The sequence below is a fragment of the Bufo gargarizans genome, chromosome 2 (genome assembly GCF_014858855.1).
Source record: "Bufo gargarizans isolate SCDJY-AF-19 chromosome 2, ASM1485885v1, whole genome shotgun sequence".
NCBI classification, from domain to species: Eukaryota; Metazoa; Chordata; class Amphibia; order Anura; family Bufonidae; genus Bufo; species Bufo gargarizans.
In genome coordinates this window covers 667,438,584-667,726,941 of record NC_058081.1, presented here as the reverse complement: position 1 = coordinate 667,726,941, position 288,358 = coordinate 667,438,584, and the positions used below count along the sequence as shown (strand labels likewise).

The window sequence follows — 288,358 nt, the reverse complement described above, 5'->3', positions numbered from 1 at the left end:
ACTTATCTGCCTAAGCCTCCAATCTATCCAGATCGCTCTGTAGTAGTATACTGTCCTCATCAGTGTTACTTACTTTACACAGTTTAGTGTCATCTGCGAAAATTTATATTTTACTATGCAAGCCTTCTACAAGATCATTAATAAATATATTGAAGAGAATAGGGCCCAATACTGACCCCTGAGGTACCCCACTAGTGACAGCGACCCAATCTGAGTGTGTACCGTTAATAACCACCCTCTGTTTTCTATCCCTCAGCCAGTTACTTACCCACATACAGACGTTTTCTCCCAGTCTAAGCATTCTCATTTTATATACTAACCTTTTATGTGGTACAGTGTCAAATGCTTTAGAGAAGTCCAGATATACGACATCCATTGATTCGCCGCTGTCAAGTCTAGAACTTACCTCCTCATAGAAACTGATTAAATTAGTTTGGCATGACCGATGCCTCATGAAGCCATGCTGATATGGCGTTATTTGCTTATTTTCGTTGAGACGCTATAACATAGCATCTCTCAGAAAACCTTCAAACAGTTTACCCACAACAGATGTTAAACTTACCGGCCTATAGTTTCCAGGCTCTGTTTTTGGACCCTTTTTGAATATTGGCACCACATTTGCTATGCACCAATCCTGTGGGATATTCCCTGTCAGTATAGAGTCTGCAAACATCAGAAATAAGGGTCTGGCTATGACATAACTTTATTCCCTTAGGATACGGGGGTGTATGCCATCCGGTCCTGGTGATTTGTCTATTTTAAACTTTTTAAGTCACTGTTGTACAGTCGTGGCCAAAAGTTTTGAGAATAACACAAATATTCGTTTTCACAAAGTTTGCTGCAGTTTTGCTGCTAAACTGCTTTTAGCTCTTTGTTTCAGTTGTTTCTGTGATGTATTGAAATATAATTACACGCACTTCATACCCTTCAAAGGCTTTTATCGACAATTACATGACATTTATGCAAAGAGTCAGTATCTGCAGTGTTGGCCCTTCTTATTCAGGACCTCTGCAAATAGACTGGGCATGCTCTAAATCTACTTCTGGGACAATTCCTGACTGATAGCAACCCATTCTTTCATAATCACTTCTTGGAGTTTGTCAGAATTAGTGAGTTTTTGTTTGTCCATCCGCCTCTTGAGGATTGACCACAAGTTCTCAATGGGATTAAGATCTGGGGAGTTTCCAGGCCATGGACCCAAAATGTCAACGTTTTGGTCCCCGAGCCACTTAGTTATCACTTTTGCCTTATGGCACGGTGCTCCATCGTGCTGGAAAATGCATTGTTCTTCACCAAACTGTTGTTGGATTGTTGGAAGAAGTTGCTGTTGGAGGGTGTTTTGGTACCATTCTTTATTCATGGCTGTGTTTTTGGGCAAAATTGTGAGTTAGCCCACTCCCTTGGATGAGAAGCAACCCCACACATGAATGGTCTCAGGATGCTTTACTGTTGGCATGACACAGGACTGATGGTAGCGCTCATCTTTTCTTCTCCGGACAAGCCTTTTTCCTGATGCCCCAAACAATGGGAAAGAGGCTTTATCGGAGAATATGACTTTGCCCCAGTCCTCAGCAGTCCATTCACCATATTTTCTGCAGAAGATCAATCTGTCCCTGATGTTTTTTTTGGAGAGAAGTGCCTTCTTTGCTGCCCTTCTTGACACCAGGCCATCTGCCAAAAGTCTTCGCCTCACTGTGCGTGCTGATGCGCTCACACCTGCCTGCTGCCATTCCTGAGCAAGCTCTGCACTGGTGGCACTCCCATCCCGCAGCTGAATCCTCTTTAGGAGACGATCCTGGCGCTTGCTGGACTTTCTTGGATGCCCTGAACCTTTCTTAACAAGAATTGAACCTCTTTCCTTGAATTTCCTGATGATCTTATAAATTGTTGATTGAGGTGCAATCTTAGTAGCCACAATATCCTTGCCCGTGAAGCCATTTTTATGCAACGCAATGATGGCTGCACGCGTTTCTTTGCAGGTCACCATGGTTAACAATGGAAGAACAATGATTTCAAGCATCACCCTCCTTTTAACAGTCAAGTCTGCCATTTTAACCCAATCAGCCTGACATAATGATCTCCAGCCTTGTGCTCGTCAACATTCTCACCTGAGTTAACAAGACGATTACTGAAATGATCTCAGCAGGTCCTTTAATGACAGTAATGAAATGCAATGGAAAGGTTTTTTTTGGGGGATTAAGTTAATTTTCATGGCAAAGAAGGACTATGAACTTCATCTGATCACTCTTCATAACATTCTGGAGTATATGCAAATTGCTATTATAAAAACTCTATCCTCATTTCTCTTTAAAGGACCGACACCTTCAGATTTATACTTTTTAACATTTATATAATTGAAGAACATTTTAGGGTTAGTTTTACTCTCTTTGGCAATTAATCTCTCTGTCTCTAGTTTGGCCGCTTTTATTAGTTTTTTACATGTTCTATTTTTTTCCTTATAGTTTTTTCAGTGCTTCCGTGCTACCCTCTTGTTTTATTGTTTTACGGTATATGCTTTCTTTTTGTCATTTATTGCTTTCTTTACAGTTCTGTTTATCCACATTGGTTTCTTTTTGTTCCTTAACCTTTTATTCCCCTACGGTATGTACCTCTCACAATGAGATTTTAGGATGCTTTTAAAGCTATCCCATTTTGTGCCTGTATTTTTATTTTTGAGGACTTTGTCCCAGTTAGTTTGGCCTATGGCCTCCCTTAGTTGGCTAAATTTAGCTTTTTTGAAGTTTGATATTTTTGTTCCTCCCTGTAGAAACGCTCTTTTGAATGATAATTGGAAGGTTATTACTTTGTGGTCACTATTTCCCAGGTGTCCCCCAACCTGCATGTCCGTTGTTCTGTCAGGCCTATTGGTTAATATTAAGTCCAGTATGGCCGTCCCTCTAGTTGAGTCCTGAACCAGTTAGGAGAGGTAATTGTCTTTGGTTATTGCCAAGAACCTGTTTCGTTTATGAGATATACAAGTTTCAGTTTCCCAGTCTATATCTGGGTAGTTGAAGTCCCCCATAATAACCACCTCATTATGATTTGCCGCCTTGTCAATCTCATTTAGTAGTAGATTTTCTGTGAACTCTGGTATATTAGGTGGTTTATAGTAAACTCCTATAAGTAATTTATTATTGTTTTTAGATCAATGTATCTCTACCCACAGTGACTCCACATGTTCATGTCCCTCACTTATATATTCCCAGAGTGTGGGCTTTAGACAAGACTTTACATAAAGGAAAACCTCTCTCCGGTTTTGGCAATCCTTTCTAAACAGTGCAACGAATTTCCCAAAGGGTAACTGTAGCCAGGTCAGAGAGTGTGGCTAGATCCTGAACAACTTCCCAGTTTTCAATCGGCAGCTGAGATATATTGAGGTGGTCATTAAAATTTGCAAAATTTTGCTTCGATCCGAATAGATTTACGATGAATCGCGATAAAAAACTGCTATTTCTGGGCTGAATAGAGCCTTTATATGGGTGTAGAAAACTATGCCTTGCAGTAACATGCATAGGGAGTGTGCTGGGATAGTGAAATAATACTGTCAGTCAGTATGACATTCAGATGCCAGGCGTCGCTCTTAGAATCACTGCACACTTCACTTATTTGGGCAGTCACGGGGCCAAAACTGACCAAATAACTAAAGTATTAACTCAGCCTTACAGGTCCATGTTAGCGTCAAGAAGAAGTGTACTCCCTTTGCACCCTCATCAGCTGATTCCACATAGATGACTACAGAACCTGTTCTATTAAACGCTTATACAAGTACAGCCACCCAGCAGAGTGGAGAGGGTGTCAGCTGTAAGTTTGTGTTGACGTCACTGATTATTTTGCCCTTCCTCTGATCCGTCAGAATAATAACCCCAAAAAAACGGATCCTGTCTGTGGAGCATCCGCCTTCACTCGGTCAACATTTGCTCAGTAATCCATAAGTATTGGTAATGCCAAAAACAACAGGAGTGGATCTAAAATAGAGCTGAAATGTGAAGGTAATATTTGCATGTCTTCTGTGTTTTTTAACCACTCCTGCTTTTGGCTACCAAATCATAAGCCAATACTGATTTGACCATACAGGCCTTACAGCTGCTAGACAGACAGGAACTGTTGTGCATCTCATTTTTCCTTGCTCCTGACCGATCAGAAGAAAGGTAAAATAAATGGTGATTTCAAGAAGGCCAAACAAGAACAATAGCGACCCCGTCATAGAGTGAGAAGGGTGGTAACAGCATGAGAATTCCACAGAGTGTCCCTATGACATATGGGTGAGTTGGAAGCAGCATGAGGAGACCACCAAGTGGCACAATGACAGGGTCTGGAGGTCGCAGCAGCATCAGGAGGCCACATAGTGGCACAATGACAAAGTGTGGAGGTGACAGCAGCAGTATGATTAGGCCACAGAGTGGCACGGTGACATAGTGTGGAGATGGCAGCATCAGAAGACCACAGAGTGGCAAGGTGACATAGTGTGGAGATGGCAGCAACAGCAGCAGCATGATACCACAAAGTGGCAAGGTGACATAGTGTGGACATAACAGCATCAGGAGGCCACAAAGTGGCAAGCTAACATAGTGTGGAGATGGCAGCATCAGGAGGCCACAGAGTGGCATGGTGACATAGTGTGGACACGGCAGCAACAGCAGCAGCATGATAGCTGTCACGGAATGTGTACAGGTAACAAGGCAAAGCAACATGTATAAACGACTCGCTGGATCCAAAAACTAAGGAACCAAGGGAGACCCCTGCAGAAGACCTGGCACTTTCCCTGGCTGCTCAGCCTATGCAAAGATCCTAATGGTGGAGGTTTGCATATCCACGAACCTTGACTATAAAGCCCTGAGCACCCTACTATAGTGAGGGGACACGACCACCGGCTCCCTACACAAGACACGGAGGGAGTCAGGGTCATCTGGGATCCAGCAAACAGATATAAACATATAAAAGTACACTTAGCTTTGAAGCAAACAGGAGGACAGATCAGCGTGCACACACACTCCAGGAGGAAATATAAGCCGCCCAGAAAAGCATTCTGAGGAGGCATTTAAAGGGAAGCAATTAAGACATGACAGCTGAGAGAGGCTGACGAGAGGAGGAGCTGAATACCACAACACAGAAATTCAAGGAGGAGGTTCTGAAAGGCCTCTGTCAGAGCTTCTCAGCTGTCTGGTTGTGACAGTACCCCTCCCTCTACGAGTGGACTCCGGACACTCAGAGCCCACCTTCTCAGGATGGGACCTATGGAATGCCCTGATGAGACGAGAGGCCTTAATGTCCGTCACTGGGACCCACATCCTCTCCTCAGGACCATACCCCTCCCACTGAACAAGGTACTGAAGAGAACCGCGGACAAGACGAGAATCCACAATCCTAGAGACCTGGAATTCAAGATTCCCATCAACCATAATCGGAGGAGGAGGCAAAGGCGAGGGTACAATGGGTTGAACATAAGGTTTCAATAAGGACTTATGAAAAACATTATGGATCTTCCAAGTCTGAGGAAGATCAAGACGGTATGCAACAGGATTGATGACAGACAGGATTTTGTAAGGCCCAATAAACCTAGGACCCAACTTCCAGGAGGGAACCTTCAATTTGATATTCTTGGTAGACAACCACACCAGATCACCAACATTCAGGTCCGGACCAAGCACACGTCTCTTATCAGCCACACGCTTATATCTCTCACTCATGCTCTTTAGATTATCTTGAATCTTTTGCCAAATAGATGACAAAGACGAGGAGAATCTGTCCTCATCAGGTAAACCAGAAGACCCCTCTCCCGAGAAAGTCCCAAACTGTGGATGAAACCCATATGCACCAAAAAATGGTGACTTATCAGAGGACTCCTGACGACGGTTATTTAAAGCAAACTCAGCAAGGGACAAAAAAGAACACCAATCCTCTTGATTCTCCGCCACAAAACAACGCAGATATGTCTCCAGATTCTGATTGACGCGCTCTGTCTGGCCATTCGACTGCGGGTGGAAAGCAGAAGAGAATGACAACCGAACCCCCAAGCGAGAACAGAAAGCCTTCCAGAATCTGGAAACAAACTGCGTGCCCCTATCAGAGACTATGTCTGAAGGAATACCGTGCAACTTGACAATGTGATCAACAAATGCCTGCGCCAGCGTCTTAGCATTGGGCAAACCAGGAAAAGGGATGAAATGCACCATTTTGCTAAAACGGTCCACCACCACCAGAATCACAGTCTTCCCCGAGGAACGAGGCAGGTCCGTGATAAAGTCCATGGACAGATGTGTCCAAGGACGGGAAGGAATGGGTAAGGGAAGGAGAGGACCTGATGGCCGTGAATGAGGGACCTTGGCACGAGCGCAAGTCTCGCAGGCTGCCACAAAACCCTCAACCGACTTACGAAGCGCAGGCCACCAGAATCTCCGAGCGATGAGATCCAGTGTGGCTCTTACCCCCGGGTGCCCAGCAAGGACCGTATCGTGGTGTTCTTTAAAAATCTTGTGTCTTAAAGCGAGAGGCACAAACAACCTCCCAGGAGGACAAAGATCAGGAGCCTCTGACTGGGCTGCCTGCACCTCTGCCTCCAATTCAGGAAAAAGAGCAGAGACCACCACACCTTCAGCCAAAATGGGACCCGGGTCTTCAAAATTCCCGCCTCCCGGAAAACAACGTGACAGGGCATCTGCCTTCACATTCTTAACTCCAGGGCGGAACGTGACAACAAAATTAAACCTAGAAAAGAACAACGACCATCTGGCCTGTCTCGGGTTCAGACGCTTGGCTGACTCCAAGTAGGCCAGATTTTTATGGTCAGTAAATACGGTAATAGGGTGTCTGGCCCCCTCTAGCCAATGGCGCCATTCCTCAAAAGCCAACTTGATGGCCAACAATTCCCTATCTCCCACATCGTAATTTCTCTCTGCGGAGGAGAGTTTTCTTGAGAAAAAGGCACACGGTCGCCAATTGGCAGGAGAGGAACCCTGAGACAAGACCGCCCCCACACCCACCTCAGAAGCATCAACCTCAACTATGAAGGGTAATGAAACATCAGGTTGCACCAAGATGGGAGCGGAAGCAAAACTCTCCTTGATATCAGAAAAGGCCTTACGCGCCTCTACTGACCAAGAAGAAAAATCTACCCCCTTTCTGGTCATATCAGTGAGTGGTTTAACAATAGAAGAATAATTCAAAATGAACTTCCTGTAATAATTGGCAAAGCCCAAAAAACGCATCAGCGCCTTTTGATTCTCAGGAAGCTCCCACTCAAGCACAGCGCGGACCTTCTCGGGGTCCATGCGAAAACCAGAAGCGGAGAGAAGAAACCCCAGAAATTGAATTTCTGGAACCGCAAACACACATTTTTCCAGTTTCGCATATAGTTTATTCTCCCGCAGGATGAGCAAGACCTGACGTAAATGTTCCTTATGAGTTTTGAAATCGGGAGAAAAAATCAAAATGTCATCCAAATACACCAATACAAATTTTCCCATCAAATGATAAAAAATGCTGTTCACGAAATGCTGAAAAACGGCTGGGGCATTCATCAACCCAAAAGGCATAACCAAATTCTCAAAATGGCCCTCAGGGGTATTGAAGGCCGTCTTCCATTCGTCCCCTTCTCTGACCCTGACCAGGTTGTATGCCCCTCTTAAATCTAATTTGGAAAAGACTTTAGCCCCAACAACCTGGTTAAACAGGTCCGGGATCAGAGGAAGCGGATAAGGGTCACGAATTGTGATATTGTTCAGCTCCCTGAAATCCAGACAAGGTCTTAAAGAACCATCTTTTTTCTTAACAAAGAAAAAACCAGCGGCAACAGGTGACTTTGAGGGTCGTATGTGTCCCTTTCTCAGACTCTCAGAGATATAAGTACGCATAGCGATCCTCTCAGGTTGGGAAAGATTGTATAAACGAGATTTAGGCAGCTTGGCGTCTGGGATGAGATTAATAGGGCAATCGTACTCCCTGTGCGGGGGCAAATCCTGAACTCCACTCTCAGAGAAGACATCCGAAAATTCAGAGAGAAAAGATGGTACAGTCTTAGTAGCAACCTCAGAAACAGATGTCGTGAGGCAATTCTCTCTGCAAAAGTCACTCCAACCATTTATTTGCCTTGCTTGCCAATCAATGGTGGGGTTATGTTTAGTGAGCCAGGGTAGCCCCAACACTAGAGGAGTCGGCAAACCGCTAAGGACGAAACATGACACATCCTCAACATGAGCATCACTCACAATTAAACGGATATTGTGAACTATGCCCTTTAATGACTTCTGAGAAAGTGGAGCGGAATCGATAGAAAACACAGGAATATCCTTTCTCAAAGCGCACACCTGGAAACCATGAGTTATCGCAAAGTGATTATCAATGAGATTAACCGCTGCTCCACTATCCACAAAAATCTCACAAAAAATGTTCTTGCTCTCTAGCGCCACCCTAGCCGGCAGGACAAAACGGGAACTACAAGCAAACGGAAAATCTTCAATTTCCGCCTCAATCCTGCCAATAGTAACAGACGGAACATTTTTCAAAGATTTTTTCCTCTTTGTTTCTTTATTATACCCAGAGAACTGCCTGAATCTCCTAGAGGGACAAATATTTGCCAAATGATTAATACCTCCACAACAAAAACAAACCCTCTCATGCGGGCTGAATCTTCTATTGTCAGAAGCAATCAACCCCAGCTGCATGGGCTCCTGCTCAGAAGGGGCTGACAGCGACTGAGACCCCTGCGCAGAGAATGGGACCGCTGCACAGTCCTGGGACCGAGTATGACAGGAAAGAGAGATCTCTCCTCTCTCTCTAAGACGCCTGTCAATACGAACGGCCTGAGACATAGCAGAGTCCAAAGAAATAGGCCTTTCATGAAAGGCAAATGCATCTTTCAATCCCTCTGAAAGACCATGGCAAAATTGACTTCGGAGTGCAGCATCATTCCAACCAGTATCAGCTGCCCAACTCCGAAATTCTGAGCAGTATATTTCTGCGGATTGTTTACCCTGGCATAGGAGACGTAGTCTAGACTCCGCCAGAGCAATACGATCCGGATCATCATATATCTGACCCAGGGCTAAAAAGAATTCATCCACTGAACGGAGGGGCCGTGCCCCCTCCGGCAGCGAAAAGGCCCAGGACTGAGCGTTACCCCTGAGCAGCGATATAATGATCCCCACCCTCCGTTCCTCATCACCAGAAGAATGGGGAAGAAGGCGAAAATGGAGTTTGCAAGCCTCTCTAAAACGCACAAAATTCTCACTACCCCCGGAGAACGTATCCGGGAGCGAGATCTTAGGCTCAGAACAAGCTCCATGAACGCAAGCTGAACCGGTCACTTGAAGCTGAGACAAAGTCTTACGGAGGTCAGCTACCTCCAATGAAAGACCCTGGAAGCGTTCAGCCAAAAGTGAAACCGGATCCATGCTTAAGACGGTTTTGGCGGCTTATAATGTCACGGAATGTGTACAGGTAACAAGGCAAAGCAACATGTATAAACGACTCGCTGGATCCAAAAACTAAGGAACCAAGGGAGACCCCTGCAGAAGACCTGGCACTTTCCCTGGCTGCTCAGCCTATGCAAAGATCCTAATGGTGGAGGTTTGCATATCCACGAACCTTGACTATAAAGCCCTGAGCACCCTACTATAGTGAGGGGACACGACCACCGGCTCCCTACACAAGACACGGAGGGAGTCAGGGTCATCTGGGATCCAGCAAACAGATATAAACATATAAAAGTACACTTAGCTTTGAAGCAAACAGGAGGACAGATCAGCGTGCACACACACTCCAGGAGGAAATATAAGCCGCCCAGAAAAGCATTCTGAGGAGGCATTTAAAGGGAAGCAATTAAGACATGACAGCTGAGAGAGGCTGACGAGAGGAGGAGCTGAATACCACAACACAGAAATTCAAGGAGGAGGTTCTGAAAGGCCTCTGTCAGAGCTTCTCAGCTGTCTGGTTGTGACAATAGCACAGAGTGTCACGGTGACATAGTGTGGAGATGGATGATCTAATCTGATGCATCAGGTATTGGTGGGTGGAAATCCTGGCTGATCCACACCTGATTCATCTTGACAAAAGTAAATCTCTACATATTTTGGTGAGTTCTGCTTGGGATAACTATGGCCTCCGCCGCACTAAACACCTGCTCTGATGCCACAGTACTGGCTGGGCAGGACAGCTTTTCCAGGGCATACTCAGCCAGTTGAGGCCACAAATCTAGTTTGGCTGCCCAGTAGTCCAGCGGATCTTCTATGGCAGCTGGCAGAGTTCTGTCAAAGTATGCCACCACCTGCTGCTGGTGAGTAGTTTCTTCACTATGCGGGTGAAGAAAGCTGCTCATCAGCAACACTAGACCCAGGCTGCTGGTGCTGCTGTCACTTGCGACGAAGTCGACGATCCAGTCAACCAATCAATAACCGCTGGGTTGCCGGTCAAGATACGACCGATAGCTGACATGTGGATCTGAGGCCTCGGGAAGAAACCCCTGCTGCCACGCCCCCTTACTCTGCTGTGACCTGTGCCTGCACCAGAATCATTTATGCCTCTGAAACTCTCCTGCGCAGGGCCTGGCACTTCTCTGTCTGACATACTTTTAGTTGAACTAAATAAATTAAAAGCAAATTAAAAGTGCCAAATATATATATATATTTTTACTTAGATAGGCAACTAAAGGATTTGAAATTGGCAATGAAACTATTTCAGTGTAAATAACAGCAAATGTGAACTGTGTGTATATTTATCATATTGGACTAAAATAGGCTACTAAACAATTTCCAAGTAAATAACAGAAAAAGTGATTTCTAAGTAAATAACAGAATAAGTGAACTGCGAATATTTTTCTCTTTTTCTCTAGAAATATGTCAATAAACGCTTTTAGCGCAAATAATGCCAAATGTGAACTGCGTCTATTTTTCTCATATTGTAGTGAAATATGACAAGAAACTCTTTCAGTGCAAATAACACCAAATGTGAATTGCGTCTATTTTTGTCGTATTGTAGTGAAATATGACAAGAAGCGCTTTTAGCGCAAATAACACCAAATATGAACTAAGTCTATTTTTCTCTTTTTCTCTAGAAATATGGCAATAAACGCCTTTAGCACAAATAACACCAAATGTGAACTGCGTCTATTTTTCTCATATTGTAGTGAAATATTGCAAGAAACGCTTTTAGCGCAAATAACACCAAATATGAACTAAGTCTATTTTTCTCTTTTTCTCTAGAAATATGGCAATAAACGCTTTTAGCACAAATAACACCAAGTATGAACTAAGTCTATTTTTCTCATATTGTAGTGAAGTATAGCAAGAAACGCTTTTAGCGCAAATAACACCAAATATGAACTAAGTCTATTTTTCTCTTTTTTTCTAGAAATATGGCAATAAACGCTTTTAGCGCAAATAACACCAAATGTGAACTGAATCTATTTTTCTCGTATTGTAGTAAAATATGACAATAAACGCTTTTATCGCAAATAACACTAAATGTTAACTGCGTCTATTTTTTTGTATTGTAGTGAAATATGACAATAAACGCTTTTAGGGCAAATAACAGCAAATATGAACTTAGTCTATTTTTTTCTTTTTCTCTAGAAATATGGCAATAAACGCTTTTAGCGCAAATAATGCCAAATGTGAACTGCGTCTATTTTTCTCATATTGTAGTGAAATATGACAAGAAATTCTTTTAGCGCAAATAACACCAAATATGAACTAAGTCTATGTTTCTCTTTTTCTCTAGAAAAATGGCAATAAACGCTTTTAGCGCAAATAACACCAAATGTGAACTGCATAAATTTTTCTCATATTGTAGTAAAATATGACAAGAGATGCTTTTAGCACAAATAACAGCAAATATGAACTTAGTCTATTTTTCTCTTTTTCTCTAGAAATATGGCAATAAACGTTTTTAGCGCAAATAACAACAAAAGTGACCTGCGTAAATATTTCTCATATTGTATTGAAATAGGCCACTAAATGATATCAGCGCAGTTAACAGCAAAAGTGACCTGTGTATATATTTATCTTTTTCCAGAGATAAAAGCCACTAAAGGCTTTTCAACATAGCACTTACACCCCAATAACTAATTCCTGGAATGACAGAGCTGTATTATGAGACCATCTGGATCACCAAGTAATGTTTCCCTGCACTTGTAAATCACTTTTTTTCACAATGATGATTTACCTATGACTCTCCCTAGCATCTGCACGTCTCTCCCTGTCTGTGAAATGATTTCTCTCACTATCCTTTTCCATCACTAGTAAATCGCTTCTTTCCTTTTTTTTTCACTCTCCCTAGCGCCTGCATACACGTCTGTCCATGAACAAAGTACGATAGTGAATGGCAGACTCTAAGATGGTCGCCGTATTTATAGGGCTGTAACATCACCGGGCTGGCTGGCTGCTGGTTGGTTGCATGCATGGCATTATGGGCCATCCCGCCTTCCCAGAGTTCCTTGGCCCATGTCCTCACACGTGTAGCCGCCATTTTAGCCGCAATTGTAGCCAGCTAGCCGCCTTGTTAGGAGAAATTGTGATTAGTTACCATGAAGCGCGAGGAAATTCGCATTAGTTCAGAATCACATTTTTCCTGAAATTTCTAACGCTTTGCTCATCTCTAGTGGCCAGTGTACACATTATCCAGGTCATTGTAGGATGAGATAGGTATGCGGCGTCCATCATGGAGGAAGGCTAATAAAAAGGGAGAGGTCCATCTATATAAAATCTCGCTGGAACTAAGCCAGTCACTGAACGGTTTCAATGCTCTTCGTTTTTTCAAAGTGGAATGGGCTAAGTCCTAAGTCTTCCCACATCAAAGATGGAGTGTTCCTGGCACAGGTATGGATTGCCTCTTTAACAGGAAAGTGCAAGAACTTGCAAATTACATCTCGGGGGGAGGGGGGCTCAGCAGGCTGAGGTTTCGGATGAAGTGCTCTGTGTGCCTTTTCTATTATGACCTCATGTGCAGAGTCTGGCCCCAGTAAGGTTAAGCAAATCTGAACCACCATTTCAGGTATGTAGCTAGGGGCAACAGACTCTGATAGGCCTGGAAGTGCAGATTATTGTGCCTACCCCAATTTTCTTGATCTTCCAGTGCTGTATACAGAGGTCACAACCCTCCTTCCAATGTGGCGAACATCCTCTTTAATAGACGTGAGGTCCGAACTGAGAGGCCCCAGTGCATCTGCTAAAGCCTTCCTCAGGAAAGTCCGCGAGATAGGGAGACTATTGGGCCCCGGAGATTCCTCCCTACATCGTTCCACGCTATCAGCAGATTGTGGTTTATAACCCAAGGCTCACGGTGTTCCAGGCACCATCTTGGTTTCCCGGGTTGTGTATGCTGAGGCCACTTTTTTAATAAACTTATCCATCTCCCCGGTCTAGATGGGAGCTCTAGTGGGACAAGTAGGGTCAGCGGTCTTGGGGCCACCAATCTTGACTACAGTGAGTCCAAAAGGCTAAATAAATGAGGATGTGAGAGTATAGCTAACAGCAGGGCAGAGCTTCACACAGCCATCTTCCTACAGCACAGGCTCCGCTCGCCTTTGGTGAAAGCTTTTCACAGGTCTTACCAGGATAAGGTCGGTCCTGGGTCACTGGAGGTCACCCGTAAAGGGGGGAGGTTACTGTCACAGAGGTACCAAGACATACTGACGTCCCTGCAACAGTGGGTAACAGAAGATCTGTGAGACTGGATACACATGCTTTGATCTGACAGGTTTCCTTGTGGCTCAATAGGCATCTGTGTTGTTTCTAATACTGGCCACACCTCTAGCTTCCAGGTGTTGCTATTGTGGTCATTTAACTTTCTTCTCCCACAATGCTGTGCAGTTTATAGCTTTTAGTGGTATCTGTGGTTTGCTGGTGTTTGGTTCTCGGCTGAGTTCCTGTTGCTGCCGTAGCTACTAGAAAGTTAAGTGTTTCCTTTCCCTTTTGCATTTTGTTTTGGTTTATTTGTGTGTTGTTTTTCCCCTGCTCTTTGTTGTAGGCCTGAGGGAAACTCCTGTTCGTTCTTCCTTTCTGGAGGAACAGGTAGTCTCAGTCCTGTCACTATCGCCAGGGTCTTATAGGGTGAGTTAGGACTCTAGGTACTCCTGAGTATGAGCTTCCTACCTTTGGGGTTTGTTCATACTGATAGCCAGTCAGGACTGTGACTAGGTATTTGACTAGGAGGTGTCTTTCTTTCTTTACCTAGCTTTCAGGTCTTGTTCCTTGTTCCCTCTCCTTCTTCATACGGTGTGTGGTGTGTCCCTCCCACACACGGGTGTGACAGGCTGCTTCCCCCCATTTTTACTAAAAAAATTGCTTTGTGACCAATTAATTTGTCACAAAGTGCATTTCTTTGTAAGTAGTGGGTGCAATGACAGGGAGTGTCATTGCACTGCTCCCCATCGTTGTACCCCTCAGATGCAGAGTTCATACATGATCGCGGCATCTGATATAAATAACACAGAGCCAAATTTAAAACAAAAATCCATTTTCTTGTGTTGGGCAGGCCGCTGCCATGTTACTTGAAGATCTGACGTGAAATCTCACTGACTGGCGTGAGGACGTCATATCTCATAGTGCACAGTATTTCAGGCGAGATCTTCAAGCAAGATGTCATCAGGCTTGACCGTCCCGAGCAGATAATTCAGGTAAGTATGATATTTTTTTTTTACACTATTTTAGATTAAATCGATTCAATACCATGAAGCATGAGGAAATTCCGCTTTGCGGCGAATTAAATTTATCCTGAAATTCGGATCGAACTCCACTTCTTAGACTCCAATTCGCTCAACATTAATTTACATAAATTAAATTCAATGGGCAATAACACCATTTGTCTTTGTTACATTTAATCAGACAGAATTAATATTATCCTTATGAATCAGAAATATAGGTGACACAGTGGACACAGACAGCATAGGACCCCTGTGCAAGAATAGTATATGGATCCTGTGCTCTCCAATAGCTCATCAGAGATTGTGTTGGACGAGCATGCTCGGCTGAACATAAATTTTACTCAAGCATCGCGATGCTCGGCACATCATTTTAATTATTAGCAGGATGAGTCCATGACTAAGTTTAATGAGACGCTCCGAGCGTTTAGCCAAGAGATGCTCATTAGTGTTGACCGAGCATGCTGGCCGAACACCAGTTCGGCTCAAGCATCTCGATGCTTGGCACATGGCGGTACTCGGACAAGTAGCGCATGTGCTTGAGCGCGATGCTCGAGTTTCCTCCCTGCACGTTTGTTGGCTGCTATGCAGCCAATAAACCTGCAGGTAAGTAATGCACTAATTCACTAATTACAGTGATTGGCTGGCCAAAACGCGTCATCGGGTGCTATATAGCACCCAATGACACGTGTTCAGCTCAGTCTTAGTCAGGGAGAGCTGGAAAGAAGAAAGGAGAGATAGTGTAGGGAGTGAAATAGGAATATTTTAGCTTTTATACTTGTTATAGACCCAAAAGTCCTTTTAAGGACTATTGTTGTGTGTGGCAGCAATATATATTTTAATGCAACCTGCACAAAATTGCTAAAACTTGTTAGAGACCCAAAAGTTCTTTTAAGGACTATAGCTGTATCTGGCAGCAATATATATTTTTAGCACAACCTGCGCTAAATACTGTAGCTTGCAATTGTTTGGCCGCTGCAGACAGAGACATTATCTGCGCTACATCTCCTGTATAACGTTTGTGCATCCTAAATATCAGTGACATTCATTCAGTGTAATTTTTTATTAACCGGTGGTGACAGTGACATTACTTGCGCTATACCTCCTGTATAATGTTTGTGCATCCTAAATATAAATGACATTTAGTCAGTGTAATTTTTTTATTAGGCGGTGGTGACAGCAACATTATTGCGCTACATTCCTGTATAACGTTTGTGCATCCTAAATATCAGTGACATTCATTCAGTGTAATTTTTTATTAACCGGTGGTGACAGTGACATTACTTGCGCTATACCTCCTGTATAATGTTTGTGCATTCTAAATATAAATGACATTTAGTCAGTGTAATTTTTTATTAGGCGGTGGTGACAGCGACATTATTGCGCTACATTCCTGTATAATGTTTGTGCATCCTAAATATCAGTGACATTCATTCAGTGTAATTTTTTATTAACCGGTGGTGACAGTGACATTACTTGCGCTATACCTCCTGTATAATGTTTGTGCATCCTAAATATAAATGACATTTAGTCAGTGTAATTTTTTATTAGGCGGTGGTGACAGCGACATTACTTGTGCTATACCTCCTGTATAACATTTGTGCATCCTAAATATCAGTGACATTCATTCAGTGTAATATTTAATTAGGCGGTGGTGACAGCGACATTACTTGCTCTATATCTCCTGTGTAACGTTTGTGCATCCTAAAACAGATGAGCTGCCACTGCCTGACCTTTAAACAACTGAGATGCATTGCTGAGATGGTCTGGTGCTCGTACAAATGCTCAAGCATGTGCAATGTTGAATTCCAACATGTTAGAATGTTTCTAGCCACATAAGAAAGGCAGAAATGCACCGACAGTCTCCTGGACAGTGCCAGCAGCTTGTGCAACTTAGCGTATTTATTTCAAAATCATTGCACAACTAGGTTAATGACATACAAGGAGCATGTGTTATTTTCCCCAGGTTTAGGGTGACTAGGATGTTGCCCATTGTCGCTGACCACCTTGTCCAGTTGGAGCTAGTGGAGTGACAGCTATCGGGATGTTTGCTGCTTGATAAACTTTAGCAAATGCTTACAGGTGTGGCTATTCTTGCCCAGCCTGATCGGCTCCAATACTGCATGGCCACACTTAAATTGACACATGTGATAAAATGGAGGGGGAAAAAGAAGCTTCACTAGGAGGAGGCGCATGAGGAATTCTGTTACCCCTGGCTCAAAGGCATGGTGTCAAACTCAGAATTCACCTCCACGTCATTCTGCTGTAACTGAGAGGAGGACTGGGCCATCCTGTTCGCAATCTCATCCTCTTTTTCCGCAATGATAATGTTGCACCTTTCCAAAGCAAAAGAGAACTATGTCCTAATACTACCAGGTGCTGCTACTAACTACATTCTGGCTCTGAGAGGACAAGGCCTGGCCCTGTGTCTTTTGTTTGTAGCCCTTTCCATATTTCAGACATTTGGCCTAATGTACAGAGTCACATAATGTTTTCTGGAAGACATAGATATCCTTCCCTTTTTACAAGCACACTGAAAACACTGCTATTGACAATTTACTTTGGGAATAATACAGTATCGGTACCGCTAACAGATTTGAGACCAGTGTATAAGGCTACATTCACATGAATGTGAAAAACGGATGTGTGACTTATGTCCATTTTAAAAACAATGGTAGTCTATGGGGTTATTCACATGGCAGGTTTGATGGCCAGTGAAACACACACATAAAACAATTTTCTCTGACCAAAAGTGAATGGGACCATTTTAAGGCCCATTTCTCAGAATGCCATCAGCGAAATAAATGTCCGTTAACGTCACGTGAATGTAGCCTTTAGTGTAAAGCACAAGTTGTCAACCTACCATGAGATTATTCCCCTCATACCAACACTTGGACTGTCTGGAGATGCTCTATTAAAGAGTTGGGCTTACTCTTTTATGTGTATTTACCAAGAGATTTAAAACAATAGTCTCTGGATTGTAAAACATGTGTTGCACCCTTGTATTGTGATTCCCCCACAAACACACACAGACACACACACCAACACTTGAACTGTCTGGGGGTGCCCTGTCACAGATTATTTCAGGTGTTTTTATACAGAGATTTAAAATAGTACTCTCGGGATTGTAAAACATGCGTTGCATACTTGTATTGCAGTTAACCCCCCCACACACACACACATAAGCACACAGACCAACACTTGAACTGTGCAAGGAAGGCAGATTCATTTCTGTGTACAGTGTAATTGACATTTATTTTCGCTGGTAAAAAAAATGCCATTATTGCTTTTACTACAATACAACACATTTAAAAACAAAACAGATAGGGTGCATTGGGAAAAAAAAATTCTCAGGCCCTGTGCAATGTTTTACTGGATTGGGCCGACGCGTACCTCAAAAGGTTCAGGTTAATCTTGCAGATCAATTTTTAGGGAGTTTGTAATAAACCCGGCTCCCTACAAACTGTTTCGCTCATCCACTACTTATGGTGGTAATAATCATTCACCACGTGGTGGTAATTTGTCCTCATAGTCTGGTGGTGTTATTTGGCCTGTACCTGGTGTTATTATGGTCATAGATTGAAAGCTCTTGCAAGCAGGCCCCTCACTCCTCTGGGTTTTTTGTTGGCTTGCTTGCTGCTATGTAATTCACAACTCTGTTTATAAATGAACCCTCTGACTGTAAAGCGCTGTGAAATATGTAGGCACTATGTAAATAAAAATTATCATTATTATTATCATTTGTAATGTTTCCCTTAGTATACTTTGACTTTCGTAACAGTATGATTGTCAATGCTGGAGTAAACTTGTTGGATGCCCTTGGACAAAAGATCTGATGGGAGCTGCTGCTGCCCCACTAAGGAATAGCATAAATGCCACCAACAGTCAGTCCACAGTTATTCGTACAAATGCTGGTCAGTCAGTCCACAGTCTACTCTACCTGTATGCAGTACTTTTGTTTCCTTTCAAAAAGACGGATCTCAGACCAGAATTGGCTCAAACGGATGACAACTAATGCAACAGGATCCTTTTTTTTTCTAGGATTTTTCCAGGAGTTCCACAGGCTACACCTGGGAAAGAATCCATAGCACAGCAAGTTGTCTGCGTCTGATTCTTAGGCCGGACAACATCCCATCCCTTGGCACAGGGGAAGACCGTTAACCAATTTGAGTCCCAGAGAGAAGACAGATGTAGTTCCCGAGTTTGGGACTTGTCCTAAATTGCAGCAAAAAATGTAACTTCCTTCCGCACTGTTTAGAGCGAAATATACAATGGCTAACTATTTCTAGGAATTTATGCATAGGAATGAATGATTTAAAGGTGTCTAGACTGCTTCACTGTGAGATCACTACATCAACATTGAGAGGAAGATCATGTCTGCCTCACCACTGAATGCAGCCACAGGTGAAACGGTTGTAGCAGAGAGGAAAAATGTGCATGAAAAATGAACAATATTTTCATTCCATGTTTATTGCAGTAACATTTTTCATTTGAAATTGCCTTATTCCCTGCACATTGATACTTTTACTGAGATAACCCCTCAAGTATTGACAGATATAGTAGTAAGAGTGAAATATTATCTAGAGAAGCCCATTCAGTACAAAGTTCAAACAAACTCACTGAAGCATGGGTTGTCCAGAAAGCAAAGCTATATTGAAGATAAACTGGGCAATCTCTCTGAGAAGTGAAGCATATATTTAGTGGTTTTCCCCTTTAATAAATTCTATTCCATCCATATACCAAATAATGAATAGTTGCAGTCATATGTTTCTCAAGGGTAATAAATATGGTTGAGCATATTGAGTCAGGATTTAACATCAGTACGCATTAAAAGTGATAGACGTTTCAAAATCCCCTGAACAGGGAATAGCTCAGCAGGTAGGAGAGAAATGAATCATTAAATTGTTTATATCTTGAATCCATACCCTTGCTTGTTTCGTGCTTAAGATTTGACAGCGTCTAAGCAAGATTGGCTTCTTTATTGTGATGAGCGGTCTTGCACTAAATCTTGGAGGCCACAAGCTGTACCCTTTAAAGCCATACGAAAAACTCAGGCGCAAAGAAGAAATGATGTTGGGTGGCAAAAAATGATTCCATTTCTTTTAATTATTTTCTCTCTAAAGCATTAAAAATGTTCTAAAGAAAACACATCAGATTTTCACATAAGAACAGTAAGCTAAAATGATAGCTGCAGGTTCTGCTGTCACAATGCATCCTCAAATGCAATAAAAAAAAGAATCCAAATTCTCTGTTGGCTTCAAAGTAAACAGCTTTCCTTCTGCTGGAATTTATCCACTGTTCATGAAATTTGAGATTTAATACATAATGCATAAAATATAGAATAGTATATTTATGTGTCTGTGTATATACGTTATTAGAGAATTCTGAGTTAATAAAAGCGAATCCCTTGTACAGAGATGTTTTCTCTATTAGTCAGTACATAGACAGTCTACACAGAGTGGTTTTCTCTCTGGAGGATCCAACACGTCCAGTACTTCAGTGAGACAAACTGAACACTTTGTCAAAAATTACAGCTGGTCACTGGAGGTTGGAGCAGTTGAATACTCTGTGATCCTCTTATAGTCTGGAACCCTTCTGATAAAATGGAGGAAACTAGCCCATGACAGCCTAAATAAAAGGTCTTACAAAGTGCACAGATAGATTATTTGTTGATATAACTACCAGGAAAAAAAAACCTTCTCATATGAAAAATAAATTATTTACATTCCTTTATTCCCTCCAGATCATAGGCCTAACAATTGGAGAGTTCTTGATGGAGGGGGCCTCATTTCAAGTTTTCATATGGGTAAAACACATGGTATATCAGCAATCTACCTATGAGTATTAATATGAAATTGAGCATCAGGCCTCAATCGTCCATTTCAGGGAATTCCATTTCCACATGGTTGTAATTAATTTAATAATTTTTGGGATTGTTTAATTTAACCAGCAGATAAACATGATTACTGCACCAATATACATGGTATAGCAGCAATCTACCTGTGACTGTTAATGGGAAATTGAGTGCCAGGCCTCAATTGTCCATTATTGTTTATTTCATTTCCCCACATATTTAATTTTTTGGGATATGATCAAATTAATTAAACCAGTATATAGATGATCAGTACACCAGTACACAGGCTACGTAGCAATTAAGTGTAAAACACATGCAATGCAACAGCTCTCTGCAAACCAAATAAAGTACAAAAATGCATAATAATAATTGCTAATGCTATACTTATAAATTAGAGATGCTTTGCAAATCATTTTGTACAAAATTATTTGAGCCCGTCTGCCGCACGTCAAGACGATCTCTGTAAGACAGGTTCCTAACACTAAATTCTGCCTGTTATGTGCCATGACGGCTACCATACAATTCAGGGAGTGTAGGCTCCACATGCATGCTGGGCCTGCTTTAATTTCGGTCATCTTTGGTGCCAAAATGGCCTCCATTATATCCACTCCACACCACTCCTGGTGCTAAATGGCCACCAAAGAATGCAATGAGAGTTCACACTATACATCTCCTGGTGCCATATGGCTTCCAGTGAATGAGGGAGAGCAGGCTAAGCTATATACTCAAAATCACAGAAATATAGTGGCCAATATGGGGGAATTGCTCAGACCCCAAACACTGTAGCGTGTTTCTCATTGGGGGAGCAGTCCCACCGCATGTAGACCGCAGCAAACGACCATCCCCAGCAAAAAATGCGTACGATGGAGGATGCCGGCGCGGTCCACATGCACCACAAAGGCATCCTGCACAAAACGGAGCATTGTGCGGATGAAAATATATAAATATATAAATCACAGAAAAAAATGCACCAAATGGATATGTCACTAACTATACTAGCTAGTCATACAAGCAGATATTAAAAGCTGAGACTTTTGCCAATATATTCCTGTCAGGAACACATCGGAGCCCCTCATGCACCACGTCACGGTCTCTCAGCATGGCATGGGGTCCTACCACTTTGCTAACTATGGTGTGAACACAGTCTGAAGGTGATGAAATCCAGCTCACAGCCAAGCTTCCACACAACCGCATAACAGGACAACTGCGTGGTACATGAGGGGCTCTGATGTGTTCCTGCCAGGAATATATTGGCAAAAGTCTCTGTTTTTAATATCTGCCTGTATGACTATGTAGAAAAAGAGTCCAAGGAAGCACACAAATATCCGTAAAAAGCAAAAGGGTATTTTATTCACCCATGTGTGAACAGCAACGTTTCAGCTCTCTCTATGGAGCCTTTGTCACGACATACTGCTTAGTGCAAAATCAGGTGCTTATAAAGCGTACAAAATTACTACAATGTGATTACATAATTACATTCCAATTAATATATAACCAATAAACATAGATGAATCTCACTTGTATATAATCATAAAATACAGAGTGTAGCCAGACACTACAATGTGTCAAATATAGTGAATAAAATCAGCGATACATATAGTTATAGTGCATAAACATGATCAATTAATCATCGCTTACAGGTGCCCATGATTGTGTGATTAAAAAAAATTCATTCATTTACTTGTGGATATCTCATGTACTTTTGAAGATCGCAGGACTCACTCGGTGTCCGGAACTCGGCACTGCGTATGCCGCAGGAAACATTTCGTCCCGCGAGATTATCTGTATTAGGCAGAAACCACAAACAAGATGGCCGCGCGGCAACACATGCGGACTGAGCATGCTCACCTCCTCAAACTGGGCGGGCATGGACCAGCAGGCACAGCAGTCATGTGCACAATCAACTGACACTCACACTTAGCAACAGACCTGTCATAATATTGATTGCTAAGTTACATGGCCGTAACATAGGGGGTCCAGCGGTGTATACCAAATCAGTGGCAAACGCCACTCCCGCACTCTACCACCTCATCCCCATATTTATATACTTAGGATTATTACCTTACAGGTCCGTGCATCATATCCAATCACACCTGTACTCCCTGTGTATGTGACCTCCGTTCGGTAAACCAATCAGAAGCAACAGACTATAGAGGGTCCAGTGAACATAGATGTCACCGTGAAGTGACTTCATGTCCCAGTTGCCTCATTGGGAGAACCAAGCACTTGTGATCACTCTACACATGTGTGACGCCAAACACCACCCATAATACCGGGCCCCAGGTATCTGCCTATAAAAAACACATAATTCAAACAATTATATTGATAATATAAATTATTAAATGCCGATCAGGTCCTGCTGTCTTCCAGTATTCAAAGAGATAATCCATTACAAGATATGACTTCACGTTCATCTACAAAAATATAGAAACAATATTAGTTAATAGCTTATAGTATATCAATTGCACTTATAGGCAATCTTACACGGAGGACAGGCTGAATTTCCCAGAACCCCACAGAAACCGTCACAACATAGGAAAGACCTCACATCGCTAAAACAACCCACATTAATAGACAAACATATAAGGAAGGGGAACAGACAAACAAATACTAGAGACTTCAAACCACTCTGAAATCAGCATTGAGCCCACTTGGTTTAAGAGTCTTAAGCTCGAAAATCCAGTAGAGCTCCCTTCTTTTGAGACGTATTGTCCTGTCCCCACCCCGTCTGGGTAAGGGCACTTGTTCAAGTATCCTAAACGTTAAATCCCATTCTTGGTGACCTGCTTCTGTAAAGTGCTTAGGCACAGGTAAATCCAGCCTCTTTTTCTTTATATTCTTTATAGTATATCTGTGCTGATTTAGCCTTGTTTTGACATCCCAAGTTGTTTCCCCAACATACCATAGTCCACAAGGACAAGATAACATTGTTTGAATTATGTGTTTTTTATAGGCAGATACCTGGGGCCCGGTATTATGGGTGGAGTTTGGCGTCACATGCAGTCTGTGACAGCGAGTTTCCCTAAAACTTATGAGGCTGGACGGTGACTGCAGGCATGACACATGTGTAGAGTGATCACAAGTGCTTGGTTCTCCCAATGAGGCAACTGGGACATGAAGTCACTTCACGGTGACGTCCATGTTCACTGGACCCTCTATAGTCTGTTGCCTCTGATTGGTTTTCCGAACAGAGGTCACATACACAGGGAGTACAGGTGTGATTGTATATGATGCACGGACCTGTAAGGTAATAATCCTAAGTATATAAATATGGGGATGAGGTCGTAGAGTGCGGGAGTGGCGTTTGCCACTGATTTGGTATACACCGCTGGACCCCCTATGTTACGGTCATGTAACTTAGTAATCAATATTATGTTAGGTCTGTTGCTAAGTGTGAGTGTCTGGTGATTGTGCACATGACTGCTGTGCCTGCTGGTCCATGCCCGCCCAGTTTGGGGAGGTGAGCATGCTCAGTCCGCTTGTGCTGCCGCGCGGCCATCTTAGTTGTGGGCCACTGGTTTCTGCCTAATACAGATAATCTTGCGGGACGAAATGTTTCCCGCGCATATGCAGTGCCGAGTTCCGGACGCCGAGTGAGTCCTGCGACCTTCAAAAGTACATGAGATATCTACAAGTAAATGAATGATTTTTTTTTTTTTATCACATAATCATGGGCACCTGTAAGCAATGATTAATTGATCATGTTTATGCACTATAACTATATGTATAGCTGATTTTATTCACTATATTTGACACATTGTAGTGTCTTTCTACACTCTGTATTTTATGATTATATACAAGTGAGATTCATCTATGTTTATTGGTTATATATTAATTGTAATGTAATTATGTAATCACATTGTAGTAATTTTGTATGCTTTATAAGCACCTGATTTTGCACTAAGCAGTATGGCTTGACAAAGGCTCCATAGAGAGAGCTGAGATGTTTCTGTTCACACATGGGTGAATAAAATTCCCTTTTGCTTTTTACGGATATTTGTGTGCTGCCTTGGAATCTTTTTCTACATATATATATTTAGGATCAAGTCCGCAATCCTTTTCAAGGAATTGCACCTACTGAAATTGTGTGCTGCTTATCTATTTTTTATTTAATATTGCCTGTATGACTAGCTAGTGTAGTCAGTGGCATATCCATTTGGTGCATTTTTTTTCTGTGATTTATATATTTATATATTTTCATCCGCACAATACTTTGTTTTGTGTAGGATGCCTTTGTGGTGCATGTGGACCGCGTCAGCATCCTTCATTGTAACCATTTTTTGCTGGAGATGGTGGTTTGCTGCGGTCCACATGCGGTGGGACTGCTCCCCCAATGAGAAACATGCTACAGTGTTTGGGGTCTGAGCAGTTCCCCCATATTAGCCACTATTTTTCTGTGATTTTGTTCCATATGTATTGAATGTGCCTTCACCTTGCATATAACATTCTTTTTCACCTGGTAGCCTCCATCACACGGTCTGATAAGGGTGTGGCTTACAGTCTTGCTTTATTCACATTGCATTAGATGTCCTGCTATGCGGTTGTGTGGAAGCTTGGCTGTGAGCTGGATTTTATCACCTTCAGACCATGTTCACACCATAGTTAGCAAAGTGGTTGTCATTTGACAGAGATATTTCTCTCACCCAGCATGGGTATATGTAAAAATACACCCCAAAACACATTTCCCTACTTCTCCTGAGTACGCCAATACCACATGTGTGACACTTTTTTGCAGCCTAGGTGCACAAAGGGGCCCAAATTCCAATGAGTATCGTGAGGATTTCACAGGGCATTTTTTACGCATTTGGATTCCAAACTACTGCTCACGCTTAAGGGCCCCTAAAATGCCAGTGTAGTATAAATACGCCACAAGTGACCTCATTTTGAAAGATGTCACCCCAAGGTATTCTGTGAGGGGCATGGAGAGTTCCTAGAATATTTTTTTTTGCCACAAGTTAGTGAAAAATGCATTTTTTTTTCTTACAAAGTCTCATATTCCACTAACTTGTGACAAAAAATAAATTTTACATGAACTCACCATACCCCTTACAGAACACCTTGGAGTGTCTTCTTTCCAAAATGGTGTCACATGTGTGGTATTTATACTGCCCTTGCATTTTAGGGGCCCTAAAGCGTGAGAAGTAGTTTGGAATTCAAATGCGTAAAAATGCCCTATGAAATCCTGAAAGTACTAATTGGAATTTGGGCCCCTTTGTGCATCTTGGCTGCAAAAAAGTGTCACACATGTAGTATTTCCGTACACAGGAGAAGTAGGGCAATGTGTTTTGGGGTGTCTTTTTACATATACCCATGATGGGTGAGAGAAATATCTCTCTAAAAGACACTTTTCCCATTTTTCTTTTTTCCAAAGTTGTCAATTTCCCATTTTTTTTATACAAAGTTGTCATTTGACAGAGATAGTTCTCTCACCCAGCATGGGGTCACTTGTGGGGTATTTATACTGTGGGGTATTTATACTGAAATGGAGAGACGTCACGCTTGTCTTTCCATTTCACCGCGAGCAGTTCTTCGTTACAGAAGGCAGCCCTCTCCCCCCCTGGCATTTTAGGGGCCCTTAAGCATGAGAAGTAGTTTGGAATCCAAATGCGTAAAAAATGCCCAGTGAAATCCTCAAGATACTCATTGGAATTTGGGCCTCTTTGTGCACCTAGGCTGCAAAAAAGTGTCACACATGTTGTATCGCCGTACTCAGGAGAAGTAGAGCAATGTGTTTTGGGGTGTATTTTTACATATACCCATGCTGGGTGAGAGAAATATCTCTGTCAAATGACAACTTTGTATAAAAAAATAGGAAAAGTTGTCTTTTAGAGAGATATTTCTCTCACCCAGCATGGGTATATGTAAAAAATAAAAAACAGGCCGCAATGCAATACATTTATTAACATTAACTTTATAAAACATTTGAAACAGAACATTAACTTTTATAAACTTTTTTTTTACCTTTATGTGACAAACCTCTCCTTCCCCATGGGACAATGTGCAAATTGCAAATCGCCCAGAGATGTGGCGAAGTACATTATGCACTTTGTCCCAGGTGAAAGGAGAGGTTTGCAACAGCTCTGAGTAAAAGGGCCCTAAGAGCCCTGTGTGCCTGTCCTGTGTCACGCAATGCCTATACTAAGTGTACCTGTGTGTGGTACTTCCAGAAACACTCCCCTAAGCATAGGGCAGGGTGGTCAGGGCAGTCAGGACAGAACTAGCCCTAGTGTCAAGCCTTATTCCATTCCTGCTACAGACACAACATCTTTTTCGGGGTGACGCTTGGGTTGAGGTACCAACAACGACATTGGGGAAGTGTCGCTCGTGTAGACGGCTCACTAGATTGGTGGTTGGGGCCACGGAACCTCCTGGATACAGGAGGTTCTCGATGATCTGTTCCTGAAATTTTAGGAAGGATCCTGTACTCCCAGCCTTACTGTAGAGAACAAAACAATTGTACATCACCAATTGAATTAGGTATACAGACACCTTCTTATACCAGCGTCTGGTCCTGAGGGAGAGTAAATAAGGAGCCAACATCTGGTCATTGAAGTCCACCCCTCCCATGAGCAAATTATAGTTGTGGACACAGAGGGGCTTTTCAATGACACTGGTTGCTCGTTCAATTTGGATTGTCGTGTCTGCGTGAATGGAGGAGAGCATGTAAACGTCACGCTTGTCTCTCCATTTCACCGCGAGCAGTTCTTCGTTACACAAGGCAGCCCTCTCCCCCCTTGCAAGACGGGTGGTAACGAGCCGTTGGGGGAAGCCCCAGCGACTAGGTCGCGCGGTACCACAGTAGCTAATCTGTTCTAGAAACAAATGCCTGAAGAGGGGCACACTTGTGTAAAAATTTTCCGCATAAAGATGGTACCCCTTGCCAAATAAGGGTGACACCAAGTCCCAGACTGTCTTCCCACTGCTCCCCAGGTAGTCAGGGCAACCGACCAGCTCCAGGGTCTGATCTTTGCCCTCATAGACACGACATTTGTGGGTATAGCCTGTGGCCCTTTCACAGAGCTTATACAATTTGACCCCATACCAGGCGCACTTGCTTGGGATGTATTGTTTGAAGCCAAGGTGCCCGGTAAAATGTATCAGGGACTCGTCTATGCAGATGTTTTGCTCAGGGATATACAAATCTGCAAATTTGGTGTTAAAGTGGTCTATGAGGGGCCGAATTTTGTGGAGCCGGTCAAAAGCTGGGTGGCCTCTGGGACGAGAGGTGCTGTTGTCACTAAAGTGCAGGAAACGCAGGATGGTCTTAATTCATGCTTTTTTGTCAGGCCCATGTTGAGGAGAAGGCCCAGAAAAGTTTTACATTCGGAAACTTGGACAGGTTTCCACCGGAAATACTGGGCATAAAAGCTTCCCGGGTTGGCAGCTATAAATTGAGTGGCATAACGGTTTGTTTCTGCCACAACTAATTCAAAGAGCTCCGCAGTAAAGAACAGCTAAAAAAAAAACTGTGTCGATGAAAGTGAAAGGGGGAACTACTGGTGCGGCTGAAGATGGGGGCTGCCAATCAGGGTTTGCCAGCACCTCAGGGACTCTAGGGGCCCTACTGGCCTGTCTGTGCGGTGGCTGCGACGGGGGAACTACTGCACGTGCCACCGTACTAGCTTCAACTGCCCTTCTGGTGCTCGCCACTTCACCATGTTCTACGGCAGTGCTGGTCCAGGATGGGCTGCGCTGCTGGTGTATGCCTCACCACGTAATCCGACAGGGCCAGCCCCACTCTGCTGCCCTTGAAGCGGATCCTGTGCAACCTGTGGTTTAGCTACACGGGGCCGGGTATGCCTGGTGGTATCAGGGACCTCAACCTCATCGTCCGAACTTTGGGTCAGACTGCCACTTTCCCTTTCACTTGTGATTGACAGGAGTGCTCAAGGGGTTAATTGGGGTGAAGGGGGTGATCTGGGGCTAAATGTGTAGTGTTTTGTGCACTTACAGTGATCTGTGCTCTCTGCTGGAACCAACCAACGAAAAGGAACCAGCAGAGAGCACAAAAGCCATTTAACATATTATTTTTATAAATATAATGTGTTGTATGGATTTTGATCACCAGCCTGCCAGCGATGATCATTGGCTGGCAGGCTGGTGACGAACTTCTGCTGCGACGATTCCCGGCCCACACTGCACATGTGCGGGCCGGCTTGGTGCGTCATCTCGCGTCTCGCGAGATGACGAGCCGATGCGTCGAAGAGGAATAACCCGACCATCCGCAGGACGCATCCCTGCATTAGGCGGTCAGGTAGCGGTTAATAAAGCCCCATAGTGGGCGGAGGATCCACTGAAGTTATTAAGATGCGCAGGTCTCTCCATAACTTTGGTGCATCCAGCGCCAGTTCTAAATGTAAGACATCTTCCTTGCTGTCTTACATTTAGACCATTTTCTATGCCTAAACCAGGCATATAAAATGGTAAATGAGATGGGCCTCCTGAGGATAGGTCATCAATATTCAAAGCCTGGAGAACTCCTTTAATTAAAATAGCATATAGGTGACCAACACCAATACACAGGCTAGCACACAAAAGTGTCTGGTAGAAATAACCAATATAGGCCTAAATCCGTTTCCCTTTATTTCCAATCTTTTTTTTTTTTGTGGGGGGTCATTAATTAAATTCAAATTAGCAGCATATATATGTGATCACTACAACAAGACTGGGCAGTGCATAACATTATCTGAGAGGCCCAAAAGTGTCCAGGCTACGGACGAGTTCCAAACGAAATACCCAAAGCCAGAATATGGGTAGTAGCAGCACCGACTATCTGGCCAGAAGTAGTAGTAGTAGTAGTAGGCTGCAGCTGTCACTGCTGGCTCCGGAAAATTCGGATTGAAGCGTCTAAAACGCTGGTCTTAATAAATGTGTCCTTATGTTCTCATCACGGGCATCTCTTGCCCCTTTTGATGCAACCATAGACTTTTTAAATTAATTCTCTCCCTAATGCATGCACAGATTACGTGAATATCAGGAGTTTGCTCATGCTCTAGGGAAATTAATAGTTCTGGTCATGTCCACAGAGGAGCCGATGTCCCTTCCTTAGGCCAGGCCGGAAACCCGATAAGGAATACAATGTCTGCAGAAGCTGGATTTTCATAACTGGAGAGTCATGTGAGACCAGATTTTCAGTAGGCAAATACACACAACTTTGGAATTGGTAGGTAAATACCAAACATTATGGTACAGGAGCGTTCTGTGTACTTAATGTGGCTTTGCGGGAGCATGTAGGGTCTTGGAAAACCTCATTAATAACTAGTTAGATTTATTTATGTAAAATGTGTAAATGCATTAATATATTAATCAATGAAATCTCATTAAATTGATTACATTAGTTCTTAGTGATAATTTAACTTTAACCCATAATCTGCAAAAAATACTGCTGTAGAATATTTATTACTCTTCCCAATGACTATAAACCATTATCCCATCTGATGCGACATATAGTCAATTAGATTCTAATTTAACAAGATTAATATACGTGTGCGTGTCTATAAAACATAGGCCTCCCAATTCTAATTAGACCTTTAGTCTGCATCTTACATTAGAGTCATATCCTATGACAGCAAAGCAGCATTATGGTGACAACACGTAAAGCCACCATTTCAGCCAATGTAGGCCACAATGATTTATGAGAAGTGACAGGATAGCTAAATATTACAGTGCATGGAAACTGTAGTGTCTAAAATATGACTGGCCTTCTCCCCTTTGGAGACAGTATCTCTGGATTGGACATGTCACTTTGATCAAACTGTTACTTCAGCTAATAGTCCTTTGCTAATTAGATTGATTGCTTGATCTGTCAATCACCATCAAGAATCTTTTTACAACTAAGGGAAATGTACAGTATATGAATTTATAAGTAAAGAATTCCTATTGTTGCAGATTACAGATCAGCGCATCGATTCTGAGCAAACCAGGTTTGTTACAAATTTCGAAAAAAATTATGTTGCCAAATGAATCTGAAGTAAAGCAATTTGCTGTGAGCATGTGTGTTAGCTGTGTCTGACAAAAATAAATAAAATTACAGACAGAAATACCCTCCTTCTCTACACTTGGCTGCGGTATTGCAGCAGTACCGCACAAACTACTACACACTGTAAGTAAAACTGAATAAATAGGAAAGATAACGCGCACTCCTTTCCCTAAACCAAGAAAATGTCCCTGCTTAAATAGATTGCCGACACTTATAACCAACTGTAACATAAGTTACCTTACTAGTGGTTCTCGTTCCGCGGTGTCTACCTTCCTCTCTATGCAGTATGGGGATCAAGCTCGGTATGGGTCTGGTTTCTAACATGTGGATCGCGCCCCGGCTGGTGGCGCGATTCAGTGCATATAAGGCTACTTTCACACTAGCGTTCGAGTGGATCCATTCTGAACGGATCCGCTCATATTAATGCAGACGGTGGCTCCGTTCAGAACGGATCCGTCTGCATTATAACTTAGAAAAACTTTCTAAGTGTGAAAGTAGCCTGAGCGGATCCGTTCAGACTTTTCATTGAAAGTCAATGGGGGACGGATCCGCTTGAAGATTGAGCCATATGGTGTCATCTTCAAGCGGATCCGTCCCCATTGACTTCCATTATAAGAGGGAACGGATCCGCTCGCCTCCGCACGGCCAGGCGGACACCTGAACGCTGCTTGCAGCGTTCAGGTGTCCGCTCACTGAGCGGAGCGGAGGCTGAGCGCTGGCAGGCGGATGCATTTTCAGTGGATCCGCCTCCACTGAGAATGCATTAGGGCCAGACGGCTGCGTTCAGGGCCGCTTGTGAGCCCCTTCAAACGGAGCTCACGAGCGGACACCTGAACGCAGGTGTGAAAGTAGCCTTAGTTGTACCTTGAGCTCTCAAACAGCGAATAGTGACGTCACTATACAAACTATGGATACTTGCAAGTACCAAGCTTCCTACAAACGCGTTTCAGACAGTATGCTGTCCTTCGTCAGGGTAATAGAATATGAGAGTGCTGCTGGATTCCTTGTATATATGCAGGGCTCCTGGGGGACCCAAGGCAGCTGCCTCTTGAGCCCCGCTGGCCACTGCCCGCAAATTCATTTGGTTATGTGTCTGCGATCTATTTTCAACAGGGGCATCATATTTATTACATTGCAGACAGAAGCCAATAATCTAGATGTGGTAGGGAGACTATAGAGACGTTATAGAGACATAATTAGGTAGATTTAGGGTTTTATAGGGGAAAGCAATGAAGGAGTTACTGGTCTTCATAGTTGTGTGTTTTACAGCTGCTAGTGAAAAGTTCACTGGGAAAGCACTGGGAAACCTGCAATCAAATCAACAAAATCTAGCTATAACAGCAGCAACATTTTCTTGTATATGGACAGCCAGCCAGCCTTAAAAAAAAACTTAAGATTATACAGTTCAAAAGTGTTTTATAGGCTTATCGCCAGCACATCCAGCATCAATAACAATACATTCTGCTGCAAATACTGAGCAATAGACTGTTTTTCTAAAAATCATTCCATACATTATTAGTGAGAGGGTTGTGTTGCAATAACATCATTTATACATCAGTGAACGGCTAGTGCATTATACAGCACCACAATACCATGCATTATTGGTCGAAATTATTAAAATTTTGATTCTGCTGCCGAATTTCACAAATAAATTTGATTTGTGACAAATCACGAAGCACATTCCTTTGTATGTAGTAAATGCAATGACGGGGATCGGCGATCGCACCATCCTCTGTCATTGAAACCCTCACAGCCCATGTTCATCGCTGATTACAGTATCTGAGGCTACAATTTAGGTCATTCAGGGGTTAATCAGGGTAAAAATAAATACTGTATCCATTTGCTCGGGTAGAGGCCGTCATGGCCATCTTGATTGAAGACACCGTCCAAAATCTCGCTTGCTGATGACGTCACCGCACCCGACCTGAGACGTCAGTCACCCTGCGTGAGATTTTACGTGGTTTTTGCAATCAAAATGGCCACAACAGCCTCTTCACATGCAACTGGATGAGGTATGTATTTTTTTTTCTTTTTACCGCCATTTCAGGAAAAATAGATTAGTTACCACGAAGTGCAAGGAAATTCAGCTTTACGGCAAATCAAATTTTTCCTGATTCGAATTGAATTTCAATTAGTTTGGCTTCGATCCACTCAAGACTAATTATTATTGAACACATTGTACTGCAATAACAAACATTAACAGATTGTATTGCATCACGATACCATGCATTATTAGTGAATGTGTTGTGCTGCAATAACATCATTTATATACATGATGACTGATAATTGCATGAAGATGAAGTGCATTATTAGTCAATGCATTGTGCTGCAATAGCAGCATTTATTCCACACATTGTATTACTATTGTAAATTTTCAATACCAGTGTGCAGTGTGGTTGCAGAAGGTAAGGAACATTTAATTGTGCCTTTGTTAATTCCAGAAAAAACACTTGCAATTTTGCTAGTACCGATGAATAATCTGTTTACCAAACTTGTGAGTTTTTATTTAGAGGCCTCAGATTCCTCTTGCTACTCTTCCTTGTGGCCCCAGAAAAGCGTGTTACTTGCATAATCTTTGTCTTCAGTGTCGCCTTCTTTTTTTTTTCTAAGAAGACAAAATACCACTCAGTATGGAATATACTCTAGAATCTCCCGCTTAGGCCTCTTTCACACGACCGTGTGTCCCCTCGCATAAGGCCGGCCCGCAATACATGGGGCACCAGCTGTGTGCATTCTGCTTCATGGATGCGGACCCATTCACGTGAATGGGTCCGCAAATCCAGAGATGCGGTGCGGAATGGAACCATGGAACAGAAATTCAGCCAAATGCTTCAGAACTCATTGGATGGTGCTTCATAGTGAAGATGGACACTGACCCAAAATACTGCAAAAGCAACCAAAGAGTTTTTTAAGGGAAAGAAGTGGAATGTTATGCAATGGCCAAGTCAATCACCTGACCTGAATCCGATTGAGCATGCATTTCACTTGCTGAACACAAAACTGAAGAGAAAATGCCCCAAGAACAAGCAGGAACTAAAGATAGTTGCAGTAGAGGTCTGGCAGAGCATCACCAGGGATGAAACCCAGCGTCTGGTGATGTTTATGCGTTCCAGACTTTAGGCTGTAATTGACTGCAAAGGATTTGCAACCAAGTATTAAATGATGAAAGTTTGATTTATGATTATTCTGTCCCATTACTTTTGGTTCCTTAACAAGTGGGAGGCACATATGCAAACTGTTGTAATTCCTACACCGTTCACCTGATTTGGATGTAAATACCCTCAAATTAAAGCTGACAGTCTGCAGTTAAAGCACATCTTGTTTGTTTAATTTCAAATTCATTGTGGTGGTGTATAGAGCCAAAAATGTTAGAATTGTGTTGCTGTCCCAATATTTATGGCTTTACCTCCCCTTTGTTGAACCCTAATTTTGGGCAAAATATACAAGCGTTATATACTGCTGTCATATTCTGTTAGTAAAAAAACATCCTTTTTGGGCAAAATACTTAATATTGCAGCCTTTGCTGCATCTGTGATTATTAAAAACAAGAAAGAAATAGTATGAGACTGGCACTCAATTATGTGGATCATCTGCGATCATATATATTATATTATTTTATTTTTATTTTTACTGGATTTTATTGGATGTTAATAAATGTGATTTTATATTATTGTATTGCTGTAATAAATTGCCACGTTCTATGCGATCCAAATAATTGAGTGCCAGTCTCATACTATTTCTTTCTAATTTTCCTCATACTGATTGGGTGATCAGTTTTTGACTAGAGCACCAGTTCCATGCCGTAAAGAAGGTGAGCTATCCACTTTAGTGTTACCATTATTAAAAACAAGCTTGAAATACTTTAATAATTTTCTGGCTTTAAAAAAACACCCATTTTTGGCAATAACCTTCATAATGGGTCTCTGCCACATTAGTCAGTGGGCAATTTAAGCTAGAAATACACCTATAATTTTCTGGGTTTTAGAAAACACCCTTTTTGGGCAAAATATACAATTTTACAGCCCTTGCTGCATCTGGACGTGTGAAATTCAAGCGTTATATACTGTTGTCATATTCTGTTAGTAAAAAACACCCTTTTTGGGCAAAATACTTAATATTGCAGCCTTTGCTGCATCTGTCATTGTGAGATACACCATTTAGATACTGTTGTTCTATTCTGCAATAAAAAAACACACATTTTTGGCAAAAATCTTAAATTGCGGCCTAGTCTACATCTGTACGTGTGGGATACACCATTTAGGTACTGTTGTTCTATTCTGCTATTAAAAAAACACCCATTTAGTGGGAGTGGGAGAAATATAAGGAGAGCGTCAAATAAGGGACGTGGCCCCGGTCGTGGTGCTGCTGGTGGAGCTCCTGTTGCAAGGAGAGGAGTGGTCGATCTGTGCCAGCTACACACACAAGTGAAACACCTTCCTAAGGTGCGAGTAGGCAACAGAACCTGCAGCGGTATTTGGTCGGCCTAATGCGGCTCTATGAATGGTGAGGCCAGAAGAAGTACAGGCGATAGTAGATTATGTTGCTGACAGTGCCTCCAGTTCCTTCACATTGTCTCCCACCCAGTCTCCTGATGAAAGATCAGAGTTGGCACCTGCAGCTGATGTCCATCAGTCTTTCACCTCACCCCCTTGCAAATCAGCCAAGCAGTCTGAGCCCCAAGTCATGCAGCAGTCTCTTCTGCTTTTGATGACTCTGTTAGCAGGGTTTCCCAGGGTCATCCACCTAGCCCTGCCCAAGAAGTGGAAGAGAGTGAGTGCACCGATGCCCAACCACTTATGTTTCAAGATGAGTACATGGGAGGACCATCGCAGCACGTCTCAGATGATGACGAAACACAGGTGCCAACTGATGGGGCTTTCGAAAGTGTGCTGACCAACAAAGAGTGCAGGGGTGAAGACTAGGTGGAAGATGATGTGGAGAATGATGAGGTCCTTGACCCCAAATGGAATCAAGGTCATGCGAGTGAACTGTGTAGTTCGAAGGAAGAGGCGGTGGTCGCAAAGAGCCACCATTACAGCAAAAGAGGGAGCAGGGTGCAAAAGCGGAGCGGCCGTCCCCTAGACAGTACGCCTGCTACTGCCAATCGCAGCAAGGGACCGAGCACACCAAAGTCAGCTCCAAGTTGTTTCCTGGCATGGCAGATCTCTAGACATTGTGCTGATGGTAAAACACGAGTGGTTTGCACGCTGTGCATTCAGAGCCTGAAGTGAGGCATAAACGTTCTCAACCTGAGCACAACCTGCATGACCAGGCATCTAAGTGCAAAGCATGAGCTGCAGTGGATTAGACAACTCAAAAACAAAGAAATGTCTCTGGCTCCTCTTGCTTCCTCTTCTGCTGCAGTCTTGGCCTCTTCATCCACCTCTGGAATGACAGTGGCACCTACCAACCCGCACACAGAAGATCTGCCAGCAACACCACCACCTGGGTCACCATATATCCCCACAATGTCCCACGGAAGCATTCAGCTCTCCATCTCCCAAACACTGGAGCGGAAGTACCCCCCTACCCACCCATGATCACTAGCCCTGAATGCCAGCATTTCAAGATTACTGGCCTTTGAAATGCTGTCATTTTGTCTGGTGGAGACGTAGAGCTTTAAAAGCCTTATGGCAGTGGCTGCCCCACAGCGTGCCATCCCTTCCCTGCACAACCAAGTGGGGGACAAAATTAGTTGGGCACTGCGCAACGGCATCTGTGGCAAGGTGCACCTCACTAAGTTGACCAGTAAGCGAGGTCAGGGACGTTATATCTTCCTAATATCACATTGGGTAAATGCAGTGGCGGCTGGGCCTGAGGCGGATAGCAGTTTGGCTCATGTACTTCCACCACCGAGGATTGCAGGGCGCTTCAGTTTGCCTCCTGTTGCTTCCTCCTCCTACTCTGCTTCCTCATCCTCTACCGGCTCCTCATCCAGTCAGCGTAACACCTTCACCACCAACTTCAGCACAGCTAGGGGTAATCGACAGCAGGCAGTTTAAAACGTATCTGTTTGGGGGACAAACCCCACACCTGCGCAGGAGCTGTGGACGGTCCTTGAACAACAGACCAATTAGTGATTGGTGCCAGTGAGCTTCAAGCCAGGCCTGGTGGTGTGCGATAATGGGCGAAATCTCGTAGCAGCTCTGGGACTAGCCGGTTTGACGCACATCCCTTGCCTGGCGCATGTGCTGAATTTGGTGGTGCAGAGATTCCTTAAAAATTACCCCGAAATGTCAGAGCTGCTGCATAAAGTGCGTGCCGTCTGTGCGCGCTTTCGGCGTTCTCACCCTGCGGCTGCTTGCCTTTCAGCGCTGCAGCGTAACTTCGGCCTTCCCGCTCACCGCCTCATATGTGACATGCCCACAAGGTGGAACTCCACCTTGCACATGCTGGCCAGACTGTACCCGCAGCAGCAGGCGATAGTGGAGTTTCAGCTGCAGCACGCACGGTTGAGTTGCTCTGTGGAACAGCACCACTTCACCACCAATGACTGGGCCTCCATGCGAGACCTGTGTTCCTTGTTGCACTGTTTTGAGTTCTCCACCAATATGGACAGTACCGATAATGCTGTTCTCAGCGTTACTATTCCACTTCTATGCCTCCTTGAAAAAACGCTGCTGGCTGATGGAAGAGGATGTGGCACAGAAGGAGAAGGAGGAAGAGCGATTTCATAGGGTTTTCGACCAGTCATTCACAAGTGGCTCTGAGGGTAGGTTCCTGCACCCACAAACGCCAGGTACACAAATGCAGAGCTAGGGCACAGTTCTGGAGGATAACGAGGTGGAGGATGAGGTGGAGGATGAGGAGGAGGAGGGGAAACCATGTTGACAGCAGGGTGGCACCCACACCAGCTCATGGCCATTACTGGTGCGTGGCTGGGGGATATAGAGGACATAGACGATACACTTCCCACAGTGGACAGCCTTTCATTGCCTCTGGGCAGCCTGGTACACATGAGCTATTACATGCTGCAGTGTCTCCGCAACGACCGCCGAGTTGCCCACATTCTAACTTGTGCTGATTACTGGGTGGCCACGCTGCTGGATCCCCATTTACAAAGACAACGTACCGTCCTTAATTTCCTCACTGGAGCGTGATCGTAAGATGCGCAAGTACAAGCGCACGCTGGTAGACGCGCTGCTGGTGGCATTCCCACCTGACAGCAGGGGCACAGCGGAAGCACAAGACGAAGGCAGAGCAGGAGGAAGAGGTCGCCAATGCAGCTGGGCCACCGCCAGCACCTCAGAAGGCAGGGTTAACATGGCCAAAATGTGGAAAAGCCTTGTCAGCACACCACAACAACCAGCACCAACAGCTGATTCGGAACGTATTAGCAGGAGGCGGCATTTCACCAACATGGTGGAGCAGTATGTGTGCACACGCCTACATGTACTGAATGACGGGTCTGCCCCCTTCAACTTCTGGGTCTCCAAATTGGGCACATAGCCTGAGCTTGCCCTTTACGCCTTGGAGGTGCTGGCCTGCCCCGCAGCCAGTGTATTATATGAACGTGTGTTTAGCACGGCAGGGGGCGTTATCACAGACAAGTGCAGCCGCCTGTCCACAGCCAATGTGGAGAAGCTCACGTTCATTAAAATGAACCGGGCATGGAGCCCACAGGACTTGTTCGTACCTTGTGCAGAATAGACATGTATACCGGCCTTAACCAGCCATTGTTATACTACAGCTTAATCGCTCATTCTTGTATTTTGGATATTTCACACTCTTTTTGAGTGTACCCTAATAAAAATAAAAATAAAACCACTGCGTCCACCGCCTCCTCAAACTCCTACTCCATATAGACCTCCAACTCATAAATCAAGTTTTTTATTTTTTTTATTTTATGTCATTTCACAAATTTGTCTGTTAAATTCTCGGATGAAATTCACCGATTTTTGGGTGTGATATACCACTGCTATACCTAGTAGACAGGTTAAACAAATTCACTAATTTGTCTATTACATTTTTGGGTGAAATTCACCAATTTTTGGGTGTGATATACCACTGCTCTACCTAGTAGACAGGTTAAATAAATTCACCAATTTGTCTGTTGCATTTTCGGGTGAAATTCACCAATTTTTGGGTGTGATATACCACTGCTCTACCTAGTAGACAGGTTAATAAATTTCACTAATTTTTCTGTTACATTCTTGGGTTGACATTATACAATTTTTGCCTTGAATAAACCCCTGCTCTGCATAGGTGAAAGGGACCGAATTTTTTAAAAATAATCTGTTTCATTGGTGGGTGACATTAACCCATTTCTGGCGATAAAAAAACCCTGCTCTGCATAGGTGACAGGGACTTAAATTTCTAAAATTTGTCTTTAATTGGCCCTTTCATTCGATCCTTCTGCTTTAATAACTCTTCCCACATTTCAGTTTCATCCCATTGCAGCCATTGGATGAGGTCTCCAGTTCTCACGCCCCCTCTCCGGCATGGTACCCTGATTCGCCGATAATTTTGATCAACATGGTAGGCTCAGAAAAGAACATCGAAAGTTGATAGAAAAGATATACAAATAGATGGTGTGCGTCATAGGGACGTGCGATCCCTGTGGACGTGCGATCAGGCAGAAGTTATCTAGAGTCAATAAAGCGGCAGCAGGGCTAACATTTCCAAATCCAGTGACATTCCCTATAATTTTTTATTACTCATTCTAATAACAGGGCATCTTAAGAGTCCAGTATATTTATTTATTGTTACTATCTCCCCGAGTTGGGAGTGGGTAATTGCCACGCCCCCTCCTTAACTTGGAAGCTTATGCTTCAATACTTTGTCCCACATTTCCGCTCGATTACATTTAATTTCATCCATTAACCTCCCTTGGATGTGGTATCCCTTTCTCAGGCTCCCTCTCCAGCCTGGAACCCTGATTCCCCACCACCCGTGATCACCATGGTAGGCGCATAAAAGAACATCGAAAGTTGATAGAGAAGATATCCAATTGGATCGTGGACATCACGGGGACGTGCGACATAGTGGTGCAGTATGTGTGCACACGCCTACACGTACTGAATGATGGGTCTGCCCCCTTCAACTTCTGGGTCTCCAAATTGGGCACATGGCCTGAGCTTGCCCTTTACGCCTTGGAAGTGCTGGCCTGCCCTACAGATAGTGTATTGTCTGAATGTGTGTTTAGCACGACTGGTTATCACAAGTTATATTTTCCAATGTTTTGGGGTGTATCCTAATTTAAAAAAATATAAATAAATTTAAAACCAAAAAACAGTGTAGGCTACCTCCTCCTTTTCCACCACCGCTTCCACCTCCACCGCCACATGCACCGCCTTCTCAACCTCCTACTCCATATGGACCTGGTCCTCCTAGATCAACATTATTATTTTTTATTTTTACCTATTTTATGTTATTTAAAGTCATTTCCCTATTGAGATAGTGCGCCTGCGCTGATGATGTCTTTTCTTTCGGTGACGTCATCGGCGCAGGCGCACTGAGGGAGTGCTGAGGAGGCGAGCCTCCTTCTCTCAGAGCGCCTGCGCCAAATCAAGACAGGCGCGCGATTTCGAAATGCAGATAGGGCCAGCCGGAGGAGGAGATCGCTGCTGGTCCTGTCAATCAACAGGAGGAGGGGGTGGTTTTTTTGCGGCTGCTACCAGCAAGTAGCTGCCCTACTTGCTGGTAGACAGGTAATTTGCTATTATAAAAGTATGTTTTTTGCATTATTTACTGAACGAAAATGATTAATCGTCCGTAGGTCATTGCCCATGTAAACATTCACTGATCAAACGAGCATTGATCACATTTTTTTATGTGGACATAAAAATAATTTTTTGTTAGCCGTACGTGTAAACATGGAAGATAATGCAGGCTTAATGGGGATGAACCATCTTACAAGTGATCATTCATCTGAACATACTGACAATGATTTCGTCATGTAAATAGAACTAAACAAGTGCTCATCAACATGCTATATTTTATCTTGGTGCTACGATGGCCATCAAAACTCATTAGTTGTGTCTTCCCACACCCCATACACAGTCATGTTTGGATCGGCAGAGCATGTTTGTGTTGTCAATGAGGACAGAGGAGAAGCATGCTCAGATACCTCTAGTGGGACCTTATCTTCTAGAAGAAAAAAATTACTGGGTGAAAAATTCTGTTCACATGATCCTTCTGTCCCCTGACATCATCTGTCAGGATCTACCCATACATCCTGAGAGATGATGGAACCCACCATTTTCTGTGGTTTAGGCCAACAATACACAGATGTGTGTTGCAGCTTATGTTGTGTGATTTCTGCTCATTACATTTTATTGCCTCCATGGTTGCCATAAAGTTGTTACATTATTGATACTGATAATCTTTCTAGAGGATAGGTCATTGAAGGGGTTATCCTGGAAAAGATAACGAGAGCTTATCCTTGAGGGTAGTTCATCATTAACACATCAGCAGGGGTCCAAGTTCCGGCATCCTAGCCAATCAGTTGTTTCAGGGAGCCCCTACTCTCACCGAAGCTAAGATGAGCGATACAGGCTCTGGGCAGCATTCCAAGGACAGCGGCATATACCGTATAGTGGCAGCGCCTAGTATTGCATCTCAGCCCCATTGACTTGAATGGGGCTGAGCTGCAACTAGACCATGTGACTGATGTACAGGCCACTGGCCTAGGAAGAGACTGCAGTGCTCAAGGCCTTTTCTAACAGCTGATCGACGGGGGTCCCAGGTGTTGCACCCCCATAGATCTGATATCGATGACCTATCCTGAGAATAAGTCATAAATGTCTTTTACTGGATAACGCCTTTAATATCTAGAACATGCCTTTAAAGCAAGGTCCACATTTTACACCTGCCAGTCGCTGATGCATATAGAAGGCAACAGCATGAGGCAGAGCTACTGTAAAACTTCTCAGCATGCCAATTTTGCCATGTAATTTGATTTACAATAGAAGCACCCGGGAGTGTTTATATTAATGAAAGTTTGCTTAAAGTCGGGGCACAGAGTGTGATGAATCTCAAGGATAGCTATGCTGACAAGCTGGAAAAACAACACAGGCTTATTCTCATTCATTGATTCTGCAGAAAATGGCGATGACACCAGTCACTTTACAGTCATTTTGTGAAACAAAAGCATCTTAGTAATTGCTTAAAATAATGGGGTTTTTTACCACAGAACCATCAGAATTTTCACTTAGAGGATTGAAAGTAGAGATCTGTCATCACAATATATTGATTTCTTGATGATTACTCTAAGCTGTAAAAATGCCTGGTGACATTTATCCTGAGATTTGTATTCGTTTTTTCTCTCTAGACACAACATTAGAAATGTAATATGCGGCAGAGTACCACAGGAAATGTACGACCTAAGAAGTAAGTAAATTGTCATTGTAAACATTACTTTGGAAATTATTTGCTTTTCTAAAGTATAAAATACTTTGACTCTAACTAACAATTTCTTTTATTCTGGCCATTTCTTCAGTATCCACCAAGCCTCCTTTCCTCCACCACCCTGTAGATATGCATCTTAGCTGCCAATGCCAGGTCCTAAATGACATAGTGCTGTGCCATTCAAGTCAGGGGGCGGACACAGTGTCAGTCTAAGTCTCCTGAGGTGACCCTGAGCTGACAAAACAGCTCTTGGCCACAAAAAAATGAAACATAGCACTCAAAGTCAGGATTCAAGCCTCAGGCATAGAAAATGTTGACATCTAGATGACATCACAAGGTCCATCTCTGGCATGGTAGAGAAGAACAAATTGGCATGGCACAATCTGTTTTCTGCCTGTATAAAAATCACTGTTAATAGTGATTTAAACAGGTTTTCGGTTAATTTGATATTGATGGCCTATCCTCAAGCTAGATCATCAATATCGGTTCCCCACATCCCCTCTAATCAGCTGTTTCAGGGAGCCACCAGCTTAGAAGTGAATGGGAGTGCGTGAAAAACGCATTGCATCCGCAAACAAGTGTGGGTGCGATGCGTTTTTCACTGATGGCTGCTAAGAGATGTTGTTTGTAAACCTTCCGTTTTTTATCGCAACGCGTGAAAAACGCATCAAAACGCATTGCACTCGAGTGGAAAAAATGAACAACTGAATGCAATCGCAGACAAAACTGACTGAAATTGCTTGCAAAATGGTGCGAGTTTCAATGAACGCACCCTGAACGCATCGAAGCAAATCCGTCACACTCGTGTGAAAGAGGCCTAAGACCTTTACCTAAGACTTTATATAAGACTTAATACCCCCTTTACACTGCTCAACTGAGCAGAGAATTGTCGGGAAGGGAGCATTACTTCCTAACAATCGCCTTCTCATCAGTGAAGGAGACCGCTGCATTTACATGCAGCAACCTCCTCCACAGTATGGGGAGGAGAGATCGCTAATGCCCTCATCTTCAGTATTGCCACACCCAAAAATGCCCGAACCATTGAAATATAAAAGTATTATCCGGTACAGTGAAAGACGTGTTGGAAAAAAGGTGAAAATGTAAGATTCATATTTTTTGGTCATTTTACCGGAAAAAATAATAATGAAAAAACAGGCATAAATACCCCAAATGATATCAAAATTATGTATTGCTTTATGAAAAATGAGCTCACACAGCTCTGTAGATATAAATATGAAAAGTAATGCGTGTTAGAATATGGCCATGCAACGAGAAAAAATATGCTTTTTTTTTTAAGTATTAAGAAAATAAGAAAAACTATAAAAAGGGGTATTATTGTGATCATATTGACCCACACAATAGCGTCATTTTTATTTTATTTTTTAAAATATTTTATTTTCGTATTTGAAAAAATACAATGTAAACATAAACACCACCAAAGGTGTAAAGAGGTACCAGAAACATAAAGAGGCAAATGCATTTAGTACATGAAGGATAAGGGACAGCAGTCACTAGAGCTATACAAGCCGCAGGATGAAAATCACAGTGTGAATAGCAAGACATGTTAAAACTGGTGAGCCACAATTAAGTTACTACCTAACAAGACATTAATACCCCATTTATAAGAGCAAACTAAGTAAAGTCAGTGGATTTATGGACTCATACATTGACTGTAGTCTGCAAAAAGTGTACATGTAAGCATAAAACAGTTTAATTCTCCCGTCCGACCCAGGTTGAGGGGGCAGAGGGAGGGGGATAGATATACTACCAAATAAGCCATGCTCTGTCCTACTATGAGACTTAACAACAAACCTTACAGAACTAAGGAGATGGGGCTGGAAAAATCAGTTCTGAAGAAATCTATATTTAGTCCAGGGGGTCCATCTTTTTAAGAACGTCGAGTGTGTTCGTGTTTCCCAGGAAGCTAGTTCCTCGAAGCGATAAATTTGGTCAACCTTAAGTCTCCAATGCTCTATCGAGGGTATACTAGATTCATTTTACTGCATAGGGAACACAGTAAATTTGAAACCCATAAACCTGTGGCAGAACTAGTGCTATTAGAAAGTACAACTTGTCCCACAATATACAAGCACTTATACTGCAGAATAAAAATTAAAAAAGTTATGGCTCTGGGAAGGCATAAAAAAAAATGGAAAATCACTGATTCAGTAAATGGCTAATGAAACTGTGGTCTTAGGAACTATTATCCAGTCACAGTATTGTTATTTTCTTCAGAACAATTTTATCCAAAGCTAGATTTGTTCATAACTAATTAACTAATTTGTCGGTTAACTGATGGCCTATAGTATCAGTTGCCAGTTGCAGCTGGCATTTACCTCTGGTTAGTCAGTGTGAAGCTAGAGTGTGGAAGAGAAGGAATCAGACAGGATAGCAGGAGCAGCCAACAAAATGGACAAGAGGAGAACAGAACCAGATTGCCACCCTCTGAGGAAAGAGAACTGCATGTATTCTGATGGTACAGATGTCATCTGGAGGGACTGTGCTGATAAAGTATACTAAGATGATCCATGTATTCATACTTTTTGGCCTCATTCATCTGGACTAGAAGCTTCCGCCCCTCAGGAGTACCCACGAGACAGACGGCTGGTTTGTTAAAGGACTACACCCCCCAGACGGGTATTTTAGTTAGTGCTGAGCAAAGTTATCAAAAATTCAATTTGGCTGCTTCGCTAAATTTCACAAAGAAAATAGATTTGTTACAAATTATTTTGTCACAAATTGCATTTCATTGTATGTAGCTGACACAATGACGGGAAACGGTGATCACGCCGCCCCAGTCATTAAACCCCTCAGATGCCACATTCATTGTTGACCGCGTTATCTGACATTAAAATTGAGCCCTTTCAGGAGTAATCAAGGTAAAATGAAAAAAATAAAAATACATATTCACCTTATCCATTTACTCACAGAGAGGTCGCGGCCATCTTGATTGAGAAAATGTAATGACCTCACTGCGCCCGGAACACCAAAGTTAGGACCATTGCTCAATTAAAACATAACTTTTACTAAGTTGCGCTTAAAATTATGGGGAAACTCAATTAAGTACTCAAAAAATAACAGTGATAACATAAATGTGTATCTCAGTGAATACCTGTAACTGGACAGTCCCTATAATGATATGGAATGGTCTTACCAGATACAGAAGTATCAGTCTGTCCGTGTTACAACCGCCTGTATGAGTGCAAACGGATTAATGGTGTGCAGTTAAGCTCGTATTGCTGTATGGATTCTTCCATGGGACAGGGTACTACCTAGCCCTAGATATAATCCCTAAACCATGTATTGGGATGGGGGCTATTATATCCTGCCTATCAGCAATGCAGAGCACCCGCCTGATAGGGGCGACCCCATCAGGAACCTGTCCCTGTAAGGGGCCTAAGTCCTTAAAGGTATCCGTCTCTAATTTCCCAACATGTTTCGTCCCACTATACAGGGACTCATCAGCGGAGATGTATAATCTTAGACAGTCAAAGCTATAGTATGTGGTTCAGTTGAATGCTGGAGATGTCAGATGGGTAGACAGATCCATTTATGCCAGGGACAGTTTCAGACAGTGGTCCGTGTCCTGGTGTGGTGCGGGGAAGTGTCACCCAGCATCCATGTCTCACCGTCTGTATATTTTCTCAGGAAGGTGGCGCCCGGCCAGCGCAGTGACATGGTGACATCACACATCACTACGCGTGAGATTTCACGTGAGTTCTTCGAACAAGATGGCTGCGACGGCCTCTCCACGAGCAAATGGATGAGGTGAGAACGTTTTTATTTTCTTTTTTTTACTACCATTTCAGGAAAAATTGATTTGTCACCTTGAAGCGAGAGAAAATTCGGCTTTGTGGCAACTGGAAAATAAAATTTTTGATAAAAGTCAATTTGTTTGACTTCAATTCGCTCATCTCTAAGGCCCCTTTCACGAGGGGGTGCAATGCGGGAGTTGAACGCATTGCACCCGCACTGAATCCGGATCCTTTAATTTCAATGGGGATGTGCACATGAGCTGTGATTTTCACGCATCACTTGTGCGTTGAGTGAAAATCGCAGCAAGCTCTATATTCAGCGTTTTTCACGTCAACGCAGGCCCCATAGAAGTGAATGGGGCCGCGTGAAAATCGCAAGTGCCGATGCGGTGCGATTTTCACGCATGGTTGCTAGGTGACGATCAGGCTGGGGACCTGATCTGTATTATTTTCCCTTATAACGTGGTTATAAGGGAAAATAATAACATTCTGAATACAGAATGCTAAGTAAAATAGTAATGGAGGGGTTAAATTTTTAAAAAAAAATTAACTCACCGAGTCCACTTGATCGCATAGTTGCGGATCTGTCTTCTTCTGTAATGTTGAGCTGCCGGCTAAGGACCTGTGGTGACGTCACATCACATGATCCAATCACATGGTCCCTCACCATGGTGATGAACCATGTGATTGGATCATGTGATGAGCACAGTGACGCCATCAAAGGTCCTATTCCTGTGCACAGCAAAGAAGAAGACAGAAGAGATGCCAGCTGCGCGATCAAGTGGATTAAGGTGAGTTAAATATTTTTTTTATTTTTTTTAACCCCTCCAGCCCTATTTTACTAAGCATTCTGTATTAAAAATTGTATTATTTTCCCTTATAACCATGTTATAAGGGAAAATAATACAATCTACAGAACACCTAACCCAAACCCGAACTTCTGTGAAGACGTTCGGGTTTGGGTACCAAACATGACGATTTTTCTCACGCGCGTGCAAAATGTATTACAATGTTTTTCACTCGCATGGAAAAATTGCGCATTTTTCCGCAACGCACCCGCATCTTATCCGGGCAAAAAAATGACGCCCATGTGAAAGAGGCTTAATTGTAGCAACACACTTGAAGAAATAAAATTGCACCCCTCTGCTAAAATAGAAAGAAAGTCTTGGCTCCTTGAAAGTGACCATTTGGACTGTGGACCCCCATAAAGTACTGTGTATGCAGACTCAGGAACTGTACGGTTAAGCAAAGTGTAACCCTTTGCCTCTGCAGACAGTTTTGACCTTAATGGACAAGCTATATTTTTCAAATCTAACTTCACTTTATATGGTAATGACTCTGGAATGTATTTAATTTATCTAAGCCATTCTGAAACAGTTTTCTCGTGACACATTATAATTAATGTGGTAAATGTGGGTTGATATGTTTTACCTATATTCATAAAAAAAACGAAAATTTTAAGAAAATTTTATAAAAATTAGCTATTTTCTAAAAAAAAAAATTCTCTGCTTTTACGACGGAGAGGGATACCTCATAAAATAGTTATTACTTTACATTTGCTTTATGTCTACTTTATGTTGACATTATTTTATAAATGGCATTTTATTTTTTTAGGATGTTAGAAAGCTCACAATTTTAGAAACAATTTAGATTTTGAAGAACAGTTACAAAATGACTTTTTTAAGGACCAATTCAGAAACTATACCCCTCAAATTCCACAGGAATTTTTTTGTGCAGATTTTCCATGATATTCAATTTTTTGCTGTAGCACAGCCAGGTGTTAACAGCAAAACAAAACTCAATATTAATTACCCTGATTCTGCAGTTTATAGAAACACCCCTTATGTGGTTATAAACTGCTGTATGGGCAATCAGCAGGGAGCAGAAGGGAAGGCGCACAATATTGTTTTTGGAAGGCAGGTTTTCCTGGAATGGTTTTGAGGCACCATGTTGCATTTGAAGTGACCCTGAGATACCCCAACAGTGCAAACTCCCCCCCAAAATTCCAAATTTATTGAGGGGTGCAATAAGCAATATCTTTACAAACACGGCTATGAAAATGAAAAATAAATGTTTTACAATAAAATGTTGCTTTAGCACCAAGTGTTTCATTTTTACAAGGGGTAACAGGAGAAAATGCACCCCACAATTTGGTATACATAGGGGTCATAGGCTGCTGTTTAGGGACATGACAGCATTTAGAAGGGAAAGAGCCATAGCTGGTTTTCTAACATGAAATTTGCTGTAATCTTTTTAAGGGCCATTACATTTAAAAAAAAATTGTTACTGAGCTATATGAGGGCTTTTTTTGTCGGTCGATGTGGGCATGGCTATACCGAATTTATATAGTTTTTTATGTTTTACTGCTGGTCCTGATGCTCCTGCTCCTTGCCCTCCTACTCCTCATCAGTATTTCTCTCAGCAATCGATCATTGAAGCGATTGCCAAGAGACAATAGTATGCGTGCACTCATCCAACAGCGCAGAAGCTCAATATGCTCCTGTCCAAGTTGCTGCAGTCCTTCCATTTCCAAGTGGTGTACTCTGCACCTTTCAGAGAACTGATGGCTTGCGCCGAGCTGAGGTGGAGAGTCCCAAGACATCATTTCTTGGCCAAAAAGACAGTACCAGCCCTGCACACACATGTAGAACAGAAGGTGGGCCAGTCCTTGAGCCTGTCATTGTCTGCCAAAGTGCATGGCAGCACTGTCGTGTGGAGCTTTAACTGCGGTCAGGGACAATACATATCCTTTACGGCCCACTGGGTGAATGTGGTTCCTGCACAGCCACAACAGCAAACTGTCCAGGTGACGCCGCTTCCGCCTCCACATTGCCATGCCGTTGGTCCAGCGTCAATGTCTGCCTCTGCCTTCTCATCCTCCAACCTGTCCTCTGCTTCCACTGCAGGGACAATGCACAGTTCCCCTCCAGCATACCACATGGGCAGGGCACGGCGGTGTCATGCGGTTCTGCACCTCGTTTGCCTGGGCAAACTGAGTCACACAGGGGAGGAACTGCTCCATGTCCTTCAGCAAGAAATCAAATCCTGGCTTTCTCCGTGACAACGGAAAATCGGAACCATGGTGACCGAGAATGGGAAGAACATTGTGTCTGTGCTGCATCAAGGAGCCCTGCATGGCACACGTGTTCAATCTGGTTGTTAAGCGGTTCCTGAAGTCTTCCACCCATCTGCAAGACATCCTGAAAATGGCAAGGAAACTTTGCATGCACTCCACCAACTCCTATTCTGTAAAGCTTTAAGCTGCAGCGGCAGTACGGCATCCCCCAACATAGGCTGATATGCGACGTTTCCACCCATTGGATTTCCACCCTCCATATGTTGGACTGACTTTATGAACAGAGAAAGGCCAAAAATGATTTATTTATGATCCAAGTGGCAACTCATGCATGACACCTGCCGTTTGCTCAGACCCTTTGAGGAGGCCATGTTATTTGTCAGTCACCAGGACTATGGGATGAACAATGTAATTCCACTGCTTCATGTCCTGGAACAGATGCTGGTAAATCTGGCTGCGCAGGGGACTGGAGAAGTGGCGCCTACTTCTCACGGCCACGTGAGCCCTCTAAGGGCTGAGCTGGAAGAGGAGGAGAACATTGGAGCACAAGCAATGTGTAGCGAAATGGGTGGTTTTTCTACACAGGTGACAGGAGAAGAAGAGCAGGAGCAGCCAGAGGAGCTACAGGGCAATGAGAAATATGAGGCAGAGGACCCAAACACACCATGGCAGCATGCAGTGAAGATGGAGACAGGGAGTCCCTCCGAGTCACTTGCACAAATGGCCCGATGCATGCTCACTTGCTTGCGTAGTGACAGCCGAATTGTCACCATTCGATAGAGTGATGACTTCTGGCTCTCCACCTTGTTGGACCTTTGCTACCGGTCCAAAATGGGGGCCTTTTTTACTTCCACTTAGAGGGCGGACAAACTGAACTACTATAGAGACATCTTATGTAGTCAATTGGCCACTGCCTATCTGCGCCATCGTCCATCCTCTTGAATGTCTGACCGGGCAGGCCCCTCTGCGCTCCTTCCACTGCCATGGCTGCTGGGGAGGGGCGGGGTGACAGGACCAGTACCAGTTGCATCAGCAGCAGCCTGAGTCTAGAGTCCCTGATGAGCAGCTTTCTTCATCCAAATATTGAAGAAACTACTCACCAGCAGCAGCAGCTAGACCTATAGCAGGACCTAAACCAGCAGGTGGTGGCATACTTGGACAGCACCCTGCCACCCCACATTGAAGATTTGCTGGACTACAAGGCAGCCAAACTGGATTTGTGGCTGCAACTGGCCGAGTTTGCCTTGGAAAAGCTGTCCATGCCGGCCAGTAGTATAGCATCAGACTGGGTGTTTAGTGCAGCGGGGACCATAGGTACCCCAAGGAGAACTCTTCTGTCCAAAATGTGGAGAGATTGACTTTTGTTAAGATGAATCAGGCGTGGATCAGCCAGGATTTCCACCCACCAATAACTGATGCATCAGACAAGATCATCCATGGTGCCACACCAACACTTTGACAAAAGAGACTGGTCTCTTCTGCCTACCTGCCTCAGCTACTATTCTGATGCTGCCACCCACCTGATGCCACACATCTGATGCCTAGTTCTTCTTCTTTCACCCCCAATCTTCATCTAGTACTGGTATTGCTGCCACCTCCACACTATGTCACCTTGCCACTCTGTGGTTTCCTGATGCTGCTGCCACCTCTACATTGTCACCTTGCCACTCTGTGGCCTCCTAATGCTGCCGCCACCTCCACACTGTCATTGCCACCCTGTGGCCTCCTCCTGATGCTGCTGCTGCCACCACCTCCACACTCTGTCATTGTGCCACACTGTAGTCTCTTTATCCTGCTGTTGCCACCTCCACACTGTCATTATGCCACCCTGTGGTCTCCTCCTGATGCTGCTTCTGCCACCTCCACACTGTCATTGTGCCACCCTGTGGCCTCCTCCTGAGGCTGCTGTCGCCACCTCCACACTCTGTCATTGTGCTATCTGTGGCCTCCTGATGTTTCTGCCACCTCCACAATGTCATTTCGCCACTCTGTGGCCTCCTCCTGATGCTGTTGCTGCCGCCACCTCCACACTCTGTCATTGTGCTACTCTGTGGCCTCCTGATGCTGCTGCCACCTCTAAACTGTCATTGTGCTACTCTGTGGCCTCCTTCTGATTCTGTTGCCACCTCCAGACTGTCATTGGGCCACTCTATGGTCTCCCCATGCTGCTTCCATCTCACCACTATGTCATAGGGCCACTCTGTGGACTTCTCATGTTGTTCCCACCCTCCCCACTTCATGAATAGGCCACTATTTTGCCTTTTCGGCCTGGCTGGCATCATCATTTATTTGACCCTTCTTCTGATTTGACAGATGGAAGGAAAAATGAGACGCACAACGGATCCTGTCTATATAACAGCTGTAAGGCCTGCATGACATGGTCCCTATGCAACAGAATTGGCTTATGATTTTGTAGCTAAAAGCAGGAGTGGGTTCAAAACACAGAAGACATGCAAATATTCAGTTCACATGTCATCTCTGTTTTGGATCCACTCCTGGTTTTTTTTTGGCTTTAGCAATACTGATTACTGACCAAATACTGACCGAGTGAAGGCAGATGCTCCACAGACAGGATCCATTTTTTTTGGGTTATTGTCCTGACGGCTCAGAGGATGGGCAAAATAATCAGTGATGTCAACACAAACTTACTGCTGAAAACCTCTCCACTCTATCAGGGGGCTCTACTTGTATAAGCGTTTAATAGAACAGGTTCTGTAGACATCTATTTGGAATCAGCTGACAACAGTGGACTCTTTCCCGCTACTGTAGGATTTTGGGCATCTGCACGGTTCTTTATACCTGACACTAACATCGAACTGTAAGTCTGAGTTCACACTTGAGTTATTTGGTCAGTTCTGGCCCTATCACTGCCCAAATAAGTGAAGTATGCAGTGATTCTAAGAGCGATGCCTGTCATCTGCGTGTCATACTGACTCACAGTATTGTTTCACTACCAGAGCAGACTCACTATGCGTGTTACTGCAAGGCACAGTGTTCTACACTATACAGGCTCTATGCAGCCAGGAAATAGCTGTTTAACGCGATTCGACACAAAATAATTTGCATTGAATCGAATATTTTAAGACAATTTGGCAAACCGACCAAATCTAATTTTTTTGATAACTAAATTCATCTTTAAAAAAGTGGGTTTAGGAACATTTTCTTAAAAATTTTAAAAAATGGATTCAATAATTCTAAGCTTTCTAACATCCTTAAACATAAAATGCCTTTTACAAAATGATGCTAACAAAAATTAGACATATATGAGGTTAGTTCCTATAGCAACCAATCAGATTCTACTTTTCATTCTTGACTGCTCCTTTTTAAAATTAAATGTGGAATGTGATTTGTTGCTAAGGGCAATTAAGGCAGTCCTAATTTATACCAGTTTGTTAAATGATCCCAATAGTGAATGTAAAGTAATTACTATTTTATGAGGTGTCACGCTGTCTTGAAAGCAGAGACATTACAATTACAAAAAGTTTCTGTTCATTTTGGATGTTACCGGAATGCCGGATGCGTCCTACCACAGACCGGTAAAAATGTGGAAAAAAAAATTTGAAACGGGTCCGTTTGTCCGTATGACAAACGGAGAGACGGATCCGGTCTTGCAATGCATTTGTGAGATGGATCCGGATCCGTCTACAAATTCTGTCCGGCGACGGAACTGCTTGCCAGATCCCTCTGCTGCAAGTGTGAGGCTGGGTTCACACCTGAGCGTTCTGAAAGGAGCGCTCTGTATGCGCAATTGTACCGGCGTTTGCAATCGCGCATACAGAGACAAGCGAACGCCCATTGTCGCGCGTTCCCGAAAGTCTATGTACGGGAACGCGCGACAAAACGCCCCAACGAAGTTCAAGAACTTTTTTGAGCGTCGGGCGTTTTACAGCACGATTGTACGCGCTGTAAAACGCCCAGGTGAGAACCATTCCCATAGGGAAGCATTGGTTTCTCCTTGTTGAGCGTTTTACAGCGCGTAGGAACGCGCTGTAAAACGCTCAGGTGTGAACCCAGGGTGAAAGTAGCCTAAGGCCAGAACTGTCTGCTGAGGCAAAGGATTAAAATCAATTGTAACAATTTTGAATATTTTGTCAGAGCCTTTATAGCAGATCTAAATTAAATTTAAATCCAGAGTGCCCCCCCCCCCCCCCCCACACACACACAAAAAGCATTTTATTTCCTGAAAAATACCAAGGGGGTGAATACTTTTGCCAGGCATTGTAAATCATGTTTTATTTGTTGACATTAAATTACCATCTAACGGTGTAATTCTTGTATTAATGGGTCTTAGGCCTCTTTCACACGAACAATACGGATTAGGTCCGGATGCGTTCAGGGTGCGTTCAGTGAAACTCGCACCACTTTACAAGCAACTTCAGTCAGTTTTGCCTGCGATTGCATTCAGTTGTTAGTTTTTTTTTGCGCGGGTGCAATGCGTTTTGATGCGTTTTTCACGGCCGTGATAAAAAACAGAAGGTTTACAAACAACATCTCCTAGCAACCATCAGTGATAAACGCATTACATCCGCACTTGCTTGCGGATGCAATGCGTTTTTCACTGAAGCCCCATTCACTTCTATGGGGTCAGTACTGCGTGAAAAACGCAGAATATAGAACATGCTGCGTTTTTCACGCAACGCAGAACTGATTTGTGAAAAATAAATGCTCATGTACACAGACCCATTGAAATAAATGGGTCAGGATTCAGTGCGGGTGCTGTGCGTTCATGTCACGCATTGTACCCACGCAGAAAACTTGCTCGTGTGAAAGAGGACCTTATGCAGCACATGAATATACAGGGAGTGCCGAATTATTAGGCAAGTTGTATTTTTGAGGATTCATTTTATTATTGAACAACAACCATGTTCTCAATAAACCCAAAAAACTCATTAATATCAAAGCTGAATATTTTTGGAAGTAGTTTTTAGTTTGTTTTTAGTTTTAGCTATTTTAGAGGGATATCTGTGTGTGCAGGTGACTATTACTGTGCATAATTATTAGGCAACTTAACAAAAAACAAATATATACCCATTTCAATTATTTATTTTTACCAGTGAAACCAATATAACATCTCAACATTCACAAATATACATTTCTGACATTCAAAACAAACAAAACAAATCAGTGACCAATATAGCCACCTTTCTTTGCAAGGACACTCAAAAGCCTGCCATCCATGGATTCTGTCAGTGTTTTGATCTGTTCACCATCAACATTGCGTGCAGCAGCAACCACAGCCTCCCAGACACTGTTCATAGAGGTGTACTGTTTTCCCTCCTTGTAAATCTCACATTTGATGATGGACCACAGGTTCTCAATGGGGTTCAGATCAGGTGAACAAGGAGGCCATGTCATTAGATTTTCTTCTTTTATACCCTTTCTTGCCAGCCACGTTGTGGAGTACTTGGACACGTGTGATGGAGCATTGTCCTGCATGAAAATCATGTTTTTCTTGAAGGATGCAGACTTCTTCCTGTACCACTGCTTGAAGAAGGTGTCTTCCAGAAACTGGCAGTAGGACTGGGAGTTGAGCTTGACTCCATCCTCAACCCGAAAAGGCCCCACAAGCTCATCTTTGATGATACCAGCCCAAACCAGTACTCCACCTCCACCTTGCTGGCGTCTGAGTCGGACTGGAGCTCTCTGCCCTTTACCAATCCAGCCACGGGCCCATCCATCTGGCCCATCAAGACTCACTCTCATTTCATCAGTCCATAAAACCTTAGAAAAATCAGTCTTGAGATATTTCTTGGCCCAGTCTTGACGTTTCAGCTTGTGTGTCTTGTTCAGTGGTGGTCGTCTTTCAGCCTTTCTTACCTTGGCCATGTCTCTGAGTATTGCACACCTTGTGCTTTTGGGCACTCCAGTGATGTTGCAGCTCTGAAATATGGCCAAACTGGTGGCAAGTGGCAATTTGGCAGCTGCACGCTTGACTTTTCTCAGTTCATGGGCAGTTATTTTGCGCCTTGGTTTTTCCACAAGCTTCTTGCGACCCTGTTGACTATTTTGAATGAAACGCTTGATTGTTCGATGATCACGCTTCAGAAGCTTTGCAATTTTAAGAGTGCTGCATCCCTCTGCAAGATATCTCACTATTTTTCACTTTTCTGAGCCTGTCAAGTCCTTCTTTTGACCCATTTTGCCAAAGGAAAGGAAGTTGCCTAATAATTATGCACACCTGATATAGGGTGTTGATGTCATTAGACCACACCCCTTCTCATTACAGAGATGCACATCACCTAATATGCTTAATTGGTAGTAGGCTTTCGAGCCTATACAGCTTGGAGTAAGACAACATGCATAAAGAGGATGATGTGGTCAAAATACTCATTTGCCTAATAATTCTGCACTCCCTGTAATCTATGATTATGGCTGACTTCTAATATAAGAATAATTAATCTGCAAATACTTGAGACCCCAGGGATGATAAAGTCCCATATTAAGCCACAAAGGATAATATAGGGAGTGATGGTGAACCTTTTAGGCCTCTTTCACACGGGTGTCTTATTTTTGGCCCGGATAAGAGGTGGGTGCGTTGCGGGAACACTCGCGATTTTTCCGCGCGAGTGCAAAACATTGTAATGCGTTTTACACTCGCGTGAGAAAAATCGCACATGTTTGGTACCCAAACCCGAACTTCTTCACAGAAGTTCGGGCTTGGGATTGATGTTCTGAAGATTGTATTATTTTCCCTTATAACATGGTTATAAGGGAAAATAATAGCATTCTGAATAAAGAATGCACAGTAAAATAGTGCTGGAGGGGTTAAAAAAAATAAAAAAGTTAACTCACCTTCTCCTCTTGATCGCGTAGTTCTCGGTCTCTTTACTTCTTTAATGATGAGCTGTGGGCTAAATGACCTGTGGTGACGTCAGATCACATGCTCCATCACCGTGGGAACTACGCGATCAAGAGGAGAAGGTGAGTTAACTTTTTTTTTTTTAACCCCTCCAGCACTATTATACTATGCATTCTGTATTCAGAATGCTATTATTTTCCCTTATAACCATGTTATAAGGGAAAATAATACAGTGAATAGACTGTCATCTAGAACCCATGTGTGAAAATCGCACCGCATCCGCACTTGCTTGCGGATGCTTGCGATTTTCACGCAACCCCATTCATTTCAACGGGGCCTGTGTTACGTGAAAAACGCATATAGAACATGCTGCGATTTTCATGCAACGCATAAGTGATGCGTGAAAATCACCGCTCATGTGAACAGCCCCATAGAAATGAATGGGTCCGGATTCAGTGCGGGTGCAATGCGTTCAACTCACGCATCGCACCCGCGCGGAATACTCGCCCGTGTGAGTGCCCAAACTTCAACCCAAAGCCCACTTATTTATCGCAAAGTGCCAACGGTAATTTAACCAGAATTCTACAGTCAAACATAGTATATCTTCCATGTACTCTATAATTTAGCTATAATTTAGCTATAATAGCCTGCTACACTCAGTGCACTGCCTGTGCTGTTAATAGCGAGCCCTGCGCTGATGAAGGGCAGGAAAAATCTAAGTCATATTAGTGTGCCATAGACTTTTTCCAGGGTGCGGGTGCCCACAGAGAGGGCTCCGAGTGCCGCCTCTGGCACCCGTGCCATAGGTTTGCCAACACTGATATAGGGTGATCTCATGGGCGTAGGGATCACCATAGCAGCCATAGCAATGGCTATGGGGCCCAACGCCACTGGGGGCCCGGGCCGCCGGCTTAGGATTATTATTTTTTTAAAATTCTTGTGGCGTAGCTACAGGGGTAGCAGGCCCCTCTGGGACGGACAGAGAAAGCGCTATCTGCAGGGCCTGCAGGCTGTGGGCGGTGCGATAGGGCGCAGCCGGAGGCAGAGAGGCATACCTGCAATGAGGAGATGGAGTGGTCCCGCTCCCAGTCTGGGCGGCAGTCCAACTGGCCGGAAGTGGAGGAGGCGGAGCGTACAGCGAAGCTGCGTGCTGCTGGGCCTGGCAGCGCTGCTGGAGTGTGGGCGCGCAGACGTTCAAGTGGCTGTGAGGTGAGGGCTGGCTGACTCTGGGACTGGTAAAACTTACTGTGGAGTCCTGGACCATTATATCTGGGGAGGAGGGGGAAGCAGCACCCTGGAGGTCTGGACCAGTACATTTACGGAGAAGGGGGGGAGCAGGACCCTGGAGGTCTGGACCAGTACATTTAAGGAGAAGGGGGGAGCAGGACCCTGGAGGTCTGGTCTGGAACATTATATAGGGGGGAAAAGGACACTGGAGGTCTGGACCATTATATCTGGGGAGGAGTGGGATCCCCGAGGTCTGGACCATTATATCTGGGTAGGAGGGGGGAGCAGGACCCTGGAGGTCTGGACCATTATATCTGGGTAGGAGGGGGGAACAGGACCCTGGAGGTCTGGACCATTATATTTAAGGAGAAGGGGGGGATCAGGACCATTATATTTAAGAAGGGGGGAGCAGGACCCTGGAGAGCTGGACCATTATATTTAAGGCGAAGGGGGAGCAGGATCCTGGAGGTCTAGACCATTATATAGGGGGGAACAGGACACTGGAGGTCTGGACCATTCTATTTAGGGAGAGCAGGACCCTGGAGGTCTGGACCATTATATTTAGGGAGGAGGGGGAAGCAGGACACTGGAGGTATGGACCATTCTATTTAGGGGGAGCAGGACCCTGGAGGTCTGGACCATTATATTTAAGGAGAAGGGGGGCATTAGGACCCTGGAGGTCTGGACCATTATATTTAAGAAAGGGGGAGCAGGACCCTAGAGGTCTGGACCATTATATTTAAGGAGAAGGGGGAGCAGGATCCTGGAGGTCTGGACCATTATATAGGGGGGAACAGGACACTGGAGGTCTGGACCATTCTATTTAGGAGGGAGCAGGACCCTAGAGGTCTGGACCATTATATTTAGGGAGGAGGGGGAAGCAGGACCCTGGAGGTCTGGACCATTATATAGGGAGGAGCCGGACCCTGGAGGTCTGGACCATTATATATTTGGAAAAGGGGGAAGCAGGATCCTGGAGGTCTAGACCATTATATATGGGGAGTATGGGGAAGCAGGATCCTGTAGGTCTGGACCATTTTATATGGGGAGTAGGGGGAAGCATGAACCTGGAGGTCTGGACCATTATATAGGCAGGAGGGGGGAGCAGGACACTTGATGTCTGGACCATTATATCTGGGGACTGGCAGTGGAAGATTTAGGGTGGAAGGTCTAGGAGGGGTGTGGGGATGTTGGGGTGGGAGGTCCTGGAAGGGTGTTTGGGTGGGAGCTCTGGAAGAGGTGGGGGTCTGAGAGGTATGTGGGGGTGGGAGACCCGGGAGAGGGGGGCCCATAAAAAAATGTTGCTATGGGGCCCAGTCATTTCTAGCTACGTCCCTGATCTTACTGTATACAGGCTCAGGGCAAACCAATTTTTAAAGGGTTTCCTTTGAGAAGATATCAGTACTACATCTAAGGCCTCATGCACACGGCCGTTGTTTTGGTCCTCATCCGAGCCGCCGGATGCGGACCAATTCACTTCAATGGGGCCGCAAAAGATGCAGACAGCACTCCATGTGCTGTCCGCATCCGTTTCTCCGTTCCGTGGCACTTTGCGGACAAGAAGAGGCATTCATGTTGAAGGCTATCCATGCCGTTCTGCAAATTGCGGAACACGCTCGGACGCAATCTGTGTTTTGCGGAACTGCGATTTGCTGGCAGCAAAACACACCACGGTCGTGTGCATGCGGCCTAAAATAAAGGACCTTGTAGTGTATTAATACCAACAATAGGCAATAAAATGCTCCTCCTTCCTTCTCCACCCCAAATTATACGTACTTTCTACATGTACTGCATCACACATTTTTACATGGTTTAGGAGCTCGTAGTTTTATAATATCTCTCTAAGCATTTAGATTTTTTTAAAGGAAATTATTTTATACTGTTATATACTGTACCTCTAGAAGGCTTTTAGTGGAGTTATGAGGTCCAAAATTTAGCAAGCAATTTGGACAGCAAATTATTTAGCGTCCTGTTGTGCACACAAAAGCCTAGTTTACCTATACTTCATGTCAAACCATGAGATGAAATAATGCATCTACAAGATACGATTGCAAGGTATGAATCCAGCCTCAAGAAATCCTCATTCTAGACGCATAGGCTGGCCTTCAGTATGAAAAATCAATTCATACTGGCATGGAAGGTAATCTTCAGACCTGTGCTCTTATCCAGCCAGACATAAGAGGCATTTTGAAGCAGACATGTCAATGTCCATGTCTAATGAAAAGAGTTGAGTGTATTCAGCTGCACAATGAATTCTCACAGCTGAAGAATCTCCTCTATGACAGAGAAAATGTAATTTTTTTTCTGTAGACCTGATTATTCCTAACTGGTCATTTTCATGGTATTAACTGTTTATGAAATGTACGAGCTGAAAACCTGTACAGAGCTAATAGTTTCCTCGATTGAAGGTTTGCTGCTCTTGTATCCAGTGTAAGCATTTGAATCCATTCTAGACAGTCTAAGGCCAGACACAGAGGAACGAGTTTAATGCAAGAAACTCACTGTGTGTGACAGTGTGAAGTCCCATTCTGAACTCTGCTCCTCTGAGAGGATCGCACACCATTAGGCCTCATGTTGGCTGGTGCTCATATTATGGTTCCGCAACCAGTGGGTGCGCAATATATGGGCACGGGCAATTCGTGCACTGCATCACGGTTGCGGACCCATTCACTTGATTGACAATTGGGAGGTAGTGTCAATTGGAATGACAATTGAAAGGTAAGGGTTTCTCCATATTTCTCCGATGGCTATCCTTGCAATATGTGGCTGCTCTGGATGTAACTGGTAGGTGCAGTGAACAGTGACATCTCCAGTACTAGGATGAGTCACTCCCTACAGACCTGTGAAGGGAATGGTTGTATCAGCAGGTATGGGAAAAGGAAGTATGAAGATCAAAAACTATCTAAACCTGATGAATATTTGCTGCAGGTGAGCACTTCTTCTCGTGTGTGTACCAGAAGTCAAGAACTCCAATAGCACCTGAGCTCGTGGCCCTCAGACATTCTCCAAGGAGCAATAACCATCCCCAGGCGCTAAACAGCACATGTCTCAGAAGTGCCCTGTGTGCTGCCCTCTGTTCCTGAGCCTAGGATGAAGAAAGCAGACACATTTCTGGCAGTGTCCAGCTCTCAGGTAAGGCTCTTTTCATATCTACATAATGAATTATGTTATTCTGTTTCATCATAGAAGTAGAGATTTGACCGGTTCGCTGAATTATCTGAAAAAAAATTTGATTTGAATTTATTTGTGGCGAATCTCGTTAAAAAACTGCTATTTCTTGGCTGTAGAGAGCCTTTATAGTGGTGTAGAACACTGTGCCTTGCAATGACACTCATAGGGAGTCTGCTGTGGTATTGAAATAATACTGTGAGTCCATATGACATGCAGATGACAGACGTCGCTCTTAGAATCACTGCACACTTCACTTATTTGGGCAGTCATGGGGCCAAAACCGGCCAAATAACTCAAGTATGAACTCAGCCTTAGGCCGAATGCACACGGCCATGTTCGGCAGCCGAGAGCGGTCCGTGGTATGCCGGGCTGGATTCCTGTTCAGAGCAGGAGGGCACGGCGTAATTGGTTGCTATGACGCCGTGCGCTTCATGCCGCCGCTGCACTACAGTGATACACTGGTATGATCTATACGAGTGTATTACTGTACAGCAGCAGCGGCATGAAGTGCACGGCCTCATAGCAACCAATGACGCCGCGCGCTCCTGCTCTGAACAGGAATCCAGCCCGGCATACCACGGACCGCTCTCGGCTGCCGAACACGGCCGTGTACATTCGGCCTTACAGGTTGATGTTAGCGTCAAGAAGAAGCGCACTCCTTTTACATCGTCGTCAGCTGATTCCATATAGATGTCTACAGAACCTGTTCTATTAAAAGCTTAAACAAGTAGAGCCCCCCGACAGAGTGGAGAGGGTGTCAGCAGTAAGTTTGTGTTGACGACTTTAGAACATATAACTGCATAGTTGAACGGCAAATATATTTTTATTTTTCCATTTATACACGCCACAAAAGGCTTTAGAACATATACAGTTGTGTTCAAAATAATAGCAGTGTGTTTAAAAAAGTTAATAACGCTCAAAATCCTTCTAATAGCTTATATTTTGATACACACAAATGAATTCCACAGTTCTTCTCTATTTATTAGTTTTGCCTCAGAAACTGCATTTTTGATGTCACCCCCCAAGTTTTCTATTGGACTAAGATCCGAGGATTGGGCTGGCCGCTCCATAACATCAATCTTGTTGGTCTGGAACCAAGATGTTGCACATTTACTGGTGTGTTTGGGGTCGTTGTCTTGTTGGAACAGCCATTTCAAGGGCATTTCCTGCTCAGCATAAGGCAGCATGAACAATCTTAGTTTCATCAGTCCACAAAATCTTGCGCCATTTCTTTTTAGGCCAGTCAATGTGCTCTTTGGCAAATTGTAACCTCTTCAGCACATGTGTTTTTTTTTAACAATGGGACTTTGCGGGGGCTTCTTGCAGATAGCTTGGCTTCACATAGGCGTCTTCTAATTGTAACAGTACTCACAGGTGACTTTAGACCTTCTTTGATCTTCCTGGAGCTGATCGATGGCTGAGTCCTTGCCATTTTGTCTATCCTTCTATCCAGTCGAATGGTAGTTTTTCGCTTTCTTCAACGTCTTTTAGGTTTTAGTTGCCATTTTAAACCATTTGCGATAATTTTAGCTGGGCAGCCTATCATTTTCTGCACTTCTTTATATGTTTTCCCCTCTCCAATCAACTTTTTAATCAAGGTACGCTGTTCTTCTGAACAATGTCTGGAACGACCCATTTTCTTTAGAATTTCAGAGAGAAATGCACTGTAACCTGCATGTTCAACATTTGCTGCCTTCCTTCCTTAAATAAGGGCAACAATTGCCAAGTGTTTTTCAAAGAATGAATGACCTCACTAATTGAACTCCACACTGCTATTATTTTGAACATGCCCCTTTTAATAAGTGATTGAATTACAGAGAATCAGCAGCATGCATGGCATGACTGTTGGGTCTGTTGGGTTTCTATTACTCTATTACACCTGCTAGTAAATCATTTGCCATGTAGAAATATCATTTCTACCAAAAACAGTGATTGATCATGTTAGTGATGTCTGACTGCTATGATTTTGAACACAACTGTAGCTGCAGCGTCAAATTGCCACTAATACACACCACAAAAGGCTTTAGAACATATAACTAGTGATGATCGAGCATGCTCAGCCGAGTACCGCATGTGCTTGAGTGCAATGCTCGAGTCTCCTCCCTGCACGTTTCTTGGCTGCTAGGCAGCCAATAAACTTGAAGGGGGGAACTGGCATGCACTGTAATGCCGTAGCCATGTTGGCTACTGGCATTACAGTGATTGGCTGGCCGAAACGCGTCATTGGGTGCTATAAAGCACCCGATGACACGTGTTCGGCTCAGTCTAAATTAGGGAGAGCTGAGCATAAGAAATAAAGACAGTGTAGGGAGTGTTATTGGAAGATTTGAATTGCAAAAACTTTTCAGAGACCCAAAAGTCCTTTTAAGGACTATTGTGTTTGACGACAGTAATATATGTTTGTAGCGCAACCTAAATGGCTCAGTCTTAGGGAGAGCTGTGCATAGGAAGGGAAAGACAGTGTAGGGAGTGTTATTGGAAGATTTTTATTAGAAAACTTTTTGCTGCGCTAAATAGCGTCTAACAGACTGCTGTGGATAGTTAAATTATCCACGCCACATCTCTATAAAGTGTGCGCATCCCAAAAATATCTGTGACATCCAGTGTACTTTTTCAATACACGGTGTCTGCTGCGTACAGCGAGATTATCCACGCCACATCTCCAGTGTAAAGTGTGCACATCCCAAAAATATCTGTGACATCCAGTGTACTTTTTCAATAGACATGTCTGATGCAAATAGTGACATTACCAGTCCCACATCTCCAGTGTAAAGTGTGCGCCTAAAATTTATATTTGTGACATACAGTGTACTTTTTACGTACATTTCAAATGTTTTTTTTTCATGCTGATCACTAGCGGTGCTTTTGTGAGTATAATAAAGCCTTTATTCTTTAACAATATCACGGGTACTGCACTATGTTGCTGATCTTTTGAAAGGTTACCTTGCCCTGTGAAGTTTCGCTCGGCAGTGTGGCGTGTTCTTGTGGGGAAGTTTCAGCGTGGGATATGAACTGACTGCGCTTTCCTTCTACAAGGCTTTTCCAACTCTATCTCCTTAGAAGCGAGTTGCTAATAAAATCTGGTCCTACCTCATCCAGGGTGTTGCTGGTGTCAGCGTGATGTCCACTGGATCCAGAACAAGGTCCCTGTGGTGATAGAGAGTTTGTGGTTCCTTCAAAATAGTTATAACCTCCTTGTGGCCCCTCACAGAAGTTATGCTCACCTTTATTCCTGTCACAGTAGTTATGCCTACTTTTGTGCCCCCTTTCTGTAGTTATGCCCAGATATGTGCCCCCTCGCTGTAGTTATGCCCAGATATGTGCCCCTCACAGAGTTATGCCAGATTATGTGCCCCTCACAGTAGTTATACCAGATATGTGCCCCTCACAGGATCTGAGAACCTGCTGCTGGAAATTTCTGAAGTCAATATCTTCCAAGAGCAGGCCTCCAAGGCTGAAGTGAGCTGAGCAAGCTCTATTATGGCATAACAGACATTTAATAAACTGGAAGATGGTAACAAACTTACTAGGTGGAGGATAGAAAGAACTTTCAGTATAATGATACCAGGAACATCCATCTTGTGCCATTCTTCAGATGCTAATCACCGAGTTCGGGGCCAGGATGTACTGGACATGGTGTCATAAACTCCATTACTCCAATTCACTCAATCTTATTTAAAATAAATTCCAACGCTCAATAATTATCAATTTAACTTTATTGTATGGATAAAGTTGGCCACGGTGTTAAATATGTTACCTGAATATTTAATAATATTTAAATAACCATCAATTAAACATCCTCAATGTAAAAATTAATCAACTAGTCCACTCAGAGAGTGACTATTACCCCATACTAAACACCGTGACATTCCGTTTTTAAAGGGGAGGAGGTGGTTTCTTCCCTGCCGCTCACCAACTTATTGTAAACGTTTCAAATTAGATTTTTATATAATAACAAGTTATTTAACTGAATTATTGGGTAATTAATCTTCTGGAATTTTGAATTCCATGTTTTCAGAATCAATAAAGATTCCTAGGAATTTTAAACATTTCGTTGGGTACACTGTCTTTTCTTCGGCTAAAGCAATATTAAAATATTCTGACATGTTTTTGAAAGTATTCAATAGATTTATACAATCGTTAGATTCCTTCCTTGCCTATAAATAAAAAGTCGTCAAGGTAATGAATTATGTAGCCAGAGTTATAATGACTTTCTACTACCCAATGTAAGAAGGTAGAAAAGGCCTCAAAGTAATAGCAAGAAAGAGAAAATCCCATCGGAAGGGCCTTATCGTGATAAAATTTTCCTTCAAATTTGAAACCTAAGGAATTATATCCATCCCGAATAATTGGTAACAACCTAAAGGCAGACTTAATATCTGTCTTAGCCATATTTTTATATTTTATATTTTTGCTAAAGTGTAGGGCAAGTGATAGGTAACAATTTTGCAATAGACTTTATTTACCCAAAACTTTTATTTTTGGTAGAAAACTGGGGCTGAAATGTCCCTAAACAGCACTCTTCAAATGTGTGTTACTAAGGGCCATCCGTCTCCTATCAGCAAAGGGGAGACGGGCTGTGCAGACGCTGTGCTTCAACCTCCCATGCTTCCCTGGGAGACAGAAGGCTGGGCACAGGAGTCTTAGGAGTTAAATTTACATTTATATTCCCCCTTTCTATGCAATCTAATGCTCCGTTACATTCACTGACCTGCGATCGCTGTGATAAAAATTCATGAAGCAGCCGCCGGAAGTAGAAGCACTGTGCGCAGTGAGCCGGCTGCTGCTTCATGAATTATTATCACAGGGATTGCAGGTCAGTGAATGTAACGGAGCATTAGATTGCATAGAAAGGGGAAATATAAATGTAATTTTAACTCCTAAGACTCCGGTGCCCAGCCTTCTGTCTCCCAGGGAAGCACGGGAGGCAGAAGCACAGAGTCTGCACAGCCCTTCTCCCTTTTGCTAATAGGAGACGCACATTTGAAGAGTGCTGCTATGGGCCATTTCAGCCCCAGTTTTCTACCAAAAATAAAAGTTTTGGCTAAATAAAGTCTATTGCAAAATTGTTACCTATCACTTACCCTACTACTTTAGCAAAAAAAAATAAAAATATGACTGTTATCCTTTAATGGACGATCTCAGTCATCCGGATTGGATGGGCAATCTGATAATACGGTCTGCGCTGCCTTTTCTCATATGAGCGCAGAGCCGTCGACCAGGCATGACATCATTCCACAGCGACATCAGGAAGGTGATGCTTCGCCCACGCCAATCTCGACCAAAAGAGCTAGGAAGAAGAAAATAAATTACTCTCCTCCCCAACCAACATCAAAATGCAGGAATATAAATGTTGCTGTGCCACACAGCTGGAGAGGCCATGACAAGGAGCTTAGAAAACACCAACGGTCTCTACAAGCAACTGTCAAGATATCAGCGAGGACATCAACGGACAAGCATGCCAGCGCTCCAGAGGATACAAGAGATGGTGAGAATTGTCATTCACAAATCCCAATTAGTGACTGCATCAAGCAGGGCACTATTATGAAAAGATTCACAATTATTTTAATACTGTTACTCTTGATATGGAAAAAGTTCACTTATTTAAATAATTTATTTCTTTCATGTCAAAAAATGATAACCATCACAAAGCGAATTCTGTCTGGTCTAGCTATACCTGACAGTGAGTCGGATGTATTAGTATCTAATGATACATCAAAAAGATATGATGATTTGATTACAGACGATAGGACAGGGATACAAAGTGATAAATGTGTGATCCCTGCATTTGAAAATGGCACAGGTATAAAAGAAATCTCTTTGAAAGAATCCATGCCGTGCCAAATCTCGCCCTTGGGATTTCATTTATCACTATAAGTGAAAGAAAAATGATGGAAAAGAGAATATTTAGACTTATTCTCTTTACTTCCTTCTATAAAAGACACGATAAAAACTGACAAGAATGATGATGAGGAAAGGAAACGTACACAACAGAAGACATTCTTAAACTGGATACATGCTTTCTGTATCTATGCGGCCGTATTAGGAGAAAAACATCCAATACACTGCAGTTGCTTGTTTTACTACTTAGATAGTGTGTTACAGGTGTATAAAAATGTTGGGGGTACGGCATGGATTGACTATGACGAGTCTTACAGACAAAATTTAGCTGTTTACTCAAATTTAAAATAGGGAGCGAAAGACGTTGGTCTATGGCTATATCTAATGTTGTCGCAAAGAAATAATCTTTTTCGTCAACAACCTATTAAAAGAGGAATATGTTTCGCATTCAATTAATCGGTCTGTCGGTGGCAAACAAATTGTAGATATAAGCACGAATGTAGTTTCTGTACCGTTAACCATTCAGCAACAAAATGTTTCAAGAAACATGGTTACCCCAATAATAAAGAAACAAATAGAACAAGTGACACCAATGATACTGCCAAAACTCATACATTATTTAAAGGGCTTCTGTCACCCCACTAAAGTCATAATTTTTTTTGGGCTAGTTACATTCCTTATAGCGTGATATATGAGAATATAATGTTGTCACTTACTTTCATTCGGCCGTTTCTTAAGAAAACGGTGGCTACTTGCTGGTAGCCACCACAAAAAACCGCCCCCTCGTCGTGTTGATTGACAGGGCCAGCCGCGATCTCCTCCTCCGGCTGGCCCTGTCAGTATTTCAAAAATCGCGCGCCTCTGTTCATTCGGCGCAGGCGCTCTGAGATGAAGAGGCTCGTCTCCTCAGAACTCCCTCAGTGGGCCTGCGCCGATGACGTCTTCTCTTTAGGTGATGTCATCAGCGCAGGCGCACTGAGGGAGTTCTGAGGAGACGAGCCTCCTCATCTCAGAGCGCCTGCGCTGAATGAACAGAGGCGCGCGATTTTTGAAATACTGACAGGGCCGGCCGGAGGAGGAGATCGCGGCTGGCCCTGTCAATCAACACGACGAGGGGGCGTTTTTTTGCTAATGACTTTAGTGACAGAAGCCCTTTAAGTCTGTACCCAGACAGACCGATGGCTCAGCTTCTAACTGAAGGCTTTAGGCCCCTTTCACACGGGCGAGTATTCCGCGCGGGTGCGATGCGTGAGTTGAACGCATTGCACCCGCACTCCTGAATCCTGACCCATTCATTTCTATGGGGCTGTTTACATGAGCGGTGATTTTCACGCATCACTTATGCGTTGCGTGAAAATCGCAGCATGCTCCTCTTTGTGCGTTGCGGTGCGATAATCCATGCAATGCAGGCCCCATAGAAGTGAATGTGGTTGCGTGAAAATCGCAAGCATCCGCAAGCAAGTGCGGATGCGGTGCCATTTTCACGCATGGTTTCTAGATGACAGTCTATTCACTGTATTATTTTCTCTTATAACATGGTTATAAGGGAAAATAATAGCATTCTGACTACAGAATGCATAGTATAATAGTGCTGGAAGGGTTAAAAAAATAAAAAAGTTAACTCACCTTATCCTCTTGATCGCGTAGTTCCCGGTCTGTTCTTTACTAGCTGTGGGCTAAATGACCTGTGGTGATGTCAGATCACATGCTCCAATCACATGGTCCATCACCATGGTGATGGAGCATGTGATCTGACATCACCACAGGTCCTTTAGCCCACAGCTAGTAAAGAACAGACCGGGAACTATGCGATCAAGATGGATAAGGTGAGTTAACTTTTTTACTTTTTTAAAAATAAAAAAGCTAACTTACCTTATCCTCTTGATCGCGTAGTTCCCGGTCTGTTCTTTACTAGCTGTGGGCTAAAGGACCTGTGGTGATGTCAGATCACATGCTCCATCACCATGGTGATGGACCATGTGATTGGAGCATGTGATCTGACATCACCACAGGTCATTTAGCCCACAGCTAGTAAAGAAGAGACCGGGAACTACGCGATCAAGAGGATAAGGTGAGTTAACTTTTTTATTTTTTTAACCCTTTCAGCACTATTATACTATGCATTCTGTAGTCAGAATGCTATTATTTTCCCTTATAACCATGTTATAAGGGAAAATAATACAATCTTCAGAACATCAATCCCAAGCCCAAACTTCTGTGAAGAAGTTCGGGTTTGGGTACCAAACATGCGCGATTTTTCTCACGCGAGTGCAAAACGCATTACAATGTTTTGCACTCGCGTGGAAAAATCGCGCATTTTCCCACAACGCACCCGCATCTTATCCGGGCAAAAAACATGACGCCTGAGTGAAAGAGGCCTTACTGTTGGATTCTTTGTTCCCACATTTGAAGGTTCAGGTTGTTTTTTTGTTGAAAATGCAAAATCCGTAAACATTAATGAAAAAGTTGTCAAAGATAAAATCAATAAAGAAATCGCAGAGAATAGAATAGCGGGTCCTTTTTTATTTCCTCCTTTTCCTAATTTTAGAATTTATCCTCTAGGTCTGGTGCCTAAAAAATTAAATAATAGCTATCGTTTAATTTACAATCTGTCTTTTCCTAAAGACGGATCGTTGAATGACATAATAGACAAAAATACCACCACAGTACATTATGCCTCGTTCGATTTAGCATTATCTTTATTACAGAAAGCAGGAAAAAAATGCTTTAACCACCTCAGCTCCCCTAGCTTAAACCCCCTTTAAGGGAGTCTGTCACCAGATTGTGACCTTATAGACTGCTTACATAGCGCTCTAGCATAGCAATGATTCTAATGGTACCTTTGATGTTTGCTTGTGAAGTTCCCCCAAGGCAAAAACAGACTTTTATTCAAGGGATCGCAAGTGCCCAGGGAGGGGTTCACCTCGTTGGAGCCCAGGCTGTTCTGCCTCTTTTCGTCATATCCCCGCACCCAGCCTCTTCCTCTGCCCGCCCCGCTCTTCCTTTGCGTCCTCCTTCTCTGCAGCGAGATCCCGCGCCTGCGCTATCCATTGCTTGGCCGGGGCATGCGCACTGCGATGCCCATTGTGGGTGTCTCTGGTCCGCCTCCCCGCCGCTGTTTCTCACCGTTGGCCGGCGCATGCGTAGTAGCTACTGCCATGCCGTGCCCACAATGGGCATCGCAGTGCGCATGCCCCGGCCAAGCAATAGATAGTGCAGGCGCGGGATCTTGCTGCAGAGAAGAAGGACGCAAAGGAAGAGCGGGGCGGGCAGAGGAAGAGGCTTGGGCAGGGATATGGCAAAAAGAGCAAGAACAGCCTGGGCTCCAACGAGGTGAACCCCTCCCTGGGCACTTGCGATCCCTTGAATAAAAGTCTGTTTTTGCCTTGGGGGAACTTCACAAGCAAACATCAAAGGTACCATTAGAATCATAGACTGCTATGCTAGAGTGCTATGTAAGCGATCTATAAGGTCACAATCTGGTGACAGACTCCCTTTAATGACCAGACCACTTTTTACAATTCTGCACTACACTAATTTCACGGTTTATTGCTCGGTCATACAACTTACCACCCAAATGAATTTTACCTCCTTTTCTTCTCACTAATAGAGCTTTAATTTAGTGGTATTTCATTGCTGCTGATATTTTTACTTTTTTTTGTTATTAATCGAAATTTACAGATTTTTTTGCAAAAAAATTACATTTTTCACTTTCAGTTGTAAAATTTTTCAAATAAAACTACATTTCTATATAAATTTTTCTCTAAATTTATTGTTTTACATGTCTTTGATAAAAAAAATGCAATAAGTGTATATTTATTGGCTTGCGCAAAAGTTATAGTGTTTACAAACTATGGTACAAAAATGTGAATTTCCACATTTTGAAGCAGCTCTGACTTTCTGAGCACCTGTCATGTTTCCTGAGGTTCTACAATGCCCAGACAGTAGAAACAACCCACAAATGACCCCATTTCGGAAAGTAGACACCCTAAGGTATTCGCTGATGGGCATAGTGAGTTCATAGAAGTTTTTACTTTTTTGTCACAAGTTAGTGGAAAATTATGATTTTTTTCTTTTTTTTTTTTTTCTTACAAAGTCTCATATTCCACTAACTTGTGACAAAAAATAAAAACTTCCATGAACTCACTATGCCCATTACGAAATACCTTGGGGTGTCTTCTTTCCAAAATGGGGTCACTTGTGGGGTATTTATACTGCCCTGGCATTTTAGGGGCCCTAATGAGTGAGAAGTAGTTTCAAATCCAAATGTGTAAAAAATTCCCTGTGAAATTCTAAAAGTGCTCTTTAGAATTTGGGCCCCTTTGCCCACCTAGGCTGCAAAAAAGTGTCACACATGTGATATCGCCGTACTCAGAGGAAGTAGGGCAATGTTTGTTGGGGTGTATTTTTACATATACCCATGCTGGGTGAGAGAAATATCTCTCTAAAAGTCAACTTTTCCCATTTTTTTATACAAAGTTGTCATTTTAGAGAGATATTTCTCTCCCCCAGCATGGGTATATGTAAAAAGACACCCCAAAACACATTGCCCAACTTCTCCTGAGTACGGCGATACCACATGTGTGACACTTTTTTCAGCCTAGGTGGGCAAAGGGGCCCAAATTTTAAAGAGCACCTTTAGGATTTCGCTGAGCATTTTTTACACATTTGGATTTCAAACTACTTCTCACGCTTTAGGGCCCCTAAAATGCCAGGGCAGTATAAATACCCCAAAAGTGACCCCATTTTGGAAAGAAGACACTCTAAGGTATTCGCTGATGGGTATAGTGAGTTCATAAAAGTTTATATTTTTTGTCACAAGTTAGTGGAATATGAGACTTTTTTATACAAAGTTGTCATTTTAGAGAGATATTTCTCTCACCCAGCATAGATATATGTAAAAATACACCCCAAAACACATTGCTCAACTTATCATGAGTACGGCGATACCACATGTGTGACACTTAATTGCAGCCTAGGTGCACAAAGGGGCCCAAATTCCTTTTAGAAGGGCATTTTCAGACATTTGGATTCCAGACTTCTTCTCACGCATTAGGGCCCCTAAAATTCCAGGGCAGTATAAATACCCCACTAGGACCAAATTTTGGAAAGAAGACACCCCAAGGTATTCCATGAGGGGCATGGCGAGTTCATAGAAGATTTTTTTTTTGGCACAAGTTAGTGGAATATGAGACTTTGTTTTTTTCACAAAGTCACCCTTTCCGCTAACTTGGGACAAAAAGTTCAATCTTTCATGGACTCAATATGCCCCTCAACGAATACCTTGGGGTGTCTTCTTTCCAAAATGGGCTCATTTGTGGGGTGTTTTTACTGCCCTGGCATTTGAGGGCCTCCCCAATATTTACATGTATGGCCAGCATTAGGAGTTTCTGCAATTCTCCTTATATTGAGCATATGGGTAATTGATTTTTTTTTCCCGTTCAGCCTCTGGGCACAGATTTCTTCATTCGCATCGATCAATGTGGATGAAAAAATCTCTGCCCAAAAAAGAAAGGAGGGGAAAGGCGTCTGCAAGGACATACCACCCAACATCCAAACCCACTCAGCTTGTATGCCCTGGCAAATCCGATTTCTCCTTTCACATCAATCGATGTGGATGAATAAATCATTGCCGGGATTATTATTTTTTTTTTTTATATACAAAGTGTTTGCCAAAGCATATAAACAGCGCCCCTCAGCTCATAAGCCTCGGGAAACGTATCTTTTTTACTGCAGAGGAGAAATCTCGTCTTGCAGCGCCGCATACACCAACTTTTGTGTAATTTCACAGCAGCCCAATGCTTCTGTCAGAATGCACATCAGTGCTGCAGCTGGTTCATCAGTTGGTCCACCTAGAAGGTAAAATAAAAAAAATAAAAAAAACAGTCCGCAACACAATACATTTATTAACATTAACTTTATAATAACATTTGAACAGAACATTAACTTTTATAAACTTTTTTGAACTTTTGGAACAGAACATTAAATTGATTTTCTTTTTTGTTTCGCTTTTTTTACCTTTATAGGACAAACCTCTCCTTCCCCATGGGACAATGTGCAAAGTGCAAATCGCCCAGAGATGTGGCAAAGTACATTATGCACTTTGTCCCAGGTGAAAGGAGAGGTTTGCAGCAGCTCTGTGTGAAAGGACCCTAAGAGCCCTGTGTGCCTGTCCTGTGTGACGCAATCCCTATGCTAATAGTGTACCTGTGTGTGGTACTTCCGGAAACACTCCCCTAAGCATAGGGCAGGGTGGTCAGGGCAGTCAGGACAGAAATAGCGGGTGTCAAGCCTTATTCCACTCCTGCTACAGACACAACATATTTTTCGGGGTGGCGCTTAGGTTGAGGTACCAGCAACGACATTGGGGAAATATCGCTCGTGTAGACAGCTCACTACACTGGTGGTTGGGGCCACGGAACCTCCTGGATACAGGAGATTCTCGATTATCTCTTCCTGAAATTTGAGGAAGGATCCTGTTCTCCCAGCCTTACTGTAGAGAACAAAACTATTGTACATAGCCAATTGAATTAAATATACAGACACCTTCTTATACCAGCGTCTGGTGCGGCGAGACACTAAATAAGGAGCCAACATCTGGTCATTGAAGTCCACCCCTCCCATGAGCAAATTATAGTCGTGGACCGAGAGGGGCTTTTCAATGACACTGGTTGCTCGTTCAATTTGTATTGTCGTGTCTGCGTGAATGGAGGAGAGCATGTAAACGTCACGCTTGTTTCTCCATTTCACCGCGAGCAGTTCTTCGTTGCACAAGGCAGCCCTCTCCCCCCTTGCAAGACGGGTGGTAACGAACCGTTGGGGGAAGCCCCGGCGACTAGGTCGCGCAGTGCCACAGCAGCCAATCTGTTCTAAAAACAAATGCCTGAAGAGGGGCACACTTGTGTAAAAATTGTCCACATAAAGTTGGTACCCCTTGCCAAATAAGGTTGACACCAAGTCCCAGACTGTCTTCCCACTGCTCCCCAGGTAGTCAGGGCAACCGACCGGCTCCAGGGTCTGATATTTACCCTCATAGACACGAAATTTGTGCGTATAGACTGTGGCCCTTTCATAGAGCTTATACAATTTGACCCCATACCGGGCGCGCTTACTTGGGATGTATTGTTTGAAGCCAAGGTGCCCGGTAAAATGTATAAGGGACTCGTCTATGCAGATGTTTTGCTCAGGGGTATACAAATCTGCAAATTTGGTGTTAAGGTGGTCTATGAGGGGCCGAATTTTGTGGAGCCGATCAAAAGCTGGGTGGCCTCTGGGACGAGAGGTGCTGTTGTCACTAAAGTGCAGGAAACGCAGGATGGTCTCAAATCGTGTCCTGGACATGGCAGCAGAGAACATGGGCATGTGATGAATTGGGTTTGTGGACCAATATGACCGCAATTCATGCTTTTTTGTCAGGCCCATGTTGAGGAGAAGGCCCAGAAAAGTTTTAAATTCGGAAATTTACGGGTTTCCACCGGAAAGACTGGGCATAAAAGCTTCCCGGGTTGGCGGCTATAAATTGAGTGGCATACCGATTTGTTTCTGCCACGACTAAGTCCAAGAGCTCCGCAGTCAAGAACAGCTCAAAAACCCCCAGTGCCAATCCTATCTGAGCTGTCTCAACCCAAACTCCAGACTGGGCGGTGAAAGGGGAAACTACTGGTGCGGCTGAAGTTGGGGGCTGCCAATGAGGGTTTGCCAGCACCTCAGGGACTCTAGGTGCTCTATTGGCCTCTCTGTCCGGTGGCTGCGACGGGTGAACTACTGCACGTGCCACCGTACCAGCTTCAACTGCCCTTCTGGTGCTCGCCACTTCACCATGTTGTACGGCAGTGCTGGTACTAGGTCCAGGATGGGCTGCGCTGCTGGTGTATGCCTCACCGCGTAATCCGACAGCGCCAGCCACACTCTGCTGCCCTCGAAGCGGATCCTGCGCAACCTGTGGTCTAGCAACACGGGGCCGAGTACGCCTGGTGGTATTAGGGACCTCAACCTCATCGTCCGAACTTTGGGTCAGACTGCCACTGCTTTCTACAGGTTCATATTCTGACCCGCTGGATTCGTCAGATGAGGGTTCCGATTCCTCATCCGACTGGGTCAGAAGCCTGTAGGCCTCTTCAGAAGAATGTCCCTTACTGCCATTTGGTCAACTAAATTTAGGGGGTATTCCCTGAGACTACCCAAGAAAAAAAGCAAGCCTGTCTTACAAATGGGAGGCTAGTGAAGTACCGGAAGCCGCTGCGATTGATAAAAAATATCAAAACTGATTTTTTTATCGCCGCAGCGCTTGTAAAGTGATTGTGCAGTGATAAAAAAAAAAAAAAATTTTGTTACTGTGGCGGGGCGGGAGTGGATGAACGCACGTGTGGGCGACCGATCAGGCCTGATCGGGCAAACACTGAGTTTTGGGTGGAGGGCGAGCTAAGGTGACACTAATACTATTATAGATCTGACTGTGATCAGTTCTGATCACTTACAGATACTATAAAAGTACCAATACTGATTAGCGATACGCTAATCAGTGAATCAGTGACTGCGGTGCGGTGGGCTGGGCACTAACCGACGCTAACTACCTAACAAAGGGGCATAAACTATCCTAAAACCTTACCGTCAATACTAGTGTTAAAAAAAGTGACAGTTTACACTGATCACTTTTTTCCCTTTCACTAGTGATTGACAGGTGTGATCAAGGGGTTAATTGGGGTGATGGGGGGGGTGATCTGGGGCTAAGTGTGTGATGTTTGTGCACTTACAGTGATCTGTGCTCCTCTGCTGGGACCAACCGACGAAAAGGACCAGCAGAGGAGCACAGAAGCCATTTAACACATTATATTTATAAATATGAGTTATATGGCTTGTGATTAGTTTTTTTGAAATTCACCTTCACTTTTTATCGTCACCTGATATCCCCCTGCGACTTTTGCCGGCCCGCAATGCGCATGCGCGGGCCGGCTATGCGCGTCATCTCGTGTCTCGCAAGATGATGCACGGAAGCGTCCAGGAGGAATGTAACGACCGCCTTCGGACCGCGATCCTGCGTTAGGCGAAATATGGCCATGTCCTTAAGGTTTTTTTTTTTTGGGGAAAATTGATGAGTGATTGTACACCTCCTTTTGCTGTATGGACTGAATTACGTAGTGTTGAATTTTTTTATTTTAAACATGATTTTTTAGGAAAAATTGATGGGTGATTGTACACCTTTTGTTGTATAGGCCGAATTACGCAGTAGTGAAATTTTTAATTTTAAAGCAAACTCTGCTGCTCTGTATCTCATGTGAAGTCAATGTCTCCAACTATACCCCTCTAGTGATTTACAGCAAATACATTATTTTGATGTAGAGATCCAAGAATTATGTTGGAGGCATGTAAAGTATGCAAGCCATGTGCGACCCCTCTCATCACTCTCACTCTATTTTGCACCTAGCTTGCCTGGGCAAACAGAGTCACACAGGGGAGGAACTGCTCCATGTCCAGGAACTGCTCCATGTCCTTCATTAAGAAATTGAATCCTGGTTCTGTGGCAACTGAAAATCAGAACCATGGTGTTGACGCTGTATCAAGGATGGCTGAGCCATGCGTCTTCATGGCACACGTGTTCAATCTGGTTGTCAAGCGGTTCCTGAAGTCTTCCACCCATCTGCTAGACATCCAAAAAATGGCCAGGAATCTTTGCATGCATTTCAGGTGCACGTACACCATAAAGCACACCCTCCTTGAGCTGCAGCAGCAGAACAGCATCCCCCAACATAGGCTGATATGTGACGTTTCCACCCGTTGGAATTCCACCTTCCATATGTTGGACCGACTATTCAAACAGAGAAAGGCCATCAACGATTTCTTGATGATCCAAGCAGACAGGCGTAGTCCCCTGTGTAACTTCGATGTCAGCCAGTGGCAGCTCATGCGTGACACCTGCCGTTTGCTCAGGCCATTTGAGGAGGCCACATTATTTGTCAGTCACCAGGACTACGGGATGAACGATGTCATTCCACTGGCTGGTCAGGGGGACTGGAGACGTGTCGACTACATCTCGCCACCACATAAGCCCTGTGGAGGCTGAACTGGAGGAGGAAGACATTGGAGCACAAGCAATGTGTATCGAAATGGGTGGTTTTTCTACACAGGTGACAGGGGAGGAGGAGCAGGAGGAGCCGGAGGAGCTACAGGGCCATGAGGAAGACTAGGCAGAGGACCCAGACACACCGTGGCAGTATGCAGTGGAGATGAAGGCAGGGAGGCCCTCCGATTCACTTGCACAAATGGCCCGCTGCATGCTCACTTGCTTGCGTAGTGACAGCCGAATTGTCAGCATTCGGCAGAGAAATTACTTTTGGCTCTCCACCTTGTTGGACACTCGCTACCGGTCTAAATTGGGGGCCTTTTTTACACTCGCTGAGAGGGAGGACAAACTGAACTACTATTGAGACATCCTATGTAGTCAGTTGAACGCTGCCTATCTGCGCCATCGTCCATCCTCTTGCAAGTCTGACCGGTGGGGCCCTACTGCCATGTCTGCTGGTGAGGGGTGGGGTGGCAGGAGCAGTACCAGCTCCATCAGAATCAGCCTGAGTGTATAGTCGCTGATAAGCAGCTTTCTTCACCCGGCTAGAGCAGTACCTGAACCAGCGGGTAGTGGCATACTTGGAGTGCACCCTGCCAGCCATCATTGAAGATCCGCTGGACTATTCAACAGCCAAACTGGATTTGTGGCCGCAACTGGCCGAGTTTGCCCTGGAAAGGCTGTCCTGCCCAGCCAGTAATGTGGCATCAGAGCAGGTTTTTAGTGTTGCGGGGGCCATAGTTACCTCAAGGAGAACTCGCCGGTCCACCCTAAATGTGGAGAGACCTTTGTCAAGATCAAGATGAATCAGGCATGGATCAGCCAGGATTTCCCCCCACCAATGCCTGATGCATCAGACTAGATCATCCATGGTGCCACACCAACACTTTGACAAAAGAGACCGGATTCTTCTGGCTACCTGCCTCAGCTACTATTCCGATGCTGCCACCTGCCTGATGCCACACATCTGATGCCAAGTGCTCCTTCTTTTACCCACCATCTTCAGCTGGTACTGGTATTGCCACCCACTTCCACACTATGTCACCTTGCCACTCTGTGGCCTCCTGATGCTGCTGCTACCTCCACAATATGTTACCTTGCCACTATGTGGCCTCCTGATGCTGCCGCCACCTCCACCCTATCTCACCTTGCAACCGTGTGGTCTCCTCATGCTGCCGCCACCTCACCTCTATGTCATAGGGCCACTCCATGGACTTCTCATGCTGTTCCCACCCTCCCCACTTCATGACTGGGCCACTATTTAGCCTTTGGACTTGACTTACATTATCATTTATTTGACCCTTCTACTGATCTATCAGAAGGAAGATAAAATGAGACGCACAATAGATCCTCTCTGTGTAGCAGCTGTAAAGCCTGTATGGTCCCATCAGAATTGGCTTATGATTTGGTAGCCAAAAGCAGGAGTGGGTACAAAACACAGAAAGGGGGGAACTAACTCTCCTTAGCGAAGAGAGCACCTTAATCAGTGTGAGGAGACTTATAGGCCATACATACTCCTCCAGAATTCTGGGAGGGGAAAAATGCAAATGAGCTCTTAACAAGCTTTGCCTTTAATGCCACCAGATGTAAGGCAGCCATCCTATAAGTCAATATTTAGCTCTTAAAATAAGCCTTGAGACATGACTTGGATATTAAATAAGCCAGTACCTCATCTGCAGGCAGATGTTTCAGGGTGATTGCCCCTCATCAGTGCAGAGCAGCGTTTACTGGATTAACTGCGTAGGAGGCCTGTGTCCGAGCAAGGGGGGAACTAACTCTCCTTAGGGAGAGAGCACCTTAATCAGTGTGAGGAGACTTATAGGCCATACATGCTCCTCTGGAATTCTGGGAGGGAAGAAATGAAAATGAGCTCTTAACAAGCTCTGCCTCTAATGCCTGTCAAAGATTGTAAGGCAGCTATCCTATAAGTCCATATTCAGCTCTTAAAATAAGCCTTGAGACATGACTTGGGCAATCACCCCGAAACAGCTGTCTGCAGATGAGGTGCTGGCTTATTTAATATCCCAGTAATGTCTCAAGGATTATTTTAAGAGCTGAATATTGACTTATAGGATAGCTGCCTTACATCTGGTGGCATTAGAGGCAAAGCTTGTTAAGAGCTCATTTGCATTTCTTCCCTCCCAAAACACAGAAGACATGCAAATATTCCATTCACGTGTCATCTCTGTTTTGGATCCACTTCTGTTTTTTGTTTTTTTTGGGCATTAGCAATACTGATGGATTAGTGACCAAATGCTGACCGAGTGAAGAAGGATGCTCAACAGACAGGATCCGTTTTTTGGAGGTTATGGCTCTGATGGATGAGAGGAAGGGCAAAATAATCAGTGACGTCAACACAAACTTACTGCTGACACCCTCTCCACTCTGTCAGGGGGACTCCACTTGTATAAGTGTTTAATAGAACAGGTTCTGTAGACATCTATGTGGAATCTGCTGACGACGGTGTAAAAGAATGCGCTTCTTCTTGGCGCTAACATCGTCCTGTAAGGCCTCATGCACACGACAGTATTTTTTCACGGTCCGCAAAAACGGGGTCCGTAGGTCCGTGATCCGTGACCGTTTTTTCGTCCGTGGGTCTTCCTTGATTTTTGGAGGATCCACGGACATGAAAAAAAAGTCGTTTTGGTGTCTGCCTGGCCGTGCGGAGCCAAGCGGATCCGTCCTGAATTACAATGCAAGTCAATGGGGACGGATCCGTTTGACGTTGACACAATATGGTGCCATTTCAAACGGATCCGTCCCCATTGACTTTCAATGTAAAGTCTGGAGTTCTTTTATACCATCGGATTGGAGTTTTCTCCAATCCGATGGTATATTTTAACTTGAAGCGTCCCCATCACCATGGGAACGCCTCTATGTTAGAATATACTGTCGGATATGAGCTACATCGTGAAACTCAGATCCCACAGTATATTCTAACACAGAGGCGTTCCCATGGTGATGGGGACGGTTCAGGTTAGAATATACAAAAAAACTGTGTACATGACTGCCCCCTGCTGCCTTGCAGGTGCTGCCAGGCAGCAGGGGGCAGACCCCCCCCCCCTGTTTTTAACTCATTGGTGGCCAGTGGGCCCCCCCCCTCCCTCCCCTGTAGTTAACTCGTTGGTGGCCAGTGTGCGCCCCCCCGCCCCCCCCCTTCCTCCCTCTATTGTAATAATAGCATTGGTGGCAGTGTACGCCCCCCCCCTCCCTCCCTCTATTGTAATAATAGCATTGGTGGCAGTGTGCGCCCCCCCCCCCCCGATCATTGGTGGCAGCGGAGTAGAAGCATCATACTTACCTGGCTGCTGGCTGCTGGCTGCTGCGATCTCTGTGTCCGGCCGGGAGCTCCTCCTACTGGTAAGTGACAGGTCTGTGCGGCGCATTGCTGTCACTTACCAGTAGGAGGAGCTCCCGGCCGGACGCAGACATCGCAGCAGCCAGCAGGTAAGTATGAATCTTCTACTATTGCTAAGGCTAAGTAACCATGGCAACGAGGACGCTACTGCGATTAAACTGGGACTCCGATCGGAACTCCGCTGCCACCAATGATCGGGGTGGGGGGGGGGTGGGAGGGGAGAGGGGAGGCCGCACACTGCCACCAATGTATTCAAAACAATAGAGGGAAGAAGGGGGGAGGCGCACACTGCCACCAATGTATTAAAACAATAGAGGGATGAGGGGGGCGCACACTGCTACCAATGTTAATGCAATAGAGGGAGGGGGGGGGCCGCACACTGTGCCACCAATGCTATTATTACAATAGAGGGAGGGAGGGGGGGCCGGGGTGGGGGAGGCGCACACTGTGCCACCAATGTTATCATTACAATAGAGGGAGGGAGGGGGTGCGCACTGGCCACCAATGAAATTTAAACTGGGGAGGGGGGGTCTGCCCCCTGCTGCCTGGCAGCCCGGATCTCTTACAGGGGGCTATGATAGCACAATTAACCCCTTCAGGTGCAGCACCTAAGGGGTTAATTGTACGGATCACGCCCCCTGTAATGAGATCGGGTGCTGCCAGGCAGCAGGGGGCAGTCTTGTACACAGTTCGTTGTATATTCTAACTAGAAGCGTCCCCATCACCATGGGAACGCCTCTGTGTTAGAATATACTGTCGGATCTGAGTTTTCACGAAGTGAAAACTCAGCTATGAAAAAGCTTTTATGCAGACGGATCTTCGGATCCGTCTGTATGAAAGTAACCTACGGCCACGGATCACGGACACGGAGGCCAATCTTGTGTGCATCCGTGTTCTTTCACGGACCCATTGACTTGAATGGGTCCGTGAACCGTTGTCCATCAAAAAAATAGGACAGGTCTTATTTTTTTGACGGACAGGATACACGCATCACGGTCTCGGCTGCAAAACGGTGCATTTTACGATTTTTCCATGGACCCATTGAAAGTCAATGGGTCCGCGAAAAAAAACGGAAAACGGCACAACGGCCACGGATGCACACAACGGTCGTGTGCATGAGGCCTAAGGCTGAGTTTATACTTGAGTTATTTGGTGAGGTTTGGCCCTGTGACTGCCCATATAAGTGAAGTGTGCAGTGATTCTAAGAGCCTGTCATCTGCATGTCATACTGACTCACAGTATTATTTCACCACCAAAGCAGACTCTCTATGCGTGTTACTGCAAGGAACAGTGTTCTACACCACTATAAAGGCTCTCTGCAGCCAGGAAATAGCTGTTTTTTAACGAAATTTGCTACAAATATATTCGGATCGAACCAAAATAAATTCCAAAATTCCAAATAAATTTGGCAAACTGGCAAATTGAATTTTTGAAAAATTTGCTCATCTCTAATCTCCAGGATTGATTGCAGATGCTCGAGTGGTCCCTGCTAGTCTTTGGAGTTATTTAGCGGCTTCAGTGATCATATGCTATGCTGGTAGGTTGTAAACAAAGACAGATGGAGACCACTGGAGCACCTGAGCTGGATCAGCAGAGGATTATAGTGGTAAATGCAGTTTTTTAGCTATTTCACAGTATTTTGCTACAACCTTTTTGTAAAGGAAAATCCTTTATTGTAATCACCTTTCCTTGGCTGTATAATGTAGACATTCAGATAGTGTGCTCTTGATGATTGGGCATGTATTGTGGGAATGGTATTTTGTGTGTGATTAATGTTATATTTTTTTATATTTTAACATTGCATTGATATTTAAGAGGCCCTTTCAAGTTTTTTTTATTCATGATAAACACCTTTACCTGCGGGGTACCTCCCGCTGATGCTGCCATCCTGCCTGTTTTTTTTTTTATATCGCTCCTGAGTAGAGTTGAGCGAACACTTGGATGTTCGGGTTCGAGAAGTTCGGCCGAACTTCCCGGAAATGTTCGGGTTCGGGATCCGAACCCGATCCGAACTTCGTCCCGAACCCGAACCCCATTGAAGTCAATGGGGACCCGAACTTTTCGGTACTAAAAAGGCTGTAAAACAGCCCAGGAAAGGGCTAGAGGGCTGCAAAAGGCAGCAACATGTAGGTAAATCCCCTGCAAACAAATGTGGATAGGGAAATGAATTAAAATAAAAATTAAATAAATAAAAATTAACCAAAATCAATTGGAGAGAGGTCCCATAGCAGAGAATCTGGCTTCACGTCACCCACCACTGGAACAGTCTATTCTCAGATATTTAGGCCCCGGCACCCAGGCAGAGGAGAGAGGTCCCGTAACAGAGAATCTGGCTTCATGTCAGCAGAGAATCAGTCTGCATGTCATAGCAGAGAATCAGGCTTCACGTCAGCCACCACTGCAACAGTCCATTGTCATAAATTTAGGCCCAGCACCCAGGCAGAGGAGAGAGGTCCCGTAACAGAGAATCTGTCTTCATGTCAGCAGAGAATTAGTCTGCATGTCATAGCAGAGAATCAGGCTTCACGTCACCCACCACTGTAACAGTCCATTTTCATAAATTTAGGCCCAGCACCCAGGCAGAGGAGAGAGGTCCCGTAACAGAGATCTGGCTTCATGTCAGCAGAGAATCAGTCTGCATGTCATAGCAGAGAACCAGGCTTCACGTCAGCCACCACTGCAACAGTCCATTTTCATAAATTTAGGCCAAGCACCCAGGCAGAGGAGAGAGGTCCCGTAACAGACAATCTAGCTTCATGTCAGCAGAGAATCAGTCCTCATATCATAGCAGAGAATCAGGCTTCACGTCAGCCACCAATGCAACAGTCCATTGTCAGATATTTAGGCCCAGCACCCAGGCAGAGGAGAGAGGTCCCGTAACAGACAATCAGGCTTCACGTCAGCCACCAGTGCAACAGTCCATTGGCATATATTTAGGCCCAGCACCCAGGCAGAGGAGAGAGGTCCCTTAACAGAGAATCTGGCTTCATGTCAGCAGAGAATCAGTCAGCATGTCATAGCAGAGAATCAGGCTTCACGTCAGCCACCACTGCAACAGTCCATTTTCATAAATTTAGGCCCAGCACCCAGGCAGAGGAGAGAGGTCCCGTAACAGAGAATCTGGCTTTATGTCAGCAGAGAATCAGTCTTCATATCATAGCAGAGAATCAGGCTTCACGTCAGCCACCACTGCAACAGTCCATTGTCAGATATTTAGGCCCAGCACCCAGGCAGAGGAGAGAGGTCCCGTAACAGAGAATCTGTCTTCATGTCAGCAGAGAATTAGTCTGCATGTCATAGCAGAGAATCAGGCTTCACGTCAGCCACCACTGCAACAGTCCATTGGCATATATTTAGGCCCAGCACACAGGCAGAGGAGAGAGGTCCCGTAACAGAGAATCTGTCTTCATGTCAGCAGAGAATTAGTCTGCATGTCATAGCAGAGAATCAGGCTTCACGTCAGCCACCAGTGCAACAGTCCATTGGCATATATTTAGGCCCAGCACACAGGCAGAGGAGAGAGGTCCCGTAACAGAGGATCTGGCTTCATGTCAGCAGAGAATCAGTCTGCCTGTAATAGCAGAAAATCAGGCTTCACGTCAGCCACCACTGCAACAGTCCATTGTCAGATATTTAGCCCCAGCACCCAGGCAGAGGAGAGAGGTCCCATAACAGAGGATCTGGCTTCATGTCAGCAGAGAATCAGTCTGCATGTCATAGCAGAAAATCAGGCTTCACGTCAGCCACCACTGCAACAGTCCATTGTCAGATATTTAGGCCTAGCACCCAGGCAGAGGAGAGAGGTCCCGTAACAGACAATCTGGCTTCATGTCAGCAGAGAATCAGTCTTCATGTCATAGCAGAGAATCAGTCTTCATGTCATAGCAGAGAATCAGGCTTCACGTCACCCACCACTGTAAGAGTCCATTGGCATATATTTAGGCCCAGCACCCAGGCAGAGGAGAGAGGTCCCATAACAGACAATCTGGCTTCATGTCAGCAGAGAATCAGTCTTCATATCATAGCAGAGAATCAGGCTTCACGTCAGCCACCAATGCAACAGTCCATTGTCAGATATTTAGGCCCAGCACTCAGGCAGAAGAGAGAGGTCCCGTAACAGATAATCTGTCTTCATGTCAGCAGAGAATTAGTCTGCATGTCATAACAGAGAATCAGGCTTCACATCAGCCACCACTGCAACAGTCCATTGGCATATATTTAGGCCCAGCACACAGGCAGAGGAGTGAGGTCCCGGAACAGAGAATCTGTCTTCATGTCAGCAGAGAATTAGTCTGCATGTCATAGCAGAGAATCAGGCTTCACGTCAGCCACCAGTGCAACAGTCCATTGGCATATATTTAGGCCCAGCACACAGGCAGAGGAGAGAGGTCCCGTAACAGAGGATCTGGCTTCATGTCAGCAGAGAATTAGTCTGCATGTCATAGCAGAGAATCAGGCTTCACGTCACCCAACATTGGAACAGTCCATTGGCATATATTTAGGCCCCGGCACCCAGACAGAGGAGAGGTTCATTCAACTTTGGGTAGCCTCGCAATATAATGGTAAAATGAAAATAAAAATAGGATTGAATGAGGAAGTGCCCTGGAGTACAATAATATATGGTTAAGGGGAGGTAGTTAATGTCTAATCTGGACAAGGGACGGACAGGTCCTGTGGGATCAATGCCTGGTTCATTTTTATGAACGTCAGCTTGTCCACATTGGCTGTAGACAGGCGGCTGCGTTTGTCTGTAATGACGCCCCCTGCCGCGCTGAATACACGTTCAGACAAAACGCTGGCCGCCGGGCAGGCCAGCACCTCCAAGGCATAAAAGGCTAGCTCTGGCCACGCGGACAATTTAGAGACCCAGAAGTTGAATGGGGCCGAACCATCAGTCAGTACGTGGAGGGGTGTGCACAAGTACTGTTTCACCATGTTAGTGAAATGTTGCCTCCTGCTAACACGTTGCGTATCAGGTGGTGGTGCAGTTAGCTGTGGCGTGTTGACAAAACTTTTCCACATCTCTGCCATGCTAACCCTGCCCTCAGAGGAGCTGGCCGTGACACAGCTGCCTTGGCGACCTCTTGCTCCTCCTCTGCCTTGGCCTTGGGCTTCCACTTGTTCCCCTGTGACATTTGAGAATGCTCTCAGTAGCGCGTCTACCAACGTGCGCTTGTACTTGCGCATCTTCCTATCACGCTCCAGTGCAGGAAGTAAGGTGGGCACATTGTCTTTGTAGCGTGGATCCAGCAGGGTGGCAACCCAGTAGTCCGCACACGTTAAAATGTGGGCAACTCTGCTGTCGTTGCGCAGGCACTGCAGCATGTAGTCGCTCTTGTGTGCCAGGCTGCCCAGGGGTAAGGACAAGCTGTCCTCTGTGGGAGGCGTATCGTCATCGTCCTGCCTTTCCCCCCAGCCACGCACCAGTGATGGGCCCGAGCTGCGTTGGGTGCCACCCCGCTGTGACCATGCTTCATCCTCATCCTCCTCCACCTCCTCCTCATCCTCGTCCTCCTCGTCCTCCAGTAGTGGGCCCTGGCTGGCCACATTTGTACCTGGCCTCTGCTGTTGCAAAAAACCTCCCTCTGAGTCACTTCGAAGAGACTGGCCTGAAAGTGCTAAAAATGACCCTCTTCCTCCTCCTCCTCCTCCTCCTCCTCCTCCTCCTGGGCCACCTCCTCTTCCATAGTCGCCCTAAGTGTTTTCTCAAGGAGACATAGAAGTGGTATTGTAACGCTGATAACGGCGTCATCGCCACTGGCCATGTTGGTGGAGTACTCGAAACAGCGCAACAGGGCACACAGGTCTCGCATGGAGGCCCAGTCATTGGTGGTGAATTGGTGCTGTTCCGCAGTGCGACTGACCCGTGCGTGCTGCAGCTGAAACTCCACTATGGCCTGCTGCTGCTCGCACAGTCTGTCCAGCATGTGCAAGGTGGAGTTCCACCTGGTGGGCACGTCGCATATGAGGCGGTGAGCGGGAAGGCCGAAGTTACGCTGTAGCGCAGACAGGCGAGCAGCGGCAGGATGTGAACGCCGGAAGCGCGAACAGACGGCCCGCACTTTATGCAGCAGCTCTGACATGTCGGGGTAGTTGTGAAAGGACTTCTGCACCACCAAATTCAGCACATGCGCCAGGCAAGGGATGTGCGTCAAACCGGCTAGTCCCAGAGCTGCAACGAGATTTTGCCCATTATCGCACACCACCAGGCCGGGCTTGAGGCTCACCGGCAGCAACCACTCGTCGGTCTGTTGTTCTATTGCTGGTTAAATGCACTTGGTGTGACAGCTTCACCCTGATGTAGGCTTTAGCCAAAAAACAACCACACCATTGAGGGTTAAATGCACTTGGTGACAGGCGCAGCTTGCCCCTGATGTAGTATATGGCCAAAAAATAAACAGACTATTGCTGGTTAAATGCACTCGGTGTGACAGCTTCACCCTGATGTAGGCTTTAGCCAAAAAACAACCACACCATTGAGAGTTAAATGCACTTGGTCGCAGCTTGTGCTGGCGCACCACAAGACACAAAATGGCCGCCGATCACCTCAGAAAAAAGTGACTGAGAAACGGTCTGGGCAGCCTAAAAACAGTGAGCAATTGAATTTCAGCAGCTCAATGATGCACAGCTGCAGATCGATTAATCAAGTCCTTTGGAGGAGTTAATCTGCCTAATCTCGCCCTACTGTCGCAGCCGCAACCTCTCCCTACGCTAATCAGAGCAGAGTGACGGGCGGCGCTATGTGACTCCAGCTTAAATAGAGGCTGGGTCACATGGTGCTCTGGCCAATCACAGCCATGCCAATAGTAGGCATGGCTGTGACAGGCCTCTTGGGGCAAGTAGTATGACGCTTGTTGATTGGCTGCTTTGCAGCCTTTCAAAAAGCGCCAAGAAAGCGTCACAAAAGCGCCAAGAAAGCAACGAACACCGAACCTGAACCCGGACTTTTACGAAAATGTCCGGGTTCGGGTCCTGTGTCACGGACACCCCAAAATTCGGTACGAACCCGAACTATACAGTTCGAGTTCGCTCATCCCTACTCCTGAGCCCCCCTGTATTTTTCCTGCTCAGTATGTTAATAATTGCCACAAAATACCATTCGGGGCGCAGGAGTGATAAAAAAAAAAAAAAAAACAGTCAGGGTGGCAGCATCAGTGGAGTACCCCGCAGGCAAAGGTATTTATCTTAAATTTAAAAAAAAATTGAAAGGTCCTCTTTGGCCTCATGCACACAACCGTTCCGTTTTTTGCGGTTCACAAACCGCGGATCCGCAAAAAACGGAAGCTGCTCGTGTGCCTTCCACAATTTGCGGTACAGAATGGGCAGCCCATTGTAGAAATGCCTATTCTTGTCTGCACAATGGACAAGAATAGTACATTCTATATTTTTGCGGGTCGACGGAACGGAGCAACGGATGTGAACAGCACATGGAGTGCTGTCCGCATCTTTTGCGGCCCTATTGAAGTGAATGTGTCCGCGTCCGAGCCACAAAAACTGCGGCTCGGATGCGGAACAAAACAATGTGCATGAGGCCTTAAATGGGTATAATGAAAAGATCCGCAGCTTTCATGTTTGCCTTGTGTTACAATTCCCTACCAATATTTTTGGTTGCTGTCAGTGAATGAGAATATTCTTGTCTTGTTGTCTTAAATCCTGTACATACACTGGGGATTTAAAGTTTGTGAACCCTTCATAATTTTCTCCATTTCTGCAGATATTTGACCTAAAATCTCATCAGACTTTCACACAAGTCCTTAAAGTAGATAAAGGTAACCAAATCATACAGATGGGAGCAACATTAGACTTTCTCGAGTAATTTCTCGAGTTTCCTCGAGGAAATTATTGTAGGGGGCCTAACCTCAATTGAGGATGTCAATGAATGAGAATAGTCTTGATTATATTCTGAGGCTTAAAGTGGTTTTGCCACTTTAGCAAATAGCATTTATTATGCAGAGAAAGTTTCCATGGTTATGACCACCCTGCAGTCCAGCAGCATGGCCGTGCTTGTACTTTATAGAAAAAAGCCACCAGCCTATGTGAACTCCCACGATCCCGGTCACCAGAGAGACTGGCATTTTTTCTCATAGTGTGCAGGCATGCTTATAGTGTTGCATAACTTTTCATTATCCAGAAATTATGGTAAAACCAGATATGATTTTTTAATGTTATAATTTTAATTACAAACGAAACTCGTGTTAAGTTCCTAGAATGAATCTACTGTAGAGATAATAAAATATATATATATTTTTTTTTTAATATAACATTTTATGTACAGTTTGAGCCTTATGCTAAAATACAGTGATCTTATTGACAGCTACCACATGTTCATGCAGTATCATCGCAGTTTGTATCATCTTCTCACACGAGACATTACACAAAGTGTGACATGGATTATGTCTTCACAAGTTGTACAGCTACATCAGATGGCACCAAATGATTTCATAAGCAGGCATGCAGAGGGTTTTTCTCCTCTGGAATCGGCTACAAAAATGAAATATCATGTTGTATGTGATGCCTTATTACAGGTGGAAATTTCCCCTGGAAACATTGGAGGGAATTTACCATTGTCCCCACACTGATTTTCTGGTGGTAAAAGGTTGAAAAATCTGCTTCAAGTGGCATTTTTACACTGCCCTAGCTAGGTTTCTGAAAGGGGATATGACAAGGGCAGAGCCACCGGCCTTGGCACATTTATGATTATTTATGCCAGAAACCGATGTAAAGACTGAAATCTATGGCAGCTCTGAGCATGGACCACCAGAGAAGGTATTTCATTTATGATGAGGCCTGCATCTTGTAAAAAATTTAATGCCTGCTCCAATGATGCAGGCCCTAGCAAGACCGGCATGGCACATGCTAATCTTGATAAATCAGGGCAATTGTCTCTATGGAGAGCAACTCTTTAATATAGTCGCATATATAGACATCAAATTGCAGAACCCTGAGCAGTTGGGACATGTGGGCCTGAATCTTCTGTATTTATGCTTAGACATTAAAGGGGTTCTCCGGGAAATATAAAAATACTGAAAAAACATCTTATAAATAAACTATTGAATGCCTTTAATTATTTTTAATGGCTCATTTTGTCTAGGGGACAATCACTGAAGGAGTCAAAAGTGCCACTGTCAGATTCCTGGACATGGAATCCGTCCTCCTAATGACACTGCAGGATGGCCTGTGTAAGACTGTACAGCACAGAACAGGAGCCCTATGTAAACTCCAGTCTCTGCCTGTGTGTGCACTGTGAAGCACAATATTATGTGCAGATGCCAGCCGAGATAAGTGTCCATGTGCTATGTAACAGAGTCCTCCTCACCTCATACTCACAAGCTGAAGCGTAGGAATAAGGACCAGGTGCACACTGCTGTGGGGGAAACACTTCAGCTTGTGTGATCGGGGTGAGATGGCTTCAGATCTTTTTTGAGGCAGACAGACAGATTATTGCTTATCTAAGCTGTGATCTGCACATAATATAGAGCTTCATGTTGCTGATGCTCCTGCTCTGTGCTCTGCATTCTCACACAGTACATCCTGCAGTGTCATTGGGAGGATGGATTCCATGTCCAGGAATCGGACAGCGGCCATTTTAACTCCTCCACTGATTATCACCTAGACAAAATGAGACACTATAAATAACGAAAAAGATTTTTTATAGTTTATTTATAACAACACGTTTTTCTGTATTTTTTTTTTCCGGCGAATCCATTTAAGTAATTGTAGGAAATATCTTAATGCGTACCTATGGATGTGTAGACCCTATACAGATCCAGAATATCTTGCATCTGCTTAAAAGCCAACCAGTTGAAGCCCAACTACCCTTTTAAAGAGGACCTGTCACCTCTCTTGACATGTCTGTTTAAGAAATGCTTGTGTTCCTCATGTTACAAAAATTCTATTCAATTCTAAATCTATTCTTATAGCTCTAAATTATACTATTTCTCTGTTATCCCTTTAAAAAACGTATCAGTAAATTGCCAACCATGTGTTACTATGGTTGTCCCTACATAATTTGCCATTGTCCAATCAGTGCTGTCAGTGTCAGTGTCATTTGACAAGAGGAATGGTAACATCCACCATGCTTTTCTAGAAGAGATAAGCACAAAACTGAGTTATAAGATTATATGCTCCAGAATAGTTATTTCATGGAGCGTACAAGTATTTAATAATATAGACATGTCAGAAGAGCAAAAAGGTCCTCTTTATTTTTCTGGGGGGGGGGTCTTTCAAAAAAGTACTGTAGGGGCCTTCATATGCAACCGTATCATCGATATAGTCTCCCAGAGACAAATCCTCATGGTAGAACACATCTGTAGTCCACCACCAGATGGAGCAGGCCACAGAATGTAACCTCAGAAATATCCTCTATGTGTGGTAGAAAGCTGTAGGTGCTATGATAAACTGTGGTGAAAGACCTCTTGGGCCAAATTTATCATTAGCTCAGGTCAGAATAATGGAGTGAAAAAGTCCCCAAAAATGCTAAAACTGCGCACAAATTTGCGACTTTTTTCTGCTCTGCACTATCCTCGCCATTTTTTTTTAAAGTGGGCGTGTTTTCTTATGTAAATGAATCTCTAGACAGATTTACTATTAGGACTATTTTAAAAGTCGCAAAAAAGTCGCAATTTCACTCCAGTGAGGACCATGCTTATCTTATGAGACTTTTTAATAGAACATGCGACTTTCTCATAAAAACGTGCGACTTTTTCGTAAGGATGTGCGACTTTTGTAAAGCTGCTTACTGACGGATAAACTGCTACCATCAAACCACATTTATTACAGTCTTAAAGGGCCGATCATAAATCTGACTTGGCTAACACCACTGTCCATCTGGCCTTGCGGTGGGCTCTGGTGAAGAAACTAGGTGTACTTTTAGAAGACTGGTTGCAGTTTGGGGTTCAGAGGCCACACTCCAGATGGTGAACTTAGCACGTCCTAACAGCAAGATCAGCATGCAACTCCTTTCTAATTGCCATGCTGCACCCGTACTTCCTGGGCCGCGCTTGTACATTCTATTTGAAACAAATAGCATATACAGGTGCTGGACGGCAATTAGCAGTAAGCCTTATGCCGACCCCACTGCCAGGGACACATTGTGTACAGGTAGTCTTAGTAATCAATTTAAATGTTTATTGATATACAGCATAACATCATTTAGCTGAGTATATTACAAATAAAGCTTATATATCATGTACAATATGGTTCATTTGACTCCTCTTTACTTTTTACCTTCATATTCTTTGTGGTTCATAGTTTTCTTTGCTTATTTATTAGAATTACTTTCATAGAATAGTTTGATTTAATACTTTATTAGGCTCACATTTGCATTGTGGCTTCAGTTTAAAATTGAATAATCACACAATGGACCCCAGGAGCACCAGATTAACCCTTTATTATAAACTGAGCCCTTTGAGTTCAACTGAAGTATTTCTGACTGAAATATGTTTTGACAGTTTCTGACACAGATATGAACACAGACTTGGTTATTGATTTGTATCTGTCTCTGGCTCATTGCATTACTTTTAGAGATTAAATTGCATGACTATATTTTATAGCTGCCTGAAAACTGCCTTCTTGGTAACGTAAGCCTAAGGGTACTTTCACACTAGTGTTTTAGTTTTCCGTTATTGAGTTCCATCATAGGGGCTCAATACCGGAAAAAAAAAAACGCTTCAGTTTTGTCCCAATGCATTCTGAATGGAAAGCAATCCGTTCAGTATGCATCAGGAGAATGTCTTCAGTTCAGTCCCTTTTACGGTATTTGGCCAGAGAAAAAACAGCAGCATGCCGGAACACCTGCCGGATTTCCGGATCTGGCATTAATTCCCATTAAAATGTATGCCGGATCTTTAAATCTGTTAAAAAGATAAATACCGGATCGTTTTTCCGAATGACACCGGGAGAAACGGATATGGTATTGCAATGCATTTGTCAGACGGATCGGTATCCAGATCCGGAAACAAATTATATCCGTTTGCATACGGATTTCCGGATCCGGCTGGCAGTTCCGGCAACTTCTAACGCTAGTGTGAAAGTAGCCTAAGAAGTACAGTTCACATTGCCAACTTGCTATGGCATCTTAATATTTAGAATGGTTTCCATTGCTGTACCAATTCAAGCATATAAAGAAGGCATAATGGTCATCTTGATGGGCATACTGTGGGGGAAGGAAGTGAGAGAATGGTTAAATCTGCCTTTATGCCTCTAGATTGGGAGATATCTCTCCATAGCTTCCAAATTTGTCAGCAAAGTATGCTTTCTGCTTTACATAGAGAAGGAAAAGCAGCTCTGCAGCACAAACTTCTGCACTCATATGTGATGAGCAGTTTGAAAGATCAAGAAAAATTATGGGCAGATTTAGGTTTTCTTTAATTGGGTGACTTATTATGTATGTTGACTGTTTTATGTACTGTAAGGTATTTTGCTACTTAAGTAGGTACAGGATGATAACACCTATATGGACTAGTTTGATAAATACTGTATGATTAGATTAATACATGCTTACAAGGTGAGATGAAGTAAGGCTACTTTCCCACTAGCGTTGATATTTTCCGGTATTGAAATCCAATATAGGGTCTCAATACCGGAAAAAAAAGCTTCCGTTTTGTCTCCATTCACTGTTAATGCTCCAAAATGCATTCCGTTCCATTCTCATACCGGAGAGCAAACCACAGCATGCTGGAGTTTGCTTTCTGTCCTGTTATGCAGAGCAAGACGGATCAGTCATGTCAATGGGGACGGATCCGTTTTCTCTGACACAACAGAAAACCGATCCATTCCTATTGACTTTCAATGGAGTTCATGACGGATCTGTCTTGGCAATGTTAAAGATAATACAACTGGATCTATTCATAACGGATGCAGATGGTTGTATTATCAGTAACAGAAGCGTTTTTGCTGAACCCTGCTGGATCCAGTAAAAAAGCTAGTGTGAAAGTAGCCCAAGATTTAAAAAATATCTCACACCACACATCTCGGGATATGTTGAGCCAAGCGGAGTGTAAGAAAGGACACATCTGTTACTTTTTTCACTATCAGTAGTAATGTTATCTTAATAGGAAGTGCCATCATTACCCCTTCGGTGGGGCCTGTACTTCCAACAAACCTCAGAATGAAGGGACTAATTTACCCTGCATGTTTCACACACCGTACAGGGAATTACAATATGGCCCTATTCACGTGAAAGGATTAGTAAAGGTCCCAAAGGTTAGATGCATACATGTTAGAATATTGTAACATATCCTACAGATAAGCCACAACATGCTAAAATGGGAATACCTCTTTACGACCAGTAAGGTATAAAATGCAGAAAGCTTTGAAATTCATTAGAACTTGCAGAACATCCTTCACCCCATACTTAGTTTGTCCCATACCAATGTAATCTTTTCTTTATGCATTAGCCATAAATTGGCTATACTAAATGATATTGTCCACTTTTACGTCTCTTTTATTCATGGCAATAGGTGTATTTGACAGTCTGTATTTTCTAAAAATAAGATTATGAATAAATAAGAATATGGTGGAAATTTTCCAGGTTACATTCTATTCCTGGAAATTGAGGAAAGGACCTAAATCATCTTCGGCTGAGCTGTTGGAAGAAGTGTCTGGCCCTCCTTCTAGGAGAGCAATAATGTGGTCTTTTTCATTTCTAATTGCTAATTGTAATGGGGTACAACCACTGCTGTCCTCTATATTTTGTTTGGCATTGGCCCGGAGTAATGTCTTTACAATTGCTGCATTGGCATTTAGTACGGCTACATGTAATGGTGTCCAGCCAAACATGTTTTGAGCATCAACATCAACTTTGCTTTCAATTAGCTTAATAACACTGCAAAAGGACCCCCTTTGAACAGCAAAATGAAGTGGTGTCCAGCCAGACATTTCAGCTACATTTGGGTCAGCTCCCATGTCTAGTAGAAGAGAAATGATGGAGTCTTCACTATAACGAACAGCCAGATGGAGTGGAGTCCATTTCATATCTCCAACAGCATCTACTTTGGCATCATTGTCCTTAAGTAAATGTATTATATCCGTGTGTCCTTTAAATATTGCAAGGTGTAAAGGTGTCCAGCCTTGGTTGGTTTTCAGGTTAACTTGAGCACCATGCTTTATGAGGTGTTTGCAGATCAAACTCTTTCCTTTTATAACTGCCATATGCAAAGGGGTATAGTAGTTGTGGTCAACAGAGTTTGGTTGGGCTCCTTTCTGTATCAAGTGTTGTACCACTCGAAAGTAACCTCTATCAGATGCAATGTGGAGAGGAGTCCTATGATCTTTTTGTTTGCCATCTGGGTCAGCTCCCTGGCTGATTAGTAGCTTGACAATATTATAGTGACCATAACAGGAAGCTACATGCAAAGGTGTTCTTCCATCTATTTCTTGACTATTTGGGTTGGATTGACGTGTAAAAAGAACACGGGCAACATTCTCAAATCCATTTTGGGAGGCCAAATGCAGTGGTGTCCAGTCATCCTGTTCCAAAGCATTAACGTCTGCTCCATGGTCTAAAAGTAACCGAACTATGCGATCATCTCCTCCTTGGGCTGCAAAGTGCAGTGGTGACCACTTGTCTTTGTCCGTTATGTTGACATCAGCTCCATTCTTTATTAAGCAAGCACATATGTCTAGTAACTTTCTCTGCACTGCCAAGATGAGAGGTGTGAAGCCACTCACTGTTTGGCTATTTACATTAGCATTCAAGGTGAGAAAATGGTTTACCCTCTCAAAGTTTCCTTCAGAAACCGCAAAGTGGAGCAGAGTGAAATTATTTTCATCCACCCAGGATATATCGCTGGTTTGTAAGAGGTTGTTAAGCAAGCTATCTGTTCCTAAAATAAAAATAAATGGTTAATTCTTTCATATACTTAGATACAAATGTGAAAAATGACATATTTGTCTCATGGTACACATTTGGGGGTTGTATTAAGACTGCCCTGTCTTAGACTGGTATTAGACCAACAGATGCAAATGACGATTATCAGATAGGAAGCGTTCCTTCCGAGAAATTGCCTACTAGTCAGCAGAGGAGACCACTGCTACTATATGCAGTAATCTCCTCGACAGTGTGGGGAGGAGCAATTTCTAATGACAGTCCTTGTCCCCATACTGAATCATAATTTGTCGGCAACAGGCCGTGATTAAACAGTATGATCTGCCACCGGCAAATTCATTTTTTTAACCTAATTAAAAATTGTGATTGCCCGATGGACGAGTGTTTGCTCATTCATTGGGTAATCTACGGCATTATTAGGCCACACGGAGCAGCCGTGAAATGAAGCGGCAGGCTAATTGGCTGCACAGTTAATGACCGCAGCACGACCGCAACTGACAGGATCATGGCTGCTCTGTGTGGCCATACCCATAGACAGGCAGATCATCACTAACAATTATTTCTATGAATGTTTATTAGCAATGATCTGTCCCAACTATCGCTAGGTGTAATACAGCCCATATGTCAGACAAATCCCGTTGGCATACGCCACACCAGAATTATTAATTAGGGATAATTCTGCAACATCTGTAGGAGTTATAGGTATCAGAAAAAGAAATCTAGCATAGATTTCAGATGTAATGTGTGCCACTGAGGCCCACTTCCTCCCACTCATGCTCCGCCTTTTTGCAAAAACACTGCGGGTGGAAGAGAAAACCAGAAAGTTAAAAATGTTGGCACAAAATGGGACTTATGTACTTTCGTTCACTAGCTTTCTAGCATACAAGCTTAATACATTCCTCCCATTATTTTTAGGTAAACAACTTTGTGAAGATCTGATTTGCCTTCAGTTCATACTGAAAGGTCGCTACATTTTTTGAAGTATGGAAACTCAACTATTTGGCCTAGAGAATGTCTAGGTTTGAAAATGTCAGTGTAAGTACAGAAAATGATTGGTGAAAAAGAAAAAAGACCAAATATTAGTTAACTATCTTAACCACCTAACATTCACACTAACACTAGAAAACCCTTCCTGCAAGTTTCACTAGCATAAGTCTCAGAAAATCTCTTTAATATTATCACATCAGATACCAAATTTGTATAATTTTTGTTACATTTTACCACTTTTGCATAGTAAAGACACTTTTTGACAAAATTATTAGTTTTTATTTTGCTAGATTTCAAGATCCATAATAACTATTTTTTTACCTGTCAATACATGTGTATACAGCCTTGTTTTATGTCTAATGACTGGTAGCTTTCATTGGTACCATTTTGGGGTACCACATAGGATAAATAACGTATGTATTTTCTAGTAGGTATTGTTAAGGATACAGCAAGACTAATTATGCAAAGGTTTTTTAATTTGATCATTTTTGTATCAGTAATAAAACAAATAAGGTTCTTCTTTCTTCTGTAAACCCACTCAATAGTGTCACCTGAGGGATTAAACAGCAGCTCTGGGAAAAAGACTGCTCTCTGATTAATAAGGTTGGGGGTGATATCATGAGCTAAAGTTCAGCAAAGTTCCTGTTACCCCTCCTTTAGGGTTATGTAAAGTCATAAAGGAGCAGCAGAAGGACCATGAATGGTACCTGGCACCTGCTCACCCCCGATGGGTCCCACTTTGCTCTCCATGCAGGCATATAAAGTATAATATATGCCGCTCCTTCTCCAAACTTTAACATCATGTGTCACTAGCCACATTCTAGTCAGAGTTACAATCTTTAGAGTAGCAGTTTCTTCTGCTCGGAGCTGTGCAGAGGATAAGTAGAATTGTTCTTTTCATGGTGCCCAAGATCTGCTAAATAGTGAGTTTAAGGAATAAGGTTGGTTTAAGGCATCTGTAAGATGACCACACATTATAATCCAGAAACATCAATTCTACTGAAATGAACTTCAGATAATTCATAAAACTGTTCAATAATTGAAACCCATAGCCTCTTATATATATAAAAATGAGTTTATGTCTGTCTGTCTGGACGTCTGTCTGTTCTTTATGCGCGACCAAACAACTGGACCAATATTCATCATATTTGGCACACAGATACATCAGGTGTCCGGGAAGGTTTTAGACTGGGTCTCAGCTCTCTAGGACATACAGTTACCCAAAAAATGACCTGCATTAGCCAATATTAGCCTGCAAGTCTTTCTCTTCAAATCCCAACTGCCATACACAGTTTTACTTCAGGTTTCCATAACAACCCAGCCATTTTTCTTTCACTGCTGTAGGTCAGCTTTAAGCTAGGGCTATAGGATGACAATAGGTCGCATGACACATAGGGCACAACTACACTGCTATATTCAGCCATCTTGGATGGATATTTTTTGACTGTTGTGTCGCAGTTGCAGCATGTCACATGTGACAGTGCCACACCATAGCCTATCATTATAAAAATAGTTGAGACAAAATGTTGCACGACACATATCGTCATGTAGCCCTAGCATTAAAGAGGCAGGGCACTGTGGAGGTCACTGATAAAGAGTGGGCACTGTGGAGGTCACGGTTAAAGAGGTGGGCACTGTGGAGGTCACTGTTAAAGGGGTGGGCGCTGTAGAGGTCACTGTTAAAGGGGCGGACACTGTGGAGGTCACTGTTAAAGGGGCGGACACTGTGGAGGTCACTGTTAAAGGGGCGGACACTGTGGAGGTCACGGTTAAAGGAACGGACACTGTGGAGGTCACGGTTAAAGGAACGGACACTGTGGAGGTCACTGTAAAAGGGGTGGAAACTGTGGAGGTCACTGTAAAAGGGGTGGACACTGTGGAGGTCACTGTTAACCACCTCCGGACCGCCTAACGCACATGTGCGTTCCGGAGGTGGCAGGGCTGCGCACAGTCACGCATATACGCGTCATCTCGCGATACGCGAGATTTCCTGTGAACGCGCGCACACAGGCGCGCGCGCTCACAGGAACTGAAGGTAAGCGAGTGGATCTCCAGCCTGCCAGCGGCGATCGCTCGCTGGCAGGCTGGAGATCCGAATTTTTTAACCCCTAACAGGTATATTAGACGCTGTTTTCATAACAGCGTCTAATATACCTCCTACCTGGTCCTCTGGTGGTCCCTTTTGTTTGGATCGACCACCAGAGGACTCAGGTAGGTCAGTACAGTCGCACCAAACACCACACTACACTACACCCCACCCCCCCCGTCACTTATTAACCCCTTATAAACCCCTGATCACCCATGATCACCCCATATAAACTCCCTGATCACCCCCCTGTCATTGATCACCGCCCTGTCATTGATCACCCCCCTGTCAGGCTCCGTTCAGACGTCCGCATGATTTTTACGGATCCGATCCATGTATCCATGGATCCGTAAAAATCATGCGGACGTCTGAATGGAGCCTTACAGGGGGGTGATCAATGACAGGCGGGTGATCACCCATATACACTCCCTGATCACCCCCTGTCATTGATCACCCCCCTGTCACTGATCACCCCCCCTGTAAGGCTCCATTCAGACGTCCGCATGATTTTTACGGATCCGATCCATGTATCCATGGATCCGTAAAAATCATGCGGACGTCTGAATGGAGCCTTACAGGGGGGGTGATCAGTGACAGGGGGGTGATCACCCTGATTACCCTGATCACCCCCTGTCATTGATAACCCCCCTGTCAGGCTCCATTCAGACGTCCGCATGATTTTTACGGATCCGATCCATGTATCCATGGATCCGTAAAAATCATGCGGACGTCTGAATGGAGCCTTACAGGGGGGGGTGATCAGTGACAGGGGGGTGATCACCCTGATTACCCCCTGTCATTGATAACCCCCCTGTAAGGCTCCATTCAGACGTCCGCATGCGTTCTGTGGATCCGATCCATGTATCCATGGATCCGTAAAAAATCATGCGGATGTCTGAATGGAGCCTTACAGGGGGGGGTGATCAGTGACAGGGGGGTGATCACCCTGATTACCCCCTGTCATTGATAACCCCCCTGTAAGGCTCCATTCAGACGTCCGCATGCGTTCTGTGGATCCGATCCATGTATCCATGGATCCGTAAAAAATCATGCGGATGTCTGAATGGAGCCTTACAGGGGGGGTGATCAGTGACAGGGGGGTGATCACCCTGATTACCCTGATCACCCCCTGTCATTGATAACCCCCCTGTAAGGCTCCATTCAGACGTCCGCATGCGTTCTGTGGATCTGATCCATGTATCCATGGATCCGTAAAAAATCATGCGGATGTCTGAATGGAGCCTTACAGGGGGGGTGATCAGTGACAGGGGGGTGATCACCCTGATTACCCTGATCACCCCTGTCATTGATAACCCCCCTGTAAGGCTCCATTCAGACGTCCGCATGCGTTCTGTGGATCCGATCCATGTATCCATGGATCTGTAAAAAATCATGCGGATGTCTGAATGGAGCCTTACAGGGGGGGTGATCAGTGACAGGGGGGTGATCACCCTGATTACCCTGATCACCCCCTGTCATTGATAACCCCCCTGTAAGGCTCCATTCAGATGTCCGCATGCGTTCTGTGGATCCGATACATGTATCCATGGATCCGTAAAAAATCATGCGGATGTCTGAATGGAGCCTTACAGGGGGGGTGATCAGTGACAGGGGGGTGATCACCCTGATTACCCTGATCACCCCCTGTCATTGATAACCCCCCTGTAAGGCTCCATTCAGACGTCCGCATGCGTTCTGTGGATCCGATCCATGGATCCGTAAAAAATCATGCGGATGTCTGAATGGAGCCTTACAGGGGGGGTGATCAGTGACAGGGGGGTGATCACCCTGATTACCCTGATCACCCCCTGTCATTGATAACCCCCCTGTAAGGCTCCATTCAGACGTCCGCATGCGTTCTGTGGATCCGATACATGTATCCATGGATCCGTAAAAAATCATGCGGATGTCTGAATGGAGCCTTACAGGGGGGGGTGATCAATGACAGGGGGGTGATCAGGGAGTCTATATGGGTGATCACCCCCCTGTCATTGATCCCCCCCCTGTCATTGATCACCCCCCCCCCCCCCTGGTAAGGCTCCATTCAGACATTTTTTTTGGCACAAGTTAGTGGAAATTTTTTGTCTGTTTTTGTTTTCGTTTTTTCTTACAAAGTCTCATATTCCACTAACTTGTGTCAAAAAATAAAATCTCACATGGACGCACCATACCCCTCACGGAATCCAAATGCGTAAACATTTTTAGACATTTATATTCCAGACTTCTTCTCACGCTTTAGGGCCCCTAAAAAGCCAGGGCAGTATAAATACCCCACATGTGACCCCATTTCGGAAAGAAGACACCCCAAGGTATTCCGTGAGGGGCATATTGAGTCCATGAAAGATTGAAATTTTTGTCCTAAGTTAGCGGAAAGTGAGACTTTGTGAGAAAAAAAACAAAAAAAAATCAATATCCGCTAACTTATGCAAAAAAAAAAAAAATTCTAGGAACTCGCCATGCCCCTCATTGAATACCTCGGGGTGTCTTCTTTCCAAAGTGGGGTCACATGTGGGGTATTTATACTGCCCTGGATTTTTAGGGGCCCTAAAGCATGAGAAGAAGTCTGGGATCCAAATGTCTAAAAATGCCCTCCTAAAAGGAATTTGGGCCCCTTTGCGCATCTAGGCTGCAAAAAAGTGTGACACATCTGGTATCGCCGTACTCAGGAGAAGTTGGGGAATGTGTTTTGGGGTGTCATTTTACATATACCCATGCTGGGTGAGAAAAATATCTTGGTCAAATGCCAACTTTGTATAAAAAAATGGGAAAAGTTGTCTTTTGCCAAGATATTTCTCTCACCCAGCATGGTTATATGTAAAATGACCCCCCAAAACACATTCCCCAACTTCTCCTGAGTACGGCGATACCAGATGTGTCACACTTTTTTGCAGCCAAGGTGGGCAAAGGGGCACCTTTCAGATTTCGCAGGCCATTTTTTACACATTTTGATTTCAAGGTACTTCTTACACATTTGGGCCCCTAAATTGCCAGGGCAGTATAACTATGCCACAAGTGACCCCATTTTGGAAGGAAGACACCCCAAGGTATTCCGTGGGGGGCACGGCGAGTTCCTAGAATTTTTTATTTTTTGTCACAATTTAGCGGAAAATGCTGATTTTTCTTTTTTTTTCTTTTTTCCTTACAAAGTCTCATATTCCACTAACTTGCGACAAAAAATAAAAAATTCTAGGAACTCGCCATGCCCCTCACGGAATACCTTGGGGTGTCTTCTTTCCAAAATGGGGTCACTTGTGGGGTAGTTATACTGCCCTGGCAATTTAGGGGCCCAAATGTGTGAGAAGAACTTTGCAATCAAAATGTGTAAAAAATGCCCTGCAAAATCCGAAAGGTGCACTTTGGAATATGTGCCCCTTTGCCCACCTTGGCAGCAAAAAAGTGTGACACCTCTGGTATCGCCGTACTCAGGAGAAGTTGGGCAATGTGTTTTGGGGTGTCATTTTACATATACCCATGCTGGGTGAGAAAAATATCTTGGTCAAATGCCAACTTTGTATAAAAAAATTTGAAAAGTTGTCTTTTGCCAAGATATTTCTCTCACCCAGCATGGGTATATGTAAAATGACAGCCCAAAACACATTCCCCAACTTCTCCTGAGTACGGCGATACCAGAGGTGTCACACTTTTTTGCTGCCAAGGTGGGCAAAGGGGCACATATTCCAAAGTGCACCTTTCGGATTTTGCAGGGCATTTTTTACACATTTTGATTGCAAAGTTCTTCTCACACATTTGGGCCCCTAAATTGCCAGGGCAGTATAACTACCCCACAAGTGACCCCATTTTGGAAAGAAGACACCCCAAGGTATTCCGTGAGGGGCATGGCGAGTTCCTAGAATTTTTTATTTTTTGTCGCAAGTTAGTGGAATATGAGACTTTGTAAGAAAAAAAAAAAAAAAAAAAATCATCATCATTTTCCGCTAACTTGTGACAAAAAATAAAAAGTTCTATGAACTCACTATGCCCATCAGCGAATACCTTAGGGTGTCTACTTTCCGAAATGGGGTCATTTGTGGGGTTTTTCTACTGTTTGGGCATTGTAGAACCTCAGGAAACATGACAGGTGCTCAGAAAATCAGAGCCGTTTCAAAAAGCGGAAATTCACATTTTTGTACCATAGTTTGTAAATGCTATAACTTTTACCCAAACCATTTTTTTTTTGCCCAAACATTTTTTTTTTATCAAAGACATGTAGAACTATAAATTTAGCGAAAAATTTATATATGGATGTCGTTTTTTTTGCAAAATTTCACAGCTGAAATTGAAAAATGTCTTTTTTTAGCAAAAAAATCGTTACATTTTGATTAATAACAAAAAAAGTAAAAATGTCAGCAGCAATAAAATACCACCAAATGAAAGCTCCATTAGTGAGAAGAAAAGGAGGTAAAATTCATTTGGGTGGTAAGTTGCATGACCGAGCGATAAACGGTGAAAGTAGTGTAGTGCCGAAGTGTAAAAAGTGGCCTGGTCATGAAGGGGGTTTCACCTAGCGGGGCTGAAGTGGTTAAGGGGCAGGCTCCTGAGGAGGTCACTGTCAAGGGAGTAGGGTGCTGTGAAACTCACTGTTAGAGGGGTGGGCTGCTGTGAAGGTCAAAGTTAAGGGCATAGGCTGCTGTTGAGGTCTCATTTTAAAGTGGCGGGGCACTGTAGGGGGTCAGTGTTAAGGGGTGGGGAACTGTGGAGTTCACTGTTAAGGGTGCGGGATGCTGCAAAGGCCACTGTTATGGGGGATACTGTCGATATCTTTTAACAACACACTGAAACATTAAATGAAATGGATTAAATATACCCATGTGAAGCCGGGTCCTCCTGCTAGTATATATGTAAAAGAGAGTGTCTGTATGTCTGTCTGTTCTTTATGCATGACCAAACGACTGGACCGATCTTCACCAAATTTGGCCCACAGATACATCAGGTGTCCGGGGAGGTTTTAGACTCATTTTTTTTAGGCTCTCTAGGACGTACCGTTCCTGAGATATTCCCAAAAAATGACATGCATTAGCCAATAGAAGTCTGCAAGTCTCTCTCTTCAAATCCCAACTGCCATATACACGGTCACATGTCCCTTATCAGCCAATAGAAGCTTGCAGGCTCTTAGTCTACACATACACACAGTTTTACTCCAGGTTTTCATAACAACCCATCCATTTTTGTTCACAAGCTACGGCTACAAGATGACATGTGTTGCTTGACAATATGTCTCACAACACATAGGGCACAACTACACTGCGACATTAATGTCACCCGACAATTTTTATAATGATAGTCTACGGTGTTGCACTGTAACATGCAATATTTTGGAAGGATTTTTTGCGAGTGTCATGTCGCAGTGTGACACCAAAGCCTATATTTCTAAAAATTGTTGTGCGACATTGGTGAAACAAAATGTCGCGCAACAAATATCGTCATGTAGCCCTAGCCTTAAAAGGACAGGGTGCTGTGGAGGTCACTGTTAAGGGAGCAGGGGCCACTATTAAAGGGGCAGCTGCTGTGGAGGTCACTGTTAAGTCAGCAGGGTACTGTGAGGTCATTGTTAAGGAAGCAGGGTACTGTGGAGGTCATTGTTAAGAGAACTGGGTACTGTGGTGCCAAGTTCTCCTTTCACCCACCATATTCATCTGATACTGGTAATGCCACCCACCTCCCCACTCTGTCACCAGGTCACTCTGTGGTCTCCTTATGCTTCTGCTACCTGAACACTATGTCACCTTGCCACTCTGTGGCCTCCTGGTGCTGCTGCTGCCACCTCCACACTGTCATTGTGCCACCCTGTGGCCTCCTCCTGATGCTGCTGCCACCTCCACACTCTTTCATTGTGCCACTCTGTGGTTTCCTTATGCTGCTGCTGCCACTTTCACACTGTCATTGTGCCACTCTATGGCCTCCTCCTGATGCTGCTGCTGCCACCACCTCCACACTCTGTCATTGTGCCACTCTCTGGCCTCCTGATGCTGCTGCCACCTCAACACTGTCATTGGGGCACTCTATGGTCTCGTCATGCTGCTTCCACCTCACCACTTTGTCATAGGGCCACTTTGTGGACCTCTTATGCTGTTCCCACCCTCCCCACTTCATGACTGCGCCACTATTTAGCCTTTTGGCCTGGCTGACATTATCATTTATTAGTACCTTCTTCTGATCTGTCAGAAGGAAGGAAAAATGAGACGCACAAAGGATCCTATCTTTGTAACAGCTGTAAGGCCTGCATGACATGGTCCCTATTTTGAATCCGGATTGGCTTATGATTTGGTAGCCAAAAGCAGGAGTGGTACAAAACACAGAAGACATGCAAATATTCCATTTACGTGTCATCTCTGTTCTGGATCCAGTTTTTTTTTTTGCTTTAGCAATACTGATGGATTTTTGACAAAATGCTGACCAAGTGAAGGTGGATGCTCCACAGACAGGATCCATTTTTGAGGGGTTATTGTTCTGACGGATCAGAGAAAGGGCAAAATATTCATTGACGTCAACACAAACTTACTGCTGACCAGGGGCGTTGCTAGGATCTCAAAAGATCCGGGGCCCAAGCACCAATGCATATGGCCTAATTCTCTAAGTTGAACAACCACATCCCCCTCCCCACGCAAACACTAGCACTGAAGACATTTTACTGTACTTGCTATACAGGAGCACATACCTCTCACATCCACGGCCTCCCAGGTGACGTCTCCTCTGATGTAGATCTCCTCTGTCATCATCTCCATTTGGTCCGGACTCTAAGCCACCTCGTCTCTGCAGAGTGTAACACATAGACATCTTAGCTTCCTTACTTTTCTGTACCCCAAAATACTATTTTGAAGAAAAATTAGTGTCCCCCCCATAGTAACAGTGCTCCTCATGGTCCTACCAATAGTAATTACCTTCTAGAATGCTCTTATTAGTAATACCGCCCCCTACTGGACCCAACTGAGCTAATGCTCCACAAGAGTGGCTCCATTAGTAGAAGAGCCCTCCGATATTTATAATACCATCAGAGCCCCCAGTTGAAATAAGCCCTCCTATTATTCCCCCAGTGGTAATAAAGCTCTCTACAGGCTCCTCAGTAGTAAAAAAGGCGATCTATAAGTCCCTCCTATAGAGCCCCTAGTAGTAATAAGAACTCCTAATGTCCCCTGGATTTAAAATGCCCCCACAGTGCCCCCAGTATTTACACTGCCCCCTACTGTTATAATGCTGGCACTGAAGTGCCCCAAGTATTTATAATGCCGCCTACAGTGCCCCCTTTAGTTATATCACCCCCTACTGTTATGCTTGCACTGAAGTGCCCCCAATATTTATAATGCTGCCTGCAGTGCCCCCTGTAGTTGTATTCCTCTGTTTAGTGTCCTCAGAAATTATAATTCCTCAGCACTTCCCCCATACAGTCCCATGTAAATAACACTATTTCCCTCCCTGTGCCATAGAGTCCCATATAAATACCATCACACAATTTCTACAGCCCCCTCCAATATACAGTCCCATGTAAATAACTTCACACCATCTCTCCTGCCCCTTCGAACATACAGTCCCATGTAAATAACATCACCCCCTCCCCAGCTGCCTTCAACATACAGTAAATAGCATCACCTCCTCAATATTCAGTCCCATATAAATAACATCACTCCCTCCCCAGACACCTTCAACATAAAGTCCCATGTAAATAAAATCACCCCCTCCCCAGCCACCTCCAACATGCAGTCCCATGTAAATAACATTACCCCTTAACATTCAATCCAATGTAAATAATATAATTCCCTCCCAAAGCTGCCTTCAACATGCAGTCCCATATAAATACCATTACCCCTCAACATACAGTCCCATGTAAACAACATCACCCTACCCCAGCCACTTCCAAATTTCAGAATCCATGTAATTAACATCACTCCACCTCACTGTCCAATGTACAAAACTTACCTCCCCTCAGCCCTAAAATACAGTCCCAGTTAAATAACTGCAGCTCTCAACATTGCTCTCCCTCCAACACTGAGCAATCTTCACTTACCTCTCATGTAGGAGATTTCACCTCAGCCTCTTCCCAGGGCTTCTCTTCACTGCCGAGTTGTCCTCTCCTGCACTGGTCACATAATGGTGACATAATCCAAGGTCCTTTTCAGCTACTGCATTTAGAACTGATCATATGACCTGTGAAGTCATCACAGGTCCTTCAGCTCTTGCAGTGCATTAGATTCAATTGTATTGCCGTCCTGAGGACGGCAATACAGTTATATCTAACAGGCAGGACATTTGGGGCCTGGGACAAAACATCAGGGGCACAGGCCCAGAAAGTTTTGACCTAGCAACGCCCCTGCTGCTGACACTTTAACTGCACAAATAAGTGAAGTGTGCAATGATTCTAAGAGCGACTCCCTGCATGTCATACTGACTCACAGTATTGTTTCACTACCATGGCAGAGGAAGGGACATCGTCCCGAAACACGTTGAGCCAGCTTTTTAAACACGAATAAAATAAATTTGAACAGAAGCTTCCTGACTGTGGCTGTTTTCATTTTTCACCATCTAGAGGCGAACCTGGCTGGGGGGGTATTGGTTTACCGGTGTATTATGCTTATCCGAGTAACCCCCCCCCAGTGAAGTGAGTAACATCTTATTGTACAGACTTACACTGAAGTGTATTCACTTGTACATCCATTCGCCACCCAGGCAGCGACTTTTAGTATAGCAGCACAAAAAGATTTTAGCATACCACATTAAATTTTATTTTTATTTTTAATTCCAATACTTTAAATTTTTCGTCACTCCCCCCCCCCCCCCTTCCTGTCTCCCACTCATTTTTTAGATACACACCATTTTTTAACGGCTTCGCTATTGCTGATTGATATTTTTTGAGTAATTGTCTTCTATCGCCTCCCATTGTTGTTTTTTTTTTTTTTTATGTTTTTTTGCCATTTAATGTCCACAACCCATTCTCCCATACCACCTACCCTCCTTTCTTTCCCATCAACTGCTATTTTGATTGGCGCTTTTCCAGGGTCTATTTGGAGAGGGACTGGGAGTGTACACACACACCTTACCCCCCCCCCCCCTTTTTTTATCTGTTAATGCAAGGCACAGTGTTCTACACCACTATAAAGGCTCTCTGCAGCCAGGAAATAGCAATTTTTAATGCTATTCACCACAAACAAATTCGGATCAAACCAAATCGTATTTTTAAGAAATTTGCTTATCTCTAATCAAAAGTCATCCATATATTACATGGCTAGCCTTTCAACTGAGTGGTTGTTACGTAGTTCTATGCTCCCACCTCAGTAGTTGTTGCTGCATCCAGAACAGACTATACCTGACATCAATAGCTGTTTGTCAGGGATGCTAGTAGCCAAAATATCAAAGGGGTGAAAATAATAAAGATGCAGCATTTACCACTTTGATCCCCTGACGCTGCCATTCCAGTGCTGCTTTAATTCTTAATGCTGTTTAATTTGTGGTCCCGGGTCAACTTGCACGAAATGGCTGGAAATACCCTTTGTGGCTAATGTTTGTGTCAAGCTGGGACAAGGATGTGTAGAGTTGCAGGACCCAAGCAGTGTCTGACCAGCAGCAGTAGATGATCGGTGAGGGGTGATTAATGCATTTTTTTTTTCTACCCCTTTTTAACTCCTATGACTTTTATTAAACAAATTTTCAATTTCTGGAAACCTCCTTTAATATCAACAAATACTGGTATGCTACCATAGCCAGGGGTGGGGGGACTCAACATTTTCCTGTTATGCACGTGGAATAGGGTTGCATTTTTTTTCAACTTATTCACAAATACTTCTATTAGAATCTCTTTGGCTATCAGTAAGTCATCTGATGCTTGACATTGCAATGCAAAAATTGCAGAACACAGACAAAATGACCTGGTAGACTGTATGGCTAAATCTAATTAGGTCAAGTGGATGTGCTCATTGCATACTTAAAGGGGTTGTCCGGGTTCAGAGCTAAACTCGAACATACCTCCATTTTCATCCAGGCAGCCCCCCTGACTTGAGCATCGGAGCAGTTCATGCTCCGATGCTCTCCTTTGCCCTGCCCTAAATTACGCATTGAAAAGGCATTTTTCAGGAGCTCCAGTGACGTCACCGGCACTGATGGGCAGGCTTTAGTGCTATCCCTAGCCATTAAAACAGCTAGGGCAGCGCTAAAGCACACCCATCAGAGCCGGTGACATCACCGAACACACTGCTGGGTGGAAGCTTTCACCCGGCAGTGCGTTATGGTAAATAAAAAAGTCCTTACCCTGCGCAAACCAGAGCAGGGCAAGGGAGCGCATCGGAACATGAGATGCTCCGATGCTAACATCAGAGGGACTGCCTGGGTAAAAATATGGGTATGTCCGGGTTCAGCTCTGATCCCGGACAACCCCTTTAAATGAATGCTGAAACTGAACCTCTCTGAATTATGACATATTGGATATTCTTACTGCTTCTGGTCTCTTCAGATAAAAAAGGCACATTGGTTTAATCCATTTATATCCATCTGAGTATGAGGAAGGGTACATTTTCGCAGGAAAAAACTCAACCACTAAATGGGTGTAAGATGCTGGTCTTTCCAATTGTATATAAACTCCTAGAAACTTAGGTTACAGATACCCTTAGACCCTAGGGATCATTGCCTTAGATTACATAAGAAGACACAGTACTAAAACAGCATATGATTGGCCCTAGTACAAATTATGTGTTATGGTTGAAGAGCTTTTAGGTACACCTCTTAATGCAGTTACCAAGATTATCAATGATATATAAGTTTTTAAAAAAACTTACCCCTGCTCAGAGAACTTGGAGTCAATGGCCGTATGGTGTTCTGTATTGATGACACATAATGAGCAAGTTAATAGTATTCATAGTAAATAGTGATAAATGAATGCAATATCAGGGCTCCAGATGGCAACTAAACATTTAGACTTAAATGGGTTCTCCAGGAGTTAAGAACATGAAAATACTTAAATATTATTTTATTATAAATTTATTCCCAAATACCTATCATTAGTTATAATGCCCCATTTTTTCTAGGGTGCAATCATCAGGACAAATAAAATGGCCGTCGTCCTATTAGTGCACACAAAACCTGTCCTAATCACACAGCAGGACAAGTTACTTCAGGACACTTAGCTGCCTCATCCTCCTCTCCTACTTGTCTGGGATTATGGTTCTGGGTACAGCTGATAAACTCTTCAGCTGAATCTCTGTAGAAATGGAGTTCATGAGGAGACATGAAGTACAGAGAGGACAGACAGGACAGACTGTGGTAATGGAGACTGCATACAAGTACTGCTGCTCATTACCTGCACCCACCTCTCTGTACTTCATGTTTCCTCGTGAACTCCATTCCTACAGAGATTCATTTAGCTGAAGATCATATTAAACTGTATTCAGCATCATAATCCCTCAGGAGGAAGGAGCATGGAGCTCCGAAACCCATTTGGTAATTGTGCTACAAGCAGTGAAACAGCAGTGTTTGCTATCGACTACAGCCCCTGATCTTGGCAAGACGGCTTGTCCTTTTTTAATCATTTAGATACATTGGAAGCAAACAACAATTCAGCATCCATCACCTGTAAACTAGTCTCCTGTGACTGGACAACGCAGTAACTCCGGACCGTGATGAGCCGGCGAGCACAGTAGCAAGTATGCAGTGAGTGTAGCAACACAGTTGCTGATTACAGATACAAGCTAACATCCACGGGACTGGTAATGTACTGGTAATTGGCTACAATAGCCAATTTTAAATGAGGTAGTTCTGTTCATTGTGATACATCGATTTAAGACTAACCATCCATTGATTGTGACATCTAAATTTCTTTTTTTGTTACAATTATAAATGGACACCAGCATCTAGACTATTCATTGTAATATAGACTGACATTAATTATATACTGTATCTGCTATTTATGCAATACAGATTTTACGGATCAATACAGATTGTTGTTTTATAGTGGTATTTTGGGTCTAGTATCTTGTTCTTTTAGGTGATATTGTTTAGTAGGATACAATTTGACCATATATTGTTAAGTGGGGCTTGTTTTTGGTCTATCCTGAGCATAGGCCACCACTTAAACTCTGGACAACCCCTTTAAAGGAGGGAACGCGACAGGACTACTGGAGAACACAGGCAAGTCATATTCCAGAAAAAGAGTACCTGATGTAGCTGCACCTCTGCATACATCTAGCTTGTCACATTTGTAACAGTTTAAGTCACTTTACCGCATCCTAGTCACTAATCACAAGTCTATCACAACACTATTTAAGATCATGAATTCATTAATGGACTGTGGTCTGCACTGTATGGTTTGGTCAGTAGTTGTTCTTCTATTTCACAGTTGACTCATGTTCTTGGACTTCTTATTCTTTCCATAAAACGTTTTCACTGAATAAACTATTTCCTCATTAGAGCCTCCAGTTCTTCATTACTTCACTTACATCACTGCTTTCATAGATTAATACAGCCTTTGAAGACTTAGGAGGATTGCCTTCAGCTTTGTGCCCAGCATCTTCATGTTCTGGGAGAGGACTTTGCACTAAGCAGAGTAACATGTGGGATTCAACAATAACATCTAAGAAGAGAAAAAGAGACACATGAGAGAGCAGTTTTGTAACAGACTATACCAGCCACCTGTTTCGTAGAAGGCGCTCCAGATTACACAATCGGACTGTTCTTATAGGGGAGCATTCCAGACTACACAGCTAGACTGCTGTTATATGCGGCTCCAGACTATGCATACAGACTGACCCATAGGGGGTCTCCAGACTACACAACCAAACTGCTCTTATAGGAGGGAAAGGGTCTCCAAACTATACAGCTAGACTGTTCTAATCGGGGGCTCCAGACTATACAACTGGATTGATCATATAAGGGGCTCCAGACTATACAGCTGGAATTTTCTTATAGGGGGCTTCAGACTATATATATAGCAAGACTGTTATAGGTGCCCCAGACTATACAACCAGACTGCTGTTATAGGGGGCCCTCCAGATTATACAGTCAGACTGATCTTATAGGGGGCTCCAGACTATACAACCTGACTACTCTTACAGGGGTTTCCATACTACACAGCCATATTGCAGTTATAGGGGGTGGATCAGACTATACAGCTACACCGCTCGTATAGATGGCTCCAGACTATACAACTGGACTTCTCCAATAGGGGATCCAGACTATACAGCCAGGCTGCTCATATATGGGGCCCCAGACTACACAACTAGACTGCTTTTATAAGGGGTTCTCTAGACTATGCAACCAGACTGCTCTTATGGGAGGTTCCAGTCTATACATCTAGACTACTCATAAAAAGAGTTCTTGACTATACAACCAGACTGCTCCTTTAGGTGGATCCAGAATATATAACCTGGCTGCTCTTATAAAGAACACCAGACTACACAGCCAGACTGTGGTTAAGCGGGACTCCAGACTACACAACCAGGCTGTTATAGTAGGCTCCTCAGACTACACAACCAGACAGTTCATATAGGGGGCTCCAGACTACACAACCAGACTGTTCATATAGGGGGCTCCAGACTACACAACCAGACTGTTCATATAGGGGGCTCCAGACTACACAACCAGACTGTTCATACAGCGGGTGCTCCAAAAAAATATACAGCCAGACTGTTCATATAGGGGGCTCCAGACTACACAACCAGACTGTTCTTACAGAGGGCTCCAGACTATACAGTTGCTATACTGACTGCTGTTATAGGTTTTGCTCTGTGATCCCTTGATAGTTGTGTACACAGAGAAACATGTCGGGAGTGGGAGGCATAGACTAATTTTAAATGAAAGTCCTTTTTCTGTGCTTTGCAAATACTATGTGACCTGCAGGGTATGATTATTAGTTGCTGATGGCTGTTGGCCTCTTTAGCTATTCACTGTTGCCATCTTCACACTGCCAGCTGCCAGAGCCCTATTTAACCCATAGCACATTAATGTGAGCTGGGTTTAACCCTTGGAAGTTTTTAGGGAATTTCATTAAAAGTGATTCCCCCCCCCCCTGGTATCTATTGTTGATAAAGTGAAATAAGGGTAGAAATGTTTTTCATTTGGCAATTTGTCTTGTTACCCTAGAGGTTATACCATCACCTGTATTATTATTTTTTTACATTTATTATAAGGGGTGCTCCAGACTATACAAACTGCTTCTATAAGGGGTGCTCCAGACTATACAGCCAGGCTGCTGATATAGGGGGTGCTCCAGACTAAATAGCCAGACTGCTCTTATAGGTGGTGCTCCAGACCATACAGACTACATATATAAGGGCTGGTCCAGACTATACAGCCAGACTGTTGTTATAGGGGGCACTCCAGACTACACAGACTGCTTTTATAGGGGGCGATCCAGACTACACAGCCAGACTGCTGTTATAGGGGGCACTCCAGACTACATAGACTGCTGACATAGGAGGCGCTCCAGACTACACAGCCAGACTGCTGTTATAGGGGGCACTCCAGACTACACAGACTGCTGACATAGGAGGAGTTCCAAAATACACAGCCAGACTTCTGTTGTATGGAGGAGCTCCACTCTACCCAGTCAGACTGTTGTTACAGGGGGTGCTCCATGCCTGACTGTGTAATACATAGATGGTTTGGCTCCTCTAGCCATGAAATAAAAGAATACAAACCAGAGAAACTTGGCCGTTTACTGGGATCTTGATTCCAGCACCTCTTCATTAAGTCAATCATCTGCTGACATTCCACTGGACGATTCTCAGAAATATCCTCCAAAGGAGGCCGATGTCCTGCTGCTACTTTTATTATCACAGTCATCATGCTGTTCCCTAAGAATATAGAGATTAATATATCCCATTAGGTAACTTTTGCAGTATCCTGTATAATTAGAGGCCAAACAAGTTGTATTGATTTGAACATACAATAATTTCAGCTATTACATTATTATGAAATGATTTTAATAAAGTATTATTATTATTATCATAATTAACAGAACAGCAGGACACGTACTGCTGGTAAAAGTTACAAATGTCCAAAAAGCTGGACGACCCCTTAAAAATAATGGCCACACTTGGAACTGGATGCGGAAAAACTGTAGAATATACAGTAGCATCAAAGGAAATGAGATATTTTAAAAATCTCATCCACACACTGCCTACAGTTCCCACAATGCAAATCTAAAGCACTTATGCATCACACAATTTTGTCTGATTTCGACCAGAAACTGTACAGTGATATTGGGTTGAAACCTATGGTTATTGTGCATTATGACACAAAGCAACTAGAGAAAAAATGTTTATTTTTTTCTTTTTAACATGATATTTGGTGAGAGATTGCATAATTAGTACAAATGATAGAACTAATATGCATTCAGGTAACTCACGTGAACAAATCCTCACATACAGTACAAGACTTAATAAGCGAGCAGAAACCTTATAAGGAAGAGTTCCTGAAGGAAATTTCAGAGAAAGAAATCCACACTCACTCCAGCAGAAAACTTAGGATATTATAAATGTTGTTCACCCATGGTATTTACCCACGATACATTCCGGCATAAAATAATTGCACAGCCTTCATTTTGTTCTTTGTGCCCCTTCTCTTTCATTTCATGCAGTCACTGTATATTTATGCGCTCCGCACTTTCCATTCAGGTGAACGCATTGCAGGAATTTCAATTTGACAGAAAAGGCGTAAAAAGCAAATTTACCTATAAAAGGCTTTTTCTGAGTCAGAAGCTCCCACATAACAATGGAAAAGCTGAAAAACAGAGAAAACACAGAATAATGACTCCATGGTTGACAACTACAATATTTTTTTTTTGCTTTGTGTCATCCTTACACTTTTCAAAATAGGTCAGTTATTCAGAATATTTCCAACCGAGACACAAACTGCAAAATTGATGATTCATCTGAGAAGGGATCTGGTCTAAGGGCGCTTTCAGTTTTATCTATGTGCAGCAAGCGCAATGACAGAAAACGGTGATGGTGCTGCACCCCGTTACTGAACCCATCAGATGAGGCGTTCATTGCTGATCGCAAAATTTGAGATGACCATTGAGGGCTGACAATTGTTAATCAGTAAAAAAAAAAATATATACTCACTTTATCCATTTGCTCGCAAACAGTCCGCCGTGGCCATCTTGATTGAAGATCCAGTCTGGATCGGCAATACACTACGGACGTGTGAATGGACCCTAAGTGTGTGTCCTGTGCAATGTATGCGTGCCTTGAAGAGCCATTCGAGGGTGAATACATTTGCACTAGATGCAATCATGTTGCATATTTGGAAGCTCAGATGTTGGATCTAAATAAGCAGCTTGAAATACTTAGATACATTGAAAACCCGGAGAGAGGCTTAGCCCTCACTGTGCAGGAAATGACTGGGGTCAGTGAAATGGAGGTGGGAGGAGGAGGGAATGATCAGGACTATCAGGTCAGCAATTGGGTTAATTTAGGAAGAAAGGGTAGAGGGAAAAGTTCCAGGGAGGCTAGTCCTGAGCTAGAATGCCCTAGTAAATATACTTGTTTGGCTGATATTATAGATGAAAGCCTAGGGCCAGCAACACTGCAGCAGGGTGTTTCTCCTAGCAACCAGGAGGATGACCGCTGCAGGAATAATGGGAATAGGAGTGCAGCAAAGGTCAGACAGATGCTGGTGGTAGAGGACTCTATTATTAGGAGGACAGACAGGGTCATCTGTCGCCGAGACCGTGAATGCCGAACACTGTGTTGTCTTCCGGCTGCTCGGGTTCGGCATATTGCGGATTAGATTAATAGATGGCTGGGTGGGGCTGGGGAAGACCCGGCGGTCATGGTACACATTGGCACCAATGACAAAGTCATAGGGAGATTAAAGGTCCTTAAAAATGATTTTAGGGAACTAGGAGAGAAGCTCAAGTCCAGGACCTCCAAGGTAGTTTTTTCAGAAATACTACCAGTGCCACAAGTGTCACCAGAGAGACAACGGGAGCTTAGGGAGTGAAATAAGTGGCTCAGAAGCAGCTGGTGCAGGAAGGAAGGGTTTGGGTTCATAGAGAACTGGGCCGACTTCTCGTTTACAGGCACTACAGTAGGGAAGGGCTGCACCTTAATAGGGAGGGTGCAACTGCCCTGGGGGAAAAAATGGTTAGACGGCTGGAGGAACTTTTAAACTAGGATCTGGGGGCAGAGGTCATACTAATAAGGCGGTAGATATTGTAGATAGAGAGTGGGATATAGGAGGAGACAGTGGGGATTTAGTGGGGGCTGGGGTTAGTGAGGAAAGTAGGGAGAAGACTGGGCAAAACTATACACCGATTAAAAATATACCACTGGTAACAAGAACCTGTTACATACAAACATCAACCAAGGTAACCCAAAAATCCCAGATATTCACTGTACATGTAATAGTAATTTAAAATGTATTTTCACAAATGCCAGAAGTCTAGCTAGAAAATTTGGGGAGCTGAAGGCTATGGTACTAGAAAAACACATAGATGTAGTTGGTGTGGCTGAGACATGGTTGGACTCTTCGCATGACTGGGCTGTAAATATTAAGGGTTTTACACTATTTTGGAAAGACAGGATCAATAGAAAAGGTGGTGGTGTGTGTCTGTATGTGAGGAGTGATCTGAAGGAAAGTGTAAAGAGGCAATTGTGGGTGCGGATAGTGAGGATGTGAAAACCTTATCGGTGGAAGTTCAAAGGGATATATACACTGAAAAATAATACTTTGTGTGATCTACAGACCCCCTAACGTCACAGAGAAGATACAAACACAACTGTATAACCAAATAGAGCAGTATGCACAGGCTGGTACAGTCATAATGGGAGATTTTAACTTCCCAGACATTGACTTCCCAGACATGGTTTTGCCTCAACCGCAAAGTTGATAAGATTCCTCAACTTGCTGCAGGACCACTTTATGGGCCAGTTTGTAGAAGCTCCCACTAGGGGCGGTGCTCTGTTGGATCTGGTAATTTCTAATGATGCAGAGCTTATTGGTAATGTTACTGTTCGAGAAACACTAGGTAATAGTGACCACAATATAATTATATTCCCCCTAAACTATAAGAAGCAAACTCTGTCTGGCAGAGCAAAGACACTGAATTTTAAAAAGGCTAATTTCCCTGGTTTATAATTACCTGTGGAGGACTTTGATCCTTTTTTGAATATGGTCACCACATTTGTCTTGCGCCAATCACTTGGCACTGTACCAGTACCTAGAGAATCTTTAAAAATTATAAACAGGGGCACAGCAATGGCTGAACAGAGCTCTTTAACCGCCTTCGGACCGCCTAACGCAGATATGCGGTCTGGAGGCGGCAGCTCTGCGCAGAGTGACGCATATACGCGCCATCTCGCGAGAGCCGTGACTTCCTGTGAACGCGCGCACACAGGCGCGCGCGTTCACAGGAACGGAAGGTAAGAGACAGGATCTCCAGCCTGCCAGCGGCGATCGTTCGCTGGCAGGCTGGAGATGTGATTTTTTTAACCCCTAACAGGTATATTAGACGCTGTTTTGATAACAGCATCTAATATACCTGCTACCTGGTCCTCTGGTGGTCCCTTTTGTTTGGATCGACCACCAGAGGACACAGGTAGCTGTGTAAAGTACCACAAAACACCACTACACTACACTAGACCCCCCCCGTCACTTATTACCCCCTTATGAACCCCTGATCACCCCATATAGACTCCCTGATCACCCCCTGTCATTGATCACCCCCCTGTCAGGCTCCGTTCAGACGTCCGTATGATTTTTACGGATCCACGGATACATGGATCGGATCCGTAAAACACATACGGACGTCTGAATGGAGCCTTACAGGGGGGTGATCAATGACAGGTGGGTGATCACCCATATAGATTCCCTGATCACCCCCCTGTCATTGATCACCCCCCTGTCATTGATCACCCCCCTGTAAGGCTCCATTCAGACGTCCTTATGATTTTTACAGACAAAAAATAAAAAGTTCTATGAACTCACTATGCCCATCAGTGAATACCTTAGGGTGTCTACTTTCCGAAATGGGGTCATTTGTGGGGTGTTTGTACTGTCTGGGCATTGTAGAACCTCAGGAAACATGACAGGTGCTCAGAAATTCAGAGCTGTTTCAAAAAGCGCAAATTCACATTTTTGTACCATAGTTTGTAAATGCTATAACTTTTACCCAAACCATTTTTTTTACCCAAACATTTTTTTTTTTTTATCAAAGACATGTAGAACAATAAATTTAGCGAAAAATTTATATATGGATGTAGTTTTGTTTGCAAAATTTTACAACTTAAAGTGAAAAATGTCATTTTTTTTCAAAAAAATCGTTAAATTTCGATTAATAACATAAAAAGTAAAAATGTCAGCAGCAATAAAATACCACCAAATGAAAGCTCTATTAGTGAGAAGAAAAGGAGGTAAAATTAATTTGGGTGGTAAGTTGCATAACCGAGCAATAAACGGTGAAAGTAGTGTAGTGCAGAAATGTAAAAAGTGGCCTGTCATTAAGGGGGTTTTAGCTAGCGGGGTTGAAGTGGTTAAGCACTCTTGGGTGTAATCCATTTGGACCCTCAGCCTTGTTAATGTTCACATTTACCTTATTTAACTTATCTTGGATCATATCTGTAGTTAGCCAATAGAGTATACAGTATTACTGGGTGTACTAACAGCCCCAGCACCACAGATATCAGCTCTTTTCTCTTCCTTTGTATTTACAGAGCTAAAAAAAACATTTAGAAACTCTGCCTTTTCCTTATCTTCAATGCCTAACCCCCCTTTACCATTATTTAGGGGGCCTACCTGCTCAGAACTTGTTTTTTTAGTGTTTATATAATTGAAACATTTTTTGAGATTTGTTTTGCTCTCTTTTTCCACCTGCTGTTTATTTTGTATTTTTGTTAATTTTATCTCATGTTTACAGATTTTATTAAGCCCTTTGTAAACTTCAAACACTACAGCTGACCCCTCAGATTTATAATTTCTAAATTCCTTGTTTTGTCTTTTATAGCTTTTTTTATAGTACGTAGCTGTAAGCCATGGGGGGTTTAATTTTAGCCGTTTATTCTTGTTACTTAAAGGAATACATTTTTTAGTGCAATTACTCAATGTGGATTTAAAGCTCTCCCATTTATCCTCAGTGTTATTATGTGACAGTAGCTGCTCTCGGTCTATGCCCTGAAATGCTGCCCTCAACCCAGTTAGTTTAACTTCTGTTGTGGGAAAAATGTTTGAAGGACTCTTAAGGAACTATATACAAGAGTATGTGACTGTAAATAATATTATAAGTAGGGATGAGCGAACTCGAACTGTATAGTTCAGGTTCGTACCGAATTTTGGGGTGTCCGTGACACGGACCCGAACCCGGACATTTTCGTAAAAGTCTGGGTTCGGGTTCGGTGTTTGTCGCTTTCTTGGCGCTTTTTGACACTTTCTTGACGCTTTTTGAAAGGCTGCAAAGCAGCCAATCAACAAGCGTCATACTACTTGCCCCAAGAGGCTGTCACAGCCATGCCTACTATTGGCATGGCTGGGATTGGCCAGAGCACCATGTGACCCAGCCTCTATTTAAGCTGGAGTCACATAGTGCCGCCCGTCACTCTGCTCTGATCAGCGTAGGGAGAGGTTGCGGCTGCGACAGTAGGGCGAGATTAGGCAGATTAACTCCTCCAAAGGACTTGATTATTGATCGATCTGCAGCTGTGGGTCATAGAGCTGCTGATACTCAATTGCTCACTGTTTTTAGGCTGCCCAGACCGTTTGTCAGTCACTTTTTTTCTGGGGTGATCGGCGGCCATTTTGTGTCTTGTGGTGCGCCAGCACAAGCTGCGACCAAGTGCATTTAACCCTCAATAGTGTGGTTGTTTTTTGGCTAAATCCTACATCAGGGTGAAGCTGTCACACCAAGTGCATTTAACCAGCAATAGTCTGTTTATTTTTTGGCCATATACTACATCAGGGGCAAGCTGCGCCTGTCACCAAGTGCATTTAACCCTCAACGGTCTGGTTGTTTTTTGGCTAAAGCCTACATCAGGGTGAAGCTGTCACACCAAGTGCATTTAACCAGCAATAGTCTGTTCATTTTTTGGCCATATACTACATCAGGGGCAAGCTGCGCCTGTCACCAAGTGCATTTAACCCTCAATGGTGTGGTTGTTTTTTGGCTAAAGCCTACATCAGGGTGAAGCTGTCACACCAAGTGCATTTAACCAGCAATAGTCTGTTTATTTTTTGGCCATATACTACATCAGGGGCAAGCTGCGCCTGTCACCAAGTGAATGTAACCCTCAATGGTGTGGTTGTTTTTTGGCTAAAGCCTACATCAGGGTGAAGCTGTCACACCAAGTGCATTTAACCAGCAATAGTCTGTTCATTTTTTGGCCATATACTACATCAGGGGCAAGCTGCGCCTGTCACCAAGTGCATTTAACCATCAATGGTGTGGTTGTTTTTTGGCTAAAGCCTACATCAGGGTGAAGCTGTCACACCAAGTGCATTTAACCAGCAATATTCTGTTTATTTTTTGGCCATATACTACATCAGGGGCAAGCTGCACCTGTCACCAAGTGCATTTAACCCTCAGTAGTGTGGTTGGTCAAGCTGTCACACCAAGTGCATTTAACCAGCAATAGTCTGTTTATTTTTTGGCCATATACTACATCAGGGGCAAGCTGCGCCCGTCACCAAGTGCATTTAAGCCTCAGTAGTGTGGTTGGTCAAGCTGTCACACCAAGTGCATTTAACCAGCAATAGTCTGTTCATTTTTTGGCCATATACTACATCAGGGGCAAGCTGCGCCCGTCACCAAGTGCATTTAACCCTCAGTAGTGTGGTTGGTCAAGCTGTCACACCAAGTGCATTTAACCAGCAATAGTCTGTTCATTTTTTGGCCATATACTACATCAGGGGCAAGCTGCGCCCGTCACCAAGTGCATTTAACCCTCAGTAGTGTGGTTGGTCAAGCTGTCACACCAAGTGCATTTAACCAGCAATAGTGTGGTTATTTTTTGGCCATATCCCAGTCTAATTCTGTCAGCAAATCCATACCGGTCACCCAGCGCCTAAATACTAGGCCTCAAATTTATATCCCGCTAAATCTGTCGTTACCGCTGTACTGTTCTGGCTGGGCAAGTTATTTAGTGTCCGTCAAAGCACATTTTTTGTTCTGGGTTGAAATACAATTCCCAATTTAGCAATTTCATAATTTAGTGGTTTCTGCTATATCAGAGCTATTTGAAATCTATCCCTAAAAGGGTATATAATATTCAAGGTGCACATAGGGTCATTCAGAATAACTTCACACACACGCTACTGTGCATTTCCAAGTCTAATTCTGTCAGTAAATCCATACCGGTCACCCAGCGCCTAAATACTAGGCCTCAAATTTATATCCCGCTAAATCTCTCGTTACCGCTGTACTGTTGTGGCTGAGCAAGTTATTTAGTGTCCGTCAAAGCACATTTTTTGTTCTGGGTTGAAATACAATTCCCAATTTAGCAATTTCATAATTTAGTGGTTTCTGCTATATCAGAGCTATTTGAAATCTATCGCTAAAAGGGTATATAATATTCAAGGTGCACATAGGGTCATTCAGAATAACTTCACACACACGCTACTGTGCATTTCCAAGTCTAATTCTGTCAGTAAATCCATACCGGTCACCCAGCGCCTAAATACTAGGCCTCAAATTTATATCCCGCTAAATCTGTCGTTACCGCTGTACTGTTGTGGCTGGGCAAGTTATTTAGTGTCCGTCAAAGCACATTTTTTGTTCTGGGTTGAAATACAATTCCCAATTTAGCAATTTCATAATTTAGTGGTTTCTGCTATTTCAGAGCTATTTGAAATCTATCCCTAAAAGGGTATATAATATTCAAGGTGCACATAGGGTCATTCAGAATAACTTCACACACACGCTACTGTGCATTTCCAAGTCTAATTCTGTCAGTAAATCCATACCGGTCACCCAGCGCCTAAATACTAGGCCTCAAATTTATATCCCGCTAAATCTGTCGTTACCGCTGTACTGTTGTGGCTGGGCAAGTTATTTAGTGTCCGTCAAAGCACATTTTTTGTTCTGGGTTGAAATACAATTCCCAATTTAGCAATTTTATAATTTAGTGGTTTCTGCTGTATCAGAGATATTTGAAATCTATCCCTAAAAGGGTATATAATATTCAAGGTGCACATAGGGTCATTCAGAAAAACTTCACACACACGCTACTGTGCATTTCCAAGTCTAATTCTGTCAGTAAATCTATACCGGTCACCCAGCGCCTAAATACTAGGCCTCAAATTCATATTCAGCTGAATTTGAATACAATACATTGGGCCAAATAATATTTTTGTTGTTGTGGTGAACGATAACAATGAGGAAAACATCTAGTAAGGGACGCGGACGTGGACATGGTCGTGGTGGTGTTAGTGGACCCTCTGGTGCTGGGAGAGGACGTGGCCGTTCTGCCACATCCACACGTCCTAGTGTACCAACTACCTCAGGTCCCAGTAGCCGCCAGAATTTACAGCGATATATGGTGGGGCCCAATGCCGTTCTAAGGATGGTAAGGCCTGAGCAGGTACAGGCATTAGTCAATTGGGTGGCCGACAGTGGATCCAGAGCGTTCACATTATCTCCCACCCAGTCTTCTGCAGAAAGCGCACAGATGGCGCCTGAAAACCAACCCCATCAGTCTGTCACATCACCCCCATGCATATCAGGGAAACTGTCTGAGCCTTAAGTTATGCAGCAGTCTCTTATGCTGTTTGAAGACTCTGCTGGCAGGGTTTCCCAAGGGCATCCACCTAGCCCTTCCCCAGCGGTGGAAGACATAGAATGCACTGACGCACAACCACTTTAGTTTCCTGATGATGAGGACATGGGAATACCACCTCAGCAAGTCTCTGATGATGATGAAACACAGGTGCCAACTGCTGCGTCTTTCTGCAGTGTGCAGACTGAACAGGAGGTCAGGGATCAAGACTGGGTGGAAGACGATGCAGGGGACGATGAGGTCCTAGACCCCACATGGAATGAAGGTCGTGCCACTGACTTTCACAGTTCGGAGGAAGAGGCAGTGGTGAGACCGAGCCAACAGCGTTGCAAAAGAGGGAGCAGTGGGCAAAAGCAGAACACCCACCGCCAAGAGACTCCGCCTGCTACTGACCGCCGCCATCTTGGACCGAGCACCCCAAAGGCAGCTTCAAGGAGTTCCCTGGCATGGCACTTCTTCAAACAATGTGCTGACGACAAGACCCGAGTGGTTTGCACGCTGTGCCATCAGAGCCTGAAGCGAGGCATTAACGTTCTGAACCTTAGCACAACCTGCATGACCAGGCACCTGCATGCAAAGCATGAACTGCAGTGGAGTAAACACCTTAAAAACAAGGAAGTCGCTCAGGCTCCCCCTGCTACCTCTTCTGCTGCTGCCGCCTCGGCCTCTTCTGCTGCTGCCGCCTCGGCCTCTTCCTCCGCCTCTGGAGGAACGTTGGCACCTGCCGCCCAGCAAACAGGGGATGTACCACCAACACCACCACCACCTCCGTCACCAAGCGTCTCAACCATGTCACACGGCAGCGTTCAGCTCTCCATCTCACAAACATTTGAGAGAAAGCGTAAATTCCCACCTAGCCACCCTCGATCCCTGGCCCTGAATGCCAGCATTTCTAAACTACTGGCCTATGAAATGCTGTCATTTAGGCTGGTGGACACAGACAGCTTCAAACAGCTCATGTCACTTGCTGTCCCACAGTATGTTGTTCCCAGCCGCCACTACTTCTCCAAGAGAGCCGTGCCTTCCCTGCACAACCAAGTATCCGATAAAATCAAGTGTGCACTGCGCAACGCCATCTGTAGCAAGGTCCACCTAACCACAGATACGTGGACCAGTAAGCACGGCCAGGGACGCTATATCTCCCTAACTGCACACTGGGTAAATGTAGTGGCATCTGGGCCCCAGGCGGAGAGCTGTTTGGCGCACGTCCTTCCGCCGCCAAGGATCGCAGGGCAACATTCTTTGCCTCCTGTTGCCACCTCCTCCTTCTCGGCTTCCTCCTCCTCTTCTTCCACCTGCTCATCCAGTCAGCCACACACCTTCACCACCAACTTCAGCACAGCCCGGGGTAAACGTCAGCAGGCCATTCTGAAACTCATATGTTTGGGGGACAGGCCCCACACCGCACAGGAGTTGTGGCGGGGTATAGAACAACAGACCGACGAGTGGTTGCTGCCGGTGAGCCTCAAGCCCGGCCTGGTGGTGTGCGATAATGGGCGAAATCTCGTTGCAGCTCTGGGACTAGCCGGTTTGACGCACATCCCTTGCCTGGCGCATGTGCTGAATTTGGTGGTGCAGAAGTTCATTCACAACTACCCCGACATGTCAGAGCTGCTGCATAAAGTGCGGGCCGTCTGTTCGCGCTTCCGGCGTTCACATCCTGCCTGCTGCTCGCCTGTCTGCGCTACAGCGTAACTTCGGCCTTCCCGCTCACCGCCTCATATGCGACGTGCCCACCAGGTGGAACTCCACCTTGCACATGCTGGACAGACTGTGCGAGCAGCAGCAGGCCATAGTGGAGTTTCAGCTGCAGCACGCACGGGTCAGTCGCACTGCGGAACAGCACCACTTCACCACCAATGACTAGGCCTCCATGCGAGACCTGTGTGCCCTGTTGCGCTGTTTCGAGTACTCCACCAACATGGCCAGTGGCGATGACGCCGTTATCAGCGTTACAATACCACTTCTATGTCTCCTTGAGAAAACACTTAGGGCGATGATGGAAGAGGAGGTGGCCCAGGAGGAGGAGGAGGAGGAGGAGGAAGAGGGGTCATTTTTAGCACTTTCAGGCCAGTCTCTTCGAAGTGACTCAGAGGGAGGTTTTTTGCAACAGCAGAGGCCAGGTACAAATGTGGCCAGCCAGTGCCCACTACTGGAGGACGAGGAGGACGAGGATGAGGAGGAGGTGGAGGAGGATGAGGATGAAGCATGGTCACAGCGGGGTGGCACCCAACGCAGCTCGGGCCCATCACTGGTGCGTGGCTGGAGGGAAAGGCAGGACGATGACGATACGCCTCCCACAGAGGACAGCTTGTCCTTACCCCTGGGCAGCCTGGCACACATGAGCGACTACATGCTGCAGTGCCTGCGCAACGACAGCAGAGTTGCCCACATTTTAACGTGTGCGGACTACTGGGTTGCCACCCTGCTGGATCCACGCTACAAAGACAATGTGCCCACCTTACTTCCTGCACTGGAGCGTGATAGGAAGATGCGCGAGTACAAGTGCACGTCAGTAGACGCGCTACTTAGAGCATTCCCAAATGTCACAGGGGAACGAGTGGAAGCCCAAGGCCAAGGCAGAGGAGGAGCAAGAGGTCGCCAAGGCAGCTGTGTCACGGCCAGCTCCTCTGAGGGCAGGGTTAGCATGGCAGAGATGTGGAAAAGTTTTGTCAACACGCCACAGCTAACTGCACCACCACCTGATACGCAACGTGTTAGCAGGAGGCAAAATTTCACTAACATGGTGGAACAGTACGTGTGCACACCCCTCCACGTACTGACTGATGGTTCGGCCCCATTCAACTTCTGGGTCTCTAAATTGTCCACGTGGCCAGAGCCTAGCCTTTTATGCCTTGGAGGTGCTGGCCTGCCCGGCGGCCAGCGTTTTGTCTGAACGTGTATTCAGCACTGGCAGGGGGCGTCATTACAGACAAACGCAGCCGCCTGTCTACAGCCAATGTGGACAAGCTGACGTTCATAAAAATGAACCAGGCATGGATCCCACAGGACCTGTCCGTCCCTTGTCCAGATTAGACATTAACTACCTCCCCTTAACCATATATTATTGTACTCCAGGGCACTTCCTCATTCAATCCTATTTTTATTTTCATTTTACCATTATATTGCGAGGCTACCCAAAGTTGAATGAACCTCTCCTCTGTCTGGGTGCCGGGGCCTAAATATATGCCAATGGACTGTTCCAATGTTGGGTGACGTGAAGCCTGATTCTCTGCTATGACATGCAGACTAATTCTCTGCTGACATGAAGCCAGATCCTCTGTTACGGGACCTCTCTCCTCTGCCTGGGTGCTGAGGCCTAAATATCTGACAATGGACTGTTGCAGTGGTGGCTGACGTGAAGCCTGATTTTCTGCTATGACATGCAGACTAATTCTCTGCTGACATGAAGCCAGATCCTCTGTTACGGGACCTCTCTCCTCTGCCTGGGTGCTGGGCCTAAATTTATGAAAATGGACTGTTGCATTGGTGGCTGACGTGAAGCCTGATTCTCTGCTATGATATGAAGACTGATTCTCTGCTGACATGAAGCCAGATTGTCTGTTACGGGACCTCTCTCCTCTGCCTGGGTGCTGGGCCTAAATATCTGACAATGGACTGTTGCATTGGTGGCTCACGTGAAGCCTGATTCTCTGCTATGATATGAAGACTGATTCTCTGCTGACATGAAGCCAGATTGTCTGTTACGGGACCTCTCTCCTCTGCCTGGGTGCTGGGCCTAAATATCTGACAATGGACTGTTGCATTGGTGGCTGACGTGAAGCCTGATTCTCTGCTATGATATGAAGACTGATTCTCTGCTGACATGAAGCCAGATTGTCTGTTACGGGACCTCTCTCCTCTGCCTGGGTGCTGGGCCTTAATATCTGACAATGGACTGTTGCATTGGTGGCTGACGTGAAGCCTGATTCTCTGCTATGATATGAAGACTGATTCTCTGCTGACATGAAGCCAGATTGTCTGTTACGGGACCTCTCTCCTCTGCCTGGGTGCTGGGCCTAAATATCTGACAATGGACTGTTGCATTGGTGGCTGACGTGAAGCCTGATTCTCTGCTATGATATGAAGACTGATTCTCTGCTGACATGAAGCCAGATTGTCTGTTACGGGACCTCTCTCCCCTGCCTGGGTGCTGGGCCTAAATTTATGAAAATGGACTGTTGCAGTGGTGGGTGACGTGAAGCCTGATTCTCTGCTATGACATGAAGACTGATTCTCTGCTGACATGAAGCCAGATTGTCTGTTACGGGACCTCTCTCCTCTGCCTGGGTGCTGGGCCTAAATTTATGAAAATGGACTGTTGCAGTGGTGGGTGACGTGAAGCCTGATTCTCTGCTATGACATGAAGACTGATTCTCTGCTGACATGAAGCCAGATTGTCTGTTACGGGACCTCTCTCCTCTGCCTGGGTGCTGGGCCTAAATTTATGAAAATGGACTCTTACAGTGGTGGGTGACGTGAAGCCTGATTCTCTGCTATGATATGAAGACTGATTCTCTGCTGACATGAAGCCAGATTGTCTGTTACGGGACCTCTCTCCTCTGCCTGGGTGCTTGGCCTAAATTTATGAAAATGGACTGTTGCAGTGGTGGCTGACGTGAAGCCTGATTCTCTGCTATGACATGCAGACTGATTCTCTGCTGACATGAAGCCAGATTCTCTGTTACGGGACTTCTCTCCTCTGCCTGGGTGCTGGGCCTAAATATATGCCAATGGACTGTTGCACTGGTGGCTGACGTGAAGCTTGATTGTCTGTTACGGGACCTCTCTCCTCTGCCTGGGTGCTGGGCCTAAATATCTGATAATGGACAGTTGCATTGGTGGCTGACGTGAAGCCTGATTCTCTGCTATGATATGAAGCCTGATTCTCTGCTGACATGAAGCCAGATTGTCTGTTATGGGACCTCTCTCCTCTGCCCTGGTGCTTGGCCTAAATTTATGAAAATGGACTGTTGCAGTGGTGGCTGACGTGAAGCCTGATTCTCTGCTATGACATGCAGACTGATTCTCTGCTGACATGAAGCCAGATTGTCTGTTACGGGACCTCTCTCCTCTGCTTTGGTGCTGGGCCTAAATTTATGAAAATGGACTGTTACAGTGGTGGGTGACGTGAAGCCTGTTTCTCTGCTATGACATGAAGACTGATTCTCTGCTGACATGAAGCCAGATTGTCTGTTACGGTACCTCTCTCCTCTGCCTGGGTGCTGGGCCTAAATTTATGACAATGGACTGTTGCAGTGGTGGCTGACGTGAAGCCTGATTCTCTGCTATGACATGCAGACTGATTCTCTGCTGACATGAAGACAAATTCTCTGTTACGGGACCTCTCTCCTCTGCCTGGGTGCCGGGGCCTAAATATCTGAGAATGGACTGTTCCAGTGGTGGGTGACGTGAAGCCAGATTCTCTGCTATGGGACCTCTCTCCAATTGATTTTGGTTAATTTTTATTCATTTAATTTTTATTTTTATTCATTTCCCTATCCACATTTGTTTGCAGGGGATTTACCTACATGTTGCTGCCTTTTGCAGCCCTCTAGCCCTTTCCTGGGCTGTTTTACAGACTTTTTAGTTCCGAAAAGTTCGGGTCCCCATTGACTTCAATAGGGTTCGGGTTCGGGACGAAGTTCGGATCGGGTTCGGATCCCGAACCCGAACATTTCCGGGAAGTTCGGCCGAACTTCTCGAACCCGAACATCCAGGTGTTCGCTCAACTCTAATTATAAGTGATAACCAACATAGGTTTACCAAGGACAGAAGTTATCAGACTAACATGATTTGTTTTTATGAGGAGGTGAGTAGTAGCCTGGACAGAGGGGTGGCTGTGGATGTAGTGTTTCTGGATTTTGCAAAGACTTTTGATACTGTCCCTCATAGACGTTTGATAGGTAAGTAAGGTCTATAGGCTTGGAAAGTATAGTTTGTAATAGGATTGAAAACTGGATGAAGGACCGTGTCCATAGAGTTGTGGTCAACGATTCCTATTCACAATGGTCCCAGGTTATAAGTGGTGTACCCCAAGGTTTAGTGTAAAAAATTTATTTATGATATTGAGTGCAGGATTAATAGCACCATTTCAATTTTTGCACATGACACTAAGCTATGTTGTACTGTACATTCTATGGAAGATGTCCATAAAATATAAGCTGACTTGAACACTCTGAGTGATTGGGCATCAACTTGGCAAATTAGGTTTAACGTGGATAAATGTTTAACTTGGTAGTAATAATCTAGGTGCTTCAATATGTCCTAGGGGATGAAACACTGGGGTAGTCATTTGTAGAGAAGGAATTGGGTGTCCTTGTAAATCATAGACTGAATAACAGCATACAATGTCAATCAGCTGCTTCTAAGGCCACTAGGATATTGGCATGGACTCGCGAGGCAGGGATGTAATACTGCCACTTTACAAAGCGTTGGTGTGGCCTCATCTGGAATATGCAGTTCAGTTCTGGGAGCCAGTCCATAGAAAGGACACACTGCAGCTAGAAAAAGTACAGAGGAGAGCGACTAAACTGATAAAGGGCATGGAGGGTCTTAGTTATGCAGAAAGAATAAAAAAATGTACATTTATTTAGTCTTGAGAAGAGACATCTAAGTGGGGACATGATTAAAAGTGTTGGGCGCGAATATTTAAATTGCGAATATCGGCACTTCGAGAATTTGCGAATATTTATAATATAGTGATATATATTCGAAATTTCGAATATTCTAGATTATTTTTTTTCATCAGTAACCTCCCTTATTGCTTGTGGGCCAATGAGAAGGCTGAAATGTCTTTGTCTGAGCTTAGCAACACCCCTTACTATATAAGCACCTCCCCAGCAGCCATTTTCTACAGTTTTCTAAAGTTCTGAGAGAGACAGCAGTGTCATTGCTGTGCTCTGTGCTTTCCACATTACATAAGATAGATAGATAGATTTTATATATATATATATATATATATATATATATATATACAGATGGTGGGAGATACTCAGTGTAGGTTATATCCTGATATAGTGTAGCTGTTGCAGTGCAGAGTGTTAGGTACTGTGATAGGTTCTGCTGTCCATACATACATGCAGACCTGCTAAAATGTGAAGTTTCACATATTGCACCAAAATATTTGCATTATTAGTGATGATTAGCGCAATCGCAAATATATTGGAGCACTCTAACTGCATATAAAGCTATTCTATGTTCTGCCTTGCCAACCATTTTCTCCAGCATCAGGAAACTTCTAGCAGCTTGGAAAATGTATCAAAAGTTACCCACGCCTGTATTTTACGCGCATTACGCGAATATTACTTGCCTATTTTTCATAATCAAGAAAATAATCTCAAATTCACAAATATATGCCGAATATTTGCTTAAATATTTCGGAATTTTTTGCAAATTCAAATATAGCCCCTGCCGCTCATCACCTATAGAAATATATTAATGGGCCATACAAAAATACTGAGAAAAACTGTTTTATGTAAAATGCCCTTAAAAGACAAGGGGGCACTGCCTCCGACTGGAGAAGAAAAAGTTCAGTTTCCAGAAGGGTAAACATTTCTTTACTGTAAGAACTGTAAATCTGTGGAATAGTCTTCCTCAGGACGTGGTCACAGCAGGAATAGTGAATGGTTTTTAAAAAGGGTTTGGTTGAATTCTTAAAAGTAAACAACATTAATGCTTATGAAAATGTGTAGAAATCTGAGTCTCATTTCATTCTGGGATTCGCGTCCCCACCTACCGTATCCCTTGGTTGAACTTGATGGACTTATGTCTTTTTTCAACCGTATTAACTATGTAACAACATTTTGTCTATAATGACATCATTATGTCATGCTGGCTGGTGCCATCATGATGCTTTGTCCATAGTAAACAGAATTCAAAAGGTATACTTTTTACATTGAGTATTTTTCAATTTAAGACTAATTCAGGGGACTTTTACTGACAATGCTTTTTTAAACCCCTTACTGATCACCCATAGGCCTTTTTATGGCAGTCGCTAAGGTGTGTTAGTTAAGGATCTCCCTTCTTTAAAATTGCCTAGTCTAAGTATTGCCCTGGTTTAGTAGTCTCTTTGTCAACAAAGGGGGTCATTTATCATGCTGAAATATGCTTATATATCCAGCATCAAAAATTATAACCCATAAAATATTATATACTTTATTTGTACGTTCTTAAAAGCAATTACCCTAAATAAATCTAGTGTGACGGTCGAATATAGATACACAATATTGATGGTACACATCTAGGTATAGGGAAGGGGATCCTTTCCCTAAAGTTACCCTGCAGTTAGACTCAGCCCAGAGACGACCCCTAATGGAGTGGTCTCTCTGTCCTCGTACCTGGGCTACAGCACCCTAGATGGCCCTAGTTGCTCCCTGTACCCTTATTCACTCTAATTGTCCCTAGGCGGGTCTATATACACCAAGATGATTCCTCAGGGGGTCAATCCTGTGGGTGATTCACAGTTAAACATATAGAAACACAAAGTTTCAGATGATAAAGAAAACAGATACATAGGAATATAGATATAAAGATAAGAACATATGGATGTTGAAAAGGATTGTCAAGATATAGCCTGGGCGGTCAAACCGGTGATTACACACCACCAATCACAGTCTGAGCATTTGGGGGAGGCGGTGCTGGCCGTGGTGCTGATGGGTGCTGTCCATGGTGCTGATTGGTGCTGGAGAGAGGCAGGAGATTCAAACTCCTGGCGCTTCTCTCTCCCCTCCTCTTCCTGCTGCTGCACCTGCACCTGCACCGTCCAGCACCAGCTCCTGTGATCCCCCCGTCGGCACCCATCACCCTCCTGCACCCATCACCCTCCAGGTAGGTGAGGGTCAGTGAGGGAGAGGCACCATTAGGCAGGGATGGTTGGGGACCACAGCACTTAGCGTTGTACCGCTGATTAGCAAGTTTTTTTTTCTAACTCTTTTTTTAACTTTTTAGTACGTGAACACCCATGCCCCCACACACACGCACATACAATAAAGTTTTACACGCACGCACATACATATGCACACATACATATCCATTCCATCCGGATGTTCTCGGTGGAGGAGGCATACGCCCAGCTTGTCTCCGACTCCGAGAGCCCCAGTGAGGATGACCCCATGTTCCTCTTGTCGTCCGCATCCTCCTCATCATCATCTGATGACAAGGCGGAGCCAGGGGCCCCACATGCTGGGGATCCTGTGGCGCACCCTAGTACGAGCCGCCCTGGGGCTCGTACTGGTTTCCCGGCCCACCGGAGCCCCCTACCAGTGAACTTAGCTGGTGATCCCCAGTGGATTTTGAGCCCGAGATTCTGGATTTTGTTGGCAATCCAGGTTCCCACAGTGGGCTTCACTGAAATGGACTTTTTAAGATTTTTTTTCAGTGACCCATTTGTGAATCTGATTGTGGAGCAGACGTACCTGTACGCCCAACAGTTCGTTGCTCAGCACCCGGGCACCTTTTTGGCTAGACCCGGTGGCTTGACACCGGTCAGTGCAGTCGAGATGAGGACATTTTGGGGCCTTGTGCTGCACATGGGTCTAGTGCAAAAACCCAGTGTCAGGCAATACTGGAGTGGGGACGTCCTCTACCAGACCCCACTCTACAGTATGGCCATGACATGCCCCCGGTTTGAGGCCATCCAGAAATGTCTGCATTATTCAGATAATGCAGCATGTCCCCCCCGAGGTGATCCTGCCTATGACCGTCTGTATAAGATACGGCCGGTCATCGATCACTTCGGGGCCAAATTTGCACAGGCCTACATACCTGGAAGGGAGGTCGCGGTTGATAAGTCTCTCGTTGCGTTCAAGGGGAGACTCAGTTTCCGCCAATACATTCCCACTAAGCGGGCGAGGTATGGCGTTAAAATGTACAAAATTTGTGAGAGTACCTCAGGGTACACTTACAAATTTCGTGTGTACCTCTTGAAGCTCATCAAGAGAATGCCAAGAGTGTGCAAAGAAGTAATCAAAGCAAAAGGTGGCTACTTTGAAGAACCTAGAATATGACATATTTTCAGTTGTTTCACACTTTTTTGTTATGTATATAATTCCACATGTGTTAATAGTCAATAGTTTTGATGCCTTCAGTGTGAATCTACAATTTTCATAGTCATGAAAATAAAGAAAACCCTTTGAATGAGAAGGTGTGTCCAAACTTTTGGTCTGTACTGTATATCAGCCCCTCCTGCTGTATAACCTACTGTGTGAAGGCATTTTATGGTGACAGGACATTAAATTATAAAGTTATGGCTATATTACATTCCATTTTATTATTGACTTCAATGTATGTGTGCACTTATGGGAGTCTATCACCAGTTTTGACCAATTTAAACAGTGTTGTCAGCACTTGATAGGGACTAAGGAAAGCAGTACAGGAGCTATGCTATGTTATGTAATAAAACTTTATATTCACATTGCTTTGATAACGAAAACTCCACAAAAGATAAGATTGTACTGCTCAGAAAATGCAAGCTACCCAGACAACCCCTGTAAAGAAGTAGGCTGGCTGTGAGAAGCACTGGTACCAGTTAAAATTCTCAATAACTTCTTATCATTGTCCAGTATTTTTACTGTTTGGAACAAAGGCATGAGCCACATCAATGATACTGCGGGCTTAGAGAGCCAACATCGCTCATGTGAAGATACCTATACAATTGGGTGTGTTGGTGTTTGGCCATCTTAAAAGGGCCAAAATTAATTTTTTTCTGTTCTGAGCCACTGTACTGAAAATTGTTTGCTAAGAATTTTTGTTTAAGCAGAATATGCTGGATGCATCTTAGGCATGGCAACCATATTTTGGATTTGATTTGTGAGCTTCTAGACATTACATTTACTTTCTGTCTACAATTGTAGGATGGCAGTTACAATGTGATTGATTAAAATTAACAATTTTAGAGTATGTTCACATGACAGATTGTGAAGACGCTCTGAATAATTAGTGTGGAATCTGCACTGATTTTATGCGCGGTTTCAGTGCAGTTTTGGCACTTTTTTCAGATTCCTTTTGTTCCAGGTGCCTATTCATTTCAGTAGGAGAATCAGCAAGGATTATGCTCTAAGATATCATTGTTTGTTCTCATACAGATTTACAGGTTTACACAGCATCACCTGCTGCCCAGAAACAATTTCCTTATGAAAAACGAATTCACCAGATGAAGATCGTTTTGCTCATTTATTTGGTAAGGCTACTTTCACACTAGCGTTTTCCGGTATTGAGATCCGGCAGAAAAATGCTTCCGTTTTGTCTCCCTTCATTGTCAATGGAGACAAAACTGAACTGAACAGAAAAGAATGTGCCAAAATACATTCCGTTCCGTTTGGATGCGTTACCATCCTGTCATGGTGTAAGAGTCAGCCCATAGAAACACCAATTTACATTGCGCTGTATTGCTAGAGATAGGTTCCACACAGATGGTCATGTCTACCTTCAGCCATAAGAGGCCCACAAGAGGATCCAGACTACACCTGCCTCCACGTACCATACCAAGACAAGCAACTGCCCACAGAACTGTGAGTGTGCACCGATGCTAATCTGTGATAGGTCATATAACATGATACTTTAGTCAGAGCGTTGCAGCAACGTGCCCTGAGTAGCAGGGTTCAGACAGGAAAATATCAGAGGAGAATAGCCTGTACTTTTATGTGTTTTCTGGTGGGAGCGTATTTGGTTAATGCAAAGTTCAGTTATCCTTCCTGTAAATTAATGTAAACTTGTTAACACTGTTCCTGTCATTTGTCGATTGCACCCCTGGTGTATCGGTACAATACTGTTAATCCAATTTTCCTGCTGATATATTCTGTTATTTAATAAAGCCGGTATCTGATTCAGCCTCCTCGTCTGCTGTACTGTATTTGAACCCTGCCCTGCGGTCTCTTCCTCCCCTGACTGCTACAGAAGATGATGGCGGTTGAAGGCACTGTGCATGATGCTAATGTGAATACCTCAGGCAATGGTGGAACCCCTGCAAAGGCTCTACCTATGGGCATGCTGTTTAACTTGCTGCTCAAATTTAATGGCCAGAACATGTCACTGTTGGACTGAGTGACAAGGTTACAGAGCGCTGCTAGGATTTACAATGTCAGCTCAGAATTACAAGTGGAAATCGCTCTGGCCGCCCTAGAGGGTGAGGCCTGAAGAAATGTGTTCCTACAACCAGAAGCCACACACAATACTTTGAAAGAGATGTGCGATTTCTGGAAGAAATATAAGGGGAAACAGCTAGTGCAGGGCACCTCTGGGCAAAGTTCTCGATGAACAAAAAGAAGAGGATGAAACTCCAGACTTCCGCAAGTTCGCACCTCCAGCAGTCGCGGTACAGACAAGTGGGGAGGCCTGTACTCTACCCAAGACATTATGGAGAACTAATGAAGAATGGGGCAGAATACAAGATGAAGATGTTGGACTGTGACAGATGAAAGGCTGGGTAACCCAACGAAGTAAACCCAACAGAGAAGAAAGGACTGATCTTGACGCCGAGATGAAGTCCATTCTACATCAATGGGACAGAATGGAAGTTCACGGAGCTATTTGTACCGCAAGTGGCAGCAGTCTGCTGATCTAGAGGCGAGGTGGCAGGTAGTAATTCCCAGAAGCGCGACACTTGAGATAGTCAAAGAGGCTCATTAATTTGGAGCTCACTTCGGGCCAGTCAAGACCTACCAGTGGCTGCAGCGTTATGTATATTGTCCGCGACTGGAGACCACTGTTGAGGAAGTTTGCCGACAGTGTCAAGTGTGCGAACTCACTAAAAGCACATAAAAGAGGGCATTCCTACAGGCCATACAGACCAAATAACCGCTGGAAGTATTAATGATAGACTATCTCCATGTCGGACAATCAGCCAGAGGCCTCCAGTACTGCCTGGTCATGATTGACCACTTCTCCAAGTTTGCAGTGGTCACCCGAACTCGGGACCAGACGGCTAAGTCCGCAGCTTGGGTTGTCTGTCAAGACTTCATCCAGGTCTACGGGTGTCAGAAGCAGATTCACTCAGATGAAGGGAAAGTGATGGAGGAGCTACGCCGACTGTATGGCATTAAAAAATCCAGGACAACCCCTTATCATCCCCAAGGGAATGGGGCCTGCGAGCGTTTTAACCGGACATTGCTTCAAATGCTGAGGATGCTAGAGGAAGATAAGAAGACACACTGGCCTGACTACCTGCCTGAATTAATCTGGGCCTGCAATAATTGGGTCCACACCACCACCGGTTATACCCCATACATGTTACTGTTTGGAAGAGCTGGTAGGGAAATCGATGAATTGAACCTAGAACAACCAGAGGACCTAATAGAACGATCGACCACCTCATGGGTAAAAGAACACCGTCAGTGGCTCCAGACTATCCGCCGATTAGCAGGTCAGCGGTTGCAAGAGAACACATACTGACCGTCCTCCAATCCAGGAGGTTCAGTTGCAGCCTGGGGACCGGGTACTGGTGAGAGAGAAACGTCCCAGAGGCAAGTTGAGCGAGCGTTGGGAAGTACAGCCATATCAAGTGATCAAGAGAGTGTACCCCAATGGTCCGGTCTACGAAGTACGGGTTGAAAATGAGGAGCTTCCCTCAAGGACTCTACATAGGAATAGGCTACAGCCATGCCGTTATGAAGATCCCACATCTGCTCAGAGGACACCTCCTTCTGTCCCGTCCTCAGAACTTATTATCCCTGATGAAAATTATAGTGAAGACTGGTGGACCGTTCCTAACACTGAAGAATGTTCCCAGGCCGCAGGTGAAGAAGCTCCTGCCACAGAACCAGTCCCGGCTTGCAGTGAGGAGGAACCCTCGACCACATCCAAATCTCCTATTGTAGTGGAAGACTCCGGTTGGCAGCTTCCAGGCGGGAGAGTCAGGTCTTATCAGATAGTCAAGACCTTCGGAGATATAGTAGGCTTTCTGCAGGGGTTCCACCAAACAGGTATGCTGCCGATCAGTTCATTTGATCCACCTGTATGTATTATGGACAATTTTGTACTGCTGTTTAGAAGTTATATTAACCATTTCTTTGTCATGGACTATATAGCAAGGCCAAGGATGACCACCTTTAAGTGGGGAGGCATGTAAGAATCAGACTCTACAAACACCAATTTACATTGCGCTGTATTGCTAGAATGGTTCCAAACAGACTGTGATGCCTTCCTCCAGCCACAAGAGGCGTCTGTCTTGTTGAATAAGAAAGAAATGAAGTTGTTTTTTCCAAAGGATGTAGGAGGCATTTCAAGTTCCCGGGCTGAGTCTGGTGTGTGTCTTCTTTGCTGGAGTGCGCTTTTCTGGCTGATGTGAACAGAGACTGTAAAGTGATTCTTCCAGGCTGCTGTGGGACAGAACAACATAGATTGTAAAGTGATTCTGTCAGGCTGCTGTGGGACAGAACAACAGAGACTGTAAAGTGTCTCCAAGAGGAGTGATATCGTTCAATTCAGAGACCAGTGATAGGACAGGTACTCCTGTCAGAGCCGAACTATGTGGATGCATGTACCTGCAATCTGGACAGAGAGAGGAAAAGACCTCGCTGGGACAAGCAGGCGACCGGATCAGACTATACCTGCCTCCACGTACCAGACCAAGACAAGCAGCTGCCCACAGAACTATGTGTATGCACCGGTGCTAATCTGTGATAGGCCATAGAACAAGATACTTTAGTCAGAGCTTTGTAGCAACATGCCCCGAGTAGCAGGGTTTAGACAGGAAAATATCAGAGGAGAGTAGCCCAGTAATCTTATGTGTTTGCTGGTGGGAGTGTATTTGGTATATGCAAAGTTCAGTTATCCTTCCTGTAAATTTATATAAACTTGTTAACACTGTTCCTGTCATTTGTCGATTGCACCCCTGGTGCATCGGCACAATACTGTTAATCCAATTATCCAGCCGTTATATTCTGTTATATAATAAAGCCGGTATCTGCTTCAGCCTCCTCGTCTGCTGTACTATATTTGAACCCTGCCCTGCGGTTTCTTCCTCCCCTGACCGGTACAATGGGACAAAATAGAAAAGGGATCTGTCCCCCATTGACATTCAACGAGGTTCATGCCGGATCCATCATTGCTATTTTAAAGATAATACAACCGGATCTGTTCATAACAAATGTGGCCGATTGTATTATCAGAAACAGAAACATTTTTGCCGATGCTGGATCAGGTAAAACGCAAGTGGGAAAGTAGCCTAAGCTGTGGCACATTTATATGGGCCAATTACCTGGAATGAGCATTTGTACAAAAATGTGGGTCCTGTAAACCTGCCATTACAGTTTTTACTCATTTTGGCATAGCCTGTGGCAGTGATGGCTAACCTCCGGCACTCCAGCTGTGGTGAAACTACAACTCCCAGCATGCTCCATTTATTTCTGTGGAGTTCTGAGAACAGCCAAGCAAGTGTGCATCTTGAAAGTTGTGGTTTTTACCACAGTGCAGGAGGTTAGCCATCACAGGTCTATGGTCTACTATTTTAATCTTAGTATTAGCTCACGCTATGTTCTATGGTTGTTTGACTTTACAGTATTGTGCAGCAATGCTGTGTTTAGCTATAGCTTCAGTTTTCAAGTCATTGCTCTTTTCACCATACCTGTACACATCATATTTGATTCCTGGCACCCTGCTGCTCTCCAGGAATACCTCTGGTGGGATGTAGCTTAGGGTTCCTTTGATTGCTGATCTTTCTATATATTCCTTCCGAGTTGAGTTTTCCTTCCACTTAGAAAGGCCAAAATCAGAAATCTGGAAGACAGAAAAATCATCAGCATGTTACATGACAACTATTAAGTAGTTACCTTATGTACCTTGGTAGAATTATAACTTGAAATTTCCTCTAAATAAAACTTTTGGGGAAACAGTGAGAAATGACATTTTTAAAGATTTGTTCAATACTAGAAATGGAAGAATTGATTTGGAAGATGCAGTAAGTGTACAGATGTAGCCACAATTATTTAGTTTAAACTGTTAGCAACAAAAGCATATTACAATAATACAACAAATCAAGTTAAGGCTACTTTTACATTAGCGTTTTCAATTCCGCCATTGAGATCTGTCATAGGATCTCAATAGCAGAAGAAAACACTTTAGTTTTGTCTCCATTCATTGCCATTGGGGACAGAACTGAACTGAACAAAACAGAATGCACCAAAATGCATTCTGCTCCGTTTGGTGGCGCTCCCATAGCGGACAGAATAACGCTGCAAGCAGCGTTTTTCTGTCCGCGATGTGGTGCTGAGCAGAATGGATCCGACCCCATTGACTTACATTGTGTGTCAGGACGTATCCGTTTTCTCTGACACAATAGAAAACGGATCCCCCATTGACTTTCAATGTTGTTCATGATGGATCCGACATGGCTATAGGAGACTTAATAAAACCGGATCAGTTTATGACAGATGCATGGTTGTATTATGGTAATGGAAGCATTTTTGCAGATCCGTGATGGATCCACAAAAAAACGCTAATGTGAAAATAGCCTAAAGTGGCTATGTCAGTAAGTTATTCAAATATTGGAGAGTCACATTTTGGAAGGAAAGACATTTTTATAGAATATTTAAACGGTAACAAAATTTACCAAAAATTTGGAAAAATTTACAATTTTCTGAGTTTGAATTTCTCTAATTTTAAGACAGATAGTATTACCTCATAAAATTGCTATTCATGTTGGTCAGAGCGCTTGTGTGCTCTGGTAGAACACTTCCCGATGCTAGGGTGCTCTACAGAACATCCGAGCACAATGGAAGTCAATGGGAGAACCCAAGCATTAAACCAGGCACCCCCTGCTCTGAAGAGGGGAGGGTGTTGGGACTCTAGTTCAGCTTAGGAGTCCATGCTCTGACTTCATATATAGCTATGTCCATATATGGAATCAGTGCTTGGGGACACCCAGTGTATTTAAATATAATTTAGCCTTCTACATTACAGACAAGAATCTTAACCACTACACTATACAGGGAGTGCAGAATTATTAGGCAAATGAGTATTTTGACCACATCATCCTCTTTATGCATGTTGTCTTACTCAAAGCTGTATAGGCTCGAAAGCCTACTACCAATTAAGCATATTAGGTGATGTGCATCTCTGTAATGAGAAGGGGTGTGGTCTAATCACATCAACACCCTATATCAGGTGTGCATAATTATTAGGCAACTTCTTTTCCTTTGGCAAAATGGGTCAAAAGAAGGACTTGACAGGCTCAGAAAAGTCAAAAATAGTGAGATATCTTGCAGAGGGATGCAGCACTCTTAAAATTGCAAAGCTTCTGAAGCGTGATCATCGAACAATCAAGCGTTTCATTCAAAATAGTCAACAGGGTCGCAAGAAGCACGTGGAAAAGCCAAGGCGCAAAATAACTGCCCATGAACTGAGAAAAGTCAAGCGTGCAGCTGCCAAGATGCCACTTGCGACCAGTTTGGCCATATTTCAGAGCTGCAACATCACTAGAGTGCCCAAAAGCACAAGGTGTGCAATACTCAGAGACATGGCCAAGGTAAGAAAGGCTGAAAGACGACCACCACTGAATAAGACACACAAGCTGAAACGGGCCAAGAAATATCTCAAGACTGATTTTTCTAAGGTTTTATGGACTGATGAAATGAGAGTGAGTCTTGATGGGCCAGATGGATGGGCCCGTGGCTGGATTGGTAAAGGGCAGAGAGCTCCAGTCCGACTCAGACGCCAGCAAGGTGGAGGTGGAGTACTGGTTTGGGCTGGTATCAAAGATGAGCTTGTGGGGCCTTTTCGGGTTGAGGATGGAGTCAAGCTCAACTCCCAGTCCTACTGCCAGTTTCTGGAAGACACCTTCTTCAAGCAGTGGTACAGGAAGAAGTCTGCATCCTTCAAGAAAAACATGATTTTCATGCAGGACAATGCTCCATCACACGCGTCCAAGTACTCCACAGCGTGGCTGGCAAGAAAGGGTATAAAAGAAGAAAATCTAATGACATGGCCTCCTTGTTCACCTGATCTGAACCCCATTGAGAACCTGTGGTCCATCATCAAATGTGAGATTTACAAGGAGGGAAAACAGTACACCTCTCTGAACAGTGTCTGGGAGGCTGTGGTTGCTGCTGCACGCAATGTTGATGGTGAACAGATCAAAACACTGACAGAATCCATGGATGGCAGGCTTTTGAGTGTCCTTGCAAAGAAAGGTGGCTATATTGGTCACTGATTTGTTTTTGTTTTGTTTTTGAAATGGGTATATATTTGTTTTTTGTTAAGTTGCCTAATAATTATGCACAGTAATAGTCACCTGCACACACAGATATCCCCCTAAAATAGCTAAAACTAAAAACAAACTAAAAACTACTTCCAAAAATATTCAGCTTTGATATTAATGAGTTTTTTGGGTTCATTGAGAACATGGTTGTTGTTCAATAATAAAATTAATCCTCAAAAATACAACTTGCCTAATAATTCTGCACTCCCTGTAGAGCTGCATGGCCAGTTACTTAAAAAACAAAACAAAACAAAAAATCATGAGACTTCTGCTGTATAGGAATACTTGCCGTATAAGTATTCCTATACAGCAGAAGTCTCATATTTATATATATATTTTTAAAGAAAGTTGTGAGTTTGAATTTAATCTGAAATAGAGGCTAAATTATACATATATATGTTTTTAGCCATAATATATTTACATATATTATTATATATTTATAGCATATAATATATTATATTTAAATATATTATGGCTAAAACATCAGTAGTAGTTTCCCACACATTATGCATTCATATATATATATCAGAAGTATGATTTTATATATATATATATATATATATATATGCGCATATAGTCAGGTCCATAAATATTGGGACATGGACACAATTCTAAATTTTTTGGCTCTATACACCACCACAATTGATTTGAAATGAAACAAACAAGATGTGCTTTAACTGCAGACTGTCAGCTTTAATTTGAGGGTATTTACATCCAAATCAGGTGAACGGTGTAGGAATTACAACAGTTTGCATATGTGCCTCCCACTTGTTAAATGACCAAAAGTAATGGGACAGAATAATAATCATAAATCAAACTTTAACTTTGTAATACTTGGTTGCAAATCCTTTGCAGTAAATTACAGCCTGAAGTCTGGAACGCATAGAAATCACCAAACGCTGGGTTTCATCTCTGGTGATGCTCTGCCAGGCCTCTATTGCAACTGTCTTCAGTTCCTGCTTGTTCTTGGGGCATTTTCCCTTCAGTTTTGTCTTCAGCAAGTGAAATACATGCTCAATCAGATTCAGGTCAGGTGATTGACTTGGCCATTGCATAACATTCCACTTCTTTCCCTTAAAAAACTCTTTGGTTGCTTTTGCAGTATGCTTTGGGTCGTTGTCCATCTGCACTGTGAAGCACTGTCCAATGAGTTCTGAAGCATTTGGCTGAATATGAGCAAATAATATTGCCCGAAACACTTCAGAATTCATCCTGCTGCTTTTGTCAGCAGTCACATCATCAATAAATACAAGAGAACCAGTTCCATTGGCAGCCATACATGCCCACGCCATGACACTACCACCACTATGCTTCACTGATGAGGTGGTATGCTTAGGATCAAGATCAGTTGCTTTCCTTTTCCATACTTTTCTCTTCTCATCACTCTGGTACAAGTTGATCTTGGTCTCATCTGTCCATAGGATTTTGTTCCAGAACTGTGAAGGCTTTTTTAGATGTTGTTTGGCAAACTCTAATCTGGCCTTCCTGTTTTTGAGGCTCGCCAATGGTTTACATCTTGTGGTAAACCCTCTGTATTCACTCTAGTGAAGTCTTCTCTTGATTGCTGACTTTGACACACATACACCTACCTCCTGGAGAGTGTAGCTCTTTGGATCTCATCTTGAGAGTTGACAGCAATAGATTCCAAATGCAAACGGCACACTTGAAATGAACTCTGGACCTTTTATCTGCTCATTGTAATTTGGATAATAAGGGAATAACACACACCTGGTCACGGAACAGCTGAGAAGCCAATTTTCCCATTACTTTTGATCCTTTAACAAGTGGGAGGCACATACGCAAACTGTTGTAATTCCTACTTCGGTCACCTGATTTGGATGTAAATACCCTCAAATTAAAGCTGACAGTCTGCAGTTAAAGCACATCTTGTTTGTTTGTTTCATTTCAAATCCATAGTGGTGGTGTATAGAGCCAAAAATGTTAGAACTGGGTCCATGTCCAAATATTTATGGACATAACTATATATATATATACACTCACCTAAAGAATTATTAGGAACACCATACTAATATGGTGTTTGACCCCCTTTTGCCTTCAGAACTGCCTTAATTCTACGTGGCATTGATTCAACAAGGTGCTGATAGCATTCTTTAGAAATGTTGGCCCATATTGATAGGATAGCATCTTGCAGTTGCTGGAGATTTGAGGGATACACATCCAGGGCACGAAGCTCCCGTTCCACCACATCCCAAAGATGCTCTATTGGGTTGAGATCTGGTGACTGTGGGGGCCATTTTAGTACAGTGAACTAATTGTCATGTTCAAGAAACCAATTTGAAATGATTCGAGCTTTGTGACATGGTGCATTATCCTGCTGGAAGTAGCCATCAGAGGATGGGTACATGGTGGTCATGAAAGGATGGACATGGTCAGAAACAATGCATTTAAATGATGGCCAATTGACACTAAGGGGCCTAAAGTGTGCCCAGAAAACATCCCCCACACCATTACACCACCACCACCAGCCTTCACAGTGGTAACAAGGCATGATGGATACATGTTCTCATTCTGTTTACGCAAAATTCTGACTCTACCATTTGAATGTCTCAACAGAAATCTAGACTCATCAGACCAGGCAACATTTTTCCAGTCTTCAACAGTCCAATTTTGGTGAGCTTGTGCAAATTGTAGCCTCTTTTTCCTATTTGTAGTGGAGATGACTGGTACCCGGTGGGGTCTTCTGCTGTTGTAGCCCATCCGCCTCAAGGTTGTGCATGTTGCGGCTTCACAAATGCTTTGCTGCATACCTCGGTTGTAACGAGTGGTTATTTCAGTCAACATTGCTCTTCTATCAGCTTGAATCAGTCGGACCATTCTCCTCTGACCTCTAGCATCAACAAGGCATTTTCGCCGACAGGACTGCCACATACTGGATGTTTTTCCCTTTTCACACCATTCTTTGTAAACCCTAGAAATGGTTGTGTGTGAAAATCCCAGTAGCTGAGCAGATTGTAAAATACTCAGACCAGCCCGTCTGGCACCAACAACCATGCCACGCTCAAAATTGCTTAAATCACCTTTCTTTCCCATTCTGACATTCAGTTTGGAGTTCAGGAGATTGTCTTGACCAGGACCACAACCCTACATGCATTGAAGCAACTGACATGTGATTGGTTGACTAGATAATCGCATTAATGAGAAATAGAACAGGTGTTCCTAATAATTCTTTAGGTGAGTGTATATATACTGCTATATTGTGCACTGCAGATACTTGAATTTCTTTACAGGGGAGTCGTATCCCCTATGAAGACCTTTGTAGTGACAGGATAGAAAAACAGATTCATAATTACATAAAAAGTGTCCAGTAAATGGATGCCGCTGAAACTCACCAAAAACAGAAACGAAACCCTGACGCGTTTCACCTAGAACTTTCTAGGCTCATCAGGGGGTGATCTCAATACAAAAATAGATAGATCAATTATGATACTGAGTATGATACTTAGCTCCAAGCAGGATGCAAAAGGTTTTGTGGACCACCAGGAATAGGGCTGCCCCACTGAAGGTACATGTGGACAAACCAGGGCTGTCCCCAAACAAACCAAATCGCTTGAGCCATGTACCTTCAGTGGGACAGCCCTATTCCTGGTCCACAAAACCTTTTGCATTCTGCATGGAGCTAAGTATCATACTCAGTATCATAATTGGTCTATCTATTTTTGTATTGAGATCACCCCCTGATAAGCCTAGAAAGTTCTAGGTGAAACGCGTCGGAGTTTTGTTTCTCTTTTTGGAGCGTTTCAGTGGCATCCATTTCCTGGGATATCCGTTGAAACTTTTTATTTAATTATCTTCCCCTTGTTAGGGTCTATTAGGGACCGGATAGTACTAGGTTCGGGGACAGGGAACCTCCACCATCAGGGGGTCACCCTGGGCTAAGAAGTCTGTAGGGCAACAAGGGTGAGTTTGGTCTGCCCTGCCCTCTCTATAAGACCTTGGTCCCTTCCTCTGAATCAATTTTTCTATCCTGTCACTATGAAGGTCTTCATAGGGGTTACGACTCCCCTGTAAAGAAATTCAAGTATCTACAGTGCACAATATAACAGTATATATATATCTATACCCTTTCTAATATAATAAAGGTAATTTTAAAAGTCACGTTCTTTAGTTGATTAAAATTTGGAGAATCAGCCGAATCAAACTTTTCAATTATTCGTTCATCTCTAGTCATTGCTATATTCTGGCCCCCATAACATTTTTATAGTTATGTCTACAGACATGTGTAAGGGTGTTTAGGACAATCTGTAGTTTTTGCTAATGTCATTTTGGGTTGTGCATGGCTATTTGATCACTTTTTATTAAAATTATTTGGGAAGTATAGTGATGAAAATAAAATTTTGGTTACACCATTCACCTTATGGGATTGTTTTTTTAAAAATATATATGGGTGTTTTCAGATGTGTGGATGCCCATGATGATATTTTTTATTATTGTTTATATATTTTTATTAGGATTTTTTGGGAAAGGGAACGATTAGAATTTTTATATTTTTGAATTTTTAAATATTTTTCAAAACTTTATTAACACTTTTTTTAGGTCCCCAAATTGATCATAACTTGCAATCATAAAATTGCAACTTGTATCGAAAAATTGAATTTTCTCCATTATTCTGTGATATACAAATAATGAGCTGGTAAGCCTTGTACAGGCTCAAACTCATTATTAGCATAGGACGCTTTCCCCAATCTCCACCAAGGGATTGTGCTCCTGACCTGGAAGCGCGTATTATCGGGTTTCAAATTCTGTGGTCACATTTGATTATGGCATCTGAGGGGTAGACATAAGTCGCGGGTGTCTCCTATATAAGTTAGCGTCATCTTTATAGACACTCCTTGCTGAGTCTGAAAATTTTGGCTGGCAGCCTTCTCCTGTCAGATGTGTAGTTGTGCCATATTCTTTCCATTTTGTTATAATGGATGATGTGTCGTGACATGTTCAAAGTTTGGGATGCTTTCTTTTTTAATAACAGGAATTTGATCTATGCTTCTCCACAACTTTGTCTGTGTCCTGTTAGAGACTCAGGGCCCTTTCATAACAGGTGTATTTACACTCCCATCATGTGATCTGGTGACACTAATTATGTGACTTCAAAGGTTAATTGTGTGGACCAGAACTTATTTGCGGTATCAGAGCAAAAGGGGTGAATACGTATGTGCTCACAACTTTTCTGTTTTCGTTTTTTTAAATATTTCTACACACATCGACAGATGTTATTCTCATCCATGCAGGCTTCTCTTCATTTGGTCATTCATGCACAAACACCTCCACCTTAGTGCTGGTTCATTTGCACAGACATCTTCCCATCTGTTGAGACATACATAGTGCACATGTAAGGTGCAAGTAGGTGGTGAGGATCACACTGAGGCAGAAATTGCCATACTGTAGCTGTATCTTTACTGTAGGTGATGTGGCAAATATAATTCAGGGTAAGCAGGCAGAGCTTGACTATATATATATATATATATATATATATATATATATGTATATACAGTACAGACCAAAAGTTTGGACACACCTTCTCATTCAAAGAGTTTTCTTTATTTTCATGACTATGAAAATTGTAGATTCACATTGAAGGCATCAAAACTATGAATTAACACATGTGGAATTATATACATAACAAAAAAGTGTGAAACAACTGAAAATATGTCATATTCTAGGTTCTTCAAAGTAGCCATCTTTTGCTTTGATTACTGCTTTGCACACTCTTGGCATTCTCTTGATGAGCTTCAAGAGGTAGTCACCGGAAATGGTCATCCAACAGTCTTGAAGTAGTTCCCAGAGATACTTAGCACTTGTTGGCCCTTTTGCCTTCACTCTGCTCGATTGGGTTCAGGTCCGGTGACTATGGAGGCCAGGTCATCTGGCGCAGCACCCCATCACTCTCCTTCATGGTCAAATAGCCCTTAAACAGCCTGGAGGTGTGTTTGGGGTCATTGCCCTGTTGAAAAATAAATGATGGTCCAACTAAACGCAAACCGGATGGAATAGATTAAAACTATCTGTTTGGGGGACAGACCCCACACTGCGCAGTAGCTGCTGATGGGCATGGAACAACAGACTAATGAGTGGTTGGAGTCAGTGAGCCTCAAGCCCGGCCTGGGGGTGTGCGATAATGGGCGAAATCTCATAGCACCTCTGGGCCTAGCTGGTTTGACGCACATCCCTTGCCTGGCGCATGTGCTGAATTTGGTGGTGCAGATGTTCCTGAAAAATTGCCCCAATAGGTGCCACAGACCACCATTAGTTCCAAACCCACCAAAAGCACACCTTTTGGTTAAGAATATTTTTTTTCTTATTTTCCTCCCCACAAACCTAGGTGCGTCTTATGGGCTGGTGCGTCTTAACGGGCGAAAAATACGGTAGGGATTCAGAAAAACAGACAGCAAATGAGTTTGTCTATCATCTTTGGAAAAAGTAAAGTCACTAATCCCTATCACAGCACAGTAATTCCTATCATACTACCTAACACCCTGCACTGGAACCTATCAGCTATACTATATCAGGATATAACCTACACTGACTATCTCGGACTAACTACATATCTGTCTTATTATGTATATGAGCTAACTATCTAATGTAATTGAATAAGGATCCAGATGACTCAACAAAGCACAGAACACAGCAGTAACACTGCTCTCTCTCGCTCAGAACTGCAAAAAAACTGCAGAAAATAGCTGCTGGGGAGTTTTTTATATATATTGTAAGGGGTAGGCAACTTTCCTATTGATTGCTAGGGATGTTGCTAAGCTCAGACAAAGATATTGCAGCCTTCTCATTGGCCCACAAGCAAGAAGCAGGGAGGGTACTGCTGAAAAAAGATCTAGAATATTCGTGATTACGAAGATATAGCACCATATTCTAGATATTCACAAATTCTCAAAGTGCCGATATTCGTGATAAAAATTTGCAATTAGAATAATCGCGATCAACACTAGCCTTAACCAGGCATAGAAAATGATGAATGAGACGTGCCTGCTGGCCCATCCCCTTCCCCGCCCACACCATGCCCACTTTATTAGATCTGACGTCAGCGGGGAAGATGACGCAGATTCTGCTGCAACATAGCTTGCGACAGAATCTGTGCCAGATATATACCACAAAATTGGCGTATATCTGCTTGTAAATGACCCCCTTATATTTCAATTTGCTCAGCTCCTCCTGTTCCATAATATGCTGCCTTCAGCTCAGACACCACGTTTAATGTGACAGGTTCCCTTTATCCTGCTGTATGTATATTCTAGAGGGTACATGTCATCTGACTGGTTGCTATGGGCTACACCAGTTTGCTAAATGACCCCACAAGTGTTTTAAAAGAAAATTGTCTTGTTAGCTGAGTGGCTTTTGTCAAGGTCTTGCTCTTTTTCACTAGGGAGATCACCTAGTATGCATGAGGCATATTGTAGTCCTGCCAATGCTGCTCTGCATTTCTGGGGAAAAAGTAAGGAAATTACCATATCTTACTTCTACTGGCATCAGAGATAATTAGGCCTCTTTCACACAGGCGTCATGTTTTTGGCCCAGGTAAGATGCGGGTGCGTTGCGGGAAAATGTGCGATTTTTTCTCGTGAGTGCAAAACATTGTAATGCATTTTGCATGCGTGTGAGAAAAATCGGCATGTTTGGTACCCAAACGCAGAAGTTCGGGATTGGGATCGGGGTTGTGTAGATTGTATTATTTTCCCTTATGACATGGTTATAAGGGAAAATAATAGCATTCTGAATACAGAATGCATAGTACAATAGTGCTGGAGGGGTTAAAGAAAATATATATTTAACTCACCTTAATCCACTTGCTCGCGCAGCCAGCATCTCTTTTGTCTTCTTTGCTGATTGCAGGAAAAGGACCTGTGGTGACGTCACTCCGGTCATCACATGGTCCATCACATGATCTTTTACCATGGTGATGGATCATGTGATGATGGAGTGACGTCACCACAGGTCCTTTTCCTGCAATCAGCAAAGAAGAAGACAGAAGAGATGCCGGGCTGCACGAACAAGTGGATTAAGGTGAGTTAAATATTTTTTTATTATTTTTAACCCCTCCAGCGCTATTGTACTATGCATTCTGTATTCAGAATGCTATTATTTTCCCTTATAACCATGTTATAAGGGAAAATAATAAAATGATCGGGTCCCATCCCGGTCGTCTCCTAGCAACCGTGCGTGAAGATCGCACCGCATCCGCACTTGCTTGCGGATGCTTGCGATTTTCATGCAGCCCCATTCACTTCTATGGGGCCTGTGTTGCGTGGAAATCGTACAATATAGAGCATGCTGCGATTTACACGCAACGCGGAAGTGATGCGTGAAAATCACTGCTCATGTGCACAGCCCCATTGAAATGAATGGGTCCGGTTCAGTGCGGGTGCAATGCTCGCCCGTGTGAAAGGGGCCTTAGTGTTTGCTTGAATATGAGGTATGCAAAGAGTCTTAGCCAGCTCTGCTGTGTCATGTCGCAGAATTATTTTACCCATGAAGCATTTCACAATATCTCCCACCCAACAGCATGTTACATCAGCACACGGAGCCCTGTCCAAAATTACTGAATTATAGTGTAATTATGATGATGCATAGTCATTATCTTTTAGGCTTCTATTGTTTGTGGCAAAGGGAACTTTGAGACCCCCTATGCCAACTACAAAAAAATGCCTCAAGTAAAGCACAATGCAAGCATTTACCCATTAATAACAATCCTGAAAAGGCCTTAATGACTTGGAACAATTTTCAGTTTTTGCAGCTCTGCATTTCCGCAGCCATAACTTTTTTTTTTTTCGTTTATTAGTGTGGCTGCCTGGAGCCTTCTTTTAAATTTTCAAACTGTATTATTTTTTGGCATTGTTTGGGGGTACACATTTTGCTGAGGAAATGTAGATTTTTTGTTTTGTTTTTATGCTGCTCATGTTTCACACTAAATAACCTGATAAATATATTCTTCAGATTATTGCAGTCATCTGGATGTTATTGTTATTTATTTATTTAATGTATGCACATTAAAATGTATTTTATTCTAAACAACGGCAATTTTATTTTTGTTTTTTGTGCAGTTTCTTTTAAACTTTTTTATTTACATTATTTATAATGCTTTTTAATAAGCCCATTATGGGATTACTACTTTATAACTTTATTTCAGACGGTTAATGTATTTGCGTACTCTTGTCTCTATGAGATTTTGTTAGAGTAAGGGTACGGCTATACGGCCACATTGGTCACAGTCAGATTTGCAGGGGCATCATTGGGTAGTGGTGATCCCATAGAAATGAATAGGGTCTTGGATCTGGTCACATTTGTGTGCAAGTGCAGCCCCTGACTCACAAAAAATGCCAATCTTCTGGATTTTTTTGCAATTCAGGGATGGCAGTCGCGGCTTACGTGTGACTCTGTGACCCCATTAATTTCTATGCTATCACCCCTACGCTGTGATGTTCCTGTGATCCTAGCTGTGACCAGGGTCGCCATGTAGTCTTACCCTAACACTAGTGCCCCATAACAGCAGGCTTACTGAACAGATAGGTCAGAGCTGACTGCAGATGGTCCTGCCAGATACCAATCCAGTTACTGTGATAGGGGAGAGTTCTCTTAAAACTGCCACCACCTCCAACCCCTGCTGTGAAGCAGAAATCTGCCCTAAGAACCGCAGTCATTAGTAGCAGCTGGTTCTTACCGCAGAGCACTACAGGGGCTGTTAACCCCCCTCTATTCCAGCAATGTCAAAAGACATCACTGTAGACTGGGGACCTGCGATGCCCGCTATCAAAAGACAGTGAGCTGTCATTGAAGTGTTAAAGAGTTTGTGAGTCACCTGCTGTAGAATTTGCTTTACTTTGTGTATATATATATATATATATATATATATATATACAGGTCCTTCTAAAAAAATTAGCATATTGTGATAAAGTTAATTATTTTCTGTAATGTACTGATAAACATTAGACTTTCATATATTTTAGATTCATTACACACAACTGAAGTAGTTCAAGCCTTTTATTGTTTTAATATTGATGATTTTGGCATACAGCTCATGAAAACCCAAAATTCCTATCTAAAAAAATTAGCATATTTCATCCGACCAATAAAAGAAAAGTGTTTTTAATACAAAAAAAGTCAACCTTCAAATAATTCTGTTCAGTTATGCACTCAATACTTGGTCGGGAATCCTTTTGCAGAAATGACTGCTTCAATGCGGCGTGGCATGGAGGCAATCAGCCTGTGGCACTGCTGAGGTGTTATGGAGGCCCAGGATGCTTCGATAGCGGCCTTAAGCTCATCCAGAGTGTTGGGTCTTGCGTCTCTCAACTTTCTCTTCCCAATATCCCACAGATTCTCTATGGGGTTCACGTCAGGAGTGTTGGCAGGCCAATTGAGCACAGTAATACCATGGTCAGTAAACCATTTACCAGTGGTTTTGGCACTGTGAGCAGGTGCCAGGTCTGCATAAAGCTTTTTAGCAGATGGAAGCATGAAGTGCTCCAAAATCTCCTGATAGCTAGCTGCATTGACCCTGCCCTTGATAAAACACAGTGGACCAACACCAGCAGCTGACATGGCACCCCAGACCATCACTGACTGTGGGTACTTGACACTGGACTTCAGGCATTTTGGCATTTCCCTCTTACTAGTCTTCCTCCAGACTCTGGCACCTTGATTTCCGAATGACATGCAAAATTTGCTTTCATCCGAAAAAAGTACTTTGGACCACTGAGCAACAGTCCAGTGCTGCTTCTCTGTAGCCCAGGTCAGGCGCTTCAGCCGCTGTTTCTGGTTCAGAAGTGGCTTGACCTGGGGAATGCGGCACCTGTTGCCCATTTCCTGCACACGCCTGTACACGGTGGCTCTGGATGTTTCTACTCCAGACTCAGTCCACTGCTTCCGCAGGTCCCCCAAGGTCTGGAATCGGTCCTTCTCCACAATCTTCCTCAGGGTCCGGTCACCTCTTCTCATTGTGCAACCTTTTCTGCCACACTTTTTCCTTCCCACAGACTTCCCACTGAGGTGCCTTGATACAGCACTCTGGGAACAGCCTATTCATTCAGAAATTTCTTTCTGTGTCTTACCCTCTTTCTTGAGGGTGTCAATGATGGCCTTCTGGACAGCAGTCAGGTCGGCAGTCTTACCCATGATTGCGGTTTTGAGTAATGAACCAGGCTGGGAGTTTTTAAAAGCCTCAGGAATCTTTTGCAGGTGTTTAGAGTTAATTAGTTGATTCAGATGATTAGGTTAATAGCTCGTTTAGAGAACCTTTTCATGATATGCTAATTTATTTAGATAAGAATTTTGGGTTTTCATGAGCTGTATGCCAAAATCATCAATATTAAAACAATAAAAGGCTTGAACTACTTCAGTTGTCTGTAATGAATCTAAAATATATGAAAGTCTAATGTTTATCAGTACATTACAGAAAATAATGAACTTTATCACAATATGCTAATTTTTTTAGAAGGACCTGTATATACACACACTCACCTAAAGAATTATTAGGAACACCATACTAATACGGTGTTGGACACCCTTTTGCCTTCAGAACTGGCTTAATTCTACGTGGCATTGATTCAACAAGGTGCTGATAGCATTCTTTAGAAATGTTGGCCCATATTGATAGGATAGCATCTTGCAGTTGATGGAGATTTGAGGGATGCACATCCAGGGCACGAAGCTCCCGTTCCACCACATCCCAAAGATGCTCTATTGGGTTGAGATCTGGTGACTGTGGGTGCCATTTTAGTACAGTGAACTCATTGTCATGTTCAAACCAATTTGAAATGATTCGAGCTTTGTGACATGGTGCATTATCCTGCTGGAAGTAGCCATCAGAGGATGGGTACATGGTGGTCATGAAGGGATGGATATGGTCAGAAACAATGCTCCGGTAGCCCGTGGCATTTAAACGATGGCCAATTGGCACTAAGGGGCCTAAAGTGTGCCCAGAAAACATCCCCCACACCATTACACCACCACCACCAGCCTGCACAGTGGTAACAAGGCATGATGGATGCATGTTCTCATTCTGTTTACGCCAAATTCGGACTCTACTATATGAATGTCTCAACAGGTTGTGTGTGTTGTGGCTTCACAAATGCTTTGTTGCATACCTCGGTTGTAATGAGTGGTTATTTCAGTCAACGTTGCTCTTCTATCAGCTTGAATCAGTCGGCCCATTCTCCTCTGACCTCTAGCATCAACAAGGCATTTTCGCACACAGGACTGCCGCATACGGGATGTTTTTCCCTTTTCACACCATTCTTTGTAAACCCTAGAAATGGTTGTGCGTGAAAATCCCAGTAACTGAGCAGATTGTGAAATACTCAGACCGGCCCGTCTGGCACCAACAACCATGCCACGCTCAAAATTGCTTAAATCACCTTTCTTTCCCATTCTGACATTCAGTTTGGAGTTCAGGAGATTGTCTTGACCAGGACCACAACCCTACATGCATTGAAGCAACTGCCATGTGATTGGTTGACTAGATAATCGCATTTATGAGAAATAGAACAGGTGTTCCTAATAATTCTTTAGGTGAGTGTGTATATATATATATATAGATATATATATCTATATATATAATCATACTTCTGATATATATGAATGCATGATATGTGGGAAACTACTACTGATGTTTTAACCATAATATATTTACATATACATAAATATATTATATATTCAAATTATATATATATAATATATGTAAATATATTATGGCTAAAAACATATATATGTTTAAATTAAATGTAGCCTCTATTTCTAAAAAAAGGTTCTGTATTACAGCCCAGAATGTTAACCACTTCACTACAGATCTGCATAGCCAATTACTTAAAAAAAAAATATATGAGACTTCTGCTGTATAGGAATAGTTGCTGTATAAGATTTTTGTGCAGATTTTTTTTTTAATAGTTGGTGCAGCTCTATAGTGTAGTGATTAACATTCTGGGCTGTAATGCATAAAGGTTGTGAGTTTCAATCCTGACAGAAACTTTTCAGAAATAGAGGCTAAATTAGTTTTAAACATACTGACTCAAGCACACGCAATATTCAGCCAAGCATAGCGATGCTCGAGCTGAACTGGTGTTCGGCCCAACACTATTGGTTATCAATCAATATTCCCCATATATTGGCATCATTTTGTAAATGTTGGAAGTCTTATAAGTTTTGAAGCTATTTTTCAAATTTCCAACAAAATTTCCAAAACCATTTTTTTAAGCACTAATTCAGTTATAGGCGATTTTGAGGGGCTTACGTAATGGAAACCACCCATAGATTTATTATGTTAATCAATTTTTTCTTGCAACACAGTAAGGGTTAAAAGCAAAATAAACCTCAATATATATTACTTTGATTCTGCTGTTTACAGAAATAGGGATATGTGGCAGTAAACTGCTCTATGGGCACGTGGCAGTGGTCAGAAGGAAAGGAGCGCCATATGGATTTTGGAGGCAGATTTTTCTAGAATGATTTTTAGGCACCATTTGAAGAGAACCTGACGAATTCCTACAGTATAAACTGTCTAAAAGTGACCCCATTTTGGAAACTACACCCCTTGAAGAATATATTAAGGTGGGTACTGAGTACTTTGACCCCCTAAGCGCTTTATGGAATTTGGAAACACTTGGCTGTAAAAATGAAATAAAATGTTGCTTTAGCCCCAAATTTTTCATTTTCTCCTGAATACGGCAACACCCCAAATGTGGTGGTAAACTGCTGTGGGGGGACATGGCAGGACTCAGAAAAGAAGGAGCGCCATATGGCTTTTGCAGCGCAGATTTTGATGGATTGATTTATGGGTGCCATTACAGAGCACCATATGTTATTGATGTGAGAGGTGAACATGGACTAAGAAGATGCACAAGGGTGGACTGACACTACAGTGGAGCAGCTCTCTGCCAAAATTAATCAGGGGACTGACAGATGTGTCCAAAACAACAGTTCAATGACACCTACTTCATTTGGGACTTCGAAGCAGACGTGTAAGGCACTCTCAATCAACAAGCATTTAACTAGTGTGCCCTTAGAAGCCATCACAGCCATGCCTAATAATGGCATAGCTGTGATTGGCCAAGTGCAGCATGTGACCCAGCCTCTATATAAGCTGTAGTCACATAGCACCGCAAGTCACTCTGCTCTTGCTAGTTCTAGGGATAGGATGCTGCTGCTGTGAGGGAGAGATTAGGAAAGACTCTGAAATCTGCACTTGGTGTGAAGTCTGCGATCGACAGCGTTTTTTTGTTTTGGGGGAGGAATGCTACATTTTTGTACCCTGCCCTGAGCCCAGTGGGACTGGAAAAAAGTTTTAATCCGTCTGTTAGGCGGGCGTTGGTGGACAGTTTGTGCAACAGCAGTGCACCAGCGCTGCATATGTGCCAGGAAAAGGGAAAATAATACCGTCTGTGAGTTCAGGGGCCCAGGGGGTGACATATCCCCATTTTTTTTCTGTAAAGTACCCCTGTGCTGCATTTCTGAGAGTGAAAGATAATCAGTTAAATCCATCTGTTCCATTGTGGGGTGACATATTTACATTTTTTGTTGTAAAGTACCTCTGAGGTCTGCACTGCATATGTGACAGGCAGGCACAGAAATTCAGCAAATCCATCTGTTACATTTTTAAGTAAAAAAAAAAACTGTACTTAGTTTGTGAGATTTAAATATAATCTCAGTTAAATCCATCTGTTTAATTATGTTTAAAGAAACCTTTTTTGGGGGCAATAAAGTACAGTTTTGCCCTGTACTGCATTTCTGACAGTTTAATAAAACCACCAAATACTGCTTTTTGCTGAAAAGTTCAAATTTTTGTTACTATAGTACATTTGCGGCCTACGCTGCGTTCCTGTCAGTCAAATTAAACCATTGAATAACGCTGTTACATTTTTGGGCTTTGGGTGTAGAGTATCTCTGAGGCCTGCACATGTGACAGGCAGGCACATAAATTTAGCAAATCCATCTGTTCCATTGTAAGGGTGACATATCCGCTATTTTTTAAGTAAAAAAAAACTATGCTTCATTTGTGAGAGTGAAATATAATCTCAGTTAAATCGATCTGTTTCATTCAGGATTAACATTTTTTTGGGGGGGAAGCAATAAAGTAAATTTTCATTGTGTGTGAGGAAAAAAAACTTTTTTGGGCAATAAAGTCAGCCCATGGACATCAGTCTTTCACTTCACCCCCTTGCAAATCAGCCAAGCAGTCTGAGCCCCAAGTCATGCAGCAGTCTCTTCTGCTTTTTGATGACTCTGCTGGCAGGGGTTCCCAGGGCCATCCACATAGCCCTGTCCCAGAAGTGGAAGAGATTGAGTGCACCGATGCCCAACCACTTATGTTTCAGGATGAGTACATGGGAGGACCTACGCAGCATGTCTCGGATGATGACGAAACACAGGTGCCAACTGCTGCGGCTTTCTGCAGTCTGAGACCAACAAGGAGGACAGGGGTGAAGACTGGGTGGAAGCTGATGTGGAGGACAATGAGGTCCTCGACCCCACATGGAATCAAGGTCATGTGAGTAGTTCGGAGGAAGAAGCGGTGGTCGCACAGAGCCACTAGCACAGCAAAAGAGGGATCATGGTGCAAGAGCGGAGCGGCCGTCCCCTAGACAGTACGCCTGCTACTGCCCACCACAGCAAGGGACCGAGCACACCAAAGCCAGCTCCAAGGAGTTCCCTGGCTGTGGCAGTTCTTAAGACAATGTGCTGACCGACAAGACACGAGTGGTTTGCACGCTGTGCACAACCTGCATGACCAGGCATCTAAGTGCAAAGCACGAGCTGGAGTGGAAGTAGTCACCTCAAAAACCAATAAAGTTCTCTGGCTCCTCCTGCTTCCTCTTCTGCTGCAGTCTCAGCCTCTTCATCCCCCTCTGGAGTAACAGTGGCACCTGCCACCCCGCAAACAGAGGATCTGCTAGCAACACCACCACCTGGGTCACCAAGCATCTCCACAATGTCCCATGGAAGCATTCAGCATTCCATCTCCCAAACACTGGAGCGGAAGAGGAAGTACCCCCCTACCCACCCACGATCCCTGGCCCTGAATGCCAGCATTTCAAAATTACTGGCCTTTGAAATGCTGTCATTTCGTCTAGTAGAGACGGAGAGTTTTAGAAGCATTATGGCGGTGGCTGCCCAGCCGCCACTACTTTTCCAGGCGAGCCATCCCTTCCCTGCACAACCAAGTAGGGGACAAAATCAGGTGTGGACTGGGCAACGCCATTTGTGGCAAGGTCCACCTAACTACGGATACGTGGACCAGTAAGCACGGTCAGGGACATTATATCTCCCTAACAGCACACTGGGTAAATGCAGTGGCGGCTGGGCCTGAGTTTGATGCCTGTCCTTCCACCACCGAGGATCGCAGGGCGCTTCTCTTTGCCTCCTGTTGCTTCCTCCTCCTACTCCGCTTCCTCATCCTCTACCGGTCAGAGTAACACCTTTACCACTAACTTCATCACAGCCAGGGGTAAACGACAGCAGGCAGTTTTAAAACTATCTGTTTGGGGGACAGACCCCACACTGCGCAGTAGCTGCTGATGGGCATGGAACAACAGACTGAATGAGTGGTTGGAGTCAGTGAGCCTCAAGCCCAGCCTGGGGGTGTGCGATAATGGGCGAAATCTCGTAGCACCTCTGGGCCTAGCTGGTTTGACGCACATCCCTTGCCTGGCGCATGTGCTGAATTTGGTGGTGCAGATGTTCCTGAAAAATTGCCCCAATAGGTGCCACAGACCACCATTAGTTCCAAACCCACCAAAAGCACACCTTTTGGTTAAGAATATTATTTTTCTTATTTTCCTCCCCACTAACCTAGGTGCGTCTTATGGGCTGGTGCGTCTTATCGGGCGAAAAATACGGTAGGGATTCAGAAAAACAGACAGCAAATGAGTTTGTCTATCATCTTTGGAAAAAGTAAAGTCACTAATCCCTATCACAGCACAGTAATTCCTATCATACTACCTAACACCCTGCACTGGAACCTATCAGCTATACTATATCAGGATATAACCTACACTGACTATCTTGGACTAACTACATATCTGTCTTATTATGTATATGAGCTAACTAGCTAATGTAATTGAATAAGGATCCAGATGACTCAGCAAAGCACAGAACACAGCAGTAACACTGCTCTCTCTCTCTCAGAACTGCAAAAAAAACTGCAGAAAATAGCTGCTGGGGAGTTTTTTATATATATTGTAAGGGGTAGGCAACTTTCCTATTGATTGCTAGGGATGTTGCTAAGCTCAGACAAAGATATTGCAGCTTTCTCATTGGCAAGCAAGAAGCAGGGAGGGTACTGCTGAAAAAAGATCTAGAATATTCGTGATTACGAAGATATAGCACCATATTCTAGATATTCACAAAGTCTCAAAGTGCCGATATTCGCGATAAAAATTAGCAATTAGAATAATCGCGATCAACACTAGCCTTAACCAGGCATAGAAAATGATGAATGAGACGTGCCTGCTGGCCCATCCCCGCCCATACAATGCCCACTTTATTAGATCTGACGTCAGCGGGGAAGATGACGCAGATTCTGCTGCAACATAGCGTGCGACAGAATCTGTGCCAGATATACACCACAAAATTGGCGTATATCTGCTTGTAAATGACCCCCTTATATTTCAATTTGCTCAGCTCCTTCTGTTCCATAATATGCTGCCTTTAGCTCAGACACCACGTTTAATGTGACAGGTTCCCTTTATCCTGCTGTATGTATATTCTAGAGGGTACATGTCATCTGACTGGTTGCTATGGGCTACACCAGTTTGCTAAATGACCCCACAAGTGTTTTAAAAGAAAATTGTCTTGTTAGCTGAGTGGCTTTTGTCAAGGTCTTGCTCTTTTTCACTAGGGAGATCACCTAGTATGCATGAGGCATATTGTAGTCCTGCCAATGCTGCTCTGCATTTCTGGGGAAAAAGTAAGGAAATTACCATATCTTACTTCTACTGGCATCAGAGATAATTAGGCCTCTTTCACACAGGCGTCATGTTTTTGGCCCAGGATAAGATGCGGGTGCGTTGCAGGGAAAATGTGCGATTTTTTCTCGTGAGTGCAAAACATTGTAATGCATTTTGCATGCGTGTGAGAAAAATCGGCATGTTTGGTACCCAAACGCAGAAGTTCGGGATTGGGATCAGGGGTTGTGTAGATTGTATTATTTTCCCTTATGACATGGTTATAAGGGAAAATAATAGCATTCTGAATACAGAATGCATAGTACAATAGTGCTGGAGGGGTTAAAGAAAATATATATTTAACTCACCTTAATCCACTTGCTCGCGCAGCCAGCATCTCTTTTGTCTTCTTTGCTGATTGCAGGAAAAGGACCTGTGGTGACGTCACTCCGGTCATCACATGGTCCATCACATGATCCTTCACCATGGTGATGGATCATATGATGGATCATGTGATGATGGAGTGACGTCACCACAGGTCCTTTTCCTTGCAATCAGCAAAGAAGAAGACAGAAGAGATGCCGGGCTGCGCGAACAAGTGGATTAAGGTGAGTTAAATATTTTTTTATTATTTTTAACCCCTCCAGCGCTATTGTACTATGCATTCTGTATTCAGAATGCTATTATTTTCCCTTATAACCATGTTATAAGGGAAAATAATAAAATGATCGGGTCCCATCCCGGTCGTCTCCTAGCAACTGTGCGTGAAGATCGCACCGCATCCGCACTTGCTTGCAGATGCTTGCGATTTTCATGCAGCCCCATTCACTTCTATGGGGACTGTGTTGCGTGGAAATCGTACAATATAGAGCATGCTGCGATTTACACGCAACGCGGAAGTGATGCGTGAAAATCACCGCTCATGTGCACAGCCCCATTGAAATGAATGGGTCCGGTTCAGTGCGGGTGCAATGCTCGCCCGTGTGAAAGGGGCCTTAGTGTTTGCTTGAATATGAGGTATGCAAAGAGTCTTAGCCAGCTCTGCTGTGTCATGTCGCAGAATTATTTTACCCATGAAGCATTTCACAATATCTCCCACCCAACAGCATGTTACATCAGCACACGGAGCCCTGTCCAAAATTACTGAATTATAGTGTAATTATGATGATGCATAGTCATTATCTTTTAGGCTTCTATTGTTTGTGGCAAAGGGAACTTTGAGACCCCCTATGCCAACTACAAAAAAATGCCTCAAGTAAAGCACAATGCAAGCATTTACCCATTAATAACAATCCTGAAAAGGCCTTAATGACTTGGAACAATTTTCAGTTTTTGCAGCTCTGCATTTCCGCAGCCATAACTTTTTTTTTTTCGTTTATTAGTGTGGCTGCCTGGAGCCTGCTTTTAAATTTTCAAACTGTATTATTTTTTGGCATTGTTTGGGGGTACACATTTTGCTGAGGAAATGTAGATTTTTTGTTTTGTTTTTATGCTGCTCATGTTTCACACTAAATAACCTGATAAATATATTCTTCAGATTATTGCAGTCATCTGGATGTTATTGTTATTTATTTATTTAATGTATGCACATTAAAATGTATTTTATTCTAAACAATGGCAATTTTATTTTTGTTTTTTGTGCAGTTTCTTTTAAACTTTTTTATTTACATTATTTATAATGCTTTTTAATAAGCCCATTATGGGATTACTACTTTATAACTTTATTTCAGACGGTTAATGTATTTGCGTACTCTTGTCTCTATGAGATTTTGTTAGAGTAAGGGTACGGCTATACGGCCACATTGGTCACAGTCAGATTTGCAGGGGCATCATTGGGTAGTGGTGATCCCATAGAAATGAATAGGGTCTTGGATCTGGTCACATTTGTGTGCAAGTGCAGCCCCTGACTCACAAAAAATGCCAATCTTCTGGATTTTTTTGCAATTCAGGGATGGCAGTCGCGGCTTACGTGTGACTCTGTGACCCCATTAATTTCTATGCTATCACCCCTACGCTGCGATGTTCCTGTGATCCTAGCTGTGACCAGGGTCGCCATGTAGTCTTACCCTAACACTAGTGCCCCATAACAGCAGGCTTACTGAACAGATAGGTCAGAGCTGACTGCAGATGGTCCTGCCAGATACCAATCCAGTTACTGTGATAGGGGAGAGTTCTCTTAAAACTGCCACCACCTCCAACCCCTGCTGTGAAGCAGAAATCTGCCCTAAGAACCGCAGTCATTAGTAGCAGCTGGTTCTTACCGCAGAACACTACAGGGGCTGTTAACCCCCCTCTATTCCAGCAATGTCAAAAGACATCACTGTAGACTGGGGACCTGCGATGCCCAATATCAAAAGACAGTGAGCTGTCATTGAAGTGTTAAAGAGTTTGTGAGTCACCTGCTGTAGAATTTGCTTTACTTTGTGTATATATATATATATATATATATATATATATATATACAGGTCCTTCTAAAAAAATTAGCATATTGTGATAAAGTTCATTATTTTCTGTAATGTACTGATAAACATTAGACTTTCATATATTTTAGATTCATTACACACAACTGAAGTAGTCCAAGCCTTTTATTGTTTTAATATTGATGATTTTGGCATACAGCTCATGAAAACCCAAAATTCCTATCTAAAAAAATTAGCATATTTCATCCGACCAATAAAAGAAAAGTGTTTTTAATACAAAAAAAGTCAACCTTCAAATAATTATGTTCAGTTATGCACTCAATACTTGGTCGGCAATCCTTTTGCAGAAATGACTGCTTCAATGCGGCGTGGCATGGAGGCAATCAGCCTGTGGCACTGCTGAGGTGTTATGGAGGCCCAGGATGCTTCGATAGCGGCCTTAAGCTCATCCAGAGTGTTGGGTCTTGCGTCTCTCAACTTTCTCTTCCCAATATCCCACAGATTCTCTATGGGGTTCACGTCAGGAGTGTTGGCAGGCCAATTGAGCACAGTAATACCATGGTCAGTAAACCATTTACCAGTGGTTTTGGCACTGTGAGCAGGTGCCAGGTCTGCATAAAGCTTTTTAGCAGATGGAAGCATGAAGTGCTCCAAAATCTCCTGATAGCTAGCTGCATTGACCCTGCCCTTGATAAAACACAGTGGACCAACACCAGCAGCTGACATGGCACCCCAGACCATCACTGACTGTGGGTACTTGACACTGGACTTCAGGCATTTTGGCATTTCCCTCTTACTAGTCTTCCTCCAGACTCTGGCACCTTGATTTCCGAATGACATGCAAAATTTGCTTTCATCCGAAAAAAGTACTTTGGACCACTGAGCAACAGTCCAGTGCTGCTTCTCTGTAGCCCAGGTCAGGCGCTTCAGCCGCTGTTTCTGGTTCAGAAGTGGCTTGACCTGGGGAATGCGGCACCTGTTGCCCATTTCCTGCACACGCCTGTACACGGTGGCTCTGGATGTTTCTACTCCAGACTCAGTCCACTGCTTCCGCAGGTCCCCCAAGGTCTGGAATCGGTCCTTCTCCACAATCTTCCTCAGGGTCCGGTCACCTCTTCTCGTTGTGCAGCGTTTTCTGCCACACTTTTTCCTTCCCACAGACTTCCCACTGAGGTGCCTTGATACAGCACTCTGGGAACAGCCTATTCGTTCAGAAATTTCTTTCTGTGTCTTACCCTCTTGCTTGAGGGTGTCAATGATGGCCTTCTGGACAGCAGTCAGGTCGGCAGTCTTACCCATGATTGCGGTTTTGAGTAATGAACCAGGCTGGGAGTTTTTAAAAGCCTCAGGAATCTTTTGCAGGTGTTTAGAGTTAATTAGTTGATTCAGATGATTAGGTTAATAGCTCGTTTAGAGAACCTTTTCATGATATGCTAATTTATTTAGATAAGAATTTTGGGTTTTCATGAGCTGTATGCCAAAATCATCAATATTAAAACAATAAAAGGCTTGAACTACTTCAGTTGTCTGTAATGAATCTAAAATATATGAAAGTCTAATGTTTATCAGTACATTACAGAAAATAATGAACTTTATCACAATATGCTAATTTTTTTAGAAGGACCTGTATATACACACACTCACCTAAAGAATTATTAGGAACACCATACTAATACGGTGTTGGACACCCTTTTGCCTTCAGAACTGGCTTAATTCTACGTGGCATTGATTCAACAAGGTGCTGATAGCATTCTTTAGAAATGTTGGCCCATATTGATAGGATAGCATCTTGCAGTTGATGGAGATTTGAGGGATGCACATCCAGGGCACGAAGCTCCCGTTCCACCACATCCCAAAGATGCTCTATTGGGTTGAGATCTGGTGACTGTGGGTGCCATTTTAGTACAGTGAACTCATTGTCATGTTCAAACCAATTTGAAATGATTCGAGCTTTGTGACATGGTGCATTATCCTGCTGGAAGTAGCCATCAGAGGATGGGTACATGGTGGTCATGAAGGGATGGATATGGTCAGAAACAATGCTCCGGTAGCCCATGGCATTTAAACGATGGCCAATTGGCACTAAGGGGCCTAAAGTGTGCCCAGAAAACATCCCCCACACCATTACACCACCACCACCAGCCTGCACAGTGGTAACAAGGCATGATGGATGCATGTTCTCATTCTGTTTACGCCAAATTCGGACTCTACCATATGAATGTCTCAACAGGTTGTGTGTGTTGTGGCTTCACAAATGCTTTGTTGCATACCTCGGTTGTAATGAGTGGTTATTTCAGTCAACGTTGCTCTTCTATCAGCTTGAATCAGTCGGCCCATTCTCCTCTGACCTCTAGCATCAACAAGGCATTTTCGCCCACAGGACTGCCGCATACGGGATGTTTTTCCCTTTTCACACCATTCTTTGTAAACCCTAGAAATGGTTGTGCGTGAAAATCCCAGTAACTGAGCAGATTGTGAAATACTCAGACCGGCCCGTCTGGCACCAACAACCATGCCACGCTCAAAATTGCTTAAATCACCTTTCTTTCCCATTCTGACATTCAGTTTGGAGTTCAGGAGATTGTCTTGACCAGGACCACAACCCTACATGCATTGAAGCAACTGCCATGTGATTGGTTGACTAGATAATCGCATTTATGAGAAATAGAACAGGTGTTCCTAATAATTATTTAGGTGAGTGTATATATATATATATATATGTAATACATCCATTGCTGGCAAATTATGACTACATTTTGGGACTGGCCCTTCAGTCTTTACATCTCAGCTTTTATTTGGATTTTCTGTACATTTGATCTGTATAAATATTCTTAGTGGAAAATGTGATGTGCATATGGTAATCGCCTTACAATATTGATTCCCTGATGAACAGATGGTATTGGGGAAATGGGTAGGGATTAGAGATGAGCAAATCTCTTGAAATTCCATTTGAGTGTAATTCACCAAAGACTTGTTCTTTTGAATATCTTGACCAAAAACCCAAAGGTATGCAAATTAGCTTTCCTTTATGAAAAAGCACTAACTGAACAGTTAAATGCTACCACCACATGTTACTCTGGTGGTAGCCTCAAACTGTTTAATCAGTGCATTTTCATAGGCTTTACCCCCTAGAGGTAATGTTGAACTGTTCAATCAGTGCTAATTTATGTTAAATAGAAATTTGGGATAAAGCCCAAATCAGTAGCATTGATTTGCTTATCTCTGTTTGAGAAACATGAAGGTTGATGAGTTTTTATTGGACATCTGTACATTTGTTTGTTCACTTGACACACAATGGGTAATATGTGGTTGACTGGTTATAACACTGTGTTAAGCGCAGAATTTGTGTGATACCAATTGTCAGAATCCTGGTTAACTGCCTATTCTATAGACTAGCTAAGAGGAATAGTGTACGTTATTTTTGCTGAATTAGTAACATCAGATTCCTGTATTTATAACTATTCTATAAGAGTTTATATTTTGGTAAATATTGGCAGTTAATAGTCGGGACTGGTAAACAGTGATCACTTTTATGCTACTTAGATGAAGTAATTATAACTTTTATGTCTACATGTATTTTAGATATCAATACATTTTTTATTTAAGAACTTTTTGTATATAATTCTGTTATACTTTTCAGTGATATATCTGAAATAATAATAAAAAAATCTAATAAACTTTTCCAGTCATTCATGGGATCAGATCCCATCAGAACAAAGCAAGGAAACATTTCTCAAACAAAACCATTGGGAAAAGTTTGTCTATTTGCTTTTGGCAAGATTCATGGAGACATCTGAAAGCGGCCTCTGCCACATCATGTTTGACAGCGGAAGATAGATAATCTCTATCTATTTCTAATGACAACCGGCAGAATATAAAAAGCAGATATGGATATGAATAGATAAAAGTAATGTAAAATAGATCCAAATCAATCCAAAAACATTATTGGCAGGGCTGCTTAACATTGTAGTGACTTTCAACGTTTTCAAAGTTTGAGAAGTAAAGCAGAATTACACTTTCCTCCGTCCGGCTGTGTGTAAACAGGGGCTCATTTTACGTGTACAGATACTCTATGCAGTAACAAGTGCTGGTCGTCGGTAACAGCATGATACCGACACTGGTTATCAGCACTTGTATGCTGCGTCTATCTTTTACATGCAGAAGAACGATTGGTAATACTGTTATTTTTCCCTGTTTGCAGGGTCATGCACAGATCTTATAGGGCCCCATGGCAAAACTTAGTATGGGTCCCCGTGCACCTAGTTTCCCGCTGTACGTGCATCAATCAGTCCCAGGCAACGCAGAACATGTTCAATTCCCCAAATTTCAGATAAATTTACGTTTTCTTTTTACTCAAATGGAATAAATTTAATTTGAATAAAATACAAATTATAATAAAATTAAATAAAAGTTGCCTTAGCCTTACCCACTTTATCCAACTTTTATCTCTGAAAAAGTGGAACAGGGGCTTCAAACATATGCTGCTCATTCTGAACACCATATCTGTCAATGTATTTACACAAGAAAGCTAACAAAAATACATAGATAAATCTCTTCAGCCACCACTCTGCAGCCACCACTAGAGGGCGCTCAGTGAAGAGGAATTACAACTACTTTGGAATCTGTAAAAACCTCTTTGCATTACGCTTCCCCTAGTGGTGGCTATGTGAAAATGTAGTGTTTTCACATGGGGGAAGAGAAGAGCAAGTTCTGTGTGGGCCCCATAGCAGTCCTGTGGTCAATCTCTCTTACAGGGAAACCACTGCCCATATGGCTTAAATTTGTCAACAGTACATCCCTTAGCTACATGGTACAATTTCCTGCCAACAAATGAGTTTAGATTATAAATAAAATGTGATCACCCGACAAATGAGTGCATGCCCATTTTTTAGTGTTGGGCGATATGTTAATATGGAGCAATGATCAGGAATGAGCATTTGTTAGCCTGTGTAAAAAAATCACTCAGAGTTGTAATGGGCCATAATATGGCATCCATAGAAGGCTAAGGCAACATATATTACCTCCTTATGTCTCCAAGTTGATGTATATAGAGTTCACTGTTTTCTTCTAGAGGTGGATACTACCTTGATACGGTACAGGACAGAGAGACCATATGGCAGCACATGAGATGCTTATGGCTCTGTGATACGGGGCTGCAGGAATGCCATGGGGCAGGTTTACTAAGGGTATTTTCACACTAGCGTTATTCTTTTCTGGTATTGAAATCCGGTAATGGGTCTCAATACCGGAAAAAAACGCATCAGTTTTGTCCTAATGCATTCTGAATGGAAAGCAATCTGTTCAGTATGCATCAGGATGTCTTCCGTTCTGTCCCTTGTATGGTATTTGACCAGACAAAATACTGCAGCTTGCTGGTGTATTTTTTTCTGCCAAAATCCCAGAACAATACCGCACTTGCCGAATCCGGCATTAATTTCCATAGAGATGTATTAATGCCGGTCTGCGCATGCACCAAGATATAGGAGGTGCGTGTTTCTCTTTTGATCTTTTAAAAAAATTTAAATACCGGATCCATTATTCCGGATGATACCAGATGAGACGAATCTGGTATGTCACCGGATCCGTCTAACGGATCTGGAAAAAAAGGCTTTCAGTTTGTATACGGCATGCCGGCAGGCAGTTCCGTTGCCTAGTGTGAAAGTACCCTAAGACGGCGTTTCCTACAATAGTATTAAGGAAAAGTGTGCTGCAGTAAGAAGTGGCAAATATGAGACAAACTTTGTCGCAAAAAAACGGAAGACTTGCCTGAATGCCGGATCTGGCATTTTTTTCCATAGGAATGTATTAGTGACGGCATTCAAAATACAGGGCATGCGCAGACAAAAAAAAAAAAAGGTGGAAAAAGTAAATGCCGGATCCGTTTGGCCGGATGACACCGGAAAGACGGATCCGGCATTTCAATGCATTTTTCTGACTGAGCAGTCATTTTTAAGACTGATCAGGATCCTGATCAGTCTTACAAATGCCATCAGTTGGCATACGTTTTGCCGGATTGGCAGGTGGCGACCGAACTGCCTGCCGGATCACTCTGCCACAAGTGTGAAAGTAGCCTTAGAATCACTGCACACTTCACTTACAGTGCTGCCCATAATTATTCATACCCCAAATTTTTTCTTAAAGTTACTTTTATTCAACCAGCAAGTAATTTTTTGACGGGAAATGACATAGGTGTCTCCCAAAAGATAATAAGACGATGTACAAGGGGCATTATTGTGGGGGGTGGGGGGGGGGGAATTCTCAACTTTCATTTACAATCAAGCAAAAAGTGTCCAGTCCAAAATTATTCATACCCTTCTCAATAATCAATAGAAAAAGCCTTTATTGGCTATTACAGCAATCAAACGCTTCCTATAATTGCAGACCAGCTTTTTGCATGTCTCCACAGGTATTTTTGCCCATTCATCCTTAGCAATGAGCTTCAAATCGTTTAGGTTGGAGGGTCTTCTTGCCATCACCCTGATCTTTAGCTCCCTCCACACATTCTCAATTGGATTCAAGTCTGGACTCTGGCTGGGTCATTCCAAAACATTAATGTTGTTGTCTGCTAACCATTTCTTCACTACTTTTGCTGTGTGTTTTGGGTCATTGTCATGTTGAAATGTGCACTGGTGCCCAATGCCACTGGTGCCTGATGTTGTCATTGAGAATCCTCATGTATTGCTCTTTTTTCATGGTGGCATTTACTGTGATCAAGTTCCCTGGTCCATTGGCTGAAAAGCACCCCCAAAGCATTAGGTTCCCACCACCATGTTTGACAGTGGGGATGGTGTACTTTGGGTTGAAGGCTTCTCCTTTTTTACGCCAAATGAAGGAAACATCATTGTGACGAAACAATTCAATTTTTGTTTCATCTGACCATAACACAGAAGACCAGAAGTCTTCTTCTTTGTCCAGGTGAGCTTTTGCAAAGGCCAAGTGAGCTTTTGTGTGCCTTATCTGGAGAAGTGGTGTCCTTCTTTGTCTGCAGTGTGCAGTGTCCGTTGGATTGTCTGCCTTGAAACATTGCCACCAGCAGAGCCCAGATTCACCAGGATGGCCTTGGTGGTGATCTTTGGATTCTTTTTCACCTCTCTAACTGTCCTCGTGGCCAGCACAGGTGTCACTTTTGGCTTCTGACCACGTTTATTGTCTCTGACAGTTCTTCTTCGGGTAACTATGGCCCCCGCTGCACTAAACACCCGCTCTGATGCCACACTACTGGCCGGGCAGGACAGCTTTTCCATGGCAAACTCAGCCAGTTGGGGCCACAAATCCAGTTTGGCTTTCCAGTAGTCCAGCGGATCTTCTATGACGGCTGGCAGGGTGCTGTCAAGGTAGGTCCTGCTCCAGGTCTACCTGCTGCTGCTAGTGAGTAGCTTCTTCACTATGCAGGTGAAGAAAACTGCTCATCAGCGACTCTAGACTCAGGCTGCTGGTGCTGCTGCCACTTGCGACGAATTCGAAGATCAAGTCAAACAATCAAGAACTGCTGGGTTGCTGGTCAAGACACGACCGCTAGCTGACATGTGGACCTGAGACCTCGGGAAGAAAGCCCTGCTGCCACGCCCCCTTACTCTGCTACGACATGTGCCTGCGCCAGAATCATTTACGCCTCTGACACTTCCCTGCGCAGGGCCTGGCACTTCTCTGTTTGACATACTTTTTGCTGAACTAAATAAATTAAAAGCAAATTAAAACATCCCTAAAAGCGTCAAATATATTTTTCTTTTTTATGGAGATGGGCAACTAAAGTATTTGAAATTGGCAACGAAACGATTTTAGCATAAATAACAGCAAATGTGAACTGTGTATATATTTCTCGTATTGGACTAAAATAGGCCACTAAACGATTTCTAAGTAACTTAAAGAAAAGTGAACTGTGAATATTTTTCTCTAGAAATATGACAATAAACGCTTTTAGCAAAATGTTGACCAATTTTTCTTACTCAGACCCAACCAATATATATGGCCATTTCTCAGGTAGAACACCAATATCAACTCTTTAATAGTTCCTGCATGTCCTGTACTAGTCCCCTTGTGTGCCAGGAGGAGCTGCTCCTTTGGATGTCAGCCGATGGCAGCTCCATTTAATTTTTCTGTTACACTGTGTGCTATACAGGACCCTGAGGAACCTCCTGTCCTCATCATAGATAGTGATTTACAGCTTCCAGCATATTTCCCTGTTAAATGTAAGGACTTGCATTATCCGCTTATTTTTCTTACATCTCCATTTTCTGTTATGTTGGGATGATGTTTTGGGACTTTGGAACCAATTACTAGTTTTCCACAGAGTTATGAAATATGGACTCCAGTTACAATGGTCATCCCAGAGCCAATTAATATTGTAACTTAAGGAACTACTGTACATCAAACTGGCTCGTCTACTTTCATGTGGGAAAGCAGGACACAGGGAAAATTATTTCCAGCACATTTAAAGTGAAATTAAACATTGTGCTGCAGAATTGTGCCATGCTTGGACTCAAAATATAATTCCGGTGCAGCCAAAATAGTAAATGAGCTCTGTTCTTTGATCCCCAAAATAGTGTCATTAACCACTTCATAGAATTTTTTTTTATTTTTTTTTGCACAAGTTAGCGGAAAATATTTAATTCCACTAACTTGTGACAAAAAAAAAAAATTTTACATGAACTCGCCATGCCCCTCACGGAATACCTTGGGGTGTCTTCTTTCCAAAATGGGGTCACATGTGAGGTATTTATACTGCCCTGGCATTTTAGGGGCCCTAAAGCGTGAGAAGTCTGGAATCCAAATGTCTAAAAATGCCCTCCTAAAAGGTACTCATTGGAATTTCCCCTTTGCGCTCCTAGGCTGCAAAAAAGTGTCACACATGTGGTATCGCCATACTCAGCAGAAGTAGGGCAATGTGGTTTGGGGTGTATTTTTACATATACCCATACTGTGTGAGAGAAATATCTCTGTAAATGACAACGTTTTACATTTTTTTATACAAAGTTGTCAATTTACTGAGATATTTCTCTCACCCAGCATGGGTATATGTAAAAATACACCCCAAAACACATTTCCCTACTTCTCCTGAGTACAGCGATACCACATGTGTGACACTTTTTTGCAGCCAAGACGCGCAAAGGGGCCTAAATTCCAATGAGTACCTTTAGGATTTCACAGGGCATTTTTACGCATTTGGATTCCATGAGGCCTGATCGGGCGAACACTGCGTTTTTTGTAGAGCCTATAGAACATGTCCTAGTCTTGTACGCAATTGCGGACAAGAAAAGGCATTTTCTATATAGTTCTGGCAATGTGCGGATCCGCAAAATGCGGAAAGCACATTGCCGAATCCGTGGATCCGCAAAACACATACGGACGTCTGAATGGAGCCTTACAGGGGGTGATCAATGACAGGGGGGTGATCAGGGAGTCTATATGGGGTTTATCAGGGGTTAATAAGTGACAGGGGGGGTGTAGTGTAGTGTGCTGATTGGTGCTACTTACAGAGCTGCCTGTGTCCTCTGGTGGTCGATCCAAGCAAAAGGGACCACCAGAGGACCAGGTAGCAGGTATATTAGACGCTGTTAACAAAACAGCGTCTAATATACTTTTTTAGGGTTAAAAAAAATCGCATCTAGAGCCTGCCAGTGAATGATCGCTGCTGGCAGGCTGTAGATTAACTTCTCAGCCGCGCGTACTTTACTTATTTTACTGTTTTAGTTTCCTAATAGGAACCTGAACTTCAGGTGCCTATAACACCCTGGAATCCATACACTTGTATACTGATGACATATCAGCAGTGTTCTGGTGTACAGATTCCACTGGGGGGCCACAGTAAGCAATTTACAGGCATGTGCACGCATAGCTGTTTCTGCCTGTGCCCGCTCCAGTAAAGTCTATCAGTTCATCTGCTATGTCAGGCTTTAGCAGAGCGGGTGCAGACAGGAACAGCAATATGCTATGCAGAACCACTGCCTGTGCTTGCTCTATCCTGTACAGATCTGGTATGCAATACTTTAGTAGAGCCGAGCTTATGGAACCCTGAAGCACTCTAGGCACCAGGTACCTATTTTGTAAGAAAAAAAAAAACTATATAGCAAAAATTCATTTAGAATGGATTTTAATAAAGTTTTTCAACAGTTTAAGTACACTTTAAAGAGGTTTACCAAGATTAGGGCCCTTTTTAACTAGCACAGGAGTATGTGGGTCCTAATGAAAGAAAGGCACTCACCTGCTCCCCGCCTTACCCTTTTGGCACCCTGGCTCCCTTCAGTGATTTTATGGTCCCTAGCCTGTTTATTTCAGGCTGGAGTATGGACAGGGCCACTTGTGCCGCTACAGCCTATAACTGGCCTCAGTGAGCGTTTGAGTAGACACAAAAGTGGGATGGTTACGCTGATAATAGCGTTATCACCGCTCACCATCTATGTTGATTCCTTAAAGTTGCGTAAAACCTCACAGAGGTCAGACATCAATGCCCACTAGTCGCTTGTGAAGAGCGGAAGCTGACTGGAAAGGCAATGACCATGTTGCAGCTGGTATTCCACTACTGCCTTCTGCTGTTTACAAAGCCTGGCCAACATGTAGAACGTGGAGTACCAGTGCTAGCTCACATCCCACCACAGACAGTGAGCTGTCAATTGCAAGCGCTGCTGCAGCATTTCCAGACTGGCTGCATCTATAGATGACTTTCGGAAATGGGCACACATGCGGCACACCTTCACCAGTAGTTTAGGCAAATTGGGGTAGGTTTTGAGAAACCGCTGAACCACTAAGTTGAACACGTGGGCTAGGCATGGTATGTGTGTGAGCTTGCCGAGTTCCAAAGCCACCACCAAGTTACGACCATTATCAGACACAACCATGCCTGGTTGTAGGTTGAGTAGCAAGAGCCACAGCTCAGTCTGGTCCCTTATACCCTGTGGTGTGCTGTTTGTCACCTAAGTAAATTAGTTTCAGCATGGCCTGTTGCCGCTTCCTCACTGCAGTGCTACACTGCTTCCAGCTACTGACTGATGGCTGACTGGTGCTGCAAAATGAGAATTCAGAGGTAGAGGAGGAGGTGAGTGAGGAGAAGGGTGGGTTGCAGCCACTAATGTAGGTGGTGACGGAAATCCTGATGGAAGTAGGGCCTGCAATGCTTGGCGTCGGTAGCACCTGTGCCATCCCAGAGTATGTCCCGGCCTTGACAACGTTCACTCAGTGTGCCGTCAGGGAAATGTAGTGTACCTGGACAAAAGCACTTGTCCATGTGTCAGTCGTTAAGTGGACCATCCCAATAACTGCGTTGGTCAGGGCGCGGGTGATGTTACGGGACACATGCTGGTGTAAGGCAGGGGACGGCACACCGGGAAAAATAGTGGCGGCTGGGGACTGAGTAACGAGGGACGGCCACCAACATCAGGCTGCGGAAAGCCTTAGTGTCCACAAGCCTAAATGGCAACATTTCCAGGACCAGCAATTTGGAAAGATACGCATTCAGTGCTATGGCCTGTGGGTAGGTGGCTGGGTATTTGCGCTTGCGTTCAAATACCTGAGGTATGGACATCAGTACGCTGCGCTGGGACACAGAAGCAGATGTGCTAGCTGATGGTGCTTGAGAAGGAGACTCAAGCATCGCACTCAAGTACGCACGGTGTTCGGCCAAGCATGCTTACCCAACACTAATTAACACTTTGATATAGTATAGGCACAATACCATTCTGTTTTGCACACTGTATTGTGTACTAAACTGTAAAGATTCATGTATGTAAGGCCGAAAAGTGAACAAGTAATTTTTCTGTTTATGGCAGCTGTAGAGTGGTACCCTAGAATGATTTCCACTGGTGGGCCCTAAGCACCCCAGTCCGACACTGAGCTAGCCCGTATCACACACGCATACAGTTGTTCTTGATCTTTTAGGGTAATAATAGGTAAATCGTGGCTGCTTAATTGTGCCTCCCAGTAAGTAAATTACTGCACTTTCCTCTGGTATCCATTAGAGGGCGATGTGCTGTGCAGCACAAGGGTCTCAGCCTTAGGGCTGGGTGTATGTAAATTTATTGTGTGTTCCCTGCATTTGTGGTTATGTTTATTGCCATGTATAAGTAAAATTCTGTTTTGACAAAAGCTGGTGTTTGGGTTGCTTTCCTCGTTCGTGACTTCTCTATATCCTGGTGAGCCCACCCCAGTACATGGCTTACATAGGTATCAAATAGATAGATAGATAGATAGATAGATAGATAGATAGATAGATAGATCCACCTTTCACAATAGATTATATCAGAGTTTCTCTATTCTTTTCTTGTACAGGTCCAGGGTTCTACATTCAAACAAACTCTCACACAAATTTTGTGTGATTCGATTTTGGAGAAACGGGGAGTCACAAGGTTTATTCGGATGAATTGGACGCAAATCTCCTTTTAATATATTCACTCATTTCTAGTCAGCAGTCAATCCATATACAGAAGAAATGCAAAATACCTACGGATGGAGCCGACCTGCCAGAGCTGCATCCCCACACATTTTGTTAAAGTCTTGTGCCAAAAGCATAGAATCTGAATATTATTGCACAATTAGAAACCATGTTTCACTTATCAAAACCTTTTGGCGCATACTTTATATAACATATTTGAGGACCATTGGAGGTCAAGCACCAAAAGTTATTTCACACACATTTTTTTAATTGGCTGCATCTTTTTTTTTTCTTGCCATTTTATCCGTTATTTTTATTTTGTTCTCGAAAACTCTGTGGTGTTTGCCAAAATGTATTAGTGATTCATAATAGATACAACAAAAGTGGCATTTTTCTGGTGTCATGTATAGGAAAAAATCACGGAGAAAAGATAAAAAACAATATGATAGTAAATATGAAGATGTGCATGGCTACATTTATAAGGTCACGGAAAATAATGCACTAAAACAATAGATGCAAACATGACCTATGGACTAAGCCCTCACTCTAATGATACAATCTGAGACTCTTAGCCAATATATTTTGATCAAAACACATCTGTGCCACCCTATCTGTGCCAAGGTGGTTTCAGTCAGGCAGGTCCTACTGTAAACCTACCTATGCCGTTATGCATCTTTATTTAGGAGAGCAAACCCTGTACATATACAGTTAGGTCCATAAATATTGGGACATCAACACCATTCTAACATTTTTGGCTCTATACACCACCACAATGGATTTGAAATGAAACAAACAAGATGTGCTTTACCTGCAGTTTGTCAGCTTTAATTTGAGAGTATTTACATCCAAATCAGGTGACCGGAGTAGGAATGATGACAGTTTGCATATGTGCCTCCCACTTGTTAAGGGACCAAAAGTAATGGGACAATTGGCTTCTCGGCTGTTCCATGGCCAGGTGTGTGTTATTCCCTCATTATCCCAATTACAATGAGCAGATAAAAGGTCCAGAGTTAATTTCAAGTGTGCTACATTTGCATTTGGAATCAGTTGCTGTCAACTCTCATGATGAGATCCAAAGAGCTGTCACTATCAGTGAAGCAAGCCATCATTAGGCTGAAAAAAAAAAACAAACCCATCAGAGAGATAGCAAAAACATTAGGCGTGGCCAAAACAACTGTTTGGAACATTGTTAAAAAAAAGGAATGCACCGGTGAGCTCAGTAACACCAAAAGACCCGGAAGACCACGGAAAACTGTGGTGGCTCCCTGGTGAAAAAAACACTCTTCACAACAGTTGGCCAGATCAAGAACACTCTCCAGGAGGTAGGTGTATGTGTGTTAAAGTCAACAATCAAGAGAAGACTTCACCAGAGTGAATACAGAGGGTTTACCACAAGATGTAAACCATTGGTGAGCCTCAAAAACAGGAAGGCCAGATTAGAGTTTGCCAAACGACATCTGAAAAGCCTTCACAGTTCTGGAACAACATCCTATGGACAGATGAGACCAGGATCAACTTGTACCAGAGTGATAGGAAGAGAATAGTATGGAGAAGGAAAGGAACTGCTCATGATCCTAAGCATACCCTCATCAGTGAAGCATGGTGGTGGTAGTATCATGGTGTGGGTATGTATGGCTGCCTATGGAACTGGTTCTCTTGTATTTATTGATGATGTGACTGCTGACAAAAGCAGCAGGATGAATTCTGAAGAATATTATCTGCTCATATTCAGCCAAATGCTTCAGAACTCATTGGACAGCGCTTCACAGTGCAGATGGACAATGATCCGAAGCATACTGCAAAAGCAACCAAAGAGATTTTTAAGGGAAAGAAGTGGATTGTTATGCAATGGCCAAGTCAATCACTTGACCTGAATCTGATTGAGCATGCATTTCACTTGCTTAAGACAAAACTGATGGGGAAATTGCCCCAAGAACAAGCAGAAACTGAAGACAGTTGCAGTAGAGGCCTGACAGAGCATCACCAGGGATGAAAGCCAGCGTCTGGTGATGTCTATGTGTTCCAGACTTTGGTCTGTAATTGACTGCAAAGGATTTGCAACCAAGTATTAAAAAGTGAAAGTTTGATCTATGATTATTATTCTGACCCATTACTTTTGGTCCCTTAACAAGTGGGAGGCCCATATGCAAACTGTTGTAATTCATACACCGTTCATCTTACTTGGATGTAAATACCCTCAAATTAAGGCCTCATGCACACGACTTTTCCGTTTTTTGTGATCCGCAAAAAACTAAAGCTGCCTGTGTGCTTTCCGCAATTTGCGGAACAGAACGGGCGGCACATTGTAGAAATGCCTATTCTTGTCCGCAAAACAGACAAGAATAGGACATGCTATATTCTTTTTGCGGGGCCACGGAACGGAGCAAAGGATGTGGACAGCACACAGAGTGCTGTCCACATCTTTTGCGGCTCCATTAAAGTGAATGGGTGCAAAAACCGCGACTCGAATGCGGACCTGAAAAACGGTTGTGTGCATGAGGCCTTAAGCTGACAGCCTGCAGTTAAAGCACATCTTGTACATCATTTCATTTCATATCCATTGTGATGGTGTATAGAGCCAAAAATTTTTGAATTGTGTCGATGTCCCAATATTTATGGACCTGACTGTAGTGTGCTGCTCCTAGTTACCTCTGTGTGCAACCAATGAGAGATAAAATCTGAGAGCAGCACACTATATGTGCAGGATCTGCTCTCCTGAACATAGATGCCCATACATACGGCATAGCTATTTTTAGAGTAGGACCTGCCTGTCTGAGACCACCTTGGCACAGGTAGGTGGGCACAGATGTGTTTTGATCAAAATATATTGTCTAAGAGTCTCAGATTTTATTGTTAGAGTGAGGGCTTAGTATATATATTATGTTTGCATCTATTGTGTTAGTGCAATATTTCCCGTGACTTGTTATGTATAGGACATGAAAAACAGATAGAAAATGCCACAAAAAATGTATAAAAAACACATAGCATAGTTTTACAGAAAAAAAATAAAATGAAAAGCCTGAAAGAAAATATATGTGAAGGAAGCCTAGAGAACCCCATGTAATGAATTGGCTGTAGCCTATCCACATAAGACTGAATCATATCTATATTTGATCATTGTGCCTTTAAATATACAAAGATGATAAATATAATATAACTATAACGTATGAATGTACAAACAGGAATATGACAACTATTGTGTGACTCAGAAGAGTGGTTTCTAGGTCACCCTATCGCTGTAGTGCACAGTACTTGCTCATACCTGGAATAGTGGAATTGAAAGTATGAGCACAATTAAAATTCAGAGTCCATGACATCGCCTGAAGGACAAGCATGTTAATTAAAGCTTTGGAAATGCATAGTACGTTACCTGTCAGCGTTATAGACTTTAATGTCAGGCTTGGGACATTCATCAGTGAGAATAAAGCACATTTAGAAAATGATTGCAAAAGAGAAAGCTGCTCAGTGGAAATGATTCCAGGAACGGCACTTACAGATACTGTACGGTACAAGGGTGACAACAAAATAGCAAATCACATTGCACTTGGGGCATACAATAGGTATACTAACAGGTATTGTAACAATCGCCATAGGTTTCTATGAGGCAAATGGATACTGAATCATTGTCCTTTATTGTTCGGCTACATGCCGATCTTGGTTGCGTAACAGCTATCTCGCTAACGGATCACAGTGTAGCGGGGCATCCATGGAAATGAATGGGGTCTCAGCAAGACTCGTATGTTTGCAGCAGCCCCAGAATTGTTAAAAAAAATCCAAGACTGCAACTCTTTTTGTGAATCTAGGGTCATGGTTGTGGCAAATATGAGAATCGTGCTCCAACCCCATTTATGTCTATGCTAGCACCTCTACACCACGATCCTTGGGAGCGACAGCTGTTGTGCAACCCAGATCGCTGCGTAGCCGAAACCCTTAGATATTTATGGGGTCATTTATCAAAGTGGGGTAGAGTAGAACTGGCAGGTTTAGGTGAGAATGCTGGATGATTATCAGCTTCAAAGAAACTAGAGGGCTGTGCTATGAGGATGAAACACTCCATTAGTCTGATCAGATGGAGCCTCTGCCACTGCTGCTAAGCTAAGTTTTGGCTGCTGTTTGCGCTTTATTTCTTCACTATTTTGCTTTGTGAACTTGATATATTGACTACTTTGTATTGCTGTACTTTATCTATTCAAGTCCCCTGATGAATTGGCCCTAGGCCAATTAACCGCATCAGGCAGTGTGTTTTTGGGCTATAGCTGTATTTTGCTTGCCATCGTTGGCTCATTTATAGTATATCCCTTAGTGTGCCAGCGTAGTTCCCTCGCTTGCTCCTTTCTCTGACGAAACTGGGCAGTCACATGGCGCACAGTAGGGACACCTAGGGACAATTTAGAAGGTGTTAACATATAGGGAGGGATCAATAGGAGAAAGAGACCCAGTCTCCCTTCCCCTCCCACTCCTTTGCTCCCGTTTAGGTTTGTTGGCACCACATATAGCAATTATGTACTTTTTCAACATTGAGTGATTTGTAATAAGTGTCCTGAACTGTGGCAAGCGACCTTTTTGCCTCCATTTGGGTATTTTTAATGATGTATTAATAGTTAAGACTTATTTGAGGTTGCCCACCAGTTCTGTTCATTCTTTGTATTTATAATTGGGTACCTATTTCTTTTTGGCTATTATTAGTGACCATTATACTCCCATGGTTAATTCCATACAAAGTCAATGGGAGTACAAAACGGCAGTGGAGGAATGGGTCAAACAGGTCTTGGATGACTCCCGACCCGGCGATTCTAAACGTGCCCGGCACACCGGGACTGTCCTGTGGTTTTCCGTTGGAAGAGGAATAGGATTCCTTCAGGAGAGCCACAGTGGGGAAGAATTATTTGTGGGCCGCCGCTCCATTAAACGGGATTACTTGCCCGAGGCCCGCCACAACCTTTATGTCAGGGGTCAAGTGGCGTACACCACGATGCGGTCCGTACAAGGCCCCTTTGCTGAAGGGATTACCCTCCTGGCCAAGCCACTCTTCCCTGCTATTACCCCAGAGGCCTGGAAGGAAAAAACAGGTTCTTCTGGACTCAGATGTCTCCAAGCATACCCAGATGGCCAACTATGGTTCAGGGAAGAAGCTCAGCCCAAACCAGAGCCCCTTATCCCTGACGTGACTGCACCCCAACACTGCAGGTGGGCCAGATCAACAATTCTGGGTTGACTTTTAACCTTAGAGTTCAACCATACATACTACCCTGGAAGCTTCCATAGGCACCCCCAGCTTGCCTTCCAGAACTCCTTCAATCAGAGGTTCTGCCTGCCTCTGGACCGGTATGGGATATTGGCTTGCAGCAGGTCACAGCAGCATTCACCAGGCTGACTGCTCAGCCACTACCAAAAGATACCACTAGAGGGCAGTGGCGCACCACAACAGCCGCAAAGCTTAGCTATCAGAGGCAGGAGCGCCCTCTTATGAGCTTTAATAGCTCCAGCAGTGAGGATGACCTGCAAGTCCTTCTCTAAATGCCTCCTTCACTGCAATATCAGAACTTATGGAAGCCACAGTGTGGACTGGTCCTGAAAACTGCAAGACTCTTGGCCAGTTTTGTTTTGCTGCCATTTATTGCAGCCTCAGGTGATGGCCACTTTTGTCAGGACTCCCCCCATTTCAACAACTGTTTACATCCCAGTTTGTGCCAAAGTTTGCGCATTGTTTTATCCCCTTCCTCGGGTTATTTGAGAGCTCCATGGAACTATGGTTCACATCATGCTGCTATTTTATCTTTTTATATAACATTTCATACCGTTCCTTGGATAACAAATATACCTCCAATTGGATTACCAATCATCCCGTATGGATTACAATTAACTCAATTGTTTCCGGTTGGTTGCACGTGACATTTGTTTATTTCCAGAAGATTCCAACTTTGAAGCACTTCAAGAAAATGAACTCAAGTCATGTTTAAGGCTATTATGATGATATTGATTTCACTGATATTTGCATACTGTTTTTGCACAAATTTTACTTCCATGTTTACATTTTATGCAACGTTCAAACACATATGCCCATTGTGTATATTCTTTTTCAGGTGCCGCAATGTGAATCTATGCACTTTTTGTTAAATTGCACTAACCTTTGCACTTCGCCAGATCAGTATCACCCCTCTTTCGTGTCACTTTGCTTTGCAGCTCTGTGCTTATTAAACTGACTGCCTCTTTGGACACTTAATACTAATGGCCTATTCCTGGTGTCATAACCCGGGTACCTAGGTAGGATAAGTGGTAAGTCCCAGGCAGGTCCAGCAACTACAAGGGTAATCCCGCTGCTTCGGGAATGGCTAGGGGAGTAATATACCACTCCTTCCTGTTTTTTATATGTGTCAGGATTGGTAATGGGACTACTACACCCCCTTCCTGTGATGTCTTCCAGGAGTTATGGGATTATTATACCCTCCTCCTGTGATATTGCCAGAAGCGTTTGGAGAAGTGTATACTTCCCCTTCTGTGCCTTTGCCTAAGGTATGGAACCTCCACCTTAGAGCCATTTAGCTAGCCATAATCACCATAGTGATCATGCTATAAGCCTTAATTTTAACTTTAGTGCAGGGAAGGGAATATAGGATAAATCCACCCTTCCATTTGCGGGCATTTCATTAAACAATGGTGGGATTACAGAGTAAAGATACCCCCATGCTTTCTTTGGTATTAGGATCCAAATTATGTCAAAGTCAGTCAGAAGTGATTTCTTAGTGCATACCTTTGGTTCACTGGGTATACCGAGAGGGAAACTGTTAATAAGACACCCTACTCATGCGGGCAGGAACCTTAGGGTAGCCGGTATATGTTTGTCTTTTTGTGTCCTTATATGTAACACAGAGTTGTGTTACTACATGCCTCTACCCCGCTACTATTTTCTAAGAGCCTTTATACTGTCATCTGATGTGATTTTGCTCATGTCTTCCACAAATGTAAATAACATATAAAACTATGTTAAACTCAATTGTTCATGTAATTTTCCTGGTTACCAGTAGGTGGCAGCAACACATTGGCAAGTACAGTTTAGTGTTTAGTGAATCTAAGCTGGAATGGTTAATTCCAGCTTATTTCCCCCTCTGTGGAGAGAGTGGGCTGATCCCACATCCTGCAGCATGGGTGGAGAAGGAAGTTACAGTAGCGTAGCCCACCCCCTGCTAGGGGTAGGGTGTGTGTGTGTGTGGAGTTCCTCTGCATAGGGAAGACAACAAGGACCTAGTCTCGGCTGAGACTTGGCCATATACCCAGTCTGAGCACCTTCAGCTCAACTGGATGAAGAAAAGCAGAAACAACAGAAAGCCTCCAGAGTTCCAGGAAGAAAGCATCTCCTGCAGACCTGTGAGATAAGTCCATAGACCTAGGAGAAGCTAATTCTCCCTCAGCTAGTCTGTCCGCATACAGCAGAAGGTACCAAATAACTGCAGAAGCTAACTCTGCCACAATTACAGAGCTACCGAGCAGACGTTTTATCCTGCAAGCTCCACATTTAAAGCAGAAGTATTCATTCCTGCTGATGATTGCCAAAACCTGCTAGGACCAAGAGTCCAAAGTTGTATATCGCTTGGATGAAAGTTATTTCAAGTAAAGAAACGTTTGAACTTCATCTAAAGGTCTGGACATCATTTCATCAGCAAGATTCCTCTATTACTCCTATCACTACACAAAATGTATTGCAAGTGAGCCAGGAGCCAGGAGTCTGGCCGTACCCAGGTAGGAGACACGGTGACACAACTAACATCAAGCTATAGAGACATTATTGGCCATTACAACATTCTGGCATTCCCAATCTGGGACTTGCATTATAACACCTTGAAAGGGCCCTGGGATCGTACCCTACGCACGCTGCAATTGGCATCACAACAAATACAGGATTTATTATCCACCTGATCCGGCCACTGCATTAAAGTGGCGTTTGCGTACACGTTCCTGGTCACTGCATGTGTGGACTGTATCATATGTATATAGCTGTCCTGTGTGTACTGAGGCACATGTATATGTCCTGTGTGGACTGTATCATATGTATATAGCTGTCCTGTGTGTACTGAGGAGTGTGTATAGCTGTCCTGTGTGTACTGAGGCACGTGTATATGTCCTGTGTGGACTGTATTATATGTATATATCTGCCCTGTGTGGACTGAGGAGTGTGTATAGCTGCCCTGTGTGTACTGAGGAGTGTGTGTAGCTGTCCTGTGAGGACTGAGGAGTGTGTATAGCTGTCCTGTGAGGACTGAAGAGTGTGTATAGCTGTCCTGTGAGGACTGAGGAGTGTGTGTAGCTGTCCTGTGTGTACTGAGGAGTGTGTGTAGCTGTCCTGTGTATACTGAGGAGTGTGTGTAGCTGTCCTGTGTGTACTGAGGAGTGTATGTAGCTGTGCTGTGTGTACTGAGGAGTGTGTGTATGTCCTGTGTGTACTGGGGAGTGTGTGTATGTCCTGTGTGTACTGAGGAGTGTGTGTATGTCCTGTTTGTACTGAGGAGTGTGTGTAGCTGTCCTGTGTGTACTGAGGAGTGTGTGTAGCTGTCCTGTGTGTACTGAGGAGTGTATGTAGCTGCCCTGTTTGTACTGAGGAGTGTATGTAGCTGCCCTGTTTGTACTGAGGAGTGTATGTAGCTGCCCTGTGTGTGCTGAGGAGTGTGTATAGCTGTCCTGTGTGTACTGAGGAGTGTGTATAGCTGTCCTGTGTGTACTGAGGAGTGTGTATAGCTGTCCTGTGTGTACTGAGGAGTGTATGTAGCTGTGCTGTTTGTACTGAGGAGTGTATATAGCTGCCCTGTGTGTACTGAGGAGTGTGTGTAGCTGTCCTGTGAGGACTGAGGAGTGTGTATAGCTGTCCTGTGAGGACTGAGGAGTGTGTATAGCTGTCCTGTGAGGACTGAGGAGTGTGTATAGCTGTGCTGTTTGTACTGAGGAGTGTATATAGCTGCCCTGTGTGTACTGAGGAGTGTGTGTAGCTGTCCTATGAGGACTGAGGAGTGTGTATAGCTGTCCTGTGAGGACTGAGGAGTGTGTATAGCTGTCCTGTGAGGACTGAGGAGTGTGTATAGCTGTGCTGTTTGTACTGAGGAGTGTATGTAGCTGCCCTGTGTGTACTGAGGAGTGTGTATAGCTGTCCTGTGTGTACTGAGGAGTATATATAGCTGTCCTGTGTGTACTGAGGAGTGTGTATAGCTGTCCTGTGTGGACTGAGGAGTATATATAGCTGTCCTGTGAGGACTGAGGAGTGTGTATAGCTGTCATGTGTGGACTGAGGAGTGTGTGTAGCTGTCCTGTGAGGACTGAGGAGTGTATGTAGCTTCCCTGTGTGTACTGAGGAGTGTGTATAGCTGTCCTGTGTGTACTGAGGAGTGAGTGTAGCTGTCCTGTGTGTACTGAGGAGTGTGTGTATGTCCTGTGTGTACTTTGGCATATGTGTATAACTGTCCTGTGTGTACTGAGGAGTGTGTGTATGTCCTGTGTGTACTTTGGCATATGTGTATAACTGTCCTGTGTGGACTGTATCATATGTATATAGCTGTACTGTGTGTACTGAGGAGTGTGTGTGGCTCTCCTGTGTGTACTGATGCATCCAGACATCCTCCCCATGCTGTTCCCGAACCATTTCAGTGGTGTTTCCATCAATTTCTGACCTTTTCCTGTGAACCAGACACCCTCCCCTCTTCAGAGCAGGGGGTGCCTGGTTTAATGCTCGGGTTCTCCCATTGACTTCCATTGTGCTCAGGTGCTTGGTAGCACCCGAGCACTTTGGTGCTTGATCAACACTAGTCACAACGCTGGCCAACATGCGGGCCACGTGAGATTTCACGCTGCATCTACACTCAAGATGGTGGCAGACGCTCTTCTCGGTCAAACGGATGAAAGTAAGTATGATTTTATTTTTTTTATTTTTTTATTTTACGCTGTAATATTGCTGTCAGATGCCGCGATCAGCGATGAGCGGTGCAATTTATTGAATAACTCACTGGCTGTCCTAATTTTTTTATTGCATGCAATGAAAAATGTATTCAGATCCAGGTACTGCTTTCAATAATGGAGAATATTTTTCATGGCACAACCCCTTTAAAACTACACTTTTACAACCAATTTCTTTAAATGCTCCAAAGCATCAACAGAACAATTAAAACAGGAAGCAACTTAGCATTTACAGGTCTTATGCAAATCTATAGGTTTCCATGGTTACAAGCTGCAAACACAATGTATTCGGATCCTGCCATCATACTTCGTTACATCCATCCCTTACGTCTTACAGATATCTTCCGTATGTATGTTAGTGAGGGTATGGCTACATGTGGCGTAAGGGCAGTAGATTTTGCACAGCGGAATTGTGTGTGTAAATCGGCAGCATATGACAGTACAAGCAGAGTCTGCATAGGAGCTGCAGACAAAATGCAGGAAATGTTTCATTAAAACTATGAATGTAGCAAAACTAAAAGGAACTGTGATAACATATGGCACAGTCGCATATCCTCAGAAGTCCATTGAAATTTACTTTGAAGAGTAACTAAACTTTTAATAGCTAAAACTAGCCTTAGTGAAGCAGGCACCGGCAGGAGCCCGCTCTGCTAATCCTGGCATAGCACATTGTTACAGGGTACCCATGTACTATGCCAGGAGTTAGTAATCCTCCAGGGGTCACGGGCGGGAGCAGCAATGTGTTCTCCCGCCTTTTAGCTCTGCTACATCTGATTTAGACCTCATGCACACAAAAGTGTGCCAACCGTGCCCTTATTGTGGCCCGCAAACACTGGGTCCGCAATATAAGGGCACTGGCCGTGTGCGTTACGTATCATGGATGTGGACCCATTCACTTGAATGGGACCACAATCCAGAAGGAGCAGTGCAGAATGGAGGAACGAAACCCCAGGGAAGCACTAAGGAAGGCTTTGCTGGGGGTTCTCTCTGTGCCTCCGCACCGCAAAATAACAGTACTATTTTTTTGCGGTGTGGACGGATCACGGGCCCATGATGTAATGCAAGGTCTGCCTCCGTCTGCAGGAACTGTACATTGGGGTCCCCAATAAACGGAGCGGCTGGCACATGAGGCCTCACAAAGTCCTTCAGCATTCACTGAGCTCTAATACTCAACTTACCTTCACATGCAGATGTTCATCCAGAAGAATGTTCCCAGGTTTTAGGTCCAAGTGGAGAAGTGGAGGACTCATAATATGGAGAAAGTTCATTCCTAGGGCTATCTCATGAATGAATCGGAACTTTAGCAGCCAGCTGAGGGTATGTGTGGGAATCAGCTTCTCTAGGGATCCATTCTCCATATACTCCATCACAATCCCCAGAGGATTTATACAAATTCCATAAATTTGGACAATGTATCTGAATTTTATCTTCTCCATCTTGGATGCTTCTTCCATTAAGTTCTTATAGGTTTTGCTGCGTGAATGAGCGAACAAAAGATTAATTAGTATTTTTATATATAACATATATTTTATTTTAGTTATTTAATCCTTCATCTATGTATATATGTATGATGATAGTTTTATCTTTCACATGGATTTATAAGAATGGTGGTGGTGTCATAAACTACAGTATACAAAGGACCATATTTCTATTCATTGTCATATTGAGGAAGGTTACAGCTGTATCTCAATGGCAAGTCAAGATATCATCAAGTGTCCCCATTAATGCTAGATATTTCTGCCATAGCATGTACTACTGCAGAAGTCTGGAGTGTTGTGGGGATGCTCTGTGACCTGCACAGAGGTCATTGTGCTTAGAAATGTGTTCATCCCCTATTGTCAATGCAGCATCCCATGCTATCTGTTCCCGGCTTTATAATAGAGTAGAACAATTACCTTTCTTTGTAATCTCAATCAGAAAGGTGTGATTTCCTGTGCTTTTCAAACAGTTGGAGAAAATGTGTCCTACACATAACATTGAGGAGGCAGCATGGCTCAGAGATTGGCATTGTCACCCACAACGCTGGGTTCCTGAGTACAATTCCAAACAAAGACCCTGGCATGGCGTTAGTATGCTTTCCTCGTGTTTGTGTGACTCCAAAACCCACTGATAGGTTAATTGCTGCCCTATGAAATTTTCCCTAGTGTGCTAATCTGAGATAGGTAAAGGAATATGAATGGTGACAATCTCTATACAGCGCAACTGAATATTATAACAATAGAAAAGAGAACAAATATTTTAATAAATAATAAAGTGCAACATTTTCTATTTCGTAAAGAAAATAGTCATATTGAAACAAAAAAGTGATACAGTGGGCAAATCACAGATGAACATGATATTGCCTTAACCAATTCTATCCTATTTCCTACTTCTCAGTCATATTATATGCCACAAACACAATGCTTCATATCATCTTCCTTCCAAGCACATAGCATATTGGAAATGTATTAATATCACCAACCATATCCAGTAGCAATATAATTAGGTACTTAAAAGGTAATTGTACCTGTAGAATAATGGGAGAGCAAGATGAGATGATAAACAAAGTACACCCTCCTTGACTTACATTGTTTTATATATACTTAAAAAAAATATATCTGCTCCTTATGCCGCGAGCCCAGGAGTGGAGAGTGAGAAGATGAGAGTGGTGGTGGTTGTGATGGCAACGATGGCGGTGATAGTGGCAGTCATCGGTCTGGCACTCCCTGAGTTGTGCATTAAAGGAAGGGGCGCACCTTTTCTACTCCTCAGGGCACATCTTGGCTTGGTGCATCCTGCCTGATGGTAGGTGGGATGTCCTTGTTGTCGGTTGGTTCTAAGGTTGAAGGCAGGGCTCTCGTGAGGTCCTGAGAAGGAGCAATGATGTGGCAGTGCAGGTTGGCGATGAAAAGCAATGATGAGGCTGGTTTAAGGTGAAAGCAAGTCAGTTGTACTGAAACAACTAGGCAGACTTGGATATTAAATGAGCCAGCACCTCATCTGCAGACAGCTGTTTTGGGGTGATTGCCCCTCATCAGATGGTACACACAGGCACTTGTAAAAGTAGGCATCGTCCTTACAGCTTGCATAGACAATTTTCCCAGAGCTGAATATGGAAAGTAGCAGACGGTGAGATAGGGTTTATCCAGGAATGATTTAAAATGGCCGCCAGCAACCTCTTCTAGAATGTTAGCAGGATTGGTTCCCACCACTTACAGAGCTGCCTAGGGGGTGAGGGAGTCGGGACATCACTATCCACTAACCTGCTCTACATTAGATGGTAATGATGTGTTCCTGCCTACGATATACCTTCATGGCTGTTCAACATGACAGGAAAGCTCACCAATATTTAGTATATGCAAGTGCCAGAGCATAATGTATAGTGAGATCCCACCCCCTCCCCAGGCAATTTTGCAAGTGGAAGTAACCAGACCAGCTCACATTCTAGGACAGGTTACTGGCAGCCATTTTAAATCATTCCTGGTAACCCTTTTAATCTGTGCAATCTTCCCAATTCATCCAAGAGATGCACTTTCTCTTATTCTTGCTCTCTATTCTCTTAGTTGGTATTTCTACAATACCCAGGTGCATGGTATAGTCCTTCTTTAACAGATGGTCAGTTTGTATAGGACGGTAGGAGGTCTGAAACTTCTCACCCCAAACACAGTGCAGTGAAGTCTGCAATCAACATAGATGTGTTATCTTCACTGGACTGTATTTGTCCAGCACTCTCCTTGCAGGGTCACTAAACCTTCCATTAGGCTCAAGTCTTCTCTCTCAGTGGCTGGAACTTATTACAGTCAGGCTGCTTTTGGCGTATCCCTGTCTGCTGTTCCTCATCTTTCCCTGGTTCTCAGAGACACCAGCTCCACACATAAGCTACTCACACTGGCTACACACTCCCCAGCAGCTTCTAACTACTTCTAACTAGAGGGGCGCGACCAGCCCACACCCGGAGACTGTCTCTAAGGCTGACTAGTAAATCCTATCTCCTCTATATACGTGCTATTGGACACAAAGGGTAAAAGGACGTTATATTAAGCCCTTTAGCATGAAGCCAAAATTGAAAAGCCCTGTGTGCAAAACTAAGTATACCACATGATTCAATAGTTTGTAGAACCCGCTTTAGCGGCAATAACATGAAGTAATTGTGATCTGTATAACTTTATCAGTCTCTAAGATTATTCTGGAAGAATTTCTGCCCACTCTTCTTAACAACTTTGCTTCAGTTAATTGAGGATTGTGAGCAACCATGTTTGCACAGCTCTCTTAAGGCCCCGCAACAGCATTTCAATTGGTTTGAGGTCTGGACTTTGGCTGGGCCATTACACCACCTTGATTCTTTTCTTTTTCAGGCATTCTGTTGTAGATTTGCTACAGAACAGACATCACTCGCACAGCAAGGTGAGATATGGGCCAATGCCAACACAGCCCACCCAATGGAGCTGTTCCATGCCAGTGTTAAGGCTGGAAGACTAGCTTCCCAGCAGAAGGACCAGTGACAGCATGATCTCCATAAAATCAAGTCACACTGATGCAAGAGAAATGCTCTAGTCAGCCTAGACCAGGCATCAATACTGTATTATCTATCTTTCTAGTCATCCATATCTAGGACAAACTCTCATCATTGTCACTGGGGACAGAGAAGGCAGTGCAGGACTCAAACTAAAAACATGTAGATAGTGATGTAGCTGGAGGTTCATACATTCTGCGGCTTTCAAGTCCTTGACATTTTCAACATCTCTGCTTGCTATCAATAAACGAGAAAATTCTACTTGTGAACATTGTCTTGTTGCACGACCCAGTTTTGGCCAAGCTTTAGCTGTTGAATAAATGGCCTTGTGTTTGACTCTACAATACTTTGGTATACAGAGGAGTTCATTGTTGACTCAATGACTGCAGGGTGCCCAGGTCCTGTGGCTTCAAAACAAGCCTAAATCTTCACTCCTGCACCATCATGCTTGACAGTTGGTATGAGGAGTTTGTGCTGTTATGCTGTGTTTGGTTTTTTCCAAAACGTGGTGCTGTGCATTATGCAAAAGCATCTTAATTTGGTCTAGTCTATCGAAAGAACATTGTCCCAGAAGTCAACTGGCTTGTTCAGATGCAACTTTGAACTTTGAGCTGCCATGTGGTTTTTAGAAAGAAGAGTCTTTCTCCTGGAAACTCTTCCAAATAAGCCATACTTTTTTTGAATTGTATCATCATGAACAGTGGCGTACCTACCATATAGGCAGACCATGCAGATGCTATGGGGCCCGTAAGGAAGGGGAGCCCGCAGTGGAGGAGAGTCCCCGCCCCGTCTATCTTCCCCCAACCCGACTGTCTCCCATATGCTAGCCCTGCCTCCCGCCTCCTAGCCCCGCCTCCCACCTGCTAGCTCAGTTTCAGGTGACCGGTTCTGCTGGCCTTTATGGAGTTTGTTCCAAGCCTAAGATCTTGCTTCCGGATACGTTCGCCGGGGGTAGTGAGAATTTTGTTCGCTTTAGAGAGGCTTGCAAACTCGATTTTCGCCTACTTCCCCATTCCTCTGGTGGTGAGGAGCAGAGGGTGGGGATCATCATCTCGCTGCTCAGGGATAACGCTCAGTCTTGGGCCTTTTTGCTGCCGGTCGGGGCTCGGCCCCTCCGATCGATGGATTAATTTTTTGTAGCCCTGGGTCAGATATATGATGACCCGGATCGTATTGCTCTGGCTGAATCTAAACTGCGTTTTTTATGCCAGGGTGAACAGTCCGCAGAGATATATTGTTCAGAATATCGGAGATGGGCAGCTGATACTGGTTGGAATGATGCTGCACTCCGAAGTCAATTTTGCCATGGTCTTTTGGAAAGATTGAAAGCTGAATTTGCTTTTCATGAGAGACCATCGTCGTTAGAGTCTGCTATGTCTCTAGCTGTTCGTATTGACAGGCGTCTTAGAGAGAGAGAGGAGACTACTCCTTCCTGTCATATTCAGTCCAAGGACAGTGGGGCTGTCTCATTCAGTGCGCAGGGGTCTCAGTCTCTCTCAATCCTTTCTGAGAAGGAGGCCATGCAGCTGGGTTTGCCTCTGACAGTAGAGGATTCATCTCTCAGAGGAGGGTTTGTTTCTGTTGTGGGGGTATAAATCATTTGGACAATGTTTGCCCCTCTAGGAGATTCATGGAGTTTTCTGAGGGTAATAAAAGAAAAACAAAAAGAAAAAAAAACTCAAAAAAATTTACATTTGCTACTATTGGCAAGGTTGATGCGGAAATTGAATGTTTGCCATTTACTTGTAGTTCCCGTTTTCTCCTACCTGCCAGGGTGGCGCTAGACAGCAAGAACATGGTTTGTGAGATTTTTGTAGATAGTGGAGCAGTTGTCAATCTCATTGATAATCAATTTGCAATAACACATTGTTTCCAGGTATGCACTTTGGAAAAGGATATACCTGTTTTTGCTATTGATTCCGCTCCACTTTCTCAAAGATCGTTAAAGAGCATACTTCACAATATCCGTTTTTATATGGGTGACACTCATGTTAAGGATATGTCATGTTTGGTCTTAAACGGATTACCTACTCCTCTAGTGTTGGTGCTACCCTGGCTCACTAAACATAATCCCACCATTGATTGCAAGCAAGGCAAATAAATGGTTGGAGTGAGTTTTGAAGAGAGAATTGCCTCACGGCGTCTCTTTCAGAGGTTTCTACCAAGACTGTGTCATCTTTTCTCTGTGAATTTTCAGATGTGTTTTCCGAGAGTGGAGTCCAGGAGTTGCCCTCGCGTCGGGAGTACGACTGCCCTATTAATCTCATCCCAGGCGCCAAACTGCCAAAATCACGTTTATACAATCTCTCCCAACCTTAATGAGTCGCTATGCATACCTATATCTCTGGGAGCCTGCGAAAGGGACACATCCGACCCCCGAAGTCACTGGTTGCTGTTGTTTTTTTTTTTAAAGAAAAAAGATGGTTCTTTAAGACCTTGTCTGGATTTCAGGGAGCTGAACCGTATCACAATTCATGACCCATATCCGCTTCCTCTGATCCCGGACCTGTTTAACCAAATTGTTGGGGCTTAGGTTTTTTCTAAGTTGGATTTAAAAGGGGCATACAACCTATTCAGGGTCAGGCAAGGGGACGAATAGAAGACGGCCTTCAATACCCCTGAGGGTCATTTCGAAAATTTGGTTATGCCCTTTGGTTTGATGAATGCTCTGGCCGTCTTCCAACATTTTGTGAACAGCATTTTTTCTCATTTAATGAGGAAATTTGTACTGGTGTATCTAGATGACATTTAGATTTTTTTTTCCTGATTTCAAGACTCATCGGGGCCACCTATGTTAGGTCTTGCTGATTCTGCGGGAGAATAAATTGTAAGCTAAACTGGAAAAATGTGTGTTTGCGGTTCCGGAGATACAATTTCTTTGTTTCCTTCTCTCCGATTCTGGTTTTCGGATGGACCCTGAGAAGGTTTGCGCTGTGCTTGATTGGGAGCTTCCTGAGAATCAGAAGGCGCTGATGCGGTTTTTGGGTTTTGCCAATTATTACAGAGAGTTCATTTAGAATTATTCCTCTGTTGTTAAGCCACTCACTGATATGACTAAAAAGGGGGTGGATATTTCCTCGTGGTCGGTAGATGTGCTTAAAGCCTTTTCTAGTATTAAAGAGAGTTTTGCTTCTGCTCCCATTTTGGTACAACCTGATATCTCTCTACCTTTTATTGTTGAGGTGGATGCTTCTGAGGTGGGCGTGGGTGCGGTCTTGTCTCAGGGTCCCTCTCCTGCCAAATGACGACCGTGTGCCTTTTTCTCAAGGAAACTATCATCTGCAGAGTGAAATTACGATGTGGGAGATAGGGAATTGTTGGCCATCAAATTAGCTTTTGAGGAATGGCACCATTGGTTAGAGGGAGCCAGACACCCTATTACCGTGTTTACCGACCATAAGAATCTGGCCTACTTGGAATCGGCCAAGCGTCTGAACCCGAGACACATGACAGTGAGTTCTTCAGGGGACTATATTATGGGTTAATGCCCAATAATCTCTTAGAGGGAAAAAATTCCAAATCAATAGAAAAACTTTTAATAAATTGCAAAAGACTGATGCCCAGTAAATGTATCTGCAAGGGAGGCAAAACAAAGAATAGCCACCAAGGGTGAATCTTTTATATTTGCTGAATCAGAGTAACCCCCAGAATTAAATATGAGCCTTATAGTACAGTATAGAATGTAGCAATAAACATCCATGGATAACATCATAAGGAAAAATGCTGAAGCCCGGCAATATGCTATAGAGACCACTGGCCAACAATCTACTCAATATACCCCGCGGTGATATATTAACCCTTTCAAGACCAAGCCATTTTTCACCTTCGTGTCCACGTCTAATTTTACTAATCTGACATGTGTTGCTTTATGTGCAATTAACTTTGGAATGCTTTTATTTATCCAAACCATTCTGAGATTGTTTTCTCGTGACACATTGTACTTCATAATAGTCATAAATTTGAGTCAATATATTTCACCTTTATTTATGAAAAAGTCCCAATTTTCAAAATTTCAATTTCTCTGTTTTAAAAACAGAAAGTGATACCTCATAAAATATTAATAACTTAACATTCCCCATATGTCTACTTTATGTTGGCAGCATTTTGCAAATGTTCTTAAAATTTTTAAGGACGTTAGAAGGCTTTGAATTTCAGAAGCAATTCTTAACATTTTTAAGAAAATTTCCAAAATCCACTTTGTAAGGACCAGTTCAGGTCTGAAGTCACTGTGTGGGGCTTACATAGTGGAAAACCCCCATAAATGACCTAATTGCAGAAACTATACCCCTCAAGTTACTCAAAACTGATTTTACTAACTTTGTTAACCCTTTAGGTGTTCCACACTTTTTTGGTAGATTTTCCATTTTAATCCATTTTTTGCTTTAACACATTGAGGGTTAATAGCCAAACAAAACTCTATATTTATTTCCCTGATTCTGTGGTTTACATAAACACCCCACATGTGGTGGTAAACTGATGTAAGGGCACACGGCAGGTCGCAGAAGAAAAGGTGTGCCATATGGTTTTTGGAAGGCTGGTTTTTAGATGCCATGTCCCATTTGAAGCTCCCCCTGATGCTCTCTTACAGTAGAAAATCCCAAAAAGTGACCCCATTATGGAAACTAGGGGATAAGATGCCAGTTTTATTGGTACTATTTTAGGGTACATATGATTTTTAATTGCTTTATATTACGTTTTTTGGCACCGTTTTTATTTTTGACAAAATTCACCTGACAAGTTAGATCATGTGCTATTTTTAGAGAGCAGGTTGTTATGGATGCAATGATATCAAATATGTCTACTTTCTCTGTTTGTTTTAGTTTTAAATAAAGCATTTTTGGAAAAAAAAATGTTTTTGTGTCTCCATTTTCGGAACACTTTTTTTATTTTATTTTTCTGCCGATCATCTTGTGCAGGGGCTTGTTTTTTGCATGGAGAGTTGATGTTTTTATTGGTACCATTATTGGGTACATATGATTTTTTGATCATTCATTATTGCACTTTATGGGGCAAGGTGACCAAAAAATTGGTTGTTTTGGAAAAGTTTTTATTTATTTATTTTTACAGCGTTTACCTGAGGGGTTAGGTCATGTGACATTTTTATAGAGCACATTGTTATGGGCGTGGCAATACCTAATATGTATACTTTTTCTTATTTATTTAAGTTTTACACAATTATAGCATTTTCAAAACCAAAAAGATGTTTTAGTGTCTCTATAGTCTGAGAGCCATAGCTTTTTTTATTTTTTGACGGATGAGGTGACGGTTTGGTTGGTACTATTTTGGGGGGTATACACCTTTTTGATCGCTTGGTGTTGCAATTTTTGTGGTGTAAGGTGACAAAAAAATGGCTTTTTTTGGCAGTTTATATATTATTTTTTTACGGTATTCAGCTGAGGGGTTAGATCATGTGATATTTTTATAGAGCTGTTTGTTACAGACGCGGCAATAGCCAATATGTATACTTTTTTTTCATTTATTTCACTTTAACACAAAATAGCATATTTGAAACAAAATAAATGATGTTTTAGTGTCTCCATGTTCTAAGAGCTATATTTTTTATTTATTTTTTAAGCAATTTTCTTATGTAGGGGGCTCATTTTTTTGCAGGATAAGGTGACGGTTTTATTGGTATCATTTTGTGGGATATACGTCTTTTTGATCGCTTGGAGTTGCACTTTTTGTGATGTACGATGACAAAAATGGCTTTTTTTTTTTTACACATTTATTTTTATGGTGTTTATTGGATGGGGTGGATCATGTGATATATTTATATAGCCGGTCATTACGGATGTGGTGATACCTAATATGTGTAGTTTAATTAATTTTTTCATTTTTTTATCTCTTATAAATTAGTGGATATAGGAAAAGGCAATTTATTTAATTTTTAATGGCTGTACTATACTTTGCAATGCTCTTGCTTTGCAAAGTAAAGTACTATAAGATTTCCTGATAGGTGGCAACACCGGACACCTTTGCAAAGCGTCCGATTGCCATGGAAACCATCAGGCTTCTGGCTTCACAGCATGGCAGCTCGATGGTTGAGAGAGGGAACCCCCTCCCTCTATTAACCCCATGGATGCCGCAGCATCTAAGGGGTTATAGCAGAGTGTCAGCATACAGCTAACACTCGCTGCTGATGGCGGCAGCTCAGTAACGGTGCCTCCGCAATCAAATACAGCAGGGGGACCGCATCAGGGGCAGAGGGAACAAATGGGGGCAGACTACATGGATGGGGCAGGCGGGGACAGGCAGGGAGAGTGTCTGGCTGGCAAAGAGGCAGAGTTCACAGGGGGGGGTTGAAAACAGGGCTCACCGAGGGGGGGCCACAGATCAATGCAGGGGGCACAGATGTAACCCACGGATCGGAGGGCACGGAGGACACACTACCTGATTTCAAGCTCCTATTTGCAGAGTGCAGATCAGTTGCTGGAACAGGTTACTTTTACACTAGCGCGGTCCGATTGGTTAGTCTGCACAGACTAACCAATCGGATCGATCTCCGACAAGGGACCACTCTGATTGGTCCCTTGCGGGCACTACTGCACCCTGCACTATCCGTGACAGCAGCAGGGCTGGGGCAGAAGCTTTAATCCAAGCATTTTGCAGCGCTTGGATTAAAGATCTGCCATGACGTTTATACACATGCTATCTGCACGGGGTATGTGCAAATAGCACATATATAGCCGTATGGCAGTCGGGAAGGGGTTAATACATGCCAAGGCAGCTTAAGATAATGAGCTGCCAAGTATTCTACTTGCGTGCTCGCAGCATCTTCACCATGTGGTTGTCCCCATATCTGCGTGTCAAGAGGGGAAGTGTGCTGCTCCTAATCCCACTAGGCCAGGGTATAAGTCGAGGTATGTGGTGGCTCAATGCTGGAGAGGTGATGGAAAGCAAAATGTCTGTCCGGGCTTCAGCATTTTTCATTACAATGTTATCCATGGATGTTTATTGTACTATAAGGCTCTGATTTCAGCAAATATAAAAGATTCCTATCTGGGCGGCCATTCCGTTTTGTAGGCAGTGTCAAAGGTTTGTAGGGGCGGTGCTAAGGGTGAGTTATTTTCCCTTTTCTACAGTATCATGGCTTCATCAATAATAATTTTAATTCACTATTTTTAGGGTGTTTTTAGTGACTATCATTAATGGTGCATTTTACACTGTTGAAGGTGCTCTGTGACATATTTTTTGAGGTTTGGTGACACTAGTGATTGACTGAGATTCCTTATGTCTCTATGAATCAGATCTTTGATTCATTTTTTGGATAGACTATTAATGTTTTTTTTCCCCCCGGAAAACTCGCCCTAACTAAAAGTTGAGGTCCTTAAGCTTCCTATTTTAGTTTTAGCATACTGGTTGACTGTAAAAGATACGTTGTGGACCCTTATATGGAGATAACTCACTATTCCTGGAAAGATACTATAGTGCATATTGATCTGTGCCACCACCAGCACGTCTGACAGCTAGAAGGCAGCTTATGATGTCTGTTGGGTCTCAGTACAGGAGCGAAAAATTATATATGTGCTGGTTTGACAGTGGAAACAGAAGACTTTTTCTCCTTGCATAGCCATTGATGTTATGAAGATGAAGATAAGGCAGGATGCTTCATGCCATGAAGGGATTGATAAGGATATGTTCTGAAACAAAATTTCTGTCCTACTTCTAAAATTACATACAGTTATATTTTACATAATTATCTATATTTTTGTATATAGTTTATCTATATTTTATATACTTTCCCTTGTAATCTCTTGACTTGGGTTTCATTTCTCTTATCACTCTCAATAAGAATTTTTCTCTTTGTCTGTAAACCTTGGGTATGGGAAATAAAAATTCTTTAAAAAAAAAAATAGCTGCCCGGAAGATCATAATACGTCCCACCTGTAGGATCACCAGGTATTCGTTGTATCTGAATATCACACAATATTTAGAACTATGCCATTTGACCACCACCATGAAGATCCAATCTGGAAGATTATCATGGCTTTCAGATTAAGATAACATTGTTTATGTGAATATTGTAAAGGCATTGAAGGCCAAGTAATTATCGTGAAGATTAAACTAAAGTTACGATACTCTGCCTTTTATTTTACTCTTCAGGACCGGCTTAATATGAATATTTTAAATGACTATCGGATATTAATCTTTGATCCCTGACTTTGACAGGACTGCTCTTATGATGCTCATTTGATACATTTTAAGCTCCCCGAGTCTCAAGAGTGGATGAGGCATAATTAAAAACATGAACATTTTAAACTAATCAACTGATTTAAACTCCCACTAATCAACGTAATCTATTTTCAACATGCTCAAGAGATTTTCATGCAAATTAGATTTTTCTAACACAATAACAACTTCATCTATTCATAGGCTTTTTAATTTAGGTTGGTCTGTTATGGAAATGCTTCTTTGTGCTAACATGGAACATCATATATGTTCTGCCTATACTGCAAAGGGGAGAAGATTCCTCAATGTGCTGCAGGACCATTTTATGGGCCAGTTTGTAGAAGCTCCTACTAGGGGCAATGGTCTGTTAGAACTGGTAATTTCTAATGATGCAGAGCTTGTTGGAAATGTGACTGTTCGAGAAACACTAGGTAATAGTGACCACAATATATTTACAAACCGGATTCCCAAAAAGTTGGGACAAGTAGCAATAAGAGGCTGGAGAAAGTAAATTTGAGCATAACGGAGAGCTGGAAGACCAATTAACACTAATTAGGTCAATTGGCAACATGATTAGGTATAAAAAGAGCTTCTCAGAGTGGCAGTGTCTCTCAGAAGCCAAGATGGGTAGAGGATCACCAATTCCCACAATGTTGCGCAGAAAGATAGTGGAGCAATATCAGAAAGATGTTACCCAGCGAAAAATTGCAAAGACTTTGCATCTATCATCATCAACTGTGCATAACATCATCCGAAGATTCAGAGAATCTGGAACAATCTCTGTGCGTAAGGGTCAAGGCCGTAAAACCATACTGGATGCCCGTGATCTCTGGGCCCTTAAACGACACTGCACCACAAACAGGAATGCTACTGTAAAGGAAATCACAGAATGGGCTCAGGAATACTTTCAGAAACCATTGTCAGTGAACACAATCCACCGTGCCATCCGCCGTTGCCAGCTGAAACTCTACAGTGCAAAGAAGAAGCCATTTCTAAGCAAGATCCACAAGCTCAGGCGTTTTCACTGGGCCAGGGATCATTTAAAATGGAGTGTGGCAAAATGGAAGACTGTTCTGTGGTCATACGAGTCACGATTCGAAGTTCTTTGTGGAAATCTGGGACGCCATGTCATCCGGACCAAAGAGGACAAGGACAACCCAAGTTGTTATCAACGCTCAGTTCAGAAGCCTGCATCTCTGATGGTATGTGGTTGCATGAGTGCGTGTGGCATGGGCAGCTTGCATGTCTGGAAAGGCACCATCAATGCAGAAAAATATATTCAGGTTCTAGAACAACATATGCTTCCATCCAGACGTCATCTCTTTCATGGAAGACCCTGCATTTTTTAACAAGATAATGCCAGACCACATTCTGCATCAATCACAACATCATGGCTGCGTAGGAGAAGGATCCGGGTACTGAAATGGCCAGTCTGCAGTCCAGATCATTCACCTATAGAGAACATTTGGCGCATCATAAAGAGGAAGGTGCAACAAAGAAGGCCCAAGACGATTGAACAGTTAGAGGCCTGTAAGTTCAAGAATGGGAGAGCATTCCTATTTTCTAAACTTGAGAAACTGGTCTCCTCGGTCCCCAGACGTCTGTTGAGTGTTGTAAGAAGAAGGGGAGATGCCACACAGTGGTGAAAATGGCCTTGTCCCAACTTTTTGGGGATTTGTTGACACCATGAAATTCTGATTCAACATATTTTTCCCTTAAAATGGTACATTTTCTCAGTTTAAACTTTTGTTCCGTGATTTATGTTCTATTCTGAATAAAATATTAGAAGTTGGCACCTCCACATCATTGCATTCAGTTTTTAGTCACGATTTGTATAGTGTCCCAACTTTTTTGGAATCCGGTTTGTAGATTGTTAAATAAAAAAAATTGATTTCCTTGTTATTAAATGTTGGTGTGAATTCTAATAAAATTCATTTTTATTTATTTCATTAAAAATATTTTTAACTCATCTTCCCCCCCCCCACCCCCCCAGATAAATATCACATCATTTATAAATCTCTTCCACAGGACAAGATCCGCTCAGAGCTCGCCATTGCGGTGTATGATCTCATGTTCCCACTGATCCACATATATACTAGCGAACCATGGTGTGCGAATCTCGTCCCCTTCGCGGTACCCCATTGCTGTAAATAAAATGTATCCTCAAATAAAAAGTCGTTTTTCTTTAAAATGAACATTATACAATCTCCAATAAAACCAATCTGGTTTTGTATTAACTCTCCCTGATTCTGCAAGCACTATTTTACAGCTTCACATCTTTTTTTGTTCTCTATTATTGTATACAACAATTTTACATCTAGTGTCCCCAGTATGTAATGCGGTTCCCATTTTGTTTGATTTAGGATGTTCAAAATATGTTGGATATCTTTCAGGTATGTTGGTAGTGTTTACACACAGGTAGTGTTTACACACGTATCTAGACAGATTACTAGTCAAGCATTTAACTCCCGACACTATTGGTCTTCCTGGTGGTTCTGTTGCATGCTTGTGTACTTTCGGATTATATATAGGCATATACTGTATATATAGGAAGGAATGGAGGGGACCATCTATATATATTACATACCCTCTTTAATTCCTCCCCATATACATTATATATCCTCCTCCATTCTTCCCTCTAAGTACAGGATATATACTGACGCCCTGGTCAGCAGCCAAGTACAGTCACGGATGGAGCTATCCTGCTCAGAGAACTGCAGTGCACTCTCTCTACCCCCCAGCCGTTACAGCGGGATCCCGGCTACAGCAAGTGTCGGCCCCCACTGTGATGCTGTATCAGCACAGCACGGCACCTAAATTAATAGTGCGGAGGGCAGGGACTCAAAAGACCAGCACGTGCTGCTCTGATTCAATGACGGAAGACGAAGTAGAGGTTATGTGGGGCCATAGGTGATTATTTCCTGGTCAGGAGATGTGGTGAGGCCATTCCCTGAGATATCCCTGTATATTGAGCTTCACCGGGATCTTCTGGCTGCTGTGTGAAGGAACCTCAAGTCCTCCCCTTGTGACAAACTGGTCATTGTCTATTATCATGACAGGATTAGATACACAGCTCAGGAGGCAGTATCTCACATGACAGGATTAGATACACAGCTCAGCAGACAGTATAAGACAGGATATGATTAGATACACAGCTCAGCAGACAGTATCACACATGATAGGATTAGATACACAGCTCAGCAGACAGTATCACACATGATAGGATTAGATACACAGCTCAGCAGACAGTATCACACATGACAGGATTAGATACACAGCTCAGCAGACAGTATCACACATGACAGGATTGCATACAGCAGCTCAGCAGGCAGTATCTCGCATGACAGTATTAGATACAAAGCTCAACAGGCAGTATCACACATGACAGGATTACATACATAGCTCAGCAGGCAATAACAAACATGATAGGATTAGATACATAGCTCAGCAGACAGTATCACATACAACAGGATTAGAGACAAAGCTCAGCAGGCAGTATCACAAATGATACAATTAGATACATAGCTCAGCAGGCAGTATCACACAGGATGCAATTAGATATATAGCTCAGCAGACAGTGTCACACATGACAGGATTTGATACATAGCTCAGCAGGCAATATCACATGATAGGATTAGATACACAGCTCAGCAGACAGTATCACATATGACAGGATAAGATACAAAGCACGTCAGGCAGTATCACACATGATACAATTAGATACATAGCTCAGCAAGCAGTATCACACATTATAGGATTAGATACAGAAGCTCAGCAGACAGTATCACACATGACAGGATTAGATACACAGCTCAGCAGGCAGCATCACACACGATAGGATTAGGCCTCTTTCACACGGGCGTCATGTTTTTTGCCCAGATAAGAGGCGGGTGCGTTGCGGGAAAATGCGCGATTTTTCCGCGCGAGTGCAAAACATTGTCATGCGTTTTGCACTCACGTGAGAAAAATCGCGCATGTTTGGTACCCAGACCCGAACTTCTTCACAGAAGTTCGGGCTTGGGATTGATGTTCTGAAGATTGTATTATTTTCCCTTATAACATGGTTATAAGGGAAAATAATAGCATTCTGAATACAGAATGCTTAGTATAATAGTGCTGAAGGGGTTAAAAATAATAAAAAAGTTAACTCACCTTCTCCTCTTGTTCGCGTAGATCCCGGTCTGTTCTTTAGCTGTGGACTGAATGACCTGAGGTGATGTCAGATCACATGCTCCAATCACATGGTGATGGAGCATGTGATCTGACATCACCACAGGTCCTTCAGCCCACAGCTAAAGAACAGACCGGCATCTACGCGAACAAGAGGAGAAGGTGAGTTAACTTTTTTATTATTTTTAACCCCTCCAGCACTATTATACTAAGCATTCTGTATTCAGAATGCTATTATTTTCCCTTATAACCATGTTATAAGGGAAAATAATACAGTGAATAGACTGTCACCTAGAACCCATGCGTGAAAATCGCACCGCATCCGCACTTGCTTGCGGATGCATGCGATTTTCACACAACCCCATTTATTTCTATAGGGCCTGCGTTACGTGAAAAACGCACAAAGAGGAGCATGCTGCGATTTTCACGCAACGCACAAGTGATGCGTGAAAATCACCGCTCGTGTGCACAGCCCCATAGAAATGAATGGGTCAGGATTCAGTGCGGGTGCAGTGCGTTCACCGCACGCATCGCACCCGCACGGAAAACTCGCCCGTGTGGAAGGGGCCTTAGACACACAGCTCAGCAGACAGTATCACACGTGAGAGAAATAGATACACAGCTCAACAGACAGAATCACACGATAGGATTAGATACACAGGTTACAGACACTATCACACATGATAAGATTAGAAACATTAGTCAGCAGCCTGTATATTACATGGCAGGATTAGATACAGCAGCTGAACGGGCAGTATCACACGGCAGGATTAGATACAGGAGCTTAGCAGATGGTATCACATATGATAGGATTAGATACACAGAAAAGGGGGAAAAAATCCATTTAGTTGTAAGTAATTTTACCGTTGTAAGTCTATTACCAGGTCTTGACCTTATGACCCTGTGTTCAGGTATTGGCTAGTAACACAATGCACCACCTGCTGGTTGAAATGATGTACTGCAAATTGGTATTTGGATAGATAAGATATTGTGTTGGAATTATCCACTAAATTCCATCTTACACGTATCTATGTTATGATAAATGAACAGTTAAGTGTGGACACCACTGTATAAAACAAATTAAATAATCTTTTTTGCACAAACCTTTCCTGCGACCTCACCCAGGTTTCCCCCAGTTGTATTCTGCTGTCTACAGACACAGATGCAGGGAGCTTATCTGCTTGTACAGTGCTGCCCATATTTATTCATACCCCTGGCAAATTTTGACTAAAAGTTACTTTTATTCAACCAGCAAGTAATTTTTTGACGGGAGATGTCATAGGTGTCTCCCAAAAGATAATAAGACAATGTACAAGAGGCATTATTGTGGGGAAAAAAAAACATTTCTCAGCTTTTATTTACATTTGAGCAAAAAGTGTCCAGTCCAAAATTATTCATACCCTTCTCAATAATCAATAGAAAAGCCTTTATTGGCTATTACAGCAATCAAACGCTTCCTATAATTGCAGACCAACTTTTTGTCTCCACAGGTATTTTTGCCCATTCATCTTTAGCAATGAGCTCCAACTCTTTCAGGTTGGAGGGTCTTCTTGCCATCACCCTGATCTTTAGCTCCCTCCACAGATTCTCAATTGGATTCAAGTCTGGACTCTGGCTGGGCCACTCCAAAACGTTAATGTTGTTGTCTGCTAACCAGTTCTTCACGGCTTTTGCTGTGTGTTTTGGGTCATTGTCATGCTGAAATGTCCACTGGTGCCCAAGGCCAAGTTTCTCTGCAGACTGCCTGATGTTGTCGTTGAGAATCCTCATGTATTGCTCTTTTTTCATGGTGCCGTTTACTGTGATTAGATTCCCTGGTCCATTGGCTGAAAAACACCCCCAAAGCATTAGGTTCCCACCACCATGTTTGACAGTGGGGATGGTTTTCTTTGGGTTGAATGTTTCTCCTTTTTTACGCCAAATGAAGAAACATCATTGTGACCAAACAATTTCATTTTTGTTTCATCTGGCCATAACACAGAAGACCAGAAGTCTTCTTCTTTGTCCAGATTAGCTTTTGCAAATGCCAAGCGAGCTTCTGTGTGACTGGTCTGCATCCGTGGTACCCAGCAGTGTGCAGTGTCCGTTGGATTGTCTGCCTTGAGACATTGCCACCAGCAGAGCCCAGATTCACCAGGATGGCCTTGGTGGTGATCCTTGGATTTTTTTTCACCTCTCTAACTATCCTCCTGGCCAGCCCAGGTGTCACTTTTGGCTTCCGACCACCACCGCTGAGATTTTCCACAGTGCGGAAGATCTTTTTTTATTTTTGCTCAAATGTAAATAAAAGCTGAGAAATGTTTTTTTTCCACAATAATGCCTCTTGTGCATCGTGTTATTATCTTTTGGGAGACACCTATGTCATTTCCCGTCAAAAAATTACTTGCTGGTTGAATAAAAGTAACTTTAAGTCAAAATTTGCCAGGGGTATGAATAATTATGGGCAGCACTGTATATCTAAGAAAAGAATGCAAGTTTAAAAATTGCATCAAAATTGAATTGAGACAAGGGCAGCGCACCTCTGTAAATTCCTGTTGTCATTAGAGATGAGCAAATTCGATCAGTGGAATTCGATCCAAATTTCAGGAAAAATGTGATTTACACTGAATCTGAATTTCCTCATGCTTCGTGGTAACTAATCAAATTTTTTCCTAAAATGGCTGCTGCACATGCAAGGTCATGGAGCAAGAAACTCTGGGAAGACAGGATCACCCATAATGCCATGCATGCAGCCAATCAGTAGCCAGCCAGCCCTGTGATGTCACAGCCCTAAAAATTGCCTCAGCCATCTTGGATTCTGCCAGGGGGGGTTACAGCCTGGGTAATAGGAACAATCTTATTACACCTTGCTGCACTGATTGGGGACCCAAATTGTCATTATACAGCTCTGTAATTCCAGCAAACCGTTCTTGTTATTGGGTTGTTACAGCCATTAACATAACATCATAACATAACATAATATATAAAGCCGAAAAAAGACATTTGTCCATCCAGTTTGGCCTGTTATCCTGCAAGGAAAGATTTCTACATCTTATTTGTGCTTGTGCGGTATAGTTCTAAAGCATTTTTTGGCTTGCATTAGTGGGGAAAAAGGGCTTATTAGCCATTGTGTGGTGAAGTGCAAAAATTGCAGCCCTTTTTGGCTTGTATTAGTGGCACCAAAAATATTTTATTTGCTGTTTAGTGGTGCAGTTATATCTTCTAAAGCCTTTTGTGGAGTGTATGTAAGTGGAACAAAGAAAAATATGCTTGCCATTCAGCGGTGCTGTTATATGTTCTAAAGCCTTTTGTTGCATGTATAAGTGGAAAAAAGAAGGTCCTGTTTGCCATTCAGCGGTGCAGTTATATGTTCCAAAGCCCTTGTTGTCGTGTATTAGTGGAAAAAAGAAAAATATATTTGCCATTCAGTGGTGCAGTTATATGTTCTAAAGCCTTGTGTGGAGTGTTTAAGTGGAAAACAATAAGCGCCTATTTGCTGTTCAGCGTTGCAGTTATATGTTATAAAGACCTTTTGTGGAGTGTACTCACAGTATTATTTCACTACCACAGCAGACTCCCTATTAGGGATGAGCGAACTCGAACTGTATAGTTCGGGTTCGTACCGAATTTTGGGGTGTCCGTGACACGGACCCGAACCCGGACATTTTCGTAAAAGTCCGGGTTCGGGTTCGGTGTTCGTCGCTTTCTTGGAGCTTTTGTGACGCTTTCTTGGCGCTTTTTGAAAGGCTGCAAAGCAGCCAATCAACAAGCGTCATACTACTTGCCCCAAGAGGCCATCACAGCCATGCCTACTATTGGCATGGCTGTGATTGGCCAGAGCACCATGTGACCCAGCCTCTATTTAAGCTGGAGTCACATAGCGCCGCCCGTCACTCTGCTCTGATTAGCGTAGGGAGAGGTTGCGGCTGCGACAGTAGGGCGAGATTAGGCAGATTAACTCCTCCAAAGGACTTGATTAACTGATCGATCTGCAGCTGTGGATCATTGAGCTGCTGATCCTCAATTGCTCACTGTTTTTAGGCTGCACAGACCGTTTGTCAGTCTCATTTTTCTGGGGTGATCGGCGGCCATTTTGTGTCTTGTGGTGCGCCAGCACAAGCTGCGACCAAGTGCATTTAACCCTCAATGGTGTGGTTGTTTTTTGGCTAAAGCCTACATCAGGGTGAAGCTGTCACACCAAGTGCATTTAACCAGCAATAGTCTGTTCATTTTTTGGCCATATACAAAATCAGGGGCAAGCTGCGCCTGTCACCAAGTGCATTTAACCCTCAATGGTGTGGTTGTTTTTTGGCTAAAGCCTACATCAGGGTGAAGCTGTCACACCAAGTGCATTTAACCAGCAATAGTCTGTTCATTTTTTGGCCATATACAAAATCAGGGGCAAGCTGCGCCTGTCACCAAGTGCATTTAACCCTCAATGGTGTGGTTGTTTTTTGGCTAAAGCCTACATCAGGGTGAAGCTGTCACACCAAGTGCATTTAACCAGCAATAGTCTGTTCATTTTTTGGCCATATACAAAATCAGGGGCAAGCTGCGCCTGTCACCAAGTGCATTTAACCCTCAATGGTGTGGTTGTTTTTTGGCTAAAGCCTACATCAGGGTGAAGCTGTCACACCAAGTGCATTTAACCAGCAATAGTCTGTTTATTTTTTGGCCATATCCCAGTCTAATTCTGTCACTAAATCCATACCGGTCACCCAGCGCCTAAATACTAGGCCTCAAATTTATATCCAGCTAAATCTGTCCCTAGTGCTGTAGCTGGGCGAGTTATTTAGTGTCCGTTCAAGCACATTTCTTGTTCTGGGTTGAAATACAATTCCCAATTTAGCAATTTCATAATTTAGTGGTTCCTGCTATATCAGAGCTATTTGAAATCTATCCCAAAAAGGGTATATAATATTGAAGGTGCACATTGGGTCATTCAGAATAACTTCACACACACCCGCTACTGTGTATTTCCAAGTCTAATTCTGTCACTAAACCCATACCTGTCACCCAGCGCCTAAATACTAGGCCTCAAATTTAAATCCCTCTAAATCTCTCGTTACCGCTGTACTGTTGTTGCTGGGCAAGATATTTAGTGTCCGTCAAAGCACATTTTTTGTTCTGGGTTGAAGTACAATTCCCAATTTAGCAATTTCATAATTTAGTGGTTCCTGCTATATCAGAGCTATTTGGAATCTATCCCTAAAAGGGTATATAATATTGAAGGTGCACATTGGGTCATTCAGAATAACTTCACACACACCCGCTACTGTGTATTTCCAAGTCTAATTCTGTCACTAAACCCATACCTGTCACCCAGCGCCTAAATACTAGGCCTCAAATTTAAATCCCTCTAAATCTCTCGTTACCGCTGTACTGTTGTTGCTGGGCAAGATATTTAGTGTCCGTCAAAGCACATTTTTTGTTCTGGGTTGAAGTACAATTCCCAATTTAGCAATTTCATAATTTAGTGGTTTCTGCTATATCAGAGCTATTTGAAATCTATCCCTAAAAGGGTATATAATATTGAAGGTGCACATTGGGTCATTCAGAATAACTTCACACACACGCTTCTGTGCATTTCCAAGTCTAATTCTGTCACTAAATCCATACCGGTGACCCAGCGCCTAAATACTAGGCCTCAAATTTAAATCCCTCTAAATCTCTCGTTACCCACCGCTGTACTGTTGTTGCTGGGCAAGATATTTAGTGTCCGTCAAAGCACATTTTTTGTTCTGGGTTGAAGTACAATTCCCAATTTAGCAATTTCATAATTTAGTGGTTTCTGCTATATCAGAGCTATTTGAAATCTATCCCTAAAAGGGTATATAATATTGAAGGTGCACATAGGGTCATTCAGAATAACTTCACACACACGCTTCTGTGCATTTCCAAGTCTAATTCTGTCACTAAATCCATACCGGTGACCCAGCGCCTAAATACTAGGCCTCAAATTTAAATCCCTCTAAATCTCTCGTTACCCACCGCTGTACTGTTGTTGCTGGGCAAGATATTTAGTGTCCGTCAAAGCACATTTTTTGTTCTGGGTTGAAGTACAATTCCCAATTTAGCAATTTCATAATTTAGTGGTTTCTGCTATATCAGAGCTATTTGAAATCTATCCCTAAAAGGGTATATAATATTGAAGGTGCACATAGGGTCATTCAGAATAACTTCACACACACGCTTCTGTGCATTTCCAAGTCTAATTCTGTCACTAAATCCATACCGGTGACCCAGCGCCTAAATACTAGGCCTCAAATTTATATCCCTCTAAATCTCTCGTTACCCCGCTGTACTGTTGTTGCTGGGCAAGATATTTAGTGTCCGTCAAAGCACATTTTTTGTTCTGGGTTGAAGTACAATTCCCAATTTAGCAATTTCATAATTTAGTGGTTTCTGCTATATCAGAGCTATTTGAAATCTATCCCTAAAAGGGTATATAATATTGAAGGTGCACATTGGGTCATTCAGAATAACTTCACACACACCCGCTACTGTGTATTTCCAAGTCTAATTCTGTCACTAAACCCATACCTGTCACCCAGCGCCTAAATACTAGGCCTCAAATTTAAATCCCTCTAAATCTCTCGTTACCCGCTGTACTGTTGTTGCTGGGCAAGATATTTAGTGTCCGTCAAAGCACATTTTTTGTTCTGGGTTGAAGTACAATTCCCAATTTAGCAATTTCATAATTTAGTGGTTTCTGCTATATCAGAGCTATTTGAAATCTATCCCTAAAAGGGTATATAATATTGAAGGTGCACATTGGGTCATTCAGAATAACTTCACACACACGCTTCTGTGCATTTCCAAGTCTAATTCTGTCACTAAATCCATACCGGTGACCCAGCGCCTAAATACTAGGCCTCAAATTTAAATCCCTCTAAATCTCTCGTTACCCCGCTGTACTGTTGTTGCTGGGCAAGATATTTAGTGTCCGTCAAAGCACATTTTTTGTTCTGGGTTGAAGTACAATTCCCAATTTAGCAATTTCATAATTTAGTGGTTTCTGCTATATCAGAGCTATTTGAAATCTATCCCTAAAAGGGTATATAATATTGAAGGTGCACATTAGGGTCATTCAGAATAACTTCACACACACGCTTCTGTGCATTTCCAAGTCTAATTCTGTCACTAAATCCATACCGGTGACCCAGCGCCTAAATACTAGGCCTCAAATTTAAATCCCTCTAAATCTCTCGTTACCCCGCTGTACTGTTGTAGCTGGGCAAGATATTTAGTGTCCGTCAAAGCACATTTTTTGTTCTGGGTTGAAGTACAATTCCCAATTTAGCAATTTCATAATTTAGTGGTTTCTGCTATATCAGAGCTATTTGAAATCTATCCCTAAAAGGGTATATAATATTGAAGGTGCACATTGGGTCATTCAGAATAACTTCACACACACGCTTCTGTGCATTTCCAAGTCTAATTCTGTCACTAAATCCATACCGGTCACCCAGCGCCTAAATACTAGGCCTCAAATTTAAATCCCTCTAAATCTCTCGTTACCCACCGCTGTACTGTTGTTGCTGGGCAAGATATTTAGTGTCCGTCAAAGCACATTTTTTGTTCTGGGTTGAAGTACAATTCCCAATTTAGCAATTTCATAATTTAGTGGTTTCTGCTATATCAGAGCTATTTGAAATCTATCCCTAAAAGGGTATATAATATTGAAGGTGCACATAGGGTCATTCAGAATAACTTCACACACACGCTTCTGTGCATTTCCAAGTCTAATTCTGTCACTAAATCCATACCGGTGACCCAGCGCCTAAATACTAGGCCTCAAATTTAAATCCCTCTAAATCTCTCGTTACCGCTGTCCTGTTGTAGCTGGGAAAGTTATTTAGTGCCCGTCAAAGCACATTTTTTGTTCTGGGTTGAAGTACAATTCCCAATTTAGCAATTTCATAATTTAGTGGTTCCTGCTATATCAGAGCTATTTGAAATCTATCCCAAAAAGGGTATATAATATTCAAGGTGCACATTGGGTCATTCAGAATAACTTCACACACACGCTTCTGTGCATTTCCAAGTCTAATTCTGTCACTAAATCCATACCGGTCACCCAGCGCCTAAATACTAGGCCTCAAATTTATATCCCGCTGAATTTGAATACAATACATTGGGCCAAATAATATATTTGTTGTTGTGGTGAACCATAACAATGAGAAAAACATCTAGTAAGGGACGCGGACGTGGACATGGTCGTGGTGGTGTTAGTGGACCCTCTGGTGCTGGGAGAGGACGTGGCCGTTCTGCCACATCCACACGTCCTAGTGTACCAACTACCTCAGGTCCCAGTAGCCGCCAGAATTTACAGCGATATATGGTGGGGCCCAATGCCGTTCTAAGGATGGTAAGGCCTGAGCAGGTACAGGCATTAGTCAATTGGGTGGCCGACAGTGGATCCAGCACGTTCACATTATCTCCCACCCAGTCTTCTGCAGAAAGCGCACAGATGGCGCCTGAAAACCAACCCCATCAGTCTGTCACATCACCCCCATGCATACCAGGGAAACTGTCTCAGCCTCAAGTTATGCAGCAGTCTCTTATGCTGTTTGAAGACTCCGCTGGCAGGGTTTCCCAAGGGCATCCACCTAGCCCTTCCCCAGCGGTGAAAGACATAGAATGCACTGACGCACAACCACTTATGTTTCCTGATGATGAGGACATGGGAATACCACCTCAGCATGTCTCTGATGATGACGAAACACAGGTGCCAACTGCTGCGTCTTTCTGCAGTGTGCAGACTGAACAGGAGGTCAGGGATCAAGACTGGGTGGAAGACGATGCAGGGGACGATGAGGTCCTAGACCCCACATGGAATGAAGGTCGTGCCACTGACTTTCACAGTTCGGAGGAAGAGGCAGTGGTGAGACCGAGCCAACAGCGTAGCAAAAGAGGGAGCAGTGGGCAAAAGCAGAACACCCGCCGCCAAGAGACTCCGCCTGCTACTGACCGCCGCCATCTGGGACCGAGCACCCCAAAGGCAGCTTCAAGGAGTTCCCTGGCATGGCACTTCTTCAAACAATGTGCTGACGACAAGACCCGAGTGGTTTGCACGCTGTGCCATCAGAGCCTGAAGCGAGGCATTAACGTTCTGAACCTGAGCACAACCTGCATGACCAGGCACCTGCATGCAAAGCATGAACTGCAGTGGAGTAAACACCTTAAAACCAAGGAAGTCACTCAGGCTCCCCCTGCTACCTCTTCTGCTGCTGCCGCCTCGGCCTATTCTGCTGCTGCCGCCTCGGCCTCTTCCTCCGCCTCTGGAGGAACGTTGGCACCTGCCGCCCAGCAAACAGGGGATGTACCACCAACACCACCACCACCACCTCCGTCACCAAGCGTCTCAACCATGTCACACGCCAGCGTTCAGCTCTCCATCTCACAAACATTTGATAGAAAGCGTAAATTCCCACCTAGCCACCCTCGATCCCTGGCCCTGAATGCCAGCATTTCTAAACTACTGGCCTATGAAATGCTGTCATTTAGGCTGGTGGACACAGACAGCTTCAAACAGCTCATGTCGCTTGCTGTCCCACAGTATGTTGTTCCCAGCCGGCACTACTTCTCCAAGAGAGCCGTGCCTTCCCTGCACAACCAAGTATCCGATAAAATCAAGTGTGCACTGCGCAACGCCATCTGTAGCAAGGTCCACCTAACCACAGATACGTGGACCAGTAAGCACGGCCAGGGACGCTATATCTCCCTAACTGCACACTGGGTAAATGTAGTGGCAGCTGGGCCCCAGGCGGAGAGCTGTTTGGCGCACGTCCTGCCGCCGCCAAGGATCGCAGGGCAACATTCTTTGCCTCCTGTTGCCACCTCCTCCTTCTCGGCTTCCTCCTCCTCTTCTTCCACCTGCTCATCCAGTCAGCCACACACCTTCACCACCAACTTCAGCACAGCCCGGGGTAAACGTCAGCAGGCCATTCTGAAACTCATATGTTTGGGGGACAGGCCCCACACCGCACAGGAGTTGTGGCGGGGTATTGAACAACAGACCGACGAGTGGTTGCTGCCGGTGAGCCTCAAGCCCGGCCTGGTGGTGTGTGATAATGGGCGAAATCTCGTTGCAGCTCTGGGACTAGCCAATTTGACGCACATCCCTTGCTTGGCGCATGTGCTGAATTTGGTGGTGCAGAAGTTCATTCACAACTACCCCGACATGTCAGAGCTGCTGCATAAAGTGCGGGCCGTCTGTTCGCGCTTCCGGCGTTCACATCCTGCCGCTGCTCGCCTGTCTGCGCTACAGCGTAACTTCGGCCTTCCCGCTCACCGCCTCATATGCGACGTGCCCACCAGGTGGAACTCCACCTTGCACATGCTGGACAGACTGTGCGAGCAGCAGCAGGCCATAGTGGAGTTTCAGCTGCAGCACGCACGGGTCAGTCGCACTACAGAACAGCACCACTTCACCACCAATGACTGGGCCTCCATGCGAGACCTGTGTGCCCTGTTGCGCTGTTTCGAGTACTCCACCAACATGGCCAGTGGCGATGACACCGTTATCAGCGTTACAATACCACTTCTATGTCTCCTTGAGAAAACACTTAGGGCGATGATGGAAGAGGAGGTGGCCCAGGAGGAGGAGGAGGAGGAGGAGGAAGAGGGGTCATTTTTAGCACTTTCAGGCCAGTCTCTTCGAAGTGACTCAGAGGGAGGTTTTTGGCAACAGCAGAGGCCAGGTACAAATGTGGCCAGCCAGGGCCCACTACTGGAGGACGAGGAGGACGAGGATGAGGAGGAGGTGGAGGAGGATGAGGATGAAGCATGGTCACAGCGGGGTGGCACCCAACGCAGCTCGGGTCCATCACTGGTGCGTGGCTGGGGGGAAAGGCAGGACGATGACGATACGCCTCCCACAGAGGACAGCTTGTCCTTACCCCTGGGCAGCCTGGCACACATGAGCGACTACATGCTGCAGTGCCTGCGCAACGACAGCAGAGTTGCCCACATTTTAACCTGTGCGGACTACTGGGTTGCCACCCTGCTGGATCCACGCTACAAAGACAATGTGCCCACCTTACTTCCTGCACTGGAGCGTGATAGGAAGATGCGCGAGTACAAGCGCACGTTGGTAGACGCGCTACTGAGAGCATTCCCAAATGTCACAGGGGAACAAGTGGAAGCCCAAGGCCAAGGCAGAGGAGGAGCAAGAGGTCGCCAAGGCAGCTGTGTCACGGCCAGCTCCTCTGAGGGCAGGGTTAGCATGGCAGAGATGTGGAAAACTTTTGTCAACACGCCACAGCTAACTGCACCACCACCTGATACGCAACGTGTTAGCAGGAGGCAACATTTCACTAACATGGTGGAACAGTACGTGTGCACACCCCTCCACGTACTGACTGATGGTTCGGCCCCATTCAACTTCTGGGTCTCTAAATTGTCCACGTGGCCAGAGCTAGCCTTTTATGCCTTGGAGGTGCTGGCCTGCCCGGCAGCCAGCGTTTTGTCTGAACGTGTATTCAGCACGGCAGGGGGCGTCATTACAGACAAACGCAGCCGCCTGTCTACAGCCAATGTGGACAAGCTGACGTTCATAAAAATGAACCAGGCATGGATCCCACAGGACCTGTCCGTCCCTTGTCCAGATTAGACATTAACTACCTCCCCATAACCATATATTATTGGACTCCAGGGCACTTCCTCATTCAATCCTATTTTTATTTTCATTTTACCATTATATTGCAAGGCTACCCAAAGTTGAATGAACCTCTCCTCTGCCTGTGTGCTAGGCCTAAATATATGCCAATGGATTGTTGCAGTGGTGGCTGACGTGAAGCCTCATTCTCTGCTATGACATGCAGACTGATTCTCTGGTGACATGAAGCCAGATCCTCTGTTACGGGACCTCTCTCCTCTGCCTGGGTGCTGGGCCTAAATTTATGAAAATGGACTGTTGCAGTGGTGGGTGACGTGAAGCCTGATTCTCTGCTATGACATGCAGACTGATTCTCTGGTGACATGAAGCCAGATCCTCTGTTACGGGACCTCTCTCCTCTGCCTGGGTGCTGGGCCTAAATTTATGAAAATGGACTGTTGCAGTGGTGGGTGACGTGAAGCCTCATTCTCTGCTATGACATGCAGACTGATTCTCTGCTGACATGAAGCCAGATTGTCTGTTACGGGACCTCTCTCCTCTGCCTGGGTGCTGGGCCTGAATTTATGACAATGGACTGTTGCAGTGGTGGCTGACGTGAAGCCTGATTCTCTGCTATGATATGAAGACTGATTCTCTGCTGACATGAAGCCAGATTGTCTGTTACGGGACCTCTCTCCTCTGCCTGGGTGCCGGGGCCTAAATATCTGAGAATGGACTGTTCCAGTGGTGGGTAACGGGAAGCCAGATTCTCTGCTATGATATGAAGACTGATTCTCTGCTGACATGAAGCCAGATTGTCTGTTACGGGACCTCTCTCCTCTGCCTGGGTGCTGGGCCTAAATTTATGAAAATGGACTATTACAGTGGTGGGTGACGTGAAGCCTGATTCTCTGCTATGACATGAAGACTGATTCTCTGCTGACATGAAGCCAGATTGTCTGTTACGGGACCTCTCTCCTCTGCCTGGGTGCCGGGGCCTAAATATCTGAGAATGGACTGTTCCAGTGGTGGGTGACGGGAAGCCAGATTCTCTGCTATGGAACCTCTCTCCAATTGATTTTGGTTAATTTTTATTTATTTAATTTTTATTTTAATTAATTTCCCTATCCACATTTGTTTGCAGGGGATTTACCTACATGTTGCTGCCTTTTGCAGCCCTCTAGCCCTTTCCTGGGCTGTTTTACAGCCGTTTTAGTGCCGAAAAGTTCGGGTCCCCATTGACTTCAATGGGGTTCGGGTTCGGGACGAAGTTCGGATCGGGTTCGGATCCCGAACCCGAACATTTCCGGGATGTTCGGCCGAACTTCTCGAACCCGAACATCCAGGTGTTCGCTCAACTCTACTCCCTATGCGTATTACTGCAAGGCACAGTGTTCTACACCATTATAAAGGCTCTATGCAGCCAGAAAATTCATCTCATCTCTAGTTGTCATGTTTGAATCAGGAATGTAAGCTTTTCAGGATTCCCCTAGGTTACACTACAGATCAGCTACTTCAGAAAGCAGCAGTGGCTATGCGCTCATGTGGTATAACCGGCTTAAGGAGCAAGTCAAGCAAGTTTGGTTTGTCAAGTGTCCTTTTCCTAAATGCATTTTAATAGATATTTAAAAAATGAGTCACTTTGAAAAGTGCAGAGCAAAAACAAAGTACTGCGGGATCGCATACTTTCAAGAAGCAGTCAAGAGTGTCTCACACATAAAAGTATCCTAGCATGACTAAGCATTAAGGGAATGTGTCATCACAAAATTCTCAATTGTTTAAAATTGTTAAAAAAGTTTTTATTTTAAACATACTTTTAAGAAATATGTGATTTTTTTTTAATTTTCATGTCACTATCTATATATATAAAAATAGAAAACACTGCAGCACATCCGTTGGTGAAAATAGTGGATCTTTATTCACCCAAGCAACGTTTCAGTCCTCTTACTGGGACCTTTCTCAAGCCTATATATATATATATATATATATATATTTATATTGCAGTTTTCACTCTGGCCACTAAGTTTCATAATAGGCTGACACATCTGGTCTTCTCCGCAGTCATGTTATTATCATCAGTGGCCAGATTGCAATGATAGATAAGACCTGTGTATAGATTACACAGGATCCACCATTCACATTGTGCGGTGCTCTTGATTAGTGTTCAGATCATAGATCCGAAGTCGTTTTGCTCAAAATTTCATTTGAATGCTGAACAGAGATCCGTCTCCATATAGCATTCAAATGTATGGGCTCTGGCGAGGTGAAATTCATTATCTCCGAAGTCTCAAGAGACTTTGGTGAATAACTTCGTACTACGATTTTTCAGCCTGAAAAGCATTTTAAAACGTGAATCCGAAAAGTTCAGATTCATGTTTTAAAAATGGTTTTCAAGTAATAGAGAATACATGGCTGAAGTTGTTCAATTTAGTCTTACGTGACTTCGGAGATAATGAATGTCACCTCGGTGGAGCCCATACATTTCAATGCTGTACGGAGACGGATCTCTGTACAGCATTCAATATTTTTTTTTTACCGAAGTGACTCTATGTTCTGAAGCTCGTTTCACTCAACACTAGTCTTGATACAGCTCTCCCCCTCCCGATACAAAGACCTCTGCACAGTTCACAGAGCATACCTCCCCCTCCCTGCACAACAATCTCTGACCAGATCACAGAGCATACCCCCCTCCCTGCACAACAATCTCTGACCAGATCACAGAGCATACCCCCCCTCCCTGCACAACAATCTCTGACCAGATCACAGAGCATACCCCCCTCCCTGCACAACAATCTCTGACCAGATCACAGAGCATACCCTCCCTCCCCGCACAACAATCTCTGACCAGATCACAGAGCATACCCCCCTCCCTGCACAACAATCTCTGACCAGATCACAGAGCATACCTCCCCCTCCCTGCACAACAATCTCTGAGCAGATCACAGAGCATACCCCCTCCCTGCACAACAATCTCTGACCAGATAACAGAGCATACCCGCCCTCCCTGCACAACAATCTCTGAACTGATCAAGGAGCATACCACCCCCTCCCGGTACAATGACCTCTGCACAGATCACAGAGCATGCCTCCCCCTCTCGGTACAAATACCTCTGCACAGTTCACAGAGCATGCCTCCCTCTCCGTGTACAACAATCTCTGGACAGATCACAGAGCATGTCTCCCTCTCCGTGTACAAAGACCTCTGTACAGATCACAGAGCATGCCTCCCCCTCCCTGCACAACAATCTCTGAACAGATCACAGAGCATGCCTCCGTCTCCGTGTACAACGATCTCTGCACAGATCACAGAGCATGCCTCCCTCTCCGTGTACAATGATCTCTGAAGAGATCACAGAGCATGCCTCCCTCTCCGTGTACAATGATCTCTGCACAGGTCACAGAGCATGCCTCCCTCTCCGTGTACAATGATCTCTGAAGAGATCACAGAGCATGCCTCCCTCTCCGTGTACAATGATCTCTGAAGAGATCACAGAGCATGCCTCCCTCTCTGTGTACAACGATCTCTGAAGAGATCACAGAGCATGCCTCCCTCTCCGTGTACAATGACCTCTGCACAGGTCACAGAGCATGCCTCCCTCTCCCTGCACAACAATCTCTGCACAGGTCACAGAGCATGCCTCCCTCTCCGTGCACAAAGACCTCTGCACAGATCACAGAGCATGCCTCCCTCTCCGTGTACAATGATCTCTGCACAGATCACAGAGCATGCCTCCCTCTCCGTGTACAAACACCTCTGCACAGGTCACAGAGCATGCCTACCTCTCCCTGTACAATGACCTCTGCACAGGTCACAGAGCATGCCTACCTCTCCCTGTACAATGACCTCTGCACAGGTCACAGAGCATGCCTCCCTCTCCGTGCACAACAATCTCTGCACAGGTCACAGAGCATGCCTCCCTCTCCGTGCACAAAGACCTCTGCACAGATCACAGAGCATGCCTCCCTCTCTGTGTACAATGATCTCTGCACAGGTCACAGAGCATGCCTCCCTCTCCGTGCACAAACATCTCTGCACAGGTCACAGAGCATGCCTCCCTCTCTGTGTACAATGATCTCTGCACAGGTCACAGAGCATGCCTCCCTCTCCGTGTACAAACACCTCTGCACAGGTCACAGAGCATGCCTCCCTCTCCGTGTACAACGATCTCTGCACAGGTCACAGAGCATGCCTCCCTCTCCGTGTACAAACACCTCTGCACAGGTCACAGAGCATGCCTCCCTCTCTGTGTACAAAGATCTCTGCACAGATCACAGAGCATGCCTCCCTCTCCGTGTACAAAGACCTCTGCACAGGTCACAGAGCATGCCTCCCTCTCCGTGTACAATGATCTCTGCACAGATCACAGAGCATGCCTCCCTCTCCGTGTACAAACACCTCTGCACAGGTCACAGAGCATGCCTCCCTCTCCATGTACAAACACCTCTGCACAGGTCACAGAGCATGCCTCCCTCTCCGTGTACAATGATCTCTGAAGAGATCACAGAGCATGCCTCCCTCTTCGTGTACAATGATCTCTGAAGAGATCACAGAGCATGCCTCCCTCTTCGTGTACAATGATCTCTGAAGAGATCACGAGCATGCCTCCCTCTCCGTGTACAATGATCTCTGAAGAGATCACAGAGCATGCCTCCCTCTCCGTGTACAAACACCTCTGCACAGGTCACAGAGCATGCCTCCCTCTCCGTGTACAAACACCTCTGCACAGGTCACAGAGCATGCCTCCCTCTCCGTGTACAAACACCTCTGCACAGGTCACAGAGCATGCCTACCTCTCCCTGTACAAACACCTCTGCACAGGTCACAGAGCATGCCTCCCTCTCCCTGTACAAAGACCTCTGCACAGGTCACAGAGCATGCCTCCCTCTCCGTGTACAAACACCTCTGCACAGGTCACAGAGCATGCCTCCCTCTCCGTGCACAAACACCTCTGCACAGGTCACAGAGCATGCCTCCCTCTCCGTGTACAAACACCTCTGCACAGGTCACAGAGCATGCCTCCCTCTCCGTGCACAAAGACCTCTGCACAGATCACAGAGCATGCCTCCCTCTCCGTGTACAATGATCTCTGCACAGGTCACAGAGCATGCCTCCCTCTCCGTGTACAAACACCTCTGCACAGGTCACAGAGCATGCCCCCCTCTCCGTGTACAAACACCTCTGCACAGGTCACAGAGCATGCCTCCCTCTCCGTGTACAATGATCTCTGCACAGGTCACAGAGCATGCCTCCCTCTCCGTGTACAAAGACCTCTGCACAGATCACAGAGCATGCCTCCCTCTCTGTGTACAAACACCTCTGCACAGATCACAGAGCATGCCTCCCTCTCCGTGTACAAAGACCTCTGCACAGATCACAGAGCATGCCTCCCTCTCCCTGTACAAAGACCTCTGCACAGATCACAGAGCATGCCTCCCTCATCCGTGTACAAAGACCTCTGCACAGATCACAGAGCATGCCTCCCTCTCCGTGTACAAAGACCTCTGCACAGATCACAGAGCATGCCTCCCTCTCCGTGTACAAACACCTCTGCACAGGTCACAGAGCATGCCTCCCTCTCCGTGTACAAACACCTCTGCACAGGTCACAGAGCATGCCTCCCTCTCCATGTACAAACACCTCTGCACAGGTCACAGAGCATGCCTCCCTCTCCGTGCACAAACACCTCTGCACAGGTCACAGAGCATGCCTACCTCTCCCTGTACAATGACCTCTGCACAGGTCACAGAGCATGCCTCCCTCTCCGTGTACAAAGACCTCTGCACAGGTCACAGAGCATGCCTCCCTCTCCGTGAACAAACACCTCTGCACAGGTCACAGAGCATGCCTCCCTCTCCGTGTACAAAGACCTCTGCACAGATCACAGAGCATGCCTCCCTCTCCGTGTACAAAGACCTCTGCACAGGTCACAGAGCATGCCTCCCTCTCTGTGTACAATGATCTCTGCACAGATCACAGAGCATGCCTCCCTCTCCCTGTACAAAGACCTCTGCACAGATCACAGAGCATGCCTCCCTCTCCGTGCACAAACACCTCTGCACAGGTCACAGAGCATGCCTCCCTCTCCGTGTACAAAGACCTCTGCACAGATCACAGAGCATGCCTCCCTCTCCGTGTACAAAGACCTCTGCACAGGTCACAGAGCATGCCTCCCTCTCCCTGCACAACAATCTCTGCACAGGTCACAGAGCATGCCTCCCTCTCCCTGTACAAAGACCTCTGCACAGGTCACAGAGCATGCCTCCCTCTCCGTGTACAAACACCTCTGCACAGGTCACAGAGCATGCCTCCCTCTCCGTGTACAAACACCTCTGCACAGGTCACAGAGCATGCCTCCCTCTCCGTGTACAAACACCTCTGCACAGGTCACAGAGCATGCCTCCCTCTCCGTGTACAATGATCTCTGCACAGATCACAGAGCATGCCTCCCTCTCCGTGTACAAACACCTCTGCACAGGTCACAGAGCATGCCTCCCTCTCTGTGTACAATGATCTCTGCACAGATCACAGAGCATGCCTCCCTCTCCCTGTACAAAGACCTCTGCACAGGTCACAGAGCATGCCTCCCTCTCTGTGTACAATGATCTCTGCACAGATCACAGAGCATGCCTCCCTCTCCCTGTACAAAGACCTCTGCACAGATCACAGAGCATGCCTCCCTCTCCGTGTACAAACACCTCTGCACAGGTCACAGAGCATGCCTCCCTCTCCCTGTACAAAGACCTCTGCACAGGTCACAGAGCATGCCTCCCTCTCCGTGTACAAACACCTCTGCACAGGTCACAGAGCATGCCTCCCTCTCCGTGTACAAACACCTCTGCACAGGTCACAGAGCATGCCTCCCTCTCCGTGTACAATGACCTCTGCACAGGTCACAGAGCATGCCTCCCTCTCCGTGTACAAACACCTCTGCACAGGTCACAGAGCATGCTCACTACATTCTTCTGTTGAAGTTAATGATTGTCTCCAGTCTACAGGTTACTATAGTCCAGACATCTGAACAGGTTATCCCCCAAACAAATGTGCAAAAATAAAAAAAATATAAAGAAAATAAAAACAAATTATAAAATGTTTTATCACTATTTCGTTTTAATTAGCAGATAAGAGATATTCCCTTTAAAGCAAGTCTGTCACCAGCAATCATCTCCCTATACAAGTGTTTGCTGTAGTTCACCTTATTAACACTGTTTAATACAGTTTTCCTTTTGTTAATTCAAAACCCCATTCACAAGCTATGATACTTTTTCTTAATATGAAAATTAGGCCTTTGGAGCAATAAGGGAGTCCCTATTGCTGTTGTTGCTCCCCAAGCTTCATGCATTTCTATGGCCAGCCCCTCCCTAGGCTGTTTTGCCACTGCCTGGCATGACCACAGAATGCTTTGGAGCATTGTGAGCAAGGGTGACAACCTTATTGCACAACATACCTAATTTGCATATTAACGATTATACCCCCTGCACCGTAAGCTAGGAGGGTCTTTAAATATAAGTGTCATTGTATTTGTACTGACCCAGAGAATAAAGGGCACAGGTTAGGTTAGCCACATAGGGAATGCAGTAGGGACAAAACCCGTAAAACTGTGTCAGAATTGCTATTTTTTTTGTTTGTTTCTTTAGAACTCCACCCCATTTGGAACTTTTTTCTAGGATTAGAATCCCAGAATCGTACTTTAAATGAAAAGTTAATATTTTTAATGGGTTTTCCAGGTATTCAATATTGATGAGCTCAGGATGAGCACTGTGGTTTCTTCCTAGGTCAGAAAATGAGCCTGGGGTGCAATACCAAGAACGGCCACGATACAATGTACGGCACTGTACTCAGCATGCTGTGAGGAGGCTGCAGCACTTCAAACAGCTGATCGGCAAGGGTGCTGGAGATCGGACCCCCCCCCCCCCCACGATTATGTACTGATGACCTATCCTGAGGACAAGCTGTCAGTATTGAGCTACCGTACACTGCTTCTGTAATTCCAGGAGCTACAAGGCAGTAGCTCCCATTCACTGCAATGGAAGTTACAGAAACAGCGGAGAGCCGATCTGCTTGCTGTTTCCTTAAGGCCAGCCACCTAGGGCCAATGCTTAGCTCCAACTTGTTGTGAAAACCTCAAGAAAGGACCCCTTTAAAATTAGTTGATAGAAGACAGACGTCTGGAAATTAGAAATTTACATATTATCAAAGACATAATAATAAAGTATAATTAAAGCTAAGTCCAACAATGACAGCCAAAGTAGTCTTGACTTTATTTTGCATGCAGATGATATTCTGAATAAAGTCCGCTAACAGTAAAAATGTCAAATGGAAGAAATGTTGCTGGATGTAGAGAACAGCAAGTCCATTAAATGAAGTCATTATATTTAAACTCTTTAATCCTAGTGGCCTCTGTCAGATTTAGAAGCCGCTAATGTCAAATTACTTGGAGATACAAATTGCTGAACAAATTATAAGCAGGGAAGGTAATAAATTATGTAAGCACCGCAAGTACATTAACAGGTCTGGGGTCTCTCTTTTAAAAGTAAAAATGTACTTAGTAATTTTTTTGTGTAATTAGTTGTATCATTTCAGGGTATATACTGTATGTACATATGGTTTGTACAGCAATTTCTATCGCTGTGATCATACAGCAACAGCAGTGAGCCTAAAGCAAGGCAGAGATTACCAAGAGAAAGTCAGCCCAGCCCTAGTGACCTCGATTGGCAACCACATACACTCCCCAAATTCCGCATTTTATTTCATATAGACACCAGGGGGTAAAATGATTCAAATTTTTTAAGTTTGTCTTTTAGAAGTCTGAAGGGTGCATGGAGATTTTGTGCAAGGCATATGTCGCGCCCAAGCAGGAGTGTAGCTAAAGACTCATGGGCCCTGGTGCAAGGAGTTCAGTTTGGGCCCCCCTTCCTGGAGTGCTTTGTGGCCAGGGGATGGGAAGCACAATTCCTTCGTGCTGCCTGAGGCAAAAATTTAAACGCCCCCTGTGCCAAATTCTTGACCTAACCCCTTCCCTTCAACCGGAGGTAACTTGACCAGCATGCACTTTCTATAATACCAGTTTCTTCTTATGTGTCACAAGTGTCTTTGGGCCCCCTCAGGCTCCTGGGCCTGGTAGCGGTGTAGAGGCATGTCTACTGCAGAGAGAACAGTGTGGCAGGTATCAGCACATGGCAGGGTTTAGAAGGGAAGGAATGCCATATGGTTTTAGTAGGACAGATTTTGCTGGACTGATTTTTAAATGCCATAAATGTGGACGAAAACTGCATCAAAAGATCACCTTTTGGCTTTTGCAGTGCAGATTTTACAGGTACCATGTTGCTTTCTAAAAGTCTCTGGGGTACCAGTACAGCCATTTTCTGAGAATTATATACAGTACAGACCAAAAGTTTGGACACACCTTCTCATTCAAAGAGTTTTCTTTATTTTCATGACTATGAAAATTGCAGATTCACACTGAAGGCATCAAAACTATGAATTAACACATGTGGAATTATATACATAAAAAAAAGTGTAAAACAACTGAAAATATGTCATATTCTAGGTTCTTCAAAGTAGCCACCTTTTGCTTTGATTACTGCTTTGCACACTCTTGGCATTCTCTTGATGAGCTTCAAGAGGTAGTCACCTGAAATGGTTTTCACTTCACAGGTGTGCCCTGTCAGGTTTAATAGGTGGGATTTCTTGCATTATAAATGGGGTTGGGACCATCAGTTGCGTTGTGGAGAAGTCAGGTGGATACACAGCTGATAGTCCTATTGAATAGACTGTTAGAATTTGCATTATGGCAAGAAAACAGCAGCTAAGTAAAGGAAAACGAGTGGCCATCATTACTTTAAGAAATTAGGGTCAGTCAGTCCGAAAAATTGTGAAAACTTTGAAAGTGTCCCCAAGTGCAGTCACAAAAACCATCAAGCGCTACAAAGAAACTGGCTCACATGGGGACCACCCCAGGAAAGGAAGACCAAGAGTCACCTCTGCTGCGGAGGATAAGTTCATCCAAGTCACCAGCCTCAGAAATTGCAGGTTAACAGCAGTTCAGATTAGAGACCAGGTCAATGCCACACAGAGTTCTAGCAGCAGACACATCTCTAGAACAACTGTTTAGAGGAGACTGTGTGAATCAGGCCTTCATGGTAGAATATCTGCTAGGAAACCACTGCTAAGGACAGGCAACAAGCAGAAGAGACTTGTTTGGGCTAAAGAACACAAGGAATGGACATTAGACCAGCGGAAATCTGTGCTTTTGTCTGATGAGTCCAAATTTGAGATCTTTGGTTCCAACCACTGTGTCTTTGTGCGACGCAGAAAAGGTGAACGGATGGACTCTACATGCCTGGTTCCCACCATGAAGCATGGAGGAGGAGGTGTGATGGTGTAGGGGTGCTTTGCTGGTGACACTGTTGGGGATTTATTCAAAATTGAAGGCATACTGAACCAGCATGGCTACCACAGCATCTTGCAGCCGCATGCTATTCCATCCGATTTTGCGTTTAGTTGGACCATCATTTATTTTTCAACAGGACAATGACCCCAAACACACCTCCAGGCTGTGTAAGGGCTATTTCACCATGAAGGAGAGTGATGGGGTGCTGCGAAGACCATTTCAGGTGATTAACTCTTGAAGCTCATCAAGAGAATGCCAAGAGTGTGCAAAGCAGTAATCAAAGCAAAAGGTGGCTACTTTGAAGAACCTAGAATATGACATATTTTCAGTTGTTTCACACTTTTTTGTTATGTATATAATTCCACATGTGTTAATTCATAGTTTTGATGCCTTCAGTGTGAATCAGTGTGAATAGTCATGAAAATAAAGAAAACTCTTTGAATGAGAAGGTGTGTCCAAACTTTTGGTCTGTACTATATATATATATATATATATATATATATTATTATTATTATTTTTATTTTTTTTCTCAAATAGAGCCTTGTGGAAAAAAATTCTTCAAAAATGACATGACCTTTATTCTGCAGGTCATTATGATTACAGCGATATCAATTTTATATAGTATTTTTGTACCACTTTTACACAAAGCATTTTTGAAAGCCAAAAAGGGTATATCACGATCGGCGTAACTGTCACATACGTGACACGGAGGGAGGAAAAGAGGGAGGCCCTGCCCTAGTGAGAGGGAAGGTGGTGACCCCTGACTCACCTTGCGGCTGGCACCTGGCTGCCCTGTCGTCCCTAGACGGGTTCCTCACCCGTACGCCGATCACGTGCCTAAAACCCTGGCTTTCCCTAGGATGAGCCCTAGATAGTGAACAGGGCGGTGGGAACACTAGTCCGCACCACTAGCTCTAAAGGAAAACACCAAGGGGAGGACAGACAATACAAACTAAACATATAATCCCAGGTGGGCAACAACAGGAGACAACAAAAGCCCAACAGGGATCCGGAGGGTAGCACTCTGGAACAACAACCAGATTCTCAGCTCCAGTGGGTCAGCATAGATGTCCAGGCAGGAAGCTCTATAACTGGCAACAAGAGAAGTGTGAGAGGAGAATATAAGGAGTTTGGGAGTGGCAGACAAGAAACAGCTGAGGAGGAGAAGCTACGGATCCCTGAGTGAGACAAAAAGGATAGCAAGGCAAACACAGAAAACAAACACTAAGAAACACCGTGATCTTTAGACATAGAGCGCGCAGCCACCCGCTGCGACTTCCTGACCCCAGGTATAACGGAGTCAGACGTGGCTCTTGACACCCTCGTGACAGTACCCCCCCTTTCACGAGGGGCCTCCGGACACTCAGGACCAGGTCTCTCCGGATGAGAGACATGGAAAGCCTGAATCAACCTGTTGGCGTTTACCTCTGACGCTGGAACCCACATTCTTTCCTCGGGACCGTAACCCCTCCAATGCACCAGATACTGAAGAGAGCGGCGGATCCGACGAGAATCAACAATTCTGGATATTTGAAACTCCAGATTACCATCCACAACAACAGGAGGAGGTGGCAGCGGTGATGGTTCTAGAGGTGGAACATACTTCTTGAGCAACGACTTATGGAAGACGTTATGGATCTTAAAAGTCTGAGGTAGCTCCAGGCGAAAAGCCACAGGGTTAATGACGGCTACAATTTTATAAGGACCAATGAACCTAGGACCCAGTTTCCAAGAGGGAACCTTCAACTTAATATTCCTAGTAGACAACCACACATAGTCATTCACTCCTAGGTCCGGACCTGGCGACCGTTTCTTATCGGCCATGCATTTGTATTTACCACTCATATTTTTCAAGTTAGCTTGCACCTTCTGCCATACCGATGAAAGAGATGAAGAAAACCGTTCCTCTTCGGGAACCCCAGAAGACCCCCCCTCTTTGAAAGTACAAAATTGGGGATGAAAACCGTATGCACCAAGAAATGGTGACTTGCCAGTGGATTCCTGACGGCGATTATTTATGGCAAACTCGGCTAACGGTAAATATGATGACCACACCTCTTGATTTTCAGACGCAAAACACCTTAAATATGTTTCTAGGTTTTGGTTGGTACGCTCAGTCTGTCCATTCGACTGAGGATGGAAAGCTGAGGAAAAGGATAAGTGTACCCCTAAACGGGTACAAAAAGCTTTCCAAAACTTAGAAATAAACTGGGTTCCCCGATCCGAAACCACATCGGAAGGGACCCCGTGAAGCTTCACGATTTCACTGATAAACACCTGAGCAAGAGTCTTAGCATTAGGAAGTGCGGGTAGCGCAATAAAGTGTACCATTTTGCTAAACCTGTCTACTACTACCAAGATAACTGTTTTACCCGCAGACAAAGGTAAGTCAGTGATGAAATCCATTGATAGATGTGTCCATGGTCTATTGGGGATGAAAAGTGGCAATAAAGACCCTGCTGGACGTGTATGAGAGACTTTCGCGCGTGCACAAGTAGAACAAGTAGACACGAAATCTATTACATCCTGACGCAACCTTGGCCACCAAAAACGACGAGACAATAGCTCCAAGGTTGCTTTACTACCCGGGTGCCCAGCAAGTGCCGAATTATGATGTTCCTTCAATAACTCAAGACGCAGGTTTAACGGTACAAACAATTTCTCTGAGGGGCAAGAGGCCGGGGCGTCCCCCTGGGCCTCTAACACCTTTCCCTCTAGAACAGAGTGTACAGCAGAGACAACCACTCCTCTTTGTAAAATAGGTACCGGATCACTAACATTACCCCCTCCAGGGAAACTACGAGACAATGCGTCTGCCTTGGTATTTTTTGCCCCAGGACGATAGGTGATTACAAAGTTAAATCTGGTAAAGAATAGCGACCACCTAGCTTGTCTAGGGGTGAGACGCTTAGCCGATTCTAGGTACAGAAGGTTTTTGTGATCCGTAATTACCGTGACGGGGTGGATTGCTCCCTCTAAGAAGTGACGCCACTCTTCAAACGCCAGTTTAATCGCCAACAGTTCCCTATTTCCAATATCATAGTTCTTTTCTGCTGCAGATAATTTTTTGGAAAAGAAAGCGCAAGGACGCCATTTGCCAGGAGACGGACCCTGAGACAATACAGCCCCCACTCCCACCTCCGACGCATCAACTTCAACAATAAAAGGCTGGGAGACATCAGGTTGAATTAGAACAGGTGCCGAGGTAAATCTCTCTTTTAGAGAGGAAAATGCAATTTTAGCGGCGTCAGACCATTTAGAAAAATCAGTCCCCTTCCTAGTCATGTCAGTAAGGGGTTTAACGATCACTGAATAATTTTTAATAAACTTTCTGTAGAAATTTGCGAAACCCAAAAACCGTTGTAGAGCTTTAAGGTTCTCAGGAAGATCCCAATCTAAAATTGCCTGGACCTTCCCAGGATCCATACGGAAACCTGAAGCAGATAATAGATATCCCAGGAATTGTATTTCCTGAACGGCGAAGACACATTTTTCAAGTTTCGCATATAATTTATTCGTCCGTAAGACCTGCAGTACTTGCCTGACATGTACTTCATGTGTTTTCAGATCAGCCGAATAAATTAAGATATCATCTAGGTATATGACTACAAACCTGCCGATGAGATGACTAAAAATATCATTAACGAAATGTTGGAAGACAGCAGGGGCATTGGTCAGACCGAAAGGCATGACTAAATTTTCGTAATGCCCCTCAGGGGTGTTAAAAGCTGTCTTCCACTCATCCCCTTCCTTGATACGAATCAGATTGTAGGCCCCCCTAAGATCAAGTTTGGAGAACCACCTAGCACCCGCAATCTGATTAAAAAGGTCAGGAATGAGAGGAAGAGGGTATGGGTCTCGGACGGTTATCCGGTTTAGCTCACGGAAATCTAGGCAAGGACGCAGGCCCCCATCTTTCTTTTTAACAAAGAAAAACCCTGCAGCCACGGGTGAAGAAGAGGGTCTGATGTGTCCCTTGGCCAGACTCTCGGAGATATAATCTTTCATGGCTTGTCTCTCGGGACCCGAAAGATTATACAACCTGGACTTGGGTAATTTTGCACCGGGAATCAGGTTAACCGGGCAATCATAAGGACGATGAGGTGGTAGCTTCTGACAACCCTTTTCAGAAAAAACGTCCTCAAAGTCCGAAATAAATGTAGGTAGGGAAGCTATGGAGGCGATTAAGCAATTGTTATTTAAGCAATTCTCTCTGCAATGCTCACTCCACTCCAATATCTCCCTGGCCTGCCAATCCACCACTGGATTGTGCGCTACCAACCAGGGAAGACCCAATACCACAGGAGAGGGAAGGCCCTCCAGAACGTAACATGAAAGACGCTCCTTATGGTGGTCCCCTACCCGAAGATGTAAGTTATGGACAACGTGAGTGAGGTTTCTCTGAGACAGAGGAGCAGAGTCAATAGCGAATATGGGAATGGGTCTCTGCAGCGTACAGAGAGACAAACCCATAGTGCGGGCAAAATGGGCATCTATCAAATTTACCCCTGCTCCACTGTCTAGAAAAAAAGAAATAGACTCCGTCTTAACACCAAAAACAATAACCGCTGGCAACACAAATTGAGATGTTCGTATGGAGGAAACGTATACCCCCCGGCTGACATCCTCCGCACAGCCTGGGGTTAGTAGTTTTCCGACGGTCTTTTGTTTTTGGGAAAGGAGGGACAGACATTAATGAAATGACCCTTCCCCCCACAGAAAAAACAAGCCCCCCACCTACGGCGAACCTCAGGAGGACGGACCTGACGAGAAGTTCCTCCTAGCTGCATAGGCTCATCCAAGTCAGTACAGACTAACTGCTGCTTGGGAGAGGTTACCGATTGCTCAGGAATTTTCGATCTCTCCCTAAGACGTCTATCTATCCTGATAGAGAGGGACATAACAGCATCAAGGGAAAGGGGGGTCTCATACAGCGCCAGCGCATCCTTAACCCTTTCAGATAACCCAGAGCAGAACTGACTCCTGAGAGCCGGGTCGTTCCACTGAGTATCCGTAGCCCACCTGCGGAACTCTGAGCAATATTCCTCTGCTGGCCGATCTCCCTGTAGGAGTCTCCGTAACTTCGACTCAGCCAGGGCGACACGGTCAGGGTCATCATATATGAGACCCAAAGCCCCAAAAAATCCCTCCACTGACCGGAGAGCCTGGGAACCAGGGGGTAACGAGAACGCCCAGGATTGCGGGTCCCCCTGAAGCAGGGAAATAACAATCCCCACCCGCTGTTCTTCATTACCTGAGGAGTAAGGGCGCAGCTTAAAATATCATTTGCAGGCCTCACGGAACAACACAAATTTGTCCCTTCCCCCAGAAAATCTGTCAGGAAGAACAACCTTGGGTTCTGTAACAACCTGGTTACCCATAGCAACCGCTGGGCTTACGGTCTGCTGCATTTGCTGCTGCTGTTGGAGGACAGACGCCTTCAATCCTGCCACCTCCAAAGACAGGCCTTGAAGCTGTTTTGCCAAAGCAGCAATAGGATCCATATTGGATTCTAAGTAGAGAAAGAAAAAATAATAATTTTTTTTTTTTCTTTTTTCTCTCCAAAAAAAAAATAAGGGCCAGTTATAATATCACGATCGGCGTAACTGTCACATACGTGACACGGAGGGAGGAAAAGAGGGAGGCCCTGCCCTAGTGAGAGAGAAGGTGGTGACCCCTGACTCACCTTGCGGCTGGCACCTGGCTGCCCTGTCGTCCCTAGACGGGTTCCTCACCCGTACGCCGATCACGTGCCTAAAACCCTGGCTTTCCCTAGGATGAGCCCTAGATAGTGAACAGGGCGGTGGGAACACTAGTCCGCACCACTAGCTCTAAAGGAAAACACCAAGGGGAGGACAGACAATACAAACTAAACATATAATCCCAGGTGGGCAACAACAGGAGACAACAAAAGCCCAACAGGGATCCGGAGGGTAGCACTCTGGAACAACAACCAGATTCTCAGCTCCAGTGGGTCAGCATAGATGTCCAGGCAGGAAGCTCTATAACTGGCAACAAGAGAAGTGTGAGAGGAGAATATAAGGAGTTTGGGAGTGGCAGACAAGAAACAGCTGAGGAGGAGAAGCTACGGATCCCTGAGTGAGACAAAAAGGATAGCAAGGCAAACACAGAAAACAAACACTAAGAAACACCGTGATCTTTAGACATAGAGCGCGCAGCCACCCGCTGCGACTTCCTGACCCCGGGTATAACGGAGTCAGACGTGGCTCTTGACACCCTCGTGACAGGGTAGCTATGAAGGTGAATATGCAGAAACCTTATATAAATAATTATTGCTGTAAGAGGTAGGAGAAACTTTACATCCAAAAGGGTAGTTGTCATAGGCAGCGAGGGAAATTTTATTTTCAGATCATAGTTGCAAGAGGGAGGGAACCTTTACATCCTTGCATCCTAAAGGATAGAGGAAAGGTAGGGAGGAGAAACGTTGGGGGTCATTTATTAAGACTGGTGTTTTATGAGCCTGTCTTAATAAATCCCTGCACTGGTGGTGGATCCACCGGACTTATGAGGAGGCACAGGCCTCTACATAACTTCAGCAGATCCAACGCCGCTTCTAAATGTAAGACAGCTTCCTAGCTGTCTTACATTTAGACCTTTTTCTACACCTGCAACAGGCATAGAAATTGGTGACTAAGACAGGCCTGCTGGCCCATCCCCTTACCTGCCCCCACACCACGCACACTTTTTTAGACCTAGCGCGAGCAGGGAAAATTTGCAGATTGCAGCACAATCTGTGCCTGAAATATGCCTAATATAGGAGTATTTCAGTTTCATAAATGACCCCCTATATTTCCAAAATGGCTGTGACAGGGAAGAAGGGGAAACATACCATGAATCAAAGCTGTGAGAGGGAGAAAAAACTTTACATCACAAGGATAGCTGTGAGAATCAATGCTGTGAGAGGGAGCGAAGAGAAAGTTTACATCCACAAGGATAGCTGAGAGAGGGAGAGATGGGAGGAAAACAGTTCCAGAAAAAAAGCTGTGAGAGGGAGGGAGGGGAAACTTTATATCCAAAATGGCAGCTGTTATAGGATGGGAAATGAAACCTTCTATACAGAACCATAGCTGTGAGATGGATGAAATAGAAACCTTATAACCTTATACGTGTATACAAAAGATTAACTGAGAGAGGAAGGAAAGTGAGAAGAAACCTTATATTTAGATGGATATCTGTAAGAGGAAGGGAGGAGAAACCTTATAGCCAGCAGGTTAGCTGTGAAAGGGAGGGAGAGGGGATACATTTTATATCCAGAAGTATAGCTGTGAAAGGGAGGAAGGAGAAAGCGCACATCCATACACAGGAATGTAGCCTCTGTGCTTTTCTAACCGAGATATTAAAACCATAAAATGTAATATGACTGACATTAAATGGCTTCTTTTTGTTTAGGGATCTGAAGGTAGGTGAAATCTTGAGAATATTAAGCCTATAGTAAACTGATGACTAACATTTACTCCACAAAAGAATTTAGAGTGACTGCCAAGTTTCCATACCTGGCAATTCCTGTAAATAGTTGAGTGGTTCATGACTCACTTGTCCAAGCCCATGGGCCCAAGGCTAATCTTCCTCTAAGTAATCTGACCATTCCATGAATGTCATTCAGCTTTTTTATCCTATGTTGGGATCATTAGTGGTCTCAGCTCAGAGAAATACAGTGTGATTTTCTGAAATACCTACATTTCATGCTAGGCAATGATAAAACTGGGGAATCTCTTCATATACCTCCCATATTATTAATTAATTAATTGTGAGGTACAATCTACAGTACAAACTCCTACAGCAATGATAAGATTCATGCCTCTCAACAGTTCTATTTTTCACAGGATTGCCCAGCGAGTAGGACCCCAAAAATGTGGAGCTTATGTGGATCTGGTGCTTCTAATATTTGTGGGTGATCTCAGTGGATGTGTCTTAAAATGGGCCATTTTTTTTACACCTTAAGGACTCAGCCCTATTTCACCTTAAGCCAGTGCTTCTCAATTATTTTCTGTCATGCCCCCCCTAGGAAGATGAAAACATTTTGCGCCCCCCGCGCGACTGTAAATAGTATCATTTATCTATAAAATTGTTATAAGTACAGCCCCCAGTAATAACAGCCCCTCTGTGTCAGTAATAACAGCCCCTCTGTGCCAGTAATAACAGCCCCCGCCAATAATAACAGCCCCCCCTTTGCCAGTAATGTTATGGGAGGATCTGTGGATGACGGACACTGTTATGGGGGGATCTGTGGATGACGGACACTTATGGGGGGATCTGTGGATGACGGACACTTATGGTGGGATCTGTGGATGACGGACACTTATAGAATGTGTCGGCAGATAAGAACCATTTGGCCCATCTAGATTGCCCAATATACTGAATACTATGAATAGCCCTTGGCCCTATCTTATATGCAGGATGGCCTTATGCCTATCCCATGCATGCTTAAACTCCTTCACTATATTTGCAGCTGCCACTTCTGCAGGAAGGCTATATTCCGTGCATCCACTACTCTCTCAGTAAAGTAATACTTCCTGATATTACTTTTAAACCTTTGCCCCTTTAATTTAAAACGATGTCCTCTTGTAGCAGTTTTTCTTCTTTTAAATATTCTCTCCTCTTTTACCTTGTTGATTCCCTTTATGTATTTAAAAGTTTCTATCATATCCCCTCTGTCTCGTCTTTCTTCCCAGCTATACATGTAAAGGTACTTTAATCTTTCCTGGTAAGTTTTATCCTGCAATCTATGTACCAGTGTACCAGGGGGTTCTATGGGCCCTGAACGAGCCCCCCCCCTTACGGAGCCCGGCGCCCCCCCCTGGCACATATTGTACTTCATGACACTGCTAAAATTGGGTCAAAAAAGTTAATTTTTTTGCATTAAAAAATACAAAATTTGCCAAAAATGTGGAAAAATTAGCAAATTTCAAAGTTTCCGTTTCTCTACTTCTGTAATACATAGTAATACCCCGAAAAATGTGATGACTTTACATTCCCCATATGTCTACTTCATGTTTGCATCATTTTAGGAATGCTATTTTTTGGGGGGGATGTTACATAGCTTAGAAGTTTAGAAGCAAATTTTGAAATTTTTCAGAAATTTTCCAAATCCCACTTTTTATGGACCAGTCCAGGTCTGAAGTCACTTTGTGAGGCTTACATAATAGAAACCACCCAAAAATGACCCCATTTTAAAAACTACACCCCTCAAGGTATTCAAAACTGATTTTACAAACTTTGTTAACCCTTTAGGTCTTCCACAAGACTTCATGGCAAATGGACATAAAATGTAAGAATTTTGATTTTTTGGAAAATTTTCCAATGTAATCCATTTTTTCCAGGAACAAAGCAAGGGTTAACTGCCAAACAAAACTCAATATGGGTTGCCCTGATTCTGTAGTTTGCAAAAACACCCCATATGTGGACCTAAACTACTGTTTGGCCAAACGGGAGGACATAAAAGGAGGGGAACGCCATATAATTTTTTCAAGGCAGATTTTGCAGCACTGGTTTTGTTTATACCATGTCCCATTTCAAGCCCCCCGTTGCACCCCAACGCCCGGGTTTTGCGCATGGCGTTATATGGCTTGAGGACTTGATCAGAGAGATCAACTCCTCCCATATACCGATTATAGTCGACGATACAATCTGGCTTGAGGACCGTTGCCCCGGTACCTCGCACAGGGACATGGGTGATGCTGTTACCGTGGATTGTGGACAGTATAAGGACATCCCTCTTGTCCTTATACCTGACCAGCAACAGGTTTCCACTGGTAAGGGCACGGGTCTCACCCCTGGGGATAGGTACCTGGAGGGGTGGGCAGGGAGGCCCCGCAAATTTTTTTGCACGGTCCCACAAGCGGACTGGATCTGACGGCAAGGGACCTGAACAAGGGAATGCTAGTATAAAAGTTTTCCACGTAAAGTGGTAACCCTTAACTAGCAGTGGGTGCATAAGGTCCCACACGAGTTTCCCGCTAACACCCAGAGTGGGGGGACATTCTGGGGGGTTCAATACGGGAATCTTGCCCCTCGTACACACAAAATTTGTAAGTGTACCCTGAGGTACTCTCACAATTTTTTTACATTTTCACGCCATACCTCGCCCGCTTAGTGGGAATGTATTGGCTGAAACTGAGTCTCCCCTTGAAAGCAACGAGAGACTCATCAACCGCGACCTCCCTTCCAGGTACGTAGGCCTGCGCAAATTTGGCCCCGAAGTGATCGATGACCGACCGTATCTTATACAGCAGCACTCCTGGGTGGGTCTAAGGTCTCACAGCTAAGTGCTGTGGACCCCAACCACCAGATACAATTAATCAGATAAAGTTTTTTTTACCCCTAACTAACTCTCTCTTCTATCCCTGCCTAATCGTGCTTCTCCCTCACTGACCCTAACCTACCTAGAGGGTGATGGGTGCCGACGGGTGGATCACAGGAGCTGGTGAGGACGGTGCAGGAGCAGCAGCAGGAAGAGGAGGGGAGAGAGGAGCGCCAGGAGTTTGAATCTCTCGCCTCTCTCCCAGCACCAAGGACAGCACCGCCAGCACCAAGGACAACACCGCCACCCCCAAATGCTCGGACTGTGATTGGTGGTGTGTAATCACACCACCGATCACCGTCCTTTTCCGGTTCATTGGGTCAGCGGAGATCCGAATGGACCAGAAATGCAGCAAACCGCAGGTCTGAATTGACCTGCGGTTTGCTGCGATCGCCGATATGGGGGGTCACATGACCCCCCCCCCCCCCCGGCGTTGTGACAGGATGCTCACTGAATGATTTCAGCGGACATCCTGTTCCTATTAACCCCCGCCGCGTTGCAAGCTAGTTTTAAAGTTATGACGTACTGGTACGTCATAAGTCCTTAAGGGGTTAAATTATTTAGATATTCGCTTTTCCTCTAATTCCCATAAATAGTAGCCTGTCTTTGCATAGCAAACTGTGCACCTAGCTTCCATATTGAACAATCCTGTGCATAAACTGAATTGTAGAATGAAATGATCCTTTAACCTAAATATAGAAGCCAGTGCCCTAGAGAAACAGAAATCTGATTGTTTACTATGGATTTTGTATCTGGTGTTTTAGCACAAAAACCTTTTGTTTCCTAAAACGTGCTGCAGAATAAGCTTTGCGGGATGTTTGCAATTCTGACAAAGTAAACGTATTCGCTTCTGCAAACTATTCATTTACCAAAACGTGAAAATTCTGCTACTGTTTACTCTGATCTTAAAAGTTCAACAAGGTCAACTGAAACACAATGAAATAAGTTTAAAGGGAAATTGTACTCTAGAATGAAAAGGGGAGTAGGATATAAAGTGTGAAGCATGTTATGGACTGGAGAATACACATGTATAGGTAGGGCTGTTGGAGCATGTGCCCTGTGTGCCAGGGGGCACCAACAAGCCACGGCTTGGTTGGGAAAGGTAATCCGTTATACCTTGTTAGAGCAGATAACTAAATCTTTGCCCAAGGTGAAGGAAAACCTAACTTCAACCCTGGCTCTAACGTAGAAAAACAGAGTTTACTTGCTGAAACTGGATTAACCCTTCAAATATAATATAATATAATATATATATATATATATATATATATATATACATATAGATAGATAGATAGATCGATATATAGTGTGTATATATATATATATATATATATATATATATATATTTATTGCAGTTAGGCAAAACTTACAAGTGAGTGCCCTTAATCTTTATGCGGATAGTTTTGAGTGAATTGAAGCCAAACGAATAGCCAAGCTTGAATAGAGGTTAGACATCTATTGTCTGCCACATACAATGACACCTTTTTCTGGGAAGTCTTTATCACCTACTGACTCCAATTAGGATAATGGATTCAACACCTTTGACCCAATGCTGGGTATAATTACCAGATGTGGATTCAGTTACATATTTATTCCCAGAATTCTTGTACAGTCACTCAGAATTGAGAAAGCTCGTTGGAAGAACGAGTGAAACCTTTTTTTAAGAAATCTACAGTACGTCCAGTTGCCTTGATTTATTCTTTACAGATACAAACGAATAGACTTTGATCCGAATTTCAGGAAAAATTTGATTTGTCGCAAGGCCGAATTTCATGGAAACGGATCTATTTTTCCTGAAATGGTGGTAAAAAAAATACTTAATCACCTCATCCAATTGCTCGTGGAGAGGCCCTTGCAGCCATCTTGATTGAAGATACCTGAATCTGGGGGTTTCAAAGACGGGGGCATGAGATTGCTGTTCCATATCATTGCGCCTGCTATATACAAAGGAATGCACTTCACGGTGAAGTCATTCATCACAAATCGAATTTCTTTGCGAAATGCCAAATCAAATTTTTCATAACTTTGCTCATCACTAATTACTATGCTATACCATAAACAGTCGAAACTGTAAAACTTGTTACACATCAATACACCTCAGTTCCTCATCGTCATAATTATATACATATTTTATTATAGTCCTCAATCACATAGTAGTGCATATACCATGTGATCAGCCATAACATTCAAACCAGGCATAACAAAAAATATTTTCTTAGGTGTATTGTACAGTGTGGAAGTGTCTACCATCAGTCTTGGCAGATGACCTGTCTACAGCTATCACTCAATTTAGTGTGAGCATTGTACACAGAAAGAAGAGTATACTGTATACTGTGCACTCTTCATTTAAGAGAACTACGACATACACAAGGGTTTCATATAGACACAAGTTCTGTTTCTGTCATTAATACAATGGGGATTGTTAGTGCTCCATACAGTATGTCTAGAATAATAGTGTGAAAGTGAACCATCAAAGTATTCTTGTTCCCAGTAGGAGTGTGAATGCTAATATTAGGAAAATATCGTACATGCATATGTGCAAGTAATTAGATGCAAACCTATAGGAGACAAGTCATAAAGATCTTTGTAATACAGGCGCTATAGACACCATCTAGTTGAGAAGCTCCTGTGAAGATACTGAAACTTTAACCCCTGGGCAAACGTTCACAGCCACTGGCTGGGAATTCCAGACATGGGTCTCCTTCTGGGTAATAAATGTAAGATGTGGATTGTTAGAACCTCCATAAACTCTATCTATCTATCTATCTATCTATCTATCTATCTATCTATAGTGTAAGCAATGCGTTAAAGAGCACCCTATCAAAGGCCTCCTGCACACGACCGTATGGCTTTGTCAGTGTTTTGCGGTCCATTTTTCACGGATCCGTTGTTCCGTTTTTTGTTTCTGTTGTGTATTCGTTTCTGTTCCGTTTTTCCGTTCCGTTTTTCCATATGGCATGTACAGTATACAGTAATTACATAGAAAAAATTGGGCTGGGCATAACATTTTCAATAGATGGTTCCGCAAAAACGGAACGGATACAGAAGACATACTGATGCATTTCCGTATGTGTTCCGTTTTTTGGGAGGACCCATTGACTTGAATGGAGCCACGGAACGTGATTTGCAGGCAATAATAGGACATGTTCTATATTTCAAAAGAACGGAAAAACTGAAATACGGAAACGGAATGCATACGGAGTACATTCAATTTTTTTTGCGGACCCATTGAAATGAATGGTTCCATATACGGACTGTATATGGAACGCAAAAAACGGCCTGTAAACGGAGAAAAAAAACCGGTTGTGTAAGGGTCCATTCACATGTCCGCAAAATGGATCCGCATCCGTTCCGCAATTTTGCGGAATGGGTGCAGACCCATTCATTTTCAATGGGGCCGGAATGTGCTGTCCCCATCCACATTTGCAGATCCGCACTTCCGCATCCGTGCTTCCGTTTCCGCAAAAAAATAGAACATTTCCTATTCTTGTCCGCAATTGCGGACAAGAACAGGCATATTCTATTAGTGCCGGCAATGTGCGGTCCGCAAAATGCGGAACGCACATTGCCGCTTTCCGTGTTTTGTGGATCCGTGGCTCCGTGTATCTGCAAAACACATTGCGGACGTGTGAATGGAGCCTAAAAGAGGCCTCAAACTGTTTGCATAGACACATGGCTGTGCTTCACCTGATTAAATTGCTGTTTATTTTGTTGATCTGAGACTCTGTTCCTGAGTAATAATTCTATTTCTTAACCCCTAAAGGAAAGAGATATTTTCCATTTTTTTTTTGTTTTTGTTGTCGTTTGCATATTTTTTTTATGTGTTTTAACCACTTAAGGACCACAGGTTTATACCCCCCTAGTGACCAGGCCCTTTTTTACAAATCGGCACTCCACAACTTTAGCGGTTTATTGCTCGGTCATGCAACTTACCACCCAAATGAATTTTACCTCCTTTTCTTCTCACTAATGGAGCTTTCATTTGGTGGTATTTTATTGCCGCTGACATTTTTACTTTTTTTGTTATTAATCGAAATTTAACGATTTTTTTGCAAAAAAATGACATTTTTCACTTTCAGCTGTAAAATTTTGCAAAAAAAACGACATCCATATATACATTTTTCGCCAAATTTATTGTTCTACATGTCTTTGATAAAAAAAAAATGTTTGGGCAAAAAAAAAATGGTTTGGGTAAAAGTTATAGCATTTGCAAACTATGGTACAAAAATGTGAATTTCCGCTTTTTGAAACAGCTCTGACTTTCTGAGCACCTGTCATGTTTCCTGAGGTTCTACAATGCCCAAACAGTAGAAAACCCCCACAAATGACCCCATTTCGGAAAGTAGACACCCTAAGGTATTCGCTGATGGGCATAGTGAGTTCATAGAACTTTTTATTTTTTGTCACAAGTTAGCGGAAAATGATGATGATTTTATTTTTATTTTTTTCTTACAAAGTCTCATATTCCACTAACTTGCGACAAAAAATAAAAAATTCTAAAAACTTGCCATGCCCCTCACGGAATACCTTGGGGTGTCTTCTTTCCAAAATGGGGTCACTTGTGGCGTAGTTATACTGCCCTGGCAATTTAGGGGCCCAAATGTGTGAGAAGAACTTTGCAATCAAAATGTGTAAAAAATGACCGGTGAAATCCAAAAGGTGCACTTTGGAATATGTGCCCCTTTGCCCACCTTGGCTGCAAAAAAGTGTCACACATCTGGTATCGCCGTACTCAGGAGAAGTTGGGGAATGTGTTTTGGGGTGTCATTTTACATATACCCATGCTGGGTGAGAAAAATATCTTGGTCAAATGCCAACTTTGTATAAAAAAATGGGAAAAGTTGTCTTTTGCCAAGATATTTCTCTCACCCAGCATGGGTATATGTAAAATGACACCCCAAAACACATTCCCCAACTTCTCCTGAGTACGGCGATACCACATGTGTGACACTTTTTTGCTGCCAAGGTGGGCAAAGGGGCACATATTCCAAAGTGCACCTTTCAGATTTTGCAGGCCATTTTTTACACATTTTGATTGCAAGGTACTTCTCACACATTTGGGCCCCTAAATTGCCAGGGCAGTATAACTACGCCACAAGTGACCCCATTTTGGAAAGAAGACACCCCAAGGTATTCCGTGAGGGGCATGGCGAGTTCCTAGAATTTTTTATTTTTTGTCACAAGTTAGCGGAAAATGATGATTTTTTATTTTTTATCTTTTTTCCTTACAAAGTCTCATATTCCACTAACTTGCGACAAAAAATAAAAAATTCTAGGAACTCGCCATGCCCCTCACGGAATACCTTGGGGTGTCTTCTTTCCAAAATGGGGTCACTTGTGGCGTAGTTATACTGCCCTGGCAATTTAGGGGCCCAAATGTGTGAGAAGTACTTTGCAATCAAAATGTGTAAAAAATGGCCGGTGAAATCCGAAAGGTGCACTTTGGAATATGTGCCCCTTTGCCCACCTTGGCATCAAAAAGTGTCACACATCTGGTATCGCCGTACTCAGGAGAAGTTGGGGAATGTGTTTTGGGGTATCATTTTACATATACCCATGCTGGGTGAGAGAAATATCTTGGCAAAAGACAACTTTTCCCATTTTTTTATACAAAGTTGGCATTTGACCAAGATATTTTTGTCACCCAGCATGGGTATATGTAAAATGACACCCCAAAACACATTCCCCAACTTCTCCTGAGTACGGCGATACCAGATGTGTCACACTTTTTTGCTGCCAAGGTGGGCAAAGGGGCACATATTCCAAAGTGCACCTTTCGGATTTTGCAGGGCATTTTTTACACATTTTGATTGCAAAGTTCTTCTCACACATTTGGGCCCCTAAATTGCCAGGGCAGTATAACTACGCCACAAGTGACCCCATTTTGGAAAGAAGACACCCCAAGGTATTCCGTGAGGGGCATGGCGAGTTCCTAGAATTTTTTATTTTTTGTCGCAAGTTAGTGGAATATGAGACTTTGTAAGGAAAAAAGAAAAAAAAAGAAAAATCATCATTTTCCGCTAACTTGTGACAAAAAATAAAAAATTCTAGGAACTCGCCGTGCACCTCACGGAATACCTTGGGGTGTCTTCTTTCCAAAATGGGGTCACTTGTGGCGTAGTTATACTGCCCTGGCAATTTAGGGGCCCAAATGTGTGAGAAGTACCTTGCAATCAAAATGTGTAAAAAATGGCCGTGCAAATCTGAAAGGTGCACTTTGGAATATGTGCCCCTTTGCCCACCTTGGCAGCAAAAAAGTGTCACACATGTGGTATCGCCGTACTCAGGAGAAGTTGGGGAATGTGTTTTGGGGTGTCATTTTACATATACCCATGCTGGGTGAGAGAAATATCTTGGCAAAAGACAACTTTTCCCATTTTTTTATACAAAGTTGGCATTTGACCAAGATATTTTTCTCACCCAGCATGGGTATATGTAAAATGACACCCCAAAACACATTCCCCAACTTCTCCTGAGTACGGCGATACCACATGTGTGACACTTTTTTGCAGCCTAGATGCGCAAAGGGGCCCAAATTCCTTTTAGGAGGGCATTTTTAGACATTTGGATCCCAGACTTCTTCTCACACTTTCGGGCCCCTAAAAAGCCAGGGCAGTATAAATACCCCACATGTGACCCCACTTTGGAAAGAAGACACCCCAAGGTATTCAATGAGGGGCCTGGCGAGTTCCTAGAATTTTTTTTTTTTTTGCATAAGTTAGCGGATATTGATTTTTTTTTGTTTTTTTCCTCACAAAGTCTCACTTTCCGCTAACTTAGGACAAAAATTTCAATCTTTCATGGACTCAATATGCCCCTCACGGAATACCTTGGGGTGTCTTCTTTCCGAAATGGGGTCACATGTGGGGTATTTATACTGCCCTGGCTTTTTAGGGGCCCTAAAGCGTGAGAAGAAGTCTGGAATATAAATGTCTAAAAATGTTTACGCATTTGGATTCCGTGAGGGGTATGGTGCGTCCATGTGAGATTTTATTTTTTGACACAAGTTAGTGGAATATGAGACTTTGTAAGAAAAAACAAAAACAAACAAAAAATTTCCGCTAACTTGTGCCAAAAAAAATGTCTGAATGGAGCCTTACCAGGGGGGGGGGGGGGTGATCAATGACAGGGGGGTGATCAATGACAGGGGGGTGATCACCCATATAGACTCCCTGATCACCCCCCTGTCACTGATCACCCCCCCTGTAAGGCTCCATTCAGACATCCGCATGATTTTTTACGGATCCATGGATACATGTATCGGATCCACAGAACGCATGCGGACGTCTGAATGGAGCCTTACAGGGGGGTTATCAATGACAGGGGGTGATCAGGGTAATCAGGGTGATCACCCCCCTGTCACTGATCACCCCCCCTGTAAAGCTCCATTCAGACATCCGCATGATTTTTTACGGATCCATGGATACATGTATCGGATCCACAGAACGACATGCGGACGTCTGAATGGAGCCTTACAGGGGGGTTATCAATGACAGGGGGTGATCAGGGTAATCAGGGTGATCACCCCCCTGTCACTGATCACCCCCCCTGTAAGGCTCCATTCAGACATCCGCATGATTTTTTACGGATCCATGGATACATGTATCGGATCCACAAAACGCATGCGGACGTCTGAATGGAGCCTTACAGGGGGGTTATCAATGACAGGGGGTGATCAGGGTGATCACCCCCCTGTCACTGATCACCCCCCCTGTAAAGCTCCATTCAGACATCCGCATGATTTTTTACGGATCCATGGATACATGTATCGGATCCACAGAACGCATGCGGACGTCTGAATGGAGCCTTACAGGGGGGTTATCAATGACAGGGGGTGATCAGGGTAATCAGGGTGATCACCCCCCTGTCACTGATCACCCCCCCTGTAAGGCTCCATTCAGACATCCGCATGATTTTTTACGGATCCATGGATACATGTATCGGATCCACAAAACGCATGCGGACGTCTGAATGGAGCCTTACAGGGGGGTTATCAATGACAGGGGGTGATCAGGGTAATCAGGGTGATCACCCCCCTGTCACTGATCACCCCCCCTGTAAAGCTCCATTCAGACATCCGCATGATTTTTTACGGATCCATGGATACATGTATCGGATCCACAGAACGCATGCGGACGTCTGAATGGAGCCTTACAGGGGGGTTATCAATGACAGGGGGTGATCAGGGTAATCAGGGTGATCACCCCCCTGTCACTGATCACCCCCCCTGTAAGGCTCCATTCAGACATCCGCATGATTTTTTACGGATCCATGGATACATGGATCGGATCCACAAAACGTATGCGGACGTCTGAATGGAGCCTTACAGGGGGGTTATCAATGACAGGGGGTGATCAGGGTAATCAGGGTGATCACCCCCCTGTCACTGATCACCCCCCCTGTAAGGCTCCATTCAGACATCCGCATGTGTTTTGTGGATCCGATCCATGTATCCATGGATCCGTAAAAAATCATGCGGATGTCTGAATGGAGCCTTACAGGGGGGGTGATCAATGACAGGGGGTGATCAGGGAGTGTATATGGGTGATCACCCGCCTGTCATTGATCACCCCCCTGTCATTGATCACCCCCCTGTAAGGCTCCATTCAGACATCCGCATGATTTTTTACGGATCCATGGATACATGGATCGGATCCACAAAACGCATGCTGACGTCTGAATGGAGCCTTACAGGGGGGTTATCAATGACAGGGGGTGATCAGGGTAATCAGGGTGATCACCCCCCTGTCACTGATCACCCCCCCTGTAAGGCTCCATTCAGACATCCGCATGATTTTTTACGGATCCATGGATACATGGATCGGATCCACAAAACGCATGCTGACGTCTGAATGGAGCCTTACAGGGGGGTTATCAATGACAGGGGGTGATCAGGGTAATCAGGGTGATCACCCCCCTGTCACTGATCACCCCCCCTGTAAGGCTCCATTCAGACATCCGCATGATTTTTTACGGATCCATGGATACATGTATCGGATCCACAGAACGCATGCGGACGTCTGAATGGAGCCTTACAGGGGGGTTATCAATGACAGGGGGTGATCAGGGTAATCAGGGTGATCACCCCCCTGTCACTGATCACCCCCCCTGTAAAGCTCCATTCAGACATCCGCATGATTTTTTACGGATCCATGGATACATGTATCGGATCCACAGAAGACATGCGGACGTCTGAATGGAGCCTTACAGGGGGGTTATCAATGACAGGGGGTGATCAGGGTAATCAGGGTGATCACCCCCCTGTCACTGATCACCCCCCCTGTAAGGCTCCATTCAGACATCCGCATGATTTTTTACGGATCCATGGATACATGTATCGGATCCACAAAACGCATGCGGACGTCTGAATGGAGCCTTACAGGGGGGTTATCAATGACAGGGGGTGATCAGGGTGATCACCCCCCTGTCACTGATCACCCCCCCTGTAAAGCTCCATTCAGACATCCGCATGATTTTTTACGGATCCATGGATACATGTATCGGATCCACAGAACGCATGCGGACGTCTGAATGGAGCCTTACAGGGGGGTTATCAATGACAGGGGGTGATCAGGGTAATCAGGGTGATCACCCCCCTGTCACTGATCACCCCCCCTGTAAGGCTCCATTCAGACATCCGCATGATTTTTTACGGATCCATGGATACATTTATCGGATCCACAAAACGCATGCGGACGTCTGAATGGAGCCTTACAGGGGGGTTATCAATGACAGGGGGTGATCAGGGTAATCAGGGTGATCACCCCCCTGTCACTGATCACCCCCCCTGTAAAGCTCCATTCAGACATCCGCATGATTTTTTACGGATCCATGGATACATGTATCGGATCCACAGAACGCATGCGGACGTCTGAATGGAGCCTTACAGGGGGGTTATCAATGACAGGGGGTGATCAGGGTAATCAGGGTGATCACCCCCCTGTCACTGATCACCCCCCCTGTAAGGCTCCATTCAGACATCCGCATGATTTTTTACGGATCCATGGATACATGGATCGGATCCACAAAACGCATGCGGACGTCTGAATGGAGCCTTACAGGGGGGTTATCAATGACAGGGGGTGATCAGGGTAATCAGGGTGATCACCCCCCTGTCACTGATCACCCCCCCTGTAAGGCTCCATTCAGACATCCGCATGTGTTTTGTGGATCCGATCCATGTATCCATGGATCCGTAAAAAATCATGCGGATGTCTGAATGGAGCCTTACAGGGGGGGTGATCAATGACAGGGGGTGATCAGGGAGTGTATATGGGTGATCACCCGCCTGTCATTGATCACCCCCCTGTCATTGATCACCCCCCTGTAAGGCTCCATTCAGACATCCGCATGATTTTTTACGGATCCATGGATACATGGATCGGATCCACAAAACGCATGCTGACGTCTGAATGGAGCCTTACAGGGGGGTTATCAATGACAGGGGGTGATCAGGGTAATCAGGGTGATCACCCCCCTGTCACTGATCACCCCCCCTGTAAGGCTCCATTCAGACATCCGCATGATTTTTTACGGATCCATGGATACATGGATCGGATCCACAAAACGCATGCTGACGTCTGAATGGAGCCTTACAGGGGGGTTATCAATGACAGGGGGTGATCAGGGTAATCAGGGTGATCACCCCCCTGTCACTGATCACCCCCCCTGTAAGGCTCCATTCAGACATCCGCATGATTTTTTACGGATCCATGGATCGGATCCACAAAACGCATGCGGACGTCTGAATGGAGCCTTACAGGGGGGTTATCAATGACAGGGGGGTGATCAGGGAGTGTATATGGGTGATCACCCGCCTGTCATTGATCACCCCCTGTAAGGCTCCATTCAGACGTCCGCATGTGTTTTGCGGATCCGATCCATGTATCCATGGATCCGTAAAAATCATGCGGACGTCTGAATGGAGCCTTACAGGGAAGTGATCAATGACAGGGGGTGATCAGGGAGTGTATATGGGTGATCACCCGCCTGTCATTGATCACCCCCCTGTAAGGCTCCATTCAGACGTCCGTATGCTTTTTGCGGATCCGATCCATGTATCCGTGGATCCGTAAAAATCATACGGACGTCTGAACGGAGCCTGACAGGGGGGGTGATCAATGACAGGGCGGTGATCAATGACAGGGGGGTGATCAGGGAGTTTATATGGGGTGATCAGGGGTTTATAAGGGGTTAATAAGTGACGGGGGGGGGGTGTAGTGTAGTGTTTGGTGCGACTGTACTGACCTACCTGAGTCCTCTGGTGGTCGATCCTAACAAAAGGGACCACCAGAGGACCAGGTAGGAGGTATATTAGACGCTGTTATGAAAACAGCGTCTAATATACCTGTTAGGGGTTAAAAAATTCGGATCTCCAGCCTGCCAGCGAGCGATCGCCGCTGGCATGCTGGAGAGCCACTCGCTTACCTTCCGTTCCTGTGAGCGCGCGCGCCTGTGTGCGCGCGTTCACAGGAAATCTCGGCTCACGCGAGATGACGCCAATCGGCGTTAGTGTGACCTGGCAGCGCCGCAGCATTGACGCCTTTCGGCGTTAGCGAGACGGGAGGAGGTTAATACTTAAAAAATAAAAACTGGAAAAAACTAAAAAAAATTATTTGCATCACCATACTTTGACCCCCATATCTGTATTATATTTACATCTGTAGAGATGTGTGTTAATACCTTTTTAATAACTTTGTTTTCATTTTGGGGGGGGCATTAAAGTGACAGAAAACAGCAAATTGTCCATTTATATATTTTTTTTCATTACAGCATTGACCATACAGAATAAATACATTTATAGTTTAATAGTTCGGGCATTTTGGGATGTGGTGGTGTGAATTATCTTTTTTTTTTTTATTGTTTACTTTTACTATTTTTATTATGGGCAAGTGGGGTGATTAGAATGTTTTTCTATATATTTTGAAAATATGTTTTAACTTTTCTGTTATATTAAGTCTACAAAGGGAACTTAAACATGTGATTGTTAGATCACTTGTCTTATAGACTGGAATAAATTACCATTCTAGTCTTTGGGACCTTCAATACGTTCCTAAGGAGCCCTGCCACAGGTAGGGGTAGAGCTCCATAGGAACTATCTCTGTGGTAGCATCAGATCCTTCAGACGGACTGAGGCTACAACAAGGCGTGAACAGCTGCCCCACCATATTTACAATTGAACACAGCATCTGAGGGGTTAAATGTCTATTGTAGGTGTTACTGCCGATCACACACATTAATCCTGAGTGTCTGCTGTGTAAAACAACAGAAATCTGGTGGCTATGGTGCCTGCTCCTCTCCAGATGCATCTTTATAGTGCGGACATCAGCCATACATGAACGACGGATGCCCTGAGGGGGTTAATGTACAAATTAGGCCTTTGATGCAATGCAGGCTTCACCTTTCCTCTTGTTGCACCCAAACTCCACTCCTTGCTATGGCCAGCCCCTCTCTGACTGTGTTGCCACTGCCGGTAAATCAAAGCAGTAAGGGTGGGGCTGATCACAGAAAGGAGTGGAGCTTGGGTGCAACAAGAGCAATAGTGATGCCCTAATTGCATAAGAGAAAATTTGCATATTAATAAAAGTATCATAACTCAGGAACAGAGCCTTTAATCAAGAACCACAGCTATGTGTCTATTTCATATAATAAAGTAATTCATTTTTTAGGTTGTGTTAGTCTGTGATTGTTGTATCACTTTCCATTTTGGTGTATTTCTTACTCCATATCTTCCAAAAGCAACAACTTTTTTTATTTTTTGATAAAATAGCTGTATGAGGGTTTGTTCTTTTCGGGACAAGTTCGGCTTTCTACTGACACTATGAAAAATTCCATAGGATTAGTGTTGATCGAGCACCAAAGTGCTCGGGTGCTCGGTCTGAACACCTCGTGATGCTCCAAGCACCCGAGCACAATGGAAGAACCCGAACATTAAACCAGGCACCCCCTGCTTTGAAGAGGGGAGGGTGTCTGGTTCACATGAAAAGGTCAGAAATTTATGTAAACACCACTGAAATTGTTCGGGAACAGCATGAGGAGGATGTCGGGATGCATCTTGGACTCCCAGGTCACTGCTGGGAACGATGTTGTCCGAGTAGTACGCCACTTTTACAGACTGACAATAATACGCACAAAACCAAAGATAAAATCGATTTTAGATGAAAAATTGTTAGGAAACATTCTTTCCTGTATATTTACTTGTATACAAAGTGCAAGTGTTGCCAAAAATTACAAGGAAGAGGCACTCTGATACAAACGTATATCACATAATGGAGGGCCTCATTTACATTGTGGTACTTATTGCTACTTGTCCCAACTTTTTGGGGATTTGTTGACACCGTGAAAATTTGAATCAATGTATTTTTCCTTTAAAATGATACATTTACTCGGATTAAACGTTTGATCTGTCATCTACGTTCTATTACAAATAAAATATTGACATTTGCCATCTCCACATCATTGCATTCAGTTTTTGTTTAGTGTCCCAACTTTTTTGGAATCCGGTTTGTATTTCCAAGCACCTGCAGGTGAGCTGACTCTGTAAAACATTATATGTGAGGGCCTGCAGATGAGCTGACCCTATAAAAGATTGTAGGTAAGGGCCTGCTGGTGAGCTGACCCTCTAAAAAATTATATGTGAGGGCCTGCAGGTTAGCTTACCCTGTAAAACATTATATGTGAGTGCCTGCAGGTGAGCTGATCCTCTAAAAAATTATATGTGAGGGCCTGCAGGTGAGCTGACCCTGTAAAAGATTGTAGGTGAGGACCTGCTGGTGAGCTTAAGCAACTGGAAGCATTATCTGCTGCAATACAACTGACCACCTGGTCACACTGGTCTGACTTCAAGAGTGGTGTCCTGCGCCGCCCTGCAAACTGGGACATGAAGCTACGTATCGTGGATGATTGTTTTTCTTGTGCTCTGGCAGCAGGCACAGTTTCACCGTGCCCAGGGCCACGGCCTCTGCGTGCACCATCAGAATCACGGCCACTTTCCCATCCCTTACTACTCGCATTCTTAATATTAAATGTTATATATGTTTGAAAGTCTGTCACAGGTACAGTAGCGTAGAATTTGCAAGTGTATGCGCAAACAAATTTAAAAAAGTATTTGGGATGTGGAAATGTCACACAGGAGATATCCCACAGATAATGTCAATGCTGTCACTAACGGCTAATAAAAAATTACAGGCAATGTCACAGGTATTTGGGATGAGGAAACATTATACAGGAGAGGTACCACCGGTAATGTCACTGTCCTCAGCATCTATGCAAAAAAGTACACTGTATGTCACAGATACATTTTTTCTGCGCACACGTCACACTGCAGATGTGACCCTGGTAATGTCACTGTCAAAGCGGAAACTGTCTATTGAAAAAGTACACTGTATGTCACAGATTTTTTTGGATGCGCACTGAAGATGTGGTGCAGCTAATGTCACAGTCCGCAGCGGACACCGTCTACGGAGGAAGGACATTGGATGTCACAGATATTTTTTGGATGCGCACACTTCACACAGGAGATGTGGCACAGCTAATGTGACTGTCTACAGCGGCCTAACTATTGCACTCTATTTAGCGCAGAATGTGCTAAAAATAGATATTGCTGCCACACACAACAGTCCTCAAAAGGACTTTTGGGTCTGTAAAGTTTTAGCAATTTAGTGCAGGCTGAGCTAAAAATAGATATTGGTGCCACACACAATAGTCCGTAAAAGGACTTTTTCTAATAAAATTATTTCTATATCGCTCCCTACACTGTCTGTCCCTTCCCCAGCACAGATCTCCCTGTCTAAGACTGAGCCGAACATGCGTCATCGTGTGTTATATAGCACCCGATGACGCCTTCCAGCCAGCTAATCACTGTAATGCTAGTAACCAACATGGCTACGGCATTACAGTGAGGGCAGTACTTACCTACGTAGCAGCCAACAGACGTGCGGGGAGGAGAGTCGAGCATTGCGCTCGAGCATATGTGGTATTCGGCATCAAGAAGCTCGAGCCGAATTGGTGTTCGGCCAAACATGCTCTATCAACACTTCAATGGATTTATTGTCAAGCTATTATTTGCTGTGTCATTTTCATTTCATTTTAATTGTATCAAAATTACCTTCTATGCTCTCCTTTTTTGTCCCTTTTTCCTTTTTATGTTTACCCTCTATTTTTTGCATGTTTTCGTCCTTAGAATTTACAAAAATAATAAAGATTTGCATATTTTAAAAAAGCACTCAGTGTGGCTAGATAGACAGATCTGGTGAATTTCTCTAACTGGAGTCAGCCATTTTTCAGATCAGAAGGCAGGAAGTTGTAAGAATAACCCTCAGGTGGTGTCACACATTTGCTGCCATAAAGAAAACATTTTCGAACCATTTTTCTTAGAGATGTAAAATCCTAAAGTGCAGTTTGTTAGGATATATATGTCTCTGCCACTTTAAAATGACCAATCCTGGCTTGTCTTTAAAGAGCTTGTAATGAGTTGTATACAGTCCTAGGAGAACCCAAAATGTCGGGAGCACTCTTGATTCGGATCAAATTTATTAAGACCTAAATCAGATCGCTCAATTGAGTTCACCAAATCAAGACTGAATCAAATTTCAAGAAATTTGATCATCGCTGTCCATAACTGATCAAATTCCTCCTGGTAGCTCTCAGACCCTTCCTCTCTATAACCATCTCCACTCTCTTTGTATCTCTGTCTCTGTACACACAGAGTGCTACTGAAGATATCAATTCTGCCTTATCAAAGAGACCAATGCAGTGATATAGTAGGCGAGCTCACACAGTCATTAACTACCCTGACACACACTGTCTACACAATTAACAGTATCTCCAACGTTTTCTATGTGATTCAGCTTCACACTGCTCTCCTCCATCCTGTAAGAGCTGACAAGGACAATCAAGGCAGAATCAGGGGAGACAGGCTGAAGCTGCCTTACATAGGAATACACTAAAGGGTCTATTAGATACCCCGATCATGCAGATGATTGTCAGGAGGGAAGCGTTCCCTACAGGCAGTGATCTCCTCCGCAGCATGGGGAGAAGTGATCACTATGACATCGCTTGTCCTCATACAGTGGTTTGTCAGCGGCAGATCACAATCAGGCAGCACGATCTGACGCCAGCAAACCCTGATCTTTCAGGATACTAAAAGATTTGGATTGCACGATGAATGAGTGTTTATTCGTTTATCGTGCAATCGGCGGCAGTATTACACTGCAGGAAGACCGCTAATAAGCATTCATGCTAACGTTCGTTAGCGATCATTGGGAAGAAAATCTGTCCGTCTGAAACACCCTTAAGACTCTTCTGTGTGAGTTAGATGACAGAAGGTCTACGTCACTGATCTTTCACTGGTTGCCCTTTGTGTGGTAAGACTCCATCCCCTCTGTCTCTGCAAAGCCAAAGGCATGATGGGAAGTGTAAGTTGCATTAGAGGAACAATATCTGAGGAAAAGTATGATTCAAGATGGCAGAAAACCCACAAAGGAAACATAAATTAAAACAGGTATACAGAATACATACACAAGAGCCTATATTATTAGTTAACCCCTTAGTGACCACCAATACGCCCTTTTTATAGTGGTCATTATGGGGCCTTAGGCTGGGCTTCTACATTTTTACAGCGGTCCAGTCTAAGCACTGCTCGGGAGCCCTGTGCAGCGGAGACTGGGGGCTCAGCTCTTACATGAGAGTTTGCCTCCTGCTCTAGCAGCCTGGACTGGCAGAAGCACCTAGTTGGGCCATTTAACCCCTTAGACGCAGCTGCCAATAGCATGTATGTGGCTATACAGGGAACGGAATGAGGTTGTGGAGTGCCGATGTCTGGGCATACAAGTAAGGACCCAGGCCTGCCTTAAGAAGTCTGGTGGATGTCAGTATAGCATTGACAGTAAAATACATTGCACTGAATGAGCAGTGTAATGTATTTTAGAAGCAATCAAAAGATTGCTTATTATAAAGTAAAAAAAAAGCTTAAAAAGCTAAAAAATTATTTTCAATTAAAAAAATTACAAAAATCAAATCTCCTCCACATATTTTGTATTGTAGCATCTGTAATGACCCACTCTACACAATTATCGTGTAACTTAATCCCGTACAGTGAACAGTGTTAAAAAAATAAAAAAGAATTTACCGTATTTTTTGCCCCATAAGACACACTTTTTATTCCCCCAAAACGGGGGAGAAATGCCCCTGCGTCTTATGGGGCGAATGCTTGCCGTTTTACATCGCAAGCTGCGATGTAGATGCGAGCGGGGACTCGGGGAGGGACTGGGAGGAGGAGCTGGGGCCGGCAATAGCGGCGGGGGTGGTATCCCCGCCCCGCCGCTCCGGTATAGTAATATAAGATGCCATAATCATTTATTGGTTATTAAACATGCCCCCTCAGTCGTATTACTACCTTATATCCTAATCGCATCTGTAGAATTCATGCAGGCCGGGCGGGCAGCAGCAAGTCTTGTCATGTGCCTGCGCCGCCTACTTTATGAATGAAGCAGGCGGCGCAGGCAAGTGACGTCACTGAGGGACGCGCCGGCCGGCCGCCTGGCCTGCATGAATTCTACAGATGCGATTAGGATATAAGGTAGTAATAGGACTGAGGGGGCATGTTTAATAACCAATAAATCAATATAACATCTTATATTTGTATACTGGCGGCGGTGCCAGGGGGGGGGGGCGGGGGCTGCGATCTGTGGATGGCACAGTTATGGGCTGGGGGGGTCTGTGGATGTCACTGTTATGGGCTGGGGGGGTCTGTGGATGGCACATATATAACAGTGCCACCCACAGATCCCCCCAGCCCATAACAGTGCCAGCCACAGATCCCCCCCCCCCTGTAACAGTGCCAGCCACAGATCCCCCTGTAACAGTGTCCGTCATCCACAGATCCCCCTGTAACAGTGTCCGTCATCCACAGATCCCCCCGTAACAGTGTCCGTCATCCACAGATCCCCCTGTAACAGTGTCCGCCATCCACAGATCCCCCTGTAACAGTGTCCGTCATCCACAGATCCCCCTGTAACAGTGTCCGTCATCCACAGATCCCCCTGTAACAGTGTCCGTCATCCACAGATCCCCCTGTAACAGTGTCCGTCATCCACAGATCCCCCTGTAACAGTGTCCGTCATCCACAGATCCCCCCCGTAACAGTGTCCGTCATCCACAGATCCCCCCGTAACAGTGTCCGTCATCCACAGATCCCCCCATAACAGTGTCTGTCATCCACAGATCCCCCCCCATAACAGTGTCCGTCATCCACAGATCCCCAGTAATAGTGCCATCCACAGACCACCATTAGTTCCAAACTCACCAAACACACAGCACACCTTTTTGGTTAAAAATATTTATTTTCTTATTTTCCTCCCCAAAAACCCAGGTGCGTCTTATGGGCCGGTGCGTCTTATAGGGCGAAAAATACGGTATGCTTTTTGCTTATTCACCACAAAAAAATAAAATACAACCAAAAAGTGTTATGATTCTGAACCCCAAAATGATACAGTATGAATGAAAACACAATCTAAAAAACAAACACAAACTGCAGCTTTCACCTGTGTGATGTCAATGGGAAGCATGGGCTGGGTCCGGACTCGACCTGGTAAAACTTGCACAATAAGGGTTGTGAGGTCCAGCTTCCGATAAAAATATTTCCTTTATTTCACTGCGGTGAAATCCATATACAAATTTCACACAATATCTACGTCTACGCATTTCCTTATTCATGACAACATATTGTGTGCTATTTGTATATGGACTTTACCGCAATGAAATAAAGGAAATATTTTTGTTCAAGTATGAATGAAAAAGTTGGACCACAAAAATTAATCTGTTAAAGTTATGTGTATCCACAAAATGGCACAATTAAAATCTAAAACTTGTCGCGACAAAAAAAAAAAAAAACAAGCCCTCATATGACTACACTGAAGGAAAACTAAAAAAGTTATAACTCTTAGAAAGCAACGATTAAATAAATAGATTGGTCATTAAAGGGAACCTGTCATCAACTTTGTGCTGCCCATACTAACGGCAGCATAAAGAAGAGACAGGTGAGTTGATTTCAGAGGTCTGTTATTTAAAAGTTTAAAGTAAGTGGTTGCCGAGAATCAACATCACAATCATTGCCGACTGGGCCTGAAAAAGAGTCACGGACACCTGAGAAGAGTCATGGTTATTCATGAATTCCTGCTCTCCTGCCCACCTGCTGATGACTGAGCGTCTTCTACCTAGTTGTCTCCCTCTCTCTCTAGGAGAGAACGGACAATCATTAGCAGATGGGCGAGAGAGCAGGAGATTATGAATAACCATGACTCTTCTCAGGTAGATTTGACTCAGTGACCACTTACTTTTAGCTCATAAGTGACACACGGCTGAAATCAGCATTTCTGTCACTATTTTATGCTGCTCTCAGTGAGGTCAGCATAAAGTTGATGACAGCTTCCATTTAAGGACCAAAATAGGCTGGTTCACAAATGAGTTTATAACAGCCAATGATGCACTAACAAAAATGCTGGAGTGCTTCTTTAACATTAAGGCTAGGTCTACAGTCGTGGCCAAAAGTTTTGAGAATTACATAAATATTGGAAATTGGAAAAGTTGCTGCTTAAGTTTTTATAATAGCAATTTGCATATACTCCAGAATGTTATGAAGAGTGATCAGATGAATTGCATAGTCCTTCTTTGCCATGAAAATTAACTTAATCCCCCCAAAAAACCTTTCTACTACATTTCATTGCTGTCATTAAAGGACCTGCTGAGATCATTTCAGTAATTGTCTTGTTAACTCAGGTGAGAATGTTGACGAGCACAAGGCTGGAGATCATTATGTCAGGCTGATTGGGTAAAAAATTGCAGACTTGACCTGTTAAAAGGAGGGTGATGCTTGAAATCATTGTTCTTCCATTGTTAACCATGGTGAGCTGCAAAGAAATGCATGCAGCCATCATTGCGTTGCATAAAAATGGCTTCACAGGCAAGAATATTGTGGCTACTAAGATTGCACCTCAATCAACAATTTATAGGATCATCAAGAAATTCAAGGAAAGAGGTTCAATTCTTGTTAAGAAGGCTTCAGGGCATCCAAGAAAGTCCAGCAAGCACCAGGATCGTCTCCTAAAGAGGATTCAGCTGCGGGATTGGAGTGCCACCAGTGCAGAGCTTGCTCAGGAATGGCAGCAGGCAGGTGTGAGCGCATCTGCACGCACAGTGAGGCGAAGACATTTGGAAGATGGCCTGCTGTCAAGAAGGGCAGCAAATAAGCCACTTCTCTCCCAAAAAAACATCAGGGACAGATTGATCTTCTGCAGAAAATATGGTGAATGGACTGCTGAGGACTGGGGCAAAGTCATATTCTCCGATGAAGCCTCTTTCTGATTGTTTGGGGCATCAGGAAAAAGGCTTGTCCGGAGAAGAAAAGGTGAGCGCTACCATCAGTCCTGTGTCATGCCAACAGTAAAGCATCCTGAGACCATTCATGTGTGGGGTTGCTTCTCATCCAAGGGAGTGGGCTCACTCACAATTTTGCCCCAAAACACAGCCATGAATAAAGAATGGTACCAAAACACCCTCCAACAGCAACTTCTTCCAACAATCCAACAACAGTTTGGTGAAGAACAATGCATTTTCCAGCATGATGGAGCACCGTGCCATAAGGCAAAAGTGATAACTTAGTGGCTCGGGGACCAAAATGTTGACATTTTGGGCCCATGGCCTGAAAACTCCCCAGATCCTCATCCCATTGAGAACTTGTGGTGAATCCTCAAGAGGCGGGTGGACAAACAAAAACCCACTAATTCTGACAAACTCCAAGAAGTGATTATTAAAGAATGGGTTGCTGTCAGTCAGGAATTGGCCCAGAAGTTGATTGAGAGCATGCCCAGTCGAATTGCAGAGGTCCTGAAAAAGAAGGACCAATGTCATGTAATGGTCGATAAAAGCCTTTGAAACGTATGAAGTGCATGTAATTATTTAATTAAATCACAGAAACAACTGAAACAAAGATCTAAAGGCAGTTTACCAGCAAACTTTGTGAAAACTAATATTTGTAATTCTTAAAACTTTTGGCCACGACTGTACACAACGACATTTGTCACGCAACATTTTTTATAATGATAGTCTATGGCGTCGCAATGTGAAATGCTGCGACTGCGCTGCGGCAGTCGCAGAAAAATCCATCTCAAATGGATTTTTTGCGAATGTCGCTTCGCAGTCACAGCATGTCGCAGTGTGACACTATAGACTACCATTATAAAAATTGTTGCGCGACATTGGTGCGACAAAATGTAGCACGACAAATGTCGTCTTGTAGACCTAGCCTAAGGGGGTTATCGAATAATGCTTAATAATTAGGGGTCCGAATCCTGGAACCCCAACCATTTAAGGGAGCTGCCATGCTCACCCGAGCCTGAGCACAGCTTCCTGGCAGCTTCCCAAGCACAGCGCTGTACATAGTGCTATGGCTATGGTTGGCATTGCAGCTCAGCCCAATTCAATGAGGCTGAGCTGCAGCTAGGCCATGTGTCCGATGTCCGGTAATGTCACATGGCCTAGGAAGAGGCTGTGACACTCACAGATCACCGACCTTTTCTAACAGGAGATCGGCGATGAGTAGCTTTAAGCTAATTTTATTCGATTCTCTACGAAGTCGCATTTCCTTCAGCTTCGTGGTAACGAATAGATTTTCCATGATTGGCGGTAAAAATAAAATAAAAAATCATACTTACCTAAAAAAATCATACTTACCTTAACACAAAGTATGATTTTATTATTATTCTTTTTTTATGTTACACTGTGATATCAGTTATTAACTATGAACGCAGCATCTGAGGGGTACAATGACGGGGAGCTGCGCAATCGCTGTTCCTGGTTTGTCACCCACTACTTACAAAGAAATGTGCTTCATGACAAAGTAACTCGTCACAAAGCAAATCTTTTGGCAAAGTTCGGCGAAGCAGCTGAATCTAATTTTTAAATACGTCTTTCGTCACTAAAAATGGGTTTGCACATGTCACATGATAATACCATGCCAGGTAGAGATAAGATGCAGATGCCGCATAGATTGCAAAGTAGAAATACAATACAACCCCTGAACTGCCTAACCCCCTGCTAGGGACCTGGCTACAGGATAGATAGATTGCATTTGGTATCAATAGTAATTACTCAGCCACACAGACTATTAATACATATTAATAATCAGTAATTTTAGATTAATTAAATTAAGTCGGCGTTGCCTTTATTCATCAGTGTGGTTAGTAACACAATAGGGTGGATAATGTATACAGCAGAGCCCGGCACATTTCATTCCTAATAATTACTATGAAGACACATATAAATTGGGTCAATGCTGTAGGACCCAGGAGAAAATGATGCCTAATATCCATAATATGACATGCACCGAGGCGGTGTATTCACCGTGCACTGTGATCTGAGGCCTATGAATCAGAAACTTGCAGTCAGCACATTCCCGCTCAGACACGCTGAACAGTACAAAAGGATTAGAAGATGAAAAGCAACATAAAACTATCTGTTGTAAAGAAAAAGCAAGTCAGCTCTGCCAAGCTGCAGCACATTACATATATGGAATTGTGTATTAACATCTCGCATACAGTGCGGTGTGCAGCAAACATCTGATCCTGGAAGCTCCGTCTACCCTCGTGAGCAGTCTCTAGGTTTATGTCCGCAGCTGATATATTGTAGGGTGATAATAAGGACCAGACATATTTATCAAAAACAGGTAGAATGTTTATTTTTGTTATATATATTTTTGAATTCTCTTTTGCCTACCTCTCCCTCTATCATGAATTCTATCAAGTGTTCAGTAGAGATAGAACTGCAGAATGCTTGCTGTATTTTCTCAGTCCAAAAAACTTTAAAGGGACTGAACTGATGCCTCCTGAACAGAATGCTCTCCATTCAGAATGCATTAGGATAAAACCGTGACGGAACTCAATACCGGAAAACAAAAACACTAGTGTGAAAGTACCCTTATCCAATACATTCCAGAACTGTAAGGGTTACATAGCATCATAAATCAATATAATGCTAGGTGAATCCCGTCAGTGCTGGGATGTCAGGCCAGGTGCTGCGATGCCGACTCTCTGCGGGAGGAATGCTCGTCTGCAAGGGGCCTTAGGTTGGCCATACACATTAGGTAACAGCTATTCCTTCTGTCACCCACTCCCCCCCATGCACATGCATATTTGGCTTTTTAGAACGTGCATATGTTCTCAGTAGAGAGAGGAGAATAAGCCGCGGTCACACATCCCTTGAGGTGGCTTATCTCTCTCGAGAACAAAATGATCGGACATGTTGAAATCCAATAGTCCAATCCTTCTTTCCTCCAACAGAGATATAAATAGGCACTCATATGGGGCCATTTATAAAACTGGTATAAAGTAGAACAGGCTTAGTTGCCCATAGCAACCTATCAGATTCCACCATTCAGTTTCCCAAGAAGCTGTCAAAAATGAAAGGTGGAACCTGATTGGTTGATATGGGCAACGAAGTCAGTTCTACTTTATATAAGTTTGATAAATGACCCCAATAGTGTTAGTACAGTTAAAGGGGTTGTCCGGGCTTTTAATATTGATGACCCGTCCTCAGGATAGGTCATCTAAATCAGATTTGCACTGATCAGCTGTATGAAGAGACGGTACGCTCAGTGTGCACGTGCCGTCTCCCATCTCGCTTCCTGTCCGCTGCTGCGGTCTATGGTCTTTGCCACAGATAGCAGCGGTGAGCAGGCAGAGAGGGGGATGTGGCACGTGGACACTGAGCGTACCGTCTCTTCAGACAGCTGATCAGTGGGGGGGGGGGGGTGCCGGGTGTCTGACCCCTGCAAATTTGATATAGATGACATATCCTGAGGATGGGTCATCAATATTAAAAGCCCGGACAACACCTTTCATCAAGATTCGTTGGACAAGGAGTCAAAATATATGAAGGCTCAACCTCTTATGATCTAGTTTATGCACACGTCTAATATAGGCTTAATGAGGTGGTAGGTGCTGCTGTTCTCTCCTCCTCGCTCTGGATGCCAGCCATGTCTGTGGAGGAGAGAAGAATGAGAAGAATGCGATAATCTTCACCGTTGTGCTGAACTTATCCAACAATACCAAAGTGTCAGTTCCGATTGAAAATAGAGTTTGTTTTGGGGGTTCCAGGACCCCTTTATCAAGTTACAAAAGACAACAGAATCTATTGTTTTCTGTTTTCTTTTATAACTTGAGGGCCTCAAGCCCCCAAATGTGTTGTTTCCATTGGACCTATGCAATAAATTATCTTCAAATGGAACTGACGCATTGGTAGTTTTTTGTCGGGAGGAGTTCTGCACAGCAGTGGTGTAACTAAGATTATTGCGTTCTTCTCATTCATTTGCTGTTGTGGGGAGTCAGGAAGCCTCCATAGGCATTAGATGGTTGGCAGGTTCAGCTGACATTCATCTAATCATGGGCAGCACGGTGGCTCAGTGGTTAGCATTGGTTCCAGAGTTTAAATCCAATCAGGGACAACATCTGAATGGAGTTTGTATGCTCTCCCTGTCTTTGAGTGAGTTTCCTCCCACAATCCAAAAATATAGAAATAGGTAAATTGGCTTCTTATGAAACTTACTGTAGTGTGCGTTGTTTGTCGTAATCATAATTATAAATGATTTACTTTCCTCTTGCATTAAAAGGACCATCGTTAAAAAAATGTGTACTTGACAAATCATATTCAGATGGTATGAAAGATTGTACGCTTAACTGGCTCTTTAAACTTCTATTAGTATTGGGCAGAGTTTCCAGGAACACTCTGTTAAAGGAATATGCACCTGCATTTACGTGGTGGGTATTTTGTAGAGCCATAACAGAAGGTCTTCTAATTAGCATTCACCTGTGATGAATTTAACAAACTATCTAGTCACACAAGTCTCATGATATAGATTGGACCTAACGCACTGATGCCAGATGAGAAAGGTTGTCTGAACTTGCCAATATTGTCAGGACTGGACAACCATATTAAGGGGGACTTTTGTCAGAAGAGAGAAGGGTTGACTGTTGAATTTCAGTACGCGATCCTTTTATTCTCAGGGAGAAAGGCCACTGGTAGAGGTGTCTGAAGGTGGCTTATTCCCCTGTCCCAACCGACAACACATGCACACTATTCTAAACCAAGTGTGCATGTGTATGGGAGAGTGAGGAAGAGTAGCTCATGGCAAGTGAAGATATATGGGCATTTTCTAGGGAAGCTATCTGCAGTTTTGACTCTGCAAAGTGGCTAACAGTGCTAGGTAGGAGGCCTGGTTTAAGCATACCTATGTGGGTGGTTGTAATATCAGCATTACTTTGAGAGAGATGTTTTAATACAGAATGTTGTGCTCCCTCAAGTGCCCAGAAGGTGTTCCCTAACCATGGTGTGCTCTCAGCTCTCTGCAATAAATTACCTCCTGCGCTGAGTGCCAATTGTAGCGTCCAACCAGTAGACCTCTAAAACTGTTACTCCGAGCATAGGCAGGGGGAAGCTTTAATTGACCCACAGGGCTACAGGCAGACCTCCCAAGTGTCCCTCTTTTGGAGGGACAGTGTCTCTTTTTGATCCAAGTCCATCTGTCCCTTTTTGCTCCTTAAATGTCCCTCTTTTTTATCTGAGGTATAGATTTGCATTATTACATTTACAATATAGACCCAGAAAGTGTTTGCCTGGTTCCTATCTGTATATTTGGGCCCACCTTGTATAATATTTCATTACTTGATGCAGTTGGAATTTTTGAAATTTCTATATTCAAATTATTTTTGCACCATTTCGTAAGAGAAAACTATTGAAGTCTAAAAATATGCAAGAAAATTCAATCTTTCACACAATGAACCATAAGTGTCCCTCTTTGACCATCCAAAAAGTTGTGAGGTATGTATCACGTGAATTCCCCAGGTGGGCCCCTAAGCAAGGTGGGCCCCTAGTCTCCAACCCCCTGCACATGTGGCACATTACTCAGAGCACCTCAACCAGCCTATGTTCATGTAAAAAAAAATTACTTGATAGATTATAAAAGAAATGTATTATTATAGACACAATCAGATAGCTGAGATGACTTCTAGGTATAGAGGAAAGCTGCCAGTGTCCTCTTTTGCCCAGGACCTGCCGTACCTTCTCAAAGTCGCTGCAGGGACCCCTATAGTCAATCATCTGGTAGCCTCTTGCTGCTGTGTGAGCAGGTAATATTTAAATGTATCCGTAATATGGGCCCCCAAAACACATTTTACTGGTGGGCTCTAGGGACCCCATTCCGACACTGGGGAGGGGTTGTGGAGCTGACAGCAATTCAGAGCACATGTAGGAGCGGCACACGCCAGATATTATTTTTATTTTTTTAGTAAAGCTGATGCCACAACCACCCACATAGGTATGCTTAAACAGCTCCCCTACCTAGCGCTGTGAGCAGTTCTGCAGGGTCAAAACTGCTGAAAGTCTCCCTTTAATATAATATTATCTAGCTAAGTGTACACATGTCACATCCTAATACAATGACAGGCAGAGACAAAATGCAGATAACACAAATTATGCTGCCATTTAACGAACCTACTCTGCTACGTCTGAGGTACTGTACATCTGGACTGCACAAACCCTTGACTTGGAGGCGGCTCCAAAATCTTTATTGGGCTGCACTGCTCCCCTGCCATCAATATCTAGGATGGAAAGTAGACAGCAGATAGCAATAACTATCGGATATATTCGCTAATTTTTCTCTGTCACCCTGAGGGTCTCTCCTCCCTTAGCATCTCTTGACAGCCAATCACAAGGGAAAAACCTTCACATTCTTCTCACTCTACAAATAGATATGCTGACTACATTGATTACATTTCTGGATCAGAGCTGCTCTCTGCGCCACCAGTCCTGCTCCTACTCCCGCTGTTTGTTTGCATACTGCAGCGGTGACATGACTGCTGTAGCCAATCACTGTCCTCAGTGGTCTTGTGCTGCATGCTGCTCTGGACAGTGACTGGCTGCAGTGGTCATGTGCCATATACCTGAAACGCTACAAAAGACTGTAGACAAAAGACTGGACCAGCGGTACAGAGAACGTGACTATGTAATCCTTTCTTATCTCATCTCACACAACTCCTTTAATATGTCCTAGTAGGAAAGATTGAAGGAGTCACTACCCCTTGGATGTAAGTCTCTCAGCCATCGAACAGCCAGTTACCTGTCAAGTTCTGGATCTCCATAGAATGCAGTTGAACATTTCACAGCATAGACCGACCACCACTTCTTGTGCCTCACTTTGTACACTTTTCCAAATCCACCAAGAGCTATAGTAATCCATTCGTTCTCAAAGTCCTCCTTCTTAAACTGAGTCAGGTTGCCAATCAGGTCTTCCCCGTCTACAGCCATGATAATGATGCGTCTTGCTTGCACATTTGTTAGAACTTGTGTCTGTCTATGGCTTCAGATTTTTAAGAGCTTCTCTTCCTGGATTGAAAATTACACATAGTTACACAGGGCGGGACAAGTAATGCGTAATGCAAGTGAAATTCCATCCTATGGTGATTCCTGTATACACCAGTTTCACAACTCCAGTTATGTCAGTACAGAATGCAACCATTAAAATAGAGGCACATGGTCTATATTGCCTTCATGGAGAAACCTTTCATTTACAGTAAAGATACAGTTAGTTATAAAGAATAGGTAATAAAGACTTGCAGCACTCACCCTTTTTTCTTGCAGGATTTATAAAAAATCATAAAAACATGGTTATGGGTGCGGGCACTCACTCAGCCACAGGCTGCGACGGCCGTTTCGCCCGGTCTGCGATTAGTCTGTCCACTCACGAAGCGCAGACCGCATGAAATGGCCGTCACCGCCTGTGACTGATTGAGTGCCCGCACCCGTAACCATGTTTTTATGATTTTTTATAAATGCTGCAAGAAAAACGGGTGAGTGCCACTAGTCTTTATAACCTATTCTTTACAAGTTTGGATGTTCTCATAAGTGCTGAGCACCATCCATGATATCACAAGCCAATGCAAACAAACTCCAGTCCACCCTAAAAGTGTCAGCAGTGCCGACATCGGGACATTGTTATTTTTTTTTGTTATGTAAAAGATACAGTTAGGTCTTTGTGTATTTGGACAGAGACAACATTTTTCAAATTTTTGTTCTGTACATTACCACAATGGATTTTGAACAAAACAATTCAGATGCAGTAGAATTCAGACTTTCAGATTTAATTCAGTGGGTTGAACAAAATGATTGCATAAAAATGTGAAGAACTGTTGTGTGCAGTTCTGCTGCGATATTGCAGCTACACAGGGTGCCAAACGCTATTCAAACAATTTCTACTAGTGTGATATACCAGTTGCCCCCACAAAAAAATGATTGAAGCAGGGGTATTATATACCAATAATATACTTTCTATATAGTGCATTTGGGTAGTGCAGCATTTGTTTACGATTTTGCTGCGTTACCGCAGCTACATGGAGTGACAAACGCTATTGTAATAAATAATTTCTACTGGTGTGATATAGTAGTTGCCCCCCAAAAAAACTGACTGAAGCAGGGGTGTTATATACCAATAATATACTTTCTATATAGTCCATTTGGGTAGTGCAGCATTTGTTTGCGATTTTGTTGCGTTACCGCAGCTACAGATAGTGACAAACGACATTGGAACAAATAATTTCTACTGGTGTAATATACCAGTTGCCCCCCCCAAAAAATGATTGAAGCAGGGGTGTTATATACCAATAATATACTTTCTATATAGTGCATTTGGATAGTGCAGCATTTGTTTGCGGTTTTGCTGCGTTACCGCAGCTACACAGAGTGACAAACGACATTGGAACAAATAGTTTCTAATATTTGTTCCCCCCCAAAAAATGATTACAGCAGGGTTGTTATATACCAATAATATACTTTCTATATGGTACATTTGGGTAGTGCAGTATTTGTTTGTGGTTTTGCTACGTTACCGTAGCTACAGATTGTGCCAAACTCCATTGGAACAAATATATTCTACTAGTGTGATATACCAGTTGTCCCCCCAAAAAAACTGATTAAAGCAGGGGTGTTATATAACAATAATATACTTTTTATATAGTACATTAGAGTAGTGCAGCATTTGTTTGCGGTTTTGCTGCGTTATCGCAGCTATACAGAGGGACAAACGCTATTGAAACAAATAATTTCTACTGGTGTGATTTACCAGTTGCCCCCGCCAAAAATTTATTGAATCAGGGGTGTTATATACCAATAATATACTTTGTATATAGTACATTTGGGTAGTGCAGCATTTGTTTGCGGTTTCGCTGCGTTACCGCAGCTACAGATAGTGACAAAAGACATTGGAACAAATCATTTCAACTGGTGTGATATACCAGTTGTCCCCCCAAAAAACAGATTGAAGCAGGGGTCTTAATATTCCAATAATATACTTTCTATATAGTGCATTTAGGTAGTGCAGCATTTGTTTGCGATTTTGCTGCAGCTACACGAAGTGACAAACGCCATTGGAATAGGGTTGAGCGATCCTGAACTGTAAAGTTCGGGTTTGTACCGAACTTTAGGATTTTTGGACCCCGAACCCGAAGTGTCTGACCTTAGAAGCCATCACAGCCATGCCTACTAATGGCATGGCTGTGATTGGCCAGTGCAGCATGTGACCCAGCTGGAGTCGAGTAGCACTGCACGTCACTCTGCTGTTACAAGTATAGGGAGAGGATGCTTCTGGACTGGTGATTTCAGGGAGAGAATAGGAGAGAATCTAACTCGGCGATCTACATAGAAATAGTTGTGTGGGTGCAGGGCACAATCTTTTTACCCTGCCCTGAGCCCATTGACCAAAAAATAATAACTTTTATCCGTCTGTTAGTTAGGCGGGAGGCAGTGGCGGCGGCCATTTTATGCAAGCTCAGTGCACCAGCACTGCATCTGAGCTTTTGGGACATTGAAAATCAAAAATTTTTGGGCAATATAAAAACATCTGGATTAGTCAGTGTGCAATTTAACCGCCTCAGGACCGCCTAACGCAGGATCGCGGTCCGGAGGCGGCTGTCACGCAGTAATGCGCCATCTCGCGCACATGCGCATCACGGGCCTGCAATAGTTAGAGGGGGGTCGGGTCATCAGCTTGCCAGCCAATGATCGTGGCTGGCAAGCTGATGATTTAAAAATAAAACAATCAGAAGCCAGTTAACACATTATATTAGTAAATATAATGTGTTAAATGGCTTCCCTGCTCCTCTGCTGGTCCTTTTGGTCGGTTGGTCTCAGCAGAGGAGCAGGAATCACAGTGAGTAGCACCAAACACCACACACTTAGCCCCAGATCACCCCCCTGGACCCCAATTAACCCTTTGATCACCCCTTGATCGCCCCTGTCAATCACCTAGTGAAAGGAAAAAAGTGATCAGTGTAAACTGTCACTTTTTTTTCCCACTGGTATTGACTGTTAGGTTTTAGGTATAGTTTAGGCCCCTTGGTTAGGTAGTTTAGCGATCGGTTAGCACCCAGCCCAACGCACCGCAGTCCCTTATTCGCTGATTAGTGTATCGCTAATCAGCATTTGTACTTTTATAGTATCTGTAAGTGATCAAAACTGATCACAGTCAGATCTATAATAGTATTAGTGTCACCTTAGCTCGCCCTCCACCCAAAACGCAGTGTTTGCCCGATCAGGCCTGATCGGTCGCGCACACGTGCGTTCACCCACGCCCGCGCCGCTGCAGTGCCAAAAAAAATATTTTTTTTGACCACTGCGCAATCACTTTACAAGCGCTGCGGCGATAAAAAAAAATCAGTTTTGATATTTTTTATCAACCGCAGCGGCCTCCGGTACTTCACTAGCCTCCCATTTGTAAGACAGGCTTGCTTTATTTCTTGGGTAGTCTCAGGGAATACCCCTAAATTTAGTAGTCCAAATGTCAAACAGGGGGTATTCTTCTGAAGAGGCCTACAGGCTTCTGACCCAGTCGGATGAGGAATGGGAACCCTCATCTGATGAATCTAGCGGGTCAGAATATGAACCTGTAGAAAGCAGTGGCAGTCTGACCCAAAGTTCGGACGAGGAGGTTGAGGTCCCTGATAGCACCAGGCGTACCCGGCCCCGTGTTGCTAGACCACAGGTTGCGCAGGATCCGCTTCAAGGGCAGCAGAGTGGGGCTGGCGCTGTCGGATTACGTGGTGAGGCATACACCAGCAGCGCAGCCCTCCCTGGACCTAGTACCAGCACTGCCGTACAACATAGTGAAGTGGCGAGCACCAGAAGGCAGTTGAAGCTGGTACGGTGGCACGTGCAATAGTTACCCCGACGCAGCCACCGCACAGACAGGCCCGTAGACCCCCTAGAATCCCTGAGGTGCTGGCAAATCCTGATTGGCAGTCCCCAACTTCAGCCGCACCATTAGTTCCCCCTTTCACCGCCCAGTCTGGAGTTCAGGTTGAGACAGCTCAGATCGGTTCGGCCCTGGGATTTTTTTAGCTGTTCTTGACTGCGGAGCTCTTGGACATAGTCGTGGCCGAAACAAACCGGTATGCCACACAATTTATATCCACCAACCTGAGAAGCTATTATGCCCAGGCTTTCCGGTGGAAACCAGTCCAAGTTTCCGAAATTAAAATTTTTCTGGGCCTTCTCCTCAACATGGGTCTAACCAAAAAGCATGAATTGCGGTCATATTGGTCCACAAACCCAATTCATCACATGCCCATGTTCTCTGCTGCCATGTCCAGGGCACGATTTGAGGCCATCCTGCGTTTCCTGCACTTTAGCGATAACACCACCTCCCGTCCCAGAGGCCACCCAGCTTTTGACCGGCTCCACAAAATTCAGCCCCTCATAGACCACTTCAACCAGAAATCTGCTGATTTGTATACCCCTGAGCAAAACATCTGCGTAGACGAGTCCCTAATACATTTTACGGGGCGCCTTGGCTTCAAACAATACATCCCAAGCAGGCGCGCCCGGTATGGGGTAAAATTGTATAAGCTCTGTGAAAGGGCCACAGGCTATACCCACAAATTTCGGATCTATGAGGGAAAAGATCAGACCCTGGAGCTGGTCGGTTGCCCTGACTACCTGGGGAGCAGTGGGAAGACAGTCTGGGACTTGGTGTCACCCTTATTTGGCAAGGGGTTTTTATGTGGACAATTTCTACACAAGTGTGGCCCTCTTCAGGCATTTGTTCCTAGTACAGATTGGCTGCTGTGGCAGCGCACAAACTAGTCGCGCGGGCTTCCCCTAACGGCTTGTTACCACCCGTCTTGCAAGGGGGGAGAGGGCTGCCTTGTGTAACTAAGAACTGCTCGCGGTGAAATGGAGAGACAAGGGTGACGTTTACATGCTCTCCTCCATTCACGCAGACACGACAATCCAAATTGAGCGAGCAACCAGTGTCATTGAAAAGCCCCTCTCAGTCCACGACTATAGCTTCACATGGGAGGGGTGGACTTCAATGACCAGATGTTGGCTCCGTATTTAGTTTTCCTGACGCACCAGACGCTGTTATAAGAAGGTGTTTGTATATTTAATTCAATTGGCTCTGTATAATAGTTTGTTCTCTACAGTAAGGCTGGGAGAACAGGATCCTTCCTCAAATTTCATGAAGAGATCATCGAGAACCTCCTGTATCCAGGAGGTTCCGTGGCCCCATCCACTAGTGTAGTTAGCCGTCTACACGAGCGACATTTCCCCAATGCTGGTACCTCAACAGAACTGTCACCCCGAAAAAGATGTTGTGTCTGTAGCAGGAGTGAAATAAGGCGTGACACCCGCTATTTCTGTCCTGACTGCCCTGACCACCCTGCCCTATGCTTAGGGGAGTTTTTCTGGAAGTACCACACACAGGTACACCTAGCATAGGGATCACATCTCACAGGACAGGCACACAGGGCTATTAGGGCCCATTCACACACAGAGCTGCTGCAAACCTCTCCTTTCACCTGGGACAAAGTGCATAATGCACTTCGCCACATCTTTAGGCGATCTGCGCTTTGTACATTGTCCCATGGGGAAGGAGAGGTTTGTCCTATAAAGGTAAAAAACAATCAAAAAAAACACACCAGTAAGCAAAAAAGTTAACGTTCAGTTCCAAAAGTTAAATAAAGTTTATATGTTCTGTTCAAAGGTTATTATAAAGGTAATAAAATGTATTGTGTTGCGCCCTGGTTTTTTCTTTTACCTTCCAGGTGGACCAACCGATCGACTGGCTGCAGCACTGATGTGCATTCTGACACAAGCATTGCACTGCTGTCAGATTACACAAAAGTCGTTGTATGCAGCGCTGCAAGACAAGATTTCTCCTCTGCAGTAAAAGATACGTTTGCCGAGGCATATGAGCTGAGGAGGTGGCGGTGTTCATATGCTTTGGCAAACACTTTGTATATAAAAAAATAATAATAATCCTGGCAATGATTTATTCATCCACATCGATTGATGTGAATGGAGAAATCGGGTTTGCCAGGGCATACGAGCTAAGTGGGTATGGATGTTGGGCGGAGATCCTATGTCCTGGCAGATGCCTTTCCCCTCCTATTTCTTTTTTTGGCAGAGATTTTTGCATCTAGGCTGCAAAAATGTGTCACACATGTGATATCGCCGTACTCAGGAGAAGTTGGGGAATGTGTTTTGGGGTGTCATTTTACATATACCCATGCTGGGTGAGATAAATATCTTGGTCAAATGCCACCTTTGTATAAAAAAATGGGAAAAGTTGTCTTTTACCGAGATATTTCTCTCACCCAGCATGGGTATATGTAAAATGACACCCCAAAACACATTCCCCAACTTTTCCTGAGTATGGCGATACCACATGTGTGACAGTTTTTTGCAGCCTAGGTGGGAAAATGGGCCCACATTCCAAAGAGCACCTTTCGGATTTCACAGGGCATTTTTTACAGATTTGGATTTCAAACTACTTCTCACGCATATGGGCTCCTAAAATGCCAGGGCAGTATAACTACCCCACAAGTGACCCCATTTTGGAAAGAAGACACCCCAAGGTATTCTGTGAGGGGCATGCTGAGTTCCTAGAATTTTTAATTTTTTGTCACAAGTTAGCGGAAAATGATGATTTTTTTTATTTTTATTTTTTTATTACAAAGTCTCATATTCCACTAACTTGTGACAAAAAATAAAAATTCTAGGAACTCGCCATGCCCCTCACGGAATACCTTGGGGTGTCTTCTTTCCAAAATGGGGTCACTTGTGGTGTAGTTATACTGCCCTGGCATTTTAGGGGCCCAAATGCGTGAGAAGTAGTTTGCAATCAAAATCTGTAAAAAATGGCCTGGGAAATCCGAAAGGTGCTCTTTGGAATGTGGGCCCCTTTGCCCAACTAGTAGTTTGCAATCAAAATCTGTAAAAAAAATGGCCTGTGAAATCCAAAAGGTGCTCTTTGGAATGTGGGCCCCTTTGCCCACCTAGGCTGCAAAAAAGTGTCACACATGTGGTATCGCCGTACTCAGGAGAAGTTGGGGAATGTGTTTTGGGGTGTCATTTTACATATACCCATGCTGGGTGAGATAAATATCTTGGTAAAATGCCACCTTTGCATAAAAAAATGGGAATAGTTGTCTTTTGTCGAGATACCCAGCATGAGTATATGTAAAATGACACCCCAAAACACATTCCCCAACTTCTCCTGAGTACGGCGATACCACATGTGTGACACTTTTTTGCAGCATAGGTGGGCAAAGGGGCCCACATTCCAAAGAGCACCTTTTGGATTTCACAGGCCATTTTTTTTTACAGATTTTGATTGCAAACTACTTTGCACTCATTTGGGCCCCTAAATGCTAGGGCAGTATAACTACCCCACAAGTGACCCCATTTTGGAAAGAAGACACCCCAAGGTATTTCATGATGGGCATAGTGAGTTCATGGAAGTTTTTATTTTTTGTCACAAGTTAGTGGAATATGAGACTTTGTAAGGAAAAAAAAAATCATTTTCCGCTAACTTGTGACAAAAAATAAAAAGTTCTATGAACTCACTATGCCCATCAGCGAATACCTTAGGGTGTCTACTTTCTGAAATTGGGTCATTTGTGGGGGTTTTCCACTGTCTGGGCATTGTAGAACCTCAGGAAACATGACAGGTGCTCAGAAAGTCAGAGCTGCTTCAAAAAGCGGAAATTCACATTTTTGTACCATAGTTTGTAAATGCTATAACTTTTACCCAAACCATTTTTTTTTTACCCAAACTTTTTTTTATCAAAGACATGTAGAACAATAAATTTAGCAAAAAATTTGTATATGGATGTCGTTTTAAAAAAAAAAAAATTACAACTGAAAGTGAAAAATGTAATTTTTTTGCAAAAATGTCGTTAAATTTCGATTAATAACAAAAAAAAAGTTAAAATGTCAGCAGCAATGAAATACCAGCAAATGAAAGCTCTATTAGTGAGAAGAAAAGGAGGTAAAATTTATTTGGGTGGTAAGTTGCATGACCAAGCAATAAACAGTGAAAGTAGTGTAGTGCAGAAGTGTAAAAAGTGGCCTGTCATTAAGGGTGTTTCAGCTAGGGGGGCTAAAGTGGTTAAGCTAGAAATTCACCCATAATTTTCTGGGGTTTTAAAAACATACTCTTTTGGCAAAAAACACTAGTTTCAGGCCTTGCAGTATCACCACGTGTGAATTTGCAGGCTTATATACTGCTGTCAAATTCAAACACTCGTTTGGGCAAAAAATATTTTAGTTGGCAGCCTTTGATGCAGATATCATTGTGAGATACACCCTTAATACATTTGGGTTAAAATCAGAGATTTGGTGCACCAATATTTAATTCAGGCTTACAGTGGTTCAGGCCGTGTGTTTAAAATTCCTAAGTTATTATGCATAGGACCGTGTTAATCAGGAGATGGTATTGCAAGCGGGGAAGACCTCCAGGTGCACCACTCCCTCTCAAACCTAGATGCATGTCCAGCTCTTGCTACAATTTTCTCATGTATGTAAGTGGAATTGAGCTTATGGGTAACCTCTGTTAAACTAGGGACATTCTGTGATTTCCAATTTTGAGTGATAGCCAATTTGGTTGAGAGAAAAAGATGCCCCAGCACCACCCTCACATCACGAGGTATCTTATCTAAATCAATGTATAGAAGGGCCAATGAGGGAGAAGGTAAGAGCTGGACACCCAACAGGTCCGAGGCAAGGGAGAATGTGGCATTCCATATACCAAGTAGCATAGGACAGGACCATAGAAACAAGATGATATCTGTACATGTACCTATCCACTGAATGCACTGTCTGTTCTTTGGTTATTGGGTATTTACTGCTGCACTTGGTGCGGTTGAGTTGCCGCTGCCAATGTGGCTATGCAAAGCGCTGACTGTGTAGCCGCCTTTACTGATTATCACGTATGTTTAAAATCAATAAAAACGTATTGATTCAAAAAAATTCATAAGTTATATACTGCTGCCATATTGAGTTATTAAACAGACACCCGTTTGGGCAAAAAAGTTTATTTGGCAGCCTTTGCTGCATATGTCATTGTGAGATACACCCTTAATACATTTGGGTTAGAGTCAGAGATTTTAAATACCGCCATTTGGTGCACCAATATTTAGTTCAGGCCTACAGTGGGTCAGGCCGTGTGAGATACACCCTGTATATACCGGGTGTATATTACTTCATTATTAAACACCCTTTTTGGGGCAAAATACACAATATTTCAGGCCTTGCAGCATAAGCACGTTTGAAACAAACACCCATTTGGGCAAAAAAAAAGGTTTATTTGGCAGCCTTTACTGCATATGTCATTGTGAAATACACCCTTAATTCATTTGGGTTAGATTCCGAGATTTGAAATACCGCCATTTGGCACACCAATATTGAATTCAGGCCTACAGTGGGTCAGGCCGTGTGAGATACACCCTCTACATACATGAGTGTGATTCAGGCATTTGAAATACAGCCATTTTGGGTAAAGAAATCTTTAATTCAGGCCTACAGTGGGTCAGGCCGTGTGAGATACACCCTCTACATACAGGGGTTTGATTCAGGCATTTGAAATACAGCCATTTTGGGCAAAGAAATCTTTAATTTATCTTTTTTTTTTAAATCAGTATTTTCCTGATCTGCAAGTTTTAAATTAAGGTTTAATATATACAACTTTCATATTCTGTTACCAAAAAAACACTTTTTGGGCTATCTACAACATCTTTATTAGTCAGTGTGCAAATTAAGCTATAAATACACCCATCATTTTCTGGGGTTTAAAAAACACCCTTATTTTTTTTTAAAACTGTATTTTCCTGATCTGCAAGTGTTAAATTCAAGTTTAATATATACAGCTTTCATATTCTGTTACAAAAAAACAACACTTTTTGCAATCTATAGCATCTTGATTAGTCAGTGTGCAATTTAAGCTAAAAAAACACCCATCATTTTCTGGGGTTTGAAAAACACACTTTTTTGACAAAAAACAACATTTTCAGGCCTTGCAGCATCAGCATGTGTGAAATTACAGGCTTATATACTGCTATTCAGTTGTTAACCGCTTGCCGTCACACTAATGCCGATAGGCGTCAGTGCGTCGGCACTCTCAGGTCTCAGCGACGCCTATTGGCGTATTCTCGTGAGACCCAAGATTTTGCGTGATCGCGCGCGCATGTGCGCGCGTTCACAGCGGCGCGCAGCTCTGAAGTTAAACTACAGCCTGCCAGCGCTGATCATTCGCTGGCAGGCTGTAGATGTTAAAAAAAAATCGCATCAGAAAGGTATATTAGATGCTGTTTTGTTAACAGCGTCTGATATACCTGCTACCTGGTCCTTTGGTGGTCCCTTTTGCTTGGATCCATCACCAGAGAACACAGGCTGCTCTGTAAGTAGCACCATGCACCACACTACACACACCCCTGTCACTTATTAACCCCTTATTAACCCCTGATCACCCCATATAGACTCCCTGATCACCCCCCTGTCATTGATCACCCCCCTGTAAGGCTCCATTCAGACGTCCGTATGTGTTTTACGGATCCGCGGATCCGCAAAACACGGACACCGGCAATGGGCTTTCCGCATTTTGTGGAAATGCGAATCCATAATTCCGGATCCGAGCGGGACAAAGTCTGTCCCCATAGAAATTAATGGATCCGCAATTCCGTTCTACAAAATGCGGAACAGAATTGCGGACGTGTGAATGGGGCCTAAGGGTCCCTTATCACCGTCAGTTAATTAGCTACTTGTTAGGTAGTTAGCACCCAGCCCACCGCAGTCATTGATTAGTTGCTGATTAGCGTCATCGCTGTCGCTAATCAGCACTAGTACTATATAGTATCTGTAAGTAATCTAGACTGATCGCAATCAGATCTTTATCAGTACATTAGGGTCACCTTAGCTTAGGCTCTACAAAAAATGCAGTGTTCGCCCGATCAGGCCTTATCTTGTGCGCACACTTGCGTTCAGTCCGCCCCACCGCAGTGACAGAATATTTTTTTCAGATCACTGCAAAAACACCGCAAAATCGCTTTTGAGCTTTTTGGATCTTTATTAGCGAAGGCAGCTTTACTTCGCAAGCACTCCTATGTCCTTTACACTATTTTTATTTATTTTTTGCACATTTTTTGGCAGAGATTTTTTCATCCACATTGATCGATGCGAATGAAGAAATCTGTGCCGTTCATTTTTTTCTTTCAGCCCAGAGGCTGAACGGAAAAAAAAAATCTCATTACCTGTATGCTCAATATAAGGCCTCATGCACACGACCGTGACGTTTTTTGCGGTCCACAAACCGCAGATCCGCAAAAAACGGAAGGCAATTTGCGGAACGAGCGCCGGCAATATAAATGCCTATTCTTGTCCGCAAAGCACAGACAAGAACAGGACATGTTATATTATTTTAGCGGGCCCGCGGAACGGAGCCACGGATGCACTCGGAGTGCTGTCTGCATCTTTTGCGGCCCCATTGAAATGAAAAACGGCGGCTCGGATGTGGACACAAACAACGGTCGTGTGCATGAGGCCTAAGGCCGAATGCACACGGCCGTTGTTCACGGTCGTGAGCGGTCCGTGGAACCGCGGCCTGGATTCCTGCTGAGTGCAGGAGCGCACGGCGTCATGGGTTGCTATGACGCCATGCGCTCCCTGCTGCCGCCGCAGTACAGTAACACACTGGTATAGATCATACCAGTGTATTACTGTACTGTGGCGGCAGCAGGGAGCGCACGGCGTCATAGCAACCCATGACACCGTGCGCTCCTACACTCAGCAGGAATCCAGGCCGCGGTTCCACGGACCGCTCACAGCCATGAACAACAGCCGTGTGCACTCGGCCTAAGGAGAATAGCAGAAACTCCTAATGCTGGGCATACATGTAATGATTGCAGAGACCCTCAAATGCCAGGGCAGTACAAACACCCCACAAATGACCCCATTTTGGAAAGAAGACACCCTAATGTATTCGCTGAGGGGCATATTGAGTCCATGAAAGATTGAACTTTTTGTCACAAGTTAGCGGAAAGGGAGACTTGGTGAGAAAAAAATAAAAGAAATCAATTTCCGCTAACTTGTGCAAAAAAAAAAAATATCTTCTATGAACTCGCCATGCCCCTCACGGAATACCTTGGGGTGTCTTCTTTCCAAAATGGGGTCACATGTGGGGTATTTATACTGCCCTGGCATTTTAGGGGCCCTAAAGCGTGAGAAGTAGTTTGGAATCCAAATGCGTAAAAATGCCCTGTGAAATCCTAAAGGTACTCATTTGAATTTGGGCCCCTTTGTGCACCTAGGCTGCAAAAAAGTGTCACACATGCGGTATTGCCGTACTCAGAAGAAGTAGGGCAATGTGTTTTGGGGTGTATTTTTACATATACCCATACTGTGTGTGAGAAATATCTCTGTAAATGACCACTTTTTAATTTTTTTTTATACAAAGTTGTCAATTTACAGACATTTTTCTCTCACCCAGCATGGGTATATGTAAAAAAACACCCCGAAACACATTGCCCTACTTCTCCTGAGTACGGTGATACCACATGTGTGACACTTTTTTGCAGCCTAGGTGCGTAAAGGGGCCGAAAGTCCAATTAGTATCTTTAGGCTTTACAGGGTTGCTCACAATTTAACCCCACCCAAAATGCCAGAACAGTAAACACACCCCACAAATGACCCCATTTCGGAAAGTAGACACCCCAAGGTATTCACTGAGGGGCATAGTGAGTCCGTGGGAGATTTTATTTATTTTTTGCCAGAAGTTAGCAGAAATGGAAACTTTATTTTATTTTATTTTTTCCTCAGAAAGTGTATTTTTCTGCTAACTTGTGAAAAAAAAAAATGAATCATACATAAACTCACCTTGCCCGTCCGCGAATACTTTGGGGTGTCTTCTTTCTAAAATGGGGTCATTTGGGGTGTATTTATACTATCCTGGCATTCTAGCACCTCAAGAAACATGACAGGTGCTCAGAAAGTCAGAGCTGCTTAAAAATGCGAAAATTCACATTTTTGTACCATAGTTTGTAAACGCTATTTTTGTGAAAACCAATAAATATACACTTATTGCATTTTTTTTTATCAAAGACATGTAGCACAATAAATTCTGGCACAAACCCCAAACTTGTATAGAAATGTAATTATATTTGAACAATTTAACCAGAGAAAGTAAAAAATACACTTTTTTTTATTAATCTCAGCAGCAATCAAATACCACCAAAAGAAAGCTGTTTTTGTGAGAAGAATAACAATAAGAATAACAAGCAATAAACCATTAAAGTTGTGAAGTGACGATTTGTAAAAAAGGGCCTGGTCACTAGGGGGGTATAAACCTGTGGTCCTTAAGTGGTTAAACAAACACTTGTTTGGGCACAAAATATTTAGTTGGCAGCCTTTGATGCAGATGTCATTGTGAGATACACCCTTAATACATTTGGGTTACATTCAGAGATTTTAAATTCTGCCATTAGGTGCACCAATATTGAATTCAGGCCTACACTGGTTCAGGCCACGTGAGATACCCCCTCTATATACAGGGGTTTGATTCAGGTATTTGAAATACAGCCATTTGAAATACATCCATTTTGTGCAAAGAAATATTTAATTGAGGCCTACAATGGTTCATGCCCTGTGATATACCTTCTCTACATACAGGGGTTTGATTCAGGCATTTGAAATAGAGCCATTTGAAATACAGCCATTTTGGGGAAAGAAATATTTAATTTAGGCCTACACTGGTTTAGGCCCTGTGAGATACACCTTCTGCATGTAGGGGTTTGATTTAGGCATTTGAAATACAGCCATTTTGTGCAAAGAAATATTAAATTCAGGCCTACATTGGTTCAGGCTGTGTGAGAGACACCCTCTAAATACAGGGGTTTGATTCAGGCATTTCAAATAAAGCCATTTGAAATACAGCCATTTTGGGCAAAGAAATATTTAATTTGGGCCTACACTGGTTGAGGCCCTGTGATATACCTTCTCTACATACAGGGGTTTGATTCAGGCATTTGAAATACAGCCATTTTGTGCAAAGAAATATTTAATTTAGGCCTACACTGGTTCATGTCCTGTGGGATACTCCCTCTACATACAGGATTTTGATTCAGGCATTTGAAATACAGCCATTTAGGGCAAAGATATATTTAATTTAGGCCTACACTGGTTCAGGCCATGTGAGATACACCCTCTACATACAGGGGTTTGATTCAGGCATTTGAAATACAGCCATTTTGGGCGAAGAAATATTAATTCAGGCCTACACTGGTTCAGGCCCTGTGGGAAACCCCCTCTACATACAGGAATTTGATTCAGGCATTTGAAATACAGCAATTTTGTGCAAATAAATATTTAATTCAGGCCTACACTGGTTCAGGCCGTGTGAGATACATACAGGGGTTTGAATCAGACATTTTAAATACAGACATTTGAAATACAGCCATTTTGTGCAAAGAAATATTTAATTTAGGCCTACACTGGTTCATGCCCTGCGAAATACTCTCTCTACATACAGGGGTTTGATTCAGGCATTTGAAATACAGCCATTTTGGGCAAAGAAATATTTAATTTAGGCCTACACTGGTTCATGCCCTGTGAGATACTCCCTCTACATACAGGGGTTTGATTCAGCCATTTGAAATACAGCCATTAGAAATACAGCCTTTTTGGGCAAAGAAATAATTAATTTAGGCCTACACTGGTTCAAGCCTTGTGAGATACACCCTCTACATACAGGGGTTTGATTCAGGCATTTGAAATACAGCCATTTTGGGCAAAAAAATATCTTTAATTGAGGCCTAGTCTGGTTCAGGCCGTGTGAGATACACCCTTTACATACTGTCGTTCTATTCTACTATTAATTAAACACCAATTTAGGGCAGGATCCTAAATTCGAAAAATATGAGGAGAGCGCAAATAAGGGACGTGGCCCAGGTCGTGGTGCTGCTGGTGGAGCTCCTGTTGCAGGGATGGGACGTGGTCGATCTGTGCCAGCTACACGCACAAGTGAAACTGTAGTGTCCCACTAGGTAATTGTGGGCACTACACAAGGGTCAATTGGGCCACGTTGTTCCCCACCATTTGTGGAACAGGGTCATTGTATGTTATATGATGTTTTTATGTGTTTTTCCTGTTATCTCCTTTACCAGGCCTGTTAGGGGTAGTTACTCCTCCTAGACAGTAGAGGGAGCTAGGGAACCCCTAGTATATATTGTCAGGTTCAGGACAGGAAAGGGTCAGTCAGTCCAGAAGGGGAGTGAAGCTAGCACTTTAGCTAGAGAGGAGCTGAAGTTCAGTTCCAACATGCAGCTACATAGCCCAGGCTCCTAGTTTGCGTCCAGGGGAAGAGTTTGCCTCCTGAGAAACCAAGTTCCTTTAAAAGTACATTGCAAAGCCAAGTTTATTTCCAGCCAAACAGAGAGCTGAAGGGCAGAAAGATATTTTACAGCAAGGAGACATATACCGGAGGAAAGTTTCCCTACCCAAGGATAAAGCCAGCACTAGGGCATACGGGCCTTGGAGAAATCTTGCAAGGACTTTGCCTGCCGTATATACTGTATTTTTCGCTGTATAAGATGCACTTCCCCCCCCCCAAAAGTGGGGGAAAAATAGCAGTGCGTCTTATGGGGCGAATGCTGCTGATTTTGCTGAGTTTTCAATGGTACACCCACCGCGATGCCGCGCGGCGGGTGTATCAACTGTGAGGGAGGAGGGGCTGGGGGCCGGCATCTGCTTTTATAATGACAGCGGGGCCCGTGCTCACTGTATAATCGTATCTCTAATAGTTAATTGTTATGTATATAATCGCATAATCAGCGCTGTGTATAACTTACAACTACAAGCGCTCAGTAGGTAGCAGAGAGGAGGGAGGAGGCGGGCTGGTAGGACGGGCACTGGCAGTGTGAGTCATACGTCACGCGCCTGCGCTGCCCACTTTATGAATGAAGCAGGCGGCGTGGGTGCATGACATATGACTCATGCTGCCAGCACCTGTCCTCCCGGCCTGCCACCTCCCTCCTCTCTGCTACCTACCGAGCGGCGAGCGCTTGTAGTTGTAAGTAATACACAGCGCTCATTATGCGATTGTATACATAACAATTAACTATTAGAGATACGATTATACAGTGAGCGGGGCCGGTGTAGTAGAATACAGTCACCGCACGGGCCCCGCTGTCATTATAAAAGCAGATGCGACCCCCACCCCGTGTATTGAGGGTCATTCACTACAGGGACACTTATGGAGGGGATCTGTGGATGACACATAGCATAAGATGCACAGATCCTCATAACAGTGCCATCCAGAGAGCCCAATAAGAGCCACCCACAGATCCCCCATAAGTGTCACCCACAGATGCCCCATAAGTGTCACCCACAGATCCCCCATAAGTGTCACCCACAGATCCCCCATAAGTGTCACCCACAGATCCCCCATAACAGTGCGTCACCCACAGATTCCCCCATAACAGTGCGCCATCCACAGATCCCCCATAACAGTGCCATCCACAGACCACAATTAGTTCAAAACCCACCAAAAGCACACCTTTTGGTTCAAAATATATTTTTTCTTATTTTCCTCCTCAAAAACCTAGGTGCGTCTTATGGGCCGGTGTGTCTTGTAGGGTGAAAAATACGGTATATAGAAAGCCTGCCTGTTACAACCTTTTTACATGTGGAACTGACTAAAGACTGTAAATAGTTGAACTGTTCAGTAAAAGGAAGTTCTGGTTCACTGCAACTTGTGTTCCTCAATTATTCCTACAACAAATCGGTGTGCCACGGTTACCGGCACTGGTGTCACGAACTTTAAGGGATCTTGCCATACTGCACACTAAACCTACAACACACAGGGCACCTCACCTACCACCTGGCCTGGTCCCTATATACTGAGAGTGCCCCAGAGGATCCATGTGCCAGCCTCTCCATCACTGCTGTACGCCTGCTCAGGGTATATAAAAACTGTGAGTACCAAAAACACCCTCGGTTAGTAACTATCCCTGTGACCTCACCATCGCTCACCCTGCAGGGCTGCGTACTGCGAAACCCCTTCCTCAGGTGCGAGTATGCGACAAAACCTGCAGGGGTATTTTGTCAGGCCTAATGCTGCTCTACGAATGGTGAGGCCTTAACAAGTACAGGCAATAGTAGATTGGGTTGCTGACAGTGGATCCAGTACCTTCACATTGTCTCCCACCCAGTCTCCTGCTGAAAGACCACAGTTGGCACCTGCAGCCGATGTCAATCAGTCTTTAACCTCACCCCTTGCAAATCAGCCAAGCAGTCTGAGCCCCAAGTCATGCAGCAGTCTCTTCTCCTTTTTGATGACTCTGTTAGCAGTGTTTCCCAGGGCCATCCACCTAGCCCTGCCCCAGAAGTGGAAGAGATTTAGTGCACCGATGCCCAAACTCTTATCATTCAAGATGAGTACATGGGAGGACCATCGCAGCACGTCTCGGATAATGACGAAACACAGGTGCCAACTGCTGGGGCCTTTGAAAGTGTGCAGACCGACAAGGAAGGCAGGGGTGAAGACTGGGTGGAAGATGATGTGGAGGACGATGAGGTCCTCGAGCCCACATGGAATCAAGGTCAGGCGAGTGACCTACAGTGCTGCCCATAATTATTCATACCCCTGGCAAATTTTGACTTAAAGTTACTTTTATTCAACCAGCAAGGAATTTTTTGACGGGAAATTACATAGGTGTCTCCCAAAAGATAATAAGACGATGTACAAGAGGCATTATTGTGGGAAAAAAAAAAATTCACAGCTTTTATTTACATTTGAGCAAAACATACAAGATGTTCCGCACTGTGGAAAATCTCAGAGGACGTGCTCGGAAGCCAAAAGTGACACCTGTGCTGGCCAGGAGGATAGGTAGAGAGGTGAAAAAGAATCCGAGGATCACCATGAAGGCCATCCTGGTGAATCTGGGCTCTGCTAGTGGCATTGTCTCAAAGCAGACAATCCACCGGACAATGCACGCTGTTGGGTTCCACGGATGCAGACCAAGGAGGATGCCACCTCTCCAGATAAGGCAATCAAAAGTTTGCTTGGCCTTTGAAAAAGCTCATCTGGACAAAGAAGAAAACTTCTGGTCTTCAGTGTTATAGTCAGATGAAACACAAATTTAATTGTTTGGTCACAATGATGTTTCCTTCATTTGGCATAAAAAAGGAGAAGCCTTCAACCCAAATAACACCATTCCTACTGTCAATAATGTTGGTGGGAACCTAATGCTTTGGGAGTGCTTTTCAGCCAATGGACCAGGGAACCTAATCACAGTAAATGGCACCATGAAAAAAGAGCAATACATGAGGATTCTCAACAATAACATCAGGCAGTCTGCAGAGAAACTTGGCCTTGGGCACCAGTGGACATTTCAGCATGACAATTACCCAAAACACACAGCAAAAGTGGTGAAGAAATGGTTAGCAGACAACAACATTAACGTTTTGGAGTGGCCCAGCCAGAGTCCAGACTTGAATCCAATTGAGAATCTGTGGAGGGAGCTAAAGATCAGGGTGATGGCAAGAAGACCCTCCAACCTGAAAGATTTGGAGCTCATTGCTAAAGATGAATGGGCAAAAATACCTGTGGAGACATGCAAAAAGCTGGTCTGCAATTATAGGACGCGTTTGATTGCTGTAATAGCCAATAAAGGCTTTTCTATTGATTATTGAGAAGGGTATGAATACTTTTGCACTGGACACTTTTTACTCAAACGTAAATAAAAGCTGAGAAATGTACATCGTCTTATTATCTTTTGGGAGACATCTATGTCATTTCCCGTCAAAAAATTACTTGCTGGTTAAATAAAAGTAACTTTTAGTCAAAATTTGCCTGGGGTTTAAATAATTATGGTCAGCACTGTATGTAGTTTGGAGGAAGAGGCGGTGGTTGCACAGAGCCACAAGCACAGCAGAAGAGGGAGCAGGGTGCAAAAGTGGAGCGGCCGTTCTCTAGACAGTACTTCCTCTACTGCCCACTGCAGCAAGGTACTGAGCACACCAAAGTCAGGTCCAAGGAGTTCCCTGGCGTGGCAGTTCTTCAGACAATGTGCTGACGACAAGACACGAGTGGTTTGCACGCTGTGCAATCAGAGCATGAATCGAGGCATAATTGTTCTCAACCTGAGCACAACCTGCATGACCAGGCATTTAAGTGCTAAGCACGAGCTGCAGTGGAGTAGACACCTCAAAAACCAAGAAAGGACTCTGGCTTCTCCTGCTTCCTCTTTTGCTGCAGTCGCGGCCTCTTCATCCACCTCTGGAGTGACAGTGCCATCTGCCACCCCACAAACAGAGTATCTTCCAGCAACACCACCACCTGGGTCACCAATCATCTCCACAATGTCCCATGGAAGCGTTCAGCTCTCCATCACTGGAGAGGAAGAGGAAGTATCCCCCTACCGACCTGAGATCCCTAGCCCTGAATGCCAGCATTTCTAAATTGCAGGCCTTTGAAATTGCTCTCATTCCATCTGGTGGAGACGGATAGTTTTAAAGGCCTTATGGCGGTGGCTGTCCCACAGTACGTCATGCCCAGCTGCCACTACTTTTCCAGGCTAGCCATCCCTTCCCTGGACAACCAAGTAGGGGACAAAATCAGGTGTGCACTGCGCAAAGATTATATCTCCGAGAGTCTGGCTAAGGGACACATCAGACCCTCTTCATCACCCATGGCTGCAGGGTTTTTCTTTGTTAAAAAGAAAGATGGGGGCCTGAATCCTTGCCTAGATTTCCGCTAACTAAACCGGATAACCATCCGAGACCCATACCCTCTTCCTCTCATTCCTGACCTGTTTAATCAGATTGCGGGTGCTAGATGGTTCTCCAAACTTGATCTTAGGGGGGCCTACAATCTGATTCGTATCAAGGAAGGGGATGAGTGGAAGACAGCTTTTAACACCCCTGAGGGGCATTATGAAAATCTAGTCATGCCTTTCGGTCTGACCAATGCTCCTGCTGTCTCCCAACATTTTGTTAATGATATTTTTAGTCATCTTATCGGCAGGTTTGTGGTGATATACCTAGATGATATTTTAATTTATTTGTCTCATCTGAAAACACATGAGGTGCATGTCAGACAGGTACTGCAGGTCCTACAGACAAATAAATTATATGCGAAAATTGAGAAGTGTGTCTTCGCCGTTCAGGAGATACAGTTCCTGGGATATCTTTTATCTGCTTCAGGTTTCCGTATGGATCCTAGGAAGGTCCAGGCAATTTTAGATTGGGATCTTCCTGGGAACCTTAAAGCACTGCAACGGTTCTTGGGTTTCGCAAATTTCTATAGAAAGTTCATAAAAAATTATTCTGTGATTGTCAAACCCCTTACTGACATGACTAGGGAGGGGACAGATTTTTCTAAATGGTCTGATGCCGCTAAAATAGCATTTTGTTTACCTTGGCACCTGTACTAATCCAACTTGATGTCTCCTAGCCTTTTATTGTTGAAGTAGATGCGTCAAAGGTGGGAGTGGGGGCTGTATTGTCTCAGGGTTCGTCTCCTGGCAAATGGCATCCTTGCGCTTTCTTTTCTAAAAAACTATCTGCAGCGGATAAGAACTATGATATTGGCAATAGGGAACTATTAGCTATTAAACTAGCGTTTGAAGAATGGCGTCACTTTTTAGAGGGGGCAATCCACCCCGTCACGGTGATTACGGACCACAAAAACCTTCTGTACCTCGAATCAGCTAAGCGTCTCACCCCTAGACAAGCTAGGTGGTCGCTATTTTTTTTACCAGGTTTAACTTTTTCATTACCTATCGTCCTAGGGCAAAAAATACCAAGATGCATTATCTCGTGATTTCCCTGGAGGGGGTAATGTGGGTGTTCCGTTACCCATTTTACAAAGAGGAGTGGTTGTCTCTGCTGTACACTCTGTTCTAGAGGGAAAGGTGTTAGAGGCCCAGGGGGACGCCCCGGTCTCTTGCCCCTCAGAGAAATAGTTTGTACCGTTAAACATGCATCTCAAATATTTAAAGGAACATCATAATTAGGCACTTGCGCTGCACCCGGTAATAAAGCAACCTTGGAGCTATTGTCTCGTCGCTTTTGGTGGCCAAGGTTGCGTCAGGATGTAATGGATTTTGTGTCTACTTGTTCTACTTGTGCACGTGCGAAAGTCTCTTATACACGTCCAGCGGGGTCTTTATTGCCACTTGTCATTCCCAATAGGCCATGGATGCAGTTATCAATAGATTTCATCACTGACTTACCTTTGTCTGCTGGTAAAACAGTTATCTTGGTAGTAGTAGACAGGTTTAGCAAAATGGTACACTTTATTGCGTTACCCACACTACCTAATGCTAAGACTCATGCTCAGGTGTTCATCAGTAAAATCTTGAAGCTTCACGGGGTCCCTTCCGATGTTGTTTCGGATCGGGGAACCCAGTTTATTTTTAAGTTTTGGAAAGCTATTTGTTCCTGTTTGGGGGTACACTTGTCCTTTTCCTTAGCTTTCCATCCTCAGTCGAATGGACAGACTGAGCGTACCAACCAAAACCTCGAGACACACCTAAGGTGTTTTGTGTCTGAAAACCAAGAGGTGTGGTCATCATATTTACCGTTAGCTGAGTTTGCTATAAATAATCGCCGTCAGGAATCCACTGGCAAGTCACCATTTCTCGGTGCATATGGTTTTCATCCCCAGGGTGGTCATCAGGGGTTCCCAAAGAGGAACGGTTTCCGTCATCTCTTTCATCTGTATGGCAAAAGGTACAAGCTAACTTGAGAAATATGGGAGGTAAATATAAATGCATGGCTGATAAGAAACGGTCGCCACGTCCGGTTCTAGGAGTGAATGACTATGTGTGGTTATCTACTAGGAATATTAAGTTAAAGATTCCCTCTTGGAAACTGAGTCCTAGGTTCATTGGTCCTTACAAAATAGTAGGCATCATTAACCCCGTGGCTTTTCACCTGGAGCTACCTTAGACTTAAATCCATAACGTCTTCCATAAGTCGTTACTCAAAAAGTATGTTCCACCTCTAGACCCGTCACCGCTGCCACCCCCTCCTGTTATTGTTGATGGTAATCTGGAGTTTCAAATATCCAAAATTGTTGATTCTCGTCGGGTCCGCCACCATATCTGGTGCATTGGAGGGGTTACGGTCCCGAGGAAAGAATGTGGGTTCCAGCATCAGAGGTAAACGCCAACAGGTTAGTTCAGGCTTTCCATCCCTGTCATCCTGAGAGACCTGGTCCTGAGTGTCCGGAGACCCCTCGTGGAAAGGGGGGTACTGTCACGAGGGTGTCAAGAGCCACGTCTGACTCCGTTATACCCGGAGTCAGGAAGTTGCAGCAGGAGGCTGTGCGCTCTATATCTAAAGATCGCTCAGTTTCTTAATGGTAGCTTTCTGTGTTTGCCTTGCAATCCTTTTTGTCTCACTCAGGGATCTGTAGCTTCTTCTCCTCAGCTGTTTCTTGTCCGACACTCCCAACCTCCTTATATTCTCCCTCACACTTCTCTGGTTGTCAGTTATAGAGCTTCCGGCCTGGATTTCTATACTGACCCACTAGAGCTGTGTAGCTGTGATTCCTGGTTGTCGTTCCAGAGCGTTACTCTCCGGATCCCTGTTGGGCTTTTGTTGTCCGCTGTTGTCGCCCACCTGGGATTATATGTTTTGTCTGTGTTGTCTGTCCTCTCCTTGGTGTTTTCATTTAGTGTTAGTGGTGAGGACTAGTGTCCCCACTGCCCTATTCACTACTTAGAGCTCATCTTAGGGAAATCCAGGGTTTAGGCACGTGATCGGTGTACTGGTTAGAAACCCATCTAGGAACGTCAGGGCAGCCAGGGCCAGCCTCAAGGTGAGTTAGGGGTGTTGTGGAAATGTTATTAGGATGTGTATTTAACATATTGTGTATTGTCATCATGTCTCTCAGTGTCAGGGTAAACCATTGGAGTGGATATCTTCCCGTGTATGTCTTGTCACAGCTTCTGGGTGCAGAGGTCTCCATCGGCGAATGGTCCATGTGTTAAGCACTGGGCTGTGGGCCGGGGAGACTGATGTGTTCAGCAGAGCAGTGTTTTGTTGGCTAATGTATGGACGCTGGCTAAGGCCCCCGCGCAAACGCGGATTTATTGGCTTGGTGTGGATGCATTTGTTAAGAGAACAATATATGAAAGGAACGTGCGTTTGTTGCCTCTAGTGCGCCTGATCAGCCGCTGGATAATGACGCTGTCCTGTAAATAAACATGCATGAGGATCATAGTAATTTTATCTGGCATTGATCACTGAGCAAGGATGGATAGAATTAGCTCCAGTTGTAATGGTAGGTTATAGTATACATGTGTTTGTTAGCTGGCTAGGTTATTCTTGTTTTCCTATGTCATCACTTTCTGTATGTCATCACTTCCTGTATCCTTGTCTTGGGCCAGCCCTTTTTACACCTTTTGTGAGGAAATAAAAGAGACAGACTGGGCAGGGAGGAGAGGAGTTGCTCAGAATTCAATCAAGATGGTAACACCTGGGTCTGTCTCTGACTGTGGTTGAGGGAAGAGGGATTTGCCTTTTTCCTTACATAAACTTTGATGCTAGCTGATTACAACTATTAATATTTCTACAACAGTTGTCACCACCTTTCCCTCTCCCTTGGACAGGGCCTTCCCTTTTCCTTCCCTTTGCGTCACGTATGTGATCGGCACGCCGGACGTTATACATGAGTGATTACGTGCTGCAGTGTCTCCGCAACGACCGCCAAGTTGCCCACATTCTAACTTGTGCTGATTACTAGGTGGCCACGCTGCTGGAACCCCGTTACAAGGACAATGTACCATCCTTAATTCCCTCACTGGAGCAAGATTGTAAGATGCGCAAGTACAAGCGCACGCTGGTAGAAGCGCTGCTGGTGGCAGTTCCCACCTGACAACGGGGGCACAGTGGAAGCACAAAGCAGTGGAAGAGGTCGCCAACGCAGCTGGGGCAACGCCAGCACCTCAGAAGGCAGGGTTAGCATGGCCGAAATATGGAAAAGCTTTGTCAGCACACAACAACAACCAGCACTACCAGCTGATATGGAACATCTTAACAGGAGGCAGCATTTCACGAACATGGTGGAGCAGTATGTGTGTACACGCCTACACGTACTGAATGACGGGTCTGCCCCCTTCAACTTCTGGGTCTCCAAATTGGGCACATGGCCTGAGCTTGCCCTTTACGCCTTGGAGGTGCTGGCCTGCCCAGCCAGTGTATTATCTGAACGTGTGTTTAGCACGGCAGGGGGCGTCATCACCAGGGGCAGATTAAGTGCATGATAGGCCCGGGGCTGTCTACCCAACTTGGGCCCCCCCCCCCCCCCCATTTTAGTTTAGTTTTTTTTTTTGTATGAAGAGGCTGCGGTGCTTTATGAGCGCCACAGTCTCTTCTTAGGCCATATGACATCTTCAGACAAAAAACAAAAAAAACAAATTGGGTCCTAAACTGAAAAATTTGGTCGTCAAATTTAAAATACATATAATTGTAATAAAAAAGACATGGAGGAGAATACAGCACCACATACCTGTTACATCCAGTGACATCTCCTGTCATGTAGACCTTCTATTTCCTCTTCTCCTCCATTTGACCCAGACCACCATGGCAAATTCTTTTAGCTGCATCTCGTCTCTACAGTTTGTAACACAGACACGTTAGATTCCTCAATTTTTCCATCAACCTCCTCATCCTGGTGTCCCCACAGTGTCATCCTGCCACCCCCAATACTGTGCCCGTTGTGCTCCCCAATGCCCCAGGAACTATACTGCTGAAAAAATAGTGACCCTGAAAGATATAATTGGGGTAATTTATCAAACTGGTGTAAAGTAGAACTGGATTTCCAAAAGAGCTGTCAAATATGAAAGGTGGAATCTGATTGGCTGCTATGGGCAACTAAGCCAGTTCTGCATTACACCAGTTTGATAAATTACCCCAAATGTCCCTATAGTGTCCACAGCAGCTATAATGTCCCCTAGAGGCCCCCAGTAATAATACCACCCTATATTGTGCTCCAGGCAATAATCCCTGTATAGTATCCCCAGAAATAATAGAATTGCCCCTATAGTGCCTCCCCAATAGCAACACCCCCATATAGTAATTTCCACCACACTGCCCCCACATAGTAATCCCCTATAGTAATTTGCCCCCAAACTGCCCCCATAAAGTAGTTTGCCCCCACACAGTAATTTTCCCCACACTGCCCCCACATAGTAATTTTCCCCACACTGCCCCCACATAGTAATTTTCCCCACACTGCCCCCACATAGTAATTTCCACCACACTGCCCCCACATAGTAATTTCCACCACACTGCCCCCACATAGTAATTTCCACCACACTGCCCCCACATAGTAATTTCCACCACACTGCCCCCACATAGTAATTTCCACCACACTGTCCCCACATAGTATTTTGCCCCCACATAGCAATTTTCCCACATAGCAATTACCCCACACTGTCCCCACATAGAAATTACCCCACACTGTCCCCACATTGCAATTTCCCCCACACAATAGTTTCCCCCACATAGTAATTTGCCCCCACATAGCAATTTCCCCACACTGCCCCCACATAGCAATTTGCCCCCACACTGCCCCATCTAGTAATTTGCCCCCACACTGCCCCATCTAGTAATTTGCCCCCACATAGTAGTCCCTCTCATAATAATTTGCCCCCACATAGTAATTTGTCCCCACATAGTATTCCCTCTCATAATAATTTGCCCCCACACAATAGTTTTCCCCACACTGCCCCCACATAGTAATTTGCCCCCACATAGTAATTTGCCCCCACATAGCAATTACCCCACACTGTCCCCACATAGAAATTACCCCACACTGTCCCCACATAGAAATTACCCCACACTGTCCCCACATAGCAATTACCCCACACTGCCCCCACACAATAGTTTCCCCCACATAGTAATTTGCCCCCACATAGTCCCCACATAGCAATTACCCCCACACAATAGTTTCCCCCACACTACCCCCAGATAGAAATTTGCCCCCACATAGTAGTCCCTCCCATAATAATTTGCCCCCACACAGCAATTTGCCCCCACACAATAGTTTCCCCCACACTGCCCCATCTAGTAATTTGCCCCCACATAGTATTCCCTCATAATAATTTGCCCCCACACTGCCCCATCTAGTAATTTGCCCCCACATAGTATTCCCTCATAATAATTTGCCCCCACACTGCCCCATCTAGTAATTTGCCCCCACATAGTATTCCCTCATAATAATTTGCCCCCACACTGCCCCATCTAGTAATTTGCCCCCACATAGTATTCCCTCATAATAATTTGCCCCCACACTGCCCCATCTAGTAATTTGCCCCCACATAGTATTTCCTCATAATAATTTGCCCCCACACTGCCCCATCTAGTAATTTGCCCCCACATAGTATTCCCTCCTATAATAATTTGGCCCCATACAGCCCCCACATTCCCCCCCATGTAATCGATTTATCTTCCCTAATAGGTCCTCCTGTGTCCCCCCCCCCCCCCAAAGTAGGCAAATGAAATTAAAAAAAATGAACAAAAAATGAAAAAATAAATACTCACCTATGTCCAGGGCCAGGCGCTTGCTCGCAGAGGAAGGCGGGCGGGATGAGTCAGGCGCGTCACAGTGCTGCGTCCCGGCACAGGCGCGCGATGACGTCATCACGCACGCCTGCGCCGGGATTTCACTACCGCATAGGCCTCAGGCCTACAAGGCCTGAGGCCTATGCGGTGAATGCCGGTGATCGGCGACGGGACAGGGAGCTATGCGCTCCCGTGCCCCGCCGCAGTATGTGGGCGTTCGGGTCAGCGTTGGGCCCCCCAGCGGTGCTGGGCCCGGGGCTGCCGACCCGAACGTCCCTATTGTAATCCGCCACTGGTCATCACAGACAAGCGCAGCCGCCTGTCCACAGCAAATGTGGACAAGCTCACGTTTATTCAAATAAACCAGACATGGATCCCACAGGCCTTGTCCGTACCTTGTGCAGAATAGACATGTATACCGGCCTTAACCAGCCATTGTTATACTTCAGCGCCATTGCTCATTCTTGTATTTTGGATATTTCACACTCTTTTTGGAGTGTACCCTAATTAAAATTAAATAAATAAATTAAAACAAAAAAACTGTGTTGGCTACCTCTTCCTCCTCCACCGTCACTTCCACCTACATTGCTACGTCCACCGCCTCCTCAAACTCCTACTCCATATGAAACTCCACCTCATAAATAATTTTATTTATTTATTTGTACGTATTTTATTTTATGTCATTTTACTACTTTGTCAGTTACATTTTATGGTGAAATTCACCAATTTTTTTGTGTGAAGTACAGGTAAAAAAAAAATTGTCAGTTACATTTTCTGGTGAAATTCACAAATTTTTGGGTGTAATATACCCCTCCTCTACCTAGTTGACAGCTTAATAAATTTAAATAATTTTTATTTTACATTTTCGGGTGACAATATACAATTTTTTTTCTGTCATATACCCCCGTTCTACCAAGTAGACAGGTTAATAAATTTCTGTAATTTTTCTGTTACATTCTTGGGTTGACATTTTGCATTGTTTCACGTGAATAAACCCCTGCTCTGCATAGGTGACAGGGAATCAAATTTCTGAAATTGTTCTTTAATTGATGCGTGCCACCTCCTTTCATTCAACAAGTTGTACCACATTTGCGCTTCAATAATTTGTCCCACATTTGAGCTTTACTCATTTTTGCTTCAATAATTTGTCCCACATTTCCGCTTTAATAATTTGTACAACATTTGCGCTTCAATAACTTTTCCCACATTTGCGCTTCTGTAATTTGTGCCACATTTGCACCTCAATAACTTTTCCAATATTTCCGCTCGATCCCCAAAAATTATTATAAATTTATCTCCCTTAAATGTGGTCTCTCTTTCTCACGCTCCCTCTCCGGCGTGGAACCCTGATTCGCCGATAAACGTGATCAACATGGTAGGCTCAGAAAAGAACATTAAAAGTTGATAAAGAAGATTTCCAAATGGATGGTGGATGTCACTAGGGCACCTCTACATAGGTGACAGGAACATAAATTTAAAAAAATCGTCAATTACATTGTCAGTAGAGATGTTGCGAACATAAAATTTTCCGTTCGCGAATGGCGAGCGCAAATTTTTGCAAATATTCGCGAACAGATGAACCGGGTGAATCGACTTCAATAGGCAGGCGAATTTTAAAACCTACAGGGACTCTTTCTAGCCACAGTAGTGATGGAAAAATTGTTTCAAGAGGGACTAACACCTGGACTGTGGCATGCCGGAAGAGGATCCATGGCAAAACTCCCATGGAAAATTACATAGTTGACGCAGAATTGTGTTTTAATCCATAAAGGGCATAAATCACCTAACAATCCAAATTTTTTTGAACAACGTGGTTTAAAACATTCCAGTGTGTGTATACGATCAGGTATGATGTTGTATCGATCAGGTAGTGTAAGGGTTATGCCCACTTCACAGACATTGACAGGCCAAACTCCCCTTTTAATGCACCGCAAACAACCGCAAACAGTCCATTTGCCCAACCGCAAACTCCCCATTTGCACAAGGTTGGATACCAAGCTAGCCATGTCCCGTTGATGTAATTGAAGGTTTCTTCCTCCACCCAGCCACGTACAACACCAAGGGTCTCCGAAAGGTGAATTGAATAGATTTTTCGAACGGGGAGATGGTTAAAAAAACGCTGGCTCCCTCCCCTTTGTTTGAATCCACGGTCACTGCGTCTGCGCCGTGCAATTTACTGTGACATCAGATATGAGTAGTATTTTCTGTAGTTCTATTCTCATCAGTTTAACACCTCGGGTCCGCCACCATATCTGGTGCATTGGAGGGGTTACGGTCCCGAGGAAAGAATGTGGGTTCCAGCGTCAGAGGTAAACGCCAACAGGTTAGTTCAGGCTTTCCATCCCTGTCATCCTGAGAGACCTGGTCCTGAGTGTCCGGAGACCCCTCGTGGAAAGGGGGGTACTGTCACGAGGGTGTCAAGAGCCACGTCTGACTCCGTTATACCCGGAGTCAGGAAGTTGCAGCAGGTGGCTGTGCGCTCTATATCTAAAGATCGCTCTGTTTCTTAATGGTAGCTTTCTGTGTTTGCATTGCAATCCTTTTTGTCTCACTCAGGGATCTGTAGCTTCTTCTCCTCAGCTGTTTCTTGTCCGACACTCCCAACCTCCTTATATTCTCCCTCACACTTCTCTGGTTGTCAGTTATAGAGCTTCCGGCCTGGATTTCTATACTGACCCACTAGAGCTGTGTAGCTGTGATTCCTGGTTGTCGTTCCAGAGCGTTACTCTCCGGATCCCTGTTGGGCTTTTGTTGTCCGCTGTTGTCGCCCACCTGGGATTATATGTTTTGTCTGTGTTGTCTGTCCTCTCCTTTGTGTTTTCATTTAGTGTTAGTGGTGAGGACTAGTGTCCCCACTGCCCTATTCACTACTTAGAGCTCATCTTAGGGAAATCCAGGGTTTAGGCACGTGATCGGTGTACTGGTTAGAAACCCATCTAGGAACGTCAGGGCAGTCAGGTGCCAGCCTCAAGGTGAGTTAGGGGTGTTGTGGAAATGTTATTAGGATGTGTATTTAATATATTGTGTATTGTCATCATGTCTCTCAGTGTCAGGGTAAACCATTGGAGTGGATATCTTCCCGTGTATGTCTTGTCACAGCTTCTGGGTGCAGAGGTCTCCATCGGCGAATGGTCCATGTGTTAAGCACTGGGCTGTGGGCCGGGGAGACTGATGTGTTCAGCAGAGCAGTGTTTTGTTGGCTAATGTATGGACGCTGGCTAAGGCCCCCGCGCAAACGCGGATTTATTGGCTTGGTGTGGATGCATTTGTTAAGAGAACAATATATGAAAGGAACGTGCGTTTGTTGCCTCTAGTGCGCCTGATCAGCCGCTGGATAATGACGCTGTCCTGTAAATAAACATGCATGAGGATCATAGTAATTTTATCTGGCATTGATCACTGAGCAAGTATGGATAGAATTAGCTCCAGTTGTAATGGTAGGTTATAGTATACATGTGTTTGTTAGCTGGCTAGGTTATTCTTGTTTTCCTATGTCATCACTTTCTGTATGTCATCACTTCCTGTATCCTTGTCTTGGGCCAGCCCTTTTTACACCTTTTGTGAGTAAATAAAAGAGACAGACTGGGCAGGGAGGAGAGGAGTTGCTCAGAATTCAATCAAGATGGTAACACCTGGGTCTGTCTCTGACTGTGGTTGAGGGAAGAGGGATTTGCCTTTTTCCTTACATAAACTTTGATGCTAGCTGATTACAACTATTAATATTTCTACAACAGTTGTCACCACCTTTCCCTCTCCCTTGGACAGGGCCTTCCCTTTTCCTTCCCTTTGCGTCACG

At 44.0% G+C, this 288,358-nt stretch overlaps 1 protein-coding gene across 1 annotated transcript; it reads right to left on the bottom strand.

Annotated features, from left to right (window-relative positions):
* Window positions 1-91,941: 91,941 nt before the first annotated feature.
* Window positions 91,942-258,015, bottom strand: ANKK1 (ankyrin repeat and kinase domain containing 1). The gene is made up of 8 exons (XM_044282277.1): window positions 257,783-258,015; window positions 182,671-182,965; window positions 136,245-136,396; window positions 112,648-112,697; window positions 111,614-111,769; window positions 109,415-109,548; window positions 107,759-107,798; window positions 91,942-93,926 (listed from the first exon to the last, which is right to left on the bottom strand). The coding sequence occupies exons 1-8, from the start codon at window positions 257,968-257,970 to the stop codon at window positions 92,641-92,643; spliced, it is 2,301 nt and encodes a 766-aa protein (XP_044138212.1). The 5' UTR covers window positions 257,971-258,015; the 3' UTR covers window positions 91,942-92,640.
* Window positions 258,016-288,358: the final 30,343 nt, after the last annotated feature.

Excerpts from the sequence above, each read along its gene's own strand:
- ANKK1 (XM_044282277.1), bottom strand. The coding sequence starts at position 257,970 with ATGGCTGTAGACGGGGAAGACCTGATTGGCAACCTGACTCAGTTTAAG. Across the intron at positions 182,966-257,782 it reads GGAGATCCAGAACTTGACAG|CAAAACCTATAAGAACTTAA; the intron begins GTAACTGGCTGT and ends TCATTCACGCAG. Across the intron at positions 93,927-107,758 it reads TCCAAGTTCTCTGAGCAGGG|GAACAGATAGCTTGCTTAAC; the intron begins GTAAGTTTTTTT and ends TTTTTATTTTAG.